The sequence below is a fragment of the Oryx dammah genome, unplaced genomic scaffold (assembly GCF_014754425.2).
Source record: "Oryx dammah isolate SB20612 unplaced genomic scaffold, SCBI_Odam_1.1 HiC_scaffold_26, whole genome shotgun sequence".
Taxonomy (NCBI): domain Eukaryota; kingdom Metazoa; phylum Chordata; class Mammalia; order Artiodactyla; family Bovidae; genus Oryx; species Oryx dammah.
The window spans coordinates 10,502,154-10,745,952 of record NW_024070210.1 but is presented as its reverse complement, the minus strand read 5'-3'; the positions used below and the strand labels follow the sequence as shown (position 1 = coordinate 10,745,952).

At 41.1% G+C, this 243,799-nt stretch overlaps 1 protein-coding gene across 1 annotated transcript; it reads left to right on the top strand.

The window, feature by feature from the left end:
• The first annotated feature begins 58,341 nt into the window (after positions 1–58,341).
• On the top strand, positions 58,342–235,608 carry TSHR (thyroid stimulating hormone receptor). Its single transcript, XM_040225987.1, has 10 exons — positions 58,342–58,511; positions 161,312–161,383; positions 167,459–167,533; positions 177,081–177,155; positions 179,865–179,939; positions 181,312–181,389; positions 184,540–184,608; positions 198,692–198,769; positions 232,700–232,888; positions 234,195–235,608. The coding sequence occupies exons 1-10, from the start codon at positions 58,342–58,344 to the stop codon at positions 235,606–235,608; spliced, it is 2,295 nt and encodes a 764-aa protein (XP_040081921.1).
• The last annotated feature ends 8,191 nt before the right edge of the window (positions 235,609–243,799 follow it).

Below are 243,799 nucleotides of genomic sequence, written 5' to 3'. Positions count from 1 at the left end.
CACAGATAAATACCCTAGAGACAAGGATTGAGAAGATGCAAGAAAGGTTCAACAAGGACCTAGAAGAAATAAAAAAGAGTCAATATACAATGAATAATGCAATAAATGAGATCAGAAACACTCTGGAGGCAACAAATAATAGAATAACGGAGGCAGAAGATAGGATTAGTGAAATAGAAGACAGAATGGTAGAAATAAATGAATCAGAGAGGAAAAAAGAAAAACAAATTAAAAGAAATGAGGACAATCTCAGAGACCTCCAGGACAATATGAAACGCTCCAACATTCGAATTATAGGAGTCCCAGAAGAAGAAGACAAAAAGAAAGACCATGAGAAAATCCTTGAGGAGATAATAGTTGAAAACTTCCCTAAAATGGGGAAGGAAATAATCACCCAAGTCCAAGAAACCCAGAGAGTCCCAAATAGGATAAACCCAAGGCGAAACACCCCAAGACACATATTAATCAAATTAACAAAGATCAAACACAAAGAACAACTATTAAAAGCAGCAAGGGAAAAACAACAAATAACACACAAGGGGATTCCCATAAGGATAACAGCTGATCTCTCAATAGAAACTCTTCAGGCCAGGAGGGAATGGCAAGACATACTTAAAGTGATGAAAGAAAATAACCTACAGCCCAGATTACTATACCCAGCAAGGATCTCATTCAAATATGAAGGAGAAATCAAAAGCTTTACAGACAAGCAAAAGCTGAGAGAATTCAGCACCACCAAACCAGCTCTCCAACAAATTCTAAAGGATATTCTCTAGACAGGAAACACAAAAAGGGAGTATAAACCCGAACCCAAAATAATAAAACAAATGGCAACGGGATCATACTTATCAATAATCACCTTAAACGTAAATGGATTGAATGCCCCAACCAAAAGGCAAAGACTGGCTGATTGGATACAAAAACAAGAACCCTCTATATGCTGCTTACAAGAGACCCACCTCAAAACAAGGGACACATACAGACTGAAAGTGAAGGGTTGGAAAAAGATATTCCATGCAAATAGAGACCAAAAGAAAGCAGGAGTGGCAATACTCATATCCGATAAAATAGACTTTAAAACAAAGGCTGTGAAAAGAGACAAAGAAGGCCACTACATAATGATCAAAGGATCAATCCAAGAAGAAGATATAACAATTATAAATATATATGCACCCAATATAGGAGCACCGCAATATGTAGGACAAATGCTAACAAGTATGAAAGGGGAAATTAACAACAACACAATAATAGTGGGAGACTTTAATACCCCACTCACACATATGGACAGATCAACTAAACAGAAAATTAACAAAGAAACGCAAACTTTAAATGATACATTAGACCAGTTAGACCTAATTGATATCTATAGGACATTTCACCCCAAAACAATGAATTTCACCTTTTTCTCAAGTGCTCATGGAACCTTCTCCAGGATAGATCACATCCTGGGCCATAAATATAACCTTGATAAATTCAAAAAAATCGAAATCATTCCAAGCATCTTTTCTGACCATAATGCACTAAGATTAGATCTCAATTACAGGAGGAAACCTATTAAAAATTCCAACATATGGAGGCTGAACAACACGCTTCTGAATAACCAACAAATCACAGAAGAAATCAAAAAAGAAATCAAAATATGCATAGAAACTAATGAAAATGAAAACACAACAACCCAAAACCTGTGGGACACTATAAAAGCAGTGCTAAGAGGAAAGTTCATAGCAATACAGGCATACCTCAAGAAACAAGAAAAAAGTCAAATAAATAACCTAACTCTACACCTAAAGCAACTAGAAAAGGAAGAATTAGAGAACCCCAGAGTTAGCAGAAGGAAAGAAATCTTAAAAATTAGGGCAGAAATAAATGCAAAAGAAACAAAAGAGACCATAGCAAAAATCAACAAAGCCAAAAGCTGGTTCTTTGAAAGGATAAATAAAATTGACAGACCATTAGCCAGACTCATCAAGAAGCAAAGAGAGAAAAATCAAATCAATAAAATTAGAAATGAAAATGGAGAGATCACAACAGACAACACAGAAATACAAAGGATCATAAGAGACTACTATCAGCAATTATATGCCAATAAAATGGACAACCTGGAAGAAATGGACAAATTCTTAGAAAAATACAATTTTCCAAAACTAAACCAGGAAGAAATAGACAATCTTAACAGACCCATCACAAGCACGGAAATTGAAACTGTAATCAGAAATCTTCCAGCAAACAAAAGCCCAGGTCCAGACGGCTTCACAGCTGAATTCTACCAAAAATTTCGAGAAGAGTTAACACCTATCCTACTCAAACTCTTCCAGAAAATTGCAGAGGAAGGGAAACTTCCAAACTCATTCTATGAGGCCACCATCACCCTAATACCAAAACCTGACAAAGATACTACAAAAAAGGAAAACTACAGGCCAATATCACTGATGAACATAGATGCAAAAATCCTCAACAAAATTCTAGCAATCAGAATCCAACAACACATTAAAAAGATCATACACCATGACCAAGTGGGCTTTATCCCAGGGATGCAAGGATTCTTCAACATCCGCAAATCAATCAATGTAATTCACCACATTAACAAATTGAAAAATAAAAACCATATGATTATCTCAATAGATGCAGAGAAGGCCTTTGACAAAATTCAACATCCATTTATGATAAAAACTCTCCAGAAAGCAGGAATAGAAGGAACATACCTCAACATAATAAAAGCTATATATGACAAACCCACAGCAAACATTATCCTCAATGGTGAAAAATTGAAAGCATTTCCCCTAAAGTCAGGAACAAGACAAGGGTGCCCACTTTCACCACTACTATTCAACATAGTTCTGGAAGTTTTAGCCACAGCAATCAGAGCAGAAAAAGAAATAAAAGGAATCCAAATTGGAAAAGAAGAAGTAAAACTCTCACTGTTTGCAGATGACATGATCCTCTACATAGAAAACACTAAAGACTCTACCAGAAAATTACTAGAGCTAATTAATGAATATAGTAAAGTTGCAGGATATAAAATCAACACACAGAAATCCCTTGCATTCGTATACACTAATAATGAGAAAGTAGAAGAAGAAATTAAGAAAACAATTCCATTCACCATTGCAACAAAAAGAATAAAATACTTAGGAATATATCTACCTAAAGAAACTAAAGACCTATATACAGAAAACTTTAAAACACTGATGAAAGAAATCAAAGAGGACACTAATAGATGGAGAAATATACCATGCTCATGGATCGGAAGAATCAATATAGTGAAAATGAGTATATTACCCAAAGCAATCTACAAATTCAATGCAATCCCTATCAAGATACCGGCGATATTTTTCACAGAACTAGAACAAATAATTTCAAGATTTGTATGGAAATACAAAAAACCACGAATAGCCAAAGCAATCTTGAGAAAGAAGGATGGAACTGGAGGAATCAATTTGCCTGACTTCAGGCTCTACTACAAAGCCACAGTCATCAAGACAGTATGGTATTGGCACAAAGACAGACATATAGATCAATGGAACAAAATAGAAAGCCCAGAGATAAATCCACATACATATGGACACCTTATCTTTGACAAAGGAGGCAAGAATATACAATGGAGTAAAGACAATCTCTTTAACAAGTGGTGCTGGGAAAACTGGTCAACCACTTGTAAAAGAATGAAGCTAGATCACTTTCTAACACCACACACAAAGATAAAATCAAAATGGATTAAAGATCTAAATGTAAGACCAGAAACTATAAAACTCTTAGAGGAGAACATAGGCAAAACACTCTCTGACATAAACCACAGCAGGATCCTCTACGATCCACCTCCCAGAATTCTGGAAATAAAAGCAAAAATAAACAAATGGGATCTAATTAAAATTCAAAGCTTCTGCACAACAAAGGAAAACATAAGCAAAGTGAAAAGACAGCCTTCCGAATGGGAGAAAATAATAGCAAATGAAGCAACTGACAAACAACTAATCTCAAAAATATACAAGCAACTCCTGCAGCTCAATTCCAGAAAAATAAACGACCCAATAAAAAAATGGGCCAAAGAACTAAATAGACATTTCTCCAAAGAAGACATACGGATGGCTAACAAACACATGAAAAGATGCTCAACATCACTCATTATAAGAGAAATGCAAATCAAAACCACAATGAGGTACCACTTCACACCAGTCAGAATGTCTGCGATCCAAAAATCTGCAAGCAATAAATGCTGGAGAGGGTGTGGAGAGAAGGGAACCCTCCTACACTGTTGGTGGGAGTGCAAACTAGTACAGCCACTATGGAGAACAGTGTGGAGATTCCTTAAAAAATTGCAAATAGAAATGCCTTATGACCCAGCAATCCCACTGTTGGGCATACACACAGAGGAAACCAGAATTGAAAGAAACACATGTACCCCAATGTTCATCGCAGCACTGTTTATAATAGCTAGGACATGGAAACAACCTAGATGTCCATCAGTAGATGAATGGATAAGAAAGCTGTGGTACATATACACAATGGAGTATTACTCAGCCATTAAAAAGAATACATTTGAATCAGTTCTGATGAGATGGATGAAACTGGAGCCGATTATACAGAGTGAAGTGAGCCAGAAAGAAAAACACCAATACAGTATACTAACACATATATATGGAATTTAGGAACATGGCAATGATGACCCTGTATGCAGGACAGCAAAAGAGACACAGATGTGTATAGCGGACTTTTGGACTCAGAGGGAGAGGGAGAGGGTGTGATGATTTGGGAGAATGGCATTGAAACATGTATAATAACATGTAAGAATCGAAATACCAGTCTATGTCTGATGCAGGATATGACACGCTTGGGGCTGACGCGCGGGGATGACCCAGAGAGATGTTGTGGGGAGGGGGGTGGGAGGGGGGTTCATGTTTGGGAACGCATGTACACCTGTGGTGGATTCATGTCAATCTATGCCAAAACCAATACAGAATTGTAAAGTAAAAATTAAAAATAAATAAATAAATTTTAAAAAAAAAAAAAAAAAAGAACATTCCTTAAGGGCATTCCATTTCTATAACATTAACATAAAAAACAGACCTATTCTCTCATGAATAGTAACATACAGTCCTAGAAATATCCTAAGCACTAGGCAATTCAACTGCACTATGTAACCCAGGAGTACAATATATTCCAAATCTTCCTAGTAAACTTGCAAATAAAGCTTTGCCATACGTCCTCTAGGGCTTCCCTGGCGGCTCAGATGGTAAAGAATCCGTCTGCTATGCAGGAGACCCGGGTTTGATCCCTGGGTTGGGAAGATCCCCTGGAAGAGGGCACAGCAACCCACTCCAGTATTTTTACCCAGAGAATTCCATAGACAGAGGAGCCTAGCAGGCTACAGTCCATGGGGTTGCATAGAGTCAGACACGATTAAGCAAATAACACTTTCATAACATAGGTTCTTTTTGGACCAAATGTTCTCAGACTTCCCAAAAACTTTACAGCATGAGAAATAACACAGGATGAGACCTCCTTAAGTTCATAAAGTTCACTGAGCCCAAAGATCCTAAATCATATCATCCAATTTAATATGGCTTGTTGGCTGCAGTGGTTACAAGAAAGGCTAGTTAGAAAAAAAAAAAAAATCACTTAGGAAGAAGGGGGAAGGAAACGTGCAGAATCCACCACACTACCTTAAGTGGCAGCTCGAACTGCCAACTTTGACAAGCCTTCAATGCCAATCCAAGCTCAGCACCAGACTCCCTCCCATTCTGTTTCCACATTTGTTCCATCTAACTCTCATTCTGGACATTGTACCAGAGGTAACCTTAATGACTTGTATGACGATGGGCTTTGGATCTTCAATCAGTTAAGATAACCTCCAAAATCTAGTTTATCAATGTAAATTATATAACCCTTCAAACTTGGAATCCAAAATCCCAATTTTCAGAAAAAAAAAATTCACAGCATCATGAAAACATGGGTAACCACAACTGAATGACAGGAACAAACCCTGGTGCTGGGTTTGGGGATAATATCCTATCCTTGGCTCTGTCACTGACTTACTGTGAGACTGTGCAAGTTAGTGACCAGTCCATGCCCCCACAGCATCTACCTAGTAGGACTACCGAAACAATTAAATGAGTTTCTACCAAACAAAAAAAAAAAGAAGAAGAAGAAGAAGAAGAAAGAGCCTGTAAACTAAACTTAGGCAGAAGTTCCCAAAGAGGTAGGCGCTGTTTTCCTATGAAACACCACACACCCATTGCCAATCCTCTAACACTGCTCAACTCTTCACAGAGCAAGACCTTCACATATAATAAGCAAAGAATTACATTTAGCATTGGAATAAAGATTCAAGAAAACAACAGCAAAATCATGTACATTTCAAGAAAAAGTAGTCCAAAAATTGACTGATCATGACTCTTGACCCTTACAAAACCAACAGAAATAATTCCCACAATTCTCTTGTTTGAAGAGATCATCTCAGGAGGAAAACATTGCACGGAATATTTACATTGTCCCTCACTCACTGACAAATTATGTTCACAAAACTAAATCTCAATAAAATAAATATATAAGTTTATATACAGTTGACCTTTGAATAACATAGGTGTGAACTACACTCGTCTACCTATATGCAGATTTTTTTCAATAGTAAATAGCACAGTACTGCATGATCCAAGGTTGGCTGAATCCATGAGCACAGAACTGTAAATATGGAGAACTTCAGACAGGGAGGAAACTCAGACACCAAGGGCCAACTACAAGTTATACACAAATTTTCAACTGCATGGAAGGTCAGAGTTCCAACCTCTGTGTTGTTCAAAGGTAAACTATAAATATATCACTTATATCCATTTCCTAAGATTTAGCACTAGTATCATTTATAAATCTAAGTTAATAATAAAAGCTCTTATCTTACCTAGAGCAAAACAGCTGATCTCATTTCCTAGGAAATCTCTTATATGTTAAAAGAGAAATGCTAATTTCAATTAGAAAATGGATATTTAATATGGAGAAAATTCTTTAAACAGTTGAACACTGGTTAAAATGGATTAACCAAAATTCAACATCTATTCATGATAAAAACTCCATGCACCCTAAAGCCCATGCTCTGTAACAAAAGAAACCACCACAATGAGAAGCCCATACTATGCAACTAGAGAGTAGACCTCACTCTCCCCATAAAGAGAAATCCCACACAGCAACAAAGACCACAGCCAAAAATAAATAAATAAAATTTTAAAAAATAAAATCACATCTAAAACAAAGAAATACTCAGGAATAAACCTGACCAAGGAGGTGAAAGATTTATATGCTGAGAACTATAAAACACTGATAAAGAACTGAAGATGACAAAGAAACAGAAAGATATACCATGCTCTTGGATTGAAATAATTAATATTGTTAAAATGGCCATAGAACTGAAGGCAATCTACAGGTTTAATGCAAATCCCATCAAATTACCCATGACATTATCCACAGAACTAGAGCAAATAATCCTAAAATATATATGGAACCACAAAAAACCCGGAATTGCCAAAGCGATTCTGAAGAAAAAGAACAAAGCTGGAGGTATAACCCTCCCAGACTCCAGACAATACTACAAAAAGGTACATCAAGAAGCATGGTACTGGTTAAAAAAAAAAAACAACAACAAAAACAAAAAAAGACAGATGAATCAACAGAACAGAGCAGAGAGCCCAGAAATAAACCCACATACCCAGAGTCATACCCAGCCTCCTTTGACACAGCACCACACAACAGCAAGTGGTGTTGGGAAGGCAGGAAAGCTGCGTGTAAATCAATCAAGTTAGAACACTCCCTCACACCATACACAAAATAAACTCAATGGCTTAGGGGTTTAAATATAAGACACAACACCACAAAACTCCCAGAAGAGAACATATGTAAAATCTGTTCCAACATAAATCATAGCAATGTTTTCTTAGGTTAGTCTACCAAGGCAATACAAATAAAAGCAAAAGTAAATGAGACATCAAATTTATAAGCTTTTGCACAGCAAAGGAAACCATAAGTAGAACACAAGGACAACCCACAAAATGGGAGAAAATATTTCCAAACAATGAAACCGACAAAGGATTTCCAAAATAAACAGCTCAGAACAGTTCAGTTCAGTCGCTCTGTCGTGTCTGACTCTTTGCAACCCTATGGACTGCAGCATGCCCGGCTTCTCTGTCCATCACCAACTCCCAGAGCTTGCACAAACTCATGTCCATCAAGTCAGTGATGCCATCCAACCATCTCATCATCTGTCATCTCCTTCTCCTCCTGCCTTCAGTCTTTCCCAGCATCAGGGTCTTTTCCAAGGGGTCAGCTCTTCACATCAGGTGGCCAAAGTACTGGAGTTTCAGCTTCAGCATCAGTCCTTCCAATGAATACTCAGACTGATTTCCTTTAGGATGGACTGGTTGGATCTCCTTGCAGTCCAAGGGACTCTTAAAAGTCTTCTCCAACACCACAGTTCAAAAGCATCAATGTTTCTGCACTCAGTCTTCTTTATGGTCTAACTCTCACATCCATACATGACTACTGGAAAAACATGGCTTTGACTGGAGGGACCTTTGTTGGCAAAGTAATATCTCTACATTTTAATATGCTATCTAGCTTGGTCATAGCTTTTCTTTCAAGGGGCAAGCATCTTTTAATTTTGTGACTGCAGTCACCATCTGCAGCGATTTTGGATCCCAAGAAAATAAAGTCTCTCAATTTTTCCATTGCTTCCCCATCTATTTGCCAACAAGTGATGGGACCAGATGCCATGATCTTAGTTTTTTGAATGTTGAGTTTTAAGCCAGTTTTTTCACTCTCCTCTTTCACTTTCATCCAGAGGCTTTTTAGTTCCTCTTCACTTTCTGCCATAAGGGTGGTGTCATCTGCATATCTGAGGTTATTGATGTTTCTCCCAGAAATTTGATTCCATCTTGTGCTTCATCCAGCCCAGCATTTTGCATGATGTACTCTGAATATAAAGTTAAATAAGCACAGTGACAATATACAGCCTTGACATACTCCTTTCCCAATTTGGAACCAGTCCATTGTTCCATGTCTGGTTCTAACTGTTGCTTTGTAACCTGCATACAGATTTCTCGGGAGGTAAGTAAGGTGGTCAAGTATTCCTATCTCTGTAAGAACTTTCTACAGTTCATTATGATCCACAGTCAAAGGCTTTGGCACAGTCAAAACAGAAGTAGATAAACAGCTAATACAACTCAGTAACAGCAAGAACAACAAACATCCAACAATGCCCCCCAAAAAGGGGGCAAAAGACCTAAATTGACATTTCTCCAAAGAAGACATACAGATGGCCATTAGGCACATGAAAAGATACTCAACATCACTAATTACTAGAGAAATGCAAATCAAAATTACAATGAGGTATCGCCTCACGCTAGTTAGAATGGCCATCATCAAAAGCCTACAAATAATAAATGTTATTGAGGGTACGGAGAAAAGGGAACCCTCCTACACTGTTGGATGGAATGTAAATTGGTGCAGCACTACAGAAAGGAGTATGGATGTTCCTTGAAAAACTACAAATTGCCATAAGATCCAGCAATCCACCCCTGGGCATGTATCTGGAAAAAACTCTTAATTCAAAAAAAATGCATATAACCCAAAGTTCATAGCTGCACCATTTTCAATAGACAAGACATAGAAGCAACCTAAATGTCAACAGATGAATGGATAAAGATGTGGTAAATACATATATAGAATGGAATACTATTAACAATGAAGTAATTCCATTTGCAGCAATATGGATGGATATAGAGATTATCATACTAAATGAAGTCAGAATGAGGAAGACAAATATGATATCACTTATATATGAAAATAAAATATGACACAGGCAAAGTTATTTACAAAACAGAAACAGACTCATAGATATAGAAAACAAACTATGGTTACCAAAGGGGAAAAGGGGTAGGTGGGGGATAAATTAGGTGTTTGAGATTAGCAGACACAAACTATTCTATATAAAACAGATAGGCAGGGTCCTACTGTTTAGCACAGGGAATTATATTCGATATCCTATATCCTATAATAAACCATAATGGAAAAGAATATTAAATATGTGTGTATAACTGAGTCACTTTGCTGTATACCAGAAACTAATACAATATTATAAATTAACTATACCTCAATAAAATAATAATAATAATTTCAAAATGAATTAATCTGCTACACAATGTTGAAAAGAGACCAGGTTCCACAGCAAGAGAACTTTCATGAGCTGGAGCACAGGCTCAAAAAGAAACAAAAAACAAAAATCAATTTCCAGAGTCCCTTCCTAAACAGAACACACAATAATTAAAATTTTAAAAACAGAGGATAACACTATTATGTACTTATAAAGAATATAAATAAAAAGATTCAAATGAATCACCTGATAGTTGGCATGTTACATACACTCATTTTTAGGTTATGCTCATTTTACTGCTATATTTCATAACAGTAAATAGTTTAATGCTAAGAAAGCAATTTATACTGAGAAGTCCATCAGACTGACTTGTGAGAAATACTCTGAGTTGCACATCTTCCCACAGATTAACGCAGGTGTGCCCCCAGGTAACTTACAGGCGATAGAATGGAAATCATTGCTCCATCGAGGGACTGTAATATAAAGCAATGAGAGACATCCCCCTCTGGTATGAGGGTGAGTGGGTAATCATTGAGAACGAACTACTTTAACAGAACAAGAATTTGGAGAAACTAAGGAGGAGAATTTAGACCAGACAAAGAAAGGCCTAAAATAAAAGGAGGGCTTCCCAGGTGGTGCTAGAGGTAAAGAACCTGCCTGTCAATAGAGGAGACATAAGAGACATGGGTTCGATCCCTGGGTCGGGAAGATCCCCTAGAGGAGGAAATGGCAACCCACTCCAGTACTCTAGCCTGGAGAATGCCGTGGACAGAGAAGCCTGGAGGGCTACAGTCCATAGGGTTGCAGAGTCGGACATGACCAAAGCAACTTGGCACAGGTGCAAGGTAAAAAAATCTTGTTCTCCTATGTCCTATTTTAAATATGAGTGGCTCTACATTTTATGTATGGGTAATTTAGATGGAAATGAAATACCTGTTGAGTTTATTTCTCATGTATAAAACCCGTTCCCCCAGAACTCAGCGTTATTCAGTTCTAGGCCTCCCAATTCTAGTAGAACGCATTCTGTGTTTTAAAAGCTTACCCGTACAGAAGTTTCTCTAATACATAGTTTTATTTCCCAATAACTCAATCCACGGGAAATTCATCTAATAGTCTCCCTTTCAAAGTAGGTTAGTTCTCCGCCACTAATGTTTTTAATTTTTTACTAATAAATTATGGAGCAAAAAATTAACTACCATTATTAATATGGTAATTAAATCAAAAACATCTCATGAGCTACTCAAATATATAAAGTCTATGGCACCATCTGCAAATACATCATAAATCATAAAAACCTGGTAGATGCAAAAATGTCCAAGTTTATTTTCTAAATGAAAGTAGTTAAAAAAACCTTACAAGAAAAAATATGTTCCCTGCACTCAAGCAATTAGCCTCCAATTACAAGCAAATGGATGACTACATTTCTGCTTTGTAAAAAGAAAATAAATCATCAATTAAGCCTGAGACTTAAGTGACAACTCAGTACAGCGCAGATATATATAAAATAATCAATTTTACAGCACACACGTAATACCTGTCGTCTTAGAGTATATACTCATAATTAGAAACATGAAGGAATAAATTTAATTGGTTTCCCAAGAGTTTGCAGAAGATGAGTTAGCAAATTCCAAAAGAAAGAAATAAGAGATGGAATTAGCAAAATATTAATAAAAAATATTCATTTTAGGGAATTCTCTGGTGGCCCAGTGTTTAAGATTTCACATTCTCACTGCCTAGGGAACAGGTTCAATTTCTTATCCGGGAATTAAAATCCCACCAGACACATGGCATGGCCAAAATCAAACAAATAAAAATATTCATTTTATCCCAGAATTCTGGGGTATCTTTCCAGCTCCCATCCCCATGTGAATTATATTAAATCCCCATGTGTTTAAATTGGCATATACTTGAAAGGGCATTTTGAAATGTCTGGAGAATTTTTAACTGCACATGACCTTTAACCCAGGAATCCTATATTTCCAAGAATCATACATGATTATACACAACAAATGTGTACAGTAACGGTCATGGCTGCACAGTTTATAATAACAAACAATAACCTAAATACATCTATACTATGGAATATTGTAACTGTTCAAAAGAATGAGGAAGAGCTACTGTGTCATGTGAAAAATGATATCCATTAAATGAATTAAAGTTACATAACACTCATTACACAGAAGTTAAATAACACTTTTTACAGGATGCCGGTTTTCAAAGCAATTTCATGTATGCTTACGTATGCAGAGAAAATGTTTGCAAAGATATACAAGAAGCTGTTACAACAGTTACCTCTTTGGAGTAGCTCTAAAATGGGATATGGAGTTTTAGTATTTATTTAAATAATGAGCATGTCTTACTAAATTGAACCATTCTTAAAATTCTTAATTCCCCAGGAGGAATATCCATGGTCCAAATTTAGTAAGTTTCAGTTTAATTCATATCCTGAATTCTTCCCCTTCTGATTTAAAGCTTTCAAATTCAGACTTCCCTGGTAGTCCAGTGGTTAAGACTCCATGCTTCCACTGCAGTGGTTTGATCCTCGTCAGGGAACAAATCCTACATGTCATGTGGCAGAGCCAAAAAAAACTAAATAAAGCTTTCAAATTCAATAGAATCTAGTCTGTACACACTAGTTGGCAATCCATCTGACAAGCTAACCTAAATTTAAACTACAAAATAATAAACCAGTCAAAAAGCTAAAGCTATTCATGACGGTCATCTCCTTTATCTCATATCCATATTCAACAACTAAACTTCCAAAAAGGTTAGTAAGAGAAAATGCAAACATTTGTAAACATTCTTACATGTTCTATAGCCCCCGCCTGTCCATTACTATACTCTCGATAATGTCCAAGCATCTGGTCGACTTGTCGCAGGTTCCGACTGGTGTCCTAAAAAAAAAGTAGGCTTTATTAATTGCTCCAAATGATGTATTCCCCAGTCTTAGCAGTACATCAAAGAACTAGGTCAACTGTTTGCAAAAGGTACAACTGATACAATAATTAAGTTGGACATCAATATACTTCATCAATATCAAATAAATGTTATTAACACTGATAAATAAACTCAAGCCCATCTGCAATTTACTCGTGTGAAATCTGAACCAAATGGTTTCAGTCCTTATCCAAGGCTCCATAACAAGCTGGAAACAAAACCATAAATTGGATAAGAATCCTCATCATCAGTTTGTGCACGTCAACAATTTGTACACTTCACCCCCTCTTTATAGAAGAGAAATCCTTAGAAAAATGTAGTAGATTGTGTTCAAGACAAGCAAATCACTAGGATCAATGTTATTTCAATTATTTACCTTAGAACTCGATTAAGAGAAAAGAAAATAAAGCAGCCTTTAACTTTTAGCTATAAACAAATTTGTTTCTAATTACAATAAAAACGGTTTCCACGAAATTTGATAGATTTCATCTGAAAGGTGAATGAAGGCATTTCTTTCAAAATATACACTTATTAATATGTTTCATTAGTGGAAAAATACAAGAATCTGCACTGCAAAAATCCAATATTATGTTAATTTAAATAAGTTTCAAAAGAAATAGGTTTCTGAGTTTTAAAGCATATTGTAGTTTCTCCACCAGAAATTAGCCTCTTTTTATCTAAGCACAATAACTCAAACCAATTGAAAGCCAAAATCCATTATTATTCAGGCAAAACAGAAGTAACAGGTTAAAGGGTAGGAAAAAAATAATTCTATTTGAGTTTTCTTTTTCCCCAACATGATACCCTTCCCCCACCTCATTACCAAAACCATTTCTAGGAAGGGCATATAAAATGCCCACTCAAATTTCCAAACACCGTCAAAAACTAGCCTCTAAACAAAAATAGCATCTCAATATCATTCATCCATGAATAATTTACATACCCAAAATAAGAACAACTTCACTAAAGACATGTCCACAAGAAGCCAAACTATGGTAATTCCTACTGGCTTCACTCCCAGAGTATTTTAAGTATTTGGAAATACTATCTTATTCCAAGACATTTCCGCAACCTATCAGATATCTCAAGTATCTGACTGTGTTAGGCAGAATAACAGCCCCCAAAATGTCTAGGTCCTACTCTCTCAATCCTGTGTATACGTTCCCTTATATGGCAAAAGGGATTTTGCAGATATAACTAAATTAAGGACCTTGAGATGGGGAGATTATTCTGGATTATGGGGTGGACCCAAGGTACTCACAAGGAGCCTTAAAGGGAAGCAAGAGCAGGCATAGTAACATGATGTAAGAAGGGTCCAACCCACCCTTATGGCTGTGAAGAATAAGGGAAGGGCTATAGGACCAGGAATTTCTGCAGCCTCTAGAAAAGGCTGGAAAAGGAACAGATATTTCCCTAGGGACTCCAGAAAGGAATGCAGACCTCCTGATATCCTGCTTTTAGCCCAATGAGACCACTGTTAGATTCTGACCTTCAGAACTATAAGGAAATAAATTTCTGGGTTTTTTAGACAATAATTTTATGGTAATTTGTTACCATGTCATAAAAAACTAAGACACTGACTTAAACCATTTAATAGCTTAACCTAGTTAAAATCTACCACATGCTCAGTTCAGTTCAGTCACTCAGTCGTGTCCGACTCTTTGTGACCCCATGAATCGCAGCACACCAGGCCTCCCTGTCCATTACCATCTCCCGGAGTTCACTCAGACTCACGTCCATCGAGTCAGTGATGCCATCCAGCCACCTCATCCTCTGTCATCCCATTCTCCTCCTGCCCTCAGTCCTTCCCAGCACCAGAGTCTTTTCCAGTGAGTCAACTCTCTACTACTGCTAAACTAACCTGTAAAGTACTGGTTATCGTGTTGACCTTCTCAGTGACATCCACAGTAGGACGATGTCGAACTTCCCTGCGTACTGAACTGGCAGCCCATCGACTCAATCGGTCACGAGAGCGGAAGTGATCTGAATCGCTGGAGGATTCTGCCATTGATGTATAAAAATCCTTAAAAATAAATCCAGCTCAAGGTCAATCAAATGGTAAAGAGCAGAGAAATAAGAGGTTAATTTAACTTTTATTTGCTTTTTGATCTTAAGTATTTATTACATTAGTCTTTTGCCATATCATAATTTCTAACACAGAGCTTGAAAACACAAGTCATTTCCACATGCAACTCTCTCTCCTTTGTCTTTTCTGCTTTATGAGCAATTCCTCAGACATTTACAACTCCAAATAATAATAATCACTTAGTTTTGTGCAATGCTCCTAAATTTTCAAAGTATACAGTATCTCATATAACCCTACCAACAACACTCTAAGGTATATGAGACATACAGATTGGTATCTCTACAATAAAAGAAAAAAATAACACAAATATTCTCTAAGGTAGGACCTACAGTTCTCATTATTCGTCTGACGTCCATTCTGCTAAGCTATGAGAACATGTGTATCTTTAAATAAAAATACAACACACACAGAATAAACTAAAATAAGAGAATTCCATTTATTGTACAGCAAACACTCTCATACCTCTTAATTTAAAATATAGTCAAATTAAATGCCATCACAGAAGTACAAATTCCATGATAACAAATATGTGAGAAGATGACATCTTCAACATCTCCACCAAAACAGAAAGCCAAGAAGCCTGAATATAATCTCCTAAGTAGAAACATCTCTAAATACGCTTTCTTCCCATCCTTACCTCAATTTTCAATCTAATGCAAAATAAAATTATTTCATGCAAGACAATCTCAAAATTTCAGAAAATTTTTATAGAAACTGACAAAATGAAATATATTTTTAACAAAGAAACATCAGAGAAAATTCAATTATCAAAAGTGAAAGTCTGAGTATTCCAACAATTTCATTTTCTGCTTAATAGAGAGTTAATGATCTTTATTTTAACATTAATTGTTACAATCTTCCTAAAATCTATATGGCCAGTTTTCTGGCATTTTAAAAACAGTATGAGGAAACCTCGCTTTAATAATCTAGAATATTCTGAAATTTCTGGACCTTTATTCTGAATGAATCTGGGAAGTACATGACCAAACATCTAAAGCCAAAGGGATAGAGGGAATTTGCTAAATATGTATAGATTCTAGCACATTTAATGAAAGTATTCATGTTTTTAAAATATTAAACTAAATTAAAAAGATAAGCAAGGGAGCTTGCTGTGAGTTCAGGTTTTTCAAAGTGAAATACAGTCTGTCCTTGTAGCATGAGAAAAAAGAAATCAACAACCCATCTGAGACAGTGGTAGAGACGAGCTGTTAGACTGCAGCCTCTCCTCTGCCCAGGCCTCTCAACTTCCTTCCTGGCCTCTTTCCTCAGTTCTTGCCCCCCTTCTCCTGTCTACAAGCATAAAGGCACAGTGCCGACAATGTAGCTCCCTCTGACATCAGGAAACACGAACAAGAAACGAAGGCTGATACAACTGTATGGCTACACTTTTGCAGGATCACACTTGTTTAAGTCCAAAAGAATAAACTTAAGAAATCTTAAATAGAACTTCACCTTTAAACTTAGGAAATCACTTGTGTGTCTCTGCACACCCATGCACACATGTGAGCACACCCATAAATCTATGCCACTTGACCTAAAATCATTTACTGTAAGTTAGAGGACTTTCCAACACTTTCCTTTGGTGAAAACAGGAAGAAAAAAAAAATAATTCAACATTTTCTGAGAGCCTCCTACAATGCCAGGTACATATAAACGCTCACATAGACAATCCAATTTAGAGTTTCCCTGGTGGCTTAGAGGGTAAAGCGTCCACCTGCAATGCGGGAGACCTGGGTTCAATCCCTGAGTCCGGAAGATCCCCTGGAGAAGGCATAGGCTACCCACTCCAATACTCTTGCCTGGAAAATCCCATGGATGGAGGAGCCTGGGAGGCTGCAGTCCATGGGGCTGCAAAGGGTAATAACTTACTAAAATGGGCAGTTAACCTATAGAGGATGCTGAAGGCAGAGATGTTAAGTAACAAGTCAAACTCCAGACAGTGATTATAAGTAACAGACCCAGGAAGCAGACCTAGGGTTCAGCCAGGCTTCTTCACCTTCAGTGTTCTCTTCATTCTGCCCTGCTCTGCTGTCTCCTGAACACTACTTGTGAACAGTCTTAACAGTTAGTAAAAATCATTAAAGGTAGCAGCAGGCCATGGCTCACACGTGTCTACAGCCTCCTCAATGCCCCGTCATTTCATTTAAGCATAAAAATACCAAAGGGAGGGAGAGTGGGAAGCAAGTAGCAATATGAAATCTCTATTAGTCACTTAGGGGAAAAAACAGCGACATATCTATGCTGCATATAATAAAACAAATCAAACCTCTGGGCTCAGACTAAAAAGGCTTTTATGTCCTTATTCCTTCTCTTATATGATGGAAAGTAATAATTATGCCTGGATGTATCAGAATTCTGTATCTGAAAGAATAAGTTTCATTTTAACCAGTCATAATTCTGAAAACTAAACTGGAATTAAGATATCACCAGGCAGAATAAAAAGGCAACACTGAAAAACCAGACGTTAACCATAATGGCTGTTGGTGAGAGCAAGAAACAAGATAACTATCTTTGAGACAACCTGAATTTTCTTTTGAATATCAAAATTTTAACAATAATTAGTTATACATAATGTCAGTGAAGGGAGAGGGAGCTTCCTAGATGATGTTGGTGGTAAAGAACCGGCCTGTCAATGCAGGTAGACATAAGAGACACGGGTTCAATTCCTGGGCTGGGAAGATCCGCTGGAGGTGGGCACAGCTACCTACTCCAGTGTTCTTGCCTAGGAAATCCCAGGGACAGAATAGGCTGGTGGGCTACAGTCCATGGGGTTGCATAGAGCTGGACACAAATGAAGCAACTCAGCATGCACGCAATGTCAATTAATATAAATGGCATATCAGAGCCATCTAATGAGCTATTTGAGTATCAACTTGGCTACAAAGAGTGAAAACTGAAAATTTTATGTTTTTTTAAATAATTTGGGGAAAATGTGTAAAATATAAAATAGTACAGAGACTAAGATAGTAAGCAAGCATGTATCTACTACCAGAATGTTATAATTTTCTATTTCTATTTTCTATTATATTATTCTGCTTCTATCATCTATTTCCCTATTATTTTTAAGAATATATTCTTAATATTATTATTTCTCATTCTGACATGTGTACTTCTAATATTTTGAATAAAATATTAGGTTGGCCAAAAAATTTATTTGGGTTTTTCCATTAGCTGGTACAGAAAAACCTGAACAAACTTTTTGGCCAACCCAATATTTAGAACATTGTAAATAGAGAAGTAGTATTGGCACAGCGGTAAAGAATCCTCCTGCCAACGTAGGAGACACAGGTTCAATCCCTGGGTTGGGAATATCCGTTGAAGAAGGAAATGGCAACCCACTCCAGTATTCCTGAAACATCCTATGGACAGAGGAGCCTGGCAGGGGAGCCTGTCATGAGGCTGCAGAGGCGGACACAGTCACGCATGCACGCACGCGGCTGCCTGCCCTGTCCTCACCGACAACTCCGCCGCTCCACCCACCCCAGCCCCGGGTTAACTACTGGATGATTTTGTGTTTAACTCTCCACACCGCACTCCTATACTTTTACCACAGGTACGTATGTACTTCACAGTCTTTCTTAATGGAACACACACTGTAATTAGTTGAAAACATATTAACAAGTGAAGATACAGGGTATCTGAATCTAAAAGAGAAAATCATAGCAGCATTAGCGGCTCACACATACAGCGCTGTTGTCAAAACCATACAAACAGCATTAGCTTAACTATGTGTAACTGTCACGTAGCACACACACATACACAAGACCTCTCACCTACCCCTATTAAGGATTACATACTTTTAATAAGATAAAATCACACTTTTCAGCATGAATTTCACTAGTTCACAAAGTCCTCAGCTTTTCATTTCAATTACATTGAGCAATAAAAGACGTACAAACTCCTGCATCTGATGGAACTCCTGTAGACATATCAAGATTCAACGTAAGATATAGGTGAAGATTTTTATATCATATTACAGCATACGAAACATTTGCTTTTATAGCATATGAAAGAACTTCAATTACATAAATGTCATAAGTGTTGAATTTAAAACACTAAAGACATTAAAGAATCTGATTATAATAAAAAAATAGAAATTCGATTACTATTTCATTGCTGATTTAAACAAAAAAAACTTAGCACTGTCTACACCTACTACCAACAATTCAAAAGGTCAAACACACCTCTCACGGCTAACAGAGCACCTGAACCTAAGTGTCAAAACGCAGAAGGCAGGTACAGTGGCAGAGTTCCAACCTTAGCGAAAGATGTCAGCCTACTAACAGTCAACACTTCCACACCCCAGACATGGAGCTGATGGAGGAAGAGAGAAACAAATGAGAGAGGAGTGGCCTCGAGAGTCGCCAGACGGCCGCTGCCCCACTATCAGGAAAAAGTGTCTGTCATGCAGCCGGACCCCGTGGACTGTAGGCTGCCAGGCTCCTCTGTCCATGGGATTTCCCAGGCAAGAGTACTGGAGTGGGTTGCCATTTCCTTCTCCAGGGGATCTTCCCCACCCAGGGATTCAACCAAAGGCCATGCAGATAGTTCCAAGAGCCCCTGAAGATAACTGACGGAGAAGCACAAAACAGTAAGTGCCAGTGCTGCCCTCTTCACTGACCATTACTATTTTGTACAATTAGATAGTTTTTCAAAAGTATTGTTTATCCTACTATCAGTGGCATTAATGAAAATAAGATTTTTTTAGGACTCTGAAAATCTCCCCAGTGAAATCGTACCCAAAGCATCAGTCCATGTTGATAAAAGCATACTGAGAGCAGTCACATTAAAAAAAAACAAATATTCACGGCCATGCAAAACTGTTCTATCTAATAACCTAGGAAATATAAATCGTCAGTGAGATGCTTTTATAGCCCACTGTTCTCCCTTAAATAATTCTATCTTAGCCAGGTTGTAAGGGAAGGAATATTCCTATGCTGTCCCAATGGATATGTGTAAGTTGATACAAACTGTCTAGATGTCAGCAGGCAATATGTATCAAAAGCAGTTTGTACCTTTGACCTACCAACAATACTTCCACAATTTCTCCTAACAAAATCATTGGAATATGTAAAGAAATTTATATATAAGAATATTTGCTGAGAACAAATATCACAACTATATAACAGAGGGAAAATAAAAAGCACTGAAATTTCAAATTATAAGAGAAGAGTCAGAATACAGTACATTCATGTAATGGAACAGTACACAGACATTAAAACCCTATTTCTGTAGATATTTAATAGCAACGCAAGGGATAAAAGCATGAATCCCAATTTTGTAATAAACATTACATGATGTCTGTATATGAATATAAATTGCCAGTATACATATTCAGGGGTTTCCCAGGTGGTGCCAGTGGTAGAGAACCCGCCTGCCTATGTAGGAGACATAAGAGAAGTGGGGTCAATCGCTGGGTGGGGATCCCTTTGAGGAGGGCCTGGCAACCCACTCCAGTATTCTTGCCTGGAGAATCCCTTGGACAGACGAGCCTGGCAGGCGATGGTCCACAGGGTCTGAAAGAGTAGGACACGACTGAAGTGACTTCACCCACATGCACACATACATATTCAGAGGAACAGGAAAGGATGATGATAAAGGGAGAAGAAAATAAAAGTATATTTACCACGTTAAGTTTATAGTCGATTTCTATTCTTTAAACATTCCTATACTTCCTGAATTTTCTTACAGTGATTGAATAATCAGAAAGAAAAAGAAAATCAATGTTTAAAAGAAAAAAATATAAATATATATAAAGATCCCCTTCAGAGACAGCAGATTAAGAACAGACTGATATCCTGGAAAATGTGTTTAAATAAAACAAATTTAAAGTGGTCCATGAATAATAATCACTACTGCAATTTGAATTCCAAAGAAGAATTTAAACACCTAGTACGCTCAAGAAAAAAAATCTTCATTATTCTTAAAGAGTTAAAAGAAAAAAAATTCAGGTGGATTAGAAATTCATTCTCATTAGCATAAGAAATCTCAGCATGATGTTTGTAGACAAAAGAAAGAATTGCTAAATTTGAAGAATGATTAAAGAACAATTTAAAGGAGCTGAATCACCTAAATCCTGGTTAAATGTGTGACAGGCATTTCCTTTAACTGGAGAAAGAAAGAAAGTGAAGTTGCTCAGTCGTGTCCAACTCTTCGCGACCCCAAGGACTGTAGCCTGCTAGGCTCCTCTGTCCATGGGATTTTCCAGGCCAGAATACTGGAGTGGGTTGCCATCTCCTTCTCCCGGGGATCTTCCCAACCCAGAAGACTCTTTACCGTCTGAGTCACCAAAGAGGAACAGATACTCTCTGCAGCTTAAACCTCCGGGTACAACTTATCACTGACTACTCACGCTGTCTGCTTTTCAGATTCTAAGCTTCTCCCAAGACTCCAGAGAGATCTAAGAGGGGTGACCTTGGGCGAAAGTCTCCAGAGTCACAGAGAAAGCTCTGGGTCTGAAAACAGATGGTACCATTCTTGGAATAGTTTATTTGGCTGTTCCCAACACATCAGTATTTAAAGGCATAAATATTGTTGCTTCTGCCTTAATGAACCTTATAAAGAAGACATACGGCCACCAGAGCAAGTAATGAACCCCTCATCAATTCGCTCCCACTGAGGATCTATCCATCAAAAATGAATGCCCATATGCAAACCTGAATATTGTGAGAGAATAAAAACTGCATTCAGCCCTGTAATTTCAACCCTGCAATAAGAGGACTGGCAGTGAGTCTACAAACTCAAGTCCATCTCTTTTGTTATTTGACCTAAAGAGCCATCAGACTGTCTTCATTATAATGATGCACATTTGTATGTATGAGAGCTGTAATTTATTGATTCTCAAGTCTCTTTTCCTCAGAGCCAGTTTAAAACAATTAGGATTTGCAAGCTGTTCCATAAAAGATAAGCACCCAGCATCAGGGGTGATACTTCACAAAGGCTGACTGGTGCATGTTAAGTAGGCTGACTGCTTCTGTGGCCTCCAAGAGCCTCAGCCGTCCCTGTCCAAGGCGGCTGTCCTCAAGGTAATGACGTTGATATTTAAAGGGGATTGGGGCAGCTAGGGAATGTATTTTAAGCTGAGCCACAAACCAAGTTCAAAAATTTTAATATATTTCTCACTGCTTCAATAGCGACTGCCACATCCTTCAAGAGAAAAAGTTGACACACCAGCAGAGGCTGCCGTGCACAAATAATTATCACCTGCACCTGTCTTCTTTACATCAGTCCTCCTGTGTAAAGTCACCTCCTCAAACCCTTTTAGCAAATTCATATAAGATCAAAGCTGGATCGGAAGAATCAATATTGTCAAAATTACTGCGCTACCCAAGGCATTCTACAGATTCAATGCAGTTCAGCTCAGTCACTCAGTCATGTGTGACTCTTTGCAACCCCACCAACTGCAGGATGCCAGGCCTCCCTGTCCACCGCCAACTCCCAGAGTTCACTCAAACACATGTCCATTGAGTTGGATGGTGATGCCATCCAACCATGTCATCCTCTGTTGTCGCCTTCTCCCCCCACCTTCAATCTTTTCCAGCATCAAGGTCTTTTCAAATGAGTCAGTTCATCACATCAAGTGGCCAAAGTACTGGAGTTTCAGCTTCAGCATCAGTCTTCTAATGAGTATTCAGGACTGATTTCCTTTAGGATGGACTGGTTGGATCTTCTTGCTGTCCAACAGACTCCCAAGAGTCTTCTCCAACACCACAGTTCAAAAGCATCAGTTCTTCAGTGCTCAGCTTTCTTTATAGTCCAACTCTCACATCTATACACGACTACTGGAAAAACCATAGCATTGACAGATTCAATGCAATCCCTTTCAAATTTCCAATGACATTTCTCATAGAACTAGAACAAAAAAAACTTTTAATTTATATGGAAACACAAAAAGACTCCAAATAGCCAAAATTTACTGAGAAAGAAAAATGAAGCTGGAGAAATCAGACTCCCTGATTTCAGACTATACTACAAGCTACAGTCATCATTGGATTCTGGGCTCCAAAATCACTGCAGATGTGATTGCAGCCATGAAATTAAAAGACACTTACTCCCTGGAAGGAAAGTTACGACCAACCTAGACAGCATAATAAAAAGCAGAGACGTTACTTTGCCAACAAAGGTCCATCTAGTAAAGGCTATGGTTTTCCCAGTGGTCATGTATGGATGTGAGAGTTGGACTGTGAAGAAAGCTGAGCACCAAAGAATTGATGCTTTTGAATTGTGGTGTTGGAGAAGACTCTTGAGAGTCCCTTGGACTGCAAGGAGATCCAACCAGTCCATTCTAAAGGAGATCAGTCCTGGGTGTTCACTGGAAGGACTAATGCTGAAGCTGAAACTCCAATACTTTGGCCACCTGATGTGAAGAGCTGACTCATTGGAAAAGACCCTGATGCTGGGAGGGATTGGGGGCAGGAAGAGAAAGGGACAACAGAGGATGAGATGGCTGGATGGCATCACCGACTCAATGAACATGGATTTGGGTGGACTCCAGGAGTTGGTGATGGACAGGTAGGACTGGCGTGCTGTGGTTCATAGGGTCGCAAAGAGTCGGACACAACTGAACAACTGAACTGAATTGAACAGTCATCGAGATTGGGTAGTATGGGTACAAAGACAGAAATATAGACCAATGAACAGGACAGAAAGCCCAGAGGTAAACTCACACACCCAGGGCCAATTAGTCTATGAGAAGAGAGGCAAGAATACTCAATGGAGAAAAGACAGTCTCCTCAATAAGTGGTGCTGGAAACACTGGACAGCTATGTGTAAAAGAATGAAATTAGAACATTCTCTAACACCTTACACAAAAATAAACTCAAAATGGATCAAAGACCTAAATGTACAGCCAGACACTATAAAACTCTTACAGGAAAGCAGAACACTCTTTGATATTATTTTCAGCATTACCTTTTGGGATCCACCTTCTAGAGTAATGAAAATAAAAACAAAAATAAACAAATGCCACCTAATCAAACTTAAGAGCTTCTGCACAGCAAAGGTAACCATGAACAAAATGAAAAGACAACCCACAGAATGGGAGAAAATATTTGCAAATGAAGGGAACAACAAGGGATTAATCTCCAAAATATACAAAACAGTTCATCCAGCTATACATCAGAAAAACAAACTCAATCAAACGGGCAAAAGATCTAAATAGATATTTCTCCAAAGAAGACAAACAGATGGCCAACAGGCACATGAGAAAATGCTCAAATACTGCTATTCATTAGAGAAGTGGAAATCAAAAATATCATGAAGTTATTGATTCATACCAGCCAGAATGGCCATCACCAACAAGTCTACAAACAATAAACACTGGAGAAAAAGAAACCCTCCTGCACTGTTGATAGAAATGTAAACTGGTACAAGCACTGTAGAGAAGAGCATGGAGATTCCTTACAAAACTGAAAACAGAACTACCATATGATCCAATAATCCTACTCCTGGACACAATCCAGAGAAAACCATAATCCAAAAGGGAACATGCACCCCAGTGTTCACTGCAGCACTATTTACAACAGCCAAGACATGGAAGCAACCTAAACATCCACTGTCAGAGGAATGGATAAGGATGTTGTACGTATACCCAGTGAAATATTACTCAGCCATTTAAAAAAGAATAAAATAGCGCCATTTGCAGCAATGTGGAGGGACCCAGAAATCATCATACTGAGTAAAGTCAGACAAAGAAAGACAAAATGGAATCTCATTTCTTTAAAAGATACAAATGAACAAAACAGAAACAGACTTACAGATGTCAAAAAAAACTTAAGGTTGGTTGCTGCTGCTGCTGCTGCTGCTAAGTCGCTTACCAATAGGTAAATGTGTTGGGGATAAGGATAAGTCTGGAGTTTTGGATGAACACACACACACACACACTCACCATAACATATAGTTAGTTCACAATATATTATTCACCATAACATGTAAGATAGACAACTGGCTTCTCCTTCAGGATTGGCCCACCCTCACACCTTATCAGGGGGTGTACTATCCTTTGTTTACCAAATAAAACTCTAAGCTGTAACCGAAAAAAAAAAAAAAAAAAAAAAGGATAACCAACAAAGACCCTAACCTACTGGGCAGCACAGAGAACTCAATATTCTATGATAACCCACATGAGAAAAGAATCTAAAAAAGAATGAATATATGTATAACTGAATCACTTTGTTGTACACCTGCAATTAACCACAACACTGAAAGCCAATAAAATTACAATTTAAAAATTTAAAAATAAGAATAACTTGGTTTGGGAGAGTTTTTTAGAGAAAAGTGGTCAGGACCGGGCTGTTTTAATCAGAGAGCTTAATGATGAGAAGGAACTTCACATAGACATGAGGACGGAACCAAATTCTAGACAGGTAGAGGAACAGATGCATAGCACATGAAGCAGGAAGGCGTTTGCTGTGTCTAAGAAACAGCAAAAGGCAGGAGCACACTGACCAAGGAGGAGGGCGTCACGGGACGAAGTCTGAGAAGCAGGCTGGGGACAGCTCACGGAGAGGGTCAGGCTGAGAGAAGCGTGGATTTTATTCCAGCCCTCACATAAGTTTCATGAGGGGAGACATTTACTCTACTTATTCAATGTTGGCACCCCAAGGCCCAGAACTCTATTAATAACATAGTTGGCACTCAGCAGAGATCCAACGGACTGAGAATAAATCAAGAATTGTTGTCCAGTGTCTAAGTCATGCCCGACTCTTTGCAGCCCCACAGACTGCAGGACGCCAGGCTTCCCTGTTCTTCACCATCTCTGAGTTTGCTCAAATTCATTCATTGAGTCATCTCATACCAAACCTCAAGTCATCACCTGCCCAATACCCAAGCCAAGCTCCCTGTGGTGGGGACCTTTTCCCAGATGACAGAGGGCTTGAGATCTCACATCAAATCTTTAGCTTAAGGATGTCTAGGCTACTCAGTTGCATCTATTAACACCTAAGTGAAGACGCAAAAGAGGAAGCACTTCCAGTGCATCTTGAACTGCTCCTGAAGAATTTAATATTTTATTGTGATGTTACTACTTGAATTTATTATCCTTTGCTGGGGAACAAAATTAAACATAACAGGGGCTGTTAGTCTCCTCACAAAAAGACAAAAACAAAATAAAGAGAGAGATCCAAGTCTACTGTCCAGTAGTCAGTTCTCAGTTAAGTCAAGAGAGAATGTAACAGGAACAGAATCGGAGAGAGACAACAGATGCATGCTCTCACCATCCACTGAACTGTCACCATATTAGAAATGAAAGAGGAAAGGGATTAAGTCACAGTCCTCGATGGGAGAGAAAGACCTGTAGGAAGTCTACACACGATGAGCTAGGTGCTATGACAACACGCCAGGGGGCCAGCTCAGGATCTTTCCACCCATCTACAAGGATGAGATGTTTGACAGATGGATGAGACAAAGAAGCGAGAGTCCGTTAAAAAGCATCGTTTCAGAGGAACAAAGGAAGAGACAAATATTCAGAGCTCTCCCATCCTTCAATCAGAGCACAGATTTAAAACTGTCTCCAGATATTGCTTGGAAAAGGCAATGGCACCCCACTCCAGTACTCTTGCTTGGAAAATCCCATGGACAGAGGAGCCTGGTGGGCTGCTGTCTATGGGGTCGCACAGAGTCAGAAACGACTGAAGCAACTTAGCAGCAGCAGCAGCAACAGCCAGATATTCCTAAATGTCCCCTCGGGCAGATATGAGGTGCGTGGAGCAGCAACAGCCAGATATTCCTAAATGTCCCCTCGGGCAGATATGAGGTGCGTGGCTACAATCACTCTCAATTGAGAACGTCTGACCTAGAGAATTAACATTAAATATATATTATGCATATATGTACATATATTCATATATATGGGGTTCCCAGGGGGCTCAGCGGTAAAGAAACCACCTGCCAATCAAGGCAGAAGACTCAGGTTCCATCCCTGGGTCAGGAAGATCCCCTGGAGAAGGAAATGGCAACCCGCTCCAGTATTCTCGCCTGAAAAATCCCATGAACAGAGGAGCCTGGCGGGCTACAGGCCATGGGGTCGCACGGAGTGGGAATGTTCGAGCACGAACACATGCATGCACATATACATGTGTATACTGCAAATATGCTAGGCTTCTTTTTTCTTTGGATACTCCACTTACTCCTGTTGCTACCATCCATTTCCCTCCTTCCTCTCTGCCTTCCCCCCTCTACTTCCCCCTCCCTTCCTCTCTCTCTCACACACATGCATACAGCACCCCTCTACTCCATGGATGACACCAGACAGGCTCAGCCCCCAGGCTCCATTTTGCTCCCCTTGCGGGAGTAAGAGGGCAGAGTCACTGGATCAGCACCCATCAAGCAGGTGGCAGGGGCATTTCTGGAAAAGCCTGCATGGCACACAAAATTACTGTTTCCTCAGGCATGGAGACAAAACCAATAGCTGCTTAATTATATGTATGCCAGTTGTTAAAAATTAGCAAGGCTTTAAAAGAAAATAAAGCTACTTAATAACTCTTTCCCTGTCTCACCAGAAGAATGACACAGATATTTTAGACTCATACACCTACACACACTTCTAAAATAAATGAGGCAGTTTACAAAATTAAATTAAAAGTAAAACATGTCAAGATAAAAAATAATCAACAAAAACCCAAGGGTGGGAAAAAAAGATAACAGACAGAAATGGATGCTAACAGAAGATAGATTTCTTACTTGGAGCTAAGCCCTAGAATGGCATTCTATTTGCTAACAGATAAAAAGAGTAAATACAAACTACACTATTCCCAAAGTAGACAATAATGAAGCCCTCTGGGTGTGGACACAACCCCTAATAATGGCCCAAACTATCAGAAAATGGACATGAGGTGAGCCTGGACAAAGACAGAGCTAGAATTCCTGAGTTCCTAACACCATTCTCTTTAAATCAAGGGATGAAAAGTAGAGAACTACAGACCAAATCCAGGCAAGCGATACATATTTAACAGAGCCCTCATTGTGCTATCCCAAAACCTTAATTTGAAAACAAAGAGACTTCACCAAAAAAATCTAATTTCCAGTTTCTCTTGAAAACTCCAAAGATCTGGCAACGCTGGGGAAGACTGTTCCAATGGCAACGCAGCTGTAAACAGTGGCTGCCCTGAGTGGGTCATGCACCTTCCTGCTTGCCCTTGCAATACCCACCTGGCATAGGACCTGATTAATAGCTGACTTTGCAATCCTACTTTGGATAAAGAACCAAGACAAAGGAAGTTTATTGGCCTCATTCCCCAGTTAAAAATGAACAATTCTACCGTGGAAGAATCAATCAAGGTTAAATGCTCAAGAGACAATGCTCCCATCTACAGACCAGAAGGAAATCCAGTAACACAGCTTCCATATTAGCCTATAGACCACAAAACCAGAACGAGAAGTAAGCCTTGAGCAAGAGGACTTGATTTTCGGCAGACCACTCAGGATGTTTTCCCACTCTGGTATATAGAAGAAATTAAATGCAGAACAAAGTGCTGCTTGCATAATCTGGTTCCAACTCTTCAACTCCCCAAGATGTAAGTCCTCCCACTATGGGTGGAATTACCCTCCCTGCCTCTGGGCTCAGCTATTTGACTTAAGTTGACCAACAGGATTTCAGCTGACAGGGCACAAACAGATACCTGAAATGGGCCTACACATTGGAACCTGCTCCCCTCATAACTCTTGCGTCACCATCAGGACATGCAAAGACAATCCCACTGGAAGGTGTGGGATACATGGCTGCCCCAACGACCTCCAGCTTAGATCAGTGGACCAGTCAGTTGAGCCCAGACTAACGTGTCCAGCCAAGATAGGTAGACAATAAAAGCGCACTGCTGTATGCCTGCCAGGATTTATTTATTATGTAAAGACTAATTGATATACACACACACACACACACACACACACACACACACACACAGTTTACTAATAAGTCATTTGATTTGGTTCAGAAGATGGCTAATTTCCTGAGGCTTCCTCTCAAGCCTGCTCTCCTTGAGAAAACAAGTTGGTTTCAGACTGTCATCTAACAGTAGAAGCAAAAAAGGATAAATTCATATTAGGGTTCACAAAATAAGCATTAACAATTGATATAACAAGGGACAGGCCACCGTAGAGAGTCATCATAAATATCATTTGGGGCTATTTATTAGTTCATGTAACATTAAGTTTTTCATAATAAACATGCTATTTCTTAAGTGTATTATAAAGCTTGTTTGTTTTCTTCCTCCTAGTTTTTAAAGCAGAAACAGAAATTCCTCTTGACTTTCCTAGTGAACAAAACAACACTACAAATTTTTAGGAAAGGAAATATTTCTTATTGCTATTTATACCTTAAATTTGCATACTGCTTTATAGCTTATAAAGAATTTTCACCAACATTTTCTCTTTTGATCTCTATTTGAAGCCTATAAAGCTGGTATAATTACAACCCTTTACTTTTGTTCCTAAAGGAACAAAAAGTTTGAGTAAAATACTTATCCAAGATTGCTTTCATAAAAAGCTACATTAAGAGATCTAGAACCTACATCTTCTGTCTCTTAGCCACTGCCTCTTCCATTACATTCTTAGACGTGAAAACACCATCTAAATTCCAAACATACTGAAATGTTGGGGCTGTGTATGTGTGTCTTTCCTCACCATATTTCTTATGATACAATTATCCCACCATATACATACAACCAGAGTATTTAAGGCCAGACTATTCTAAGCGTACCCACTTACTCAGAACTAATAGTTTATATAATGAATATAGCATAAGATAATAAAGCATTAATTATGTTCTGCTATAAGTCCAACTTTCTACAGCTCTTTTAAGATGACTTTTAAATAATCCTATCTCTTGCTAGGAATCTTTACAACCTCTTTCAGGCATTCTGTTTTTTTCAGAAACCATATCCTAAAGACATAAACTTTAATTAAAAAAAAAAAGTATTTTCTTGTCCTCCACTCTTCCTCAAGTCCCATATTTCTTTCTTCCCCAACGCTACTTTTACTTTATATCTTTAGATCTCCCTTTAACTCTTTAGTTAATAATAGTTAACTAAATAATTAGTTAATAAAAATTAACTAAAATACACTTTCATTGTATTTATAAATATGCTTATTCAAGAGTTCATTTTTTATTCTTATTTTTTAAAGGAGGTAACAAGTATTCTTTCCAAGATACTATTTAAAAAAAAAACTTCTAAAATTATTTAAAAGGTGATTAGAATGAACTGTGTACCATAAACTTTTTCTTGTAAGGTTTTTATATGTATACATAAAATTTTTTAAAGATATAGGAATAGAAAGGAATCCAACTATAATGAAAAACAGCTCAATATCATATAAAATCAACACTTAATCAGTAAACTACCACACATGTATGGATATAAACGCCAGTTAAGAATCTCAATTTCAAAAACCTTCAAAAAACAAAAGTTGAAATAATAATGCTGACCAGCTAATGCTTTAATATCACAGATTGTTGTATGACAATAACCCTACAAGGTAAGTACTGCTGTCATCATGACCTACACCTGAGAGGCTTAAAGACGCTAAGTAAGGAACCCAAGGTGACACAGCTTCCAATGGCAGAGCCAAGTCACAAGCCTTTCTTCAAGGCCCTAATTCATCATGTCTCCCTTCTCATCACCACAGGCACCATCCAGAATTCAGGACTTTTCTAATCTCATTACTAGCCACTATAATGGTTTCTCCAACTCTGTGTCTTTTTCCATATGTTTCAACCTGCACTGACACTCCACTGCCCAGGTGACTGAGTCTAGGTTCTTGAATCAGAAATTCAAGACCCTCGAGACACCCTTTCCTTAACAAATGAACCACAGAAACATAAGGCCTACATTTAGCTACTATGTACACCACATTCTCCTACCACTTCCATCCCTCACTGGCATCATTAGTTCCGACTGAAATGCCGTGAAAATGCCGTCTGCTGTCGACCACTGCCACCTGTTTAAATTCCAGTAAAATTTCCAGGTATAGGTCAAACACAATCTCAAAGAAGCCTTCCATTTCCAGCCAGAAATAGTCTTTTCACCCTCTGCATTATTATAACTCTATATTTATAGCAATATAATTATTAAATATGTCCATGAAATGTAATTATTCATGCCACAGAAAGTTTTTTTCAATTTCTCAAATATGCTCATCTCACCATCATACCTCTGCCGCATTCACCACCTGGAACATTCTCCTCACTCCGGTTCCTTTGGCTAACTCTTACTTGTCCTTCAAGTCTCAGTTCAGAGGAGACTTTCTCTGGAGAACATTTCTTCACTGCCCCCACCTTGGACCACCTCCTCACAGCCCAGAGGAGCTAACTGGCTGTTTACTTGTCTGTCTCCCTATCAGACTAAATCTCATCACTGAGTCCATTAACTTTGCTCACAGATGTATTTCAGCATCTAACATAGTGCCTGGCATGTGGCTGGAACAATTTTAATGAATTTACAGTCAAACTTCCCTTGTTACACTGATTAACCCAGAGACAAACTTTAAAGTACAGGACTTTGCAATTGGTGATTCTAATTAAATAACTGTTGGATGAAATAATTCTTGTGGTACCTGGGCTATATTAACTGAGTTCTCAAACAATATGGACTGAACTGCAAAATAGTACAAATGTGAATACTTGATAATGTCTCATAAACAAGGATAATAATTTAAAATTCATTTCAATGGTTAAAACTTACAAACCTACAAGGTTTGCTTGAATTATTACAAATCATTTTCTCATTGCAATTTGCAGCTACCTACATTCCTCAATTATTATTTATCTGTACTATAAAGTTGTACACACTCCAAGTTACCTGGACTAATAGCAGTGTGCATTCTCAGTATTGTTTTACTGTATCAATTGCTGTTAATAAGCCAACCTATTTTTGTCATTTTAAAACTTTCACTCTTCCACGATCAAGCTCTTTTCTTCCTCCTACAATCTATAAAATTATCTTATGTTTTCTAAATAATAATTATAGTCCATTTCTTCCACAAGTGTCTCTTCATTAAAAGCCTAATTCAGGTTTAGCTTTAATTCATACATCTGTGAGTTCATTCATTCATGAGCACCTGTCTCATGGCAAACACCATGCATGGCTCAGCTGGTAAAGAACACACCTGCAATGCCGTGTTTTGAACCAGCGTGTGATTGAACTAGGGAGACCCGGGTTCAGTCCCTGGGCTGGGAAGACCCCCTGGAGTAGGCAAAGGCTACCCACTCCAGCATTCTGCCCTGGAGAATTGCATGGACTATACAGTCCATGGAAAGAATCAGACATGACTGAGCACCTTTCACTTTAAGATAAGAGTTTTATAAATTTCACGAGGTGTTAATATCCCGACAAAGGCCTAATAAGACTAAGGATCATTCATAATTATTAATAAGACACCAGATCAAGATTAGAAAATGAAAGTTAAAACTTAGAAAAATATTTGCATTATATGGAAACCAAAGAATTTATCATCTTTCAAAAAAAAAGAAGAAAAGAACATTCCAGTAGTAAAAGGTACAAAAGATAAACAGACAATTCAAAGAACATAAATGGCTCTAAAAAAAGTGAAAGATACTATATTTCACTAATTAAAAAACAGCTAATTAAAATAATGATATTCCTTTTTATCTGTTCTGTACCTATGAACAAAAACTCTCACCACCAGTGTTCACAAGGACATACCTTGCTGTAAGATATTAACTAAGACAGTTTTTCTAGGGAACAATCTGGCAAGTAAAAATAAGTAATACACACCTTTTGATCCTGAGTCTACTTCTATGACTATTATCCTAGGAAAACACAAGATGTATTACAAAATGTATGTATACATCTTACGTGTTGTTGTTCAGTCACTAAGTCATATCCAAGACTTTGCAACCCCATGGACTGTAGCACAACAGGCTCCTCTGTCTACAGGATTTCCCAGGCAAGAATACTGGAGTGGGATGCCATTTTCTTCTCCAGGGGATCATTCCGACCCAAAGATCGAACCCACGTCTCCTTTATTAGAAGGCAGATTCTATACCACTGAGCCATCAGGTAAAAGAGCTTCATTGAAGAATTATTTATAATAGTAAAAAAAAAAAAAAACCCACAAGTCCACTGATTAGGGTTACAATAAATGTATCTAGCCATTTGGGAAACTATGTAGCAGCTAAAAGAGATAAGGAAAAACTTGTGCTAATGTAATAATACATTATTACAAGAAAGGAAAACACTACTAGAATAGTATGAATATATTGAAACATTTCATACTAGAATCAACCCAGTGACATTATTACATGGTTAATAGTGAATCCACTCTAGGTTATTTTTATATTATTTCCAAATGTGTCAAGACTGTGGCTGAAAACTTTGGCACTAAATTATCCTACCAAGCCACTCCAGCTCTAATATTCTTTAATTCTAAGAACCTTTCACACATATAGCTTAAACAAAGTGTTCTTACAGGGCCCCAATGGGTCTTCCCTACATGTTTAAGTGCCCTCTATCAAAATGCAACACGAAAATGCTAAAGTGTCCAGAATTCTAAATCCACGATGCAAAGCCTGAGTTAACACTGTTCTCCTGACTATCAATGACAATTCACGTTGCATACATAAATTTATATTCAATTGAAATCATAGATACAATTACCTCTTACCTCAATAATACCATAAAGGCCATTAAATCTTGGGGATAAAAAACTAAGAAAGATACTAGAACCCCTTGAACATTTAAAGAGATGAATAACAACAAATTTTGCTTATATGATACACAATCTAAAAATACTAAATATAAATCAAACTCTACTAGAGGACAATCAGAGACCACAATGTGGCCTCCTGTAGTGGGCACAGCTGGGATTTGGAGTCAGAGGACCTGGGGATGAAGACCATTTTTTTGGCTCCAGAATCCAAGAGAATCCAATAGTCTTTCTAAATCTCATTTATAAAATTAACAGAGGTATAATAAATGTACTATATAAATATATGTGTGTATACATATATATACACACATGTGCATGCATGCTCAGTTGCTCAGTCGTATCTGACTCTTTGCTGCTTCATGGACTGTAGCCCACAGGCTCCTCTCTCCATGGAATCCTCCAGGCCAGAATACTGGAACGGGTAGTCTTTCCCTTCTCCAGGGGATCTTCCCAACCCAGGGGTCGAACCCAGGTCTCCTATATTATAAGCGGATTCTTTACTGTCTAAACCACCAGGGAAATAAACCTATAAAACATGTAAAATGTGCCTAATATAGTGCCTGAGACAAAAAGGTTCTCAAATACTTGTCTAATGGAAACAGGTGCATCGCTATCGCTTTCATTAAGGTATCCAGTCTGTTCCCCTTAATTTTTGTAATACTGCATGTACAACCATCCTATTTAATCTTGATATTGCATGTTAGAAAGGGGTTTCCAGCCCCTTAAAGGTCTACATGTTGACATATTCCTTTCCACTATAAATATACAAAAATGTGTCATCTCAAAAACTCAAGGAGGGAGGAAGCATACTTACAAAGCATACCCCCCAAACTCTGGGCTGCTGTCCTCTGAGCTCAGAGCTCTTCTTAGGCACGTATGTCTGCCTCTTATCATTTCTTCATGAGGTTCAGGGCAAGAGGCCTAGTCAAGTGGAGGATCTTTGGTTGCCCCTACAGTTTCCCCAAACCACCTACAGATAAATGAAACAAGGAGTAAAACACACCTACAACCTTAAAAATTTTTTAAGCAATTAATGATAAAATAAGCTCACCCTACGGACAGTTTGTGTGCATGGCAGAGAATAAGTCACATCAAATCAGAGAACAGAGAAATTGCTTCTTGGATCATGCAAATGCCCCACCGAAGTCACAGGAGTGCTTCACGTCCAATCCCCAGCCAGCATACTCCTCGCTGGGGACTTCCACCCATCCCCGGCCATCCCTTAGTGCAAACTGTAGCCCAAGTCTACCCAAGGGTACTATCCCTAAGTCTATTAGCGGGTAAATTAACTAAGGCAGGTAATGAATTTAACATGTTACTTCTGAATTTAATGGACCAAACATACTTCTAAGCCAGTAAATGAACTACATGCTAGCACTCCTAAAGGAAATACTTTATAAACTGCCCAGCTCTTCCCACACTTAGTACAGCAATTAAATAAGTAAAAATAAAATGTCTTTTGGTTGTAAGATCTGTGGATAGAAATAGTCTCAAAGCAGTCTGTAAGAATCCATAGAAAATTATCCAGAAAATTGGTAATTGTCCACATAAAAAGTAGATCAGAATACATCTATAAATCACTCCAAAAGAAAAAAAAAAGTATTCTCTTAGTCAAAATAAACAGTTAAGAGAGAGTTCAAAGTGACCCAGAGGTCATGCAGTGGGACAGGACGTAGGCATGATGCATAGCCAACTCTTTCAACAAAACAGCAACCTTCATTCTATGAGTCATGGACACACACAAATTTCTGTGCCAACATGAAACTACCAAAATGTTAACCTTCTAGCTATGCTGTCTACTAGAGCGGTCACTAGCCAAAAGTGGCTAAAGTGCTATACACATAAAACACACATAACATTTAGTCCATTTTTTTAAGTTATTTTAGGATGTGAAATATCTCCAGTTTCGTTCTGACTTCATGTTGAGAGTGAAAACATTTTGGATGTGTCAAAAAAAAATTATTTAATTTCACCAGCTCCTTTTTACTTTAGTATGAGTACTAAAAAAATTTCAACTTGCATGTGTGGCTTACACTGTGTGTCTATGGGCATAGCTCTGTATAATCAAAAAAGAAAAAAAGTAACAAACACTGAGCCCTCCCCGGGGGCTAGATACTTGACATAATACTTGGCATAAGGCTGCAAAGCGGTTTTATAGAATGTCCGCAGAAGCGACTAAGCTCCATCAAACCGCTGAGGGAGCAGCTGGAATTCAATGTTCAGGTGTTGACAGGAAATAAACTCCTGGAAGGGACTGTTAACAGCTGACGCTGAGGCAACGTCCATGTTGGCAAAGGAAGACAGACGCTGATATAGACAGCGCTCCCGAGGGTAGCAAGTTTTTGTGACTCCAAAACAGGTACGAAGCGTCCAATTATATCCCAGGCCAGGCAACGCACACGCCAGGAGGAGGCCGACCTCCTTGACAGCTCAAGCTTCACAGCTGCTAGCGACAGGACGCGCTGTGCTCTCGAAAAGAGGACAACCAAGTTCAAACTCCCCGTATAACTTGACCAGGACCTGGCTGTGGACACGCATGCCGAGGGAAGCGGGGCGTGGGGGTGCCGGGCACGCCGTCTCCCCAGCTTCGCCACAGACCCGCCCCGCCCCCGGCCCCAGCCCAGGGCTTCCGCGCAGCTCCGGCCTGCCGACCCCCGGGACCAGGGGAAGCGGGACCCAAAACGTCAAGACACGACAGGGAAGTGGTACGGAAAGGGCGAGGGGCGGCTGAGGGAAGCTACCTGAACTAGAAGAGGACCTCAGGTCCTTAACGCCGGGTCATTGCCGAGGCCCCACCCGGCTCCCGCGGCCACCGGCGACCCCAGAAGGTGTAACTGACCAGACGCGGCGACGCAACCGACTCCGCTCTCCCCAGACTCGCAGCTATGGCAACTTGAACTAGCCGCCCAGCCGCGGCGAAGGTACAGGGCCCCGCTGCTCCCGCTTGGCCCTCTGGGAGTTGTAGTCCACCTCATGCTCAAGAGAAAGGAGTTAATGGTGGAGAGCGACTCCAGGAGAAACTGCATTTCCCATGATGCCTTACGACTGGTCTTGCGGGTGACTTTCCCGGAAGAGGCCGGATTAGCGGGCACCTGAGTCTTTAGGCGGCGCCCTCTTGCTCTGTTCTTTTTGTTAAAGTGCCAGTAGCAGCTGTTAAGAGACAACCCCCAGATAAAGAATTAAGAGAGCTGCTTTTGCCCTTACTCTAACATCATCAGAACAGTCTAAATTATTCATTTAAAATAGCAAGCAAACAAAAAGAAATCTAAGTAGTTGTAATACACAAACTATGTTTCTTTCACTCTGTGGGGAACAGGGAAGTGTAATTTCCAACAGTGAGATGGGAAAATCCCCTTTATACCAAGACCCAATGTCTGTTTCTGAAGGCTCACAAATTCTCAGAACTGAAAGGGAACAGTGAAGATTAACTAATCAAATCCTTTGGCCTGGAAAGAGCAAATGACGCGACTGAAGCCGCAGTTAACGAATGGCAAACCCCAAGTGTATGTGGCTGTCACGTCATGGCAGCTGCTACCTTCAGTGAAGGCTGTCATCTCCTCAGTCGTTCTAGAACATGAAAGAGACATATTCCACTACAGATGTCGGTTTCAGTAATGAAAAGGTGATGATAAAACCTTCAACAAATAATTGAACCCTGGAAATGCTATTGCTGCTGTTGCTAAGTCGCTTCAGTCGTGTCCGACTCTGTGCGACCCAATAGACGGCAGCCCACCAGGCTCCCCCGTCCGTGGGATTCTCCAGGCAAGAACACTGCAGTAGGTTGCCATTTCCTTCTCCAATACAGGAAAGGGAAAAGGGAAAGTGAAGTCGCTCAGTCTTGTCCGACTATTCGCGACCCTACGGACTGTAGCCTACCAGGCTCCTCCATCCATGGGATTTTCCAGGCAAGAGTACTGGAGTGGGGTGCCATTTTCTGCTCCAGGAAATGCTATTGAAGAAGACCATTAATTCTTCCTCCTCAAGGCTAAAATCAAATCTTATTTTATCTGTGAAAGTTTTCCTGGCTACCTCCAGTATAGCTAAACCACATTTCTAAACTACACGGTTTCCTTATTCGAATAATTCTGTACTGTAATCCGGTCCCAGTTGGTCTCCTCCACTAGACTCGAGGGCTTCCCTGGTGGCTCAGCTGGTAAAGAATCTGCCTGTAACGTGGGAGAGCTGGATTCGATCCATGGGTTGGGAAGATCCCCTGGAGAAGGGAAAGGCTACCCACTCCAGTATTCTGGCCTAGAGAATTCCATGGACTGTAAAGTCTTGGGTTTGCAAAGTGTTGGACACTACTGAATGACTGTCGCTTTCACTAGATTATAAGCCCTTCAAACACAGGGTCCTAACGTTTTTAAATTTTTATCTCTCTTCTCAGCCTTTCCTCACTGCACATTCTCCCTTTGGCTCTCTCTCCCCGCACCGCACCACGCCCCCCAACCCCACCCCGGCAACCTCATGCTTGTGTGGTACACACATGCACACAAAATCATACTATATATTACAATTATTCAAATATTTTTTCTGGCCCACATTGAGGGGTAAAGTTTATTTTATATTCGGTTTGGATATAAAATAATTCTTCTAAAGATCTACCTATATATTTGCATCTATCTTCAAGCTGTTTGCTCAAAGTTGTATTCAAGAATGTGCTCCACCTGATACTGAAATTAAGGTAATTCAGAACAGCCTTAAGCTTTCCCCAAATGCACGTGGAAGCATAATAATAACTCCATTTATTGGCTAAAATTTTAATTTTTCAAAACAAATTTATTCATTTAACTCAGCAAATATATACTGAATCTTTCTATCAACCAGACATTGTATTAGGCAGTGAAGATGCAGTAAAAAAAAAAAAAAAAAATGAGAGGATAAACAACATCATCTCTGCCCACATGTTGCTCAGAGTGAAGTGAAGGAAATTGATTATGAAACAAATTATTACAAACCCAGGTGAGAGTAATGCATAGGTTTCTATCAGTTCCGTTCAGTTCAGTCACTCAGTCATGTCTGACTCTTTGCGACCCATGGACTGCAGCACGCCAGGCCTCTCTGTCCATCACCAACTCCCAGAGTTTACACAAACTCATGTCCATTGAGTCAGTGATGCCATCCAACCATCTCATCCTCTGCCGTCCCCTTCTCTTCCCGCCTTCAGTCTTTCCCAGCATCAGGGTCTTTTCAAATGAGACAGTTCTTCACATCATGTGGCCAAAATATTGAAGTGTCAGCTTCAGCATCAGTCCTTCCAATGAATATTCAGGACTGATTTCCTTTAAGATGGACTGGTTGGATCTCCTTGCAATCCAGGGGACTCTCAAAAGTCTCCTCCAACACCACAGTTCAAAAGCATCAATTCTTCAGCGCTCAACTTTCTTTATAGTCCAACTCTCACATCCATACATGACTACTGGCAAAACCATAGCTTTGACTAGATGGACCTTTGTTGGCAACATGCTGTCTAGATTGGTCATAACTTTTCTTCCAAGCAGCAAGTGTCTTTTAGTTTCATGTCTGCAGTCACCATCTGCAGTGATTTTGGAGCCAAAAAAAATAACATCTCTCACTGTTTCCACGGTTTCCCCATCTATTTCCCATGAAGTGATGGGACCAGATGCCATGATCTTCATTTTCTGAATGTTGAATTTTAAGCCAACTTTTTCACTCTCCTCTTTCACTTTCATCAAGAGGCTCTTTAATTCTTCTTCGCTTTCTGCCATAAGGGTGGTGTCATCTGCATATCTGAGGTTATTGATATTTCTCCCAGCAATCTTGATTCTAGCTTGTGCTTCCTCCAGCCCAGCATTTCTCATGATGTACTCTGCATATAAGTTAAATAAGCAACTGAACTGAACTGAACTGGGCTGATAATGGCTCAACAAACCAGTATTCATGTCAGTTGTTTCATGGCCAGGGGATGACACACCTTGTGCCATCCTATCTCAAAATGCATATTGTGAGAGAGGGGCCTGGTGAAACTCCCTCAGCCTTGAGGGGTCTCTCTTATCTGATTAATAGTTTTCTAACAGACATAAAACACTCACTAAAAACTAGCAAGGGGGCACTTTTCTGTCCCCTTCTGCTGTCTATGACAGAAGCTTTCCCTATCTCCAGTATACTCTAAAAAAACTTTGCTACACAAAAATTTCCAAGTACTTAAGCCTCTTCTCTGACCCTGGATCAAAATCCCCTCCTCCGGGGGTCAGAATCCTGGCATAACACACGCTTGCATCAACAACCTTTCATTTTTTACATACCTCACCCACGTGCAATGCTAAGTCACTTCACTTGTGTCTGATTCTCTGTCACCCTGTGGACTGTAGCCCACCAGGCTCTTCTGTCCATGGAATTCTCCAGGCAAGAATGCTGGAGTGAATTGCCATTCCCTCCTCCAGGGATCTTCCTGACCCAGGAATCGAACCCAAGTCTCTTATGTCTCCTGCATTGACAGACAGGCTCTTTACCACTAGCGCCACCTGGGAAACCCTTACTTCACCCACATTTCCCCTTATTGGGAATGATCCTACCCACAGCACTGGGACCCCGAAGACCTTGTTTATATTATACAAAGTCCCTATCTCTCTGACTATAGATGGCTGAAGAAGGGGCAGATGCCTGAAATAATTTGGGCCAATTTATTCTCCTTATCCTTTAAAACTAGGACACAAGAATTTCATTCATTGCCTGAACAGTCTTGATGTACAGGTACAAGCTGAGGTGGTCACAGTGAGGTGACCATCTTCAACAATGTTCAAGGAGAGATTGAAAACATCTAATATGCAGAGAAAGAGAGAAACAAACAAATAAAGCAGGAATAAACTGTGCAGTCCCAGAGGAAACAGGCCTAAGAAAAGATAGCCTTGCTTCCTGGTAACGAAACAGGCCTAAGAAAAGATAGCCTTGCTTCCTGGTAACTAAGTTCCTACTTCCAATCCCACTTGTATTATTATGTGTTATCCCCACTTGTATATCCTATATTCCTGATTCAGGACACACTAGAGGCAGCTGCTGCTGCTGCTGCTAAGTCACTTCAGTCGTATCCGACTCTGTGCAACCCCATAGACAGCAGCCCACCAGGGTCCGCTGTCCCTGGGATTCTCCAGGCAAGAACACTGGAGTGGGTTGCCATTTCCTTCTCCAATGCATGAAAGTGAAAAGTGAAAGTGAAGTCACTGAGTCGTGTCCAACTCTCAGCGACCCCATGGACTGCAGCCCACCAGGCTCCTCCGTCCATGGGATTTTCCAGGCAAGAGTACTGGACTGGGGTGCCATTGCCTTCTCTGAGAGGCAGCTAAAGGCAGTTAAATGCACAGATTCTAGAGCCAGATCACTCAAGTTCAAATCTTAGCCATAATACCTATCTACAGTTTGACCTGGATACTAAGAATAGTACCTAATGTGCAGAGTTGTTGTGAGGATAAAAATCAGTTAATGTGTGTAAAGGATTTAGCCCAGTGCCTAGCCCATAGTAAGCACTCAATACAGGTTAGGTGACAGATAGTAAGATATCCTCAAATGTCAGTTCCATGAACATTGGGACCTTGTTTATTGTTTTGTCTAGGGCTTTCCTAATGGCTCAGATGGTAAAGCGTCTGCCTGCAATGTGGGAGACCCGGGTTCGAGCCCTGGATCTGGAAGATCCCCTGGAGAAGGAAATGGCAACCCACTCCAGTACTCTTGCCTGGAAAATCCCATGGGAGTAGGAGCCTGGCAGGCTACAGTCCATGGGGTCACAAAGAGCAGGACATGACTGAGTGAGTGACTAGGTGCTTTGAATAAAGAATAGGTAATGCTGCCTTGTCATGACTTCCCTTTTGAAGCTTAAGATAAGTTCTATTGATTGAAATTCAAAGAACCTTGATGAAGATTACAGTGATGAAGCCTCTTCAGCCTGTGAGATCTGAAGTGTTAAGGTCACATCGAGTTTTTTGAACAGTTTCATTAAAAACACTTTTGAACCACGCCAAACAGTAAACATCAACATGGGATAACCAATAAACAGGTTCTGGGATGACGTTAGATCTGAAAGCATTGGTACGATCCTCATAACCTAACTCACTTGGAATGGATAAGCCTACAGAAAGGAAGACAGCTATTCCATATGCCGTTGTGTGGCAGACACAGGCAGTGCTATTTCAAGTAGAAGGCGCAGAAGCTACATGCCACCCATACCTTGAAATTCACACTACTCTGGAACAACAGCAGAAAACATTTCTATGTGACAAGAAAATATATTTAAACTACTAACGAAATTTTCCCCGAGTATTTTCTTGTCCATTTGGCCCCCTCACTCACACAGCCAGCTAAGCAGTGCTGTGCTCATGGCTCAGAGAAGGCATGTGACCACATGAAGCAGAAAGGGAAAGCAAATAAAACAGAAAAGGAAGAAGGAAAAAAAAAAAAAAAAGAATAGTCTCTTCTTGATTTCTGAGACTTCAGCCTAGAGATTCTCAGATAAGACTGGCTGATAAGTTGTGGGGCCCAGTGCAAAATGACAGTATGAGGCCCTTTCAGAACTAAATAAGGAGGTCAAAATGGCAACAGCAGAGGATTAAACTAAGATCGAGGTCTTTCTGAGTGCAGGACCCTATGCAATTATACAATTACAAACCCATGAAGCTACTAGCCCTGCTTTCAGAAAGGTGTTGTGGTATAAGCAAAAAATCTGGACACAGATATCATGGACAAGAGCAGTGCTCTCCAGAAAAAAAGTGATTCTTATCTGGAAATGTCATAAGAAACAGAAGAAAGCCCTAGAATGGGAGGCTGAAGGTGGGCTGACCTGATGGTGTTAGAAGAAAGCCCACATCCATTAGGCAATCAGCTGTACTCAAGCAAGTACAGTTCACAGCCTGAATCCAGCTGTCCTGCCCATTGATGTTAGGGGAAGATGTCCCTTCAAAAACAGCTTGCATCTTGCCTAGTGATTTTCCAGCCCAAGTAATGACCATCTTTACCACTATATTTCGCTTGGTTCTGTCCAGCCATCTCAGATGGTCAGGCTCCATCATAATGTGCTTAGCCGCTCAGTCGTGTCTGACTCTTTGTGACCACATGGACTATATATAGCCCGCCAGGCTCCTCCGTCCATGGGGATTCTCCAGGCAAGAATACTGGAGTGGGTTGCCATTTCCTCCTCCAAGGGATCGTCCCCATCCAGGGATCAAATCCAGGTCTCCTGCATTGCAGGTGTATTCTTTACCTTCTGAGCCAGCAGGGAAGCCCAGAGGACATCATAATGCCAGAGAACAATTATAAGCCATAAGAAGGAAGATGGAGCACCAAAGTGGAATGCTATGGGTAAGGTAAAATGGAAATCTCTAACATCCTGATTTGTTAGGACCGAAGGAAACTCTCTCTGTACCAACACAGTGATGAAAACGACTCCCTTTACACCAGCATGAGATGACATAAATGGTTGCTGACTCTGTATGCATCAAGTGTTCAAGATAACTGAAAGTCTAATAAGAATTGAAATAAAATATAAGATGTTGCAGTAGTGGTATTGCCCACTACTCAAAGAATCATTTTCAACCATTCATTGTATAGGTGCACCATTGATCCCATAATAGTCTTTCTAGTCACATACATCCTAATTATAGGTATTTGTCAAGAACATCACAAATATAAAACAACAATATTCATGTATTTAGATCAAAATGAACAACTATTAATGCACAAAACCAAAATTCTAAGACTTTTTTGGATGCTAAATAATATAGCCTATATTCCACTTTAATAGGCATCTTTTCAAAAAAGACACAATACACAGAGGAACTCACTGCTAAATACCACTGTCTGATATTTGGACCATGCTAATGGTTTTCCTACAAAAGGAAAAACATAATGTTCCATAGCCATTTTCATTTATCTGTTATATTTTAAAGAATTTTTTGTGTGTTTAATCAATGTGAGTATAAACACATCCCTTTATTTAAACTGATTCATCATATCATCCTATGTGTTTACTTGCCCCAGTTTAAAAGCTATGCTAAGGAAAGAAAATTGCTTTATTGATTGTCATAGCAATTTGTCAAGCAAGCTATTAGAATATAGCCATTCATTGAAGGCTTGTTCTAATTTAGTAAATTGAAACCAATTGACATACAAAATTTTACCTGCATTATAATCACCAGTAAGCCAATTTTACGCTGTCTAAATCTTCATCAAAATGTTACAGATTTCAGCATACCATTTCTATTCCCAGCAAAGGAGTAGCAGAGACCAGATTTACACCTGAATCAAACAAAAACACGGGCAAAACATATGAAACAAAGCTTTTCAAGACAGTAGACATCAGACAAAGAAGGACAGAGGAAGAGGAAACACAGTAATCCCTTCAATTGCCACACTCACTGCCTTGGGAGCATTTCCAGGCCATGGTACAAGGGCAAGGAACTCAGAAATAACCCAGTGGATGCTCTGAAGTGAGGAAACCAGAGCTGAGGGGCAGAGAGAATCAATGTAGCTGGAGTTTGCCGAACAAATCAGAGCAGAGAGAGCTACATAAAGGGTAAACTCCAGAGAATCCTATGGAGTGTTCAGCAGAGGATGAATCATCCCATTTATGGGAAGAAACTGAGGCTAGAGAAAGAAGTACCTTACCAGTCTGGAGGGAAATGTTCTTGTTACTCACAGGACCAGGAAGAGTGACTAATCCCACCTGTCAGGTTGAAACACCACATAATCCATGGAGCATTAGGTAGAAAATACTCAGAAGAGTCTTGTCTCAGGGCTGGGAAATAATTAGTGCCAGATTAAATGCTACTGTGGTCCCACCTAACAAACTTTGAAAGCAAGATCCCAAAATACCAAAGTTTTCAAATAATTTAATCATGTGTGCATGTGCTAAGTCACTTCAATTGTGTCTGATTCTTTGAGACCCTATGGAGTAAAGCCCTCCAGGCTCCTCTGTCCATGAGGATTCCCCAGGCAAGAATACTGGAGGGGGTTGCCATTTCCTCCTCCAGAGGATCTTCCTGACCCAGGGATCAAGCCTGTGTATCATGTTTCAGGTACTGTCAGGCGGGTTCTTTATTACTAGCATCACCTGGAAATAATATCTGATGACAAATCTCAAGTTTATGTGAAATCAAATAATTCAGCATCAATAGTGTCACAATTTACACTAGCCATCCAAATAAAGTCTCATCAGGCATATTTTTAAAAAAATGAAAGTGCAACCCATTTAAAGAGGAAAACTAAACTGATTCAGAACTGACAAACATGTTAGAATTGTCAAACATTGACATAGGTTGAATTCCATATCTTGAAATTCAAACACCTGGTGCCTGCAAATGTAACTTCATGTGGAAATAGAATCTTTGCAGTTAAATTGAAGTTAGAGTGGATTACAGTAGACCATAATCTAATGACTGCTGTCCTCACAGGAAAAGAGAAATTTGGACACAGAAACACACAGAACATCTTGTGATGACAGAGGGAAATTGAAGTGATGAAAGTCAAGAGATACCAAGGATTATTGGCAACCATCACGAGCTGGAAGAGACAATGAAGGATCCTCCCCAAGAGCCTTCAAAGAGGGAATACCCCTGCCGACACCTTGACTTTCAACTTCAAGCCTCCAGAACTGCGAATGAATTAATTCTTGCTGTGTTAAGCCTCCAAGTTCATGGTGCTTTTGTTTCAGCAGCCCCAGAAAACTAATTCAGACATTAAAGCAGTTACAGTGTTTCAGATGTTCAGAAAGTTACACAGACACAGGGGGAAAAAAATACATTAAACCCCAAACTGAACTTCTAGATATAAAAACTTTACCTGATATGAAAAATACACTGGCAAGACTAGTGGCAGATTAACTCTTTCAGAAAAAGAGAAAAAGAATACCAATTTGAGATGTCCCTGGTGGCCCAGTGGCTAAGGCACCATGCTCCCAAAGCAGGGGGCCATGATACAGCTAAGCATTCTCACGCCGTAACTAAGACTCTGCACAGACAAATACAGAAATAAAAATAAATATTTTAAAAATAATTCTGAGTTTGTAAACATAGTAAAAGAGACTGTCTAAATAAAAAAATAGAAAAAGTTTTCATTTTCATTTTAAAAGCATCAGTGAGCTCTTTGTGGCACACTTCAGCCTAATATGAGTGTAATAATTGGAATCTCCCAAAAAAATAGAAATAAGGGGATAGAGAAAGTATATGAAGAAATAATGCCTGAAATTTTTTCAGATTAAAAAAAACATAAAATGCACAAATCCAAAACCCGAAAAATACTGCAAAGAAATAAGAAAAATACATCAAGGAACATGATAATCAAATGACTCTCAACCAGTGATAACAAAAGTCTTAAAAGCATCTTAATGGGAAAAAAAGTATGTTGCAAAAGAAGAAAATTATGACAGAAGATTTTCCCTTGGAAATATTGCAAGCAAGAATACAATGAAGCAATATTTCTTAAGTTCTGGGACGAAAAAATACTGTCATTCTATAATCCTATACCAAGAAATTATATCCTTTAAAAATGAAAGCAATATTAGCACTTCTCAGACAAAAGCTGGAATAATTTATAACCAGCAGATCTGTACTGCAATAAATGTTAAAGTCTTTCAAGCAAAAGCAAAGTGACATCAGTGGAAAATATGGGTCTATATACACTCAGGGATGAAGAAGACCAGCAAGGATAACTAAATGAGTCTTTTCTCATGACTTAAATTTCTTTGAAAGGCAATTGGTTAACAAAGATAATAACAATGCATTGTACAGTTTACAGCTTATGCATAGGTAAATGTATGGCAACAGAAGCATAAAGGCCAGGAAAGGAGAATATTGAAGTGGGTGTTGTTGTTGTTCAGTTACTCTTTTGTGTCTGATTCTTTGCGACCCCATGGACTGCAGCACGCCAGGCCTCCCTGTCCATCACCAACTCCCGGAGCCTGCTCAAACTCATGTCTGTTGAGTCGGTGATGCTATCCAATCATCTTGCCCTCTGTCGTCCCCTGCTCCTCCTGCCTTCAATCTTTCCCAGCTTCAGGGGCTTTTCTAATGGGTCAGCTCTTCACATCAGGTGGCCAAAGTATTGGAACTTCAGCATCAGTCCTTCCAATGAATATTCAGGACTGATTTTGTTATGATTGACTGGTTTGATCTCCTTGCAGTCCAAGGGACTCCCAAGAGTCTTCTCCAGCACCACAGTTTGAAAGCATCAGTGTTTCGGCACTCAGCCTTCTTTATGGTCCAACTCTCACATCCATACATGACTACTGAAAAACCATAGCCTTGACTAGATAGACCTTTGTTGGCAAAGTAATGTCTCTGCTTTTAAATATGCTGTCTAGGTTTGTCATAGCATTTCTTCCAAGGAGCAAGTGTCTTTTAATTTCATGTCTGCAGTCACCATCTGCAGTGATTTTGGAGCCCAAGAAAATAAAGTCTGTCACTGTTTCCACTGTTTCCCCATCTATTTATCCATGGAGTTCTCCTGACAAGAATACTAGAGTGGGTAGCCATTCCCTTCTCCTGGGGATCTTCCTGACCCAGGAATCAAACCTGCGTATCCTGCATTGCAGGCAGATTCTTTACCATCTGAGCCATCAGGGAAGCTCTAATACTGTTGTAGAGTTTTTAAACCCTATTTAAAGTAGTGTAATATCACTTATAGGTAGACTCTGATAACTTAAAGATGTACACTCTAAGCCCTAAAGCAACTATAATAACCAAGTGAAGAGTTATAGCTAAAAGTCAACAAAGAAGATAAAATGGAATAATAAAAACTCCTGAATTACACAATAGGGAAGAAGAGGGTGGGACAAATAGAGAGAGTAACACTGAAACATGTACATTACCATATGTAAAATAGATCAGCAGTGGAAATCTGCTCTGTGATGCAGGCTTTCCCAGTGGATCAGCTGGTAAAAACTTCGCCTGCAGTGCAGGAGACCCTGGTTCAATTCCTGGGTTGGGAAGATCCCCTGGAGAAGGGATAGGCTACCCACTCAGGGTTGGGAAGATCCCCTGGAGAAGGGATAGGCTACCCACTTCAGTATTCTTGGGCTTCCCTGGTGCCTCAGATGGTAAAGAATCCGCCTGCAATGTGGGAGACCTGGGTTCAATCCCTGGGTTGGGAAGATGCCCTGGAAGAGGGCACAGCAACCCACTCCAGTATTCTGACCTGGAGAATTCCATGGAAAGAGGAGCCTGGTAGGCTACAGTCCATGGGGTTGCAGCTGCTGCTGCTGTTGCTCCTGCTGCTAAGTCGCTTCAGTCGTGTCCAACTCTGTGTGACCCCATAGACAGCAGCCCGCCAGGCTTCTCCGTCCATGGGATTCTCCAGGCAAGAACACTGGAGTGGGTTGCCATTTCCTTCTCCAATGCGTGAAAGTGAAGTCGCTCAGTCATGTCTGACTCTTCTCGACCCCATGGACTGCAGCCTAAGGCTCCTCCGTCCATGGGATTTTCCAGGCAAGAGTTCTGGAGTGGGGTGCCATTGCCTTCTCCATGGAGTCGCAGAGTCAGACACAACTGAGCAACTAAGCACAGCACAGCAGCAGGGAGCTAAACCCAGTGCTCTATGACTGCCTAGAGGGGTGGGAAGGGGTGGAAAGTGGGAAAGAGGTTCAAGAGAGAGGGGACATACGTATGCCTATGGCTGATTCATGTTGATGTAACAGAAACCAACACAATATTGTAAAGCAATTATCCTCCAATTAAAAATAAATTAATTTTTTAAAATTCCTGAATTAATCCAAAGAGGTTAAAGAAAAGGAAAGAGGGATCAAAGAACAGATGGGAAAAGTAGAAAGCAAGGAACAAGGTTACAAACTTAAACCTAATATCAACAATGATATCAAATGTACATAATCTATAGGATGGGAAGTGGATCACTGGCTTCCTCAGGGTTCCATCCCTGGTTTGGAAAGATCCCCTGGAGAAGGGAATGGCTACCCGCTCCAGTATTCTGGCCTCGAGAATCCCATGGGAATGTAAATGATCTCCAATGATCCACTTCCCACCCCATCCCACCCCTCTAACAAACAAAAATTAGGAAGTATTGGGTCAGGAAGATCCCCTGAAGAAGGAAATGGCAACCCACTCCAGTATTCTTGCCTGGGAAGTCCCATGGATGGAGGGGCCTGGTGGGCTACAGTCTATGGGGCCGCAAAGAGTCAGACACGACTGAGCACAACAACAACAAAGAAAGTATTTTAAGCTGAATGAAAACAAAATTACAAGAGATCAGAACTTATGAGATGTCTCTAAAGCAGTACTTACAGAGAAAATCTACACAACAGTAAATATGATTTTTTTAAAGGTCTCAAATCAATGACCCCAGCCTTCATCTTAAGAAACTAAGAAGAGCAAATTAAACCCAATAGATGCAAAAGAAAAGAGTTAATAAAGATCTGAGCATATATCAATGAATAGAATATAAAGAAAAAAAAGAGAACCCATGAAACAAAAATTTGCCTCTTTGAAAATATTTATAAAACTGATAAACCTCTAGACATAATTGTCAAGAAAGAGAAAAGATACAAATACCAGTTTCAGGTATGAGAGTGCTGACATTAGACCAGATTATACAAGTAGAAAGAGGTTAAGAGAATATTATGAACACATTTATGACATAAATTCAAAAATTTAGATAAAATGGACAAATCTGTCGTAAGACACAAACTGTTAAAGCTACCTCAGGATTTTAGATAATCTGAATAGCCCTACATCTAGTTTTAAAAATTTAATTTGTGGTGACAAATCTTCCAACAAGTGAGACTCAATCTCCAGATAACTTCACTGGTGAATTCTACCACATAATTAAGAAAGAAGTAATATCGATTCCATACAAACTCATGCAAATCTGAAGAGGAAGGGATATTTTCAAACTTATTCTATCATGGCAAAATTATCATTATACCAAAACTAAACAAAAACATTATAAAGAAAATAATAGACCATTATCACTGGTTAACGTTTATGGAAAACTGATAACCAAATTTTAGAAAATTTAATCAGAATATAAGTAAACTTGATACATCAAGATCAAGTGGGGTTCTTCCCTGGAATGCAAGATGAGGTAAGCATTCAAAAATCAATCTCTATGATTCACCACATCAACAAACTAAAAAGAGAAAAATGCTGACTCATCTCAACAGATGCAGAAAAAGCATTTGATAAAATCTAACATCAATTCTTGATTTAAAAAAAAAAACTCTAAGAAAAAGAGAAATAGAAGGACACTTCTCAATTTGATAAAAAGCATCTATGGAAACTGCATAGGTGACATCATATTTCATGATGAAAGAATGATCTCTCCCATGCGATTGGGAACAAGATGATATCTGCCCTTATTCTTTCCACTAAAAATTGTACTGGACTTTTTAGCCTGTACAGTCAGGTAAGAGAAAGAAATGAGAAGAATCAGCTTTGAAAAAAGTAGACTGTCTGTTCTCAGACCACACAATTCATCTATGTAGATAATTGGATGTAATCGATGAAACGGCTTCTAGAATTAGTAAGTGAATTTAGCAATATTGCAGCCAAGCTATCAGATAACGGTAGCCCTTGCTGTCATTTTGTTTGCAACCTCACACTAGACCTTAAACCAGAGCATCCAGTTAGGCCACTCCCAAATTGCCCCACAGAAACTCTGAGATAATAAATGTTGTTTTAAGCCAATACATTTTAGGGCTATTGATTATGCTGCAACAAATTACTAATATAGGCATTTTTTGTGATGGACAAGTTGGATTTAGTAAAGGCAGAGGAACCAGAGATCAAATTGCCAACATCCATTGGATCACTGGAAAAAAAAAAAAAGAATTCCATAAAAGCATCTGCTTCTAAAGCCTTTGACTATGTGGACCACAAAAAACTATGGAATATTCTTCAAGAGATGGGAATACCAGACCACCTGACCTGCCTTTTTAGAAATGTGTATGCAGGTCAAGAAGCAACAGTCAGAACTGGACATAGAAAAACAGACCGGTTCCAAAGAGGGAAAGGAGTACGTCAAGGCTGTATATTGTCACCATGCTTATTTACTTATATGCAGTGTGTGTGTGTGTGTGTGTGTGTGTGTGTGTGTGTGTGTTAGTTGCTTAGTCCAACTCTGAGCGACTCTCTGCGTCTGCGATCCCACGGACTATAGCCTGCCAGACTTCTCTGTCCATGGAGTTCTCCAGGCAAGAATACTGGAGTGGGTTGCCATTCCTGTCTCCAGAGGAACTTCCTAACCCAGGGATCGAACCCTTGTCTCCTGCATCACAGGGAGATTCTTTACCACTTGAGCTACAGGGAAGTCTTACATGCAGAGTACATCATGCAAAATGCCAGGCTAGATGAAGCACAAGCTGGAATCAAGATTGCCGGAAGAAGTATTAACCTCAGATATGCAGATGACACCACCCTTATGGCAGAAAGCAAAGAAGAACTAAAGAGCCTCTTGATGAAAGTGAAAGACAAAAGTGAAAAAGTTGGCTTAAAACTCAAAATTCAGAAAACTAAGATCATAGCATCCAGTCCCATCATTTCATGGCAAATAGATGGGGAAACAAAGAAAACAGTGAGAGACTAGTTTTTTGGCTCCAAAATCACTGCAGATGGTAACTGCAGCCATGAAATTCAAAGATGCTTGCTCCTTGGAAGAAAAGCTATGACCAACCTAGGCAGCATATTAAGAAGCAGAGACATTATTTTGCCAACAAAGGTCTGTCTAGTCAAGGCTATGGTTTTTCCAGTGGTCACGTATGGATGTGAGAGCTGGACTATAAAAGAAAGCTGAGCGCCGAAGAATTGATGCTTTTGAACTCTGGTGTTGAAGAAGACTCTTGAAAGTCCCTTGGACAGCAAGGAGATCCAACCAGTCCATCCTAAAGGAAATCAGTCCTGAATATTTGCTGAAAGGACTGATGCTGAAGCTGAAACTCCAATACTTTGGCCACCTGATGTGAATAACTGACTCATTGGAAAAGATCCTGATGCTGGGAAAGATCGAAGGCGGGAGGAGAAGCGGACAACAGAGGATGAGATGGTTGGATGGCATCACCGACTGGATGGACATGAATCTAAGTAAGTTCCGGGAGTTGGTGATAGACAGGAGGCCTGGCGTGCTGCAGTCCATTGAGTCACAAAGAATCAGACATGACTGAGTGACTGAACTTACTGTTCATTCATTTAACATTGATTATTATTTCCTAACTCTGTGCTAGGCATTGTTCCTAGGGATACAGTGGCCAAAAAATAAAAAATAAAAAAATCAGCAAGGTTCCTGCTTTCATGGTGCTTATATTTGGATGGTGATGGGAGAGCAGCAAAAGACAGGAATAAATGAGTAAACGAGTCAGTAATAGTAGCCAGAGATAAGTGCTTTGGTGAGGGAATATGATGGGAGGATCATTGCTTGAAATAGGATTTTCAGGGAAAAGTTTCTAAGGCGGTGATATTTAAACCAAGACAGAAGATCTGAGGACAGATTGCTCGAGGCATAGAGTTCAACAATGACAAGGGAGTAGAGGTGATAATGAACTTGTCTCATTCCAGGTCCAGCAAAGTGATAGTAAGGGCCAGCTCTTGAAAAACAGGGAAAACAAGGAAAGCCAGCAAACTTGGCTTCTAGGTCAGACCCTGGCCCGAGGCTTGTTGCCATATACCTTACATGCTAAGAATGGCTTTCACATTTTTAGAGGGTTCTATAAAAGGAAGAAGGAGGAGAAGATGTGACAAAGATCCAACATGGCCCAGAAAGTCTAAAACATGTGCGAGATGGGTCTTTCGGAGAAGCCAATGGCACCCACTCCAATACTCTGGCCTGGAAAATCCCATGGACGGAGGAGCCTGGTAGGCTGCAGTCCATGGGGTCGCTGGGAGTCGGACAGGACTGAGCGACTTCACTTACACTTTTCACTTTCATGCATTGGAGAAGGAAATGGCAACCCACTCCAGTGTTCTTGCCTGGAGAATCCCAGGGACGGGGGAGCCTAGTGGGCTGCCGTCTATGGGGTTGCACAGAGTCAGACATGACTGAAGCGACTTAGCAGCAGCAGCAGATGGTTCTTTACAGTATGAAAAGACAAAAAGATAGGACACTGAAAAATGAAATTGACCCCAGGTCAGTAGGTGCCCAATATGCTACTGGAAATCAGTGGAGAAATAACTCCAGAAAGAATGAAGGGGCTGAGCCAAAGTGGAAACAACGCCCAGTTGTGGATGTGACTGGTGATGGAAGTAAAGTTCAATGCTGTGTAGATGATGCTGTAAAGAACAGTATTACATAGGAATCTGGAATGTTAGGTGCATGAATCAAGGGAAATGGGAGGTGGTCAAACAGGAGATGGCAAGAGTGAACATCAACATTTAAGGAATCAGCAAACTAAAATGGACTGAAATGGGTGAATTTAATTCAGATGACCATTATATCTACCACTGTGGGCAAGAATTCCTTAGAAGAAATGGAGTAGCCATCATAGTCAACAAAAGAGTCTGAAATGGAGTACTTGGGTACAATCTCAAAAATGACAGAATGATCTCTGTTTCCAAGGCAAACCATTCAATATCACAGTAATCCAAGTCTATGACCCAACCAGTAATGCTGAAAAAGCTGAAGATGAACGGTTCTATGAAGACTTACAAGACCTTCTAGAAATAATAACCAAAAAAGATGTCATTTTCATACAGGGGACTGGAGTGCAAAAGTAGGAAGTCAAGAGATACCTGCAGTAACAGGCAAGTTTGGCCTTGGAATACAGAATGAAGCAGGGCAAAGGCTAATAGAGTTTTGCCAAGAGAATGCACTGGTCATAGCAAATACCCTCTTCTAACAACACAAGAGAAGACTCTAAACATGGACATCACCAGATGGTCAATACCAAAATCAGACTGATTATATTCTTTGCAGCCAAAGATGGAGAAGCTCTATGTAGTGAGCAAAAACAAGACCGGGAATTGACTGTAGCTCAGATCACGAACTCCTTATTGCCAAATTCAGACTGAAATTGAAGAAAGTAGGGAAAACCACTATACCATTCAGGTATGACCTAAATCAAATCCCTTACAATTATACAGTGGAAGTGGGAAATAGATTCAAGGGATTATATCTGATAGACAGAGTGCCTGAAGAACTATGGACAGAGGTTCATGTCATTGTACAGGAGGCAGTGGTCAAGATATTCCCCCAAGAAAAAGCAATGCAAAAAGGCAAAATGGTTGTCTGAACAGGCCTTACAAATAGCTGAGAAAGAAGGGAAGCAAAAGGCAAAGGAGAAAAAAAGAAAGATATAAGCATCTGAATGCAGAGTTCCAAAGAATTGCAAAGAGAGGTAAGAAAGCCTTCCTCAGTGATCAGTGCAAAGAAATAGAGGAAAACAGACTGGGAAAGACTAGAGATCTCTTCAAGAAAATTCAAAATACCAAGGGAACATTACATGCAAAGATGGGCACAATAAAGGACAGAAATTGTATGGACCTAAGAGAAGCAGAAGATATAAAGAAGTGGCAAGAATACACAGAAGAACTATACAAAAAGATCTTCATGACCCAGATAACCATGATAGCGTGATCACTCACCTAGAGCCAGACATCCTGGAATGCGAAGTCAAGTGGGCATCACTACCAAAAAAGCTAGTGAAAGTGATGGAATTCCAGCTGAGCCATTTCAAATTCTAAAAGATGATGCTGTGAAAGTGCTGCACTCAACATGCCAGCAAATTTGGAAAACTCAGCAGTGGCCACAGGACTGGAAAAGGTTAGTTTTCACGCCAATTCCAAAGAAAGGCAATGCCAAAGAATGTTCAAACTACTGCACAATTGCACTCATTTCACAAACTAGCAAATTAATGCTTAAAATCCTCCAATCCAGTCTTCAATAGTACATAGACCAAGAACTTTCAGATGTTCAAGCTGGGTTTAGAAAAGGCAGAGGAACCAGAGATCAAATTGCCAACATCTGTTGGATCATAGAAAAAGCAAGAGAGTTTCAGAAAAACATCTATTTCTGCCTTATTGACTATGCCAAAGACTTTGACTCTGTGGATCACAACAAATTGTGGAAAATTCTGAAAGAGATGAGAATACCAGACCACCTGACCTGCCTCTTGAGAAATCTGTAAGCAGGGTATGAAGCAGTAGTTAGAACCAGATGTGGAACAACAGACTAGTTCCAAATAGGAAAAGGAGTACATCAAGGCTGTATATTGTCACCCTGCTTATTTAACTAACATGCAGAGTACATCATGAGAAACGCTGGGCTGGAAGAAGCACAAGCTGGAATCAAGACTGCCAGGAGAAATATCAATAAACTCACATATGCAGACAATACCACCCTTATGGCAGAAAGCAAAGAACTAAAGAGCCTCTTGATGAAAGTGAAAGACGAGAGTGAAAAACAATGGTTTAAAACTCAACATTAAAAAAACTAAGATTATGGCATCCAGTTCCATCACTTCATGGCAAATAGATGGGGAAACAATGAAAACAATGACAAGACTATTTTCTTGAGCTCCAAAATCACTGCAGATGGTGACTGTAGCCATGAAATTCAGTTACTTGTTTCTTGGGAAAAAAGCTATGACCAACCTAGTCAGCATATTAAATACCAGAGACATTAATTTGCCAACAAAGGTCCATCTAGTCAAAGCTATGATTTTTCCAGTGGTCATGTATGGATGTGAGAGTTGGACCATAAAGAAAGAATAGTGCCAAAGTACTGATGCTTTTGAACTGTGGTGTTGGAGAAGACTCTTGAGAGTCCCTTGGACTGCAAGGAGATCCAACCAGTTAATTGTAAAGGAAATCAGTCCTGAATATTCATTGGAAGGACTGATGCTGAAGCTGAAGCTCCAATACTCTGGCCACATGGCTTACCAGGAAAGACCCTGATGTGACAACAGAGGGTGTGATGGTTGGATGGCATCACCAACTGGATGGACTTGAATTTGGGTAAACTCCGGGAGTTGGTGATGGACAGGGAAGCCTGGCATGCTACAGTCCATGGGGTCGCAAAGAGTCGGATATGACTTAGCAACTGAACTGAACTGAACTGATGGTTTGGAGAAGGCAATGGCACCCCAGTCCAGTACTCTTGCCTGGAAAATCCCATGGACGGAGGAGCCTGGTAGGCTGCAGTCCATGGGGTTGCTGGGAGTCGGACATGACTGAATGACTTCACTTTCACTTTTCACTTTCATGCATTGGAGAAGGAAATAGCAACCCACTCCAGTGTTCTTGCCTGGAGAATCCCAGGGAGAGGGGAGCCTGGTGAGCTGCCATCTATGGGGTCGCACAGAGTCGGGCACGACTGAAGCGACTTAGCAGCAGCAGCAGCAGAACTGCTGGTTCTTTAGAACAAAATTTTACTGGCACCTGTAGAAGGACTGTTAGAGAAGGGCATGGCAACCGACTCCAGTGTTTCTGCCTGGAGAACCCTCATGGACAGAGGAGACTGGTGGGCCACAGTCTATGGGGTCACAGAGTCGGAGACACTGAGTAGCTAATCACAGAGCAGGACTTTATTGGTCAGTCTGTAGAATTTAAATCTAATTTTCTTTGAAAATTTTTGTTATTTCTTCTTTTGATTGTGAAATAATATTCCATCATATGGATGTATTAATATCACTCTTTGTTTATACATTACCTAGTGGAAGGACATTTGGGTGGTTTCCAGTTTGGGTGGAATATGAATAAAGTCATTACAAAAATTGAAATGCACATATTTAAACTGCACTGTTTGGTGAATTTTGGAAAATGCATGCATCCACCTATGTCCAGTCAAGATATAGAAAATTTCTATAACCCTCATAAGTTCTCTCCTGTCTTTTCCCAATCTCCCCTAAACATAGTTCTGATTTCCTTCACCATAGCTTCTCCCCATCCCAGAAGTTCATATAAGTGGAAGCATGTAATATGTGAATGATATTCTCTTTACCTCAAGAAGAATTAGTAAGCAACAGGAAAACTTTTAAGAGAGAAACAGGCACAATCCAATTTCTATTTTGAATTATCTTGTTGCTTACTGCATGAAGAATGATGAGTAGATGGTAGTTTTCCCCTTGAGTCTTCTTTTTCTTCCCATCTTCTGGGGGGATCCATGGGGTCGATAAGATTTCTGGGCAGACCAGAATTTATCAGGTGGAACTCAACTCCAGCATCGCAGCACTGTATTCCGAGTTCCATTTAAGCCACAGGCACTGATGCTGAAACTGCCATACTTTGGCCACCTGATGAGAAGTGACTTATTGGAAAATACCCTGATGCTGGGAAAGGCAGGAGGAGAAGGGGATGTTAGGGGATGAGACTCTTTCTCCTTGGAAGAAAAGCTATGACCAACCTAGAGAGCATATTAAAAATCAAAGACATTACTTTGCCAACAAAGGTCCGTCTAGTCAAGGCTATGGTTTTTCCAATAGTCATGTATGGATGTGCGAGTTGGACCATAAAGAAAGCTTAGCACCGAAGGATTGATGCTTTTGGACTGTGGTGTTGGAAAGGACTCTTGAGAGTCTCTTGGACTGCAAGGAGATCCAATCAGTCCATCCTAAAGGAAATCAGTCCTGAATATTTGCTGGAAGGACCGATGCTGAAGCCGAAACGGCAATACTTTGGCCACCTGATGTGAAGGACTGACTCATTGAGAAGACCCTGATACTGGGAGATTTAGGGCGGGAGGAGAAGGGGACGACAGAGGATGAGATAGTTGGATGGCATCACCAAGGATGGACATGAGTTTGAACAAGCTCTGGGAGTTGGTCATGGACAGGGAGTCCTGGCGTGCTGCGGTCCATGGGGTCGCAAAGAGTGGGACACGACTGAGCGGCTGAAGTGGACTGAGCAGTTTCCGCCGTCCCCGGGTCTGCCCACCAGGTGGCGCCAGAGTCCATCGCCTGCCCGGCCGTGCGCCGAGCTGAGAGCCGGCCGCCAGGCCAGCCCGCGCGGCTGTCTGCGCGAGTGTCGGCGCGCGCCCCGCGGGATCCGCGAGGATCCTGCGCGAGAGGCGCGCCTCGGCCGCATCGCGGGCTGGCCGGCCACGCGTGCCTGCCTCGGACCCTCGGGCAGAGGCGCCCTGGGACAGGGAGAGCTGAAGTTCTGCGGGACCCGGGTCCTCCCCAGGAGGACAGTCCGTTCCGCTGGAACTTTCTCCTTTTAGAGAGGGTGCGTGCGCGTGGATACGGAGAGGCAGTTCGCTGGGGGCCGCGGGAAAATGGGGTGGCGTTGGGTTTAGGGACCAGCAAAGGAGGGGAAGTCCCAACCAGGCTTTTTGGAGGAAGGCCAGGCGAGGAGCGCGTCGGGGCAGGTTGGCGGGCAGAGGGAGGCAGGGAACAGACGAGGCTGGGGGCGCGGAGAGCGAAGCCGGGGAGCTGGTTTGCGCGCAGGGTTGCCAGGGCGACGGAGCCCTTAACAGCCTCTTCGGTGCCCTCTCCAGCCTCCGGCTTGGTGCTGAAGTCACAGACCCATCGAGCCCTCCTCCCTCCCGCCCCGCGCTGTCTCTCTTGGCCCCGAGGAGCTCGAGGCGCAGAGGGATGAGAGGGAGGCGATCGCGGAGCGCGCAGAGGTAGCCTGGGGCCCCGAGGACGATGCGGCCGACGCCCCTCCTGCGGCTGGCGCTGCTTCTGGTCCTGTCCAGCAGCCTCGGGGGGGAGAGGTGTCCGTCTCCGCCCTGCGAATGCCGCCAGGAGGACGACTTCAGAGTCACCTGCAAGGACATCCAGCGCATCCCTAGCTTACCCCCCAGCACGCAGACCCTGTGAGTACCTGGGGAGGAGAGGGGCACCCAGAGTCCCCGGCAGCTGGGGAAGGAGGCTGGAAGTGCGTAAACAGAGCTTGAGAACAGGCCAGAGGGCGTGCGTGTGTCTGTGTGTGTGTGTCTGTGTGTGTAGCGAATAAACACTCCATCCACCAAACATGGTATTGATGATACCTCAGTTATTCACAACGCAGAAGTGAACAAAGCTTTAGTACAAGATGAAAAGTGACAGCTGTCCTTTCTAAGAGAGTTGTTTTTCTGCACTTTGCCTGAGCCAGAATCTCAATTTTACTTAAAATGTAAATGAGCTTGCTGACAACTCAAGAACTGATCTTTTTGATCTTATTTTGGGTGATGAAAAATTGCACACAAAAAAAAGTGTTTCAATTTTTATAGTCTTTCTAGATAAGTTATCTTAGTAGGTTTCTTGATTCATCAGTTGACGGAATTTAATCAGGGCTCTTTTTAAACTACAGTCGTCTTTCAGCATCCATGGCCATTGGCTCCAGGACCCCTGTGTATACTAAAATACAAGGATATTCAAGTGAAGTATTTGCATATCACCTATGCACATCCTCCTGTACACTTTAGAACACCTCTAGATTACTTGTAAAACCTAATACAGTCTAAATGTTATATAAATAATGTTAAAAACAATGTAAATGCTGTGTCAATAGTTGCCAGTGTGGGGGATATTAAAGTTATGCTTTTTGGAACTTTCTGGAATGCCCTGTACCCCACCCTTGAGTATATGCAACCCAGGGTTATTTGAATCTACAGATGGAACACCTGCCTGTATGGAATACCCTTTACAGTTTGTATGAAGTATATGCATTACTCAATGATGAACTCCCCACTTCTTGTTGTTGCTGTTTAGTCACTAAGTTGTGTCCAGCTCTTTTGCAACCTCATGGACTGTAGCCCGCCAGGCTCCTCTGTCCATGGAATTTTCCAGGCAGGAATATTGGAGTGGGTTGCCATTTCCTTCTCCAGGGGATCTCAACTCAGGGACCAAACCCGTGTCTCCTGCATTGGCAGGCAGATTCTTTACTACTGAGCTGCCTGGGAGGCCACACCTACTTATGTAGTACATCCAGAAATCTCCTTTTGGGTAAGCACGGTAAAGATAAAAAGAGATGAAATTTCAAATAATATATTTTTATCTGCATGTTAAATGTTACCAAACCAGAAGCTTAATGTTAAATAAGCTTTGTGTGTAAAAGAGTTAGTTGTTTAGTCGTGTCCAACTCTTTGGGACCCCATGGACTGTGGCTCTTCAGGCTCTTTGACCATGGAATTCTCCAGGCTAGAATACTGGAATGGGTTGCCATTCCCTTCTTCAAGGGGTCTTCCCAACCTAGGGCTCAAAGCTGGATCTCCTGAATTGCAGGCAGATTCTTTACTGTCTGAGCCACAAGGGAGGCCCATTGTTTCTTAACACACATTTAAGTCAATGACAATTGAGAGGATGATTGTAATCAAGGGAAGAAGACTTTTTTTGGGTGATCAGAAACAGAATGGTAAGAAAGAATAGTAAAGACAATCTTGTTTTCCTATTTACTTAACTGGTTAAACCCAGTTAAGGTCAGTAAGCACAGGTAGATAAATGGAAAGCAATGGTGAAGTTGTGTTTAAAATTCCCTCCAGCAGTCAGCAGTAGGTTATGAACGTTTCAGCACAAGTATGTACTTGTGTGCAGCCTCCAAGTATTGCTTCATTGCCCATGCTGCCATCCCAGAAGAAAAGCTGTTCTTAGCATCTTGATGTTTTGATGGAACCCTTGCATTGACTCCTTGCAGCTCCCGTGATAAAGTTCTTTTGTACAGCCTACAAGATCCTTTGAGACGTAGTCCAGTCTTTCAGACCTCATGGCTCATGGTCTGTCACACTTCAGGGGTAGAAAGAGTTTCTGCTGTTGAGCAGAATTTCTGGAACTTTCCCTCAAATTATTTGCTCCCGTAAGCTCCTTTTGTCTTTCCTTCTGCATTCTAGTCCCTCTGCCTAAAGCGACTTTTCCCTTTTCCTCATCTAGCTGATTCCTACTCCAAGGCCCAGACTGGGGGTTAACTCCCTTCGGGAAGCCTCTCCTGGCCAACGACTCCTAGGCTCAGTGAGCTCTGTTCCTCTGAGAACATCCTGCCCGTGAACTCCAGCCTCGCCCCAACACACAGGTTTTCTGTAACCTGTTATCTCTTTGAGTGCCTGTCTTAGCAGAAAATGAACTTGTCTAACCCAGGGACCCTGTCTTTCAGCCCTTGTTATTGTTGTTTAGTCGCTAAGTCACGTCTGAGTCTTTTGTGACCCCATGCACTAATAGCCCGCCAGGCTCCTCTCTCCATGGGATTTCCCAGACCAGAATCCTGGAGTGGGTTGCCATTTCCTTCTCCAGGGGATCTTCCTGACCCAGGGATCAAACCCCCATCTCCGGCTTAGCAAGAGGATTCTTGACCACTGAGACACCAAGGAAGCCCCATTCAACTGTAGAGCTGCTTTAATGCTCAAAAAAAAAAAAAAAAAAAGCTTGTTAGGTGAATGAATGAACAAACAGATAACTGGTCTCAGATTGTCCACTGTGTGTGGGGGGAATGGAGACCAGAGGCATCACGTCTTCAGAGATTTCTTTCAAGGGAGAAGGGTTTCAAGAGTCATTGAATAGCTGGGTGGCTCTGGCCGTGGAAGGGAAGTGGGAGTCATTCTGTTCGATTTCCTCCAAACAACGAGGAGAAAGGTAATGTCGGAGAAGGAGCAATGGAATGGGAGTTAGAAGACATGTCTCTTCCCCCTTCTGTGGCTAACTGTGAAATTAGGTGAGATAATTTACGTGGGAGGACGCACGTTTCCTTCAGGTTCTTTCTGATGCCTGTGTTGCGATAAGAATAGTCTGCAATGAGACCAGTCCGTCTGAACCCACTGACTCCCTGGGTAAAGACAGTGGTGGGGAGAGTCTGACCTTCACGACGATGGGAAGATGGAGGGAAGCAGGGCAGGAGGGGCGCTCTTCTGAAGATTGACGTCATCATGAGATGAAGAAAAGAAAATGGATGAAAAGTATGGGGTACATGGTTCGCTAACGTAAACGGTGACCGCAACCCTAGGCAAAAGCAGCAAAACGATAGAACTCTTTTGTGAAAGGCAAGCTTATAAGAGAAATGAAATACGCAAAACTCAGCACTCACAGAGTGCTTATTACAGTATGGTATTTCATGGGCAGTTCTCAGTCCAATCCTTTATGCCAACTCATTTGCTGAATCCTCACAAAATCCAGTTGAGCAGGTGATTTTATTACTCTCATTGTATAGATGAGAACACTGAGGTACAAGAGAGATGAAGCAGTGGGCTCAGTGTCACACAGCTGGTAAGCGGTGGTACCAGGGTGTGGAACACCACAGAGCTACGCCCTGGAGCCCCTGTTGGCAGTGGAAAGTGGGTCTCACCCCACCAGCTCTTTCTACTCAGTATGGTCGTGAGGCTTTGGAAAAAGAAGTCTGAAAGTATGAGATGGCCAGTAAGCCACACATAACCCTGGGGGCTGTTGGCCTGAGAAATATGCAGTCACTCAGAAAATAGGAAGTTAGGAACAAAAGAAAACAAGGGAAGAAAGGAGAAGGAAAGGAAGAGACAGGAGATGGGAGGGAGGGTGGAAAAGAAAGACCACATCCAAGTTTTATCATAGAAAGAAGGCTTTCCCTGGTGGAACAGACCAGATTCTTGTCATTAAAAACCCAATCTGGTGGTAACCCCTATTTTCAAATGTAGATGCTGTTTGACCACTGCTTAGCCATGTTGCAAATTACCCTGGTGCCAAGAGCAGTTTTTCCTGAAGCTGTCTTCTATCCATGTAGCATGGTGCTGAAAGGTAAAGACATGGCCTCCTTCCTCACCATCCACACACCTGCCGGGTGGTCTGGACGGAAGTTATACCCTCTGTGTTGTCACCGAAGCAGTGGTTCTAAATCGTTTCTCCTACTTCACCCCTGCCCCAATGGGCACCGTACCCTCCCTTTATAACAGTGGTTCTCACTAGGTGGCTAGTGAAGGACAGCTGACATGCCTACTCCCTGGTGGAACATTCTAGAACCTTTGATGGACAGGTGGTTTGAAAAACTTGCTCCTTCCAACTGACTTAAATGAAGTTCCTTAACTTAAATGAAGCAAGCAGAATAAAATTCAGAATTTAAATGTTGATGTGAGACCATCTCTTCTCTGGATGAGGAGGTGGGTGGCGTTAGATGTCTGTTCTGGGTTTGTGTGGATTTTTCCTGAGGAAAATGCTGCTTTACCTTGCCTTGCCCTGTTGACCCACCTGCTTTTCATTTTGTGATGGGGACAATCACTGCCTTCGCCCCCTCTGTCTTTTGCCTTCCAGAGTCCAGCACTTCAGTGGCATAACAGTTTGTCCATCACGTATTTGTCAGCCTTCAGTCAGGGTTCTGGAGGAGCCTCAGTTTTTAAGTCATTTGGATTCTGGACCTGTGGTTCCAATTAGTGGTCTATCCTGGTGTTTCCTAAAGGGAAGACAGTAACTCACCATCTTCAAGTGTGTTGCCTTATCTGTGTTCTACCTGTGATGTGATTTACTCAATATTTTTAGGCTGACTCACCTCTTTAACTAAAAGAAATCTGTTTAGAAGGCTTAGGTTGTGAATATAACTGGAAATTCGCATGACTTGCTCCAAACAGTAGGTAACCAGAAGACTGAATACCGCAAAAACAAAAGGCAGTTCTATTCTAGCTCAATACTGTTATCTGTGAATGCTGTGAGCCTCGGGCAGCTTTCTCTTTGTTATAAACGAAGAGTAATAGGTGTTCAAGAAATAGCAAAGAAATACCAATCCACCATGGTGTCCTTCTTGATAACAGGAGGACTGAAAGACAATGGAAAAGGGAATCACTTTCTCCCTGCGTGATTCACTATTATTTAATGCCACGTGGACACTCCACCCAAAATAATCTCAAATATCTTCGAGTCACACCTGTTCTACCCTCAGGGACATATGGATTAAGTCTACATTGCACAATTATTTTAGTCCCAATTAGTGGTCATAAGCTGAATAACATTTGGTTCCCAACCTAAAGCAAAGCCCTCTGCTTCAGCACCCAAGCAAGGATCAATACTATGTGTCTTATAAAGGCAGCATCACCCCACACCTCCAGGCTCCATGATTTATTCTCTGTTATTCTCTGTGTGTGGGTATAGTCAAGGTTTTCATTGGTAAGAAACTGAAAACCCACTCTGTCTAGCTTAAGGAGAAAAGAAAAATTTTGAAAGAATTACATATAATTTTCAGAATCATTGTAGAATCAGGCTTTGAAAATAGGCTAAGGCACACGGCAGGCAGGAAGTCGGAGCCACTGCCAACCATCTGGTGGGAACCACTCCATTGACAAGATCACAGTCTCAACTACAGGACGTCTGCAGTGCTGGGCCACCGGTGGTATAGCCACTACACTCTCTGTGTGCCACCATCAGCCATCTCTCAATCGTCCCTGCCTCTTTGAATCGCCAGGCAGAGAGTGATATCCTATATGAGAGCATCTGATCGTCTTGCTAGCTCCCTGCTAACATCCTAGCTGCTGGGGGTAAGAAGAGGGAGGCGGTCCCTCTCTCCCACTTTTGGCTGCAAAACTAACTTCCTTTGTAGAGTCAAGTAAAGCTCTAACAGACAGAATTTGTGTGTCTACAGACAAAATCACTTTGCACTGTTGTCAGTTATCTACAACCTACAGAGCTGTAAAATAGCTCTTGTTGAATCACACTCAGAATCTTAGAAAAATGTGCTCTGAATCAATGCATAATTTGCCCCTGAAGCACAGCTTTCCCCTGCAATGTGTATAAAATGCTGAGAATAGTTACTGGCTCATAGGAGGCACTGACAAGTAAACTCAGTACAAAAAAATAATTTTCTTTTCAACTTAAATCACAGGTTGAAATAAATTACTCAATAAAACATTTTAAATTGGAATCGCAAGACCAATCTCTTATGCGTTTCAACAGGCTGAGTTCAAATAAGACAAATAGCCAAATTACCAAAGAAATTCTGTTTGGACATAATTTGGGATTTTTGTGTGACCCTAAGTATATATTTTGTGTTAACTAAAACTCTTTTTGTTATAAATATTTTACTGCAAAGAATGCTGAAATATATATATTTTTAAAACTTACTGGCATTTGGAGGTCATATATTTCTCCAAAATACAGTATTATGGTTACTTTCTGATGCCTCACACTTAGCCTATCCTTTGAATAGGCTAGAAGTTCACTGAATGTGGTTATTCTTCAATAGTGTAAAACCAGATTTTGTAAGAGTCTAGGCTTCATATCTGACATTAAATCCTCCACACTGACCCTGTTTCCATTTTCACTGAAGCTGGTGAGTGTGTTTCTTTCATCTTTGGCCTTTCTTTACTGCAATTAAAAAAATCATTGAAGAGAATTTCAAGTATGAACAAAGTGGTCCCATTTGTTCAAAGCTACACATTGGATTTTAAAAGGTTCCACTTAGACGTCAGACACTACTTACTTTGCTTCATTTTTGTATGAATCTTTAAGGACATTTAGAGTGTTCCAGAAATGTTCAAAACAATTCTGTTCTTAAAATTACAAGCAGGCATTTGTGATTTTTCAAGCATCTTATAAATGTTACTGTCTTACATGTAGTGACATGTAAATATGCCCTAGATTTTTTTTTACCATCAGAATAGTCCAGAAATTCAAATATTTCTTCGTCATCTTAACTGAACTCACCACACCCATTTTGCACCTGGGAAGAGATCATTGTGTCCCAATTTTTTCTTTCAAAAACACAATCTCTGTGTTTATATGATACACGAAGCTCTTGGCTTACATTTTGCAAGCATTAGCTTAATTTTACCCACACCCGAGTGTTATCATGATTACTCAACTCCAGTTAGGGGATTGAAATTGCCTCTTCTTATTGCCAGGTGCTACTTATATTTTGTTATTTCAGTCTTTTTGTGAGCTGAGAAACTAGAAGGCTAACTCTGGGGAAAGGAGGTGGACATGCGAATAAACAGACTTCAAAGGGAGAGGTAACTGGGGGGCTTTCCCGCAGCAAAGTCCTCAGTGGGCTGGGTGACCGTTCGGTTTCCCTCTCAACATCCTTTTCAGTTATTTCTGGCTTCATGGCCATGCTCCAGAGATTTGGGATAGCCAGAAATCTTACTTCTGGATAAATGGCATGTCGTTCTGGTTAGTTATTCTTCCTTCCTTCCTTTTTCCACCGATCACTTTTTATATGCAAGTACCATTCTAGGCATTGGAGATATATAATAAATGACCCCCTTGATCTTACATTCTAGCAGGAAAAGTAGTCATCAAAAACAATTTAATAAATAAGGAAAACACATAGAATGTCAGGTGGTGATCAGTGTAACCGAGAGAAATTAAGGAAGAGGGAGAAGGAATGCAGGAAGTTACATTTTAAATGGTTAGACAAGGCTCCATTGAGAAGGTGACATTTAGATAAAGACCAGAAGGATCCAAAAAAGAAAAAAACAAAAACAACAACTTAAGCCAGGCTGATATCTAGGGGAGGAAAGAGTCTGAATACATGCAGAGACCCAGAGTCAGCGGGGACATGAGAACATGTATAGGATGTTTAAGAAGTAGCAAGGAGGAAAATGTGGCTGAAGGAGAGTGGGCTGTAGGAAATGAGACCAGAGCAATCACAGAGGATCAGATCATTGTTGCGCTGATGTATATTATATGTCATTATTACATATACACACACACATTTGTGGTTTAGTCACTAAGTTGTGTCTGACTCTTTTGTGACCCCCTGAACTGTAGCCCGCCAGGCTCCTCTGTCCATGGCATTTCCCAGGCCAGAATACTGGAGTAGGGTGCTGTGCCCTCCTCCAGGGGATCTTCCCGACCCGGGGATTGAACTCGCGTCTCTTCTGTCTCCTGCATTAGCAGGTAGGTTCTTTACCACTTTCCAGGTGCCCCCTGGAAAGCCTAAATTATTTGCTTAAAATTTTTCAAAAGAAGCAGATTGCTTGAATTTGAGAGTCAGATGGTTAAAAAGAGAGAAAAAATATTTTTAAAAGCTATCCTTTCCGTTATCCATTGCACTTTCCAGGGGATCTCCCAACCCAGGGATCTAGCTTGTGTTTCTTGCATTGGCAGGTGGATTCTTTACTGCTGAGCCACCAGAGAAGCCTGTACACACAAACATATATATAATATTTATATGTTTTTTTTCTGAATGATAGGAAGCTAGTAAGGATTTTTAAAGCCCTTCCAAATTACAAGGAAAAAAAAAATCCCTCGTAGGTCAGGGTGTTAAACTCACCAAGCTTATGGGTTTCTTGTGCATGGATGATAAAAGGATTTCCAGATATTATATTAACAGAAGAGCCCCGGAGTGGAGAGCAAGAAGTTACAGAGCTCTGTGATACAGAGCTGAGATGCGTTAGTGTTACGGTGCACCTGGGGGAAGCTAGTTGACTTTTGCAATGACTCTTGGCTGCAGCATCACTAGACAAGGAAGCTAAGAGGATCTCAGGTGATGTATAAGAGGTCTCCAGCATAGTTCACTCTGCACCACTCAGAGCTCCCCATCATATCCTGCTCCCAGACTAAAACATGTGATCTTCAGTTTTGTTCAAATAAGATACTCTTACTTCTTTCCTGAGAGAGAGGGAGATACAAGTCCAACCAGTCACTGAGCTCCCTTCAAGATGCAGTCTTTACAAAAACAATGCAAGAGGGTTTCTGACATGAGTGGAAGTCTCCTCTGTTGCGTTTGATCCCAAGTTTATAATTGAGAGTTATCATCTCTCTGCAACTCCAGTTCTAGATTTCTCTCACCTTTAGAGAGAAAGGACAAGACTGGCTGGAGTGAAGCGCTGGTGGGAAGACCCAAACTTGCACCTCCAGAGGTTCTAAACCCTTAGTCGCCTTACCCTCATCAACTACAGTCACCGCCTTTTCTCATTCACAATTATCACTGGCCACAGGAGAACCAAGATATGTCACAGTGAAAGCCCTGGGTTCTAGACATACCCCTTGCAGCTGCTAATGTAGTGCGTAGCAGCCACCTACCTTCTCACAGTTCTATTACTCCCATCAGTAGAGAAAATCTTTTATTTTCTTATTTATCCACTGGGATGAGGAGCCCAAATGACTAGGTGGTTATTATAGCATCAGGAACACTGTGTTTTACTTGATGGAAGTAATCTGTCCATCAAGGAACGAGGACCTCCAATCTCGCAGGAACTGAGAAGTTCCAATTCCGGAAGTAGGTCACTATGGTGATGGTGAGAAGGGCCAGTACTACCAACAGCCCTAGCTCTTCAGATCCAAGTATTCTAGCTTTAAAGAACATGAGAGCATACAGCAGCTGTTGGTTCAGTGTGCGTATGTACTTCACTAGGTCAGACCCTCAACCATGCAGGACTTAGCCTCCGATTTGCGACCTTGTTGTTCAGTCGCTCTGTCGTGTCTGACTCTTTGCAACCCCATGGACTGCAGCACACCAGGCTCCCCTGTGCCTCACCTAGCTGAGCCTTTAATGGGTCAGCCTCTCATTTTATTAGGCAGTTCACGGTAGAATTAGTGGGTGGCGGTCGTGTTCTCTTTGTTGTGCCTTCTCAGCCATGAAATGTCTCTCTTGGTTGAATGTTGTGTTGCAGTGTTGTACCAGTTGCTTGTTCAATATTGTGCAGGATTTCATAGTGGTAGATCAAGAATTTTATAAGCCCTTGAATAGTGGCCCTGGTGGAGGCATTGAGGTCAGGGAAGGCAAACCCAAATCCAACATAAAGATTCTTTTTTAAATGAATCACTACTTTCTACAGCAGGGAAAGGGTCCAATGTAACCAAACTGGCAGCAAATGGCTGGCTGTTTTCTGAGCAAATTTGCCTTATTAATGGTACAGCATAAGGCTCTACGGTCAGCAGGTCAGGCATTGACAGAGGCGGTATCTTGACTAGCTTTGATGAGAAGGAGCCCTTCTTTGGCTTTAATCCCTATCACCATGGATGTTTCACTCATGTCCTTTGCATCGGCACTGGTTGGCATCCATAGAAGGAGTCATCTTGTCCACTGGTTGTTGAGAATCACCTCTAGGGTGGCACTGTAGAAATTTCCTTAGGGTGATCCAGCCTCTCTTTTGATCAGTGGACTCCTGGTTTCAGAGATATTAAAGTTTTCTTTTTAATGTGCATCTTAAATCGATGAGATAGAGTAACTCAATATAATTCAAACACAGCACTAGAGTGAAGAATTGGCCGTAAAAGTCATTTTTAGGGTTAAATTAATGCCTCAATGCCATAAAACTTGTTTCAAAAACATCTAGTCTTTCAGAGAAGACTTCTGAAAATAGTCAAGATTTTTATCCACTATGGTTTATTAATCCAAGTTACATGCCTTAACAGTTTGAGCTATAATATGAATTCAATGGGTTTTCTGTCTGCCTTAAAAAGCCCATCACTGTTACATTGTTTACTTGTGTTACATGACGTTCTGTGTGTCAGCTCCGTGTCCAGCCGGAAACTACATGTTTTCACATCCTGTATCTCGTTTAGGACTCACAGTAGCCGTGTGAGGTAGTTGTATGACTCTACTTTAGATGAGGAATCGGAGACTTAAGAAATGTCACCTTTTTTATCTTTTATGTCACAACATGTATAAGTGGAAAAGAGTATTCAAACACAGGTCTCCTAACTCTAAATCCAAGGCTCTCTCCACTATTCTGTAGTTAATGTCCTGCATCTGGTCCTTTCCCATCCCCCCCTCCCCCCACTTGCCTTCTTTGACGTGAAATTCATACACTGCACCATTCAGTGGTATTTAGCGTATTCATAATGTTTACAGCCATCACCGCTAGTTCCAAACTCTCATCATCTCAAGGCGATCTGTACGGATCAACCCCTATTCCTGCTCTCTCCATAGCCCCTGCCAACCATTAATTTGCTCTCTGTCTCTGGGGATGGATTTACCTTTTCTAAACAGATGATGTAAATGGAATCATATGACATGTGACCTTTGTGTCTGGCTTCTTTTACTGAATATAATGATTACATGTTCCATCGGCATTGTAGGGACAGAAAGAACGTGGGTGATCAGACAAGTGGCCCGGGGCGGGGGAAGCAGGTGTAAAAGGCCAAGCTTTGCTTGCTCTCAGGGTTTTTCAGGCACGTTCATTTCTAACACACTGGTATAAAGAGCACCCCCACTTTTGTCCAAATGTCTTGCACCTTAGATATAATGATCCGAGCACCAAAAATGTTCATGCTTATTCTCAGAGACTTAGAGCTTCAGAACTACTTTCCCATGTCAAAAGGTCTTAAGAATCCCCATCCCGTGAGTGAGGCTATTTCTAGCCAGTTGGGTGAGGAACACCACGTTCCTGTCCCTTCTGGATCTCGTGGTGATCTCAGTCCACACTTGGACAAAGAGGTGACTTAATAGCAATGCATGAGCTGTTATCCATAACTCTCACTCTCTCTTTTAAGAGCCAGGATTTACGCTAAGGACTTTTCTTTGTTATAGGGAAACTGCAGAACTCAAACAATACCCCATTTGTAATGGTGTTTCTTATATTCTCTACCTCCATTAAACATTTAACCGACATGCCAAGAAAGAAAACTTGATGAGAATAAAAAAGGTCATATGAGAGAAGCAAATTATCCTTCCTCTTATGTTTATCGGAGCTTACTTCTCAGCTGTTTCTTCTGGACTTGGAGGCAGAAGATGTGTGGTCAAATCCTAGCTCTCCAGGGATTCCCCCAGTGGTCCTGCAGTTGGAAATCTGCTCGCCAGTGTGGGGGACATGGGTTCAATCCCTGGTCTAGTAACTAAGATCCCACATGCTGCTGGGCAACTAAGCCTGTGTACCACGACTGTTGAGCCCACATGCCTAGATCCCTTGCTCTGCAGCAGGAGAAGCCTCTGCAATTTGAAGCCTGTGCACTGCAACTAGAGAATAGCTCCCGCTTGCCACAACTAGAGAAAGCCCACAGGCAGTGATGAAGACCCAGCACAGGCATAAATACATAAATAATCCTCCATCAACTCACTGTGAGGGAGACTATTTGCTCAACTCACTCGAAGCACAAGCTAGCAAGGTGAGCTAGCCCCACGCACATCACGGAGTGACTGTGAGGATCACGTGAGGTCGTGCTGGTGGCATACATGTGCAATACCTGGTCAACCAGAGTAAAGCCTGGATCACACGTTATCTGTTTCACCGCAGCAGTAGTGGGTCCAAGAGGCTGTGAGATCTGGCCTGATTTCAGCCTCGATGTGGCCATGATATTGACTCGGGAAGGGCAAGCTTCCATGCAGGGACCATCCACCAGCTGTTCAGCTTGAGGGCTGTGCAGCTTTATTAAGAAGAGCAAAAACAAGTGTGCACTGTGCAAAAGGGGCACTCTCCAGATTTACAAGATTTCTTATCTTCTTCCAGAGCTATTCATCCCCTAGGAGTTACTGTGAGGAGGGTAAAGTGACCACAGTTCTAGCTGGGAGGGTCTCTGTCCCAGTACGGCTCGTAAATCTCTAACAAAGGTTTATCTGTTCTGTGTCAGAGTTTGGCTAAAAAGAACTGTTATTATTTCCAGACTCTCCAGATGCCCCTATTTAATGCTTGGCTGGCCTTCTTATGTAGCATAACCAAGTTGCCATTTCAAAACCATCCTCAATCCCTGGAATCTAAAACAACAAAGCCAGAAGTTCTGAAATGTGCTCTACGAAGCACAGAAGAATCCATTAAGGTTTTGGTCTGATTCAGTTCTGTGTGACAATGGAAGTTCTGGTTCATTTTACTCATTTGTTGTTGTTGTTATATTTATATATTTGGCTGCATCCGGTCCCAGCTGCAGCATACGACGCACAGGCTCAGTTGGTCTGCAGCATATGGGGTCTCATCTCCCCAGTCAGTGATCGAACCTGTAGCCTTGCACTACAAGGTGGATTCTTAACCCTTGGACCACCAGGGAAGTCCCCCCTTTTACTCTTTAGAAACAGCACTTTATACAAAGTGTATATCTCATGATCAAAAAATAAATAAATACATAAATAAAAGGACTTGGAGGGGCTATGCTTTCTTTGTATACTGTATCCAATATCTTCAATGTCAATAGCAACAAAGTAGTGAGGGGAAAATATCGTGGTTAAAGTTGTGTCAGCTAAAAGTCTTCATGAAGAGTAGAGGATGGAGGTGTCCATGCAGTAAGGAAATGCTTGTAAGACTACGTGACAGGGCTCTAGAGTCAGGGTGGTCAACAGAAAGGGAGATCAAAAGTCAGGAGACCTTCAGTGAGTCGTGAATGTTTCAGCAAGGCACTTAATCTTTCTGTGTCTCACTGGGTGTATCTGTGAAATGAAAGCCAAGGAATGGCTCTGTCCTACCTTGAAGAACTGGTGGGAAGACCAGGGGAGGAACTGTTCAAGTGTACAGGGGGCTCTTCGTTTCTCAAGGACGATCTTTCTTCTTCAGCAGAGTAAGAATACAGGGGGTTTATGCTTATCAAATGGGGAAGGGAATGGCAACCCACTCCAGTGTTCTTGCCTGGAGAATCCCATGGACAGAGAAGCCTAGAGGGCTACAGTCCATGGGGCTGCAAGAGTCGGACATGACTTAGTGACTAACCCACCACCACCACGCTTATCAAATATTTAGGAACACAGATGTATCATATAGGGATGTTGGGGGAATTAGACTACAAAAACAAAGCAACAGCAAGTCCTTCATTTATAAGCATCCACCTCCTCCACTCTCACAACAATGGAAGAGGAATCTTTCCTCCTGGTTCCTTTGTCCGCTGGTCTCTTCATCCTAGACTTTTCCCCTCTCTCTTGCTCTCCCAGATTCTTTCCGCTGCTATCTAAACACACTTGAGTCTCTGTCTCCTAAAAACATTCCTCTGTAGTTCTTACATCTTAGTCCATCTGTCATTCTTACTTCCTGGTCTCCTTCCCTTCACAGCAGAGCTGTCAGAGCGTTTTCTCAAGTCGCCCTCTCAATAGTTTTACTTCCCATTCACACTTTGCTGCTGCTGTGGCTAAGTCACTTCAGTCGTGTCCGACTCTGTGTGACCCCAGAGACGGCAGCCCACCAGGCTCCCCCGTTCCTGGGATTCTCCAGGCAAGAACACTGGAGTGGGTTGCCATTTCCTTCTCCAATGCATGAAAGTGAAAAGTGAAAGGGAAGTCGCTCAGTCGTGTCCGACTCTTAGCGACCCCATGGACTGCAGCCCACCAGGTTCCTCCATTCACTCTTTAGCTTAGTGCAATCAGGCTTCTGCCCCCATTGCTCAACTGAAAAATTTCTTTGCCAAAGTCACTAACAACCTTGGTTGTGAAATTCAGTGGACATTTTTAGAGCCTTCCCTGGGCTGAGCGTTTGGTAGCATTTGTCAGTGATGACATCGCCCTTGGATTCCTCCACTTTGCACTCTGCCTGCCTGGTACCTCAGAGTGGCTCTCTGATCATCCCTGGTCAGGCTGCTGTTGCACAAATGAGGGCAGATACTGAGACGCTGAACCAGTTGGGGGGCACAATATCCTAATGGGACATGATATCCTAATATGCACCCTGCATAATGGTGCGCCATCATGCGGAGGATTGCCTACCAGGGGACACTTCAGTTGTGCTTTTGGAAAGCTATTCCATTGTTCTGTAAACTCAATTATTTCCAGATAAGATGATGCTTGATACGGCCAGTGGATCCTGTGACATGGGCTCAGCACCCCCTGTCTCCTCCTCTCTGAAGCAGGACTCGTGGTCAGATGCTCTGTGGTATGAGATTCCATGCCTGTGGATCAGACACTTTGAAACCTCTCAGAGAGTGGTGCTGGCTGAGGCTCTAGAGGCAGGAAAGGTGAACAGTGATCAATTATGTCCACTCTTATGACAACAAACCACTGGTCCTTCTAGGAAGAAAGGGCTCAACATGATTAACTTGTCACCAAGTGGGCATGTGGTGCTATAACGTAATAATGACACATTGGTTTCTTTTAATAGCCAATTGGATTTTCACTGTTTGTAGTAGCCAGATCAGCCTTGATAAGTGGGGGGTCTATGGTATTGGGATGGAGTCTCTGTTGTGACTGTTATGTTCCATTTATGCTAGCTCTGGGGTGGCCAGTGACAAAGACGGGCTCCCGTCAATTGATCAGATGATTTTATTCCCATGAGGAGCTCTCGAGCAAGCACTGCCTGTTGGAGGAGTCCCATGTTCGGTGGAAAGGCAGCTTCTAGTGCCCCTGCCATGCTCAGTCACTGGCGCTGGGCTTCCCATGGAAAGTACAGTAGTATGCTTCAACCTCTGTGACAAACCCTGCACGTGCTGTGGTTGAGGCTGGCAGCTGATTGCCTCTTGACAACTAAAGCGAAAGCTGATTCTTCCAGGGTGATTGGAGGGGTCTGTCTCCATGCCTGCCACATTCACTTTCCTCTTTCATCTTTTCTGTTTGTACATCCTTGGCTTTCTTTCCCAGCCTCTCTTTTTCTACCCATCACTCAAACGCTGTCATTTATTAAGTTCTCTTCTCAGACCTCACTCCCCCTATCTGGTCCACTCCAACTCACATATCGAATGAGATGCTTGTTCAGTCGCTAACTTGGGTCTGACTCTTTGCAACCCCGTAAACTGCAGCATGCCAGGCTTCCCTGTCCTTTGCTATCTCCTGGAGTTTGCTCAAATTCATGTCCATTGAGTCAGTGATGCCACCCAACCATCTTATCCTCTGACATCCCCTTCTCCTCCTGCCTTCAATCTTTCCCAGCATCAGGGTCTTTTCAAATGAGTCACCTCTTCGCATCAGGTGGCCAAAGTACTGGAGCTTCAGCTTCAGTACCAGTCCGTCCAGTGAATATTCAGGACTGATTTCCTATAGGATGGACTGGTTGGATCTCCTTGCAGTCCAAGGGACTCTCAAGAATCTTCTCCAACACTACAGTTCAAAAGCATTGATTCTTCAGTGCTCAGCTTTCTTTATGGTCCAGCTCTCACATCCTTATGTGACTATGGGAAAAACCATAGCTTTGACTATACTTTGTTAGCAAAGTTATTTCTCTGCATTTTAATATGCTACCTAGGTTTGTTATGACCAACCTAGATAGCACATTCAAAAGCAGAGACATTGTTTTACCGACTAAGGTCTGTCTAGTCAAGGCTATGGTTTCCCCAGTAGTCATGTATGGATGTGAGAGTTTTATTGTGAAGAAGGCTGAGCGCTGAAGAATTGATGCTTTTGAACTGTGGTGTTGGAGAAGACTCTGGAGAGTCCCTTGGACTGCAAGGAGATCCAACCAGTCCATTCTGAAGGTGATCAGCCCTGGGATTTCTTTGGAAGGCATGATGCTAAAGCTGAAACTCCAGTACTTTGGCCACCTCATGTGAAGAGTTGACTCATTGGAAAAGACTCTGCTGCTGGGAGGGATTGGGGGCAGGAGGAGAAGGGGACAACAGAGGATGAGATGGCTGGATGGCATCACGGACTCGATGGACGTGAGTCTGAGTGTACTCCGGGGGTTGGTGATGGACAGGGAGGCCTGGCGTGCTGCCATTCACGGGGTCGCAGAGAGTCGGACACGACTGAGCGACTGAACTGAACTGAACTAGGTTTGTTATAGCTTTTCTTCCAAGGAGCAAGCTAATGAATTGCAATTTCAGATCTTTGGGCTGGGTCTATTTTCTAAGCATTAGATCTGTATCATCTAAATACCTGTTAGATATCCTACCGGGTCCTAACATTTAGTATTTCCAAAAGTGACCTCATTATCTTCTTAGCCAAAACACTCTGCGTATTTCAGTGAGTGGATCACCATTTACCCAGATGCTCAAAACAGACTCTGTATAATAGTATCTTTGATACTGTCTCTTCACACATCCCTGATATCAAATCCACAATCATGACCAATATAAGTATCTCTTGGATCTGTTCCATTTCATTTGTGTTATTGCCATGCAAATTCACACCACCACCTGAACATTATAAATGGAGATTCTTCTGTCTTTATTAAACACAGCAGTCAGAGTGATAAATCTAAAATGTACTATGGGTGGGGTCTCTGTTCCCTGTTTAAAATACATTATTGCCTTCCAATTCTCTCGGGGGAAATTTCAGACTCTTTACATGGTTTGTGAAACCTGTGCAATCTGGCCGTCTTCTCTTTTCAGGCAGCTCTCTTGAGAGTTTCCCTCCATCTCAGTCACTTCTGTTATTTCAACCACTTTTCATTACTTTTATATTCTAGAGTGCGTATGCACTCTGCTGCTCCTGGGCATTTTTGCACAGGCTATTTCTTCTTACTGGAACATTCTTTATCTCCACTCCTGTTTTTCTTCTGATTAACTCTTACTCATCCTTTACTTTTTAAAATTATAATTTGTCTATATAAAAGGACAAAAATTAGTAATCCAGATAGCTATGTATTATTATCAAGATTAACCAGAAGTTAACATTTGACTTTGGACGAGGGGTATCTCCTCACGGCCGCCCCTCCTGACCTTGAACATGGAGTAGCTCCTCTCAGTCCTCCTGCGCCCATGCAGCCACTGCTCCTTGGACGTGGGGTAGCTCCTTTTGGCCCCTGCCCCTGACCTCGGGCATGTGGTGGCTCCGCTCGGCCACTGCCCCTGACAATAAACTGTGGAAAATTCTGAAAGAGATGGGAATACCAGACCACCTGACCTGCCTCTTGAGAAATCTGTATGCAGGTCAGGAAGCAACAGTTAGAACTGGACATGGAACAACAGACTGGTTCCAAATAGGAAAAGGAGTATGTCAAGGCTGTATATTGTCACCCTGCTTATTTAACTTCTATGCAGAGTACATCATGAGAAACGCTGGGCTGGAAGAAGCACAAGCTGGAAGCAAGATTGCCGGGAGAAATATCAATAATCTCAGATATGCAGATGACATCACCCTTAGAGGAACTCAAAAGCCTCTTGATGAAAGTAAAAGTGGAGAGTGAAAAAGTTGGCTTAAAGCTCAACATTCAGAAAACGAAGATCATGGCATCTGGTCCTATCACTTCATGGGAAATAGATGGGGAAACAGTGGAAACAGTGTCAGACTTTATTTTGGGGGGCTCCAAAATCACTGCAGATGGTGATTGCAGCCATGAAATTAAAAGACGCTTCCTCCTTGGAAGGAAAGTTATGACCAATCTAGATGGCATATTCAAAAGCAGAGACATTACTTTGCCAACAAAGGTCCGTCTAGTCAAGGCTATGGTTTTTCCATTAGTCATGTATGGATGTGAGAGTTGGACTGTGAAGAAAGCTGAGTGCCAAAGAATTGATGCTTTTGAACTGTGGTGTTGGAGAAGACTCTTGAGAGTCCCTTGGACTGCAGGGAGATTCAATCAGTCCATTCTAAAGGAGATCAGGCCTGGGTGTTCATTGGAAGGACTGATGCTAAAGCTGAAACTCCAATACTTTGGCCACCTCATGCGAAGAGTTGACTCATTGGAAAAGATTCTGATGCTGGGAGGGATTGTGGGCAGGAGGAGAAGGGGACGACAGAGGATGAGATGGCTGGATGGCATCATTGACTCGATGGACGTGAGTCTGAGTGAACTCTAGGAGTTGGTGATGGACAGGGAGGCCTGGTGTGCTGCAATTCATGGGGTTGCAGAGAGTCGGACACAACTGAGTTACTGAACTGAAAATTTGACCTTATTTGCTTCAGCTCTTTCCTTTATATATTTTAAATAAATAAAATGTAATAGAAACCGTGAAAGCCCTACATTAGCCTATCTCTTCCTTCCCTCCCTACCTATAGGTCAAGATATAATTCTGTTGTCTTCTGCCTTCTATTGTTGGTGTTAGAAATCTGCCATCAGTCTATTGTCATTCTTTCCACAGTTTTTTAAATCTGTGACTTCTGTTTGCTTTTAAGGTCTTGTTGTATTTGGTGGTCAACAGTTTTACTAGAATGTACATAGCTATTATTTAACTTTTACATATCTGTTTTGAACTCATCCTATTTTAAATGAGAGTTATCAGTCATTCGCTCTTTAATATTTTCTTCCCCCATTTTCTCTATTTTTCTTCTGTAAGCTCTCTTGGATGTATGTTTGATCATCCATCTTCTATTCTTCTGTCATAACTTCTATTTAATGTTTCCCAACATGATATCTATTTGTGCCACGTCTTGTCTATTTTTCATAGCTTTGTCTTCTGTTTCACTGTTCTGCTGACTACTTTCCTGTTTAATCCATTCAGTATTATTACATATATTTTTCATGTCTGTTATATTACAGGCATCCGTTCTTCTTTAATGTTGCTCTGTTCTTTTCGTGGTTTGGGTTACATCCTTTATGTTTTGAATTATTTTAAACAAACATTTTATTGCCACTATGAGATTGCTCCATTTTCTGAAATTCTTGGGGTCTCAATTTGCTAATTGTTGAGTCTCCTAGCTCTTTCGTGGTGAATTGTAACCTTATTTTTAAATTTTGGACCATAAGCTGACCTTCAGCAGAGCTGTCACTGAGAGTCTTGTGCAGCCTGGGCTGTGAGCTGGATGCATTTTATCAGGAGCTCTGCATTGGTTTGTCTCAGCAGTGGCAGGGATTTCATCACTCGGGCCCATATTTTGTGTTACTTTCACTGCTTGGGTGATACCTTAACCAGGCAGCTGTTTGAATGCTAACTCAAGCACCTACATCTGTGGGTGGGTGCATTCCAGCTTCTCTGGAGTATTTTTTAATATAGAATGTGTACATGGATATACAAACTCCGGCCAATGGGCAGATCTTTTCTGACTCACATTTTTTACTAAGTGGCTAGCCTTCTTACACTGCTAATATTAATATCATAGCAGCCTCTTAATCCTAGCTGTGCTCTTCACTTGTGCCAAGGTCTGTTCTTATGACAGTGTCAGCATTAACAGTCAAGCTCCCAGGTTACTGAGTCTGGCCATTCATTTCCCATTGTCACATTCCTGTTTCTAGAGCACTCATGAGGCTTCCCATTCTGTTTGCTCTTCTCTCTTGATACCAGGGGAGTTTATCTAGTCATTGAACAAATTGTTATGTATTACCCAGAATTTATAGGTGGTTATAGTGGGAAGGCTTTTTTGGATTATGTAGACTTCCAGGCAGTCTCAATCTTTCAATTTCTACGTTATTCATTCTACAGATATTTTATTATCTCAGGGGCTGAATAGGGTGATGGAGACAGTGTCCTAAGGAAAACAGACATAGATCCTATGCTATCAACTTTACGATATAAATTAGGCATTAGTTTCTAGACTTTTCTCAGGTCTAGATTACATAGACCTAATTCAGCACTGTGTGTTTCCTCATTCTGTCACTCCATTTTACTTGTATATTGTCTTGTCTGCATCTGCTGGACTGGACTATATAATCTCAGAGATGCTGGAGAATGTCCTCTTGATTAATGACACCAGAGCACCTTGCACAAAGGCCGGCATATTATAGGAACTAGAATGTAATTACACAGTTATTTCCAAAGATACTTGAAAATTTTCCGTGTCTTTCTGGAAATTCCATTATCAGCCTTTTATTTCCCCCAGCAATTGCTTCTTGGCCTTTTGACTAAGAGCAAATATATTTCTCCCATCATTCTGACACTGCAGACCTTTCTTTTTTCACTCGTTTTTTTTTTTTTTTTCCTCTGCATATAAATTTGTTCAGGCCTCCTCTATCTCGGTACTTGGTACCCTCTGGAGATAGCATTCTATCTATTCTTCTGTCCACTACTACTCCCTTCCCATTCCTGCATCTGTGAGTTCTTTTAAAAGCCAGGCTTTTGGACTCTGTGGGAAAAAGTGAGGGTGGGATGATTTGAGAGAATAGCATTGAAACATGTATATTATTATCATATGTGAAACAGATCACCAGTCCAGGTTTGATGCATGAGACAGGGTGCTCAGGGCTGGTGCACTGGGATGACCCTAAGGGGTGGGGTAGGGAGGGAGGTGGGAGGGGTGTCCAGGATGGGGGTCACATGTACACCCGTGGCTGATTCATGTCAATGTATGGGAAAAAACCACTACAATATTGTAAAGTAATTAGCCTGCAATTTAAAAAATTAATTAATTAAGTTTTTAAAAAGCCAGGCAATGCATTTGCAGCAACACAGATATACCTAGAGGTTATCATACTAAGTGAAATCAGGCAGAGAGAAAAGGACAAATATCACATGATATCACTTTGTGTGGAATCTAAAAAATCATATGAATGAACTTGTTTACAAAACAGAAATTGATTCAAAAACTTAGAAAATAAACTTATGGTTACCAGAGGGGAAAAGGGAGGGAGAGATAAAGTGGGATTTGAGGACCGACAGATACATACTACTCTATATAGAACAGACGACAAGGACCTACTGAATAGCACAGGGAACTATATTCAGTGCCTTGTACATCTATAATAGAGAAGCATCTGAAAAAGAATATATGTGTACGTGTGTTACTGAGTCACTTTATTGTATACCTGAAACTAACGCAACATTGTAAATCAACTGTACTTCAATTAAAAAAAAAAAGCCAGACAAAGCAGTCTTGGTGCTCCCCGTATGTCATTTCCAAACCAATGCTGGTCCCCCCAAGAGACAGCTTCCTGCTCACTCGGACACGGATGCCAGCGTTGGTGGCTTCTGGCCAGTTCTCTTGCCTCCTGCTGTCCCCGTGACACCTGTAATTCATCACTTCTATCTGAGTGCTTCAATTCCGGTTCAGTCCTCTTTTATTAATTATGTTTAAATTCTACTTCAATACTTTGGCCACCTGATGTGAACAGCTGACTCATTTGAAAAGACCCTGATGCTGGGAAAGATTGAAGGTGGGAGGAGAAGGGGACGACAGAGGATGAGATGGCTGGATGGCATCACTGACTCAATGGACATGGGTTTGGGTGGACTCTGGGAGTTGGTGATGGACAGAGAGGCCTGGCGTGCTGTGGTCCATGGGGTTGCAAAGAGTCGGACATGACTGAGTGACTGAACTGCACTGAACTTCAAGTCTCAGGCTGCACCCCACACTTTCAAAAATTAAAAACATAAAACCTTGCATCCCACAGTGTTTCACGACACCAGAGCTCACCCTGAGCTGAGCTTTCTCCACCAGGTGCTCAGCTCTGGAAGCCCTCTCTGGTCTCCCAGTAACTGACAAGCCAATGCCTTGATTAGGTTAACTTTTGAATGCTAACCTTTTCTCTGGGTGTAGTTACCCCTCAGGTTCTGGTATCTTCCCTTCACTCCCGTGTTCCTCATCGCCACTGTCTGTTCACCCTCTGTTTATTCCTCACCCCCTTCCCAGCTTACTTCTGCCCCATTCTTCTACCAAATCTTGCTATCCTATGGATATCAGGGCTTCTTTTCAGCCTTTATCTTCTGGATGATTTCTGGTCCTTGAATATATTGCCCTTCCCTTTCCTTTTTACCCATAATACATTTATTCTAAGAACTGGAAGCTCTGTTACAAGCTATCTCCTTTGCGTGCTAAGTCACTTCAGTCGTGTCCGACTCTCTGTGACCCTATGGAATACTGGAGTGGGTTGCCTTGCCCCCCTCCAGGGGATCTTCTGACCCAGGGATTGAACCCATGTCTCTTCCATCTTCTGCACTGGCAGATGGGTTCTTTATCACTAGTGCCACCAGGGAAGCTGCTTTAGGGGTTTCCAAATTTGACTATGGTTAAAATTGCCAGGAGAGCTTATTAAAAATATTGGTTCCCAGGCCCCATTCCTGAAAATTCTTTCCTAGGAGGTCTGAGGTAGAAGTTGGAAATGTGTGTTTCAATATATTTGTTCAGTTGGGTAAAAGATGCCTGTGGTAAAAATTTAAATAATACTAATGGGTAAATGCTAACATGTAAATCATTCTCTATCCTTCATCTTAAGTTCCCTAAGGCAAACACTATTAACAGTTTCTTGAAGATCCATCCATACGCAAAAGTCCATCTTTTAATACATGTTTCAAATGATTTTGATATAGCCGATCACCAGTCTTGGGGAATCTTTTACATTCTTTCTTCCCTTGACGTCCTTTATGCTGGCTGTCCAATGTCTCTAATAGTCTGACTCTTGCCTTCTTCTTTTATTGATTTATTCTATTTGTTATTTATTCGTTTGGCTGCACTAGGTCTTCACTGGCCTGGGAAGTCTTAATGCCAGTATGTGGCATTTAGTTCCCCCACCAGGGATTGAACCCAATCCCCCTGCATTGAGAGCACACGGTCTTAGCCACTGGCCCAGCATGGAAGTCCCAGCTCTGTCTTCTGGACTCCCGCCCCTTACTTCTTCTGACCCCCAAGCATGGGCATTCCTTGAGTCTTCTGCTTGATCTTTTCTATCTTCTTCCTTGACAATCCCTCCCAGAGCCGTGAGTTATTCAGAGAACACACTCATACTTCAGCCTCTTGCTCCAACATTTTAACCTCATCACAGGAGCAAAATTGTTTCTACTTATTAGACGTCTCTGCCTGGTTTGTCTGGAAGGACCTTAAACTGAACATTCAAAGCAAACGCCTTTTCCTTTCAGCAGAGCTAGTCACCCTTCACTCTTTCCCGCTGTCTTCCATCTCCCATCATCATTGACTCTTCTGCCCCTTCAACGTGCCTGTACTTCTGACGCGTTTCACACTTTCATGCTCTGCAGTCCAGGTTTACGGTGCAGAATTTCACACACTGCTTCCACCAGCGCTCCCCGTTCTCCTGCCGCTGATCACCACCCTCTTAAGGCCAGGAACTCTGTTTTATTTCTGTGTTCTCAGCACCTTGCTCTCTCTCTGGCACATGGCGAGTGAGTCAATGAATACGGGATAAAGCCCACACTCAACTCGACTGTTGAGCTCTTCCATTGGCCACTTCACCACTGTCTTTGGCTCGGGTGTTCATTTACCCCTTGCTTCAGCCCAAGTCAAGTAGCCATCTTCTGCATGCACATTATACTTTCCTTTTGTGGATTCTCCTTCTGCCTGAAATGCTCATTTGCCTTGTAAGTGCCTATCAAAATCCTAACAAATCCCGCAAGCTCAAATGCCTCATTCTTCACAAATGTTTCCCAAATCTCTAAAGCCCTCGGTTCCCACAGCATTTGGATTCAGAAAGTGCACCTGTCAAATTTATAAAGTCACAGGATTTTAGATGTGGAAAAAGACTTTCAAGGTTACCTAAGGCAACCCTGGATTTTACAGCTAAGACAACCAAGGCCCAGAAAGAATAAATGTTGTTCTTGAACCAGTGACCCATAGAGCCAGACTTAGAAGGCAACTCTCACAAATTCCTCTTCATAGCTATGGTGCCCATGCAATTATCTTCTCTTCTCTTCTAGACTATTAGCACCTAAGGTCAGCAATTGGATTTTGTTCAGCTGTGCTTCCCTCGTAATATCTAATCTAGTTCCTTGCAGGTTCACAGAATTATCCTGAATTGAAATGAACTTTAGTGTGCTAGTTAACTGATATTTTTAACTAATACCATCTTGTCCTGATTCCCTGGAAAATACCATTGATATTGTAAACTAATAGCTGTCTTGTCCTTTATCATCTCTGAAACAGAGGTTACTTGCTGATGTGAGAGTGAGCAATCAGAGAAGGAAGGCAGGGATGGCTGGGAAGCAATGTACTGCTGGGATGTTCTATACGGCTTCCTTTGCAATGGGCCAGGAAGAACCCTCCAGGTCAGTGCATCTGCACAGCCATGTAGGGAATCTGTGGACAGGCCCTGCGGGAAACCCAGGCTTTAGAGCAGCTTGTAAGAAGGCCCTTACCTGTTGATCCCTACCTCTTGGTTCCCACTGATCGAAATCACTCCCCTGCAGTTACAGGTGCAGCATCTGGCTTCTTTGATGGCTCCTAAAGCCCTCATGGCAGAAAGTGAAGAGGAACTCAAAAGCCTCTTGATGAAAGTAAAAGTGGAGAGTGAAAAAGTTGGTTTAAAGCTCAACATTCAGAAAACAAAGATCATGGCATCTGGTCCCATCACTTCATGGGAAACAGATGGGGAAACAGTGGAAACAGTGTCAGACTTTATTTTTTGGGGCTCCAAAATCACTGCAGATGGTGACTGCAGCCACGAAATTAAAAGACGCTTACTCCTTGGAAGGAAAGTTATGACCAACCTAGATAGCATATTCAAAAGCAGAGACATTACTTTGCCAACAAAGGTCCGTCTAGTTAAGGCTATGGTTTGGTCATGTATGGATGTGAGAGTTGGACTGTGAAGAAGGCTGAGCGCCGAAGAATTGATGCTTTTGAACTGTGGTGTTGGAGAAGACTCTTGAGAGTCCCTTGGACTGCAAGGAGATCCAACCAGTCCATTCTGAAGGAGATCAGGCCTGGGTGTTCATTGGAAGGAATGATGCTGAAGATGAAACTCCAGTACTTTGGCCACCTCATGGGAAGAGTTGACTCATTGGAAAAGACTCTGATGCTGTGAGGGATTGGGGGCAGGAGGAGAAGGGGGCGACCAAGGATGAGATGGTTGGATGGCATCACTGACTCAATGGACGTGAATCCGAGTGAACTCCTGGAGTTGGTGATGGACAGGGAGGCCTGGCATGCTGCGACTCATGGGGTCCAAAGAGTCAGACATGACTGAGAGACTGAACTGAACTGAACTAGAAAGCCAGATTCCATGTCCAGTTAGAAGGCTTCTCATTTGAGTCCAAAATAGAAGAGGATGCACATAAGAGGCATCCAATAAAATATCCCTGACCTGAGCCTGTTATGATCGTTACTGTGTTAGATTCTATATTAATGCCGGAAAGACAAGACGATGGCAGTTTTAAGACAGAGGCCTGAAGCAGGAAAAACTTTTAAAATTTTTATACAATAGTGACATTCATGAATAAGAAGGTTAAAACACAGATTGAACAAGTCCTAATTTTTCTCTCAATCAAGAGAGAGAGAAAATCAATTCAATAATTTATGAATTCATACGTGGCTTTTAAAAATCAGTATTTTCTCTTATAATGTCACTATGCTACATTAAAAGACCTGTAAACTCCTCTTTCTATTACATTGCTCCGTCAAGTACAAAAGAGTCCACCCTTTTAACCTGTCCCTTTCTGTCCTCATATGTTAACTCACATCTTGCTCACCAGTGCACAGGACATAAAAACACTCGAGCAGGGAAAAGAATTCTTTTTTTCAGACAAGTGGTTTTACCTACTTACAAAAAAGACTTGAGAACTTGGACACACTTCAAGAGCCTCTGAATATTTTTCTTCAGCAGAAATTCCAGCCCAGACGTTCAATAACCCAGGTTTGTTTTCAAAGGAGGAATAAAGAAACAAATTTCGTAAGGCCAGGCCAAAATTTGAAAGCAATTAATGATGACAGGTCCAAGGATTTTGCTTCATTTTTATTATTAACCCTACCACCCTTTCCAGAGTTTAATGTCAGATACTGGAGAAGAGGAGGGAGAAAAGTCTGGGAATTGAAAATAAAACTCAACGTGACGGAGACATTTACAAACCATGTTTATAGCAAAGGAAGAGTAATTAGAGGATACACAAGTGGTCAGAGGACATTGTAACAACAGATGACAAACAGGAGCTGGAGGAAGGCTCACAGACTGCCAAGTCTGAAAGGAGCTTTGCAGACCAAATTCAACTGACATATTGGTGGAGACATTGCTTTAAATTAATTCACATCGACAAGTTCAGAGGCTGCTGAAGAGATACGGTCACCAGTCTCTGAGGGTTCTGTGTGGACTGTCTGGAGGACCTTGGAAAACCGGTGTTCAACAGAAAATGGGACCGTTTCATCCTGCTTGTCTAAATAAAGGGAAAAGATACTTATTTGCTGGGTCTTTTAATTGCTCTGAGCCTCTGGTTCTTCTGTAAATTGGGGATTATTTACTAATCCTATTATCCATCAGCATTTATTTGAGAATTAAATAAGATATGTAAGCTAATCATAAATCAATATTAAAATGTTAGCAAGTGTTTAAATCTCTTCCTTCTTTGCATGTTCATTTTACTTTACATGCATTTCTGTTATTTATTGTTTAGTCACTAAATCATGTCCAACTCTTTTGCAATCCCATGTACAGTAGCACGCTAGGCTCCTCTGTCCATGGGATTTCCCAGGCAAGAATCCTGGAGTAGGGTGCCATTTCCTTCTCTGGGGGCCCTTCCCAACCCCGGGATTGAATCTGTGTCTCTTACATTGCAGGCAGATTCTTTACCACTGAGCCACCAGAGGAGCCGTGTTAATACCTAAACTTCTGTTATAGGTCCTAACATGTTGCCTGAAGAAAGAGCTTATGTACCGTTTCCTGACTGGAACATGAAATACTCAAGAAGGGAGACTGTGACTTAATTTTTCTTTTGACTCCACAACCCGAAACAGGGACTAGCCCTTAATGGGCACTTAATCAATATCTGCTGAATGAGAAGATTAAAAAATAATCCTGTAGGCTATGCCATAAGTCAAAATGTGCTGGATGAAATAATCGAGATAAATATAAACCCTATAATCAGCTCTAAATAATAAATTATACAGTTACAGGATGGTCTTAGTCCTAGCCCAGATTTCATGGTAAAAACCTCCCAGAGTTGTAGTTAACTATAAAAAGAGCCAAGAGGCAGATGAAATTTCTAAAAATATTAGTATTAGTTGTACGAATACTATAGGAAAGTGAAGTCGCTCAGTCGTGTCCGACTCTTTGAGACCCCATGGACAGTAGCCTACCAGGCTCCTCTGTCCATGGGATTTTCCAGGCAATAGTACTGGATTGGATTGCCATTTCCTTCTCCAGAGGATCTTCCTGACTCAGGATGGAACCCAGGTCTCCCGCATTGTAGACAGACGCTTTACCATCGGAGCCATCTCAAATCAAGAGAAATGATAGCCTCCCTGTGTTTAGCACAAGTCGTGCTAAATGCATTTTAAAAGGGAATTGACAAACGAGCAAATTCTGGTGACTGCCATCTGCAAAGGCAGAGCATACCCTAGGCTATATTTTAAAAGTTGAAAGAACCCAAATAGGGCGCTGGGGGAGAGGAAAATAAAGATAGACTTGAGCTATTTTTAGATATTTCAAAGCTATCCAGGTTTGCCCTTGTAGGCAAAACTTAGACCAGTAAAAATTTACTTCTGAATTAAATTGTCATCTGTCAGACTTAGATACCATGTAAGAAGGAATTCCCTGAAGATAACAGCTGTCCAGCAACAGGATGGGCTCCTCAAGAAGACCAAGAGACAAGCATTAAGGCCCAGGCTGAACCCCTGTGGCTTAGACCTTCTATTGATAGTCTCTTCTGTGCCTAGCGGAGTACTGAGCACATAATCCATATTTCTGAAATACTTTTCTCAGGCTGATGCCAAGGGAAATGATCACATTTATTATGAGTGCATGCTTGCTCTGCCCCGTAAAGTTCAGACTTGGGCAAATTATCCAGACATAATCTCTAGCTGCAATTCATCGTGTACTCTTATGACTAAATTTTGGAATGTGTCCTCCTAATATACACATTTACTTATAAATTCCTTGCTAAAGTACTGAATTAATCATTGTACATTATACATGTTTGTAAAACACAAATGATGCCAAGGCATATGTGTGAGAAAGAGAAAAGGAAAAGCTAGTGTGTTACCTTTCTGCACTGTGGTGGCTCAGCACGACCCCCACTTTGCAGAGAACCAGTGGACCCGTTAAGGAATTTACCGTGCTTCTGTCTTCAACACCTGGATGTATGGGATGCTTCTTGGGCTGAATTACCTACTTATCAATCTTAAACTTTTCCTTTTCCCTTTTCTCATGTAGATGAAACTAGTTCTGGTTTTTCTAAAGAAGGATAGATGATTTTCTGGAGTTTCTGTGTATTTTTGTAAGTCAAAAAAGTTCTTTTCTGTTGACCTTGCATGATTTTGATCCAGTTTTCCTATCTTGTGTCTCGAAACCAGGTGCAGTCACTTATAAATAAAATAAATTTTGCAGAATTGCAACCCTGTGGTGTTGAGATAGAAATTCAAATGAATGCATCAGCAGGAACTAAATCAAGAGTTCTTGCTCTTTTCTATCAAACTTTCAGTTAAGTCCCTAAGTCCCAACATAACCCCCACAGCCTTGTTTGAATACTTAGGTGTTCTCTGCTTCTCAGTGTGTTCCCTCTTTCCTGTGAGACTTGAACTGCTTTTGAATACATTATGATGCAATCCAATGCTGCATATCCCCATGATTGTTCTTTATTTTGGGAAACAGTATCCTTTGGCCTAAGTGACTAGAGCGTGTTTATTGCAACATTTTCTGAATCATATTGCGCTGTCACAGTAAACTGTCAGCCAACCAACAGAGGGAGCATTGAGAGGCAAGAAGGTTTCCTATCAGAAACTTCCTTCCAGTAACAGAAGGGGCCAGAAATCTCCCACAAATTCAGATCTGCTCCTCAGGGAGAGGTATCATTCTGGTCAACGAGAAGACCTGGGGTTTAAGCAGTGGCACCTTTGGGAATCCTGTCTCTTGCCTAAGTTTTCTTGGGGTTCCCAGAGCAATTAAGGAGGGAAGTCTCACGCTAGTTCCTCCTTGGGTCTCTGGCTCCTGTTTTCTCAAATCCTAGAGGTACAGACCCTGTGAACTGAGGAGGGTGGAGGTGGTCGGATCGAGAGAGGAAAAGAAAATTTCTTCTCCTCCAGTGTCCACTCGCCAATTCCGTTTCTCCCAGAGCAAACACAGGCCTTCACGCTGGTTTACCGAGTCTCGCACTGCTCTGCCCTGTGGGCTCTCTGAGCCGAAACTGGTGAACCACTGAGTCTCAATTTCTTCAGCTGTAAAGCAGGCATTATCATTATCATCATCGTCACTGTCATCATTATTATTATACTCTTACCATCCTTTTAGTCACTCTGTCTCCTGCACTTAATGTCATTTAACCCTGATTCACGGGGCCACTGGGCTTTCCCAGTGACTCAGCAGTAAAGAATCCACCTGCCAGCGCAGGAGCCGCAGGAAATACGAGTTCGATCCCTGGGTCAGGAAGATCCCCTGGAGGAGGGCATGGCAACCCACTCCGGTATTCTTGCCTAGAGAATCCCGTAGACAGGGGAGCCTGGCAGGCTACAGTCCACAGAGTCACAGAGTCAGGTGTGACTAAAGTGACTTAGCACACACATGCGTAGGACTGACATGAGGGTAAAGAGTCAGGTTTTATTGTTCCCACTTTACAGATAAGGAAACTGAGGTTTATTGAGGTTCAGGAACTCAGGCAAGGTCATAGAGTTAGAAAGGAGTGGCCCTGGGATTTAAAATGAAGCCCCTTGCTCTGTACTTCCTTTGGGAATAAGAAGAGTAATACCATCTCACAGGGATACCTTACAGAGCGCTTTAGCAATTTGTTCCTCCCTATTCCTCTGTACTTCTTTAGCTTTTATTTTAAAAATATTTGCAGAAAGCAAAGCTTCAAAAATGCAAAGGATTTTTCTGAGGTCATATAGATAATAAATAGAGTTGGGATTAAGCAGGCTTTAGTCCTGTGATTGCTCCAGCACACTGCTTTGTCACCCAGAGACAGAGAGACCTAGCTGTGCCCATAACTAGCACTTTAACTCTAGAATGGTCATTTAAGCCCTGTAGGTTTTGTCTATGAAAAATAGATGGTAATAGTGATAACAATAACTAATGCCTATGTTAACTATGTAACAGTGTTATTACAAAGTTCAAATGAAATAATAGATGTAGGTGTTTAGGGAACAAGTGGACAATATACAAATCCAGATAATGTCATCATTAAGACTGTCATGGTTAAACTATTGTCTGGTTTCTGTAAGGCAGGGAAGGCTAGTGGTTAACACTGCCCATCTCCCTGCCTCTCAATTCCCAGGTAGTACATAGTACATACAATCCAGGTAGTACATATAATCAAGATTGCCAGGAGAAATATCAATAACCTCAGATATGCAGATGACACCACCCTTACGGCAGAAAGTGAAGAAGAACTAAAGAGCCTCTTGATGAAAGTGAAAGAGGAGAGTGAAAAAGCTGGCTTAAAGCTCAACATTCAGAAAACGAAGATCATGGCATCCGGTCCCATCACTTCATGGTAAATAGATGAGAAAACAATGGGGAAACAGTGAGAGACTTTTTTTGGGGGGGGTGCTCCAAAATCACTGCAGATGGTGATTGCAGCCATGAAATTAAAAGACGCTTGCTCCTTGGGAGAAAAGCTATGACCAACCTAAACATCATATTAAAAAGCAGAGATATTACTTTGCCAACAAAGGTCCGTCTAGTCAAGGCTATGGTTTTTCCAGTAGCCATGTATGGATGTGAGAGTTGGACTGGGAAGAAAGCTGAGTGTCGAAGAACTGATGCTTTTGAACTGTGGTGTTGGAGAAGACTCTTGAGAGTCCCTTGGACTGCAAGGAGATCCAACCAGTCCATCCTAAAGGAAATCAGTCCTGAATATTCATTGGAAGGACTGATGCTGAAGCTGAAACTCCAATACTTTGGCCATGTGATGGGAAGAGCTGACTCATTGGAAAAGACCCTGATGCTGGGAAAGATTGAGGGCAGGAGGAGAAGGGGATGACAGAGGATGAGATGGTTGGATGGTATCACTGACTCAATGGACATGAGTTTGAGTGAACTCCGGGAGCTGGTGATGGACAGGGAGGCCTGGCGTGCTGCAGTCCATGGGGTCGCAAAGAGCCGAACACTAGTGAGAGACTGAACTGAACTGACATACAATCCTGCTGCCTTCATCCTGCCTCTCCGAAAGCAACGTTGCCAGAAAACCCATTTGAAGGTATTTTAGAAGCAGGCAATCTTTCATGTTTACTCACAGTTTTCTTATGAGGCTTCCAGTCTCAACTATCCCATGAAGTAGTGTTACCTACTTGGGAAGCCATTCACAGGTCGCTCTCCTCTGGATGGGACTTAGTAGCAGTTCTGTTGTGCTTTAGAGGGGAACCTTGAAAGCCAGGTGATTTGTGCTTATACCACCGTGAACTGTCCCAGTGCCCATTTGATACAGATGGTCACAAAGATTAATAAGTAGTTTAAAAAGAGGATATAGAATCTTTGTTCTGACCTGGGACAAGGGGACAAGAAAGTACTGCTTTCTTTCTGCAATTTATGAAACAAAAAGGGATGCTATTTTTATTTTTTTAAGAAACTTTTCCAAAACAGTAAGCTCTGTGTGTGTATATGTGCATGTGTACATGTTGCGATGTAAAGTGAAAGATATGAGGAGCATTGGAAGAAGCAGATGATCATTTCCATACTAGATTTATTCATCAATAATTTTAAGCTATATAGCTATATAGCTAACCCTATGCTAGGCACTGGAAATGGGATACTGAACATGACGGATAAGTTGTCCATACTCCCATGGAATTTGCATTCCAGACAGGTGGCTGACGCTGACCAGATAATTTCAAGATTAATAGGTTTGTAAAAGAGAAAAAAGGAGACTTCCACTACAACATTCTGAGCATATTACAATGCCTTGAATTGTTACTTATAAAAATTAAGAAGCTAGTATGACATTCTAAAGAGCTCAAATTGATTTCCAACAACGAAAAACTTGCATTTCTTAAATTGTAACTACTCTAAAAAGAAGCTGGAATGGCTAATCTTGGCACTCAGTCTCTCTAAAGCCAGTATAATGGAAATGAGAGCTATACAACATTATCTTGACCTCAGTGACCACCAGATAGCCCAAGAAAGAGTGTATGCAGTATGGTGGAAAGAAGGATCAAAGAATGTGTTTTATAAGGATAATGAATTCTGCTGACTTTCCGCCTTCTGGGCTATAATAATTTTGGCTTCTTGTGTAATCATACCCTATTGGAAAGCCACATGGCTTGGACTGATTTTTGCCCGCTACAGATATTGGTTTCCAAAAGTACATCTTCATGACTAAGGAAATGGGCAATCCCAGGTTGGCTGGCTCCATCAAGAACACTTAAAACTTGATTGCACAATTGTATGACCAACTAGAGTCTTAGCATCAACTTGAATTTTCTCATTGGCATCCAATTTTAAGGATATCGTGTTGCTTGGGGAAAAAAGTAGTAGTTAGTTATTATGATTTTCATGGACTTGTAGAGTTTTAATATTGGAAAGAGGAACTGGAAGATGACCCACTTTAATCTTCTACTCAATGTAAGAATCTTCTGTACTTGATTCACGACATCCATCCTTTGAATAGATGTGGTAAAGAGAATTTGCTACCTTCTTTTTGAAAAATTCTGTTACACTTTCCTACACTGGAGAAAATCTTGCACCATTGGTTTCAGATGTGTCCACTGGGGTCTCACAGATCAAATCAGAGATAATCTCTCATATTTAATGACTTTCCTCCTCCTACCTACTAAATCTTTTCTAGGCTATACATTTTTTTCTCTCCATTTTCTATACAACATGATCCTCCAAACTGCTACCATTTTGGATAATACACTGAGAAGATGGAAGAGGAGCAAAGTATTTGTGTCTCTTCCGTGCGTGCGTGCTAAGTCGCTTCAGTTATGTCCAACTTTTTGCAATCCCAAGCTCCTCCGTCCATAGGGATTCTCCAGGTAAGAATCCTCGAGTGGGCTGCCATGCCCTCCTCCAGGGGATCTTCCTAACCCAGGGATTGAACCCGAGTCTTACCTCGGTTTCTTACCACTAGCACCACCGGGCAAGCCCTTGTGACTTGTACCTAACACATTTGCTATTTCTCTCACTTTTGCAACATCAGCAGATTAGATCAACATACCACCTGTACCCCCATTCATATTGATAATTAAACTGCACAGAGCTACTTCAATTATAAAGATAAAGCAGAATTTCTCCATTAATGTTGCCAGATGGGATGGTTTGCCAACTCATCCTCTTGTGGTTCTAGAAAATGCCCAATAAAATAATACTGACTCTAAAATTAAGCTTTGGGTTTGAAGATGTTGCCATGCTGTTGAGTCACAAGAATATATTATTTTTAATTTCTGTTATGCTACTAATTTTAGTAACCTTGGCAAAGGGAGTATAAAAACGGTCAGTCCTCAATGTATAGGACTCTGTTCCAGAAGTCAGTTGTTTGGAATGTATCTCACACATGTATTAAATTTTCTGGCCCGCTTACTGAAGGCTTTTTAACCATTAAGATGCCAGACATTGTAATACCATACCAGAAATCAGCTGTAAACCGGAATGCAGTCTCTGGAGTTTTTGCTTTGTATCTACCTCAAGCACCTCCAGAAATATTCTGGCTTCCGATAGAGCGCTCAATGATGTTTTTATGGATTAACATGTCAAATGTCCAGGTGACAACTTGGATCACTAAGAACATTTTTGGGCTTCCCCTTCCGTTTCCAGCTGAGTCGCCCCTGCCCCGGTCAGCTGAACAAGGAGACCTGAGGCTCCTTGGACCTGAGCCTGGTGGCCTGGGAGGTGACAGACGCTAAAGACCTTCTGGAAAAAAAGCATGCTGCTCAGGCTTACTCTCCACTCTTCACTGGTTCTGCTCAGACCCCCATTCTTTCCTTCCCTGTCAGCCTGGTTCACGTGTGTGTGTGTGTTCTCAGTTCTACTCAGCTCTTTGCAATCCCATGCACTGTCGCCCACCAGGCTCCGCTGGCCATGAAATTTTCCAGGTAAGAACACTGGAGTGCATTGCCATTTCCTGCTCCCGTGTATCTTCCCAATCCAGGGATCAAACCCACGTCTCTTGCATCTCCGGCACTGGCAAGTGGACTCTTTACCACTAGCACCACCTGGGAAGCCCTGATTCATAGTCTCTTTATAACTCATCTTCAGTCTCTCTTTCTCTCTCTGTCGTCCTGGGGGCGGGGAGGGGGAGGTTGGTTGTCATGATGAAGTCTTTTGATTTTGCCTCTCTTGTCCCTTAAGCATTCTTCCAAGTTTTTAATAGTTTTCTAAAGTGTCTCCCCCTACCTCCAGTGCATAATAAAGTAACGAATGAATGAATATTGCTAGGGAAATCGGAACTAGAAGGAAACTCTCTCGTAGCATCCTCTGCCCTTTCCATGTCTTTCTCCATTTTCTTAGTAACACCTGAAGGGAGAGGCAGAATCACGTGCAGGATCACTTGACCCTCTGGTGGATTAAATAAAATACAGGAAAAGCAAGGACAGGCCATGCTAGACCCTAAAGGCAAGAAGGTGATTCTGTGTGGCCTCTGTCTGACCTTGGATAAGGAAGTAGCACAGAACGGCTGGTGGGAGTTGGGAGTGAAGAGCTGGGACCCAGCTTTGTTGGTCTTCCTTTCCCCCCCCCTCTCTCTCATCACAAAGGAACGGGTGTTCCCAGCCCTTCCAAAGCCGTACCCCGGCCCCCACAGTCACTTCTCCCCTTCCTTTCCTGACATGCTCAGCTATTGTGGGAACACGGTTCTTTACCCACAAATCCAAAACTCAGACACTCTGGACAGGGACAATTTTTTGGTAACTCATAGAAGCAGAACTGAGTTGGACCCGATTGACGCCTTAGCACACATGCACGCATTGGAGAAGGAAATAGCAACCCACCCAGTGTTCTTTCCTGGAGAGTCCCAGGGATGGGGGAGCCTGGTGGGCTGCCGTCTATGGGGTCACACAGAGTCAGACACGACTGAAGCGACTTAGCAGCAGCAGAGCAGCAGAAGCAGAACTTGGCCCAAACTGAAGTGAGTTATTTGTCATCTTAATTCACTCACATATTTGCATACAGCATATTCATTAGGGCTCTATTTTCCTACACCTTCCCGTTTCCAGCAAAGTGTAGAAGTTAAGAGCACAGACTGTAGTGTCCCTGGCTGGATTTAAACCTTATCGCTGACACCAGCTGTGTGGGACCTGGCTGAATGAATCTACCTAACTTCCCTGTGCCTCAGTTTCCTGGGTTATAGAATGGAGATAATAGTAGTGCCTACCTCAGTATAGTGAAAAATAGCATGAGATCTGTGTAAAGTGCTTAGAATAATTCCTGGCAAATAGTAAACACTTTACATTTACTGTTACTGTCATGCTCTGTCCGTCACCACTACCTACAAATATTTTCTAATTTCCCCATTGTAAAAACCCATTCTCTCTTAAAGGGAAGACTATACATTTGCAATTTCCGCTTAGGTTCAATCGGTTAAAATCCTCTCCGTTACCCCTTTACTCAACTCTGTGATTACTGCTGCCCTAAACCTCTCTTCTCACTCTTTACTGCCAATTTGAAATGTCGCAGTCTAATTTTTATTCTAGTTGATATTTCCATAGATTATGATATTTCTGTAATGAATAGATCCTCCTCCCATCTTGTCTCCTGAGTCTTGCTCATGAAAGGTTGACCTTCACCGAGATACTGACCTTTGTTCTTTTTGCAGACCCAGGCTCCTTAGAAAATCTTACCCAGCGTTTATTTGTCTTTCTGTGACTTGCTTATGTCACTTAGCTTAATGTTCTCAAGGTTCTGCATGATTCCACTTATTCAGGGCATTTTAAGTAGTCAGATTCACAGAATCAAAGAGTGGAGTAGTGATTTCCAGGGCTACAGGGAGTTGGAAATGAGCAGCTACTAATCAAGGGGCATAAAGTTTCAACTAATCAAGATGAATAAGCTCTAGACATCTGCACAACATTGCAAATGCAGTCAACAATAATGTGTTGCACACTTAATGTATTATATACTTAAAAAAATCTAAGAGGATAGGTCACTAGTGTTCTTACTAAAATAAAACAAACATTTTAGAAATGAATATAAAATAGCCCCTAAAACTTAAATCAGAAAAAGCTGGCAGCTGTGCAATAGACAACTAGTAAATTTTTCTTCAATTTTTCAGCAAGGAAACGCAGTTCATGTGGCAGTAGCATATTATGGCTTATGTGAAAGATATTTTCTTTTGACCAATATTAAAGCAAACAAATTATTATGCAGTTCAGTAACATAATGAGCACACAATAGAGTTAACCAAAAGTCACTTTGGTAAAATCACAGTAAAGTAACAGACAGTTAGTTACTTCTTGCCACCTTGTAAAACTTCCTGCTCATGTTACATTGTTCTCTTAATGTTCTTCAGTGAATTACTGCATTTTATAAAAATTTCAAAGTCTCATCATAAGATATACCTCTATTGATTGGTTTATTTCAGTTCCATTTACTTTCATTGTATCACCAATGAACCACAGTTAAAAGACATGTTAAAATGTTATCTTTTATTCATGGGCTAAAGGAATCATTCTTTTACAGAGTCATAAGAAAGTGATTTAAGTACCCTTCTTCAGTTCAGTTCCATCACTCAGTCTTGTCCGACTCTTTGTGACCCCATGAATCACAGCACGCCAGGCCTTCCTGTTCATCACCATCTCCCAGAGTTCACTCAGACTCATGTCCATCGAGTCTGTGATGCCATCCAGCCATCTCATCCTCGGTCGTCCCGTTCTCCTCCTGCCCCCAATCCCTCCCAGCATCAGAGTCTTTTCCAATGAGTCAACTCTTTGCATGAGGTGGCCAAAGTATTGGAGTTTCAGCTTTAGCATCATTCCTTCCAAAGAAATACCAGGGTTGATCTCCTTCAGAATAGACTGATTGGATCTCCTTGCAGTCCAAGGGACTCTCAAGAGTCTTCTCCAACACCACAGTTCAAAAACATCAATTCTTCGGTGCTCAGCCTTCTTCACAGTCCAACTCTCACATCCATACATGACCACAGGAAAAACCATAGCCTTGAATAGACGGACCTTAGTCAGCAAAGTGATGTCTCTGCTTTTGAATATACTGTCTAGGTTGGTCATAACTTTTCTTCCAAGGAGTAAGCATCTTTTAATTTCATGGCTGGAGTCACCATCTGCAGTGATTTTGGAGCCCCCCAAAAATAAAGTCTGAAACTGTTTCCACTGTTTCCCCATCTTGGTCCACTGGAGAAGGGAATGGCAAGCTACTTCAGTATTCTTGCCTTGAGAACCCCATGAACAGTATGAAAAGGCAAAATGATAGGATACCAAAAGAGGAACTCCCCAGGTCATTAGGTGCCCAATATGCTACTGGAGATCAGTGGAGAAATAACTCCAGAAAGAATGAAGGGATGGAGCCAAAGCAAAAACAATACCCAGTTGTGGATGTGATTGGTGATAGAAGCAAGATCCGATGCTGTAAAGAGCAATATTGCATAGGAACCTGGAATGTCAGGTCCATGAATCAAGGCAAATTGGAAGTGGTCAAACGGGAGATGGCAAGAGTGAACGTCGACATTCTAGGAATCAGCAAACTAAAATGGACTGGGATGGGTGAATTTAACTCAGATGACCATTACATCTACTACTGCGGGCAAGAATCCCTCAGAAGAAATGGAGTAGCCATCATGGTCAACAAAAGAGTCCGAAATGCAGTACTTGAATGCAATCTCAAAAACAACAGAATGATCTCTGTTCATCTCCAAGGCAAACCATTCAATATCACAGTTATCCAAGTCTATGACCCAACCAGTAATGCTGAAGAAACTGAAGTTGAACGGCTTTGTGAAGATCTACAAGACCTTTTAGAACTATCACCCAAAAAAGATGTCCTTTTCATTATAGGGGACTGGAATGCAAAAGTAGGAAGTCAAGAAACACCTGGAGTAATAGGCAAATTTGGCCTTGGAATGCAGAATGAAGCAGGGCAAAGACTAATAGAGTTTTGCCAAGAAAATGCACTGGTCATAGCAAACACCCTCTTCCAACAACACAAGAGAAGACTACACATGGACATCACCAGATGGTCAACACTGAAATCAGATAGATTATATTCTTTGCAGCCAAAGATGGAGAAGCTCTATACAGTCAACAAAAAACAAGACCAGGAGCTGACTGTGGCTCAGATCATGAACTCCTTATTACCAAATTCAGACTTAAATTGAAGAAACTTGGGAAAACCGTTAGACCATTCAGGTATGACCTAAATCAAATCCCTTATGATTATACAGTGGAAGTGAGAAATAGATTTAAGGGCCTAGATCTGATAGACAGAGTGCCTGATGAACTATGGAATGAGGTTCGTGAAATTGTACAGGAGACAAGGATCAAGACCATTCCCATGGAAAAGAAATGCCAAAAAGCAAAATGGCTCTCTGGGGAGGCCTTACAAATAGCTGTGAAAAGAAGAGAGGCAAAAAGCAAAGGAGAAAAGGAAAGATGTAAGGATCTGAATGCAGAGTTCCAAAGTACCCTTCTAAAGGACTATAATTTCAATAAACCAAAAAGGAAAAAAGAAAGTCTCATCAAATATAACATGTCGGCTATCATCTGGATGATAACGACTGTTCAGGTTTATTGTTAACCCTGAACTCTTCCTGTTACTTTACACTTTTCTGTTGTATCCTAGACATCCCTACCTGGATGACCTGCAGTGACCTCAGGTTCAGTTCATCTTGGCCAAAACTCGTCCTCTTCTTACCAACCTCCTGACCATCATCCCTACTGCCCACCCAGAAGAACTGCACAACATTTGTACTTCTTCATTCTTAATCTCAGTTTCGACCCCATTGTACTGCACCTACTAGCTTTAGCTAGAAATTCCAAACCACCACCTTTCTTTACTTTCCACATTCAGTTAGTCACTGCTGCTGCTGCTGCTGCTAAGTCGCTTCAGATCCCACCAACTCATTTTCAGCATCATCACCAGAATCTACCTACTGCTTTAGTTGGTAGCTCAGATGGTAGTGTCTGCCTACAATGCGGGAGACCCGGGTTTGATCCCTGGGTCAGGAAGATCCCCTGGAGAAGGAAATGGCAAACCACTCCAGTACTCTTGCCAGGAAAATCCCATGGACCGAGAAGCCTGGTAGGCTACAGTCCATGGGGTCACAAAGAGCTGGACATGACTGAGCAACTTCACTTCACTTCCGTCAACAATCATGTAGACCAGTGACTTTACACTTTTAACTATAACTTCTTTACAAAGGCAGCTCCATGGCAGGGACACTGAGCCGATTGTATGTGCCCTTCCAGTTACTCTTTCCTGGAGAGCATGGTCCCAGTGAAAGCTCACGCAGTTCCCAGCGGCTCACTGCATAGCACTCAGGTGCAGTGGCCTGCACCTCATTTTTTCTGATGTGTTCTGTCTTAGAGATTCTGAAAGTCAGGTTCAAGTTTTATGGAAGAACAAGGAGAAGGCTGAAGCTGACAGTGTGGTCTGCAGGTTTTGCAATGCCTTGGCTTTTAGATTAAGCAAGCTGCCATCCTGATTGAAACCAGGGTTTTCTCCTCATCCCTCCCCTATGTGGAGATATTTTGTTGCCCAAAAAGTTCATTTGGGTTTTTCCTGTAATAGCGTATGGCAAAACCTGAATGAACATTTTGGCTAACCCAGTGCAACATGAGGTTGTACTGCTGTGAAATGAAAGTTGCTCAGTCTTGTCCCACTCTTTGCAACTCCAAGGACTGTAGCCTGCCAGGCTCCTCTGTCCATGGAATTCTCCAGGCAAGAATATTGGAATGGATAGCTATTCCCTTCTCCAAAGGATCTTCCCGACCCAGGGATGGAACCTGGGTCTCCTGCCTTACAGGGGAGTTCTTTACCATCTGAATGTTATGATTCTCATTTAAAGGATGAGGGAGCCAGGGCAGAGAGAGATTAAATAATTTGTGCAAAACACATACTCGGTCAGTGGCAAAGCCTATAGTTTGAAAACATCCTTAAAGATGAAAATGTATTACTTGTCTCTGCTATTGTATTAAGAGGGAAAAAATCCTAAGATTCTTGTTTATATTCGCTTACCCAGTAGTTCAGTTATTCCTGCCTACTAATGATATGGTCTCCAAACATTTTTGTGAACATGGTCTCAGTCAGCACATTAAAATATATCTGTTTGCATGTTTCATAGACACATACTACTATATTAACACACCATGTAAATTATGACAAGCACACAGAAACAGAAATCCGGTTTTTCAATTATAAGTAAAGGTTCTATATTTTTCTGTACCCCAGAATATTGTCTTAGACACTGCACTTCAGAGATCAGTTCAGTCGCTCAGTTGTATCCGACTCTTTGTGACCCCATGAATCGCAGCACGCCAGGCCTCCCTATTCATCACCAACTCCAGGAGTTCACTCAGATTCACATCCATTGAGTCAGTGATGCCATCCAGCCATCTCATCCTCTGTCGCCCCCTTCTCCTCCAGTCCCCAATCCCTCCCAGCATCAGAGTCTTTTCCAATGAGTCAACTCTTCGCATGAGGTGGCCAAAGTATTGGAGTTTCAGCTTTAGCATCAGTCCTTCCAAAGAAATCCCAGGGCTGATCTCCTTCAGAATGGACTGGTTGGATCTCCTTGCAGTCCAAGGGACTCTTAAGAGTCTTCTCCAACACCACAGTTCAAAAGCATCCATTCTTCAGTGCTCAGCCTTCTTCACAGTCCAACTCTCACATCCATACATGACCACTGGAAAAACCATAGCCTTGACTAGATGGACCTTAGTCGGCAAAGTAATGTCTCTGCTTTTGAATATGCTGTCTAGGTTGGTCATAACTTTTCTTCCAAGGTGTAAGCGTCTTTTAATTTCATGGCTGCAGTCACCATCTGCAGTGATTTTGGAGCCCCCAAAATTAAGTCTGACACTGTTTCCCCATCAGTTTCCCATGAAGTCATGGGACTGGATGCCATGATCTTGGTTTTCTGAATGTTGAGCTTTAAGCCAACTTTTTCACTCTCCTCTTTCACTTTCATCAAGAGGCTTTTTTGTTTTTCTTCACTTTCTGTCATAAGGGTGGTGTCATCTGCATATCTGAGGTGATTGATATTTCTCCCAGCAATCCTAATTCCAGTTTGTGTTTCTTCCAGTCCAGCGTTTCTCATGATGTACTCCGCATAGAAGTTAAATAAGCAGGGTGACAATATACAGCCTTGATGTACTCCTTTTCCTATTTGGAAACAGTCTGTTGTTCCATGTCCAGTTCTAACTGTTGCTTCCTGACCTGCATATAGGTTTCTCAAAAGGCAAGTCAGGTGGTCTGGGATTCCCATCTCTCTCAGAATTTTCCATAGTTTATTGTGATCCACACAGTCAAAGGCTTTGGCATAGTCAATTAAGCCAAAATAGATGTTTTTCTGGAACTCTCTTGCTTTTTCCATGATCCAGTGGATGTTGGCAATTTGATCTCTGGTTCCTCTGCCTTTTCTAAAACCAGCTTGAACATCAGGAAGTTCACGGTTCATGTATTGCTGAAGCCTGGCATGGAGAATTTTGAGCATTACTTTACCAGTGTGTGAACTGAGAGCAATTGTGTGGTAGTTTGAGCATTCTTTGGCATTGCCTTTCTTTGGGATTGGAATGAAAACTGACCTTTTCCAGTCCTGTGACCACTGCTGAGTTTTCCAAATTTGCTGGCATATTGAGTGCAGCACTTTCACAGCATCATCTTTCAGGATTTAAAATAGCTCAACTGGAATTCCATCACCTCCACTAGCTTTGTTCGTAGTGATGCTTTCAAAGGCCCACTTGACTTCACATTCCAGGATGTCTGACTCTAGATGAGTGATCACACCATCATGATTATCCAGGTCATGAAGATCTTTTTTGTACAGTTCTTCTGTGTATTCTTGCCATCTTCTTAATATCTTCTGCTTCTGTTAGGTCCAGACCATTTCTGTCCTTTATCGAGCCCATCTTTGCATGAAATGTTCCCTAAGTATCTCTAATTTTATTGAAGAGATCTCTAGTCTTTCCCATTCTGTTCTTTTCCTCTATTTCTTTGCATTAATCACTGAAGAAGGCCTTCTTATCTCTTCTTGCTATTCTTTGGAACTGTGCATTCAGATGCTTATATCTTTCCTTTTCTCCTTTGCTTTTTGCCTCTCTTCTTTTCACAGCTATTTGAAGGCCTCCCCAGACAGCCATTTTGCTTTTTTGCATTTCTTTTCCATGGGGATGGTCTTGATCCCTGTTTCCTGTACAATGTCACGAACTCATTCCATAATTCATCAGGCACTCTGTCTATCAGATCTAGGCCCTTAAATCTATTTCTCACTTCCACTGTATAATCATAAGGGATTTGATTTAGGTCATACCTGAATGGTCTAGTGGTTTTCCCTACTTTCTTCAATTTAAGTCTGAATTTGGTAATAAGGAGTTCATGATCTGAGCCACAGTCAGCTCCTGGTCTTGTTTTTTGTTGACTGTATAGAGTTTCTTCATCTTTGGCTGCAAAGAATATAATCTATCTGATTTCAGTGTTGACCATCTGGTGATGTTCATGTGTAGAGTCTTCTCTCGTGTTGTTGGAAGAGGGTGTTTGCTATGACCAGTGCATTTTCTTGGCAAAACTCTATTAGTCTTTGCCCTGCTTCATTCTGCATTCCAAGGCCAAATTTGCCTGTTACTCCAGGTGTTTCTTGATTTCCTACTTTTGCATTCCAGTCCCCTATAATGAAAAGGACATCTTTTGGGGGTTCTAAAAGGTCTTGTAGGTCTTCATAGAACCATTCAACTTCAGCTTCTTCAGCGTTACTGGTTAGGGCGTAGACTTGGATAAGTGTGATATTGAATGGTTTGCCTTGGAGACGAACAGAGATCATTCTGTCATTTTTGAGATTGCATCCAAGTACTGCTTTTCAGACTTTTTTGTTGACCATGATGGCTACTCCTTTTCTTCTGAGGGATTCCTGCCTGCAGTAGTAGATATAATGGTCATCTGAGTTAAATTCACCCATTCCAGTCCATTTTAGTTCGCTGATTCCTAGAATGTCAAAGTTCACTCTTGCCATCTCCTGTTTGACCACTTCCAATTTGCCTTGATTCATGGACCTGACATTCCAGGTTCCTATGCAATATTGCTCTTTACAGCATCGGATCTTGCTTCTATCACCAGTCACATCCACAACTGGGTATTGTTTTTGCTTTGGCTCCATCCCTTCATTCTTTCTGGAGTTATTTCTCCATTGATCTCCAATAGCATATTGGGCACCTATTGACCTGGGGAGTTCCTCGTTTGGTATCCTCTCATTTTGCCTTTTCATACTGTTCATGAGGTTCTCAAGGCAAGAATACTGAAGTGGCTTTCCATTCCCTCTCCAGTGGACCACATTCTGTCAATGCACATCACTGCACTTCAGAAACCAGCTATAAAGTATTATTGTTTTTCAGTCACTATGTTGTATCCAACTCTTTGCAACTCCATGGAGCATAACCCACCAGGCACCTCTGTCCATGAATTTCTCAGGCAAGAATACTTGAGTGGATTGCCATTTCCTTCTCAGGGATATTTCCAACCCAGGGATCGAATCTGCATCTCCTACATCGGCAGGCAGGTTCTTTACCACTGATCCACCAGGGAAGCCCGTAAAGTATTATGCTTAATAGCAAAACATGCTTTCCTGCATATGTAAAAATACTGACTTACAATCAATATTTATTCACAGAATTGCTTTTCAAGGTGTGTTGGTCTGCATGCCACATCCCACAGGGCAACATTAAAGACAAGCATTGGCAGTTTTGAGATGGCAGCCCTAATTAGGAAAATAAATGATAACTGCCACAGATTATAATCTGACTAATGTGCCCTGGAAACTGCTGGGCTACAGAAGTTTTCGAATTTGGGATCAGGTAGGAGTGATGGGAAGAGGGCTGGATGATTAAGAGCAGATAAGAGTTCTAAATAATTCGAGCTACCTCTGCCTATAATAGCTATGGGACTTGAGCGAAACACTTAATAACATGTCCTTTGATTAAATTGCTTTTGCATGTATTAATTCAACTGATGTCATAATAACACTGGGAAATAAGTAGGGCAGATACTACCACCTTCATTTTCCAAATGAGCAAAGGCTTAAAGAGGGAAAATAACCTGCCCACGCAGCATGAGGTGTAACCAGGCTTCACCGCAGCATTTTTTTGACTTAGGTACTGCCTTGCTTAGCTTCTTCGGGGTTCACATTTTTTAAGGTTTTTTTTTAATATATGTACCATTTTTTACCCCCCCCCCAAAAAAAATATATATGGACCATTTTTAAAGCTTTCATTGAATTTCTCATAACATTGCTTCTGTTTTACATTTGGCTTCCTGGCCAGGTGGCATGCAGGCTCTTAACTCCTTGAGCAGGTTCATACTTTAGTCATATTTCCCTAATTTTTACCTAACGACTTTTTCCCATTCCAGGATGCCATTCGAGACACCACATTAGGGACTTCCCTGGTGGTCCAGTGGTTAAGACATAGCCTTCCAATGTGGGGGGCATGGGTTCAATCCCTGGTCAGGGAGCCAAGATCCCAGATACCTCTAGCCCCCAAAAACAAAACACAAAACAGAAGCAATATTGTAACAAGTTCAATAAAGACTTTTTAAATGGCTCCCATTAAAAAACTTTTAAAAAGACACCAGATGATGTTTTGTCATTATTATGGACTGCATTTTGTCTCCCCTCCCCCATCCAAATTCTTATATTGAAGCCTTAACTCCCAATGTGATAGTGTTTGGAAGTGAAGTTTTGCAAGGTAACTGGGTTTAATTGTGGACACTAAGGTGGGGCCCCGTGGTGGGATTAGTGCCCTTATAGTAAGTGGGAGAGAAAGCAGAGTGCCCTCACTCTGGATAAAGCAAGAAAGGTGGCTTCTGCAGGCTGGGAGCTGAATCTTCAGCCCCATGATCTTGTGCTTCCCAATTTCCAAAACTGTAAGAAATAGCCTGTTTCCGCCACCCAGCCTATAGTATTTTGTTATGGCAGGCCAAGCAGACAAAAACAAGTCATCGTGTCTCGCTAGACTCTGCTTGAGTCTGACATTCTCTGTTTTTTTGTTTTTGATGACCCTGACAGTTTTGAAGAGTAGTGGTCAGGTATTTTGAAGAATTTTCCTCAACTGGAATTTGACGTTTTTCTTACAATTAGACTAGAATTACAGGTGTTTGGAAGGAAGACCCCAGAGGCAAAATGCTATTCTCTTATCGTATCAGTATGATCTACCACTATTGGTATTAACCTTTTTCAGGGTTTTCAGATTTCTCCACTATAAAGTTGCTTTTTTTCTTCCTTTCAATGCTGTGCTCTTTGGAGGGAAGTCACTATGTGCAACCTACACTTTAGGAATGAGGAGTGATGGATTTTCACATTTTTTTATCTGTAAACCGGCAGGGCTGGATTATTTGATTTCTAAATCACCTTTAGTTTTTTCCCCCTAATAATCAATGAGAAGTGTTCTGATTTAAAAAGAAGTCTGTATATACAGAACAGGGTAGGAATATAGGATCACTTAGGTTCAAACCTATGACTTTCACTTACTTAGCGTTCACTGCAAACTGTGTTACCACCACCAAAAAAAAAAAAAAAATCATTGCAAATGTTAGGTGATGTAATAGTTTACTTCCCTGGAGACTGGCCCAGACTTGGGCAGGTCACTTACCTCCTGTGTTCAGACTCAGTTCTGACAGCCTGTGGGGGTCTCTTCTTTCCTATGACAGAGATTTGGATGCATTGCACTGTTTGCAGTAATCAGTACTCAGAAATTATGTTGATTGCTGGTTAGTTGAGTCTGACAAGCAAGAAACTCAGTACCATTTTCTATAACTAAAGCATAAAATTTAGTAGAAATTTTACCTTGAATACAAACTTTATATAGTTTACACTTTTCATCCTAGTAGAGAATGCATGCATTGAAGTTGAACCAACATGAATATATAAAATAAAGCAAAGAACTAAGTGTTAAATGGAAACTGTCTTTAATTTTTATGAGATGAATTATTCTTAAAATATGAAGAATTGCTAATTTTTCATATCAATTTTCTATTTCCTGCATCAACTTAAAAGTATTCACTTTAATAGATTCTTGAAAGCCCCAATTATTCTAGGAATAATAGGTATTTTTTCTCTTTAAATATTAGAACACTATTTAGTTGTTCTTTAAGATTTCCTTTTTTAATGATTATAGAAGCACATCTGTTCCAGACAGCAAGAGCATTGTATCCAAGTGACATGGAATTGTATTTTACTCATAAACAGTCCTCAGATGACAAATAATTTTTTTGTTTACAACCAATTAAAATCAAGTTTAAGCCCTATTAAATATGATTGCATAGGCATTTTTAAAGGCAGGCTCTACAATGTTAGTTTAGAGGAGTGACTGTAATTAATAGCTTCCACATTTTCAGATTTTTTAAAACAGTGTTGGTGTAACCATACTTCTATCTCTTTATAATTTATAAGAGGAAGCAAATGATCTTGTCTCAAATATAGGAAAAAACTTTGAATGAAATTTCTGGAGTTATCAAGTTGGCAAAATGTTTTTCAATGGCATCATTTGTTGTATAGGCCACCGTTGTTCATATACATACTGGCTATACTCTGCATATTAATAGTAGGTTATTATTATAGAACATTTAAAATGCATAAATATATAACAAATACCCTTCCTCAAGAAAATTGTTAACAATTGTAGTTTTATCACATATGCTATATACATAAACACCATAGGATTGTGTTTTGTATTTTAGCACTTTATTTAATGGTACCATATTTTGAGAATCATTCTATAGTTTACCTTCTTGACTCCATATATATGTTCAAGAGAAATTACTATTGATATATGTAGTCTAGTTTATTTTAATGGCTATATAGTATTTTATCACGTCACTTAATCAAAGCTTATTTATCCATTTCCTTATTGATGACTTTTGTTTTCAAAAGCTGACTCTTGTGAAAAATATTGCAATGAACACCCTTGGGTTGTTACCTTGTACCAGATTCTTTGGGGTATGTGCCTAGAAAAGGGGATTTTTTGAGTTGTAAGATGTCATAAACTTCAGCGTCATCAGATATTGTCAAATTTCTTTTGTAATGATTGTAGCAAAGTTCACTTCTAAGAGTAATACATGAAAATTCTTATTTCCAAATATCCTTACTACATCCTCAGACGTTAAATATTTACCAGTCTGATGCATATTCTTCTTGTTCTCATTTCCCTGATGACTACTGAGGAAGAGCATTTTTTATACTTATTCAACTTTTTCTTCTATAAATTGTTCATTGTCTTGTCTTTTTATTGCCTCAAGGACTCCTTTATATATCTTGGGTATTAATACTTTGGTATATAGTTTGGATACCAAAGACTACAGTCCATGAGGTCACAAAGAGTCAGACATGACTAAGCGACTAACACTTTCACTTTCATACAGTTAGTAAATATCTTTTCCCAGTCCATCACTTGCCTTTTGATTTCATTCTTAAAATACATATTGACTAGGAAGTTATAGCTTAGTCATTTAATTTTATTTTTGCAATCCTTTATTACAGAGGTGACTTTAAATTTTGGTGCACCCAAATATATCTCTAATTTCCTTTCAATCAAATCTAGTGATGTTCTCCTTTGAGGTCTTGCATATCTTCCATTTTTAACTATCTTGTAGTTTTCTTTTTATTTTTCCATGAGATCTTTTAGTTATTATATTTTCTAAGTGAGTTTTTTCTGGTGTTTAAGAATACTATTGATGATTGTATGTTAATTTTATTTGCACCAACTTTGCCGAACTCTTGATTTTCCTTATAGAAGAATATATAAATATGAACATTTTGTTTCTTCCATCTTATTAATTCCTAATTTTTTCTAGTCTTAATGCATTGATTAGGAACTCTATTACAACGTTCAACACTAGCATCCTATCTTCTTGACTTTAAAGAGGATGTTTCTAAAGTTTCACCATTACATATGATATTTGCTATATCTTTTAGTAGATGCCCATTGTAAGGTATTTCAGTCAAGATATAGGGTTAGAGGTAACAGGAACTTACCCCGATTAATTTAAGCTGAAATCAGACAAATTCATTGCCAAGGACACTGTTACAGGCATTGCTGACTCATGGAACTAAGTGCTGGTTTACTTCCCTGGTGGCTCAGATGGTAAAGCATCTGCCTACAATGAGGGAGACCCGGGTTTGATCCCTGGGTCAGGAAGATCTCCTGGAGAAAGAAATGGCAACCCACTCCAGTATTCTTGCATATGTGTGCTAAATTGCTTCAGTCGTGTCTGACTCTTTGCGACCCTCTGGTCTGTAGCCCACCAGGCTCCTCTGTCCATGGGATGCTCCAGGCGAGAATATTGGAGTGGGTTGCATTTCCTTCTCCAGGGGATCTTCCTGACCCAGGGATCAAACTCAGGTCTCCTGCATTGCAGGCAGATTCTTTAATGACGGAGCCACCAGGGAACCCCTCGCTGCCGTAGCTACTAGAAAACTTACCAGCTCCCTTATGGCTTGCTGTCATTGTCTCAGGATTCAGAGGCCCAAAGGTAAGCAGCCAGTTAGCTAAAGATAGGGAATAAGCATGACTGGCGCGGGCTTTTCCTTTCTTGTACTGTCGAGATTATATGAACTTCACGACTTGGTACACCCTCCCTCCCCCTCCCTTCCTCTCTTCCACTTGTCTTCTCTTTTCCTCCCTCGCTCCCTTCCTTCTTTTTCTTCCTTCCCTTCTTCTTCTTTTTTTCTTTCTAGAATGATTTGTACAAGAAAGGGAGTATCAGTTTCTTGAAGGTTTGGTAAATCCATTCAGGCTGGTACCTTTGTGGGGATAGAGATAAACAACAAGATAAATAGATGGAATTTAATCATTGTCTGTTTATGTTTTTCTATTTATGTGTTTGGTCATTCTTTTTTTTTTTTCTAGAGACTTACCAGTTTCATGTTAAAAATTTATGAGGATAAAGCTATTCATAGTATTCAAGTCATTTTTATAAACCTGTACAGCATTTGTAGTTGTGGCCTCTTTTTCATTCCTAATACAGTTATGTATTGTACTGTCTCCCTTTTTTTCCTGATTACTTTTGTCAGCATTTATGTTAGTTTATCTAATTTTTATAATTATGGTACAGTATTTATGGCTTAAATGAAATGATAATTAGAACTTTTAGCCATATGTAGTAATTTCTAGAAAAAAGTTTGTTTCAATGACTCTGAACAATCCCCTGGAAAATATTATTTTCTTCTATGTTGTTCTTACAAGGAGGATCTGAATAGATATACATGAGTGTAAAGATATTTATGTGGATTTTTTTTTTGATGAACATATGTCTATATAGGATTTGTTAGATAAATGCCATTGTGATACATGAACATACATGCCCTGTCCTCTAGGACTTTTCAAGCTAATGAAAATTTAGAGCCACTCTTTATAGTCCACTATACTGTTATGAGTCAAGGGCTTTATTAATCAGTTCTTGTTGACACTGGGCACTACCTTCCTGGAAGAGTGGCTGGCCTGGATTTCACAGCAAGTGAGCTTGTATTCCATCCTGCAAAGCTCTCTCTTCATACCAGACCACACATATGGCTCAAGGAGGGCTATTTACTCTGTCCTTTTAGAGTCTGAGAAATCATTGTTTAGTGGTCTGGCATTATCTATATTTACTTGGCTTGATTTGGGGATAGAGTATAATCCTAGGTCTTGATGAAAGGATTTTCATGTGTTAACCTTTTGGGTCATGATATTTGTGGGATTTTTCCCACTCATAAAGTGATTTGTGGAAAAAAAATGTGTACTGATCTTTAGTTTAGGATTAAAACAGATATACCCAAGAGAGCTGGGTCTATAAAATTCATCTCCACTTGAGAAATGCAATAAATAAACACTTCTAAAATATCTTGTTGATTCGGTTATTTCAGTCCAAAAGCCAATTGGAGATCTGTTCTATATCAAGGTTCTCCAGCCCTCTTGTGAAAAGGTGCTGATTTTCACTGCCTTGCAGGCTTGAAGGGGAGTGGAAACAGTGTCAGGGATGGTTCTCCTCACAGCCCTACAGGGTCTGCCCATTCAGGAGTGTTTGTATCCCCAGGAGGAAACCGGATGATGTGAGCTCAAGGGTAAGAGCAGAGACAATGGTCAGGTTTAGTATGAGCAGCCAGTCCAAGATTTTAGAGGTGTCCTGGCTGATCCGCATGATGGCAGATAACAACTATCTTCCTGTTGGGCGTCAGGGTCCAGAATGGCGGGGAGTTGCATCTAGGGGATGTTGTTGTTGTTTAGATGCTAAGTCATGTCTGACGCTTTGTGACCCTATAGACTGAAGTCTGCCAGGCTCCTCCATCTATGGGATATCCCAGACAAGAGTACTGGAGTGGGTTGTCATTTTCTTCTCCAGGGGATCTTCCCAACCCAGGGATCAAACCCGCACTTCCTGCATTGCAGACAGATTGTTTACCACTGAGCCAGCCCAGGGAAGCCCCATCCAAGGGACATAAAGGGTGATAAATGAGATCCTACATATGAAGAACCAGCCAGAATGGCACTGCCTCCTCCTCCTCTTCCTCTCATGCTGAGCACCTCCTGGACTTGTCTGTGTAAGCCCCAAACGTTTGCTTGCACCTGGGCACCAAACCGCTAACGCTACTAGACACGCTAACACGCTCTGATTGCTACAGTTGCATCAGCTAGGATCTGGGTTGGCAGCCAAACTAAGCTAATGGACTGTGTCATCGCAGACTTCGCACACCAAGTGGAAGGCACAGAAGGACTTGGAGGCCTGGTCGTAGTTCCTGCTGCTATTAGTCATGGTGTGTTAGTGGAACGCAAGCTCAAAAAAACTATTTCCTAAGTGCTTTCCAAGGACCTGGTTCCTCACACAGATAGTTTTCGCCAACTGTAATGACAGGGAGAAACTAGAGTGTCAGGGAAAACAGAATTTATGCTTTAAGTTTATTTTGGATCAGATGCTCCTTAAAAATAAATCTCCACCTGATCCTAATTTTGATTTCAGTTCCATAGACTGGTGATCTGAGTGTTGAGGACAGAGATCTTAGAATTTGTTTATATGGTATAAATACAGAAAGGACTGGTTCTGAGTCGAAGGATCAGATCAATGTTTGAATATAAACTTAAAACCTCTCTAAGTCACATGTTATTTTTTGAAGCATTGAAATTGGTCTTTGCAAACGCCCTAAATCCCTTTGTTTGAGAAACTTTAAATAAGCACTGAGTTTTCTTGCCATAAAGTTCTGCACTTCATCTAGAAAGCCTCTTTTAGAAAAATAGCTCTGAAAACCTGAAGCTGGCAAAGAAGCTGGATAAGTTGAAAGGGAAATGGTAGAAAATTCTGGTTTGTGGTAAAGGGGAACAAAGGATGGGGAAGAAGTAATTATTGTCAATTTAAAACTCTGTATTAAATTTCTGTTGTACAACGTTCAAGACTGGCAAAAATTTCAATCTGTTTTATCCAGACAGTTACAGTGCTGGAGCTGAAGCTCCAATACTTTGGCCAACCTGATGCAAAGAGCCAACTTGTTGGAAAAGACCCTGATGCTGGGAGATTGAAGGCAAAAGGAAAAGAGGGCAGGAGAGGATGAGATGGTTAGATACTATCACCAACTCAGTGGACACAAACTTGAGCAAACTCCAGGAGACAGTGGAGGACAGGGAAGCCTGGCATGCTGTAGTCCACAGGGTCGCAAAGAGTCGGACATGACTTAGTGACTGAACAGTGTTATATGTGTTAGAAATCCAGCATGTGGATGTCACTCCTTAAATTTTAATAGCACAAGAGATGGGAACAGCAAGGGATGAAGGAGAAAAACATAACACAGGCTTTCACAGTCCACGGAATGCCAAATGCACTTAGCGGTTTCAGAGGTAAATGAGGGAAGGAATTGAATTTGGGCAGTGCCTCACTTTTATCCATGTTACAAGTTTCCAGCAGCTCCAATGTTCTGCTAACATTTGGTAATTCTATGGATGGTAAGTTTGGATAGTGGAGGAAAGGGGCTGGCATTAGGGTAATGACCCGAGGGACCCCAGAGTAAACTGGGGTCAGCTTGAGGGTCCCAGGATGGCGTAAGGAGAAGAGGAGGGAAAGCACAGACGGAAATTTGCCCCCTTTACAACCGAGGTCAGCCATGCCTGACACTCCAGAGTGGTATTTCTCCAAGTGTGGCCCCCAGGACAGCTTGCATCCGGATTACCTGGGAGCCTGTTAAAAATCCAAGTTCCCAGATGACACTCCACATCAGCGAAACCAGAACAGTGGGAATGGGGCCCAAGACCATGCATCTCAAACAAATGTCCTCGGTAATTTCAAGGCACGCACACTCCTTTGTGAGCCAAAGAATAAGTCAAAAGTAAGAAAGAAAGAAATTGCAAGTTGGAAAGGAACCTACAAATACCAAAAAATAACCTCTGCTTAGGCTTCTATAACCCTTAGGTCAGGATCTCCTCTTTAATTGCCTTTAGGGTCACTGGGAAATTTTCAAACTTTCATGAATTTTTGGAGAATCTCTAGTATAAGAAAGGAAAGAATTGCAAAATGAAAAAATAAGTGGATAACACTGGGACAGGCTGGCCAGGATCACTTTCATATCCATCCTTTTTCCATCTTGAAATGTAGAGTCCAGCCATAGTGAGCTGATTGCATTTCCTCAAATGGACTATGCTTTCCCTTAGCTCCATGCCTTTGCACTTGGTTGTTCCTTCTGTCTAGGATATCTTTATCTTGAGGGCAGATTTCTATTTGTTTTTAATGTCTTAGTTCAAGTGTCACCTCCTCTGGGGAACCTGACCACCTCAGATTCCATATTGCACAATGCCCTGTAGTAGTTTAATCACGCAATCGTATCTGACTCTTTGCAATCCCGTGGACTATAGCCCACTAGGCTCCTTTGTCCATGGAATTCTCCAGGAAGAATACTGGAGTGGGTAGCCATCCCCTTCGCTGGGGATCTTCTCGACTCAGGGATCAAACCTGGGTCTCCCACACGGCAGGCAGGTCCTCTGCTGTCTGAGCCGCCAGGGAAGCCCGGCAATGCTCTATAATAGCACTTAATACCCTCTACTGAGTTACTGATTTGTCTTTGCCATTTTCCCATGTATATTTTTCAGGGTCATTTACTTATCTCTTCTATTTAGTACAGAGGTTAGTACATGAAAGCTGCCTAGCAAATGTTCTTTAATAAATGACTTAATGTCAGTTCAGTTCAGTTCAGTTGCTCAGTTGTGTTCAACTCTTTGTGACCCCCATGGACTGCAGCACGCCAGGCCTCCCTGTCTATCACCAGCTCCTGGAGCTTACTCAAACTCATGTCCGTTGAGTCGGTGATGCCATCCAACCATCTCACCCTCTGTCATCCCCTTCTCCTCCTGCCTTCAATCTTTCCCAGCATCAGGGGCTTTTCTAGTGAGTCAGTTCTTTGCATCAGGTGGCTAAAGTACTGGAGCTTCAGCTTCAGCATCAGTCCTTTCAATGAATATTCAGGACTGATTTCCTTTAGGATGGACTGGTTGGATCTCCTTGCAGTCCAAGGGACTCTCAAGAGTCTTCTCCAGCACCACAGTTCAAAAGCATCAATGTCTTAATGACTTAATGTCATGATAATACTGCTTAACTTCTGTATTTCAGTAATGAGAATATTTTTACTTCACCTTGTATAAGATTCCATTTGGAGTAACTGAGAATTTTAGTTGAATAAATGAAACAGTCATCCAGTAGCGTGAATTAATTCAACCTTTGGTTTTCCAAGGGTGGGAGAGAAACTACACACAGAATAAGAAAGAGTAACTTTGACACAGATTTCAGGTTAAACTGGTTCTGAGTGCAGCCATGCACTGAATGGGTGAGGTTTGTATGTGGGCACTGAGCGGGAAGAAGTTGACAGGCGGGCTACAGACAGGTGGGAAAGCGTGGGGTGGAGGGGAGGAGAGAAGGAGGAGGGTGCAAACTGCTTGTTTAACATCCTATCTAGTGATGGCCCTGCCGAGTGGAGGGAGAAAACTTTTTCCTGTGACGGCCATGGTCTCCTCATGGCTCCTGAACACAAAGCTCAGCTGGGTCCCAGTTCCAACCACCTGAGCAAATGAAACAGGCTTTGGGGACCTGGCCTGAGAAGTTGACCACCCAGAGGAAAAAATGCATTCAAAGTTCCATAAGACAGACTTTCAAACAAACTTTGGGAATCTAACCAACTCAGAAATTGAACAAGGCCTAGATTAGCTTTCTCTTAGAGAGCAACTTAGTAATGAAAGCAAAGCAGATTATATTTGCGCAAAGATCAGGACTTAGGGGCTTCCCAGATGGCTCAATGGTAAAGAATCCACCTGCCAAAGCAGGAGACGTGGGTTCAGCCCCCAGGTCAGGAAGATCCCCTGGAGAAGGAAATGGCAGCCCACTCCAGTGTTTTTGCCTGGGAAATCCCATGGACAGAGAAGCCTGGTGGACTAGAGTCCATGGGGTCGCAAAGAGTCAGACACAACTGAGACCACTGAGCACGCACTCACAGGACTCTAGGGATACAACAGGATATTTCAGGAGAGGGAAACTAGCTGCAGTTTGAGGGTTAGGAGATATTAAAAGAAAAAAAGCACATTCCTTAAAGAGTAACACAATGACCAAACTTTGTGAACTCAAAAGCAGACATGATCCTATAGGTCATATAACATAAGAGTTGTCCCACTCTGAAGAATTTGTAGTGTGATCAGTGTATAAAAAAGAGGACTCAACTATGCCAAAAGACAAGCAAGAAAATCTGAGTAGTTTCATGCGGGCCAGTCTCCACTTCTAAAACACGTTTGTTGTTGTTCAGTCACTAAGTCATATCCAACTCTTCCCTACCCCATGAACTGGAACACGGCAGGCTCCTCTGTCCTCCACCATCTCCTGGAGTTGGCTCAAATTCATGTCCATTGGTTAGATGCTACCTAGCCATCTCACCCTGTGCCACCCCTTCTCCTTTTGCATTGAATCTTTCCCAGCATCAGGGCCCTTGGCTCTTCACATCAGGCAGCCAAAATATTGGTGCTTCAGCAAATTCATTAACAAATATTTATTAAGCCCAAGCATGTGTGTGTGTGTGTGATACTTCGGCACATAAGAGGTGTTTAATAAATATTTTTGAATGAATGGATGAGTGAACATCTACTGTGTGTCAGTTACAGTCCTGGAGCTGGGGTGTAATCCTTAAACACACATGGTATTGATTCTCATGGGCCTTATAGTCTAGTGGGATAACAAGCAAAAGTACTGTGTTTAGAAAAGAAAGTACCAGTTTCTGTTGAGGCAACATGTAGCAATTAACTTAAGCCAGAGGGTCAGATAAAAATATCTCCATGGGAGGTATAAAATAAATAAGATACAAGGATGTGCCATACAACACAAGGAATATAGCCAATATTTTATAATAACTGTATAGGGAATATAATCTGTAAAAATATTGAATCACTGTATCACCTGAAATGTTGCAAGTCAGCTATACTTCAATAATACATACATAGACACATAGATACCTACTCCAGTGTTCTTGCTTGGAGAATCCCAGGGACGAGGGAATCCCAGGGGGAGCCTGGTGGGCTGCCGTCTATGGGGTCACACAGAGTCGGACACGACTGAAGTGACTTAGCAGCAGCAGACACATAGATGTATAGGTATCTCCATAGAGGAGTGAAAGGGAAGAAGGAACAGGGCTACAGCGTAAGGCTGAACAGGTAGTGCCCGGCGCCAGCCCTAGGGGGCGCCATCCACATATGAGTTGGTATGGAGGAACGCCAGGGACAGAATGGTATATGCAACGGCCTGAACGCAGGAGTGCAGCAAATGTGATCACAACTGTGGTCTAGAGAGGCAAGGGGAAAAGTCAGGAGGATGAGGCTGAGAGAATTAGACACGCCTGTCCAGAGAAGGTTAAGGATTCGGTTAACTTTATTCTAAGGGAGAAGGAAGCCATATTCCGTTTTGAGATTGGTGCTTTGGAAAGAAAATCCAATACCCCTGGTTGCAGGGTGGAAAATGTTTTGGAGGTGGCAAGAGTGAATACTGGGCTGAAAAATACAGTAGCCTGAGCCTCAGTGATGGGAGAGATAGTCCAACTCAGAGTCAACGAGATGCGCCAGTTGATTGGCTTTCAGTTCAGTTCAGTTCAGTCGCTCAGTCGTGTCCGACTCTTTGCGACCCCATGAACTGCAGCACGCCAGGCCTCCCTGTCCATGGGGATTAAGAAAAGGAAAAGAGTCAAATGTGCATAGTGGGAATGATGTGTGTATGTGTGTGTGTATAAAACCTAGATGTGCAAAAATTCTTTATCTTTAAAATACACTGAACTCTGATCCTTTCTCCGGCTCTTTTGTGGTTCTCTCTCCACACCTTTATAACCTGAGAATGTACAATATGAAGGGGTCCAATACCTACCCATAGAAGACACTCTGGGAGATCCTTCAAATCTCCAGTCCATACTCCTAAAATACCTGTTGTCCAAGCCATGGTTAATGGACCGCAGAGGTCTTTTACTGAAGCTGGGAGCCCCCTTGCTTAGGACAGAGCCTCCTAAGCTGTTCCCAGCAGTGATTTCTTTCTGGCCCTTACCCAAGGTAGTAACAGATGGTGAGCTGACGTTTCTACTCTCGGGACCAAAACCTTGCAGACTTTCTCTTGCATGAGGAATTCCTCTTCTCCCTTCCTGTACTGGAAGGCACTTGCTCTGTGGCTTCCCCTTCGGGACACCAGATCTCTTCAAGTATTTTTTTGGGGGAGGTTTCATTATTGGGATCCATGAACTTGGGTGGGAAAAAATATCACATTTTAATTTTCATAGGTATCTAACTACAGTTCATCATGTCCTTCAATTATGAATATAGGGGCAAGCCACAGTTGTATCAGGAGTGTTTGCAACATTGTCATCAAAAGGAATCACAGAGGTTTTCATATTCTGTTGTTGTAGATATCTGGAAACATAGTTTATCACACCAATTCTTAGATATTGTATTTAACATGTTAATAAACCTACATGCTAAAAATCATAAATCTGTTTTAATATTTTGGTAATTGTATTTCAATATATTTGATTTCCTTTAGAATACTATGCATTTTATTTTAGACATGCAAAAGCATTGTCAGTCTGCCAGAGGTGTCTTCCAAGCTTTTGACTTAAACATCTGGGGATATTTATTGAGTTGAGAAAAATTAGAGAAAAGGCAGGTTTGAGGTTGGAATGGATGGACAGAGATGATATTAGGAGTCAGATTATAATGAGGTCTAGTTAAGCTCAGTTAGCCTGTGAACTCCGGAGAAGGCAATGGCACCCCACACCAGTACTCTTGCCTGGAAAATCCCATGGACGGAGGAGCCTGGTAGGCTGCAGTCCATGGGGTTGCTAAGAGTCGGACACGACTGAGTGACTTCTCTTTCACTTTTCATTTTCATGCATTGCAGAAGGAAATGGCAATCCACTCCAGTGTTCTTGCCTGGAGAATCCCAGGGAAAGGGGAGCCTGCTGGGCTGCTGTCTATGGGGTTGCACAGAGTCGGACACGACTGAAGTGACTTAGCAGCAGCAGCCTGTGAACTCACTATGTTATAGTGAAATACAGAAAACTTAGTGTAATCCAAAAATCGAACCAAAACCTTTAAACCAAAGCTAAAGTTCTCCTTAAAAATATGAAGTGCTAGCAGGGAAAATCTTTCTATTCAGGCTATGTTTATTCTAAAAGCCTCTTATGCAGTAAATCTATTCTTTGAAATAGAATTGATTGCCCAGAAGAGCTGCTTTTCTTCCTGTCAACTTTATGCTAACTAAAAGAATACAAGAGTATATATATTATTTAGAAGTAGTCATTATATTTCAGAGAAAGCCTGCATAATAACTCAACTGAGTACCCTTAACTAATAATCACAACTATGTGAATCTTGTAAAAATACACTTAGGGTCAAAACAACTTGATATATTCTATACACGAACATACACATACACAGCTTTTCAATCTTTTTATTAGGCTGAAATATAAGAAATTGCTGGCTTTGGGTGAAAAATAATTGTTGAAATATAAGTTGTTTTGTGTGGGTTTCATATCGTATGACCAAAAGTTCTGGATCAGTACCTTGGGATCTCTGATGAATTAAAAGGAAATCTCTGATATTCATGTCAAAACAACTCAAGATCAATTCAGACTAGATAGTCAGATGGATAAGTAGATGCTTTCCTTATATTTTACTGAAAGATAAATGTTGAAATCTGAGGGCACTATATATTCATTTCTATCTTTAATCATTTCAAATTTCTTGGAAATGTAGACTGTTAAGCCTGGTAACAACCTAGATAACTACTCAGGGAATTTAGGTAGTTAATCAAGTAAACGACTGTTTCAATTTATTAATTTTTGTTTATGCAAATCAAGATTTTATTAAGCTGCCCATGTCTCAGTTTTGGGAGCACCATGGTTGACTTTTTTCCTATTTTTTTAAGTTGAAGTGTAATTGATTTACAGTACTATACTAAGTTCAGTGTACAACATAGAGCTTTGATATTTTTACACATTACAAAATGATCACCAGGATAAGTCTAGTTGCCATCTGTCACCATACAAAGATTACAGTATCATTGACCATATTCCTCAGGCTATGTATTATATCCTGTGACTCATCTGTTACTGGAAGTTTCTACATCTTAATCTCCCTCACTTATTTCACTCATCCCCAGCCCACCTCCCTTCCCTCTGGGGACCACTAGATTGTTCTCTGCATCTGAGTCTGTTTCCTGTTGTGCTACATTTGTTCGTTTATTTTTTAGGTTTCCTGGTGGCTCAGAGGTTAAAGCGTCTGCCTGCAATGCGGGAGACCTGGGTTCAATCCCTGAGTTGGGAAGATCCCCTGGAGAAGGAAATGGCAACCCACTCCAGTATTCTTGTCTGGAGAATCCCATGGACGGAGGAGCCTGGTGGGCTACAGTCCACGGGGCCGCAAAGAGTCGGACATGACTTGAGCGACTGCACTTTCACTTTCATATATAAGCAAAATCATACAGTATTTGTCTTTCTCTGTCTGACTTATTTCACTTAGCTAATACTCCCTTAGTCCATTTGTGTTTTCAGAAATGGCAAAATTTCATTCTATAATAAATGTTTCCACTTATTTCCACTGTTAACAGGGCAGTCTTGAGGTCAGAGCGATCTTATCTATTTATTTGACAACTCCCTTTTGCTATCTCATTAAGCCAGATACTGATAGAAGCAAACTTCAAATGACACAAAATTCATCCTAACTACCTTACACAGGATTGGTTTTGTGGGACTCGGTTTTCTCTGTTATTGGGGTCAGATAAGGATAAAAGCATATGCCTCAAAGAGTTATTATAAATATTAAATGAAATTCATGCATGGAAAGTGTTTAGCAAAGTGTCCAGCATACGGTACAGTTTCAGTGTACCTAGCTATGGACATTACTGTGGACCAAACCCTCATTTTAAAGCTGAAAAAAAACTGTATCACCCAAACTTTCTCATTCTGCTCACACCACCAACTTCTCTTACCTCTGCACAGCTTTTATTCTCAGACAGCCTTGTAATATGGTGGCAAAAATGGACACTGGGAGCTCTAGACTTACACTGTTCTTATGCTAATGATTCCAATGAGAAGACTGTGCCTTTGCCGGGAGATTGGTGGGTGGTGAGCAGAGTGAGGGATTAGCCTCACTTGGACTTAGAAGTATTTATGAGAAAGTATTTCCAGGACTAGAAACCAAGGATCAAGGAGAGGCAGGCTAGACAGATGAGCTGTAGCTACCACAGTTCACTGTAGTGAGACAGATTGGAAAATGTGTGGAGGAAGAGGTGGGGGGTGTGTTTGTGTGCACACACGTGTGTGTGTGTACTGTGACTCTGACTTAGGTGACGTCTAGAGCAATGGACCAGAAACCACAAAACTGATCAGTTCCTAAAGAGAAAGAAGGCCGAATGTACACTCAGCAAAGGTCATGTTTCATATTCGCATTCAAATTCTTTCATTTTACGCTCATTTGCACAACTTATTATTTAATACAAGAAGGTCCACTACAGCACTATGGATTACAGCCACTGAATTAGGATCCCTGTGATTGCAAAGATTCAGAAAAGGCAAGTGAAAAGGAAAGCGAAGTCGCTCAGTCATGTCCAATTCTTTGTGACCCCATGGACACCAGGCTCCTCCATTCATGGGATTTTCTAGGCAAGAGTACTAGAGTCGGTTGCCATTTCCTTCTCCAGGGAATCTTCCCGACCCAGGGATCAAACCCAGGTCTCCTACATTGTAGACAGACGCTTTACTGTCTGAGCTACCAGGGAAGTCTATAATTCAGAAACCCATCTCAAATGACTATTTCATGAAAATAAAGATAAGAGTTGAAGGTAGGCATAGACCTACCTAGAGATGACAAAGCCAAACCAGATTTCTATACCAGGTAGATGCAAGTGATGTATTTGCAAAGCAGCTTGTATTCACAAAGATAGACAGGTACACCCATGAGGTTAGATCCTGTAGTATGGAAGAACAGGAGAGGTAGAACTCCCTGAAGAAGATTCCATAAGAATCTGAGACTTCAAAATATGTGGGCAACAGTAGGCACTTTTAAAATGAGTTATGAGTAAAGACATTTTCTAGATAACAATATCCGTATTTGACTGCACTTTCAATTATCACCTACTTTGACTCTTTTCTAAGTTTACAACCTCAGTTCTCAATGACTGATACTATTCAACAGCTTCATTCACTGATCTAAATGTGGGCTTTAAAACTGCAGTTGTTAGTATGGACAGGATGGTTAAATTCATGTGTTAACTTGACTGAGCCATGAGGTGCCCAGGTATTCGGTCAAACATTATTCTGGCTGTTTTTAGATGACACTAACATTTGGCTAGGCATACTGAGGAAAGCAGATTGACCTCTTGAATGTGGGTGCCTTCAACTGAAGTTGAAGGCCTGAACAGAACAAAAAACTGACCCTCTTGTGGTTAGAGGAGACTCCTACTGCCAAACTGCTGAGCTGGGTTACTGGTCTTTTCCAGTCTCTAGACTTCACTGAAATATGGCTCTTCTTGGATCTCAAGCTAATGGCTTTTGGACTGGAAATTGTAGCATTGCCTTTCTTGGTTCTCAGGCCTTCAGATTCATGTTGGAACTGCACCATCAGCTCTCCTGTGTCTCCAGCTTGCCAACTGCAAATCTTGGGACTTACAGTTCCACAATCACATGAAAGCCAATTGCTTATAATAAATCTCTGTTGGGTCTGTTTCTCTGGAGAACTCTGACTAATACAATAGCTAAATCAGTAGAAATACGTACTTGTTTTTTAATGTGAGAAGAGGTGGAAAGTTAGGTTTGGACAAGTCTGAAGCTGTTTTTATGAATCCGTAATGTTGATTTTTTAACTTAATACTGATCTTTCACAAAAATAAATTACAATGGGAAGGACAGTGAACTGGGAGTTCAGATACCTGAGTTCTGGAGTGGATTCTCTATTATGAACTATATGTGAAACTTGACCAAATTACCGAGTCTTTCTAGGCTCAGCTCCCCTCACTTTAAAAGTGAAAAATTGGAATATTTTGTTTCAGTAAAGACATCTAGATCCCATACTAGTCTCTGGAAGCCAGCTAAAACCAATAAGGAAAATTAGCAACAGACACCCGCATTGTGATTATGAGATTCTCAGATAGCACAGTGGCTAAGAATCCACCTGTCAATTCAGGAGTCATAAGAGAGGCAGGTTCAATCCTTGGGTTCGGAAGATCCCCTGGAGTAGGAAATGGCAATGCACTCCAATATTCTTGCCTGGAAAATTTCCATGGACAGAGGAGCCTGGCGGGCTACAGTCCCTGGGGTTGCCAAGAGTCAGACGCAACTGAGCACACACACAACAACATTCGCTTGAACCATGATGTGTCTGAGGAACAGCTGGTCAAGTGCAGTAAAACTGGACCAGAAGGAAGAAACAAACTGACGGAAGAGCGCTCCCAAGGGCCACAGCCTGAGAGGTTAGCGCTCTCCTAAGCAGGAGAAGTACTGTCATCTCCAATGAGCAGGACATGCATAAAACAAGATGGGTGGGCTCCTGGAGTTCTGGAAACTGCACGGATACCCTGCACTGGCAGGGGATGTTATGATTAATGGAGGCATTTACAGACAAGCTGACTCTTCAAGAAGTTTTTCTGTCTGGCAGACCAGGTGAGAAACTGAATGATAAGCACGATCGGTTCTCAATCTTCATCCTCCGCAGAACGTAAACTCCGTGGCGGCAGGATTGTGTTCTGCTTTACTGCTGTATTCCCCAAATCTAGCACTGTACTTGACACAGGGAAAGTGCAAAATCCAACCATCTGCAGGGTGTTGTATGGATGGGTGAAGAGAGGTTATGGCTAAATCAACCCATTAACATACTTATATGTCACACACACAGACACACACACAGACACACACATCTTTTTGTATTATTTGGGACCTTAAAGATGGAAAACCTTGGGGCTTCCCTGGGAGCTCAGCTGGTAAAGAATCCTCCTGCAATGCAGGAGACCCTGATTTGATTCCTGGGTTGGGAAGATCCCCTGGAGAAGGGAATGGCTACCCACTCCAGTATTCTGTACTGGAGAATTCCATGGACAGAGGAGCCTGGCGGGCTACAGTCCATGGGATTGGAACGAATTGGACACCACTGTGCGACTTTCACTGCCACGTTCACGTATATTGCAAAATCTTCCTGCTATCCCAGAGCACCTCTCTGTTCTTTCACATATTCTCATAAATTATTCTGCCACATTCAGAGAAAACTCCTGCATTATCAAGAAAGAATTTGATAGGGTTTATCCAAAAGCATAAGATTCATGCAGAAAACAAAAACCTATTCAAGTAACAAAGAAAAAGAATAGAACAAATAAAAATAAGAGTTATCTGTGAGCTCATACTACTTAATGGGATACAGAGTCTCAAGAATAAGACAATATTAAAATGTTTAAAAAATTAATTGGCAGATCTTGGGACAGAAGTGAAAAAGAAAAATAAAGTGTTCATAAATACAAAAGCCTTAATGGGAACAGCAATGCTGCCAATGTTAAAAATGCATTCAAGACATCTTGAGAAAACTAAGCAAAATGAACTGGAGAAGAAAACCAACTACAGTAGATGGGGAAAATGTAGCTTAAGAACACAGAAGGAAATTCAACAGGTGCAACACATGTTTTAAAAGACAAGAACAGATCAAAGGGAGCACAAAAATATTCCAGTATGTGCCCACAAAAAAAGAAAAAGAAAAAAACCCTCCTGAAATAAAAGAAGGCCTGAATCCATAGACTTAAAGACACAGTATTCCAGCAGAGGACATAAATATTTACAATTACCCGTGGAAAATCTAGTACAGTTAATGGATTTCAAAGGAAAAAACAACAACACAAGAATATCCAGACAGAGGAAACATAAAGATCTCATCTTAAAAGCAAAAGAACTGGGCTTCCCTGCTAGCTCAGTGGTAAAGAATTGCCTGCCGATGCACGATACACAGGTTAGATCCCTGAAATAAATAAAATTATATTTTTTTTAAAAAGTGAAAGAATTAAAGTGGCTTCAAACTTTCCATGTTCAGTGCTAGGAAGAACAAAGTCATGTCTTAAAAGTTCTCAGGGAAATAAAGTGTGAACCACCAAATTATATACTGAGATACACGAAGTACTTTATCTCACTGTTCATATATGCAGTAACTTTTTAAAGTCTACTAAGAACTGAGGAAAATACAAACTACATGAGCTTTTAAAAAATGATCATCAAACTTAAGTCAGTCAAGATATGAATGTAATTACATATAATAAAGGAACCAGCTGTGAGCATGGAGACAGTTTATATGTAGAACTCAGGTTAAAATAACTTAGAGGCATTATATGATTATAGAACAGACAGTAAATATATTATTATTTTGTAGAAATAATATAACTAACAAAAACCAGGATCCAGAGAGAAAAGAGAATGGAGATAGAGTAAGTGTACTGGTTTTCTGGTCTTTAAAGTAGATGTTTACTGCTGATCTAAGATCAAGCATGTAACTAAACAAAGTAAGTGTAGCAGAAAAGAAAAGCAAGAAGGTGAAAGAAACAAAGTATTCTACAAACAGAATCATTCAGAGAGGGGCATTAATAGATACTGGTTAAAGAAAGAGAGAAATTATATATCATATATATGAAGGTATATGTTAGAAAGTGACAAAAATTACTAGTACTAAAATTGGACCATCAATCCTCCACATTATGAAAAAATTATACACACTGGCAAAATGAACTAAGAAATCACAAACCACTGGTAAAGTATTAGAGACAAATCATAAAAGGCGTCTGTTTTTTTTCTGAATGTTCCAGGAATATTCACGACAACATGCACATAATATAAGCCACTCCTGCTGAGAAGTATTCACAAAGCAGGAAAAACAACTCTTTTAAATCTCACAGCCACCAAGGTAATAAAGAATTGAGACAAAGAAGAGGAAACCTAGAGAGGTGAATCCCAGGAGTGGGTGATGATTCTAGTAGAGTTGATTACGGAAGAAGGTGAACACAGATTTTGGCAGCCCCATAGGGTAGATGGTTAAAAAAATCTAATCAAGTTTTGTCAAGTAAGGATCCCTGACAAAGCTCCGCACATGGAGTTGGGATTCCCAAGGGCTTCATCTATTTGAAGAGTAGCTGGAAGAACTTGGGACTAAAGTATAGTTTCAAGTCATCTAAGTCTCTATAACTGGATTAAGGTAAGCTGAGAAGAGGTGGCAAGAATACACAGAAGAACTGTACAAAAAAGATCTTCATGACCCAGATAATCACAATGGTGTGATCACTCAGCTCAAGCCAGCATCCTGGAATGTGAAGTCAAGTGGGCCTTAGAAAGCATCACTATGAACAAAGCTAGTGGAGGTGATGGAGTTCCAGTTGAGCTATTTCAAATCCTGGAAGATGATGCTGTGAAAGTGCTGCACTCAATATGCCAGCAAATTTGGAAAACTCAGCAGTGGCCACAGGACTGGAAAAGATCAGTTTTCGTTCCAATCCCAAAGAAAGGCAATGCCAAAGAATCCTCAAACTACTGCACAATTGCACTAATCTCACATGCTAGTAAAGTAATGCTCAAAATTCTCCAAGCCAGGCTTCAGCAATACGTGAACCGTGAACTTCCAGATATTCAAGCCGGTTTTACAAAAAGCAGAGGAACCAGAGATCAAATTGCCAACATCTGCTGGATCATGGAAAAAGCAAGAGAGTTCCAGAAAAACATCTATTTCTGCTTTATTGACTATGCCAAAGCCTTTGACTGTGTAGATCACAATAAACTATGGAAAATTCTGAAAGAGATGGGCATACCAGACCACCTGACTTGCCTCTTGAGAAACCTATATGCAGGTCAGGAAGCAACAGTTAGACCTGGACATGGAACAACAGATGGTTCCAAATAGGAAAGGGAGTGCATCTGGAGTAAGGCTGTATATTGTCACCCTGCTTATTTAACTTATATGCAGAGTACATCATGAGGAACGCTGGGCTGGAAGAAGCACAAACTGGAAGCAAGATTGCCGGGAGAAATATCAATAACCTCAGATATGCAGATGACACCACCCTTATGGCAGAAAGTGAAGAGGAACTCAAAAGCCTCTTGATGAAAGTGAAAGAGGAGAGTGAAAAAGTTTGCTTAAAGCTCAACATTCAGAAAACCAAGATCATGGCATCTGATCCCATCACTTCATGGGAAATAGATGGGGAAACAGTGGAAACAGTGTCAGACCTTATTTTGGGGGGCTCCAAAATCACTGCAGATGGTGATTGCAGCCATGAAATTAAAAGACGCTCCTTGGAAGGAAAGTTATGACCAACCTAGCTAGCATATTCAAAAGCAGAGACATTACTTTGCTGACTAATGTCCGTCTAGTCAAGGCTATGGTTTTTCCAGTGGTCATGTATGGATGTGAGAATTGGACTGTGAAGAAAGCTGAGCACTGAAGAATTGATGCTTTTGAACTGTGGTGTTGGAGAAGACTCTTGAGAGTCCCTTGGACTGCAAGGAGATCCAACCAGTCAATTCTGAAGGAGATCAGTTCTGGGTGTTCATTGGAAGGACTGATGCTAAAGCTGAAACTCCAGTACTTTGGCCACCTCATGCGAAGAGTTGACTCATTGGAAAAGACTCTGATGCTGGGAGAGATTGGGGGCAGGAGGAGAAGGGGACAACAAAGGATGAGATGGCTGGATGGCATCACAGACTCGATGGATGTGAGTTTGAGTGAACTGTGGGAGTTGGTGATGGATAGGGAGGCCTGGTGTGCTGCGATTCATGGGGTCACAAGGAGTCAGACACGACTGAGCAACTGAACTGAACTGAACTGAGGATTGCAAGTGCCCTAACTACACGCCAAAGGCAAATGTTAATATTCCCCGGAGGAAGATAATCCTAGACCTTCAATTATTTCAACATTATTTTCATATACAATATCTTGCACACAATTAAAAGTAACTGGCCAAATAAAAAGGAAAGATGACTTAAATAAAAATCAAGAGAAATAACAGTAATGGAAATGGATGCACAGGAGATTCAGATACTGAGCTATCAGACAACAACTTTAAAACTTTTAATAGAAGAGATTTTTTAAAAACTCAAAGTTGATTCTTTAAAAAGTTGGGAAACATTGATAAGTCCTGGGTGAAGCTTATTAAGAACAAAGAATCAGAAATGAAAAGGGATATATCACTGCAAAGCTTACAGATATTTTTATTTTTTAACAGATATTTTTAAAATTATCATATCACTCAAAGATATTATTAACTTTATATTCCCAAATATTTGAATTTAAATAAAATAGACAAGTTTCTAGAAAAAAATTCAACTTATCAAAATTGACACCAGAAGAAATAGAAAGTCTGAATTATCCAATAAGCTTAAAGAAATTAAAAACCATAACAAAGGCACATTGTAATTTCTCCAGACTTAACCTACTCACTTTTTCTCCTTTAAATTTTATTTCCAGATTTTTGAGAAAGTACTCATTTTTCCAGGAATGTTTGGGGGAGTTTTTTAGTTCCTGTTTCCTCACCTTATTTTACTCAACTTTCTCAAATTTTTAAGGGTTATATGTTATACTACATAGCTCTGAATTATACTTCAAACCACAGGAGGACAGACCAGCTGGCAGGAAGAAGAAAAGGAGAGAGATATGGAAGAAGGAAGAAGACAAGGAGCCGTTCTGATTTGAAACCGCACCCTTTGTTGCCTATTTATAGCCTCCTGACATGCAATAGTCATGGACAGTCATAGATGATATTAAATATGAAATATATTCAGAGAAGCAATATGGAAAGTGGTTAAGGTGTGTGTAGCGGGGGGGTGAGTGTGTAGTCTTGTAGTCCTTCATCAAGGTCCTTGGACGTATTACTTAACCCCTCTAATTTTCACTTTCCTTATCTATGAGATAAACATCATCATGGTACACCTACCATATCATTGTAAAAATTAAACAAGAAAATACATATCACTATATTAGTACAGAACCTAGGACATAGAAGAACTCTATGAATAGTAGCTATTGTTTATAATTATGATGGAGAAAAAATAAATAAAAATATATGTGATTTGATTTTAGGTTTTAAAATGTGTTAATGAGGAAACATCCAAAAGCTCTTTTATGTTTCTTTAGTGGAAATACAAACTTTCTATACTAAGTAGGAGAAATGAGTATGGCCATTCCTGGAAGCTGTTCTAAGTTAGCCTACCTGATCTGATGGCCTTGATCAAAACATTTGACATTTTTCTAAAGGAAAGAAAGTGAAACAATAACTTGGCCTTTCTTTAAAAAAAATATACCAGGGACTCTGCATCCTTGCCAGTTATCTGTAACACGGTCTGTTGAGACTGCCCAGCATTGTCTGGAATTTCCAAGTCTCAGCACTATAAAAATAATTCACTAAAACCATCCTCCAAATAATTTTATGTTATGTACTTACTTAACACTGCACTTTGGACTACAGTATGGGATGGATATGCTGGGAATTATGTTGGGTTCAGTGAGAGTTAGTCATCTCTGACTCTTTGCAACCCCATGGCTGAGAGTCCGTATAAAGCCTGTTTTGTCATAAAGAGCAGCCCTTGATGTTTGAGGAATGGTGTTTATTGGTTCTTGAAACTTATTACCTATAATTACTGGAGCATACCGATTGCAGCAAAGAGGGCAGTTGAGAATGGCTAATGCAAATTTTGCAAAACAAGTTTACTGACGTTCCTGTTTAAACCCTCAAGAGCCCTTGAGGGACAAAAAAGTTACTTTCACAGGGAACTTTTAATTGCCTGCTCTCTGATGTCTAAACATAATAGGCTAAGTTCATTTTTTTTCCCTTGTCTGTTGGCTAAAAGACCACAGAAAACTGATCCTTCACTTAAAATCAAGAAAAAAAAATTACAAATTACATTGCTTTTGGTTAAATTCATTTTTCACCTCAAGGATTGAGCTCCAGGTCATCACGTCAAAATATATATATATTTTAAAGTCTGAAATTCTTTCTCTGAATTTTATTGAAAGTCAATTCCGCTTTAATTATCATATGGGATGAATATTTTGGTATTAGTCTTTTTCTCTTTCAATGAATTAAAACACATAGAAGGACTATTTAAAAATCATGCCAGGAGATAATAAATGTTGAATCCTTTTCTCCAGTGATCTTTTATTTTGTGAAACCAGCTTTTCCATATCTGAAGGTATCACTCAAGAAAGGACTTTACTGAAGTGTTTTTAATCATTCTGAATGCAGCCATCTGAATATGAGCTCCCAGATACCAGTGCATTTGGACTTCCCATCCAGTTAGCCTATTTGATTCATACTAGAAAATCATGCAGTTTCATTTTTATTGTTGTCTCAATTGACGAGATTGTCAGGAGGCAATCTTTATTGTCCTTTTTTGTTTTAATCAAGAGAATTGTCCCTAGGAGATGATTTCTGTGTAAAATACACATGGAGCAAATATGACCTCTTGCTCATGACATTTTTCCATGATCACATTGGAGATTTTTTCAGGGGTACACATTATGTTCTGCTGCCCTTTTCGCATCATGTTATAGCATCATTAAACTTTAGACCTGTCTGTGAAAGCTGAAGTGTATGTGGGAACCAGGAAGCGCTGACTCGTTGGCCATGATGAATAAAACCACCAGGAAATCCCTAGATTTTTCTTCCATAGATTTGAGTATTCAGGTTTGCCCTGCATAAGCTCTCAATTTTAGAAAATCTGTCCACACTTTTCTAACTAAGGACAGGGGAGATGGAAAGGTGGCCTACGGATGACATCTGCAGAACTTTACTTGGAAGAGCACGGGTTCCCTTCACCCTGCCAGTCTGCTCTTAGCCTCAGGTCACCTGTGTAAGTCTGTACAGTCATGCCTTTGGAGGAATTACAACCACAGGAAGCAAAGTGGGCATGGCTGTAACTACATTAATAATTTGATGAATCATATTTACCAAAACAACTTATTTTTAATTGAGCAATAATTTGAGTTATGGTAAAAATCAGTATGTGTTTAAGAAAAACATTAAGCTTCAATTTGAAGAAATAGATAAATTTTAAGGGTAATCCTGTCTACATTTGTTTCTTATTTATTTACATCTTGCTACTATAGAACACCAATAGGGTATCTTGTTTCAGATTTTAGAAGTTATTTTTTAAATCTGCATGTGTTTTATTCTCTTTCAATTATGTTTTAGTATCTTATGCATTTAAATCAACTTTCAAAAACTCCTTTGTGGTTCAGAAAGAAACAGAGAATGTTAAGGCTGAGCTTACTCCAAGAGAGAGTATCATGCAAATCGCAAACATAATTTAAACTTTTCTAGTTGCCACATTAAACTACGTGAAGAGAAATAGGTGAAATTCATGTCAGTCACATGTGCATGCATGTTCAGTCATGTCTGACTCTTTGTGACCCCAGGGACTATGGCCCACCAGGCTCCTCTGTCCATGGAATTCTCCAGGCAAGAATACTGGAGTGGGTTGCCATTTCCTTCTCCAGGAGATCTTCCCAACCCAGGGATCGAAACCGAGTCTCTTGAGTCTCTTGCATCGTCAGGTGGATTCTTAACCACCATGCCACCTAGGAAGCCTATGTTTGATTACATTAATATATCCTAAATCTGTAATTTTAACATGTAACCAAAATAAGTTTTATAAATATTTTACTCTTATTAAGTCTTCAAACTCCAGTGTGCATTTTACACCTGCAGCACACGTCAGTTCATACTAGCTGCATTTTAAGGGCTTAGGAGCCACACGGTACTATGACTGTTGCGTTGGTCATTGCAGTTCTACTCTATGAAGAAACTTACAGCTATCATGCTTGGGGTTGAAAGAACCGCAACCCTCAACCGCGATGCCTTTGACCTTTTAATGAAAACATGACTCTTCTAGAACTACAGAGCATACTCATAGTTATAAGTAATAACAATCTAACTCTGCTCCACCTAACCACACTTTAAAAAAAATGGTTTATAACTTTTCTTTCATTACAAGTGAAATACGTGTTTTCTGTAGAAAAATTAGAGAGTACAGATTACAAAAAGAAAAATTTTAATATCTCTAATCTCACTCCTTGAGAACTTCTAACATTTTGTTGTGTATCTATTTAGAAGTTTTTTTGTGTGATTTTTTATAAAACAGTTTCATAATGCATGTACTCTTTTGTAACTGCTATTTTTAAGCTAGTATTATGTTTTAAACATCTTCTCATGTTCTTTTTATGCAGCATTTAGATAAATTTTAATGGCAAAATAATATTTCATTTAGTGCATGTACCATAATTTAATTGTCTTTGGACATTGCAACTATTTACCTACCAAAAAGTTTGCTGTCACAAATGACTCTATTCTTTAGGTTTGTATTTTGCTCATGTTTGAAGAGAGGGAGCAGGGAACAATTTTATAGGTAATCCAAAGAATAGGAAGATAGTTGAAAATTGCAGCTATTTATATGATAGTTTTTTTAAAATTTTATCTGAATAGTTTGAATAGTCAGTTTAGCATGCATAAAGGATCCTCACATAACTTACTGAAAAACCAGACACATGTCTAAAGACTGAAAGCATTTTAAATGCTTTTAATGCTAATGAAAGAAAGAATGACAATTACAGTCTCTTCCTTTTCTCCAAGTAGATATTCTCAAAGAAAACAGCTAAACACTATCTCTTTTATGTTATAGTTTGTTTTTTGAGTCATCATCACTGTTGCAATGAAAACATAAATCCAAACTCATTTCATTTTCTGAATAGTCAGGGAAGCTAAAGATCTAAAGGGTAATTTCCTGAATGTAAAATATATACTTCAAGTGTCTCATTTTCAGGATGTGGGAAAAAGCAAAGAAGAAATATTATTCTCCATACCTGAAAAAAAGAACCTGAGTCTCAGAGAGTTTATAATTTATCTAAAATCACAGAGATAATTATTAACAGAGTTAGGATTGGCCAGCCCAGTTAAAAGGCAGCTAAAATCTCTCCCTTGTTGTACTGTTGGAACACAGGTGGTAAAATAAACCCTAGTAATGCTGTACGCAGAAGAATCATTTCTAGATTGCCTCTTTATAGGATATTAAACTCTGTTATTACTCAAGTTTTCAAATAATTTTGCAACCAGGACAGAAAAAATAGGGAAAGAGAACTGTGGACATGAAACTTAACTTCTGTCATTTTGCAGGTGCTTATTAAACCAGTCCTGTTACATTTATCTTAGCTTGTTGAGGTTTATGATAAAATGTGGCTACTATTAGCAATACATGATGTGCATAAAATTCATAGCACAATATATAACTGGGTATTTTGATTATCTGTTATTGCATTAAGATTTAGAGGCTCAAAACAGCCATTATAGGAACTTCCTTGGTGGTCTGGTGGTTAAGAGTCCACGCTTCCAATGTAGGCGGGCACATTCTATCTCTGGTCAGGAAACGAGGATCCCACATGCCATAAGGCATGGCCAAAATTAACAAGTAATCACTACAGGATATCTAAATCACATCAGAAATTGGGACAAGATGTGGCTGAGGCATTCTCATGGCAGCATCAGAGTTTATTCAACGGTATTCATGTGACAAATGCGTGTGGTTGCAGAGCCCAAGGTGTCTTCCCTCACATGTCTGTACTTCATGAGGATGGCTGAATGCTGGTCTCAGGTGGGACTGGGACTGGAGCGCCTACACTCTGAATGACCATTTCAGGGTAGTCAGACTTCTTTCATGACGAGTCATGAAATATCCTTCTAGGAGAATATTCAAAGACAACCAGGCAGAAGCTGCAAGACTTCTAATCCAATCTCAAGCCCCAAGAACACCACTTCCACCACATTTTTTGGTCAAGCGATCATGGCCACCCCAAATTCAAAGGGAGGAAAATTTGTGGCTGTCTTTTTACTATCACAGTGGACATCAATAAATCTTTTTTTCCCTTCAGGGACAGGAAATATGATCCATAGCAAAGAGAAAAATCAGTTGATACCAACAGACCCGTAATGACAGAGATGATGGAATTAACCAGCTGTGAGACAAAGTGTCAGTTATAAATCTTCTAAACAACCTCAAGAGAAAAAAGAAAACATGACCAGAATGAGGAGAGAAATGGAAGATACAGAGCAGACCCAAACAGAATTCTTTTTTTAATATAAATTTATTTATTTTATTTTTATTTTTATTTTTTTTAATTTATTTATTTATTTTTAATTTTTACTTTACAATTCTGTATTGGTTTTGGCATAGATTGACATGAATCCACCACAGGTGTACATGCGTTCCCAAACATGAACCCCCCTCCCACCCCCCTCCCCACAACATCTCTCTGGGTCATCCCCGTGCGTCAGCCCCAAGCGTGTCATATCCTGCATCAGACATAGACTGGCATTTCGATTCTTACATGTTATTATACATGTTTCAATGCCATTCTCTCAAATCATCACACCCTCTCCCTCTCCCTCTGAGTCCAAAAGTCCGCTATACACATCTGTGTCTTTTTTGCTGTCCTGCATACAGGGTCATCATTGCCATCTTCCTAAATTCCATATATATGTGTTAGTATACTGTATTGGTGTTTTTCTTTCTGGCTCACTTCACTCTGTATAATCGGCTCCAGTTTCATCCATCTCATCAGAACTGATTCAAATGTATTCTTTTTAATGGCTGAGTAATACTCCATTGTGTATATGTACCACAGCTTTCTTATCCATTCATCTACTGATGGACATCTAGGTTGTTTCCATGTCCTGGCTATTATAAACAGTGCTGCGATGAACATTGGGGTACATGTGTTTCTTTCAATTCTGGTTTCCTCTGTGTGTATGCCCAACAGTGGGATTGCTGGGTCATAAGGCATTTCTATTTGCAATTTTTTAAGGAATCTCCACACTGTTCTCCATAGTGGCTGTACTAGTTTGCATTCCCACCAACAGTGTAGGAGGGTTCCCTTCTCTCCACACCCTCTCCAGCATTTATTGCTTGCAGATTTTTGGATCGCAGACATTCTGACTGGTGTGAAGTGGTACCTCATTGTGGTTTTGATTTGCATTTCTCTAATAATGAGTGATGTTGAGCATCTTTTCATGTGTTTGTTAGCCATCCGTATGTCTTCGTTGGAGAAATGTCTATTTAGTTCTTTGGCCCATTTTTTTATTGGGTCGTTTATTTTTCTGGAATTGAGCTGCAGGAGTTGCTTGTATATTTTTGAGATTAGTTGTTTGTCAGTTGCTTCATTTGCTATTATTTTCTCCCATTCGGAAGGCTGTCTTTTCACTTTGCTTATGTTTTCCTTTGTTGTGCAGAAGCTTTTAATTTTAATTAGATCCCATTTGTTTATTTTTGCTTTTATTTCCAGAATTCTGGGAGGTGGATCGTAGAGGATCCTGCTGTGGTTTATGTCAGAGAGTGTTTTGCCTATGTTCTCCTCTAACAGTTTTATAGTTTCTGGTCTTACATTTAGATCTTTAATCCATTTTGAGTTTATCTTTGTGTGCGGTGTTAGAAAGTGATCTAGCTTCATTCTTTTACAAGTGGTTGACCAGTTTTCCCAGCACCACTTGTTAAAGAGATTGTCTTTACTCCATTGTATATTCTTGCCTCCTTTGTCAAAGATAAGGTGTCCATATGTATGTGGATTTATCTCTGGGCTTTCTATTTTGTTCCATTGATCTATATGTCTGTCTTTGTGCCAATACCATACTGTCTTGATGACTGTGGCTTTGTAGTAGAGCCTGAAGTCAGGCAAATTGATTCCTCCAGTTCCATCCTTCTTTCTCAAGATTGCTTTGGCTATTCGTGGTTTTTTGTATTTCCATACAAATCTTGAAATTATTTGTTCTAGTTCTGTGAAAAATATCGCCGGTATCTTGATAGGGATTGCATTGAATTTGTAAATTGCTTTGGGTAATATACTCATTTTCACTATATTGATTCTTCCGATCCATGAGCATGGTATATTTCTCCATCTATTAGTGTCCTCTTTGATTTCTTTCATCAGTGTTTTAAAGTTTTCTGTATATAGGTCTTTAGTTTCTTTAGGTAGGTATATTCCTAAGTATTTTATTCTTTTTGTTGCAATGGTGAATGGAATTGTTTCCTTAATTTCTTCTTCTACTTTCTCATTATTAGTGTATACAAATGCAAGGGATTTCTGTGTGTTGATTTTATATCCTGCAACTTTACTATATTCATTAATTAGCTCTAGTAATTTTCTGGTAGAGTCTTTAGTGTTTTCTATGTAGAGGATCATGTCATCTGCAAACAGTGAGAGTTTTACTTCTTCTTTTCCAATTTGGATTCCTTTTATTTCTTTTTCTGCTCTGATTGCTGTGGCTAAAACTTCCAGAACTATGTTGAATAGTAGTGGTGAAAGTGGGCACCCTTGTCTTCTTCCTGACTTAAGGGGAAATGCTTTCAATTTTTCACCATTGAGGATAATGTTTGCTGTGGGTTTGTCATATATAGCTTTTATTATGTTGAGGTATGTTCCTTCTATTCCTGCTTTCTGGAGAGTTTTTATCATAAATGGATGTTGAATTTTGTCAAAGGCCTTCTCTGCATCTATTGAGATAATCATATGGTTTTTATTTTTCAATTTGTTAATGTGGTGAATTACATTGATTGATTTGCGGATGTTGAAGAATCCTTGCATCCCTGGGATAAAGCCCACTTGGTCATGGTGTACGATCTTTTTAATGTGTTGTTGGATTCTGATTGCTAGAATTTTGTTGAGGATTTTTGCATCTATGTTCATCAGTGATATTGGCCTGTAGTTTTCCTTTTTTGTAGTATCTTTGTCAGGTTTTGGTATTAGGGTGATGGTGGCCTCATAGAATGAGTTTGGAAGTTTCCCTTCCTCTGCAATTTTCTGGAAGAGTTTGAGTAGGATAGGTGTTAACTCTTCTCGAAATTTTTGGTAGAATTCAGCTGTGAAGCCGTCTGGACCTGGGCTTTTGTTTGCTGGAAGATTTCTGATTACAGTTTCAATTTCCGTGCTTGTGATGGGTCTGTTAAGATTGTCTATTTCTTCCTGGTTTAGTTTTGGAAAATTGTATTTTTCTAAGAATTTGTCCATTTCTTCCAGGTTGTCCATTTTATTGGCATATAATTGCTGATAGTAGTCTCTTATGATCCTTTGTATTTCTGTGTTGTCTGTTGTGATCTCTCCATTTTCATTTCTAATTTTATTGATTTGATTTTTCTCTCTTTGCTTCTTGATGAGTCTGGCTAATGGTCTGTCAATTTTATTTATCCTTTCAAAGAACCAGCTTTTGGCTTTGTTGATTTTTGCTATGGTCTCTTTTGTTTCTTTTGCATTTATTTCTGCCCTAATTTTTAAGATTTCTTTCCTTCTGCTAACTCTGGGGTTCTCTAATTCTTCCTTTTCTAGTTGCTTTAGGTGTAGAGTTAGGTTATTTATTTGACTTTTTTCTTGTTTCTTGAGGTATGCCTGTATTGCTATGAACTTTCCTCTTAGCACTGCTTTTATAGTGTCCCACAGGTTTTGGGTTGTTGTGTTTTCATTTTCATTAGTTTCTATGCATATTTTGATTTCTTTTTTGATTTCTTCTGTGATTTGTTGGTTATTCAGAAGCGTGTTGTTCAGCCTCCATATGTTGGAATTTTTAATAGGTTTCCTCCTGTAATTGAGATCTAATCTTAGTGCATTATGGTCAGAAAAGATGCTTGGAATGATTTCGATTTTTTTGAATTTATCAAGGTTATATTTATGGCCCAGGATGTGATCTATCCTCGAGAAGGTTCCATGAGCACTTGAGAAAAAGGTGAAATTCATTGTTTTGGGGTGAAATGTCCTATAGATATCAATTAGGTCTAACTGGTCTAATGTATCATTTAAAGTTTGCGTTTCTTTGTTAATTTTCTGTTTAGTTGATCTGTCCATATGTGTGAGTGGGGTATTAAAGTCTCCCACTATTATTGTGTTGTTGTTAATTTCCCCTTTCATACTTGTTAGCATTTGTTCTACATATTGCGGTGCTCCTATATTGGGTGCATATATATTTATAATTGTTATATCTTCTTCTTGGATTGATCCTTTGATCATTATGTAGTGGCCTTCTTTGTCTCTTTTCACAGCCTTTGTTTTAAAGTCTATTTTATCGGATATGAGTATTGCCACTCCTGCTTTCTTTTGGTCTCTATTTGCATGGAATATCTTTTTCCAACCCTTCACTTTCAGTCTGTATGTGTCCCTTGTTTTGAGGTGGGTCTCTTGTAAGCAGCATATAGAGGGTTCTTGTTTTTGTATCCAATCGGCCAGTCTTTGCCTTTTGGTTGGGGCATTCAATCCATTTACGTTTAAGGTAATTATTGATAAGTATGATCCCGTTGCCATTTGTTTTATTATTTTGGGTTCGGGTTTATACTCCCTTTTTGTGTTTCCTGTCTAGAGAATATCCTTTAGAATTTGTTGGAGAGCTGGTTTGGTGGTGCTGAATTCTCTCAGCTTTTGCTTGTCTGTAAAGCTTTTGATTTCTCCTTCGTATTTGAATGAGATCCTTGCTGGTATAGTAATCTGGGCTGTAGGTTATTTTCTTTCATCACTTTAAGTATGTCTTGCCATTCCCTCCTGGCCTGAAGAGTTTCTATTGAGAGATCAGCTGTTATCCTTATGGGAATCCCCTTGTGTATTATTTGTTGTTTTTCCCTTGCTGCTTTTAATAGTTGTTCTTTGTGTTTGATCTTTGTTAATTTGATTAATATGTGTCTTGGGGTGTTTCGCCTTGGGTTTATCCTATTTGGGACTCTCTGGGTTTCTTGGACTTGGGTGATTATTTCCTTCCCCATTTTAGGGAAGTTTTCAACTATTATCTCCTCAAGGATTTTCTCATGGTCTTTCTTTTTGTCTTCTTCTTCTGGGACTCCTATAATTCGAATGTTGGAGCGTTTCATATTGTCCTGGAGGTCTCTGAGATTGTCCTCATTTCTTTTAATTCGTTTTTCTTTTTTCCTCTCTGATTCATTTATTTCTACCATTCTGTCTTCTATTTCACTAATCCTATCTTCTGCCTCCATTATTCTATTATTTGTTGCCTCCAGAGTGTTTCTGATCTCATTTATTGCATTATTCATTGTATATTGACTCTTTTTTATTTCTTCTAGGTCCTTATTGAACCTTTCTTGCATCTTCTCAATCCTTGTCTCTAGGGTATTTATCTGTGATTCCATTTTGACTTCAAGATTTTGGATCATTTTCACTATCAATATTCGGAATTCTTTCTCAGGTAGATTCCCTATCTCTTCCTCTTTTGTCTGGTTTGGTGGGCATTTCTCCTGCTCCTTTACCTGTTGGGTATTCCTCTGTCTCTTCATCTTGGTTATATTGCTGCGTTTGGAATGGCCTTTTTATATTCTGGTAATTTGTGGAGTTCTCTTTATTGTGGAGCTTCCTCACTGTGGGTGGGGTTGTATCAGTGGCTTGTCCAGGTTTCCTGGTTAGGGAAGCTTGTGTTGGAGGTCTGGTGGGTGGAGCTGGGTTTCTTCTCTCTGGAGTGCAGTGGAGTGACCAGTAATGGGTTATGAGACATCTAAAGTTTTGGAGTAACTTTGAACTGCCTGTATATTGAAGCTCAGGGGTGTGTTCCTGTGTTGCTGGAGAATTTGTGTGATATGTCTTGCTCTGGAACTTGTTGGCCCTTGGGTGGAGCTTTGTTTCAGTGTAGGTTTGGAGGCATTTGATGAGCTCCTATTGCTTAATGTTCCCTGAATTCAGGAGTTCTCTGATGTTCTCAAGCTTTGGACTTAAGCCTCCTGCTTCTGGTTTTTGGTTTTATTTTTACAGTGGTCTCTATTCTTCTCCATCTATACAGCACCAATGATATAGTATCTAGGCTAAAGATGAAAGGTTTCTCCACATTGAGGGGCACCCAGAGAGGTTCACTGGGTTACATGGAGAAGAGAAGAGGGAGGGGGTAGTTAGAGGTGACTGGAATGAGATGCGGTGAGATCAAAAGAGGAGAGAGCAAGCTAGTCAATAGTCACTTCCTTATGTGCGCTCCATAGTCTGGACCTCTCAGTGGTATTTACGGAGTTATACAGGGGAGAGGAGAGAGAGGAAGTAGACAGAGGTTGCCAGGAGGGTAAGAGAGAGGAATGAAAAGGAGAGAGACAGGTCCAGCCAGTAATCAGTTCCTTAGGTGCTCTCCACCATCTAGAACACACAGAGAATCACAGAGTTGGATATAGAAGAGAGAGGGGAGGGGGGGGAGAGACAGAGGCCACCTGGTGGAGAAAAAGGAGAGTCCAAAAGGAGGAGAGAGTGGTCAAGCCAGTAATCTCGCTGTCAGGTAAGATTGGGTTATGAAATGTACAAGATTGACAACAAAAACCGAAAAGCAAAGATTAAAAACCTAGAGTAGAGGTTAGATTTTCAAAAATACAATGTTAAAGAGACGAAGCAGAAGGAAGAAAGAAAAAAAAGAGAAAAGATTAAAAAAATAATAATAATATTAAGAAAAAGAAATAAGGAAAAAAAAATAAGGAAAAAATGAAATACCAACAATAACCACGCGAAGACTATATATGGTGTTTGCTTTAAAAAAGTAGAGTCTTTTTTTTTTGAAAAGTAATAGTTATAGAAATATAAAGTAGAGAAATAGAAGACTTAACAGTTAAAAAAAAGTTTGAGAAAAAAAAAGAAAGCAAAAAAAAAAAGCAAAAAAAAAAAAAAAACAAAAAAAAAGCAAAAAAAAAAAAAAGGAATGATTGTAAAAATTGTGAAGATATATCTGGCCCTTCTCTGGTGTTGTGGGCCGTGTTGGTCACTTCCAAGGCGTTTCCCTCTGTGTAGCTTCTGTTTGCTGGTCTCTTCAGGGTCTGAATTCCGTCCTGACACATGGGGGCGGTGGAGGACACTTTTTTTTTTTTTTTTTTTTAGGCTCACTAGTTCAGTCGCGCTGTGGGGAGGGGGGGGATGCTGCAAACAAATAGCACTGTCGTGGGCACACAGCGGCTCAACCCCGCTGGACCTGTCTCCCCCCACAACGCACAAACCGCTCCGGCTCCACGGAGCTCAGCCAGGAACCATCCGAGGCCGGCCCCAGGCTTCGCGCACCTCCCCGGTCCAAGCCGCTCGGTTTTGGCGCCCAGGTAACCCTCAGAGGCACAAACTTGTTTGGGACTGCGCTCTGCGCCCCTCCCGGGTCCGAGCAGCTCGGGAGCTTGGCGAGCGCGGTCGCCGGGACTTGTCCCCTTCTCTGTTTCTACTGCTCAGTTTTCTGGGTGTACTGCTGGCGGTCCTTGTGAGGCGGGTGGTGACTGTCCTGCATCCCCTGAAGTCTCAGCAAAGAAGCCTGCCTGCCGCTTTTCAGGTAGTCTCTCCGGGGCTGCGATTGCCCCTTTCCAGCCCTTACAGCTCTGGCTGCCTGTCCCCGGCGGGGGATGGTCTGCAGCCGGCTATTTCCGTTCAGTCCTTTGTTCTATGTGCGGTCCTGGCGGGGTCTTATGTTCGCGCTTTTCGCGTGGTAGCTATCCCCCAGCCTGGTTTGCTCGCCCAAGTTCGTTCGCTCTGGTTACGCGTGGGGCGTTTCTGCCCGCTTCTTACCGAGCGCGGCAGCCCGCGCCTCCCGCGCTTCCCTGCCCTGCCCCCACTTGCTAGCGGCGGCTGCAGGCGTCTGCGCGGCTTTTCCGCTGGGGGAGTTACTGTTGGGCTCGTAATCTGTTGGTTTTAATCATTTATTCGTTTTTCCTTCCTGTTATGTTGCCCTCTGTGTTTCCAAGGCTCGCCTTAGACTCGGCAGGTAGAGTGTTTCCTTGTGTTTGGAAACCTCTCTTCTTAGAATTCCCTTCCCGGGACGGGCTTCCCTTCCCAGGATGGAGCTCCCTCCCCACCTCCTTTGTCTCTTTTCTCGTCTTTTATATTTTTTCCTACCTGGTTTTGAAGACACTGATCTGCTTTTCTGGTTGCCTGATGTCCTCTGCCTGCATTCAGAGGTTGTTTTGTGGAGTTTGCTCCGCGTTGAAATGATCTTTTGAGGAATTTGTGAGGGAGAAAGTGGTCTTCCCTTCCTATTCCTCCGCCATCTTCCCAGTCATTTTCAAATTTATTTATTTTAATTGGAGGCGAATTACTTTACAATATTGTAGTGGTTTTGCCATACAATATTGTAGTGGTTTTGCCATACATCGACATGAATCCGCCACAGATGTACATGTGTTCCCCATCTTGAACCCCCCTCCCACCTTCCTCCCCATCCCATCCCTCTGGTCATCCCAGTGCACCAGCCCCAAGCACCCTGTCTCATGCACCGAACCTGGACTGGCGATTCATTTCACATATGATAATATACATGTTTCAATGCCATTCTCCCAAATCATCCCACCCTCACCCTCTCCCACAGAGTCCAAAGACTGTTCTATACATCTGTGTGTCTTTTGCTATCTCACATATAGGGTTATTGTTACCATCTTTCTAGTTTCCATATATATGCATTAGTATACTGTATTGGTGTTTTTCTGGCTCCAGTTTCATCCACCTCATTAGAACTGATTCAAATGTATTCTTTTAATGGCTGAGTAATATTCCACTCTGTATATATACCACAGCTTTCTTATCCATTCATCTGCTGATGGACATCTAGGTTGCTTCTATGGCCTGGCTATTGTAAACAGTACTGTGATGAACATTGGGGTACATGTGTCTCTTTCAATTCTGGTTTCCTCAGTGTGTATGCCCAGCAGTGGGATTGCTAGGTCGTATGGCAGTTCTATTTCCAGTTTTTTTTTTTCACTTTACAATACTGTATTGGTTTTGCCATACATCAACATGAATCCGCCATGGGTGAACACGTGTCCCCAATCCTGAACCCCCCTCCCACCTCCCTCCCCATACTATCTCTCTGGGTCATCCCAGTGCACCAGCCCCAAGCATCCTGTATCCTGTATGGTTAAAAATATAGACAATGAAAAATCAACAGGATGGACTTAATAGCATGAAAGACTACACAATGAAAAATGTTAACACCTTGAAAACAGCAATAGGAAATATCCAAAATCAAGTACAGAGTGGGGGAAATGTATATATTTTAAAAAAAGAATGCATCAATGACTTGTATAACAAAATCAAGTTATTGAACAGACATGTAACTGGAGTTCCAAAAGAAGATGAGAGAGAAAGGGATCAAAAAAGATATATATTTGAAGCAATAATGACCCAAAGTTTTCCAAATTTGATACAAACTCTATACCTACAAGTCCAAGGATCTCTAATGAAGCAGCAGGGGAATTAATGTAAAGAAAGCTACACTGGAGCACATCATATCTGAACTGCTGAAAACCAAGGATAAAGAAAGTATCTTAAAAATAGCCAGGGGAAAAAATAAATACACAGACTTCCTGTCAGAAATGACAGAGGCTGGAATTCAACAGAATGACATCTTTAAGTACTGAAAGAAAGAAAAAGCTGTTAACCTATCATTTTATGCCCAGTGAAAATATCTTTCTATATTGAAGTCAGAGTAAAGACTTTTTCTGATAAAAGTTAAGCAAAACCATTGCTCGCAGACTTGTGCTAACAACAAGAGCAACACATTAAAGGGAATTCTTTAGGCGGGAAAAAATATGTATAAAATGGAAATTTGGATCTACATAAATGAAAAGCAGCTGAAGTGGTGTGGACGAAGAATGTAGTCTGAAATCCTTGTATAACAGTTAAGACGCAAGCAGCACAGAAAGGAGAATTAACTCATTCAAAAATCGTAACACCTGAAATGCAAATTAGGAATGGGAAGAACTTATTTTTTGATCATTTTTCAAATAAAATTATTTTTCTTCTCCTTAACAACAGGAACATAACACATACACATGGAGACACATACACACATCTCTGTCAAAAGTACTTGACCCTTTTAACATTTCTGAATAGAATATACGGATGATAAATATATGCATAATATCTCTTTGATGTCTCACTCATTGTCCTGACTGGTTTAAAAATTTCTTAAGCCAACAGTTTTTTCTCCCTGGATAAAATTCACTGATGCTACTTTGAAATTTTATTGAAAGATGGTGAACTTAACGAACCGCCAGTTTGCAGTGTGGCTACCAGAAAAAGAAAAAAAAAAAAAAAAAGGTTAACGTTGCCCTCTGCTAAAGCCTGCAATGGCATTTTTAAGGAAAGCTGCTTTTCACACACTGGACAGATGACAGGTATCACCAAGCTGCCTTTATCTGGAGTACAAACTGAAGGCCAGCTATGTTTACAGGCATTGTATAGAAGACCTAATACATTATAATACGCCACCTCATGCAAAGAGTTGCCTCATTGGAAAAGACCCTGATGCTGGGAGGGATTGGGGGCAGGAGGAGAAGGGGACAACAGAGGATGAGATGGCTGGATGGCATCACTGACTCTATGGACATGAGTTTGAGTGAACTCCGGGAGTTGGTGATGGACAGGGAGGCCTGGCGTGCTGTGATTTATGGGGTCGCAAAGAGTCAGACATGACTGAGCGACTGAACTAAACTGAATACATTATAATTCCTGACATTTGCTCAGTATTGTGCCATATATAATTCACTTTTCATTTCTCCTCGTAATAACTCAGTGAGAAAAGTGGATAATATTATCATCCTTCTTTGGCTAAGATTCAGAACTCCCTGACTCCCAGTCCATCACCCTGCTTCCTTCACTTACTCTTTTAATCCTTCAGATTCTGTGACAAATTATAGCCTTCAGGTTTCAGCTTGAATCAGCTCCTCAGAGAGGACTTCTTACATAACTTGCAGAGATCTGGGCTCTTCCTTCATCACACTAACAGTGATAATAAAATAGTAACTTAACTATTATTAATAAGCCTTTTCGTGTCTAGCTCCCTCACCGGTCTTAGCTTCAAGCAGGCAGGACCTCCATCTGAGCTGCTTAATCGCTACATTCCCTGCACCGTGCGTGGTGCCTGGAACATGGCAAGCACTCAGCATCCGTATGATACTGCCGCTGCTGCTGCTAAGTCGCTTCAGTCGTGTCCGACTCTGTGCGACCCCACAGACGGCAGCCCACTGGGCTCCTCCATCCCTGGGATTGTCCAGGCTACTTCATGACAAACAAGAGTCTACGGTTATGTAGTTTCAGGACTCCACAAAGTGAAGGGTAGGGGAGCCTGGTGTGCCACAATCCATGGGGTCACAAAGAGTGGGACATAATTCAGCGACTGAACCACAGCAAGTGTGTGTGTACTTTATAATGGAAGGCTTAAAGGAAACCGGACTGCTATTCCTTTACTTTATGAACTTAAGTCACTCGACCTTTCTTCAGATTATTCATCCACAAAGTAACAAGGTTTAGACAAGTATATAGGTTTTAAGCAGTGCTCCTCAAAGCCTTAAGTGTGCCCTGAGGGTTGAGGAAGAGTGTTAAAGGGAATCATTATGGTTTTTTTTCTTTTATTTGCATACCAAGTAATTCAACCACACAAAGTCAACAACAGTCCAAGGATCTATGATAAAATATTCCCGATAATACTGAGGCTGCCCTGTCATGCTCCCTGGTGAATTAGGGACAAAAGGGAGTAAAATTTTAAAGTAACACATAGTGGATCATAACAGAGATAGATAAAATCTCCTAAGGGAAATAGAATGAGCAATATGGCTGAAGAAAATATCCATCAGGCAGAGAACTGGTCAGCCATAAACATAGAGAAAAGTGGAATCACGCATGAAAACTGTGGGACTTCCCCTCTAGTCCGACAAAGGAAACTGAAGCCAGTGAACGCCAAGTGCTGTGATCCCATAGAGAAGGCCCTCCCTTGGAAGAAGTGGTGATGTTACGCTGTCTTACCCTGAGAGCATTAACAAAATGATTTCAGCTCCTTGTTTTGATTGATTTCATGTGTTCTTCAAAAAATCTTCTGTCTGTCCTGGGTCCCCATAGTCTCTGCTCACATGAAAAAATGGGCTTTGGTGTCATGAGTATTCCAGTCCATGTGACAGTTGTAGTCCTCATCATTGATTAATAAATTGGCAAACTGATTTGTATGTTTTCATGTCTTTTAAAGGACAAATCTAGGGTTCACTATGTGCCAAATGTTGTTCTGAGTGTTTCTAATAATTTATTAAATCTTCATGGCAACCCTATGAGGCAGTATTATTATCAACATCTACATTTCATACTTTGCAGAACAGCAATAGAGTATACGAAGAACCTGATGCCTTTTCAGTTCAGTTCAGTTCAGTTCAGTTGCTCAGTCGTGTCCGACTCTTCGCGACCCTATGAATCGCAGCACGCCAGGTCTCCCTGTCCATCACCAACTCCCAGAGTTTACTCAGATTCATGTCCATCGAGTCAGTGATGCCATCCAGCCATCTCATCCTCTGTCGTCCCCTTCTCCTCCTGCCCCCAATCCCTCCCAGCATCAGAGTCTTTTCCAATGAGTCAACTCTTCGCATGAGGTGGCCAAAGTACTGGAGTTTCAGCTTTAGCATCATTCCTTCCAAAGAAATCCCAGGGCTGATCTCCTTCAGAATGGATTGGTTGGATCTCCTTGCAGTCCAAGGGACTCTCAAGAGTCTTCTCCAACACCACAGTTCAAAAGCATCAATTCTTCAGCACTCTGCCTTCTTCACAGTCCAACTCTCACATCCATACATGACTACTGGAAAAACCATAGCCTTGACTAGACAGACCTTAGTTGGCAAAGTAATGTCTCTGCTTTTCCATATGCTATCTAGGTTGGTCATAACTTGTCTTCCAAAGAGTAAGCGTCTTTTAATTTCATGGCTGCAATCACCATCTGCAGTGATTTTGGAGCCCCAAAAAATAAAGTCTGACACTGTTTCCACTGTTTCCCCATCTATTTCCCATGAAGTGATGGGACCAGATGCCATGATCTTCGTTTTCTGAATGTTGAGCTTTAAGCCAACTTTTTCACTCTCCTCTTTTGCTTTCATCAAGAGGCTTTTTTGTTCTTCTTCACTTTCTGCCATAAGGGTGGTGTCATCTGCATATCTGAGGTGATTGATATTTTCTCCCGGCAATCTTGATGCCTTTTGCCTGTGATTAAAACCCTGCTCTCCTACAGAACAGCTGTGTGGCTTTTAGCAAGTGATTTAACCTTCTTGTATCTCAGATTATTATATATAAAAGGGGGATAATAATATTACCTAGCTCACAGAGCTGTTACAATGATGTAATAATAAATATAAGGCACTTTCATAGTGCCTGGCACAGTTCGAGCTATGTAGTACTGTGCTTAGTCGCTCAGTCACATCTGACCCTTTGCAACCCCACGAACTATAGCCTACCAGGCTCCTCTGTCCACAGGGATTCTCCAGGCAAGAATACTGGAGTGGGTTGCCATGCCCTCCCTGAGGGGATCTTTCCAACTCAGGGATCGAACCCAGGCGTCCTGCATTTCAGGTGGATTCTTTACCATCTGAGCCACCAGGGAAGCCTAAGAATACTGAAGTGAGTAGCTTATATCTTTTCCAGGGGAACTTACCAACCCAGGAATTAAACCAGGGTCTCCTGCATTGCAGGCAGATTCTTTAGCAGCTGAGCTACCAGGGAAGTCCAACGCTATGTAGATATTTATCATTTTCAGTTTAGATCCTTGTATTAGTCTGGATCCTTCAGAGAAATAGAATACACACAGAGAGATAGAGACATAGAAAGAGAGGGGGGGGTGTTTTACAATAAGCTCACATGATAATGGAGGCCGAGAAATCTAAGATCTGAAACCAGAGAGCTGGGAACACAGGAGGGCTGATGGTATATTACCAGTCTGAGTACAGAGACCTGAGAATCAGGAGAGCCTCTGTGTAAGTTCCAGTTAAGTTGAAATCCAAAGGCAGAGGAAGACCAAGTCCCTGCTGCTGGAGGTGGACAAGCAGAGAGACTTTTCTCTTATACGGTCTTTTTTTTCTACTCAAGCCTTCAGTGAATTAGATGAGGTCCATCCACACTGGAGAGGGAAACCTACTGTACTCAACCTACTAATTCAGATGTTTACCTGATCCAGAAATACCCTCACAGACACACCCAGAATAATGCTTAACCAAATATCTAGGCACTCTATGGCCCTGTCAAGTTGACAGATAAAGTTAAACTTCACCCTTGGGTTTAAAAATATACATTTTTATATGACCTTGCATTTCTCCAAATCTATTAGCAACTAAAATTACCAATCAAGATTGTTATATACATACACATCCACCAGTCTGGCTAAAATTTAAAAGATGGGTAATACCAGGTGTTGGTGAGGACGTGGACTTAACTGGAACTCCCGTCTGTCACTGGTAGAAAGGAACACAGCACAGTCACTTTTGAAACCAGTGGCGTATGTTATTATATTTGCCTACGATTGACAAATCCCATTCCTAGGAATTCAGCTAAGAGCAGTGATTGTATATGCTCATAAAAAGTTTGCACATGGATGTTCATAGAAACTTTAACTATAAAAGCCCCAAATTGGAAAAATATCAGAGAATGAACAAAAAATGGTGCATATTCATAATTAATGAAAAAAAGAATGATATGTGCAACAATGTGAATGAATCTCAAAAACATTATGTTGAACAAAAGAAGCCAGACAGAAAAAAAGGAGGCTAATGTATGATTACATCTATGTGAAGTTAACAAAGAGAGCAATGTTTTTGTTTTTTCAACTTTTTAATTTGTTTTGGAGTATAGCCAATTAACAATGCTGTGATGGTTCCAGATGGACAGCAAAGGGATTAGCCATATGTATAACATATATCCCTTCTCCTCCAAACTCCCCTCTCATCCAGGCTGCCACCTAACATTGAACAGAGTTCCCTGTGCTATACAGTAGGTCCTTGTTGGTTACCCATTTTAAATAGCATATCGATCCCAGCTCCCTAACTGTGCCTTTCCCCTGTTCTTCCATGCTGGCAACCATAAGTTTGTCCTCTAAGTCTGTGAGTCTGTTTCTGTTTTATGAATAAGTTCATTTGTATCATCTCAACAAAGAGAGCAATTCTGCAGTTATCTTCTGAGGGGGTGGGGTTACTGACTGGAAGGGGGCACCAGAGAACTTTCTTGGATGATAATAGAGGTATTCTAAGTTTTGACCCAGGTTCGGGTCCATCGATATATATGTACAGTATAAGTATACTGGCCTATACTTAATGAAATACAATTTAATACTTTAAGGCAAGGCAAAAAAATGTTAACATTAAAGTTTTCTCTGCCCTTTGGTCTCTTCCCTCCTCTCTTGTGCATTGTGTGTCTGTATTATATGTTAACCAGACCTCCCAGTGATAGAAATAACTGCTCAATCATAAAATCAGTTCTCTCCTTCTGGCCCCAGTCATGTAACTCCTTAGAGAGTTACATTCCTTTCACAGTCCTAGAAGGAATCGCAGTGACTCACTACTTGCCTGTGTGTGCAGGCATCTCTGGTGAACTCTATGTACAGTGCCAACAGATCATTTCCCTTAAAGACAGTGATTGGTATACAACAGACTAGTCGTATGACATGGGGAGATACTGAGCCACGCCTAAGGAAAGTTCTTAGCTTAACTACTTAACTGATGACCTGTTAAAGTTACTAGTCATATTACTTGTATTCTGCTTAATTTTATAAGGTTATTATTTCTTACACTACCAAATGTGTGACTGAGACTCAGATAAAGTTAATGATGATTAGGCAACTTGAAACCTGATTGATCAAATATATAATTCTATGAGATCAATTGTTATAATAATATAACTCTAAATATGGGAAGAAGGAACCAGAGGGAACAATTTCCTGAATTCTTCAGACCAATAAGTTGGGCTTCCCTGGTGGCTTAGAGGGTAAAGAGTCTGCCCACAATGTGAGAGACCCAGGTTCAATCCCTGGGTTTCCTTTTCCCTGGAGAAGGAAACGGCAACCCCCTCCAGTATTCTTGCCTGGAAAATCCCATGGATGGGAGGAGATATGGGTTCAATCGCTGGTATTCTTTTCCCTGGAAAAGGAAATGGCAACCCACTCCAGAATTCTGCATGGGAAAATCCCATGGACAGAGGAGCCTGATAGGCTACAGTCCATTGGGTCCAAAAGAGTCGGACACGACTGAGTGACTGACACTTTCTTTCACTTTTTAGATCAGTAAGATATCTAGGTAGTCCAGCAATAGGTAGTCCAGAGACTACTGTTGACAGGGCCTAATCCAGTAATAGTACACTGAATGGCATATCAATTAAATCTTCACCTGAGCTGGGGATGAGCATTCCAGCACCATGGGACAAATTGGTCATGAAATGCCTCCAAAACCTTGGTGTGAAATTAAGATCAAGATGGAAGAAAAATAAAGAATGTTGTAAAATAAAGAATGTTGTCCACTATCCAGATCTGCAAGCATCAAGTCATTAGCAGCCGCTGACCTGCAGTACACTCTGAAAGGATTTCACAGTGAAGATCAGGATGAGTCACTCTGTGCTTTGGGAAAACCGGCAGAACAGACCTTCAGATAGCTGGGTATTTTTGGAGAAATTTTTTATGAACTTGGATTCTTGCATCTTCCCATTAGAAAAGCACTAAGCTATTAACTAAGATGTCTCTTCCTTCTGACTAACAGCAACTTTCTACTGAGATGTCTGTTTGACTGCATGTAACTCTTCACCAAAACCATATGTATACTGGCCTCTCACTTCACCTCTGCAGAGCAGTTCTCAAAGCTCTCTGAGAGACTGTCTCCTGGGTTATAATCCTCAGACTGGCTCGAATACAATCGTCCATTTCATTCTTAGACTGTTGATTAATTTTTTTCATTGACAAGCTGGTATATCTTAAGTATCTAAGTAGACATTTAAGATATATGCATCTTACTAAGCTAAGCGCCAAAGAATTGATGCTTTTGAACTGTGGTGTTGGAGAAGACTCTTGAGAGTCCCATGGACTGCAAGGAGATCCAACAAGTCCATTCTGAAGGAGATAAGGCCTGGTTATTCTTTGGAAGGAATGATGCTAAAGCTGAAACTCCAGTACTTTGGCCACCTCAAGCGAAGAGTTGACTCATTGGAAAAGACTCTGATGCTGGGAGGGATTGGGGGCAGGAGGAGAAGGGGATGACAGAGGATGAGATGGCTGGATGGCATCACTGACTCGATGGATGTGAGTTTGAGTGAACTGTGGGAGTTGGTGATGGACAGGGAGAGCTGGCGTGCTGCGATTCATGGGGTTGCAAAGAGTCAGACATGACTGAGTGATTGAACTGAACTGAACTGAGACATAAATTATACTTCTGAAAAATTTCAGTACGAAATTATCCTATGTAATGAAATAAAACAAAATATGTATTTTTTAACATGGGAAACAAGCATTATGAATAGAAAACTGTCTCCCAGATGATATAAGCTGAACAATTTCCATAAGCCGGATCTATCAGGCCATTGTTTGGGTTCTAAGTCTCAGATCACAAAAATTAAAGCCCCGATGGAAACTATCACAAAATGATGGCTCACAAGTGCCTGTGGAATCTGGGTGTTGGAGTTTCACACCTTGTGTTGTAGGCATCCCCTGGTATTTTTGTACTATTTGTAAATAATGAAGCATCGATACTGACTAAAATCCCAACCTACCACCAAAAAGAGAAAACACAACGTGGTACAGATTACAATTTTATACTAAAAACACAGTCTATGTGTAAGGAGTCTCAATGCATAATCCTTCTGGGTCTGCATCCCCCATTTTGATCCCGGTGCTTGCTGCACTGTCTCACAACTCATTCAGTTCAGTTCAGTTCAGTTCAGTTGCTCAGTCGTGTCCGACTCCTTGTGACCCCATGAATCGCAGCACGCCAGGCCTCCCTGTCCATCACCAACTCCGGAGTTCACTCAGACTCACGTCCATCTAGTCAGTGATGCCATCTAGCCATCTCATCCTCAGTCGTCCCCTTCTCCTCCTGCCCCCAATCCCTCCCAGCATCAGAGTCTTTTCAGATGAGTCAGCTCTTCACATGAGGTGGCCAAAGTACTGGAGTTTCAGCTTCAGCATCATTCCCTCCAAAGAAATCCCAGGGCTGATGTCCTTCAGAATACACTGGTTGGATCTCCTTGCAGTCCAAGGGACTCTCAAGAGTCGTCTCCAACACCACAGTTCAAAAACCATCAATTCTTCGGCGCTCAGCTTTCTTCACAGTTCAACTCTCACATCCATACATGACCACTGGAAAAACCATAGCCTTGACTAGACGGACCCTTGTTGGCAAAGTAACGTCTCTGCTTTTCAATATGGTATCTAGGTTGGTCATAACTTTTCTTCCAAGGAGTAAGCATCTTTTAAGTTGAAAAAAAAAAAAAAAAGACTTTTCATAGTGGTAAAACACAGTCACCAAGGGGAATTTCTTCTCAGCAAAGTAAAAACAATGGGCAAATGAAAAGTGTCGTTTTATATTGTCCAGTTTATAGTCTACCACTTCACAGTATATAAGTATCTGGATTATTTGCACCAGTTCTCTCTTTTTGTCCTTTCCAATACTTTTTATGGTCACACTTGGCATAGCTCAAAATGTTATCAGTTGATTGAAACAGATATTTTAATAAAAATGAGCTTTCAGAGGATCTACTATACGACATAGAGCCTGTGATTAACAATAATATGTTGTTAACTAAAGATTTGTTTAGCAGATTGATTACATGTTGTGTTCTTACCATACACACACACACACACACATGTGCGCATGCAACAAAGAAAAAAACAATCAAAAAAGGGGGACACAGGAAATTTTGAAGGTGACAGATATGTCTATTACCTTTATTGCTGTGGTTCCATGGGTGCATGAAATCCATATGGGTCCATATGTCTAAACTCACCAAACTATATACCTTAACTACATATAGTTTTGTTCTATGTCAGTTGTGCATGCACGCATGCGAAGTCCCTACGGTCATGTCTGACTCTTTGTGACTCTATGGACTATAGCCTGCCAGGCTCCTCTGTCCATGGGATTCTCCAGCCAAGAATACTGGAGTGGGTTGTCACGCCCTCCTCCAGGGAATCTTCTCAACCCAGGGATGGAACCCACAATCTCTTATGTCTTCTGCATTGGAATAAGGGTTCTTTACTATTAGTGCCACCTGGGAAGCCCTATCTATCAATTACGTGCTGCAACTCATGGGGTCGCAAAGAGTCGGACACGACTGTGTGACTGAACTGAACTGAACTGTTAAAAATAGTTAATGTAATTTTGAATAAAAGATATTCTTTCTCCTAAAATTTTCTTAATTGAAAAAAAATTTATAAAGAGCCCTTGAAATGCAGATGATGAGGGAATTCCCTGGCAGTCCAGTGGCTAAGACTCTCACTTTCACTGCTAGGGCTGGGGTTCAGCCCTGTGTTGGAGAACTAAGATCCCACAAGCCACATGGTATAGCCAAAAAAAAAAAAAAAAAAAGGAAAAAAAGAAATAAATGGAGATAATGATATTAAACAAACAAGCTCCTGGTTCAGAGTCACAAAATATTCTCGGCCTGATTGCCAAGAGACGGAAAATGTGACCCCCAAGTGGGAAGCTTGGTGTTTCTGGACCACACAAGCTCAGCCGTGGCAAAGATCAGCAGGGATTCTCAACTCAGATGATTCAGTCTGGTTCATCTGCTCATACTTCACATTCTTTATCAAGCAAGGGGTGTAGTGGGACACGTGAAGCATTTATTAAAAACCCACACCCACATGTACACATCTACACACAAACTCTGTAGGTATGAGTCCAGAAACCTTGTAAAACACAAGATGCTGGAATGTTGATTAAATTTACATGTTGATAAAATTTCAGTGAAATGAGCCTAGTATCCTTTAAGATTACTGTGAAAAATCTAATTGTACAAACTGTTCTTGTAGAACATAGAGAACTATCTGCATTAACCAGAATTCCCTCCTCCATTGCTTCCTATTGCAAGAGTACTTAAAACTGAATCCTATTCAGCAAAAAAGAAAAAAATCTGCAAGTCAATCAGTGGCATTTCACATGCATTTCTATTTCTGCATTACAGCTTCCAAATGCAGATATTTGAGAAATATAAATCTTGTAAAACACAAAGGAAATATTTGACCAAGTCACATTCTCACTGATCATTCTTGGTTAAATAAGTCTTAGAAAAATAAATTACATCATCAGCTTAAATATTTATTTTCTCTTGTAATTTCCATATCCTAAAGCCAACCTGTTTAACTGTTAAATGTACATACTCCATTTAGGGTACAAAACTATAGCTGTAAACTTTTTTCCCCCAATGAGTTATATGTGATACCTTAGTCATTAATAGTATATATGGATACTATTTGTACAAAGTAAGCTGAGTTTTTTCATTATATTTTAGAGAATTGTCTTCTTATTTTGAACCCTCAAACACAAAACAAAAAACAAGAAAAGAAAAGCAGAGTCTCTTCAGTAGCTGGAGTGTTTTCTCACAAAATAAACACTATTTTGATGCTAATCCTTTGGACAATAGTATAACACGTTGGAGCTTTTCTAATGTTTTCGTCTAAAGAATACATATTTTTCTCTTCCAAAATATTTAAAGTGTATTCTGAAAGTAAAATATTTTGGCCAAATACAATCATTTGCTTTTTTTCTCTCCCATCTGCTTTTAAAGGGGTCATATCACAGTGTCACAAGATTCTTTGAATAAAGCTCTGCTTTTGCATATATAGACAATGGGAAGAACATCCAGCTGTATGTCCCTAGGTGAAGGAAAAAAATGAGAAAGAAGTTGGTGATAAACATGTATCCGTTAGCTCTAGTCACAAAATTCAGTTCAGTTCAGTTCAGTCGCTCAGTTGTGTCCAACTCTTTGCAACCCCATGAATTGCAGCACACCAGGCCTCCCTATCTATCACCTACTCCTGGAGTTCACTCAGATTCACGTGCATCGAGTCAGTGATGCCATCCAGTCATCTAATCCTCTCTCGTCCCCTTCTCCTCCTGCCCCCAATCCCTCCCAGCATCAGAGTCTTTTCCAATGAGTCAACTCTTCGCATGAGGTGGCCAAAGTACTGGAGTTTCAGCTTCAGCATCATTCCTTCCAAAGATATCCCAGGGCTGATCTTCAGAATGGACTGGTGGATCTCCTTGCAGTCCAAGGGACTCTCAAGAGTCTTCTCCAACACCACAGTTCAAAAGCATCAATTCTTCAGCACTCAGCTTTCTTCACAGTCCAACTCTCACATCCATGCATGACCACAGGAAAAACCATAGCCTTGACTAGACAGACCTTAGTCGGCAAAGTAATGTCTCTGCTTTTGAATATGCTATCTAGGTTGGTCATAACTTTTCTTCCAAGGAGCAAGTGTCTTGTAATTTCATGGCTGCAGTCACCATCTGCAGTGATTTTGGAGCCCCCCAAAATAAGGTCTGACACTGTTTCCACTGTTTCCCCATCTATTTTCCATGAAGTGATGGGACCGGATGCCATGATCTTCGTTTTCTGAATGTTGAGCTTTAAGCCAACTTTTTCACTCTCCTCTTTCACTTTCTTCAAGAGGCTTTTGAATTCCTCTTCACTTTCTGCCATAAGGGTGGTGTCATCTGCATATCTGAGGTGATTGATATTTCTCCCGGCAATCTTGCTTCCAGCTTTGCTTCTTCCAGCCCAGCGTTTCTCATGATGTACTCTGCATAGAAATTAAATAAGCAGTGTGACAATATACAGCCTTGACATACTCCTTTTCCTATTTGGAACCAGTCTGTTGTTCCATGTCCAGTTCGAACTGTTGCTTCCTGACCTGCATATAGGTTTCTCAAGAGGCAGGTCAGGTGGTCTGGTATGCCCATCTCTTTCAGAATTTTCCACAGTTTATTATGATCCATACAGTCAAAGGCTTTGACATAGTCAATAAAGCAGAAATAGATGTTTTTCTGGAACTCTCTTGCTTTTTCCATGATCCAGCGGATGTTAGCAATTTAATCTCTGGTTCCACTGCCTTTTCTAAAACCAGCTTGAATATCAAGGAGTTCACGGTTCATGTATTGCTGAAGCCTGGCTTGGAGAATTTTGAGCATTACTTTACTAGCATGTGAGATGAGTGCAATTGTGCAGTAGGTTGAGCATTCTTTGGCATTGCCTTTCTTTGGGATTGGAATGAAAACTGACCTTTTCCAGTCCTATGGCCACTGCTGAGTTTTCCAACTTTGCTGGCATATTGAGTGCAGCACTTTCACAGCATCATCTTTCAGGATTTGAAATAGCTCAACTGGAATTTCATCACCTCCACTAGCTTTGTTCAAAATTACTCCGTAATGAAACCACCATCAAACCTCCTTAAGGATTGAAGCTCACATATCTGGGATGAGCTAGAGGTCAGTAAGGCATCCACATATTATCAATACAATAACTTGTTCTCCAGGAGGTTCATAGTAAAACTACTGGGGAAAATGGACCAAAGGCTCTGTAAATAAATATGATATCTTCAGTATTTAATTAGCTAGATATTATGTCCTAGCTAATGATTTTTGGTCTTTACTAGAAGAGAGACAGATGCTTTGAGAGAAAATTCTTTCTATATGATTTTGTGCAAATCAGGCTAATAACATTTTAAAAGTTGTGGAAGAAAGAGGAGACATGTGAATTTTAGAGTGGAGACCTAGATAATTTATACCAAAAGTAAATATATATATATATTTTTTTAACTCATCAATGAGTTTATTTTTCCAGATTATATACACACTATTATGAATATATCCAGGTAAAATGTACAATCTGCAAATTGACTTCAACTATTTATATGATCAGCTACCATTCTGCTAATTCATTTAACATTATTGAAACCACTCTTCTGCATTATAATCATCATGTTATTAACTAAGTTCATTCAATAAATAGATAATTCATTTTCATCTTAGGTGAAGACTTATTGCTTAGGACTTGTGGCTCAGCAGGTAAAGCCTGCAATGTGGGAGACCTGGGTTCAATCCCTGGGTTGGGAAGATCCCCTGGAGAAGGGAAAGGCTACCCATTCCAATACTCTGGCCTAGAAAATTTCATGGATTCTATAGTCCGTGGGTCTCAAAGTTGAACATGACTGAGCTACTTTCACTTTCACCATGTATATTCTATCATTAGTGAGACAGTTGCACTGAAGATACGTAATTCTTATAATTGTATTCATATGGGTGGCTTTCTTTGATGAGAAATTTGGCCAAGAAGAATACCTTGTTTTGTGAGCATTTCAAAAATTTTGTCTTTTAAAGCACGTTCTACTCTTCAGGTGAAGAAAAAAAAATTATTTTCTTTCTAGTCTTCTGGGTTCTCAGCTAGGGCTTTGTAACCAAAGACACAGTAACAAGAGGAAAGCATAGAGGTGTGTTTAAAATGAGTTTTACACAGCATGGGAGCTTTATGAAGAAATGGAGACTTGAAGAAGTGATTAAACCTGAGTGATCATAGGCGAGCGTTCCACTTTTTGATGAAGAGCGGTGGGAAAATGTGATAGGATGGAAGGGGTATGAGCTAAGACTAGTAAACTAAGGGAATCCTGCAAGGTCTGTTCATTCAAATCCCCTAGCATCCCCCTGTCTTCCCGGTAAGACTGTGCTTCTCTCTGGGCATTGGGAAGGCACCCTTCACAGGAGGGTTTTATGACTTGCTTCAGAGGGTGAAGCAATAGAGGGGGGTCGCAAAATCCTTCCTACACCCTGCTTCCCACATTCCCCCAGCTTAAAATATTCAATATGCCAACACAATGTGTTTTGGGATAGTATATTCCAAACTCCATCAACTGCAATGAACTCAGTAGTTGTGGTTTAACGTGTTTGTGTGTTTACATGTGTGAAAGAAACGTGTATTACAGATTTCAGAAATTCATATATTGGAAAAGAACATAAACATTGTTTGAACCTTTAATCCAAAGGCTTTTAAACTGCATCTAAATGCTATTTTTGCTCCAAGTTAAACTTCTTAGAAACCATTGTTACTCTGATTTCCTTTTCCAATATTTATTTATTTGGCTGTGCAGTCTTAGCTGTGGCACACAGGAGATCCTCAGTCTTCGCTGCAACATGTGCATTCTTTAGATACAAGATGTGAGCTCTCAATTGCCACATGTGGGATCTAGCTCCCTGACAAGGAATCAAACCCAGGTCCCCTGCCTTGGAAACATGGACTGTTAGTTACTGGACCACCAGCAAAGTCCATCTGGTGGGCTTTTAAATTTTTTTAAAATTAGATTCTTTACTTTTGGAGACAGAATTTTTGCCAATGCAAGTTACAAATTAGGTCCAAATGACCTACAAGCAGCATGTGCAATCTTAGATAAGTTTGCCCTCAAGATCCATGCCTTAGGACATGCTCTATAAGTAAGATTGTCTTTGAGCTCAAGAAACTGGGTCTCTTCAGGTGATACCCAACTGGTGTGTATCTTATCTTTTTGTTTGCCTTAGGCATGGCCCAATTTGACTGGGAGATTTTAGTTGCAATGACTTGTTGTTCTCATTTATTTTTTAACTTTAGAATCTTGGATCTGGACCAGTTGGATTTAATCAGTCTAGTTAAGAGAGTGTAATAAGGAGAGTTGTGAGGGGGTGCAGGTAATTTATGGGCCCTGAATTTCTGGACTCATATGAAGGCACATCGCATTTGATGCCCAGTCACCAATGTTGCAAAAGGCTCACGGTCTACTCTTTTGTTATTCACATCACCTCTCTCTGCCCCTAAGTTAATAGGTCCTTTTAGAATTAATTTGGCCTTACTGAGGCAAATTGGAAGGGTCAAACAAGAGATGGCAAGAGTGAACGTCGACATTCTAGGAATCAGCAAACTAAAATGGACTGGAATGGGTGAATTTAACTCAGATGACCATTACATCTACTACTGTGGGTAGGAATCCCTCAGAAGAAATGGAGTAGCCATCATGGTCAACAAAAGAGTCCGAAATGCAGTACTTGGATGCAATCTCAAAAATGACAGAATGATCTCTGTTCATCTCCAAGGCCAACCATTCAATATCATGGTAATCCAAGTCTATGCCCCAACCAGTAATGCTGAAGAAGCTGAGGTTGAACGGTTCTGTGAAGACCTACAAGACCTTTTAGAACTAACACCCAAAAAAGATGTCCTTTTCATTATAGGGGAATGGAATGCAAAAGTAGGAAGTCAAGAAACACCTGGAGTAACAGGGAAATTTGGCCTTGGAATGCGGAATGAAGCAAGGCAAAGACAAATAGAGTTTTTCCAAGATAATGCACTGGTCATAACAAACACCCTCTTCCAACAACACAAGAGAAGACTACACATGGACATCACCAGATGGTCAACACCGAAATCAGATAGATTATATTCTTTGCAGCCAAAGATGGAGAAGCTCTATACAGTCAACAAAAACAAGACGAGGAGCTGACTGTGGCTCAGATCATGAACTCCTTATTACCAAATTCAGACTTAAATTGAAGAAAGTCGGGAAAACCACTATACCATTCAGGTATGACCTAAATCAAATCCCTTATACAGTGGAAGTGAGAAATAGATTTAAGGGCCTAGATCTGATAGACAGAGTGCCTGATGAACTATGGAATGAGTTCATGACATCGTACAGGAGACAGGGATCAAGACCATCCCCATGGAAAAGAAATGTCAAAAAGCAAAATGGCTATCTGGGGAGGCCTTACAAATAGCTGTGAAAAGAAGAGAGGCAAAAAGCAAAGGAGAAAAGGAAAGATATAAGCATCTGAATGCAGAGTTCCAAAGAATAGCAAGAAGAGATAAGAAAGCCTTCTTCAGCGATCAGTGCAAAGAAATAGAGGAAAACAACAGAATGGGAAAGACTAGAGATCTCTTCAAGAAAATGAGAGATACCAAGGGAACATTTCATGCAAAGATGGGCTCGATAAAGGACAGAAATGGCATGGACCTAACAGAAGCAGAAGATATTAAGAAGAGGTGGCAAGAATACACAGAAGAACTGTACAAAAAAGATCTTCACAACCCGGACAATCACGATGGTGTGATCACTCATCTAGAGCCAGACATCCTGGAATGTGAAGTCAAGTGGGCCTTTGAAAGCATAACTATGAACAAAGGTAGTAGAGGTGATGGAATTCCAGTTGAGCTATTTCAAATCCTGAAAGATGATGCTGTGAAAGTGCTGCACTCAATATGCCAGCAAATTTGGAAAACTCAGCAGTGGCCACAGGACTGGAAAAGGTCAGTTTTCATTCCAATCCCAAAGAAAGGCAATGCCAAAGAATGCTCAAACTACCGCACAATTGCTCTCATCTCACACGCTAGTAAAGTAATGCTCAAAATTCTCCAAGCCAGGCTTCAGCAATACGTGAACCGTGAATTTCCTCATGTTCAAGCTGATTTTAGAAAAGGCAGAGGAACCAGAGATCAAATTGCCAACATCCACTGGATCATGGAAAAAGCAAGAGAGTTCCAGAAAAACATCTATTTCTGCTTTATTGACTATGCCAAAGCCTTTGACTGTGTGGATCATAATAAACTGTGGAAAATTCTGAAAGAAATGGGCATACCAGACCACCTGACCTGCCTCTTGAGAAACCTATATGCAGGTCAGGAAGCAAGAGTTCGAACTGGACATGGAACAACAGACTGGTTCCAAATAGGAAGAGGAGTACGTCAAGGCTGTATATTGTCACCCTGCTTATTTAACTTCTATGCAGAGTACATCATGAGAAAGTCTGGGCTGGAAGAAGCACAAGCTGGAAGCAAGATTGCCGGGAGAAATATCAATCACCTCAGATATGCAGATGACACCACCCTTATGGCAGAAAGTGAAGAGGAATTCAAAAGCCTCTTGAAGAAAGTGAAAGAGGAGAGTGAAAAAGTTGGCTTAAAGCTCAACATTCAGAAAACGAAGATCATGGCATCTGGTCCCATCACTTCATGGGAAATAGATGGGGAAACAGTGGAAACAGTGTCAGACTTTCTTTTTTGGGGTTCCAAAATCACTGCAGATGGTGATTGCAGCCATGAAATTACAAGACGCTTGCTCCTTGGAAGAAAAGTTATGACCAACCTAGATAGCATATTGAAAAGCAGAGACATTACTTTGCTGACTAAGGTCTGTCTAGTCAAGGCTATGGTTTTTCCAGTGGTCATGTATGGATGTGAGAGTTGGACTGTGAAGAAGGCTGAGTGCCGAAGAATTGATGCTTTTGAACTGTGGTGTTGGAGAAGACTCTTGAGAGTCCCTTGGTCTGCAAGGAGATCCAACCAGTCCATTCTGAAGGATATCAACCCTGGGTGTTCTTTGGAAGGAGTGATGCTAAAGCGGAAGCTCCAGTTCTTTGGCCACCTCAAGCGAAGAGTTGACTCATTGGAAAAGACTTTGATGCTGGGAGGGATTAGGGGCAGGAGGAGAAGGGGACGTCAGAGGATGAGATGGCTGGATGGCATCCCTGACTCGATGGACGTGAGTCTGAGTGAACTCCGGGAGTTGGTGATGGACAGGGAGGCCTGGCGTGCTGCGATCCATGGGGTCGCAAAGAGTCGGACATGACTGAGCGACTGAACTGAACTGAACTGAGGATTTGATTAGGCAAGTTACAGATTTACTTCTTGATAGGCAGACAGGACATACTGGGTAAAAAGAATGGCTATAAATAGGTCAGTAAGGTGGTGGTCAGATGTCAGGGGAGGGAACCCATTCTGTAGTCCTGTGATTAGATCTTTTGCTAAGCCTGTGCCTCTGGACCATGAATTTCCCATTTCTCAGTATTTTCTCTCCCCACTGGTAGGACAGAATAAGCCAGAGTGAGCTCAAGTTTATTTCCCTTCTACAGGCTGTAGATAACTAACTTCCCCTGAGCTCAGGCTTTGTTAAGAACAGAGTGCTCTGATATACAGTTGACTTTGAACAGCATGGCTTTGAACTGCCTGGGTCCACTCATTTGTGGGTTTTCTTCTGTAATAAATACGACAATTCTATATGATCCAGCAGCGGTTGGTTGAATCTGCAGGTACAGAACCACACATACTGAAGGCCAACGATAAAGTTATACGTGGATGTTTTAAAGTGTAGGGGTTGATGCCCCTAACCATTCCCTCCAGTGTTCAAGGTCAACTGAATTTCCAAATGCTTCCTTTTCCCCCTCCTCTGACAGAAGCACAAAGGGATTTTTTCCTTAATATCTGGTGGAACTCCTGGAGGTAAATCTTACAAAACGGTGGCGGTCTACCTATAACTAGGTTGTCCTGGAGTTTTCAGCTCTCAGAGCTGTGTGCACTGTGCCTCTGGCAATTTGTCAGTCACAGCTCAGGTTTTCATGAATCTGTACCTTGGCACTGGTTCTGCCCCCTGCCCCCTGCCGGCCCTATAGCTTTTGCTCATGAGTCTCTGCTCTGAGAAGTGGGGACTCCTGTCTGTCTCTCCTGTCCTGGGGACTGTGGTTTGTCCTATCTACCCCTCCCCCACAGATCTAAAAAGAGTTATCAATTTTTCTGTCTGTCTAGCTTTTTATTTACTGTTAGGAGGGAGGTAGGGGACTTCCAGGCTCCAGTCAGACAGAACCAGACACCAGAATTTCTAAATACATTTTAATCACTGCAAAAATTAGTAGTTCAAAAAGTACAGAGATCAAGGAAATCAAGTATTGAGAAATCACCCTGCAGCCTAGAAGGGAAAATACACAATTTCAGTCTAATAGCTTTTAAAAAGCTTTACCAACATACAAATGGCAAAAACAAACCATGAAGAGCATGATAAGCATGTGCATTGGTTTTTTGCAAACTGAGTTAGGACAATAGGTACATCTCTTTCCATACAGAATTCAAGTGGTTGCTATAACAAAGAAAAAGTGAAATTAAAGTCATTCAGGCCTGCCAGACTCTTTGTGACGCCATGGACTGGACTATACAGTCCATGGAATTCTCCAGGCCAGATAACTGGAGTGGGTAGCCTTTCCCTTCTCCAGGGATCGTCCCAACCCAGGGATCGAACCCAGGTCTCCCGAATTGCAGGCAGATTATTTACCAGCTGAGCCACCGGGGAAGCCCAAGAATACTGGTGTGGGTAACCTATCCCTTCTCCAGCAGATCTTCCTGACCCAGGTACTGAACTGGGGTTTCCTGCATTGCAGGTAGATTATTTACCAGCTGAGCTACCAAAGAAGCCCCATAACAAAGAGATTAAACAATGGAGGGTCCAGGTGGAGAGACATACTAGAACGCATCAAGATGTCTCACTGCATAGGAAAACCAGTCTCAATCTTCTGAAAAGTATCAAAAATCAAACAGGAAGAAAAGCCACAACCAGTAGTTTGCATGTGCAACTAAGATGCCCTGATCCTGTGAAGTATTAGCTCCTTGTTAGTCATTTATTTCCAAATTGCAGCAAGTTCATGATAAGATCAAGGTAATGATTGAATCAAGCTTTGCTTGGGCAAAAAGGTTATAACCATACCACTATTTTTAATCCTCTTAATACACTCTTAATAATACTCTGGTGGCATTTCAAGATTTTTTATTGACAAAGAATTCAGTAGTCCTAATAAACTTATGAATATATTATGTTGCCCTTCTGTTAACTGATTGAATATGATCTTATACAAGGCATACCAGTTTACTGCAAATTCGAAGGCAATGTCTGAAGATTTATTTTCTGCATTTGAATCTCTTAATTCTCGTTTTGTTGGGGAGAAAATTGTTTGCTTTTCATCAAGTATTATTTTTGTTGATGATGTATGATAAAATATATATTGTAATGACTGTCATGCTTCTAATAATGTGTTCTGTATAATTAGGGTGGGTTACTAGAAAAATCTAATGATTTGGAACTCTGTGTGACTTTTTTTTTTATAGGAAGTTTATAGAGACTCATCTGAAAACCATTCCCAGTCGTGCATTCTCAAATCTGCCCAATATTTCCAGGATGTAAGTCACATTTTTCTAATATAAAAAGATGTTTGCAATTGTGATATGTAGTTTTCTAACAGGGTTCTATCAAGAAACACACCTGTTAAATATTGCACTTACATAAGGCAATGATGGCTACATTTTCAGTATAGATGAAGTTTATGTATGAGGTGTTTATTTGATTTTGCTGCATCTCCACCCCCTAATCCCTCGACAATTTTTTTAAATCTAAAGCAAATTTAAGTACCTTTGGTGTTAAGAATTTACTAATTCTTAGTGTATGTCAATATATTTTGATACATGGCAAAACCTTAGCCAGTAATCTCTCCCCCAAACAAATATATATCTCTGTCTCTAATCTATCTATCCTCATTACCAATTCTTGATTCTCTTTTCACCACCAGTACAAATGTTAACATTTTCTCATAAATGTAGTCAATAATTTCAGACTTCTCACTTTTAAAAAAAAGAACTAAAAGTAATTCTTAATCATAGAAACCAAACTGCTGTACACTCAAGAGTGAGGAGAAAATGAGTTTCCATGTTGCATTGATGAGTGTATCTATGTATGAAATGAGCCAGGTTTTTATTTTAATTCACTGATTCTGACAAGCAGCACAGATAATCCAGGCACACCAATAACAACGCCTCCAGGAGCAGCCTGTGTGGTCTCTGGCTAAAATTAGTCAGTTCACAACCACTTATTGTCCCGTGTGTCATTTCAGGGAGTTGAGGTTTTTAGTTGTCACAGCTGGAGAGAAGGGTGCTACCAGTATCTAAGGGCTGAGTTGAAGGATCTGCTCAACATCCTAGAAGGTGTAGAATACTCTCCACATACGGCCAAGTATCTAGACCAAAATATCAATAGTACTGACGCTGAGGAGCCAACCCAGCTGAATGTCTCTGCAGCTTTGTTATTTTCCTACCAGCCCTTCCTTTTTTCCAAATTCTCATCTTCTTTGGTTTCCCTGCTGTTGTTCCGTCCCTCTTTTTAACATTTTACCCTGACTCCTCCCCCTGTCTCCCTTCCTGGCTTCCTATTTCATTCAGATCCTTACATACCAGTTCTTTGTTTATTTTGTCCTAATTGCTCTATGCCCTCTGCCCCTTGAATGAACACTCTCTTGCTTTTGGACTCACTGTTACCTAACACAACGAATTCTTAAAGGACTATCTCTAGCTCTGATTGTTCCTACAGTTCAGGGCTATACTATAGATTTCTTTCCTTCTTTCTTTGTTTAAATACACCGTAGTTTTAAGTTTACAGCAAAACGGAGGGGAAGGTAACGAAAGTTCCTGTATACTCTCTGCCCGCTGCCATGCGCACTCTCCCACATTATCAACTTCCCCCACCAGGCTGGTACAGTTGTTAAAACTGGTGAGTCTACACTGACAGATGGATTTTATTTTTACTATCTGAGCAACCAGGGAAGCCCAAGAATACTGGAGTGGGTAGACTATCCCTTCTCCTGCAGATCTTCCCAACTCAGCCATTGTACCAGGGTCTCCTGCGTTGCAGGCAGATTCTTTACCAGCTGAGCCACCAGGGAAGCCCTTAGTGTCTCTCCTTGGCTATATTCATTCATTCACTCAGCGAATAGTTACTGAGCCTACTTTGTGCCTGGTACTTTGCTAGATGTGTTACATACAATAGTTGACAATACTCATGGAACCTCCAGTTTCCTTCCTAAGAGAGTAGGAAGTACCATGATGGAGTCAGTTCTAGGGTGACCTAGGAACTCATGTGAGAAGTTTGTTACCTGGATAGGGGGTGTGGTCAGGGTAGGTTTCCTGGAGGAAATGGTGCCTAATTTGCAATCTATATTGTCTGGGGGAAAAAAACAAAAACAGATGAGGGAAAGGTAAGTCAAAGAAGAAGAAAAAATGGCTGTCAATGAAATTAAAAATAAGTTTGTGGAAGCTGGAGCTTAGTCTCAAAGTGGGAACAGTAGAGAAGAATAAAACTGGGACGTAAATGAGGACAGGGCTTTGTGAATCTTTTGAAGGAGTTTGAAATCTCCCCTAAGGATTAAGCCACAGGATAACTATATGCAGGGAAGTGACAGATCAGATGTTTTAGAAATATGCTCTGTCTGTGCTGTGGAAAATGCGTGGAAGTGGAGCAAACTGGAGGCAGGAAGCTAGTGAGGAGGTTGACTCAGTGCCCAGGGAGAGGGGTGGCAGACTGAATGGGGATGGCTTGAGTGGTAATTTAAAAAAAAAAGTGGCCAGGTTTGAAAAATAAGGGAGAAGAGAACAAAAGTTGGTTGACTTGGAGGTGGAGGGAGGTGGAGAATTTCATTGCTGTTTCCTTCTGGGACCTCTGTGTGGTTGACGAGCACGTTTGCCAAGGCAGAGAAATTTTCTGTGTGTCTGCTATGGAGGGGCAGGGGATAAGTCAGGAATTCGATTTGGGGCACAGGGCATTGGAGGTGCCTTGGAGGCATCAAGCAGCTATATCTAGTAGACATCAGGGTATCAGTTTTCATCAGTTCATTCAAGAAATATTGATTCATTCCCTGGCATGTATCAATTGCTGGTCTAAGTGACTGGGATACCTCAGGGAACAAATGGACAACGAACCATGTGCCTGTGGAATTTACATTCAAATGAAAGGAAATAGACAAGGAAGCAAAAGCATAATAAATAAATATATTAATTCAGGAAGCAAAAGCATAATAAATAAATATATTAATTCAGGAAGCAAAAGCATAATAAATAAATATATTAATTGAGGAGGGGATTTGGGTATCAATGTAGACTAAGGACCTTAGAGCTGGAAATCCCAGGTATGTAGGGGCACTGGGGAGAGATTTGGGTAGAGATTGAAACTTGAGAGTCATAAACAGGTAGAAGTAACATGACCAGGGAAAGGCATCAGAGAGGCTAAAAAAAAAAAAAACTGAAGAAAGAACAATTATTTTAAGAGTATGGGGTCCCTCAGGAGGCAGGAGGGAATGCCATCCAAATAGGGGGGTTGACCTGCTGGAAGATGGTCATGTTTGGTGCTGTAATAAGAGAGTAGTAGTATGGCGGGGGAGGGCAGAGGCAGGTAAATGAATAGGCTTGTTGGAGGGGAATTCCAGAAATTCTCATCTCAAGGTTTCAATCTTTTCTACAAATTATTAAAAAGATTATCTACTCATACTGAGGGTAGAATGGCAGGGTTAGAAATTTGAGAAGGTTTAAAATAAAATGATGGACAATAAAAGAAGGAAGGTTAACTGAGATGTTCAGGGTGTCCAGGCAGACCTGAAGGTCCTGAGGAAGATTCCTCCAGGGAGTCTGTGCTGAGATTCTCCAGTCTGGATTAAGCATGCCCGGAATCCCATCAGAGAATTTATCACTGCACATGTTAATCCCATTTACCAGTCTGTATCTCTCACTACTGTGAGTTCCTGGAAGCTTGGGAGCAGGTCTGATTGGTCAGTGCCCATTTACTAACATATAAAGTAAGTGTTGAATATATATTTGTTGAATGAAAGCATACACACACACATAAAAAATCCCATGGACAGAGGAGCCTGGCAGGCTATGGTCTATGGGGTCGCAAGAGTCCTACACAACTGAGCGACTGAGCACACAGCACAGAGAATAGTCAGGGAGCCATCACATCTTGGGGGAGGAGAGAGAGCAGCAGGAGGTTTGTCTGGGACAGTACACTGTCCCACCTATTATTCTGACATAAGTATTAATAGTACCCTGTTTTAACTCACAAAAATATCCTATTTTGGATGATAGATGATATGGTTACCCTAGTGATTACATACAACTTACATGCAAGGAAGAAATTTGAGGAAAGGGTTGGATCTGATTTTTCCTGATTATAAAAATAGGATAAGCAATAGGGAATCATTGCTTTTATCCCACTGAATAAATGGTTCCTATGTGTTGTCTTTGCAACCAAGCTATGGCAGCCCTCTAAGGAGGTATCATTCAGTTGGATAAATTGGAACTTCATTTATTATGACATGTGCTGAATGACTAAAACCTTAAGAAAGCTTTGCCCTTCCTAAACCTTTGCCCTTCCTAAGAAATTCAGGGGAAATACTGGAGCAATGGATAGGATGCAAAGTTAGGAAAACAAGTTTGCCACCTTCGTAATTAAGCTTGTCCCTCAGATTGCTCAGCTTCACCCACCTTGCTGCTGCTGCTGCTGCTAAGTCACTTCAGTCGCGTCCGACTCTGTGTGACCCCATAGATGGCAGCCCACCAAGCTCCCCCGTCCCTGGGATTCTCCAGGCAAGAACACTGGATGGGTTGCCATTTCCTTCTCCAGTGCATAAAAGTGAAAAGTGAAAGTGAAGTCGCTCAGTCTTGTCTGACTCCTAGCGACGCCATGGACTGCAGCCCACCAGGCTCCTCTGTCCATGGGATTTTCCAGGCAAGAGTACTGGAGTGGGGTGCCATTGCCTTCTCCGTTCACCCACCTTAAATCCCCATAATGTCTACACAATAAATTCTTTTCAATATCCTCAATGGTTTCCTCTCTGTTAGAGATACGATATTTGGATCAAAATAATTTATGTAATGTTATCCACAAGTGGCAAGGGCTTGGGAGATCTGACAAATCAAAGGATTATTGGTTAGAGAGTAGATAATTCGAAACGGACAGGACAGGACCCTTAAAATACTCACAACACCAGTGATAAAACCTCAGGTGGAACAGTCAGCACTCCTCTTACAAGCATGGCATTAATGAAAACATTTTACTGGCAGATTCAATTCAAACTATGCGCCAGGGGTTCTTAACCTTGCCTTGCACCTCAGAGGGGCTTCCCAGGTGGCACAGTGGTAAAGAAACCTCCTGCCAATGCAGGAGACCTGGGTTTGATCCCTGGGTTGGGAAGATCCCCTGGAGGAGGGCATGGCTTCCCACCCAGTGTTCCTGCCTGGAGAATCCCATGGACAGAGCAGCCTGCTGGGCTACAGTCTGTAGTGTCGCAAAGACTCACACATGACTGAGCACGCACACACATACCTTAGAGTCATCTGGGAAGCTTTTTAAAAATAAAAGTATTTGACCATCCCTATATACTCTGAATTAATTATTCTGGACCAAGTCTTAAGACATGTTTCAAAAGCCTCCCAGATAGTTCAGCTGTGTGGTCAAGGTTGAGAAGCTCAGCTCCGCACCGTCTATTAATCATTAATTTTCCCAGATCTCATAGAAATGCCTCTCAGGAACACGCAGTCCTTGAATTTGGCTGCATTAGTCATTCTTATTACAGAATGGAATTTTAAGGAGACTATTTGAAACATCATCCCTTGTGTATTCTTCATGAGTTGTATTTTTTTTTTAAGTACTTAGAACTTTGTGTTGCCTTTCATTTACAAAGTTCAAAACAAACCTTGAGTTTTCAGCCTCATCAAAATAAAAAAGCAAAGTCTTGAGAGAGCATACAGCCACCACTACAGGGAATGCGCCAATAGAGAATGGTAGCTTTTTCTTCGTCTGTGAAACTACATCTCTACTCTCATGATGTGAGGTATTCCATTAAAGATGCTTCTTATTCATTTGTGTATTCTATTCTGCCATCTTTCACTTTCTGCTATTTTGAGTAACTCACCTATTCATTCATTTACTCATTCATTCACTTAATTACATATTTATTGGAAGTCTACTACAAGACAAGCAATATGAAAGGTACTCAACATTCAGTGTCCATCAGATACCAGGCTCAGTTCTCCATTTCAGAGAACTGGCTGTCTAATGAGACAACATAAATCAAATATCATCCAGGCACTTGCAAAGTTTCACTGTGATAATTAGTGGAAGGAGAAGTTCGTGGTGCCATAAGGCTATCCTATGAGAAATTTGACCTAATCAGGAAATTTGGGGAAAGCTTCTAAAGGAAGTATCAGTTCAACAAAACCTGAAAAATGAGTAAGACCAATGAATTGGGAAACTTTCAGATAAAACAGCATCTAAAAAAACTACTTTTAACATAATTAGGGAGAAATCATGAGGGTTGTACATGTTTCATGACCTGGGATGCCCCTGAGAAAGCAGTTACATCAGAATTAATGGTATATTTGCAGTTCACGACCTTACTAACTTTCTACTTTGTCTTTTATTTTTGTGACATTCAGCTACTTGTCAATAGATGCAACTCTGCAGCAATTGGAATCACATTCCTTCTACAATTTAAGTAAAGTGACTCACATGTAAGTACAATGAAAAGTGCAGCATAAATCCAGGCCTGGCAGAAGTTAAAGACAAAATTAGAAGTCTTCTTCTTAAATTGTCATTTCTATTACTGCTATGTTGTAGATTTTATTGGCATGAATATCAGTAAGTCTAAATATTTACTGGCTACCTACTAGATTCCAGGTTCTGTGCAAGTTTCTGGAAAATTAACATTTCCCCCCTCAATTAGGAAAGAGAAATGTAGCCTTGTGAGATTAAAACAGGAGTGAAGAACTCTAGGTTTTGAGTTGGTCAGAGTGGGGTTAAAACCCTGGTTTCTTTGCCTGTCATTATCTAACCTTGATGTTCCCTGGTTGCATAGTGGTTAGGTCTCAGCAATCTTATTATCTCACCTTGGAAAAGTCACGTAATCCTTCCTGTTTCCTCATTTGTAAAATAATGGGAATAAGAGTTCCAACTTAATATGCTCATTATAAATATTGAATGACACGATGCACGTAAGCATTGAGCACAGTGCCTACTGCACAAAAGACTTTCCAGGTGGTTCAGCGGTAAGGAACCCACCTGCCAGTGCAGGAGACGCAGGTTGGATCCCTGGCTCAGGAAGATCCCCTGGAGGAGGAATGACAACCCACTCCAGTATTCTTGCCTGGAAAATTCCATGGACGAGGACCCTGGCGGGCTACAGTCCATGGGCTCACAAGAGTCAGACAGGACTGAGCAACTGAGCATGCCCACACGCTACCACACATCAATCAATACACTTCACATTGTGTTTTTATTTCTGTGGTGCCTTACAAGCTATAAAAAGTTTTATATAAATAATCACATTATATTATTTTAAGCAGCCCTGTATTGTGAAATATTAACTCTTTTCTTGACGACAAACAAAAATACTTATCAACTATAGTGTTCTAGACATTATGCTGAATATTTATGGACTTTATTTAACCTTCAAAAACCCTGTGAAGTAGAGATTATCATTTGTATCATTTAATTAAGAAAAACATAAATGTAGAGGAGATAAACATGTTATCCTAGATCACACAGTTACTAAGGAAGAGGGCCAGAATTTTCACATCGTGAGTATCTGCCTCAAATATTCTTTCCCTGAACACGACAGTGTGCTACCTTCAAGAACACTGAGGCTCAACTTCGTTCCTTTGTATGGCTGCGTAATATAGCTAGTGGGAAGCTTCCCAGGGAGCTCAGCTCAGTGCTCTGTGTTGACCTAGAGGGGTGGGATGGGGAGGGTGGGAAGGAGTCCAAGAGGGAGGGGATGTATGTATACACAGCCGATCCACTGTCTTGTATAGCAGAAACTAACATGACATTGTAAAGCAGCTATATCCCAATAAATATAAATAAATAAACATGCAATCTAGGGGGAAAAAAGAATACTGAAGCCCAGAAAGTTGTCTCCAGCTATATTAGGCTAATTCAGTTCAGTTGCTCAATCGTGTCCGACTCTTTGCGACCCCATGAATCACAGCATGCCAGGCCTCCCTATATTAGATCAGCCATCAGTCTGAAAACTAGAGGAACCAGAAAAAAAAAATCTGTTTAAAGGGATTTGAATGTTATGAAGGGAGCAAGAACTTAAGGGGAGAGAAGGAGATCTCCAACACAGTGTTCGATCATTTTCCTCTTGAAGAATTTTCTGAATTGTAAACAACAGCTGAGGGTTTAGGGAAATGACCAGAGGTTTAGGCAGTATCTTAGGGCTAGGGAAATATTAATAAATGTTTATCACAAAATAATTTTATCAAAATTAATTTACCTAATTCTTATTCCTCATTTTGCATCAGTAGAGTACAGCGTTTAAAGTATTTAACAAAATTCTGGCTTTGCCAATATATTCACATCTTGTTTTTAAAGTAGTTAATTAGTTACTACTTCCCTATACTTCTCAAAGCACACAACAAAGTTGCCCTGATAGATGTCCAGGAATTATTTAATTTTAATGAATCTCTCCATGCTCTGCTGACTAGAGAGAGCAAATTTAGTCAGAGAGGCTTGTCTCCAATTTTTTCCAAACCCACTTAAAAGCAGACTACAAAAAGAAAACAAACAAACAAAAAAAACCTGAATATCAAATTTAAGTAAAAGTTGATAAGGATCTGGGACTGGCTAAGAACTAGGTTTTTGGCCAATATTCTCATTCAGTTTCTTGTTTTAAACAACACAGTCTTACATACTGTTCAGTCACTAAGTCATGCCCTATTCTTTGCAACCCCATGGACTGCAGCACACCAGGCTTCCCTGTCCTTCACCATCTCCTGGAGCTTGCTCAAACTCATGTCCACTGAGTCAATGATGCCATCCAACCATCTCATCCTCTGTCGTCCCCTTCTCCTCCTGCTTTCAATCTTCCCCAGCACCAGGGTCTTTTCCAATGAGTCAGTTCTTCCCATCAGGTGGCCAAAGTATTGGAGCTTCAGCTTCAGCATCAGTCCTTCCAATGAATACTCAGGGTTGATTTCCTTTAAGATGGACTAGTTGGATCTCCTTGCAGTCCAAGGGACTCTCATTGTATTTGAATTTATTTCGAGTCCAGTTCTGCTGACTGGAGCAGCTTCTCGTAAGTTACTTTAAGTCTCCATTCTGAGTGAGAGTCTGAAGCTTTCCTAATACCCTTTGGCCCCATCTAACTTTGCAAGTTAAAGGCCAACTCGACTTTATTGTTGCCCTCAATTCTTTCTCCGCTTGGCCTGCTTTTCATTCATGGACTGGAGATGTTTAGGGTGTGGGCAAATATCTCTAAGGCTGATGATCACAGTCAAATGCTGGTAACTAATGCCTAGTGAATATTCAAGGTGGGGAGCGGGGATATGACAAAGGAAGAATATCAGCAGTTGGAAAAAGTTCCTTCCTAGGAGGGTTTGAACCTTCCTTTCCCCCTTCTTTGGCTGCTCCCTCCCCAGCCTGAGAACTCCTTTCTCTCACCTTGCAGGTTTCCCTTGTTCTTTGGGTTTGGACTGTGTACTAAGTACCCGCCAGAATGCCAACTTCTCTGTTTTGGCTCTTAGTGAGAATTAACAAAGATTTCTCAGAAGAAGAAAAACCCAAATCTAGACATATGATTGGTTGTAGTTTCTGACTCTTGCGACCCCATGGACTGTAGCCCACCTGGCTCCTCTGTCCGGGGGATTTTCCAGGCAAAAATACTGGAGTGGGTTGCCATTTCCTTCTCCAAGGGATCTTCCTGACTCAGGGATCAAACCCACATCTCTGGGAATGACAGGCAGATTCTTTACCACTGAGCCACCAGGGAAGCCCTAGACATGTGGTTAAATGAACCTGACCTAATGCTAGATTGTTAATCTGCGGTCTTGTGAGAACACCGCATACTGAGCATAATGTTAGACTTTTCATCTAACTCTCCATTTTATTTGAAATCCAATGAAAGGAAATTAATCCATAATGAGCATTTATATTTCTTTTAAGGTCTGGTTGATGGTTTCCTATAAACATCATTTTTAAAAAAAAAAAAAGGAAAAAGAAAGAGCTGTATTCGGAGTTAGAATTCCTATCTTAAGGCCCAGAGTTGCCTCTAACTGTGTGACAGAAGATCGGTCACTTAATCTTTCTAAGCATCTCCATCATTTTTTTCTGCAAAATAAGGATGATGTTACCTGCTTCACTTAAGTTGGTTCTTCTATTCCCTCACTGGTAGAAACTTTCTCAGTAATAAGTATACCCAATGTCTTTTTGCCTTTTAATCTTCCAACACTAGGCTTTTTTTTTTTTAACTTTTTATTTTGTATTGGAGTATAGCTGATTAACAATGTTGTGATAGTTTCGGGTGAAAAGCAAGGGACTCAGCCACACATATACATGTATCCATTCTCCCAAGCCCCTCCCACCCAGGCTGCCACATAAAATTGAACAGTTCCCTGAGCTATACAATAGGCCCTTGTTCTAATCAATAAGCTTCAAGATCCTTAAACATTTCCCTGACACACCTAAATTACCCCTTTTTGTAAAAGAACATACTTGAAGATTTAAGCAGACTATTTTGCACTGTGTATTAAAAATTGTTTATACGGAATATATATTGCTTTGTTTTGCTCTTTTAAAATTTGGGATTTTTTTTGCATGCCTTTTATTATATTTTTTCTTCATTTGAACAAGATAAAATAAAAAGTGAAAGTCACAAAGTCCTAGCCTGTAAACCCTTCCCAGAGATGACCACTATTAACTGTGTGCTTTGTATTTTAACAATTTTATCCATGCTTATTGTATGAGTTTGGGTAGGCTAATTACTGTAGGAAATAGACAAAATTTAAACTGTGTAAACCCCTATGGTAACTGAGGGGTATTTCTTGCTCACAGGACCATACTGGGTGGGTGAGCAGGTGGCAGGGTGGCCCTCCTCCATGCAGTCACGCAGGGATCCAGGCTGTTGGTCCAGAGGCACTGACATCTTCAGCTGTTGTTCACTCACCCTGCAGGGCCATTCTATCCCAACACACTGCGCTGCAGTTACATGGAGACTGCCTTCCTCTTGCTTTCCCCAGCTTCCTGGAAGCATATCTAGCCTCCTGCATGCTTGGGCCATAACTGCAGATTCAAATTCACCCTCACAGGCATTCTTGAAACTCACTCAAATTTGTACTCCTTTTTCACCCTTCTTCTCTTATCACACACTTCTGGTACTTACCCTACACCTCGTTTTTTTTTTTTGAAAAGGTTATACCAGCTGCGTTCACTTCTGACATCTGTCTTCATTTAACTAAACTACTGACAGTCCACACCCCTTCCTCGCTTTAGCTGAGGTTTTAGTTTTTCTAGCTTTATTGAGGTATAGTTGCCGTATAACATTGTGGAAGTTTAAGGTATACAGTGTGTTGATTTGATATACTCACATATTGCAAAATGATTCCCACCATAGCATGAACGAACACCTCTGCCCCATTACATAATGACCATTTCTTTTTTGAGAACATTTAAGATCTCTAGTAGCAACTTTCAATGATATAACACAGTATTATTAGCTATAATCATCATGCTGTACACTGATTCTCAGAGTTTGCTGGTATTATAGCTGGAAGCTCGTACACTTTAGCCAGTATTCCCCAGTCCCCTGCCAAAGCCCCATCGCAGCCCCTCTCCAAGTTTGGCAGTTTTTAGATTTCACATATAAATGATTTCATACAATGTCTATCTTTCCCTCAGCAGAAATTTTTAAAAAGTCACTTGCGAGGAAGTGTTAACTTACCTCAGAAAGCGGCTTCTTTTGCCTGGTGTTTCTTTTGATATCTCTTGTCCATCTTTCCTTTTTTTTTCACTCTTACTGAAAAGCCCATCTCTTTTGTGTCTCCCCTCTCCCCCACCTCTTTCTTCTCTTGCAGCCGCTATGTTGATTACAGCCTCATTTAATCAGCTGTAGCCAACAGCAGTGTTTATTTTCCCTTAATTCTCTCTCTGCTTCTAAAGTGGATTCAGCTAGGCTATACTCTTTCACTGTGACATTCTCTTGGGATACTCACTTGAGTTCGCTTGTTCAACAATAGTCACTCATGGAGCAGTTTTCCAGACTGCAAACCACACTCGGAGAGGTTTCAAACTCTAACTAATTTGCGTTTGACTGACAGCAGTTCAACCCCTCCCCCCAAATGGAAAGCTCTGGCAAGGAGTTTATTGCTCCCCACGAAGAGCACCTTGACTCAGCAGAGGCTGATGGTCTTAGAGGCACATGGGGGCCGGGAGCCTGTGCACATGGGCAGCCCGCAGTCCGTTCACCCAGCATAGAGGGAGTATCGGGGACACAGGACGCTTAGTTTCAAGTCAGAGCAAAATGTAAACGGTCTGGTTTAAAGTGGGTCTTTCCCTGCAGGGTCTTGGTTGGGTGAAGATCATGACGTGATAATTTAGGATTAGTAGACACAATGGGAAGATGATGAGGCAATGGTGTCTAAGAGTCTTGGGATATAAACTGTTGAAGTGTTGATGGCTCTTTCAAGAAGTTCCCTCAATGAACAATAACTTATTTTCCTGGACAAAATGATGTTAATGAAGAAATGAGACCGGTAAGGTCACACCAACAATAAACAGTAAACTGACCTGGGCGATGGTTTTTGTTCTCAGAGTTGATGCCACTCTCTCTTTTTCAAGAGTCTGTTTCATGTTTGCTGTACTTCGTCAAATGTCAAACCTTGTAGAGTTTTTTGCTCGTTTGTTTGTTTGTTTTAATTTTTACAAATATTGCAGTACCCCCAACCTGAGGTCTCCAATGTCTGCTCCAGCTTTCAGTTTGCTCAGGTGAAACACAGTAACAAAACTAGAGCCTTTACTGTACACACATGAAACCTCATATAGACATTATTTAATCTTCACAAGAGTCTTATGAAAGAGGCACTAATATTGTTCCTGTTTTACAAATTAGGAAATTATGGCTCAGAGAGGTCAAGGAACTTGCCCAAGGTCACACAGCTAGAAGTGGCAGGGCCAAGATTTGACCTTCAGTTCAGTTCAGTTCAGTCACTCAGTCATGTCCGACTCTTTGCGACCCCATGAATCACAGCACGCCAGGCCTCCCTGTCCATCACCATTTCCCGGAGTTCACTCAAACTCACGTCCATCAAGTTGGTGATGCCATCCAGCCATCTCATCCTCTGTTGTCCCCTTCTCTTCCTGCCCCCAATCCCTACCAGCATCAGAGTCTTTTCCAATGAGTCAACTCTTCGCATGAGGTGGCCAAAGTACTGGAGCTTCAGCTTTAGCATCAGTCCTTCCAGTGAACACCCAGGACTCATCTCCCTTAGAATGGACTGGTTGGATCTCCTTGCAGTCCAAGGGACTCTCAAGAGTCTTCTCCAACACCACAGTTCAAAAGCATCACTTCTTCAGCGCTTAGCTTTCTTCACAGTCCAACTCTCATATCCATACATGACCACAGGAAAAACCATAGCCTTGACTAGACAGACCTTTGTTGGCAAAGTAATGTCTCTGCTTTTCAATATGCTATCTAGGTTGGTCATAACTTTTCTTTCAAGGAGTAAGAGTCTTTTAATTTCATGGCTGCAATCACCATCTGCAGTGATTTTGGAGCCCCAAAAAATAAAGTCTGACACTGTTTCCACTGTTTTCCCATCTATTTCCCATGAAGTGATGGGACCAGATGCCATGATCTTCGTTTTCTGAATGTTGAGCTTTAAGCAAACTTTTTCACTCTCCTCTTTCACTTTCTTCAAGAGGCTTTTGAATTCCTCTTCACTTTCTGCCATAAGGGTGGTGTCATCTGCATATCTGAGGTTATTGATATTTCTCCCGGCAATCTTGCTTCCAGCTTGTGCTTCTTCCAGCCCAGCGTTTCTCATGATGTATTCTGCATAGAAGTTAAATAAGCAGGGTGACAATATACAGCCTTGACGTACTCCTTTTCCTATTTGGAACCAGTCTGTTGTTCCATGTCCAGTTCGAACTCTTGCTTCCTGACCTGCATATAGGTTTCTCAAGAGGCAGGTCAGGTGGTCTGGTATTCCCATCTCTTTCAGAATTTTCCACAGTTTATTATGATCCACACAGTCAAAGGCTTTGGCATAGTCAATAAAGCAGAAATAGATGTTTTTCTGGAACTTTCTTGCTTTTTCCTTGCTGCTGCTGCTGCTAAGTCGCTTCAGTCGTGTCCGACTCTGTGAGACCCCATAGACAGCAGCCCACCAGGCTCCCCCATCCCTGGGATTCTCCAGGCAAGAACACTGGAGTGGGTTGCCATTTCCTTCTCTAATGCATGAAAGTGAAAAGTGAAAGTAAAGTTGCTCAGTCGTGTCCGACTCTTATCACCCCATGGACTGCAGCCCACCAGGCTCTTCTGTCCAGGGAATTTTCCAGGCAAGAGCACTGGAGTGGGCTGCCATTGCCTTCTCCTTAGGTCCATCCAATTATTCAGTAATAAAATAAAAAGTTAATAAAAAGGTGCAAATTACTACAACATGGATGAGCCTCACAGACACTATGCTAAATGAAAGAAACCAGACACAGAAGACTATGTATTTATGATTCCATTTATATGAAATGTCCAGGTAAGGCAACTTTAGAAGTAGAGAGGAGATCAGTGCTTTCTAGGCAGAGGGCAGGGAGTGGGAATTGACTGCAAGTATGCATATGATTACTTTTATCATTGATAGAAATATTCTAAAACTGAATTGTGATGATGAATGCACAATTCTACAAGGTTACTAAAAATCATCTAATTGTATCAAATTGCAATGCATAAAAGTATGGAAACTTTCCTTCAACAAAACTATTTTTTAAAAATCCCAGAGGCCAGATTCTGTCTTCTAGCTGTTTCCAGCAACCATTAGATGCAGGTTCCTTTTAGGAATCAAGCCTCAGGTGCCATTCAGAAGGGGTCAGACTATAGGCCTCACTAAGTTTTCTTACGTTCTTCATGTAAGCCTGGGGAGGGCCTTTAAACTCTTAACCAATTCACACATGTTGAATACATTTACTTCTATTAATACCAATGAGAACCTACTTCTAACAGGCACTGATTTCACTGATGCTAGCTGTGCGTTTCGATAGCATGTATATAAACCTAAATAGATGAGTTATAGACCTATATGATATTATCACATGTGCTGAAGCGTTTTAAATAACTGTATAGGAAAATAGCTTCTCCGATGGCTCAGTGGGTAAAGAATCCACCTGCAGTGCAGAAGACACAGGAGACTCAGGCTTGATCCCTGGATAGGGAAGATCCCCTGGAGAAGGAAACAGCATCGCACTCCAGTGTTCTTGCCTGGAAAATCCCATGGACAGAGGAGCCTGGCAGGCTCCAGGCCACGGGATCACAAAAGTGTCAGACACGCCTGAGCGAACAAGCACGCGGGAAGATAAGGGCCTCCCTGGTGGCTCAGTGGTAAAGAATCCAGCTGCCAATGCCGGAGATGCAGGATGGATCCCTCAGTCAGGAGGCTCTCCTGAAGAAGGAAATGGCAACCCACTCCAGTATTCTTGCCCAGAAAATCCCATGGATGGAGGAGCCTGGCGTGCCAAAATCCACGGGGTCGCAAAGAATTGGACACAACTTACTGATTAAACAACAACAACAATAGGAAGATAAACCCAGGTGAACTATGAATACTTGTTACCTCTACTGCCTCTGAAATAGCAATGGACAGAGGAACCTCACCGACCTTACTCCGGTGCTGTTATCCATTACATAATCCACGCAATCCCCTGCTCCTCATGGCCAGGTTACTTGTTATTATCAATAGTAAAGATATCTGCCCTCAACAGACCACTGGAGAGATTTTTAAATCTAAAAGGAAAAAAAGTCTCTGAGGCTATGGATAAGAGAAAGGTCCCCCCCCCAATTTAGATGGATTGAAGCAAGGTTAATGATGAAAGAGGGCTGAACAGCTGTTGTGTCCTGGAGAGAAGCAAAAAGTAGCCTTTTGTTGGTGGGACTGGTTCCTGGCATAAAAAGTCCCTGGGCACCAAGGAAATATGTATTTGTCTCATGAACCTTTGTTAAACCTGATTAAGACTGTTTTATCTTTCATAAGAACAGAAACGACTATATTATAGTGACTATCTTTCTTGTAACTTTTACAGAGAAATTCGGAATACCAGAAGTTTAACTTACATAGACTCTGGCGCCCTAAAAGAGCTCCCCCTTCTAAAGTTCCTGTAAGTATTAATTCCTATCCCATCCTGCCTCTTTTTTAAAAAAGAGAATTCTAATGTAGGAATATCCCCGGGATAATGTGGACCGCCATTTTAGCGGTGAGTGGTTGGGTGGCCTGGGACACACCACATCCTGTGACTTACTCCCCACCTTCTCCCTTCAGGCAAGGTGTCAGGTGAAGTGAGTCACATTTTTAAAACCTAATCAAGGGACTTCCCTGGTCGTCCAGTGGTTGAGAGTCCACCTGCCAATGCAGGGGACGTGGGTTCAATCCCTGGTCCGGGAAGATTCCACCTGTCACAGGGCAACTAAGCCCATGCTCCACAAGAGAAGCCCCCACAATGAGAGTCCCGCACACCGCAGCTAGAGGGTAGACCCCACTCGCCGCAAGTCGAGGAAGCCCGCACTCTGCAGCAAAGACCCAGCGCAGCCAGATAATACTACTCACAAGTTGGCACCTAGTGCTGGGACCAGAGTCCGCCCCAGGAGACATGAGAGAGAAAACGCCATCATGTACACGGGGTCTTGAAATGAATGTACCCTCTGAGAGCCCACCAGTCAATTTTGTTAGGGAACAGGTATCGCAAAATTAGAGTGGCTGTTACACTAAAACGAACCAAGAAAGGCGACACTTAATCTCTTAGAGGTTGGGAGGGGCCCTCAACAGAGAGGGACAGCACTTTCTGCTTGGGTGACACCGTGTGAGCTGACTGCAGTCTCAGTGAGAGCGGGGACCACACGTTTCCGTCCTCTATTGTACTTCACTGCCTGTCTGCTCAACCAAGCATGCTCAGTGAGTGTGTGCACACATGCAGGTCCTCTGGGCACCCTCCCTTCTTGCCTCCTTTTCTGTTCACATGGGCTGTGAAAGATTAGGACGCGAAAACATTACGAAGGAAAAAAAAAGTTAACCTTCATCCCAATACCCAGAAACAATCACTATTCACGTATTAGTTCATTGCCATCTAGGGACTTTAAATAAAAGTATATATCCAAATATATTTCATGTAATAAGTCTTCAAGGATGAGTAGAGGTTACCCAGGAGGGGGAGAAGAGAAATACAGGTGGGTGGAATAGCATGATAAAGACACGTAAGTGTGGAACCGCGTGGCTTATTTGGGGAATGGAAAATAGTTCAGTGTTGAAGAGGTAGGGGTGGGAGACGCCAGGGGAACAGAAGAGGACACGGATGGATATGTGGCTGACGGGGTATCTGGGAAGTAATAAAAATGTGCTGAGCCACAAGGGAAGCCCAATAAAAACTTAGAGCACAAGGTAATTGCTCCTGTGTGGACTCTGAGCTTCAATCCTTTAGTAACTTTCATTAGTAGACATCAGGTTCCCTAGTCTGTGCAAGGCTTGGTGGGGAACATGTCGGATAATAAAACGTTGTCCTTGCCTTCAAAGAAGCTTACCATTTTTTAAAGGAAGATTTATATATGGAATTGAAAAGTTCCTCTCCTAGAAGAATAGTGGGAAGTGACAATGAGAGGTACATACCTTTATCTGGGGGTGCAGGTAATTACAGGAGACATCAAAAAGGAGATGGACTCATCTGGGGTTTTAAAGTATAAAGAGATCTTGGTCCAAGTCCCTAAGATGGCATTTCCAGCCCTTTCCAATACGGTCTCCACTTAACTCTCAGGCTCTTGCCCCCTGCTCTTCCATATGAACTGCTGTTGCAATTGAATGAGTTTATTTACCGTTCTTCAGATATCCCTTATGGGAAGTTACTTCTCTCCTTGGTTATTTGGAGCTTCCCATTTGCTTTTTTGAGACCTCAGGCTCCTGCTTGCTCTTCAGATCATGTGCCTTCCCCTCTAGGAATCAGGTCAGAATTTGCCTTAGAAGGGGCACCATAGGGATTAGAGTTTTTTCTGCTGGAGACTTTCTATAAAGGTTTGCTGGCAGTGACGAGTTCTTAGCATGGCACGCCAAGGCTCTCAAACAAAGCGCAACTCTACTGCCTGTGTTCTGGGAGGTACAACAGCGTTAGACCAACTAAGTCTGGGAGGCATCCGGAGCCTGAGCTTTTATATTCATGCTGTTTTATGCACATTTTTATCTTGACATTTTGCCCTGATGATACAAGCTTTGGAGAGTGAAGACATTGTCTTTGACTGATTTCCTTCTTTGTCTGAACATTTTTTTATGGTACTGCTGCCGTGGTATTCTCAAGAGGCTGCCAAGGGAGTATCATTCTTGGTAAAATAACCAACACAATATAAGGTAGAGTTTGCAAAAGGGAGCCTGGCTTGGAGTCGGTAATTAGATTGTCTTCCTGTTGCGTCCTTCCCTTATTCCACCCTCCCTTCCCCCGACACCTGCATCATATCCTCCAGTTAAAACAAGGGAATCACACACACACGCGCACACACACACACACACACACACACACACACACAGAGAGAGAGAGAAAGCTGAATTCCTGTTTCTAGGAATCCCACGTGGCTCAAACGATCCCCAGATTTTCCTAAATAGAACAGATGTATTGACGCTGGTGGACTGGGTAAATTCTCGTACTTTGAGGAGCATCATCCCATCCAAGGGCTGGAACTTGCCATGGTTTCTCAGATAATTGACAAAAGAGTCAGGATTTGATCCTAGTCTGACGTCAGAACACATTCAGCTGTTACATTATTCTACTTCCGATGTGTTGGTTTTCTTACCTTGTTTCTATCCTTTTTTTCTTCTTTTTCATGTACTATAGTGGCATTTTCAACACTGGACTTAGAGTATTCCCCGACCTGACCAAAATCTATTCCACTGATGTATTCTTCATACTGTAAGTGTGCCGACAGGCAATATTCGGCAGTATTTTACTGGTCGCTAACAAGAATTAGGGTGCAGCCATAGATGTTGGTTGGAACCAAGTGAAGCAGTTTTTTTGAGGAGGAAGCAGTGGTCATCTGTGACAACCACCCTGATGAATGAAGAAGTCAGGCGAGGACTGAGAAATGCCCGTTGGGTTTGGTAATACGGGGCACTGTGATTCTGAAAAGCGGGACTCTCTGGGTGGAGAAGTCTGTTTGGAGTGAGCTCAAGAGAGATTCGGAAGGGGGAATTAGAGACGGTGAACTCTTTCGGGAAGTTTCACTATTAAAAAGAAGCAGAAAAATATCTCAGTAGTTGAAGTACATGGAATAAGGAGAAAAGGGTCTTTTTTTTTTTCCTAAATGTGGGAGAAACTGGCATGAGCGTTTGCTGATGGGAGTGACTGAATAGAAGGAAATTTGATGATATTGAGGATATTTCATTTTTCACATAGCTTTTCAAACACTTTCCCATGTGTTATCACGTTTGCTCCTCTTAACCACCTTACAAGGCATAAAAGGAAGTTACAGTTGTTACCCTATACAAATGAGGAAGCTGAGGAATAGAAAACCTAAGGGATTTGGTCTGAGGAAGGTCCCAGGAGCGGTCATGGGTGGTCTCCAACCATTTCCTGGGACCTCTGACTGGGAACAATTGCTCTTTTCCAAAATCCGTGACACAGTCAAGTGTCTTACTAGTTGTACAGGCATGAAAGGACATATGCAGAGAGAGTTACAGGTTGAGTTTGTACTATGGAATCAGCAAAATATATCAAGAAAATGATAGGATCCAAACTCTTGGGATTTTGCTAGAAAAAAAGAAAAGAAAAGCCCATGCTCCTTTGCTGCAGAAGAGCTCTGTTCAAAGTATATCCCATCTTCCAGCAACTAGAACACAGAAAGTTCTCCAGGAGCATCTGCCTGGCAGCGTTTTCCAAGTGAATGACACGTTAATAATAATCATGAAATGAAACCCATCGATCCCATTCTACCGACCCTTTTCGGGGGTTCCACACACTGAGGAAACGAGTTGCTCTGGATACAGTATTTGTCACATGAGTCCTCCCCTTTGCACATGAGGACTTTCAGAAATCTCAGCCCACACTCAGAGCTCACTAGCTCACTGCACAGGTAGGGCTCTGAATGCATGTCCACCTAGGTCAGCTCTCACCACCTCACTGGACCTCTGAGCCACCAGCAGCTAAGAAAAGTCAACAACACCTAAAAAGAAATAAGATAAAATGGAATCGTGTCAGGTTATATATTTAGGTGCATATATACAGCAAGAGCCCAGCTCCAGAGGTGTTTTTTTTTCCATCAAGTGTTTTTGTTCCTCTCTTGCAGTGAAATTACAGACAACCCTTACATGACTTCAGTCCCTGCGAATGCTTTTCAGGGCCTGTGCAACGAAACCTTGACACTGTGAGTATGGCCAGTTCCACTCCTCCAGCTCTGGAATTTTTATCTGGGTCACTGTCATATTCCCGCAGGCCATCCAGGAACCACACTGCCATACAGTATGTTGCTCTTTGGTCTGCCAAGGGCTACACACAGTAGCAGTGGCACCTGTGGCATGGTGCTCTGCAGCTGACAGAGTGGTTTAGGCAGCAAGACAAAGGGTAGTTTCTTACAGAAGTGGCCCGCACACTCTATCTGTGAATGGCCATTCAGGTTTTCCAGACCACATGGCCTTGGTGGCAACAGTTCAACGCTGCCATTGTAAGGCAAAAGCAGCCACCCACAATACATAGACTAATGAGCACAGCAGCTATCTTCCAAAGACATTTTATTGACAAAAGCAGGCAGTGGGCCAGATTTAGCCTGCAGGCCTTATAATACAATATCATGTATCCATTATCTCAATTGAACAGAGGAAGAATCGGATTAAAGCAAATTTAAGTGACTGTCCCAAGGTCTCTGAGCTAGAAAACAGCACTCCTAATAAGGGCTTTTAATGCTTTGCACTCATACTTCAGCTGTGTCATCACTAACTATTACTAAGCTCCTATGATGGGATATTGGATAGAAAACATAGTCCTTCTCTATATCATCATTTTTTCCAGAGTTTGAATGGGTTCTGCTCTTGAGTTGTTCAAAAGGAAATGCTTTATTGGGGAAATTTGCAAAATGTTCTCAGGAAGGAGATCTCATAGGGGTATAAAAGATAAGTTAACTTCCCAGGCCATAAAGAATTCCCTTCTTTGGTCAAATTAACCACAAAGTAAAGCTGGGACCTCATCAAACGATCCCCACCTGACTGGTCTCAGTACCACTGTTCACGTTCAGGCTCGGTGGGTGTTTGGCATGAATTGTTATCCAGCTTCCTTTCTTGGGTCACACTGCATCTTCTTCATCAATGTATCCAAACCTGATCGAATTATCCTCCAGCAAGATTGATCCAAGACTCCACACAACTCTTTGAAGGGCTGTTTCGAAGCAGTCTCGGGCCAGCAGTCTTGACCCTGTGAAGCAATCTCAGCCTCTGGAACTCTACTCAGAGTGGAGCGTTTCAGTTTGTCCTTCTCCAAACAGGAGGAGAGCTTTCTTAAAGAAACAAGAGGCTCCTTAGCCACCCTTTCATTTGACCACACAGCAAAGACTGGGGTTTAGTCTGCTCGGTTCCAAAGCTCAAGGCCATTTGCATCTCCTGTAAAAGCTTCCCCTGTGCCATTGGCCACGCATCATACATAAACACCAGTCTCAGTTTCCTTATAGAACGTTACCTCCACCTTTTGGCGTTTTTCTCTAAGGACTCATATCACAAGCAGCCCTCTCCATTGGAGCCTGGTCTTTGTCTTACACCCAGCATGGGGCCTGATAGGCATTTGATAAACCTCTGAATGAGGAAACCTCAACTTTCCTGAGATCTAGAAGTGGGGATGCCACGGCTGGTCCACTACCTTTTCAGATGACTGTTTCTACATTCCTGCAAAAGCCCTTGCTTCTTTGAAGCTCATGCTCAAAAAACTGTAAACACTAAAGGGTATGTGTCCAACAGCAAAATTTGTACCCATCTTCCTGGTAGGATAGAGTTTCAGTGAAAATTTGCACCTTTGGTTCCTTCTTTACTATGTTTTTCTTCCTTCACTAATTTCCCTTTTTGAGACCTACATGTCCAGTAAGATTGTTATTTAATCTTCTGAAATGTAACTCCAACAAAGAACATTTTTATTGTCTAGGTCTCTCAACCAATTCTGGATAAACAGAAATGCCCAAATTAGGAGTTCTCACATCTTCATTCAAGAACTCTAGTTCAGGAAAAATTAACTTACGTATAAAAATTACTTACGTTTCCCAGCTTGGTGCTGAGCGTCCCTGTGCATTGCAGTCCTTACCCAGGACACCTTCGAGCTAGAATTAAACTCACTATGCAACTGTTTCAAACAAAACAGACCAACAAACAGGATAAGTTCTCCACAACTACCTAAGGTAAATCCAAGTTCTCAGGTCTTCTCGTAAGCGTCCACACCTCACATTGTTAAATGTCTGGCTACCCTGTGCTCCCAGCAACCTCTTGATGAGGTATCAATTGATCATACTTTGACAGACAAGGAAAACTGAGGATAATTGAGGTTGAGAAGTTCTCAGGATCACCTACTGTGAAGTGACAGACCCAGGTCTCATTCTAGATTTGCAGTCTCCTGCGTGCTTCTTGTTGTGTTTCCAGAGTTCATGGGAGGCAGACTACAGTCGTTTCCAGACTTCCCTTAAATCACCACTAGCTGTGCCTGGCTGTGGTCCTGACAGCCTTCTCTCATCTCCAGCCGAGAGCTCCCAGGAAGCCCCTGCTGCAGCCCTGTGCAGACCAGACCTCCCATGGCTTTGTGCCCTTTTGGTGGGTGGGAAGAACTGCTTTTGAATTCAGAAATCCTGATTCTGGACAGCTGTGCATCAGTGTGGCTTTGGTAGATCACCTCCACCTCTCAACCTGACTAGGAAATGCAGGCGACAATGCTTCGGTCCAGCCCTCGGAATCCCTGTATAAATTAATTAATTGCAGCAACATAGCAGCAAGTTAAAAACATTAAAATTTCCCCAAAGCCCAAGGTCTATCTACTTTCTTAGATTTGTTTTTAAAGGTCAGTTTAATTCAGTTCTCAACCATTTAATTAAGCATTTAATCTGTGGTAAGCCCTGAGGATTAAAAACATGAATATAAATACATTTATATTGCATCTGAAACCTATGCATTCAGATGAATGATGTCTTTTAAAGTGCTCTTCTTAAAAAACAGCACTTATTTCTCCATCTTTGACATTGGGTTAACTCCTAAAACTTTTTTGAGTATAGGTAGAATGTTTTTTAAGAAGTCTTTAATGATTGCAAATCTTTGTTCATCAAAGTGAGTCTGCTTCTGAGAAACAGGAGTCAAGTCTGGAGGATGAGAACTCAAACTAGAAAATATTATTCCATGTCCCAATAAAGACATACGGTAAAGTTTGCTTGTAGGGCTCTTAGATGGGATCTGAGAAACTTCATGCACATTTCTGGCACTGAAAAAATGAAGCCCGACCCAAGGGCCAGCTCTACCTCTCATAGGTCACTGATTTCTTCTCTCTCTGTTGATTATAGGAAGCTATACAACAATGGCTTTACTTCAATCCAAGGACATGCTTTCAACGGGACAAAGCTGGATGCTGTGTAAGTCAAGGGTTGCCATGAAAACCATTATTTTTACCCTACACCTCTAGCAGCTCCAAGAAGGACCATTCAGTGGGTCAGAATTCTGCTAGAGATGGGTTCCCCCAGAGCATTCCTCAACCCCAGGGTTAGTTAAAGCAAGACTTGGGGATGATGTTAAGAAGCTCTGCAAGAGCCAGCTTTTAGTGGACACTTACATTGACTCCAATTCTAAATCCCAAAGCTTTTATCTTTAATAAAATGGAGAACCATAGTGTCACCTTCAATTACCTAGTAGGAGTGTGTGTGTGTTTGTGTGTAAATATTCATCTACTAGGTTTCGAGGCAGTCCTAGTACAGGTTTGAGAAGAATTTTTAGACAGAGCATTTCAGAAGGGAGTGAGTTTATTAAGAAGAGCAAAAATAAAGTGGGCACTGCAAGCACAGCGAGCTAACCTCTGACAGACTAGGGAAAGCTGACAGTTTTCATGGGTTAGTAGCCAGTTTTTATAGCCTTAAGACAAAATTCCTGCCGGAAGGTTGGTGTTAGGTGATTGGTTGGGGCGCCATAGGGTGTCTGCTGGAGTGGGCATCTTTGCCTAATTGGGAGTCAGGGAGCTTGTTAGTGATGATCAGGGGGCTTGGGCAAGGTTACAAAGGGGCTTGTCAGCTTCAGAGGTGTCCTTGGTTCTGGGCTCCACTTCTGTGGCGTTGGTGCAAAGCTTGGCACCTGAGGCCTTGATGGCACAACTCCAGACTAGGTCCATGAAGTAAACAAGGGTCTTAATTAAGTCCAAAGCTATTCAGACCAAGAGGGTTTTCACTTAGTTTTTTTCTGACATGTTTTCAGGAAAGGTGTCAGTTTATATTTGATTCATTCAGAAAGAGCTGAAAAGCCATATCCCGATTTTGCCTTTACTGCAAATGAATTATGCCTAGAATAGGATGTAAGCAAAAAAGACAGTCTATCAGGTCTCTGTGGTCCCCAGCATCTGTGCCAGGGCATGCTTTGCATGCTTTGTGTCTAAGACCTGGTAGACTGTTTCAGCCATACTGGTGTGTGATTTAACCCCATAGCTAGTAAATGACAATTAGCTTTTGTAGAGTCTGCTTTCTACAGTATGGTGGGCTAAGTAATTTGTAGGGCCCTGCTACTATGAAACAACTAGATCACATATTTAAAAGTTTCATATTTTATGCCATAGCTCCGAAGAGAGGGAAATGAAACAAAGTAATTAAGCAGTAGCTAAAACCACAGTGGTGGGTAGATAGAGAAGGTGCAGTTCCCTTGGACAGCTGCCGGCATCCATGGTGCCAGGAGATGAGATTTCAGTCAGGTGAAGTGAGGCAAACCTGAGACCCCTGGGTTAATTCAGGGAACCTGGATGAGAGGCAGAGTGGGACCACGCTAGTAGAACCTCTGGACTCCTGGCGGAAACAAATGCAAACCTCTGCAGAGGAGAGAACCCCAAGGCAGGCTCCCAGGTGTTTGATTTGTTTTATAACAGTTTTTTGAGTATTTTTAAACAATTGTATTTTTTTCAACTTCAGACATTGTTTGCTTTTAAAAAAATTTGCCAGTTCATTTCTGTAATTTCATCTTTTTTTGCCCCCTTTAAACATTTCATGCATAGATGTTTTATATTCTGGAAAATGATCATTGCAAAATCTGAAGACCTATGTTTCTAGATCTTTTGTGCAGTATGATGCTTCTCAAACTTTACTGGGCATATAGATCATTGGGGTGGGAGGGTCTTATTAAAATGCAGAATCTGATTTACATAGATTTGGGATAAACTCCAGGATTCTACATTTCTAACAAGCTTCCAGGTGATATGATGCTGCTGGTCCATTGACCACACTTGAATGGGTGGCAGAAATAACCTGTACAATATATACTAATAAGTTCAAAGTCTTTATACCTTGGTGTTACTCCCTGAGTTCTATTTGAAGTGGGGTCTCACTCTTTACCAGGTTTTTGGATTTCTTAGTAGTTTTTATCAAGTGAAGATCCGAGTACCTTTCTCTAGACTGTCTAGTTGTGGGCTCATTCAGGTTGATGTTAGTCATTTGTTTAAATATATAACTACAGGGACTTTCCTGGTGGTCCAGTGGTTAAGACTCCGTCCTTCCACTGCAGGCAGAGCGGGTTCAATCCCTGGTTGGGGAACTATGATCCCACATTCTCTGTGGGATCACAAAAAAAAAACCCCAAAAAACAAAACATAATTACAGGTAAGTCTGAAAAGACTCAATGGAGTAACGTGAATACTTATACGTCAAACTTATTTATAGTATTGGAGAGACCCTACTTCTATCTTAACTTTATGTAAACATCTCACACAATCCTTCATTTATTTTTCAATACATTTACTGAACACTTTTTACAACCCTGTGTGCGTGTTAAGTTGCTTCAGTCGTGTCTGACTCTTTGAGACTCTATGGACTGTAGCCCGCCAGGCTTCTCTGCCCTTGGGATTCTCCAGGCAAGAATACTGGGGTGGGTTGCTATGCCCTCCTCCAAGGCATCTTCCCAACCCAGGGATCAAACCCACATATTCTGTGGCTTCTACACTGCAGGTAGATTCTTTACCGCTGAGCCACCGGGGAAAGCCCTCAACGATCCTGGAACTCTGTGATACCAAGATGAACAAGACCAATGCACTCCCTGCCCACACCAAACACCCATTCCAGTGGCCTCAACTTGAGGGCAGCAATATCAAGGGTCAGAGTATACTGGGGAGAAATGCACCCAATCCAAAATATGCATTTCAGATGGAAAATAATGCTAATAATCCTTGCTTGGAGACCTAAGCATGATTTTCTGTAGTTATCACATGAAAAAATTATTAGCATTCAATTTTAATATTGCATGAGTTTAACCAAATATTTTTCCTCTTTATACTTAGAAAGCCATGACCCTTAGGGCAATAATCTTCCCAGTTCAAATTTTCTATGAATGAAGTGGGGAATTGGGACAAAATAATTAAGTCAGTTTGTAGATACTTAGGGTATAGAGATTTCAGAAGACTGTCACACCGTTAGGGACATCAGGGTCATCACAATGTTAGCATTAAGGCAACAGAGAACCACATTTGCAAACGCTAGAAAGGGACAGTGAAGAACCTTTCAGTTAGGGAGATGAGAGCTAGTCACATGGCTCTGTATTATCCACACCATATCCAGCTGAACCCAAATTTGCCAGAATCCAAATTACTTTTCCGGAATTCTGGATAAGAAGGACAAGAAACCAACCTTGAATATATAATAATCCATTTCTAAAACTTTTGTTTTTCCATACACAAATGATTGTAATCCCCAAAATGAGGATCTGTGGACTTCCCTGGTGGCTCAGACGGTTGAGAAATGTCTGTCTACAATTTGGGAGACCCGGGTTCAATCCCTGGGTCGGGAAGATCCCCTGGAGAAGGAAATAGCAACCCACTCTGGTATCATTGCCTGGAAAGTCCCATGGACGGAGGAGCCTGGTAGGCTACACTCCATGGGGTCACAAAGAGTCAGACACGACTGAGCGACTTCACTTTCTACGAGGATCCGTGCTCTCAATTATTTGCTTCCTTATCTTGCCATGTTTAGTCATTGGACGATATCACCCTCAATCACTCTCAGGTATCTGACAAGAGATTTGGGTATAAAATTCAGACTTTTAAGTTCTGCAGAGCAAGGTTCTCAGTACTGGCTACCAATTTGAATCACCTGAGGAGATCTGGAAGCACTGATACCTAGATTTTACCACCAGATATTCTGGTTTAGTTGGTCTGAGTGTAGCCAGAGCATGGGAATTTAGAAGTCTCCTCAGGTGAGTCCAACCTTTGCTTTATGCAAAGGTCAAGAACCGTAGCTGGACTTCTCTGGTGGTTCAGTGGTTAAGAATCTGCCTGCCAGTACAGGGAACTCAGGCTCAATCCCAGGTCCAGGAAGATCCTAAATGCCTCTACAGAGCAACTAAGCCCTGCCATGACTACTGAGCCCCCACCCTAGAGCCCATGCTTCACAAGAGAAGCCACCACAATGAGAAGCCCAAACATCCCAAGTAGAGAGTAGACCCCGCTTGCCGCAACTAGAGAAAGCCCACACACAGCAATGCAGACCCAGTGCAGCCAAAACTATAAATAAACACATGACTTTTTTTTTTTTAATGTGGCTTTTTACATTTGATAGAGCTATCTAGTTGCCAGGCCAGAGCCAGGACCTGGAACCCCTAGTTCAAGACTCCTTCCCCTGTGCTCTGCTGGGATTCACTGCTGCTGACTTACCAGCCACCTCTAAGGCTTGGACATCAGATTCCTCTAGCTGCTGCTACTTGTTTCATAGCCTATGATAACATGTATCCTTCTTAGTCTGTTAAAGACGTGAAACACAGAAACTAAAAGATCTTGCAGATCTGTAGATCTTGCAGAGGACTGGACTCATGCTGGAGAAAGGAGATCACTCAAGACTTAAGATACAACCAGTGGAAGTTTCACAGAACAGTTACACCAAGCACCAGTGTTATTTGTCAGTGAGAGTCTGGCTTTACCAATGCAGCAAGGTCACCCACTCAACCAACTTCCAGAGGAGGTTTGAGTGAGGGACACCTTGATGAAGAGGTGGGCATGATCAAAAGTTATTAAATTCAAAGAATCGGGACTAAAATCAGTCCATGTATGTTTACCGTTTTGCTTCAAAACATCTCATGCCTGCTCATAACTGGCCTTTTGGTCATGTTTAGAGAACTCCACAGACACTTTAGGAGGTTTCCAGAGTGAATCTTCCTTTATTGGCAGACTACTGTGCTAAGAGGATCTGGGTGTAATCTGGTAGCCTGTTATTTTACAGTTTGGACATAAAGTCAGCTGCAGAATATCAAAAAAGTATAGATATATTTTGTATTGAATAAAAAAAGAAAAACTAACAATGGAACCATAATTCCTATCCCAATTTCTTCCCAGCCTTTGTGGTAAGAGAATAAATTGGGTTGGGATAAAGGAGTGCATTTCCCAAACTATGTTCCTTGAACTCTCTTTCCATAATAAATTAATGAGGCTTGCTTCTTAAAAGCTGTTCATGACCTTATGAAGTTAAATAAAGTGTACAGCTGGACTTCTTAGGTCTTTTGATAGAAGAATCTGAATTACTAGTATCCAGTAGGAGGATCTGGAGTAGGAAATAGGACCCGGCTCTAGTATTCTTGCCTGGAAAATTCCAGGGACAGAGGAGCCTGGCAGGCCCATGGGAGTTGCAGAGTTGGACACAACTGAACACATATGCACACACACACACACAATAAGAGGATACAGTATGCAGAGCTTCTTAAGGAGGTCTTGGTTCCAGGAGCCTCTCTCTGGACTGGCATGCCACAGAATACTTTTTGGGGAAAGCTACTGAAGACAGAGAATGAGTCGGTTGGATGGCATCAGTGAATGTGAGTTTGAGCAAACTCTGGGAGATAGTGAAGGACAGGGAAGCCTGGTGTGCTGCAGTCCATGGGGTTGCAAAGTATCAGACACAACTGAGAGACTGAACAACAAAAACACTCGAAAAATCTCTGATGGACTGACTGCCTTGTTGGGAGGCAGGTGAATTTAACAAGGTCTATTCAAGAGGCAGGCTATGGAGGATATAAGAGCCAGTAAAGTTTCAGATTGGCGAAGGCAATGGCAACCCACTCCAGTCGTCTTGCCTGGCAAATCCCATGGATGGAGGAGCCTGGTAGGCTGCAGTCCATGGGGTCACTAGGAGTTGGATACAACTGAGCGACTTCACTTTCACTTTTCACTTTCATTCACTGGAGAAGGAAATGGCAACCCACTCCAGTAGTCTTGCCTGGCAAATCCCATGGACGGAGGAGCCTGGTAGGCTGCTGTCTCTGGGGTCGCACAGAGTTGGACACAACTGAAGCAACTTAGCAGTAGCAGTAAAGTTTCAGATCATCCTGGGGTCTTCTGAAGTTAAATCTATGAAGAGGTTAGGAAGGGAGACTGTTTCTACCTTCCTACCAGGTTTCTTCTCAGACCATATCGTGGGCTCTGTGAGAGCCTTGGCTGATGGGAGAGGGTTTTTCTGTTGAAGACAGTGGATTTTAATTCATCAATTCCTGGAATTACAGTCTGTTCTAGTCACTACTATCCCTTGAAACATAGAACCAATGCATCATTTTCACATACTTTCTAGACATTTTTATGTAAGATTTGGAAGGGTTTCACAAATGTGGGAAATATTTCTTAACTGAAAATCATTTTTTCCTTGATTTTTAGAAGTCTAGAGCTGAGATCAGCAAACTTTTTCTGGCAAGGGGCAGATAAAAAATAGGTTGGTCTTTGTGGGCCATAAGATCTCAGTCATAGTTACTCAACTCTGGCTCTGTAGCTCTGTAGCATGAAGGCAGCCACAGGCAATTCATAAACAAATGAGTGTCACCATGTCTCAATAAAGCTTTATTTATAAAAATTGGTGGCAAGTAGAATGTGACCACATAGTCATAGTTTGTGAAACTCTGATCTAGATGCAGCCATGAAATTATAAGACTCTTGCTCCTTGGAAGGAAAGTTATGACCAACCTAGACAGCATATTAAAAAGCAGAGATGTTACTTTGCCAACAAAGGTCTGTCTAGTCAAGGCTATGGTTTTTCCAGTGGTCATGTATGGATATGAGAGTTGGATTATAAAGAAAGCTGAGTGCCGAAGAATTGATGCTTTTGAACTGTGGTGCTGGAGAAGACTCTTGCAAGTCCCTTGGACTGCAAGGAGATCCAACTAGTCCATCCTAAAGGAGAGCAGTCCTGAATATTCATTGGAAGGACTGATGTTGAAGCTGAAACTCCAATACTTTGGCCACCTGATGGGAAGAGGTCACTCATTGGAAAAGACCCTGATGCTGGGAAAGATTGAGGGCAGGAGGAGAAGGGGATGACAAAGGATGAGATGGTTGGATGGCATCACTGACTCAATGGACATGAGTTTGGGTAAACTCTGGGAGTTGGTGATGGACAGGGAGGCCTGGCGTGCTGCATTCCATGGGGTCACAAAGAGTTGGACCTGACTGAGTGACTGAACTGAACTGATCTGATCTAGATGTAGGTATTCAGTGAGGATGACCATTGTGTCACGAAATATGTAGTCTGTTTCTCCCAATTCTTAGTAAACGTTAAACGGCTAGCATGGGATAAAGATAAGAAGTATCTGGATAAAAATATTTTAGGGTTTGAAAGTTCATATTCAATCATAAGATAAAGATTTTTTTTCCAATCAGTATTTGAAATCTAAACTTAATCTCTGTTCCTGTTATAAAACTAAATGTTCCATCTATTCATTCTACCATAAGTTCTTAATTCCTGCTTGATAGAAACTAAATTTTTCTTAGCTTTATTCTCTTCCATAAGAGGTATCCTAACAATGCAAGGTAAAAATCAAAATAGTAATCATGATAAAGAGGCCTGGAACTGGAGGAAGATAAATTAAGGGCTGAGCTGTAGATGGAGAAAACAGAGGTCAGGTTTCCATAGTAATAACAAAATAGTACTGACTTTGTGATTTTAACATGGAGCTGTTGCTGCTAGCCTCAATGCGAATTGTGCTTTTTTTTAATGTAAACACATCAATATTCTATAATTACCCTACTAGTGTTCAAAGATTTTATTGATGTAAAATATTTTAACTTCTAATTTAAACAAGTTCTCATCCAAAACAGTGATTATTCCCCATTATCTGCCTCATGTCAGTGTGCTGAAATTAGCAGATTTGACCTCACCGAGACCTATTTTTTTTAAGTGTAACTGAAGAACATGACTGCAGCCAAGTTGGACAAATTCCACATTGAGAATAAGCACTGATGCCTCAGCAGCAGTTGGGTAATTAGTTAAAAGTTCATGAAAGTGATGGCTGGTGCGCGAGAGTACACATTCCTGTGATTTCATATGGAACCAAGTACACTGTCATCACTCAGATGTGTCAGATGTGAAATTAATAATAATACCAGCATCCCTTGCTCAACAGAAGTTGAACTAAGTCACACATTCATTCCTTGGAACCTCTTTTCCACCCCTCCATACCATCAGGCATGAGGACATTGCTTATCTCAGAACGTTTCATTCTCTGTATAGTATTTTCTATCGTCAAATTCTATCAACAAGCTACTAACTGACAGTAAACATTTGGGCAGGAAAAAAATACCATTTTGATGGGCTACAGGTGTACTGAAACACCAGTCATTATGGACAGAGAAGTCAACACAATCCATGTACTAATTAGCATCACACATTATTACAAGCAAAACCCCACAGCTTGGAGCATTGGGAAAAGATGATTAGAGCAAAGATTATAGGATTAGGCAGGCTATTATTTCTTATGGAGTAAGTATTTGAACAGCTTGCAGGATATGCTCCAAGGCTGGCTCTTACCTCTGCCTATTGAAACCTTGAGCATTTTCTCACCTGTTACTGTTTACAGACAGGTATTAGATAGCATCACTGACTCAATGGACATGAATTTGAGTCCATTCCAGGAGATAGTGGAGGACAGAGGAGCCTGGCATGCTGTAGCCCATGGGGTCTCCAAGAATCAGACCCAACTTAGCAACTGAAGAACAACAGTCCTTATTTCTGCCACCAAAAGGACTTTTATGGAGCACTGAGGGCTGGACAGGGGTAATCTTCAATTTTCCAAATAACTGATGCTGTGAGAGGGAAACACGGTTCCCCACAGAAGTATTCCTGAGAGGGTCTCACAACATAAACAGGTACCCTACAGGGATTATGGAAATGCAGGCTGAAATTCTCCCTTCGAGCCATGATGTATCCTAAAACACCCCAGAGGACAAAGCTTAGTGGCACCCACAACTTGCCTTGCTGCAACGTCATACCTCTCCCTCTGACGTGTCCTCATCTAAACATAATGTAGAGGGTGCCTCGAGCTAGGAGGTACCCAGCACCTGGACCTTCATATATTTATCCAGCTTGTCTTTACTGAATGGCTGCTGCGTGCCCAGTGTGAGCCCAATGGGGATTAATGTGAGCCATGTCTGTAGTACTGAGTTCATCAGTTGGATAGTCTTCCGCAGCTCACTCCTGACCATCTTCATTTCCCTGACCATACTGTTTTTCCGTAACCGTGAGATACACCGCACTTAAATCAGCATGGGGCTTCTTAACTCCCCTCCCCTTCCCCACACTGGCCCCCACTCCAATATGAAAAAATTGGATATATCTTTTCTAGGAGGAACTTAATTTCTTCCAAGAAGTTCTCCAAGAGGCATACATGCTCCAAAGAGTAAAAAGGCATGGTATACATGCATGGTGCAGCGTCTATCTTATTTTTAAAGAAGATACCCGTCCTTTTCAAACAAGCTCTTCCAAGTATTTAGAAATCCTTTCAAGAAGTCTTTATTTTCACCTCAGACTCCAAGACTTTCTACTTTTTTTAGTCTTTTACATTCACCCTGTCTGTGGAAGAGAGTTTAGCTGATCCCACAGATATACCCTCCATATGAAATAATTGTCTGGAGTAGGTTACCCATGTAGCCCTACCAAGATTTGTGACTGATTTACCCAAGCTGGCTTACAGATTGTGGATTCTAGAGGAATCAGGATAAGTCAGGGTCAAAGACTCAATTTAAACTGATGTTCCCCGTGAACACTATATGATACATGGGGCGGATGGAAGTCCACACTTCTTGAATATTAAGGCTTCTGCAAACGTATTTCCCCACCCCATCCACTTTGCTTCAGAAGGAAGGTAGAATCCGCAATCTGAACCCAAGGTTAACACTTCGTGGCATTATCATCATCTGTGATAAGAAGATAGCCTCCAAACTGCCAATGGCAGAGTGGGGGTTTCATTTTTAAGCACCTCGTTATTTCTAAGGGATGAAGTGTACAAACAATCCTTGGTTTTAGAGAAGGCAGCCTCCCCCCAAAACTCAGTTCATCTCCGTTCAAGTTGGCTGCAACATCTCTTCATCCGGCTGCTCCCCTCCTGGACTCTGGCTGGCTTTCCCAGTTTAAAATCCTCTGCAGCATTTCTGGTAAACTGTAGCACTTATCAACCAGCCTCCTGATCCTTGGGGGCGTATTGAATATCCGATGAAAACACTGCAGAATTGGACAAGCAATTATTTAGTTTTACAATAATTTCTACTGATTAGAGCAGGCCGATTTGCACTTGCGGCAGTCAGAGATGAGGAGGAAAAACTGAGATGAACTCACCAATCCTTACATGATTTTCAGCAGTCCGGGAACAGAATGTGATCTGCAAATTGCATGGTCCAAAGAGAACAAAAGGGGATGTCAGTCGTTGCAGCACTTGTGCTGAGTTAGTTGTCTTTTCACAAAACCATGCTGTTCAAGATCTCTGCAGTTCTTGTTTCTCCAAGCTGGCTTTCGTCTGCTCTAGCTATCCCTGACCATGAACTCTGTAGACACGCTGAGTTGAAGCAGAGTCAAACAGTGTTCAAAAGAAGTCTTTGAGTGAGACTTACATGACAGCCATTCATTCAGAAGGCATAGACTGGCTGCTGTAACCTCTTACTTGGGTTTTTGTACATATATGAGGTTAATTGACCCCCTTCCTCCATTTTTAGACTTCACAGTGCTCTGGAAGCTTGATATCCAGCCATTGCCTGAAGAGGCCACGTCTGGACCATACCCTGTGGCATTTGTAAACAAGGCTGCTTATCACTGCCATCTGAGGAGTCAACTGGCCAACATCCCATATGATGATTGATTCTCTATTATTTTTTCCTTACAGTGAAAGTTTAGCATGGCCCACCTCATTATTTTGAAGGAAAAGTCCATTGCTTTTTTGATTCAATCCTTTATACCTTCATTCAGGAGATAGTTACAGAGGCATTGTACTTGGCATTGGTGATATAGCAATGAGTAAGACAGAGAGCTTACATTCTGACTGGGGAGATCACAGACTGTGGTAATGCCGTGAAGTCTGAACCTCCATTTGAGAAAAGATGTATAAGATCACACAGCATATTAAAAAGCAGAGAATTCACTTGCCCAACAAAAGTCTGTCTAGTCAAAGCTGTGGTTTTTCCAGCAGTCTGTGTGGATGTGAGAGTTGGACCATAAAGAAGGCTGAGCACCGAAGAATTGATGCTTTTGAACTGTGGTGTTGGAGAAGACTCTGGAGAGGCCCTTGGACTGCAAGGAGATCCAACCAGTCCATCCTAAAGGAGATCAGTCCTGGGTGTTCATTGGAAGGACTGATGCTAAAGCTGAAACTCCAATACTTTGGCCACCTCATGCGAAGAGTATTGGAAAAGACCCTGAAGCTGGGAAAGATTGAAGGCAGGAGAAGGGGACAACAGAGGATGAGATGGTTGGATGGCATCACTGACTCAGTGGACATGAGTTTGAGGAACTGTGGGAGATGGTGAAGGACAGGGAAGCCTGTGGTGCTGCAGACCACGGGGTCGCAAAGAGTTAGACGCGACTGAGTGACTGAACAATGACAACACTGTATGCAGCTGCAGTATTTGTCATTTGCTTAACTCCTCACCCCCATCCAGGAGAGGGAGACTTGGTTGGTGGCTGGTAAAACTCTTCGTCCGGCTGCCCCAGTGGAGACCCTTCTGCGGCTCTGAGGCTGCCCCCTCTTCTTCCAGGTTCCATCCTGGACAAAGGACTGGAGGGGCGCGGACGGTGGGCCAGGAGGGGCCGGGGGCCCGAAGCTCACAGAGGCACTGCTCCCGCTCTGCCTTCTGGCTGACGACAGACGCTGCCTCCCCCAGCTCAGTTTCAGACTCAGCCACCCTCCCTGTCCTCAGTCTCCCTCTGAGATTCAGAGAAAGGGAGGAGCAGCTAGTTCACTGAGGGGAAGTTCCTCTGTGCAGGCTCTGGAGAAAGCATCCTTCTGACTCTAAGCGTTCATGGCATACTGTTCCTTTTTTTTTTTTTTTTATTGAAGTATAGTTGACTTGTAATGTTGGATAGGTTTCAGGTGTACAGCACTGTGATTCAGTCAGAGATATATATAGATATAGTTTCTTGGATTCTTTTCCATTATAGGTTATCTCAAGATAACTGTACCAAGTATAGTTCCCTGTATTACACAGTAGGTCCTTGTAGTTTATCTAGTATCACACTATTCTTTTTTTTAACTGTTTATGTTGGAGTATAGTCGATTAACAATGTTGTGATAGGTTCAGGTGGACAGCAAAGGGACTTAGCCATACATAAACATGTATCCATTCTCCCCCAAATTCCTTCTCATCCAGGCTTCCAAGTAACACTACAGTAGGTCCTTGTTGGCTATCCATTTTATATATACCAGTGTCGTATTATTCTTATTAACCATCATCCTCAAGAATTTTGCATCATGAAGAGCAAGCACCATAAGCAGAAAAATGGAAGCACTGTCTATATCTAAACAAAGGATCTCCTAAGAGTCTCCACTGTATTCATGTTGCACCAACAGGTGACTACTCACTGACTCTAAACCAACTTGTCTATATGGTGAATTATTCTAAACACGTGTAAATTGAGATCATTTATAATAAGGAGATGATATATATACATATATAATCTAAAAGGAAATAAAGATATATATAGAAAGAAGATACATATATCTATATATTTATCTAAAAAGAAATAAAAAATATTTGCCAACTAATGTCCATCTAGTCAAGGCTATGGTTTTTCCAGTAGTCATGTAGGGATGTGAGAGTTGGACTGTGAAGAAGGCTGAGCGCTGAAGAATTGATGCTTTTGAACTGTGGTGTTGGAGAAGACTCTTAAGAGTCCCTTGGACTGCAAGGAGATCCAACCAGTCCATTCTGAAGGAGATCAGCCCTGGGATTTCTTTGGAGGGAATGATGCTGAAGCTGAAACTCCAGTACTTTGGCCACCTCATGGGAAGAGTTGACTCATTGGAAAAGACTCTGATGCTGGGAGGGATTGGGGGCAGGAGGAGAAGGGGATGACCGAGGATGAGATGGCTGGATGGCATCACTGACTTGATGGACGTGAGTCTGAGTGAACTCCGGGAGTTGGTGATGGACAGGGAGGCCTGGCGTGCTGCGATTCATGGGGTTGCAAAGAGTCGGACATGACTGAGCGACTGAACTGAACTGAACTGAACTTATATATATAATACTTGGTTTCTTTTTAGATAACTTTGTTTTCTAAAACAGCTAGGAGAAAAAAAGCCAGTTTCAAAATACTTGAAAGCTTTTATCCATTTAGAGGTAATTTTGTTTTTCAGGCTGATTTTATGACTTAAATTGCTTCAAAATTATTTTCCCCTCAAATGCCAAAGTGTCTTCAAAATGGAAAGATCAAAGTGTCCATCAGACCCCTCCCATGGAAGCTATATTCTATCATCTTAGCAGTATAACCTGCCAGTGCTCAGAACTGCCAGAGAAAATGCAGACCACCCAATTAAATGTGAATTTCAGATGAACAACAAATAACCTTTCACTATAAGAATGTTTCAAAAATTACATGGGAACTATTTATACTGAGCAACTGACACACACACATACACACAATTTATACTAAAACATTATCCATTGTTTATCTTAGTATCCTGCATTTTTACTTGCAAAATCTGGCAGCCTTTCCCCAAATAAAAGATTTGAATCTCTGCCAGTCCCCATCACCACTCACCACCTTCACTTTAACACCTGATATAAGCCCAGGCAGCAAAAGCAAATGGAAATATTGATCAGTATTGAGAAACAAAAATTTAGTTGGTATTGAAGAGGATTAAAAAACACAGGCACCATTGGCCAGGTAAATAGGGAATTGGGCAACTTATATAAAATCTTTAAAATATGTAAACTAGAGCATAAGCACATTCACTTTCAAAGACTTCAGCCATAATGAATGCATCTAGACCTTGCACAACTGAAACCTAGAATATTTTGAGTGCTTAAGACAGAAGAAGGTAAGATGTTTTCTAAATCCCTCTGTGTGTGTGCGTGTGTGTGTGTGCGCGTGCGTGCACACGCTCAGTCACTCTTTGTGACCCCATGGTCTAAATTCCTAGAAAACAGTTAACAGCTAAGGAGACCACACTCACATTTTATTTTGGCATTCATATTAATTTGCTTAACCTCGCCTAATCCATTCTCTGTGTGTGTGTCTCTCTTTCTAGTTACCTGAACAAGAATAAATACCTGACAGTTATTGACCAAGATGCATTTGCAGGAGTTTATAGTGGACCAACCTTGCTGTGAGTAAGACATATGGAAGAACATTTGCCTTTTGGTGCAGGGGAGGGAGGGGGCCATTAAGATGATTACCTCATGATGTTTATGGGGAGAGAATGTTGTTGTCTTGGATAAAGGTTTCTGCTAGTGCTTTTCTGCCCAGCCGTATAGGCTACTGTTCAGAAGAAAGTCCTTGTTCTTTCAGAGGGTCCCACACTCCACTGTGCCATCCTGATGCCTGATGCCACCTTGGTGTGGACATTCATGAAGGCCCTCTTATGGAAAAAAAAGACATATTTGAGTAGCTGACATTTGCAGGCATAAGGTCTACAAATAGGCAGAAGATACTTAGTCTTTGCCGAGAAATGACTGTTCTTTGCACAGTGTGTGGCAGTAAGAAGGAAGAATATAAACAGCTTGATTCACATCAGGGAAAATTTACTAGAAAAGATGAGATGTGAACATTTTTGTAAAGCAGCACAGAAAAAATTGTATGTGTGCATTTGCTCTGATTTATACTGATACCTCTGTATCTAATCATGATCAAGTCCTGTTGATTCTGTCTCCCACAAGCCTCTTTATCAGGGCCACCTTCTTCTTCCCCTTGATTTTGTCTTAGTTTAGAATTTCATTCTTGAGCAGTCATTCCATCCTTGCCAAAGTGGAACACAGCCACTCAGGAGAAGCACAAGACAATCCATCAGAGGCAAGAAGTTTCCATCTATAAATAAGAGGTTCCATCAAGTAGGGAATGGGTGCAGCCCAAGGCAACAGTCAGTGGTCCACAATCTTGAAGACATATACACTCACTCTTTCATTTTTAACAATTTCACTTCACTTTAAGATTGAATGCATCCCAGTTAAAAGGGTTTATGGCCTTACTTTCTTAACACACAGCCTCCATATAACAGGGCAGAGTGACCCTGAAAATCTCTCATACCTATACTGGGGTTCATTGATAACTCATGGCAAAGTACTTAAAAGTATTATGCATTTTTCTTCTTACAAAAAGACAAGTGAAAAAATTGTATTGACCTTTTCCATGATTTTTTTTAACCTTGAAGATATTTTTTAAAGACATCTTTAACTGCTCCTTTGAGATGAAAGGTGATATTTCACTAATGAATGAGGAAACTTGTTGCTTTTCTAAAGAAATGTGTGCTTTGGAAAGAGTCTTAGAAACAGGTATTTGGAAACATTTACAGTTATGTAATTTTCCTGATGAAAACAGTGAATATCACTTATAAAAATATTTTTAAAAATCAGAAATCAAATATTAACATGTTTTAAAATCTTTTGAATTGAGTTGCAATGGGTAAAATCCACATGTATAGTATATGAAAATGAAACATCTTTAGATTTAGTTTGCAGAAACTATTTACTGACATCTGAGAACATGAATTTCAATAAAAACATATTTGATTACTGAATAGGATTGAGAGATGAGAATCTTAATTTAGTAAGTACAGCCAAGCCTGCCCTATTCCATTTGGAACCATCTGTCTTTGTGAGGTAACTTTCAACTGACAACAATATAAACCAAAACCAAAATAAACTAACCCAGAAGCAGACCCTGAATAGCTGTATCAGAAAGGGTTAAACAACAATTTTCAAAATCAATAAAATATATTTAAGGACATTTTTGGTGAAATATTTTTAAAAAGTATTATTTGTCTTTATCCTATCCTTTTAAATGTATGGTTGGGCTTTGCTGGTAGCTCAGATGCTAAAAAATCCGCCTGCAGTGTGAGAGAGCAGGGTTGGATCCCTGGGTCAGGAAGATCCCCTGGAGAAGGAAATGGCAACCCACTCCAGTATTCTTGTCTGGAAAATCCCATGGACTGGTTCTTGAAACGATAAACAAAATTGATAGACTTTTAGCCAGGCTTACAAAAAAAAAAAATGCTGTGATAAAGAGAATATACTAGAAGCTTATAGAGACAAAAATCCTGTTACCTCTGAAGCCTGAAGAATCAGAATGCCATCTAGTCTTAGCAATAACATTGAAAGTTAGAAAACTACAGAGTATAGCCTTCAGATTTTGAGAAAAAGTAGAATTTCCAAACTATCTGTCGAAGGTGAAGGTAAAATAAAGACATTTTCAGATGTGCAAAGTCTCAACAACTTGATTTCCCAATCCCCTTTTCTGGGAGCACAGACCAATAGAGAAAAATGAGGAATTTAGTGGTCCACACAGGGAAGAGGCAAATGGAATTCCAGGATGACCAAAAGGGAAGTCTTAGGAATTTTGAGACCAGGTTGTCTACATCAATGGTGAAGGAGGGCTCCAAGAGAAAGGCTTACAAATAAAAAGGGACTAATAGATTATCGGACAGGGTATAGACTTTATGAAAAACTGGGCTGAGAGTTATTTTAAAAAACTTTAGAGCATGTGACAAGACTCAGCAAGAGGTCCTTCAAACCAAGATATGCAAAATTTTAAACAAGGAGGAACAGACATCTTGTGAAGAAACAAAAAAAGTTACACAAGAAATAAAATGAAATCACAGTGTGCACACTTGTAATAGCCATAATACTAAATATAGACAAGTAATGGCCATAATACTAAATATATACTTTGTGTAATGGCCATAACCAAATATGTCCTAAAAGTATTTCTGGAGAGTAGAGGCAAGTGTCAGGAGGGTGTATGTGGGTGAAGGAAGAGAGCTAAAGGGAGTCAGTGGGTGAATCAAAACCCAATAAATCAAGAAATATTTTCAATTATGGAAAGAATACTGAAAATTGAAAGTGGTTGCTTCCGGGACATCAGAAAGCAGAAGGCAGGCAAGAGCTGCCCAAAGGTCTGCTGTGTGTGGTAAGTTTCCAATGTAATTTGCTTTATAAAAATATATCCATGCATTATTTTAATATCGCAGAGTCAGACACGACTGAGCGACTGAACTGAACTGAACTGAACTTAGGTTAAATTTTAAAAGGATGCAACAAAAGCGTAGCAAGAGAGGACAATGGAGACTGTAGCATTTGACAGGCCCACAGGAGGAACGTAAAAATGAATGAGAGTTCAGCCTCATTCCTCAAATTCCAAGCATCTGTCTTAAAAGGCATCTCTTAACTAACCATGCATGGTCTTGTAACATATTTTAACTCTTGCCTTAAATTTTTTTTCAAAATCTTCATTACTTTGTTTCCCCTGTAACTTTCCGCCATAACTAGACTTGAAGAGCCTAGAGGAAATTGACTGTGTCTCATACTTTCTGTAATCCCCCCACTTCAAAAAAGACAGCAAATACTCAATAAGTATTTGATAAATTATAACTGAATATCAAATAGCCATGTTTTGGCTGTGATTTGGTATAAAAGCCCAAGCTGAAAAATCTTGTTGTTTATTTTATATCTAATAGTGTGTATATGTTAATCCTAAACTCCTAATTTATCCCTCCCCTACCCACTATCCCCTTTGGTAACCATATATTTGTTTTGTATGTCTATGAGTCTATTTCTGTTTTGTGAATAAATTCATTTGTATCATTTTTTTTAAATTCCACAAAAAAAAAAAATAAAGAGAAGAGAATTATAGTATGTGTATACCTCATAAAGGTATTTGTGAATGAATACAATCATTTCTGTTGACAAAAATGATCAAATTTGCCCAGTTAGTTTACCACCTTTTTCAAAAAGAATCTAACTTAAAACAGGTGCAGCATCTAAAGTGAGATCTTATCTCCAATCCTCACTAGTTTCTTAAAAGCCTTTTAAATTTAATTTCATAACATTTTTTACTCATTGATTTTTTAATCAATATATGATCTCATTTTCCACTTTTATCCTTTAAGAGGAGCTCTTGGTGTTTAAAGTCCCAAAGGAAAGAACACACTGAAATGTAATGCCTTCCATAATAAATAACCAGAGTCCTCCAAGGTCTAAATTACGTAACTTGCTCTAATAAGCATTTAACTTACTGTTGATAATGACTGTATTATAATTGTCCCACTTACTATTATAAGTAACTCCCAAGAAGACAGGATCTCTGTGATTATATCCTTGAGCTTGCATTATGGGTATCAACAAAAATAAACTTTAAAAATAAACTATTGTTGCTATTAGCTGATCAGATTAATCATTTGAAAATCTAAGAGTCATGGCAGTGCCATCTGGGTTTAGAGAAAAATAAACCTTTCATGTATTTCTTTTGACTCAAATAATGCTCTTCACAAGGTCATAGTATTAGATGGCTGAAAAATTGTGGCAGGGTTCTTTCTAGCATGCCCGAAGTCCACAGGCAGGTAGAATACATGATTTTTTAGGTTGATCCTGGGCAAAATTATTTTTTTTATTGAGGTATAATTCACATACACTATAACATGCACATTTTCAAAGTGTACAGTTTGATGAGTCTTGGCAAAACTATATTACCCTATCTCAGTCAAGACTTAGAACATTTTCATCTCCCAAAAAGTTCTCTCTTGATCCATCTTCCATAGATAATCACACATTTTTTTATTTTTCTGGTGTAAAAACTAGGAGTGAAATTGTCAGGTCTCAGGATAGGTGTATATTTAACTTTTACAGGAAATACTGTCAAACTGTTTTCCAAATCATTGTCTCATTTTCTAGTCCCAACAGTGAAGTATGAGCTTCTTACTTGCCAGTTTACAGTCTTATCAATCTTTTATATTCTAGCCATGCTTGTGGGTGTAAAGTAATATCTCATGGTGATTTTATTTTGTGTTTCTCTGATGATGTTGAGCATCTTTCCATGTACTTGTTAGCCATTTGTTTATTTTCTTTTGTTAAGGGCCTGTTCAAATTTTTTTTTTTAAATGAGTGGTTTGCCATTCAATTTATTATTGAGTTGTGGTCCTGCAGAAGAGTTCTGACCAGAATGAAATTAGTTTTAGTCCAAACTACCAGTCCTCTGTCATTCCTAGTTTATTCTCTCTTTCTGTTTCTCTTTTCTTTTTAAGGAGAGATAGCTAATCTAACACAAGGTGTTCATTTACTCACTTATTCTGCAGGCATTTTAATGAGCACCTACTGAACCCCATGGACATTATAAGAATAAGACACAGTCTCTGCCCTGAACGAGGTCACAATCAAATTCAGGAGTAATGTGAATAAGTAACTGTGAGTTTAATGTAAAAAGGATCATAAGAAGTATTTGGAGAATCGAGACCCCATTTCTGGTTAGGATGATCAGCAAAGGCCTTTTTAAAGGAGGTGGTGTTAGTGATGGGCTTCAGATGAGAGCTAAAAAGGCAACAGACAGAGACAGAAGTGGTAAGATGAAGAACAAAGGTAAGCCTAAGAAAACACTGGATATATTCTAAGAGCAATGACGGCCAAAGGACAGTGTCTGAAAAGTGTGCTGTGTTGAAATCATGTTGTGGGAATGTGGCCTCACTCAGCAGGTAAGGGTGGCCCACTGAAGGATTACCATGGAATATCAGTCATAGTTTTCATAATCCAGTACAGTTCTGAGGTCCTCTTCCACTCACCCCATGCCTTGTTGCCTTGGCCCCAACCGTATTAGCTCTGGGGAGCTGAGTCCCAGCAACACTGGGACCTCTCTCTACCTCCTGGCTATTTGGCAGGCACTTGCCCCCACAGGGAGGGAAATCGAGCCCAAAGACCTAACTGGCCTCGTGTTCCTTGTTTTCCTTTCTGGAGCAGCTCTCTCAGAGAGGAAGGGAACCTCCTAGGTGTGGAAGACCAGAGGTTTGTCTGCTAGGCTGCTCTGCTCTGGGCTGAGAAATGAGTTGCAAAGACAAACAGATTTCTTGCCATGCCTGGCTTGGGCACCCAGCCAGACTCATGGCAAGGGAATTGGGTTGTTGGGGAAGCAATCAAAGCCATCCTAAGTCTTCAGGGGCCTTGTCTCCAGGGGCCTAGCAAAGGAGAGGGCCTGCAGCCATTCTGTGCAGTCTATGAGAGCTGTGGGGAGGGTCACAGGAGAATCTGAAGAGAAAGAGTAGACAATTACCTTTCTAGAATTGTGTGTGTGCTGGCTTCTTGCTAAAAACAAAAGGATGGTCTGCTTCAGCCCTAGGAATCTTTGGACCAAAGGAGTTATGTCAGCCACTAGGGATACTTTATTGTTGTTGTTCAGTTGCTAAGTTGTGTCCAATTTTTTGTGACTCCATGGACTGAAGCACGCCAGGCTCCTCCATCATCTCCTGGAGTTTGCTTAAACTCATGTCCATTGAGTCGGTGATGCCATCCAACCATCTCATCCTCTGTTGTCCCCTTCTCCTCCTGCCTTCAATCTTTCCCAGCATCAGGGTGTCAGCTCTTCACATCAGGTGGCTGATGTACTAGAGCTTCAGCAGTAGTCCTTCCAGTGAATATTTAGGGTTGATTTCCTTTAGGATTAAGTCCCCTTCATGGGTCACAGCCTTGTCATAATGAAGGGGATGGCATAACTCAATGAAGCTATGAGCCATGCTGTACAGGACCACCCAAGATGGACCAGTCCTAGTGGAGAGGTCTGACAAAATGTGGTCCTCTATAGGAGGCAATCCACTCTAGGATTCTTGCCTTGAGAACCCCATTGAACAGGATCCTTGATTCCCTTCAAATCCATATTTATTGATTAGTAGAATCTCTTACTATCATAGCCATTGGTATGAGAAGAGGGGATTAAGACTTTAGTCAAATAAATCTCTAATGATAAGGTTACTTTTTACAACTATTGAGAAATTTTCAGAGCACTTCCGTACTAGTGGCTCAGATGCTAAAGCATCTGCCTGCAATGCAGGAGACCTGGGTTCAATCCCTGGGCTGGGTAGATCCCCTGGAGAAGGAAATGGCAACCCATTCCAGTATTCTTGCCTGGAAAATCCCATGGACAGAGGAGCTACTAGGCTACAGTCCATGGGGTCACAAAGAGTCAGACACGACTAAGCGACTTCCCTTCCCTACTAGGGAGATGACTCTGGTAGAAGGATGATGGAATTATTGCAAAGATCCTCAAAGTGGTACAAATCTTTGGGTTTCTTCAATTGACTAAAAGCCCAGCTACTATTATCTTCAAAAGATGTTCACTTGATCAAGTAGAGGTTTGACAGAAAACAACAAAATTCTGTAAAGCAATTATCCTTCAATAAAAAAGTATAAATTAAAAAAAATGTTTACTTTAAATAAAGTTCTTCAAAGCAATGAAAGCCACGGTTGAGTGCAGTGTCCTCAAATGATCATTCATTTTACATTAGGGGATTCAGTCTTGTATCTATGCCAAGCCAAAAAGTAAACTAGGATGATTGCATTGCTAAAAAAGAATAATTCACAAATCCATTAACTATTTCTTGTAACTCAGTTTTGCTCAATTGTTTAAGGGCTTTTCACTTTGATCAAAATTGGTAGAACATAAAAGAATTTTTGCTGAGTCTGAATTCTAGGTAAATAACACTTGAAGTTATAGGGGAAAAAATGAGAAAAATGTTTCTAAACCATATAAATTCTGAGCAGTTTTATTAACTAATCAGTGCTCTTTAGCCAAGAGCCTTCAACAGTGATGAATCTTCAGAATGAAAAGCAAGTAGGAGAACATTTGTTTTGCAACTTTACATTTAAATAAATCTACTTTTTAGTGAGTGCCTACTAGTCTCAGTGCTGAATATCTTACATTTTTAAATCATTTTCTTTTATATTAGCAGTCCCAAAGGATTCTGACCTCTCCAAACTACTCCTTTCATAATTTCTGCTGATTTTACCCATATCAAGTCTCAATTGTATGATGAAAGAAAAGAAATGAGACTGCATAGGGCCACACAGATGAAGTAAAAATGATATGTACTCTGTTTTGTAGCAAGTTTTAGTCATGATCATATAATTAACTAAGAAATACTGACAACAGGTCAAGTGATAGGAGGGGTGAATCAACTTGGGATTATTATATAATCATCATTATTATATAATTATTATATATTATGTAATTATATAAGCAACCTGGGTTATTTATTTTTAAATAAATAACCAACAAATATAAATAAAGAAGCAGTTTATGGTATATACAATGAGGCACTCAATTCTTCCCAAGTAAACAGGGATGAGTACTAAAATCAGTGGCAACCCACTCCAGTACTCTTGCCTGGGAAATCCCTCGGACAGAGGAGCCGGGTGGGCTACAGTCCATGGGGTCACAAAGAGTTGGACGACTGAGCAACTGAGCTCACAGCACACATACTACATCTTTGACTCATCTGGAGGTTTTTACTCTTGGAAAACAGGTGGAAGGAAATAAGGTAGTTAAGGGTTTTCATTCTGACACACTATCTCTGCCAAGTCTCTGAAATCCATTTTGTTAATTATGTTCTGCTTCTGAGTCTAAAAGAAATAAACACTGAAAGAAAGTGGACTTTTCATTTCTCCCAGGTAGTGTTCAGGCTGATGGTGATGCTCATTTTATACGGGTGTTGGGGGTGCTGGAGCACAGGGGAGAGGACTTTGCTGGGGAGGGTATGTTTGTGCTTCAGCATTTGACTACTGGCAGCAAGGTCCCATCATTTCCTTCTGTTTCTGTGTGGAGGAGCCCCAACCTTACTGAATTATGTTGTGGTTGCTGTTGTTCAGTCGCTCAGCCATGTCTGACTCTTTGTGACCCCATGGACTGCAGCACGCCAGGCTTCCCTGTCCATCACCAACTCCCAGAGCTTGCTCAAACTCATGTCCCAACGGAGACTCATGTTGGTGATGCCATCCAACCATCTCATCCTCTGTCATCCCCTTCTCCTCCTGCCTTCAATCTTTCCCAGCATCAGTCTTTTCAAATGAGTCAGCTTTTCACATCAGGTGGCCAAAGTATTACAATATGGAGGTAGTTGTTTCATTGCAGGATCTATAATGCTGAGACAATTAACTCCATGAGATTTCCTAGGTCATGGAAGCCAAGGGCTTAAATGAAGTGTAATTATGCAACCTCAAGAGAGAGAAGAAGATAACAGTGATATCTGAGTTACAAAGCAATTTTGTTTGTATGCAGACTTTAAGAAAAGACTGGTCATTTATGATCATCTAAATCTTTAGACACACATTTTCCTAATAAATAGGGGCCAGTTTTGAGCTTCAGCTGTGTGCTAGGTTCTTTACAGATGGTCTATTTACCTTGAGTCGTTTTAACTATTCAATAGTAGATGTCGTTATCCCTACTTAAAAATAACTCAGGTGCAGAGAAATCAGGTGAGTCCCCAAGGTCACCTGGCCGTAAGCGGTGATGTTAGGATGCAAACCCAGCCCTAACGGAGAAGCATCATCAATTCCTAGAATATCAGATCAACCCTTTTCACTTAAGATTATTCGTGCGCCTGTTGTAATTTCCGAACTTCACTTCATCCTCTTCTTAAATTTCTACCTAAAACCCTCCAGTTCTTGAATATCTGACTTGGAAAAAAAAAACCTCACAAAGTCCTCAGAGACCTTTTGCCGTTTGCCCCCCACCTATGAGCCATTATCGGTGATCCCTGTCCCATGTCTTCCCTCACACTCCACTCCAGCCACACTGAACCGGTGCCCCCAGGCATGTTCTCACCTTGGGGGAGAACCTGTGCACTCGCTGTTTTCTCTACCCAGGAGGCTCCTTCCCTGGAGATCCATGGGCTTGTTCCTCCACCTCCTTCAAGTGTTTCCTTAAACGTAGGCTTCTCAGGTCTTCCCTGAATTTTCCATTTAAATTTGAAGCTGCCCATCACCCTTCATCCCAGTTTCCCACTTTCTTTTTCTTCCTGATACTTAGCACCACCCAAACTTCTAGACATCTTAGACTTGTTTACTCTCTTTCTCCCTCCACTAGTATATAAATGCAATGGGAGGAGGGATTTTTGTCTGTCTTTCCCCACAGAAAGACACATAGCGGAAAATTCTTAAATATTGGATAGATAATCAATAATTTTGAACCAAAGCAATAGATGGGGCAAGAATCATTGTACATTTCTGTTCCTGGGTTGAAGAATGCTTTTATTTTTCTGAATTGAAAATGAGAAAAATCTTCATTTTCTGAAGATGAACAAGCACAGCAGCAAAGTAGTGCACGTGAACAACTTGCAAATTCTTGTTGCAAGTCAATCCACACGTGAAAAAATGAAAGGCATTTACTTGTGGGCAATGGCAGCTTGGAAGAATCCTTAGAGTAGAATATCTAATTTTAAAATATGCTAATTATTGACTCATATTATAGAAACATAAACAGTTTACATAAAATGAAGTTGGGACTTCCCTGGTGGTCCAGTGGTTAAGAATTTGCCTTTCAATACAAGGGACGCAGGTTTGATTCTTGGTCAGGGAACTAAGATTCCCACATGCCACAGGGCAACCAAGCCCGTGCACAACTAGACAGAAGCCTGCATGGAGGCCGCACACTGGCTGGGAAAGACCCCGCATGATGCAACAAAGATCCCACGTGCCTCACCTAAGATCCAATGCAGCCAAAACCAAGCAAACAAATAAACAAACAAAACATATATATATATTTTAAATGAAGTTGAACAGATGCCCTCCTTCCTCACTATGCTTTGGACCATTATTTCTCCTCCTCCTTAAAAATCTATCCTCAACCTTGATTCTTTCTTTTTCATAAGGTTTTTAAGGTAACATTTCTTAACAGTTAACATGTACATAATAGGAAAGCAAAAAACACAAGAAGCAAAAAACAAAGTCATTCATAGTCACAAGCAGTTTACCATTTGACATGGCCTTCTAGGTCTCATTTGTGTATTTTCACAACTGAGCATCCATTTTTATGTAATTAAGATCATACAGTTATGGATCATGCTGTTTCACACATCATGAATATTTACCATTTCAAAATCCCAAAGCTATGAGTGTTTTGATAACCAAGAATACATTTCACTGACTCAATCTGGAAGGAAAAAACGTAATCTTGCCTTTCTTGGCGACAAAAATTTCGAAGACAAAAAATGGCAATAGGCCTCTAGATAAACATATTGGCATAAGTATGATTAAAATACTACATTCCCTTAATGGTCAATTAAAAATGAGACATAAAGCAACAGAGTACACAAAGGATAATGCTTCTAAGAGGATTCATTGTCCAATCTAAACTATGAAGTATTAGAAAGGAGGTATGTTTCTGCTGAATTATTTAACTATGCATTCCCGTGGTACAGCCAGGAGATGCACTTACATCAGTGGTTATCATCAGAATATAAATATGAACACATCCACATACAGCCCTCCCTCTATACTTCCTTCTGCCCCTCAGCTGCCAACCTAAACGAACAAGTCCTGACATAATCTCAGTGACAATTTAATAATTCCAGGTCCAAGATGCTGCCTTTTTAAAAAAAATCAATGATAACACAGGTATTTACAAATTGGATAATTCATCACTTCTACTTTTTATCATACATTGTTACCTCAGGACATCTAAAACCCCTAGATGTTGCAAAATAATGAGCCTTGTCCACAATAAACATAAGTGCTTCACGAAAATGCACATACAGACCTATGGTTATAACCTAAAACTGTCTTCCAGATAATGGAGATATTAGCCAAGGGCCTGTCCCCTCACCCTTCCTTGACTCCTCCTCTAGAATTTCAGTGACTAAGTACCAGACTACATCCAGCTCCAACCCTACCTTGATTCTTATGCCCTCAGCCATTACCACCCAGATATCTTTTTTGTTGTTACTGGTGAACTCCAGAGTCATCCTATCTCTTCACTGCTTGAGGATCTCAACTCCTGATGCACTGATTCCTCTACCCTACTTCTCTTGTAATTGCTGATGTAGACCAAGTATCCATGCAGATCTTCTTTCCTATGCCTTGGCCTCTGAGCGAGTCACTTGGTCACTCCAGTAAACGTGTTTACCACTCTGCCTCTTGACTCCCCTTCTCTGGCCATAGGCCTCTCATTACCAAAGATTCCAAGCCCTCATAGTCTCAGTCTCAAACATCCTGCTGTCTTTCCATGTGTTTCCTTCTCATACAGTCATTCCTTCAATTCTTTGGTCTGATTAGGAGCTACAGTCTGTTGAAAAACAGTTTTTCACAACATGTGAGATTCAAGTTAAGTTTTATCTGGGGCAAAATGAGGACTGCAACCTAGAAGACAGCATCCCAGACAGTTATGAGAAACTGCTCCGAGGAGGTGAGAGGAGGAACTAGGATATATAGAGGTTTTGCAACAAAGGGTAGGTAGTCGGGGATACCAACTTTGGGTACACCAAAGATTACTGTTAATTAAGGAAATCAGATATGTCAAGTTAAGGAATTTAGTGCTTTTCTATGTGTGGAAAGATGCAAGTCCGGATTCACTGAAATCACTCCTTTGACATGCACCTCAGCTGTCTGGGGCCAGTGTCCTGCATTTTCACATTCCAGGTCTCCTCAGGGCTCATTGTGGGAAGTGGCTGCAGTCTGATGGCTGCTAGATGGCAGGTATTCTTCCTTTCTGCGTTTGCTCAGGGTTTACCAGCTCACTGTTCATGGTGGCTGCAACCCCTGATGACTGTGACACCCTTTAGACTTCCCTGGTGGCACTAGTGGTAAAGAACCCACCTGCCAGTGCAGGAGATGTAGGAGACATAGGTTTGATCCCTGGGTCAGGAAGAGCCCCTGGAGGAGAGCATGACAACCCACTTCCTATTCTTTCCTGGAGGGTCCCCTGGACAGAGGAGCCTGGCGGGCTACAGTCCATGGGGTCGCAAAGAATTGGACACGACTGAAGTGACTTATCACATGCATGCACGTGACATCCTTTGTTTATTGATATGGCAGGAAACAGCTTCTGTCTTAGCTCAGTCAGTAAAGAGTCCACCTGCAATGCAAGAGACCCAGGTTTGATTCCTGGGTCCAGAAGATCCTCTGGAAAAGGAAATGGCAACCCACTTCAGTATTCTTGCCTGGAAAATCCCATGGACAGACAAGCCTGGTGGGCTACAGTCCATGGGGTCACAACAGTCAGACATGATTTAGTGACTAAACCACCACCATGGCAGGAAATACTCTATTTCTCAAGTCCATTATTAATATCTCACTGTCTTTCACCTCTCTCATATCTTCATTTCTTTCTTATGAAGATTAGTTTCCATCATCTATCATTATAAGCAGTGACTTGTATTCATAACCAACTACCTTGACCCTCTCTCTATCATCCTTGCCTAGAAAAACTCTACCTTGGTTAAATCCAATTACCCACCTACTATGCGCTGGACATTTGCAGGTGAGCTTGGCAAGCAGTTTCACTTTAAATCATTCACCCCAAGTAAACCCTAAGTGCTATACAGCAATAACACCCCATTTCCTGAGTTACTCTCCCTCTCTCCCAGATAAACACGCCAGGCCTCCTCCCCTCTCCTCCATTCTCTAGTCCTTCTCTCTCATTCTCATGCCCACGTGATCACCTTGACTTCCATTTCATCTAAAATAAAATCAACTAGAAGAGAACTCCTCATGGTCCCATAGCTACCCATCTTCCTGAATCTATGTCCACATCCTCTGTCTCCTCTCCTGAATTTTAAGTCACCTTTTAATCTTGGGCCCCATGCCCTCTCAGCAATCCAAGGGCATTACTTCAGCAATCCTTGCCCTTCTGTCCAATAGCATCTATATTTTCCTCTTTACTGGATTATCTTCCATCAACATTTAAACATGCTATTGTTTCTCCCATCATAAAACAATATTGCTTGAGCCTATGGATTAAAGAATACCTGAGAGACATATTGGTCAGCTGCAGTTCTTAAATGAATATGGATCCTGACTCCAGTGAGACAACTGCCTTGCCTCTTTTGGAACACTGATTATTTGGTGACTTTAAAGAGTTATTATTATATTTAGGGTTTTTTTTTAATTTTTAAAAGATACTTTATCTTTTAGGGTTATATATTGAAACACTTATAATTTAAAAATGTCCTTCAAGTTTATGTCTAATTCTGTGTCCTTTTGTAGCAAGATGTGGCAAAAGAGTTGGCTAGAATTCTATTTTTATTTTTACTTTATTTTGCTTTACAATACTGTATTGGTTTTGCCATACATTGACATGAATCTGCCAGGGGTGTACATGAGTTCCCAATCCTGAACCCCCCTCCCACCTCCCACCCCATATCATCTCTCTGGATCATCCCCGTGCACCAGCCCCAAGCATCCTGTATCCCGTATCGAACATAGACTGGTGATTCGTTTCTTACATGGTATTATACATGTTTCAATGCCATTCTCCCAAATCATCCCACCCTCTCCCTCTCCTACAGAGTCCAAAAGTCCGTTCTAAACATCTGTGTCTCTTTTGCTGTCTCGCATACAGGGTCATCATTACCATCTTTCTAAATTCCATATATATGTGTTAGTATACTATATTGGTGTTTTTCTTTCTGGCTTACTTCACTCTGTATAATCGGCTCATTTCATCCACCTCATTAGAACTGATTCAAATCTATTCTTTTTAATGGCTGAGTAATACTCCATTGCATATATGTACCACAGCTTTCTTATCCATTCATCTGCTGATGGACATCTAGGTTGTTTCCATGTCCTGGCTATTATAAACAGTGCTGCGATGAACATGGGGGTACACGTGTCTCTTTCAATTCTGGTTTTCTCGGTATATATGCCCAGCAGTGGGATTGCTGGGTCATAAGGCAGTTCTATGTGCAGTTTTTTAAGGAATCTCCACACTGTTCTCCATAGTGGCTGTACTAGTTTGCATTCCCACCAACAGTATAAGAGGGTTCCCTTTTCTCCACACCCTCTCCAGCATTTATTGCTTGTAGACTTTTGGATTGCTGCCATTCTGACTGGTGTGAAATGGTACCTCATTGTGGTTTTCATTTGCATTTCTCTGATAATGAGTGATGTTGAGCATCTTTTCATGTGTTTGTTAGCCATCCGTAGGTCTTCTTTGGAGAAATGTCTATTTAGTTCTTTGGCCCATTTTTTGATTGGGTCATTTATTTTTCTGTAATTGAGCTGCATAAGTTGCTTGTATATTTTTGAGATTAGTTGTTTGTCAGTTGCTTCATTTGCTATTATTTTCTCCCATTCTGAAGGCTGTCTTTTCACCTTGCTTATAGTTTCCTTTGTTGTGCAGAAGCTTTTAATTTTAATTAGATCCTATTTGTTTATTTTTGCTTTTATTTCCAGTATTCTGGGAGATGGATCATAGAGGATCCTGCTGTGATTTATGTCGGAGAGTGTTTTGCCTATGTTCTCCTCTAGGAGTTTTATAGTTTCTGGTCTTATGTGTAGATCTTTAATCCATTTTGAGTTTATTTTTGTGTATGTGTTAGAAAGTGATCTAGTTTCATTCTTTTACAAGTGGTTGACCAGTTTTCCCAGCACCACTTGTTAAAGAGATTGTCTTTAATCCATTGTATATTCTTGCCTCCTTTGTCGAAGATAAGGTGTCCATAGGTGTGTGGATTTATCTCTGGGCTTTCTATTTTGTTCCACTGATCTATATTTCTGTCTTTGTGCCAGTAGCATACTGTCTTGATGACTGTGGCTTTGTAGTAGAGCCTGAAGTCAGGCAAGTTGATTCCTCCAGTTCCATTCTTCTTTCTCAAGATTGTTTTGGCTATTCGAGGTTTTTGGTATTTCCATACAAATTGTGAAATTATTTGTTCTAGCTCTGAAAAATACCGCTGGTAGCTTGATAGGGATTGCATTGAATCTGTAGATTGCTTTGGGTAGTATACTCATTTTCACTATATTGATTCTTCCAATCCATGAACATGGTATATTTCTCCATCTATTAGTATCTGCTTCCCTGGTGGCTCAGATGGTAAAGTGTCTGCCTGCAATGCGGGAGACCCGGGTTCGATTCCTGGGTCAGGAAGTTCCCCTGGAGAAGGAAATGGCAATCCACTCCAGCAGTCTTGCCTGGAAAATCCCATGGACAGAGGAGCCTGACAGGCTACAGTCCATGGGGTCGCAAAGAGTCAGACACGACTGAGCGACTTCACTTTCACTTCCTTTCACTTTGATTTCTTACATCAGTGTTTTATAATTTTCTATATATAGGTCTTTAGTTTATTTAGGTAGATATATTCCTAAGTATTTTATTCTTTTCGTTGCAATGGTGAATGGAATTGTTTCCTTAATTTCTTTTTCTACTTTCTCATTATTAGTGTATAGGAATGCAAGAGATTTCTGTGTGTTGATGTTATATCCTACAAATTTACTATATTCATTGATTAGCTCTAGTAATTTTCTGGTGGAGTCTTTAGGGTTTTCTATGTGGAGGATCATGTCATCTGCAAACAGTGAGAGTTTTACTTCTTCTTTTCCAATTTGGATTCCTTTTATTTCTTTTTCTGCTCTGATTGCTGTGGCCAAAACTTCCAGAACTATGTTGAATAGTAGTGGTGAAAGTGGGCACCCTTGTCTTGTTCCTGACTTTAGGGGAAATGCTTTCAATTTTTCATCATTGAGGATAATGTTTGCTGTGGGTTTGTGATATATAGCTTTTATTATGTTGAGGTATGTTCCTTCTATTCCTGCTTTCTGGAGAGTTTTAATCATAAATGGATGTTGAATTTTGTCAAAGGCCTTCTCTGCATCTATTGAGATAATCATATGGCTTTTATTTTTCAATTTGTTAATGTAGTGAATTACATTGATTGATTTGTGGATATTGAAGAATCCTTGCATCCCTGGGATAAAGCCCATTTGGTCATGGTGTATGATCTTTTTAATGTGTTGTTGGATTCTGATTGCTAGGATTTTGTTAAGGATTTTTGCATCTATGTTCATCAGTGATATTGGCCTGTAGTTTTCTTTTTTTGTGGCATCTTTGTCAGGTTTTGGTATTAGGGTGATGGTGGCCTCATAGAATGAGTTTGGAAGTTTACCTTCCTCTGCAGTTTTCTGGAAGAGTTTGAGTAGGATAGGTGTTAGCTCTTCTCGAAATTTTTGGTAGAATTCAGCTGTGAAGCCGTCTGGACCTGGGCTTTTGTTTGCTGGAAGATTTCTGATTACAGTTTCAATTTCCATGCTTGTGATGGGTCTGTTAAGATTGTCTATTTCTTCCTGGTTCAGTTTTGGAAAGTTGTACTTTTCTAAGAATTTGTCCATTTCTTCCAGGTTGTCCATTTTATTGGCATATAATTGCTGATAGTAGTCTCTTATGATCCTTTGTATTTCTGTGTTGTCTGTTGTGATCTCTCCATTTTCATTTCTAATTTTATTGATTTGATTTTTCTCCCTTTGTTTCTTGATGAGTCTGGCTAATGGTTTGTCAATTTTATTTATCCTTTCAAAGAACCAGCTTTTGGCTTTGTTGATTTTTGCTATGGTCTCTTTTGTTTCTTTTGCATTTATTTCTGCCCTAATTTTTTAAAGATTTCTTTCCTTCTACTGACTCTGAGATTCTCCATTTCTTCCTTTTCTAGTTGCTTTAGGTGTAGAGTTAGGTTATTTATTTGACTTTTTTCTTGTTTCCTGAGGTATGCCTGTATTGCTATGAACTCTCCTCTTAGCATTGCTTTTATAGTGTCCCACAGGTTTTGGGTTGTTGTGTTTTCATTTTCATTCGTTTCTATGCATATTTTGATTTCTTTTTTGATTTCTTCTGTGATTTATTGGTTATTCAGAAGCGTGTTGTTCAGCCTCCATATGTTGGAATTTTTAATAGTTTTTGTCCTGTAATTGAGATCTAATCTTAATGCATTAGGGTCAGAAAAGATGCTTGGAATGATTTCAATTTTTTTGAACTTATCAAGGTTAGATTTATGGCCCAGGATGTGATCTATCCTGGAGAAGGTTCCGTGAGCACTTGAGAAAAAGGTGAAATTCATTGTTTTGGGGTGAAATGTCCTATAGATATCAATTAGGTCTAACTGGTCTATTGTATCATTTAAAGTTTGCATTTCTTTGTTAATTTTCTGTTTATTTGATCTGTCCATAGGTGTGAGTGGGGTATTAAAGTCTCCCACTATTATTGTATTGTTGTTAATTTCCCCTTTAATACTTGTTAGCATTTGTCTTACATATTGTGGTGCTCCTATGTTGGGTGCATATATATTTATAATTGTTATATCTTCTTGGATTGATCCTTTGATCATTATGTAGTGGCCTTCTTTGTCTCTTTTCACAGCCTTTGTTTGAAAGTCTATCTTATCGGATATGAATATTACTACTCCTGCTTTCTTTTGGTCTCTATTTATGTGGAATATCTTTTTGCAGCCCTTCACTTTCAGTCTGTATGTGTCCCTTGTTTTGAGGTGGGTCTCTTGTAGGCAGCCTATATAGGGGTCTTGTTTTTGTATCCATTCAGCCAGTCTTTGCTTTTTGGTTGGGGCATTCAACCCATTGACGTTTAAGGTAATTATTGATAAGTATGATCCCGTTGCCATTTACTTTATTGTTTTGAGTTTGGGTTTATATGCCCTTTTTGTGTTTCCTGTCTAGAGAATATCCTTTAGCATTTGTTGGAGAGCTGGTTTGGTGGTGCTGAATTCTCTCAGCTTTTGCTTGTCTGTAAAGCTTTTGATTTCTCCTTCATATTTGAATGAGATCCTTGCTGGGTACAGTAATCTTGGCTGTAGGTTATTTTCTTTCATCACTTTAAGTATGTCTTGCCATTCCCTCCTGGCCTGAAGCGTTTCTATTGAAAGATCTGCAGTTATCCTTATGGGAATCCCCTTGTGTGTTATTTGTTGTTTTTCCCTTGCTGCTTTTAATATTTTTTCTTTGTGTTTGATCTTTGTTAATTTGATTAATATGTGTCTTGGGGTGTTTTGCCTTGGGTTTATCCTGTTTGGAACTCTCTGGGTATCTTGGACTTGGGTGATTATTTCCTTCCCCATTTTAGGGAAGTTTTCAACTATTATCTCCTCAAGGATTTTCTCATGGTCTTTCTTTTTGTCTTCTTCTTCTGGGACTCCTATAATTCAGATGTTGGAGTGTTTCATAGTTTCCTGGAGGTCTCTGAGATTGTCCTCATTTCTTTTAATTTGTTTTTCTTTTTTCCTCTCTGATTCATTTATTTCTACCATTCTATCTTCTATTTCACTAATCCTATCTTCTGCCTCCGATATTCTACTATTTGTTGCCTCCAGAGTGTTTCTGATCTCATTTATTGCATTATTCATTATATATTGGCTCTTTTTTATTTCTTCTAGGTCCTTGTTAAACCTTTCTTGCATCTTCTCCAGGCTATTTATCTGTGATTCCATTTTGATTTCAAGAATTTGGATCATTTTCACTATCGTTATTTGGAATTTTTTCTCAGGTAGATTCCCTATCTCTTCCTCTTTTGTTTGGTTTGGTGGGCATTTCTCCTATTCCTTTACCTGCTGGGTATTCCTCTGTCTCTTCATCTTGGTTATATTGCTGCGTTTGGGGTGGCCTTTCTATATTCTGTGAATTTGTGGAGTTCTCTTTATTATGGAGTTTCCTCGCTGTGGGTGGGGTTGTATCAGTGGCTTGTCAAGGTTTCTTGGTTAGGGAAGCTTGTGTCGGAGTTCTGGTGGGTGGAGCTGGATTTCTTCTCTCTGGAGTGCAATGAAGTGTCCAATAATGAGTTATGAGATGTCTATGGTTTTGGAGTAACTTTGAGTTGCCTGTATATTGAAGCTCAGGGGTGTGTTCCTGTGTTGCTGGAGAATTTGCGTGGTATGTCTTGCTCTGGAACTTGTTGGCCCTTGGGTGGTGCTTGGTCTCAGTGTAGGTATGGAGGTGTTTGATGAGCTCCTATCGATTAATGTTCCCTGGATTTAGGAGTTCTCTGATGTTCTCAGGATTTGGACTTAAGTCTCCTGCTTCTGGTTTTCCGTTTTATTTTTATAGTAGCCTGAAGACTTCTCCATCTATACAGCACCAATGATAAAACATCTAGGTTAAAGATGAAAAGTTTCTCCACACTGAGGGACACCCAGAGAGGTTCACTGAGTTACATGGAGAAGAGAAGAGGGAGGGGGTAGTTAGAGGTAACTGGAATGAGATGAGGTGGGATCAAAAGAGGAGAGAGCAAGCTAGCCAGTAATCACTTCCTTATGTGCGCTCCACAGTCTGGACCGCTCAGAGATGTTCCCGGAGTTATACAGGGAAGAGGAGAGGAAGCAGACAGAGGTGGCAAGGAGCATAAAAGAGGGAAATGAAAAGGAGAGAGACAGATCCAGCCAGTAACCAGTTCCCTAAGTGTTCTCCACCGTCTGGAACACACAGAGATTCATGGAGTTGGGTAGAGAAGAGAAGGGGGAGGGAGGAGGCAGAAACACCTGGTGGAGAAAAAGGAGAGTCCAAAGGAGGAGAGAGTAGTCAAGCCAGTAATCTCACTCTCAGGTAAAATTGGGTACTGAAGATTGGGTTTTTAAATGTACAAAATTGACAACAAATACCAAAAAGCAAAGATTAAAAATCTGTTTTTGAAGACAATGATCTGCTTTTCTGGGTGCCTGATGTCCTCTGCCAGCATTCAGAAGTTGTTCTGTAGAATTTACTCAGCGTTGAAATGTTCTTTTGATGAATTTGTGGGGGAGAAAGTGGTCTCCCCATCCTATTCCTCTGCCATCTTCTCATTAAAAACTTGGCTAGAATTCTAAATCCTCTCCCCAATGCCTGTTAAGCTCACTCCAGTTAGGTTTTCACCATGCCACCAAAACTGCTCTTTTCAAGATCACCAGTGACTTCCATAGTTGCTAAATCAAATGGCCAATTCTTAGTTCATGTCTCAGAAGCATTTGACTTGGTTGATGACTTGATCTTCCTTATAATACTTTGTTCTTTTGGCTTCCAAGACACCACCCTCCCTTGGTTTCTCTCCACACCTCTGGTTGCTCCTTCCGAGTTTCTTTCTCTAGTCCTTCCTCTTCTTCCTGATCTCCTGTTGTCAGAGTGCCCCAGGGCTCCACCTTTGGCCTTCTTTCTATCTCTTTATCCACATCCTTGGTGATCTCATCCACTCATATGTCTTTGCATACTGCCTGTGATACCTAAATAGAAATCACCAAGCCAAACAGCTCCACCATATTCCAGACTTATAACACACCGCCTACTTGACATGCCACCTGGATGTCTAACAGGCATCTCAAACTTGACCTGTGAAAACTAGATGCTGATCATTCCTCCAAACCTGACTCACCTGCAGCTTTCCTCATCTCGGGAAGTGGCACTTCCATTCTTCCAGCTGCAAACCATTAGTCATAGAATCATTCTTGACCTTTCTCTCATACTCCATATCCAAATCCATCAGAAAATCCCACTGGTTCTACCTTTAAAACTATACAGACTCCAACCACTCTCAGCATCTCCACAGCTACCACTCTGGTCCAAGAACCATCCCGTCTATTGCTGGCCTGCTTGTTTCCACCCTTTGCTCCCTTTGGTTTACTTTCAAAGCAGTAGTCAGTTTGATCCTTTTAAGGTAAGTCAGACTATCCATCCCTCTGAAGGCTTTTGCTCTCTCTCTCATGAGAAGACAAGCTCCCCTGGATGGTCTGCAAGCACATGTGATCTGCTCCCCATACCTTCTCTGACTTCTCGCATGTTTCCCACTCTCCTGTCCCACTGTCTCAACTCCAGCCACACCAGCCTCACCGCTTATTTAAACAACCCAGGTACACTGTCACCGCAGGGCCTTTGTACTGACTGGTCTCTCTTCCTGGAATACTCTTTCCCAGATATAAGTGTGGCTTTCTCCCTCAGCTCCTTCAGACCTTTGCTCAACCAGCTCCTCAGTGAGGCCTTCCCTGACACCCTCCCCCATCTCTAACTGTGATCTACCTCTGGGCTCTTCCCTTCCCCTACTCTATGTTGCTTTTCCCCAGGGTATTGATCATCATCAGCTAACATACTATGTGTTTTACTTTTATTAAAAAAAAATTGTTCTTCTCGCCCCACTAGAATGTAAGCACGAGAAGTAGGGTAATTTCTGCATGCTTAGTTTACTGCCCTACCTGAGACATAGAAAATAATCCAGCAATCCTTATAAAATAAATGCATATCCTATTTTAAAATTCTTTCAAACAAATAATGACAGGCTAACTGGAATCAAGATTGCCAGGAGAAATATCAATAACCTCAGATATGTAGATGACACCACCCTTATGGCAGAAAGTGAAGAGGAACTCAAAAGCCTCTTGATGAAAGTGAAAGAGGAGAGTGAAAAGGTTGGCTTAAAGCTCAACATTCAGAAAACGAAGATCATGGCATCCGGTCCCATCACTTCATGGGAAATAGATGGGGAAACAATGGAAACAGTGTCAGACTTTATTTTGGGGGGCTCCAAAATCACTGCAGATGGTGATTGCAGCCATGAAATTAAAAGACGCTTACTCCTTGGAAGAAAAGTTATGACCAACCTAGATAGCATATTCAAAAGCAGAGACATTACTTTGCCGACTAATGTCTGTCTAGTCAAGACTATGGTTTTTCCAGTGGTCATGTATGGATGTGAGAGTTGGACTGTGAAGAAGGCTGAGCACCGAAGAATTGATGCTTTTGAACTGTGGTGTTGGAGAAGACTCTTGAGAGTCCCTTGGACTGCAAGGAGATCCAACCAGTCCATTGTGAAGGAGATCAGCCCTGGGATTTCTTTGGAAGGAATGATGCTAAAGCTGAAACTCCAGTACTTTGGCCACCTCATGGGAAGAGTTGACTCATTGGAAAAGACTCTGATGCTGGGAGGGATTGGGGGCAGGAGGAGAAGGGGACGACCGAGGATGAGATGGCGGGATGGCATCACTGACTCGATGGACGTGAGTCTGAGTGAACTCCTGGAGCTGGTGATGGACAGAGAGGCCTGGCGTCCTGCGATTCATGGGGTCGCAAAGAGTCGGACACAACTGAGCGACTGAACTGAACTGAACTGTCTTGAACTTAAAGCCTCTAAGCCCTTGTTATCAATCAATTAATTAAACTTCTTTTTAAACAGTCAATTAACCTTCTTTCTGCTCTTAGATGCATTTCCATCTACCAGTTTACAGATGTGACTACACATTCATAATGAATCAGTGTATACATGTTAACCTTTAGAGAAGCCCATGTTCATTACAAGCAGACATAAAAGAGACTCGTAACTGCTGCTGAAACACTGGTGAGCTGATTAGTGCTTATTTGCAATTGAATTCATCAAAGGTTAAGTGTGTATTTGATCATGATAAAACATCTCACACACAAAAAATGGACATTGTTCCAATGTTTGGCAATGCTAGAGCACATAATTGCTAATGAGAAGCAATTTGTTCTTGTGTGATGTCAAATATGTTGGCTTTTTTTTTTCCCCCCCCTCTGGCATCATTAAAATTTGGTGATATTCTTGCCCGGGACATAACCCTGCAGGATTCATTCCCTCCAAACTCAGGCCCTGTTACTTTCATTAGACACTTAACTTGAGAAGGTTCCCATGACCTAGGCAATTAGACTTCAAACTGTCTGCCAGGCTTGGCTCAGCTGCATGCTGTTTGTGAGTAAATACTGGCTAGAGACAAATTTTCTTGAAGCTCAGTGCCCCTCACTTGATGAGCTCTTTGTGGAAAGTGCCAGAGTCAGACAGGGGAGAGCAAGGCCCTCCAGCTTATAGACTTCACTCCGCATGGCTGCGTTTGCAAAGGAATTCAGGTCCCTTGCCGCCTGATAGCTACTCTCCATATCCTTCTCACTCCAGTACCAACACTTACAAATTTTAACTGTATCCTGAAGGGTTTGAGAAAAGGTACACTGCTAGGAAATTCTGGGTTCAAAGTGGTCAAATAAAAATGTAGGCAAATGGGAAGAGATAACAGCTTCAAATGAAATGATCCCTGCCTTGGTAAGTTAGAGGACTTCCTCAGCCTAAGGCTCTTTCCCCATCAACTCCAGATTTGGAGGTTGTCCAGTGTGGCTCAGCACTCAACATGTGTTCATTCTCACCTCCTGTTCATTTCTACATGCTAAATGGGAGATTGATTAAAAGTCAGTGATGATGCATTGAACTGAAGCTTTTATTTTTTCCCCCTCTTGAGATCCCCTTAAGAAACGTGGGAAAGAACATTTTAATATACAGAAATCCACAAGGACAAAGAGGACAGATGAGATCAGATGGGTGGTCTACAGAGCTACAGAATTCTGGGGGGAAGGCAGAGAAGAAGGAGGGCAAAGCTTACAATGCCCACAGGAAGCCACATTCAGAGGCAACTGTCTCACCTTGCAGCACCTCTGAAGGGTGTGTGGGGGGGATTTAGAGGTGATGGACATAGCAAGAGTGACATATAGGGCTAAAAACAAAAGGGCTAATTTTACATCTCTGTCTGGAAATGAGGGTTTCCCAGGTGGCTCAGTGGTAAAGAATCCACCTGCCAATGCAGGAGACACTGGTTTGATCCCTGGGTGGGGAAAATCCCCTGGAGGAGGAAATAGCAACCCACTCCAGTATTCTTGCCAGGAAAATTCCACGGACAGATTTACCTGATGGGCTACAGTCCATGGGGTCACAATGAGTCGGACACAACTGAGCAACTAAACAACAACAATCTGGAAATGGTAACCCTCTACGCTATTTGTGCAAAATACCAGCTGCCAAGTACCTCCCCTCTAAGCTGGAGATTTGAAGTACCTTTTCTGAAGAAGTTGAAAAACTCTAAAACGAAAAAGACCTCCATGTTGGCATTTTAGGGCTCAACAGCAGAATGGTCAGTTCCCTACAAAATTGCCTTAAAGCAAAGTCTACTGGTAGACAAGCTCTTGAGATCAGATTTTCAGTGCCTCAGTCTTAAGCATGAATACGACAACAAGGAACACCAGTCAAAGAATGCTACTAACCTCAAAGATGGAAACCAAGATAAACAAATATATGTGCAGGAGGGGGTCAAGGGCAGGGACGAGCCTGGAGCAACAAAAGGCATGCAGAGAACAGAAAAGAACATTTTACAAAGCAACAATTAGTGACCTGAGGTTAATCTGAGAAGATGTTTTATCCCTATAATGACAATGATAATGATAGTTAAGATTTATTGACAGCACACTGTGAGCCACTGCTCAAGAAGACAAGGAAACTGAGGGACAAAAAAATTAAGTGGCTGATAGTAAGTTTAGTCAGTGGGGAAACGAAAATGCAAAGCCAGATAGCCTGAATTTAAAACCCCTGCTCCTGACTGCTGCGTGTGCTTCCTCAAAAATGCTATAAAAAAGGAAGATAAGACAAGAAAGCACTTTAAAAATGTATTTCACAAATATATATTCAGAGCCTTCTGTCTTCTAAGCACCAGTCTGGGTGTAAAAACTATAACAGTAAACAGAACCAGCAGAGTCCCAGCTCTTGTCAAGCTAAAATTAAAATCTTCAAAGCCAGGCACAGAAAGACAAATACCACATGATCTGTCTTGCCTGTGGAATCTAAAAAAGTGGAATTCATAGTAACAGAGTAAAATGGTGGTTGCCAGGGGCTGGGGGATAGGAAAATAAGAAAATGTTGGTCAAGAGGTACAAAGTTTCCGTTACATAGCCTAAGTTCTGACGGTCTCAGGCACAGCCTTGTTGTTGTTCACTCCCTAAATTGTGTCTGACTTTGACTCAAAGGACTATAACATGCAAGGATCCTCTGTCCTCCACTGTCTCCTGGAGTTTGCTCAAACTCATGTCCATTGAGTTGAGATGCCATCCAACCATCTCATCCTCTGCCACCCCCTACTCCTTTTGCCTTCAATCTTTCCCAGCATCAGGGTCTTTTCTAATGAGTCGGCTCTTCACATCAGGTGGCCAAAGTATTGGAGCTTCTGCTTCAGCAACAGTCCTTCCAAAGAATACTCAGGGTTGACTTTTTTTTAGGATTGACTGGTTGGATCTCCTTGCAGTCCAAGGGACTCTCAAGAGTCTTGTCCAGCACCACAATTTGAAAGCATCAATTCTTTGGTGCTCAGCCTTCTTTATGGTCCAACTCTCACATCCCTACACAACTACTGGAAAAACCATAGCTTTTTTGGACCTTTATATGGACCTTTGTTGGCAAAATGATGTCTCTGCTTTTTAATATACTGTCTAGGTTTGTCATAGCTTTCCTTCCAAGAAGCAAGCATCTTTTAATTTCATGGCTGCAGTCACCATCCACAGTGATTTTAAAGCCCAAGAAAAAAAATCTTTCACTCTTTCTACTTTTTCCCCTTCTATTTGCCATGAAATGATGGGACCAGATGCCATGATCTTAGTTTTTTGAATGTTGAGTTTCAAGCCAGCTTTTTCACTCTCTTTCTTGACTCTCATCAAGAGGCTCTTTGGTTCCTCTTCATTTTCTGCCATCAGAGTGGTATTATCTGAGGTTGTTGTCATTTCTCCTGCAATCTTGATTCTATCATGTGATTCATCCAGCCTAGTATTTCACATGATGACTATAGTTAATAATACTACACTATGAAATTTGCTCAGAGAGTAGATATAAAGTGTTCTCACCACACACACAAAATTACATCTATGTAAGGTGATGGATATGTTAATTAGCTTGATTGTGGTAATCATTTCACAATGTATACACATATCAAAACATCACTTTGTATACCATAAATATATATTATTTTTATTGGTCAATTATTACCTCAGTAAAGCTGTAAACTTTATAAATTAATTAATTTTAAAAATTCAATAGAAGACATAGAAGATATATAGTCAAGGAATTTTACCAAAAGATTCAATAAAAATAGTAGGAGAAAATTATAAGAAAATGTCTAGGGTTTCCAGGACAGCCCTTTTCCACTTGCCAGGAATTCCAGGGAAGAAACAAAGGAAATGAGAGGCACAAGCTATCCTGGGAACAATACCAAATATTGTCAAACAGGTGAACAGCACAGGTCTCCAATTGGAGGGACCCCCTCCACCCCAGGGTCCTGTACAATAAATGAAAATATATTTATATCTGTATCAAGGCACACTTTCATGAACTCTCACACCAGGGCAGAGACGGCCATATAATCATTTCACAATGTATACATATCTCAAATCATATTGTACACTTTAAACTTAATATGTTATATGTCAATTATATTTCAATAAAGCTGAGAGAGAAAAGAAGGCTATAAAAGCTATCAGAGAGTAAAAACAAGTCAATGGCCAAAGAATAAAAATATGAATGGTGTCGTATTTAGCCAAAAGGGACACTGGGTACTGGAATTCAATAAAGTAAAGACTTAAGAATTCTAAAGGAAAGTGATTTGCAATCTAAAATTTATAGCCAGGTAAGGTATCGATTGATACTTTCCCCACATTCGTTAAGAGTGGGGGAAAAAAGTCATTTTTTAGTCATACAGGATTCAGAAAATATCTTACATATATCACTTTTCTAAGATATTACTTGAAAAAAATACTACAGAGAATTATCTGGCTGTCCAGTGGTCATGACTCTGCCTGTTCACTTCCAAGGGTGCGGGTTCAATCCCTAGTCGGGGAACTAAGATCCCCAAGCCATGTGGATTCAGGAAGAGACTCCCATTGGAGAGAGCAGAGACTGAGAGAAGCTTGAACTTCAATCTGTAGGCCATGGGTTTCAGGCTGGAAAGCAACAAGATGAGATTCAAGTTTTAGAAAGAACATCCTCTCCTAAGTCTGAAGGCAGAGTTAGTAGACACTTTCTGGGAGATGAGTTAGGAAGTTTATGCAAAACTCTATTGAAATGTAATTCAAACCTAAACTAAAGTGGTAGTGATAAGAACCATGACTCTGCAGACATATAAAGAGCTGACCTGACATCTGATTTGGGCTCTAGCTCAATTGCATTTTACTGTAAATATTCTTGGCATGAATATTTTTTTTCTATTTATGTTCCTTTTTAAATTGTTTGATGCTATACTGTGCAGTATTTTATGGAACATAGTGTATAACTTTACATAGTCACATCTTTCACTATTTCTGCCATAATTTGTAAATTGGACATAATGCCTAAAAAGGCTTTCATGTGTGTGTGTATATATATATATATATATGCACACACACATATATTCCCTTCTTCTTGGACTCTCTCCCACCCCTCCTCAGTTCAGTTCAGTTCAGTCGCTGAGTCGTGTCTGACTCTGTGACCCCAATGACTGCAGCACGCCAGGCCTCCCTGTCCATCACCAACTCCTGGAGTTTACCCAAACTCATGTCCTTTGAGTCAGTGATGCCATCCAACCATCTCACCCTCTGTCATCCCCTTCTCCTCCCGCCTTCAATCTCTCCCACCCCTCCAGGTCATCACAGACCACCAAGCTGAGCTCACTATGCTTTATAGTGGTCACAGGAGTGTATATACATGATAGTGTATGTATGTGGATGAATACTGAGCAAGGACAAGAGAGAATCCACAATGATGCAAGCCCTGGAAGATGGTAGTTGGTAGGCAGGAAATAAAAAAATGCCAGTAGACTTAAAGGGAAGAATCATTCCATCATCTTGAGAGGAGAGGCGATGCTGCGTCCATTGAGAAGTGTAAGGAGCTCCTCCCTTCCTCCCTGAGATCTCTAGATCTCTGCAGGGGAGCTGAAACTGTTTCTCAAAGGCTGAGGGGCCACAGTTGTTCCCCTTGCTTAACTCTGGAAGGGCTGAAGGAGCAGGCGTGAAGTGGCTTGCATCAGGAGAGTGCAGCATCTCAGGGCACTCTCGGAGCAGCGGGCTTAATGGATGCTTAGAGAGACGTCGAGTGGCTCCTGTCCATGGGGAGGGAGATGGCTCCAGATCGATCCTAGTATTAAGTGGATCTAGTTTGGGCTGCAAATGGCTTTGGCTCTTGAGACGAGGTTGAAGAGGAGAGAAAGGCCTGCAGGGATCTGCAGGGCGCTGGCAAGCATGGGAGGAAGGGTAGATGTGATTCACGGTACATTAGTAAGTCACTGCAAGGTTTTGAGCAGGAGCATGACCTTGCTTCACTCATATGTGACAACTACCCTGGCTGCTGTGTGGAGAGTGGATTGGAGGCAAGTAACGGAGAAGATCACTATAGGAGCAAGAGACGCCATTAGCTCGAGCCAGAGAGCTCCCATGAGAGACGCAGCTACCTGGATTCCAGCTTTTTTGGAGTTCAGATCCCTGGTTTCTGCCAGTTTAAATAGAGGAGCAGCAGGTTGGCATGGGGATGGGGTATCTGAAGCTAAGTTCAGGATGGATCTGTTCCACTGGAGATGCCTGTGAAAAACTCAAGTGGAAATGTCAGATGAGTTGTTGAATATATAAGTCAAGATCTGGACTGGAACTGTATTTGCTAGGTCCCTTGCTTCTGACTTGAGCTTAAATAAACTCCAGATTGTGGCAAAGAGGGCGTTAACATCGAACACCTACCATATGCCAAGTACTAATTATGTTACAGATGTTTCGTCACAAAGTTTATACACATTTTCCAAAAACACTCTCCCAATTCAGCCCCATTTAGACCCAACTCGAAGCTACCTGGGACACGCTCATTGCAGACACTCAGACAAATAAGGGAATACATTCCTCACTCCCAGATGCCTAGTGAGTTCCTGGAGGGGTCCTTGCTCCTGGACCTATGTTCAAAGACTCTAGAGACCTGAAGATAAGAGGTAGAGGAAAGCTCCCAGGAGACTGAATCTAAGAACTCTAGACCCACATACTGGCTCCACCCTCAATCAGCTGGATCTCTGGACACAAAGGGATGTCTCATTTCTTTGTCTGCTGCCTGGACCACAGACTGATTTGCAGAGTGGTGAGCTGCCTGTTTTCAGCAAATACCTGCCCCACTGATATCCTCACCGCCGAAAGAACTAAGTGAAAGTGTTAACCGCTCAGTCGTGTCAAACTCTTTGTGACCCCAAGAATTGTAACTGGCCAGGCCCCTCTGTCCATGGGATTTTCCAGGCAAAAATACTGGAGTGGATATCCATTCCCTTCTCCAGGGGATCTTCCTGACCAGGGATGAAAATCAGGTCTCTCACACTGCAGGCAGATTCTTTACCCTCTGAGCCACCAGGGAAGCCCACAGGGAGACAACTATCGCAGTTTTAAAATAAGGCACCAAAATTCTTGGATGCTCTTCCCACTGAGAAGGAGTGAGATAAGGAGTGAGGAGGATGCCTCCCCTGGGCTGGCAGGTCGGCCCATGAGGTTCAGAATCTCCTGCCCTTGAATCTACCAATTCTCCTGGAATGCCCTTTCTCCAGATGATCTCTCTCATAAGTAAGCCACCATTTTGTGAGAAGCTCAAACCACTGGGAGAAGCCACATCTGCAATCTCAGCTGAATGCAGGGTTGAGCCGTCTCAGCCCTGACACCAGAACATGCAAGTGAAGCAGTCTGATTGAGCCCCCAGCCACTGAGCCGCCCTGACCACCGACCACCGAGTCTGCCCACCTGAGCCCCAGACAGCAGGAACAGACACAAACCATTCCTTCCACGCCCTGTTCTAAATCCTGGCCCATAAAAGCTATGCTTATAATACAAAATGGTTTGATACCACTTAGTTTGGGGGTATTTTTGTCATGCAGTAACTGGAACGGTTATTAAAGTGGTTTCTCAAGAAATATCTTTAAAAATGCAGACACGTTCCTTGGAAGGATAAACACCTTCAGATGAACACTCACAACCAGTGTATCCAACAGACAGCAAAGCAGAGAAAGGGAGCCAAGAGACGCTCTCTTGTTTCACTGACAGAAAAGAGACACATAAGTGGCTTCCAGAAAACTGGAGGCAGAAAGGTGGCCACACCACAAAGACAGCATGGTTAAAAGAGAAAGGTATGCGTCAAAAGGACAGGCAGGAGAGCAAAGTCCAACAGCATTTACCTCACAGCTGTGCTTCATTCCTCAACTCTTTCACTAGCTAGGAAGTTATTCATATATGCCTGTTTTCCAAAGGTACTTGCTTAATGTTAAAAATCACCTGGAGATCATAAAGCAACAACACAAAGAGCAATTATTACCCCCCCAGGGAAGTTTGGGAAATGCCAAAATATGGATTTTTAAAATTTTTAAAATATTTATTTAGCTGTGCCAGGTCTTAGCAGTGGCACATGGGGTTTTTACTGCATCATGAGGAGCTTCTGTTGTGGTGCACAGACTCTCTAGTTGTGGGGCACGGCTCTGGAGCGCATGGGCTCAGAAGTTGCAATGCGAGGGCTTAGTTGCCCCATTCCATGTGATCTGTTTCCCGACAAGGGATTGAACCTGTGTCCCCTGCATTGCAAGGTGGATTCTTAACCACTGGACCATCAGGGAAGTCCCAGAAATATGGAAATTTTAAATTAAATATAAAACAAAATGGTAAACATGATACCCTCCCCCAAGAATCACAGTTCCACAGTGAATAGAGTTAACATGCAAACCTCATGGTAATAAAACTCAGGTAGCAAGTTCTTCCCTTCATGGATCACAGTTCTCTGGTGGCAAAGAGGCTTGCATAGCTCAATGAAATTATGAGCCATGCCTTGAAGGGTCACCCAAGACAGACACGTCATGGTGGAGAGTGCTGACAAAATGTGGTCCCTCCTTGAGGAGGGAATGGCAAATCACTCCAATATTCTTGCCTCGAGAACCCCATGAACAGTATGAAAAGGCAAAAAAGATATGACACCAGAAGATGAGCCCCCCAGGTTGGAAGATGTCCAACATGCTACCGGGGAAGAGAAGAGAAACAGCACCACAGAGAAGGGTGAGCACCGGAGAATTTACGCTTTCAAATTGTAGTGCTGCAGAAGACTCTTGAGAGTCCCTCGGACTGGGAAGAGGTCAAACCAATCATTCCTAAAGGAAATCAACCCTGAATATTTACTGGAAGGACTGTTGCTGCAGCTGAAGCATCGTATTTTGGCCACCTGATGCGAAGAGCCAACTCATTGGAAAAGGCCCCGATGCTGGGAAAGATTGAAGGCAGCAGGAGAAAGGGGTGACAGAGGATGAGGTGGTTGAATAGCACCACCAATTCAATGGACATGAGTTTGAGCAAACTCCTGGAGACATGAAGGACAATGAAGCCTGGAATGCCACAGTCCATGGTCACAAAGAATCAGATACAACTTAGCAACTGAACAACAGCAGCAAGTTCCAGCAGCCTTGAACCTTGAGAATGTAAATCCCAGCAAAGTTCAGTTACAGTGATGTGGAGGAAGAAGTTGTAAATATTGGAATTCATTTGCTAATCAGTTTAATATTCTGTGCTAATTATATGACATATAAAAATATGAGAATAAAAAGAATATTTAATGAACATTGATAAAATATAAAATAAGAGAGGCATTAGGTTAAATATTCGTGGTTTATTCAAGCCATTATTCAATCCAAGTAAAAATGATGGCGCAAGATACATAAGCTAGGCTCTTGAACAGAGAAAAGAGCAGAAAATGTCTAAAAGCCATGAATTAATGCTACCTTAGTAACTAACGCTAATGTCTACACTCTCCCAGCTTCACTATCTCCCCCATTGTTTTTGGAAGTACCTTGAATCTCATTTCAGATTGTTAATATAAACAGTAGATCTTCCCTGTATCTTCCCTGTGGCTCATATGGTAAAGAAACTGTCTGCAATGCAGGAGACCAGGGTTTGATCCCTGGGTCAGGAAGATCCTCTGGAGAGGGGAATGGCAACCCACTCCAGTATTCTTGCTTGGAGAATCCCATGGACAGAGAAGCCTGGCGGGGTACAGTTCGTGGGGTCTCAGAGTCGGACACAACTGAGCGACTAACACTACTACTACTGAGTCTCATTTCAGATTGTTAGCATAGAGTTTTCTTTCTAGGAATACATTTAGAACCTTGTAAAGAATGGTGAGATTGTCCTGCCATGAATTTACCATGTAACTGGTTATGACTCCTAAGCTCTGTATCATTAGGAGAAGATTTTCATGATACTGGTATTGATCCAGATCAACAAGTAATTTATCAGTCCCCAAACCCTAGTCCCCACAGAGACTGGGAGCAACAGGCCCTTTGAGTCTGTTCAGATTTATTCCCTTGCCTCTTGAGACCCTTTAGTAGTTATATGGTGTCGTTTTCCAGAGTAAAATTGACATCTGTCTCTGATTCCAAGAGTCTGTGTGTGTTGCAATGGGTAAAACAAAATGTCTGATGTACTATTTATTATTTTTATTGATACTGGAGTTTTAAGCAATAAAAATGAGAGTCCCAGGAATAAAGACGTGGATGTGGAGAACAGACTTGTGGACAGAGCGGGGGTGGGAGAGAGTGGAACGAACTCAGGAGTAGCACAGAAACATATGCACACATATACACATATATACACATATACATTACTTTCCCAACAGAGGTCTGGCTAGTTAAGGCTATGGGTTTTCCAGTAGTCTTGTATAGATGTGAGAGTTGGACTATAAAGAAAGCTGAGTGCTGAAGAATTGATGGTTTTGAACTGTGGTGTTGAAGAAGACTCTTGAGATTCCCTTGGACTGCAAGGAGATCCAACTAGTCCATCCTAAAGGAAATCAGTCCTGAATATTCATTGAAAGGACTGAAGCTGAAGCTTCAATACTTTGGCCACCTGATGTGAAGAACTGACTCATTTAAAAAGACCCTGATGCTGGGAAAGACTGAAGGCGGGAGGAGAAGGGGACGACAGAGGTTGATAAGATGGTTGGATGGCATTACCAACTCGATAGACGGGAGTTTGAGTAAGCTCCAGGAGTTGGTGATGGACAGGGAGGCCTGGCGTGCTGCAGTTCATGGGGTCACAAAGAATAGGACAAGACTGAGCGACTGAACTAAACTGAACTGATATACACTACCATGTGTAAAATAGATAGCTAGTGGGAAGCTGCCATATAGCACAGGGAGCTCAGCTCGGTGCTCTGTGATGACCTAGAGGGGTAGGGTGGGGATGGGGTGGGTGGGAGGGAAGCTAAAGAAGGAGGGGATATATGTTTATGGATACATATAGCTGATTCACCTTGTTGTAAAGCAGAAGCTAATACAGCATTGTAGAGCACATATACTCCAATCTAAAAGTTTTTTAAAAAGGAGAGTCCCTTGTAGCATATCAACTTAGAAGCATATTATCCCTCCTTAGACCAGTAGCTGTGTGTAGTATCTCAGAGGGCATGTTCAGCAGAAGGCACCATGTCATCTCCCCATGAATCTCAGGCCTGTCTAACTTCTGAAAGGTCCTGGCTGCTCACCCTCTGATCACTGGTGTCTCCCTCTCAGGGACATTTCTTACACCAGTGTCACTGCCCTGCCATCCAAAGGCCTGGAACACCTGAAGGAACTGACAGCAAGAAACACTTGGACTCTAAAGAAACTTCCTCTTTCCTTGAGTTTCCTTCACCTCACACGGGCTGACCTTTCTTATCCGAGCCACTGCTGTGCTTTTAAGAATCAGAAGAACATCAGAGGGTAAGTGGTAGTGTCTGGATTAACTAACAAAAGGTTTTGGTGGAAGTTGAATTAATATCTGGGTATGAGGAAGAAGTTATGTTGTTTTCAAAACAGGTGGAGAAGAATTTGGAAGCGTCCGTAAGAAACATGAAGTCCATGGGACACAATGACTCTGTAGACCAGAAGTGTTTGTAGATAAGAAATAAGGCTTGTATCTCTGGATCAGAGCAGAGGAGGGGAGGATTTTAGGCAGTGATGTAGGAGAGACAGGAATGATTTCTCATGAACCTCCAAACAAGGTAGAATAGGCAATCCGCTGCAGATTTTAAACACCACTCCACAGATGAATCTGCTCAGCAGCTGAAGCCATCTAAAGAATGTCTTTGGGATCAATCTGGTGGGCTAGTGAAACACTAAAGCTTACTTCTGTAAGCATGCCTGCACAATAGTGTCCCTTTATTCATCTGTTCAGTAAACATTTATTGAGCACCTGTTTTGTGCCCAGCACTGTCCTACCCACAGCAATGAATAGGACAGACCAGAGCCTTCTTGCATTTTGTTTACATTCTAGTATGGAAGTCAGAAAAGAAACAGGCAAACAAGTAAGAAGATCTCAGATAGTGCTATGAGGGAAATGAACACAAGGGTCAGACAGTTTATTGAAGAAGACCAAGAAAGGCTCTTCTGAGGAAAGACAATTTGAGTTTAAAACTGAATACTGAGTAGAGGCAGCCAGGAGTTTTTCAGGCAAAGGGAATGTGGAATTCTGAAGCTCTGAGTAGGAATGAAAATAATACTAACAGCAATCAGCAGAGTCAGACACGGCTGAGCCCACACACCCTCACATGCACATCTACCTGGCACTAACAACGTTCCACATGCTGCCCTAAGAACTTTAAAATGATACATTCATCTATTTCTATATGAACCCAAAATAAAATACTCTCACTCTCCCATTCTATACATTAATAAACCAATAAACCAATACAGACCTTATCAAGGTGAAATAACCAGGAAATAGTAGAATCAGGTCCTAACCTAGGCAGACTGGCTCTAGTATCCATGATTTTTTTTTTTTTTTTATCACTGCTGTTCTTGAACTGGTTGCAGAAGAGCAATAAGGACAGCATGTCAGTGGGTCATACATGGGGAGGGGCAGTAACAGAAATGGTGCAGGAGAGACAGGCCTGACCAGATCCTGTAGAATCCTGTGTATCATACTATATAGTCTGCATATTAATATAGTCTGCATATTTTGCTAAGTGTGGTGGGGACCATTAGTGGGTTTCCAACAAGTGGTGACATTCTATCCACTGCCTTGCAGAATCCTTCAGTCTTTAATGTGTAATGAGAGCAGTATTCGGGGCCTGCGTCAGAGAAAATCCGCAAGTGCTTTGAATGGCCCCTTCTACCAGGAATATGAGGAGGATCTGGGTGATGGCAGTGCTGGGTACAAGGAGAACTCCAAGTTCCAAGATACCCACAGCAACTCTCATTACTACGTCTTCTTTGAGGAGCAAGAAGATGAGATCATCGGTTTTGGCCAAGAGCTCAAAAACCCCCAGGAGGAGACCCTGCAGGCCTTTGACAGCCATTACGACTACACCGTGTGCGGGGGGAGTGAGGACATGGTGTGTACCCCCAAGTCGGATGAGTTCAACCCCTGTGAGGACATCATGGGCTACAAGTTCCTGAGAATTGTGGTGTGGTTTGTGAGTCTGCTGGCTCTCCTGGGCAACGTCTTCGTCCTGGTCATCCTCCTCACGAGCCACTACAAGCTGACCGTCCCACGCTTCCTCATGTGCAACCTGGCCTTCGCAGACTTCTGCATGGGGTTGTATCTGCTCCTCATCGCCTCCGTAGACCTCTACACTCAGTCCGAGTACTACAACCATGCCATCGACTGGCAGACAGGCCCTGGCTGCAACACAGCTGGCTTCTTCACCGTCTTTGCCAGCGAGTTGTCTGTGTACACACTGACGGTCATCACCTTGGAGCGCTGGTATGCCATCACCTTCGCCATGCACCTGGACCGCAAGATCCGCCTCTGGCACGCCTATGTCATCATGCTGGGGGGCTGGGTCTGCTGCTTCCTGCTCGCCCTGCTCCCTTTGGTGGGAATAAGCAGCTATGCCAAGGTCAGCATCTGCCTGCCCATGGACACCGAGACTCCTCTTGCCCTGGCGTACATTATCCTCGTGCTGTTACTCAACATCGTTGCCTTTATCATCGTCTGCGCCTGTTACGTGAAGATCTACATCACAGTCCGAAATCCCCGCTACAACCCAGGAGACAAAGATACCAGAATTGCCAAAAGGATGGCTGTGTTGATCTTCACTGACTTCATGTGCATGGCCCCGATCTCTTTCTATGCTCTGTCAGCCCTTATGAACAAGCCTCTCATCACTGTTACCAATTCCAAAATCTTGCTGGTCCTCTTCTACCCACTTAACTCCTGTGCCAATCCATTCCTCTATGCCATTTTCACCAAAGCCTTCCAGAGGGATGTGTTTATGCTGCTCAGCAAGTTTGGCATCTGTAAACGCCAGGCTCAGGCATACCGGGGTCAGAGAGTTTCTCCAAAGAACAGCACTGGTATTCGGGTCCAAAAGGTTCCCCCAGATGTGAGGCAGAGTCTCCCCAATGTGCAGGATGACTATGAACTGCTTGAAAATTCTCATCTAACCCCAAAGCAGCAGGACCAAACCTCAGAAGAGTATAAGCAAACAGTTTTGTAAGTGGTACAAGGACTTAGGCTGGTTTTTTGAGCATCATTCCAACCATCGACACAACATGTGGCTGATCTAATCTATAGATAATGTTCATGTCTGGAGAGCGACTAGCAATAACCTAATCATTGCCTCCAAGAAGGAAGAGAGGCAACTGGCATGTCTGAATTCCAGGTGGTATCACAGTAATCTATACTTCCTGGAAGATTTACTGGATGTTAAATGCAGCAATGTCACTGTGTAAAATGCTTAATACATATCAACTGAGCCATGTTGACACTGCACTTTCTCACTTTTATATAGCATTTCATACTAAAGATTTAGCAAATGGCAAATGTTATTAACTTGGTTGGTGACCACAAGATAAAACTGACTCCGTGTTGGTTCAGTTCAATTTTACGTTCACTGATACAACCCAAGAGAGTTTGATCTCCACGAGAAACTGAAACATCCAAGAGGACATCATACAAGGAACAGCCTTTTTGACACATGAAGGGGAGGAGAAGGCTTTGTGTTTTGTTTTTTTTTTCTGACTCTGAAATGTAATCATCTCTTCACAAGAATCTACCTGACAGGAACCAACTGTTGCCTGGGAAAACTGGCAAGATTTCAGCTGTTGTGGCTGAGCAAACTAAGAAGTGCTCTTCTTGGCCAGTCTTCTGGCATTAAAAACATGCACTCTCGAAAGTATTTCTAAATGGCAAGTGGGAATTATGAGCTGGGCATTCTAGATCACTCGCTTATTAATAAAGCAGGCTGGACATCTGTTTGTTGTTGGACCTTGGCCAAGTTACTGGGCCTCTGCAGTGTGTAGAAATGAAGGAGCTTGATGGCCTCTTCCAGTTTTAAAACTCCATGGATAACCCTCCCCCTCAAAACATAGGTTGCCATGAGGAAGAAAGAGAAAAACAATGAGGAAGCAAAATCTGTTTTTCCCATCTTTCAGCACTGCCATCTCCTTCTCTTTGGAGCCTAGACATGCGACCCAAGAAATGTTTTCTTTGTTTCATTTTTTGGTTATGATCTGAACCAGAAATTCTAGTGAATGACCAACATATCAAGCTGGGTCTGAATCACTCATCTAATTCCTAGACCTACACAGCTATCATTATCAGGCCAAAAGCAGACAGAAACACACAGTATAATAAATAAATAACACCAAAGGTGGTTTTTGCAAATGCTGGTTAGTTACTACTTCACTGTGAAAATTGACTTGAAACATTTAACTTGTCTTTGGGGATCAGCTAAGAAAAGAAATACAATACAACACTAAAACAATCAAGAGAGGTTTCTTCTCTCTGAAACTGCTAGCTTTTTCCAACCTTGTTGACCACTGGACATTAAAATCTATATTCCCCAACAGTGCTCCCTTACTTAATATGGACAGGATTTTTATCACAGATGTATTCTCCAGGTTATCTGTCAAGAAAGCCCCTTAATTTCATTCTAAACAGAGACAGCATTTGCTTCTCAGTGCTCATGAACCACACTATGGATTAAAACCACAGCATGAATTAAAATCTTTTGTTAAGTCTGTGGAGCGGGGTTGGCGGGCCCAATGGGTCCCCAGAGATGGTGACCCCGACTCACCTGGAATCTCTCAATAGCCATACACATTACTGATTTTCACTGAGATGTAGATTAGACGTTTCAGTAGAAATGATATACACACCTAAAGTCATGACTTATTCACAAGTTAATTGTAGCTAATGAAATTAAACAAATGTCTTACCTTTGACATGTGTTTTTTATCTGTGACATTTTGAAGCATCACATTCTGATAAATAATGTTTTACCCTGAGTAGCTGAAATAATACATTCCTAGAAAAGTAATTTCTACAGATTTTTTGCTAAAGTTTGCATTTGTGACATGAAGTAGATTTTCTTCCTATGTGCTGAGTCCTAAAGTATTGCTTTTTATAATCTGTGAGCTAAAACTAAAGACTGGAAAAAATTGGCTAATAAATCTGTCAGGCGAGTGTATGCTCCTCAGCTTTGTCTCATCACAACAAAGATTTGGAGCAACGGACATTAAAGCGCTCGGCGCATCACAGCTCTCGGGTCTTGGACAAACTGTGTTATAGCTCTTAGACAAATCAGTGTTACAGCTCTATTTTATTTAGAAGATAGCAGGAAAATCCATCCTCGAAGCGTAAGGGCATGCCAACCCAAAGATGCAAAGAGAAGAGTGGAGGAGTGCGCCAGCGCACAGGCGGGGAGAGAGCGAGCCCTTTGGCTCCTCTTTTTATATGTTTTTCCCTCCCCCGGGCCTGCCCTATGCAAATTGGGCTAGCCAGGAGTGCTGTTTGTTCTACCTGAAGTCCTCACTCTGGTCCTGGGACCTTCCTTTGACCTTCCTTTGTTCTATTTCCACAGGCTTTTCTCTTCCTTGTCTTTTAGCCACCGCCATTTTGGACTCCCGTTTCCTATTCTTAACTACCTAACAAATCCGTATCAAAAAATTATTGACTACAAATAACTTAAGTATAACATTGTATCTTGGTTGTAAATGGTCTTTATGTGAAAAATTTACTCATGGTAAAATGAATTATGATTCATTGACAGGCAATGATATCTAAGAGAAAAAAATGATTGGTATTTACACTAGGAATTTATATAGTGCTCTGTAGCTCAGCTGGTAAAGAATCTGCCTGTAATGCGGGAGACCTGGGTTTGATTCCTGGGTTGGGAAGATGCCCTGAAGAGGGGAATGACTACCCACTCCAGTATTCTGGTCTGGAGAATTCCATGGACAGAGGAGCCTGGCAGGCTACAATCCATGGGGTTGCAAAGAGTCAGCCACAACTGAGCGACTTTCAGTTAGCAATGAAGATGGTATGTGTTAGACACTCAGTCATGTCTAACTCTCTGGGACCCCATGAACTGTGGCCCACCAGGCTGCTCTGTCCATGGGATTCTCCAGGCAAGAATACTGCAGTAGGTTGCCTGCCATTCCCTTCTCCAGGGGATCTTTCTGACCCAGGGATCAAACCCGGGTCTCCCACATTGCAGGCAGATTCTTTACCATCTAAGCCACCAGGGTAGCCCTTAATGAAGATAATACATCTATTAATTCAAGACCTGGTCAGAGTTAATTTAACCTGGTAACTACCTAAAGATTTCAGCTATCTAAATGTGGAACCAAGTCATAAAGACAAATAGCCTCAGGTCAGCCACACAGATGTCACAAAATTCATGCCCTGAGATTTGTACATGTTGCTCAAAGGAGTTTCTCAAAAATCTCTCAAAGTTTGACTTTTGCTGAATGGATAATCTGCTACATATCAGAAGCACCTGATTAGAAGAAGAGTCTATTACAAGGCAGCACCCTAATAGCGGCAATATAGTGAAAGTGAGGGCAAGAAGATAAAACTGGAATCATTAGAATTAAAAATAATAACTGGCGGAAAAAATAATCCTGTTTGAAGTCTTTGAAGAAAAAATTATAACACACTGGAGTGATTCTCATTCATTCTAAATACCTAAATAGACAGGAAAAACTTGGTAGCAATGCATTGTTTCAAAAGATATAAAGTTCCAGCTCAAAGTGGTGAACAAGTCCTGGGATCTATCAACCTTCCTTTTCCAAATTTCACTGAAATCATAGTGAGAAAATATAAAATGAGATCAAACCGAAACTGTACTGTGAATAGGAGAAATGATATCAACAACACACCCAAGTCTTTGATCACTTTCCGAAAGATGGAAAATTTCTGGCCTTGAGTTGGTGGATGACTTAGGGTGCAGAAGGTCACAGCCTAGAACTCATTCACAGGATAAGGCTTAAGCAGTGGAAGGATGGGCTTCCCTGCAGAGTCCCAAGAGACCCCCGAGTGTGGAAGTCACAGGACTAAGAGGTGACTTATGTAATTAATTGCAAGTCCATCTCACCTGGCCCCTCCCATCCCCTCTCATTCCATTTAGTTAGAACAACTGACACATTCAGGGTTCCGCCCAGGTTGAAATCAAGAAACTGACTGGAAAAAAAGTGAATGTTCAGTGTAGATAGGGCTAAGTTTCTGGTCTGGGGCAGGGGGCAGGAAGCAGAGAACTGAACTCACTTGCCCACTTCCTCCCTCACATTGTTAAGTGAAGCCGGGTCATTGATGCGAAGGCATCAATATCAGTGCCCAGCCAGGGAAAAGTGGAGAGAGATCTACATCATTTGCTGACATGAACCATCCTCATCCTTTAATCAAAACTTTAAAACGAACCACAATAATTACCAGATATTTGAGAAAAATGAAGTGCATATCAATAGTACACACACATACAAAAAGACCAAATTGAACAAACAGAACATTTCTCCAGAAAAGTCTGTTCAGAAACACAGTATTATTTTTAAATTTCTAATTAATAATATCAGATAAATTTACTAATCAAAAGCAAGAAGGAGTTTTGGCAAATTTAAAATGGGACTGCTGAAGCAAGAGCTTTAACAGAATGACTAGGAGCTAAAGTAGAAGAACACTAGAATGTTCAACAAATAAATAAAGATATGAAATAGCTGACAAAAGTTGAAAGATATAGAAGATCAGCCTCAAAGTCCAACATAAATATAATAATTTTAGAGAAAATACAGAAAATGTAATAATAACCAGAGCCACAGAAGAAGAAAACTTCTTCAGCAGATTGACAGTGTCTCCTTAGTACTACAGGGACGGATGAAAAAGACTCACATGTGGAACAGTCCATATAAAGTATCAGAACACCAAAAGTAAAAGAGGGATCTAAAATGTAGGAGAGTGAATGAAGAAAGAGAAAGAAAAAAAAATGTCAGGTATTATAAAAAGAATTAACAAGTAGTTGCTGCTGCTGCTAAGTCACTCTAGTCGTGTCCGACTCTGTGCGACCCCACAGACTGCAGCCCACCAGGCTCCTCTGTCCCAGGGATTCTCCAGGCAAGAATACTGGAATGGGTTACCATTTCCTTCTCCAGAGTGACGTTTAATTCAAGTTAACAACATTGTATACTAGAGGACATGATGCAATGTTTTCAATGCCTTGGGAAAAAGTGTTTTAAATCCAGGATCCTATACCCAGTTGAATTTTCATCCAAGTATAAGGGCTAAATAATGACATGCTTATATAGCAAGTACCTGGAAGGTTACTTATGTCAGATAAATTATTCAAAACTTGGAATTAAGCAAAAAGATAACTTTTTTTTTTTGGTGTGTTTTCAGTACAGTGCTGGGCTTGACTTCCTATTGTTAAGGCAATTTGCAACTTGATAAGGACAGAGATTAACTTGTCTAGATGATCTTTATCTGACAGAGACTAAACCAACTTCTGCATGACTTGTGGACCCATTGGATGTTGACCAGTTTTGTATCTAACTCAGCAGTTTTATAACACTTACAACTGCTTTTAGGTGAAAGAGAAAATATTAGTTGCTCAGTCATGCCTGACTCTGTGTGACCCCATGGACTGTAGCCCACCAGGCTCATCCGCCCATGGGATTTTCCAGGCGAGAATATTGGAGCAGGTTTCCATTTAGGTACTTAACTTCTTAAGTGTATATTTGGACCAGTTTTAACAATTTTCTGATATTGTCATCAAATTTTAAGTTGAATAAAATCTTTGGAAAATGTTTACATTTGCAGAAGAGTCATTTTCTAACATTACCCATATCTCCCATCTGAAAACTTACTTGAAATAGTACTTCAAATATGACATAATTTCCTTTTCAATGGCTCTTGACACACTCTTGGTTTTACAGTTGATAATATCTGTGTGCTATAATTCTATAAATATTTAAAAATCAAATTGTGTGACTCATATTTCTCAATAGAATATAAATATTACAAACCTTGACAAGTCAAAGTAATGGTATTGCTGACAAAAGTCAGGAGGGGGAGGAGAACGGTAAAGGAGAAGGACATGATAAAGAAGTTAATTCCCTATGTTACACAGTGGGGAGGGATGAGAGACTGCCTACAGTTAACAGAATAAGAAATAGAAGTTTGTTATAAAGTCAAACAACTAAAAAGCCTAGAATTAATACCAGCCTCCAAATTTTAAGGCTGGGAGCTAGGAGATTATGCTAAAACAACTAATTTCCTAACCTCCCTTATGTGCAGACAAAAGATATATTGTCTAAATATTTGTAGTTCAAATAACAGGTACCTAAGCATAACAAAAATATAATAATAACCTTCAGCAGAAATAAAATCAGAAAATGACTAAAGGTAGTTTCCTTTAGGGGTTGGGACTAGGAATTGAGTACCGTTAGGAGTTGAATTGAGTCCCCTCAAATTCAGGCTGAAGCCCTAACCCTCAACATGAGTGTATTTGGGAATAGGGCCTTTATGGAGGTAATTGGTGTTAAATGTGGTCATAAGGGTAAGGCCCTAATCCCATTGGACTGGTATCCTTATGAGAATAAGACACACCACAGTTCTCTCAGTCTCACGTACACACAGAGTAAACGTCATGCAATGATACAGTGAGAAGGTGGCCATCTGCAAGCCAGGAAGAAAGCCCATACCAAAAACTGGAACTGTTCACGCTTCAGTCTTGGATTTCTAGCCCCCAGAATTGTGAGAAAATAAATTTCTGTTGTTTAAGCCATCCAATGTGTGTTATTTTGTTATGGTAGCTCAAGCTAATACATTGTAGATGAAAACTTTTCAACTGCTATTCCTCTGTAATGCTAATTCTTTTTTTTATCATATGCTTATTTTTAAAAACATTAGAATGGGAATTATTATACTATATTATGCTTTAAGATAATTAACTAAAATGTGGCATTTAAAGAAAGGTACGGTTCAGTTAAGTTCAGTCGCTCAGTCATGTCCGACTATTTGTGACCTCATGAATCGCAGCACGCCAGGCCTCCCTGTCCATCACCAACTCCTGGAGTACACTCAGACCCATGTCCATCGAGTCAGTGATGCCATTCAGGAATCTCATCCTTGGTCATCCCCTTTTCCTCCTGCCCGCAATCCCTCCCAGCATCAGAGTCTTTTGCAATGAGTCAACTCTTCCCATGAGGTGGCCAAAGTACTGGAGTTTCAGCTTTAGCATCATTCCTTCCAAAGAAATCCCAGGGCTGATCTCCTTCACAATGGACTGGTTGGATCTCCTTGCAGTCCAAGGGACTCTCAAGAGTCTTCTCCAACACCACAGTTCAAAAGCATCAATTCTTTGGTGCTCAGCCTTCTTCACAGTCCAACTCTCACATCCATGCATGACCACAGGAAAAACCATAGCCTTGACTAGATGGACATTAGTCGGCAAAGTAATGTCTCTGCTTTTGAATATGCTGTCTAGGTTGGTCATAACTTTTCTTCCAAGGAGTAAGAGTCTTTTAATTTCATGGCTGCAATCACCATCTGCAGTGATTTTGGGGCCCCCAAAAATAAAGTCTGACACTGTTTCCACTGTTTCCCCATCTATTTCCCATGAAGTGATGGGACCGGATGCCATGATCTTCGTTTTCTGAATGTTGAGCTTTAAGCCAACTTTTTCGCTCTCCTCTTTCACTTTCATCAAGAGGCTTTTTAGTTCCTCTTCACTTTCTGCCATAAGGGTGGTGTCATCTGCATATCTGAGCTTATTGATATTTCTCCCAGCAGTCTTGATTCCAGCTTGTGTTTCTTCCAGTCCAGCGTTTCTCATGATGTACTCTGCATATAAGTTAAATAAGCAGGGTGACAGTATACAGCCTTGACGTACTCCTTTTCCTATTTGGAACCAGTCTGTTGTTCCATGTCCATTGGAAACAGTCTGGTGTTCCATGTTCCATGTCTAACTGTTGCTTCCTGACCTCCATACAGGTTTCTCAAGAGGCAGGTCAGGTGGTCTGGTATTCCCATCTCTCAGAATTTTCCACAGTTGATTGTGATCCACACAGTCAAAGGCTTTGGCATAGTTAATAATGCAGAAATAGATGTTTTTCTGGAACTCTCTTGCTTTTTCCATGATCCAGTGGATATTGGCAATTTGATCTCTGGTTCCTCTGCCTTTTCTAAAACCAGCTTGAACATCAGGAAGTTCACGGTTCACGTATTGCTGAAGCCTGGCTTGGAGAATTTTGACCATTACTTTACTAGCATGTGAGATGAGTGCAATTGTTTGACCATTCTTTGACATTGCCTTTCTTTGGGATTGGAATGAAAACTGACCTTTTCCAGTCCTGTGGCCACTGCTGGGTTTTCCAAATTTGCTGGCATATTGAGTGCAGCACTTTCACAGCATC

Bases quoted from the DNA above. Each gene is read 5' to 3' on its own strand.
- TSHR (XM_040225987.1), top strand. From the start codon at position 58,342: ATGCGGCCGACGCCCCTCCTGCGGCTGGCGCTGCTTCTGGTCCTGTCC. The intron at 161,384-167,458 runs GTAAGTCACATT...TGTGACATTCAG, and splicing joins CTGCCCAATATTTCCAGGAT to CTACTTGTCAATAGATGCAA. The intron at 181,390-184,539 runs GTGAGTATGGCC...TGTTGATTATAG, and splicing joins TGCAACGAAACCTTGACACT to GAAGCTATACAACAATGGCT.